General features: G+C 39.9%; 6 protein-coding genes and 1 long non-coding RNA gene across 13 annotated transcripts; 5 read left to right on the forward strand and 2 right to left on the reverse strand.

The window, feature by feature from the left end:
* Positions 1–23,355: 23,355 nt before the first annotated feature.
* Positions 23,356–118,158, reverse strand: LOC140647548 (uncharacterized). The gene is made up of 3 exons (XR_012040825.1): positions 118,032–118,158; positions 87,941–88,103; positions 23,356–23,844 (listed from the first exon to the last, which is right to left on the reverse strand). It is a non-coding gene; the product is annotated as an uncharacterized lncRNA (long non-coding RNA).
* Positions 117,371–147,177, forward strand: SNX16 (sorting nexin 16). Of its 7 annotated transcripts, none has more exons than XM_072852284.1 (9): positions 117,405–117,460; positions 121,581–121,678; positions 122,595–123,058; positions 126,894–126,980; positions 132,059–132,207; positions 137,944–138,013; positions 142,638–142,774; positions 144,977–145,093; positions 145,398–147,174. In XM_072852284.1, the coding sequence occupies exons 3-9, from the start codon at positions 122,687–122,689 to the stop codon at positions 145,504–145,506; spliced, it is 1,041 nt and encodes a 346-aa protein (XP_072708385.1). In that variant the 5' UTR covers positions 117,405–117,460; positions 121,581–121,678; positions 122,595–122,686; the 3' UTR covers positions 145,507–147,174. The 7 variants fall into 7 exon arrangements, 6 of the variants coding, with proteins under 6 accessions (XP_072708387.1, XP_072708385.1, XP_072708383.1 ...); XM_072852285.1 differs by lacking the exons at positions 117,405–117,460; positions 121,581–121,678 and adding exons at positions 117,597–117,624; positions 118,421–118,442; XM_072852283.1 differs by lacking the exon at positions 117,405–117,460 and adding an exon at positions 118,330–118,442.
* Positions 147,178–156,737: 9,560 nt separating this feature from the next.
* CHMP4C (charged multivesicular body protein 4C) lies at positions 156,738–174,841 on the reverse strand. Its single transcript, XM_072852287.1, has 5 exons — positions 174,226–174,841; positions 166,805–166,982; positions 165,751–165,865; positions 162,228–162,336; positions 156,738–159,978 (listed from the first exon to the last, which is right to left on the reverse strand). The coding sequence occupies exons 1-5, from the start codon at positions 174,419–174,421 to the stop codon at positions 159,914–159,916; spliced, it is 663 nt and encodes a 220-aa protein (XP_072708388.1). The 5' UTR covers positions 174,422–174,841; the 3' UTR covers positions 156,738–159,913.
* A 737-nt stretch (positions 174,842–175,578) lies between these two features.
* ZFAND1 (zinc finger AN1-type containing 1) lies at positions 175,579–185,011 on the forward strand. Its single transcript, XM_072852289.1, has 8 exons — positions 175,579–175,724; positions 176,894–176,936; positions 178,872–178,911; positions 179,272–179,399; positions 179,485–179,576; positions 180,398–180,522; positions 184,385–184,540; positions 184,686–185,011. The coding sequence occupies exons 1-8, from the start codon at positions 175,670–175,672 to the stop codon at positions 184,854–184,856; spliced, it is 810 nt and encodes a 269-aa protein (XP_072708390.1). The 5' UTR covers positions 175,579–175,669; the 3' UTR covers positions 184,857–185,011.
* Positions 185,012–190,486: 5,475 nt separating this feature from the next.
* Positions 190,487–202,357, forward strand: IMPA1 (inositol monophosphatase 1). The gene is made up of 9 exons (XM_072852288.1): positions 190,487–190,605; positions 192,344–192,425; positions 193,608–193,741; positions 195,766–195,870; positions 197,197–197,242; positions 197,383–197,491; positions 198,235–198,343; positions 199,846–199,997; positions 200,429–202,357. Exons 2-9 carry the CDS (start codon positions 192,363–192,365, stop codon positions 200,545–200,547), a joined length of 837 nt encoding a protein of 278 aa, XP_072708389.1. The 5' UTR covers positions 190,487–190,605; positions 192,344–192,362; the 3' UTR covers positions 200,548–202,357.
* A 47,761-nt stretch (positions 202,358–250,118) lies between these two features.
* LOC140646877 (fatty acid-binding protein, adipocyte) lies at positions 250,119–253,539 on the forward strand. Its single transcript, XM_072851215.1, has 4 exons — positions 250,119–250,294; positions 251,554–251,726; positions 251,950–252,051; positions 253,361–253,539. The coding sequence occupies exons 1-4, from the start codon at positions 250,222–250,224 to the stop codon at positions 253,409–253,411; spliced, it is 399 nt and encodes a 132-aa protein (XP_072707316.1). The 5' UTR covers positions 250,119–250,221; the 3' UTR covers positions 253,412–253,539.
* A 6,125-nt stretch (positions 253,540–259,664) lies between these two features.
* On the forward strand, positions 259,665–263,512 carry LOC140646878 (myelin P2 protein). Its single transcript, XM_072851216.1, has 4 exons — positions 259,665–259,758; positions 261,252–261,424; positions 261,687–261,788; positions 263,462–263,512. The coding sequence occupies exons 1-4, from the start codon at positions 259,686–259,688 to the stop codon at positions 263,510–263,512; spliced, it is 399 nt and encodes a 132-aa protein (XP_072707317.1). The 5' UTR covers positions 259,665–259,685.
* The last annotated feature ends 24,846 nt before the right edge of the window (positions 263,513–288,358 follow it).

Below are 288,358 nucleotides of genomic sequence, written 5' to 3' on the forward strand. Positions count from 1 at the left end.
ATCACCAATGAATTTTCTATGTTAGGGTTGAAAGTGGTCTATTCCAGTTTGCACTGGAGCAAAATCAGTTTCAGTACTAGCTGACTTGGCTCCAAAAGGAATTTCTGAGAAACATCATCATCACTCAGGCATATTTTTAGTATACCATCTCAATATTTTTCACTGGTTTTTTGTATTTCCTAATATCCTGGTACTACAATCTCTTCAGTCTGTCAGATTTTCCTTCATCACTTCTGTTTTCTCCTGCTTTGTTAAGATCGATGCAGTTTGAAGATCCTTACTGTCCCAGACTTGCTGGGAAAATCAGAATATTAATAGGATGCAAGAAAAGGAAATCAGATGCCAGGAAAAGACAGGTCCAATAAAGAAAGACAGAATCAGAAAGACATAAGGAGAAAAGAAATAGAGAGCAAAAGAAATCCAAAAAGATTAAGAATGATAGCTGGCAGGATGAGATTTGGAACCTGAATCTGCAGAGTATTAAGCTTAATTTTCTGGATTGCAGAAGAATGAAACCTGACAGGATTTTCAGCACTGCCAAAAGAGTAGCACCCAGTTCTGGGGATAGGAAAAGACAGAGGGGGAGACACTATGAGGCCAGCAAGGACTGGAGTCCTCTGGGAAGTATGGACTTCCAAAGCCTAGTCTACGCAAATCTGGAGGGGAGGAAGAGTTATCCCCAGCGGCACTCACGGGAATAACTCACAAGGTGCATCATTCCCAAAAGACACCCAAAACCACAGGGAGCAGGACTTTCTGGTGGCAACTTTTAATTGTCAAAGAAGTGGCTGCAAAGCGAACGATTAGTTTCACCAAATAGCTTCCCCTAAGAATGATGGAGATCAGAACAGGAACAGAATAAAAAGAAGTATCTGGTATGCTTGAGGAAAGAAATGGCAAGAAATGAGAAGTAAGTAAAAATGTGGGGAAAAAAATCAAACTTTGAGGAGCTTATCTGATCTCACAACCTTTTGGCAGATCATCTTAGTTTTAAAGAGTTCTGTCTGTTATTTATTCCTTGACACTGACCAATACTACTTATTGAAAATGTCAACTGAATATTAAACTGATTATTGCTGAAAGAGTGAATATACATTTTCCTCTACATATCTTAATTATAGCTATATTAAAGGGTGCCTGCAGGCATACTGCATATTTAAGTAGTCACCATTTAAAGATGAACTTTCCAATTTTCTGCGGAACCTTTATTTCTCATTTAGGACCAAGGTCTGAAATGCTACCGTTAGCTTTACCATTTAATCTATTTGATAAATTTCTGTTTGGCTTTGGGCCAGACTAAAGCGAAATTACTTTGGGAAACTACTCCAACAACCTACTTAATGTGTCTTGCCCTTGTTATTAGTACTTATGGACATATCTGTAGGGAACAACAGCTTAGATTTAAAAATGAAGCCAATCCAATTTTTTGCCAAAAGTCCTTATTGATGCAAGCCTACTTCTTGGTAGAATTTATTTTTCTAAGAATATAGAATGAAATAAAAACTAGAAAACCTAATAAATTTCATATGTAATTTTTCAGGCTTTGCAGCCTGTTTTTCACTTTTAAAATATTTACTTAAAAGAAACATGTCATAAATAGCAGTGTTCTATAAAGCTGCATTTCTTGACAATTTCAAATGAAAGGAAACACAATATGAATGTTTCACTAGTACAGTTCCAATTTAATTTCCCAAAGTTTTTCTTTTTTTAATGGAAACTGTTCAGGCATGATAGAATTAGATGTGACCTTGGGATGCAACCTAGTCCAGTAGCCCCTCACTTTTTGTAGCCAGAACTCACTGCTGCTGCTTTCTTTTCTTAGCCTAACCCTATCTCAACTCTTGTAGCACACTGCCAGTCTCTACCTGTCCCTTAGGTTCACCATGCTCTCTGTGCTCCATCTCCTTCCCCAAGCATTACTGCAGCATCACTTAACTAACAGCCCAGGCAGCCAAAGCTGAATCTGCCGAAATTTGACCTGGCACAAAATCACACAGCTTTTCAGCTTGAGCTCTACTTCATACCTATATATCATTTCGGGGAGCAAATTGCTATTTCATACCTCTTCTCCCAGATATATACCCAACATATTCCTGAGGGACATCCATCCAGTTTGTCTTTTAAAACCTTAAATGGAAGAAGATTCCATAACCTTCCCAGTCAATTTATTTTAGTATTTAACTACCTTTATAATTTCTTAGTTTATAACCTATGTTTTGTTTTCTTCAAATTGACTATTATATGTCCAACGTCCTGCATATGGAAACCACTTTTTTTTCACTTCCATTTATACTGCAGCTACATTTGGAAATTTGATACTATGCCTTCCTGACATGTTCTCTGTAATGAACAATCCCATTTCTTCTAATGTTTCCTCATACACAATTTTTTGAGACCTCTGATCATTATTTTGTGTCTTGCCTAAATGGCCCATGCCTTGTGGAAAAATGTGCTAAAACTGGACACAGTACTGCAGCTATACTTGTATTAGGGCTGTCAAAAGCAGAATTATTGTTTGAGCTTTACACACACATGCCTACTCCTATGCCCCCACGTGAAGTAGAATGATTGATAACTTCCACTTGCCAATGGTGGTAGAATGGTTTTTCATATGAACTGTGGGAGAGATGCAAACTTAACCTTAAAACCATACACTCATGCCTTGAAGCTCTGAAGCCTTGACATGTGTAAATTTTTACCGAATCAAGGTGTCAATGCTGTATGATTTTAGAGGAGTTTTGAATAAATGTGCACTAAGGCCTTGATTCTGTATGATAAAGCTGTGAAATTTGAAAGGTAAACATGTAGTTACATGCTTTCCTACATGAGGTACCTTTTATTTAACATAGCAATGACTGGAGCAGAGCTCCCCTGTGTTTATAAGAAAAAAGTCTTAACAGCCACAGTGATGTTGGTAGTGATCAGCTGCTAAATGTATGTAAAGAGGGATTCCTCCATTTAATCTTGGCAATATTTGGTGACACATGGAATACAAATACTTACAAAACCTCATTGCTGTGGCTCCTCTCAACAGATGCTACACACCTTGCCTACTATGAAAAATCCTAATTTTGAACTTCACTTTCATTTCTCCTTCATTACTATAGCTGCAGTCCCAGTGCTACTCCAAGTGTTGAAGTCAAAGACACCAAGTCCTGGATAATCTTTGTCACTGGTGAGTGCAATTTAGTAGTCTCAGTAAAAATCCTGAGGTGCCAGTTTCATTTGTCTTTAATTCAAACCCTCAAAATTACTATGATAACTGTTTCACATCCCCTCCATTTAAAACTGGGACATCATGCTGATCTTTGAGCTCTAATTTAAAGCAAATTTTGTTCTGCCTATAGTGTAATTTTCTTTTATTAGAGTCCCATGCAGACTGTCTATAAATAATGTTCTGGTCTGTGACTACTTTTCAGGATAAGTTTAATCTCCATGGGGTTATAATGTACATCTCATTTTCTGAATTTCTGCCTACACTGTAGATTTTCATCATGTTGGAACATGGATGTGAGGAACAGGATAACTTGATGCAAGTCTGAATACTGTGGTCAGCACAGACCATTTGCATTATCATGACAGATAATTACAATAAAATTTTCTGTGTTTTACACAAATTATAATTTTTTCTATGTTGAGCACAATGAAAACTATTCCATAATTCAATTTCTATTTCTACTTTACTTTATTCCTAATATCTGCTATGCTTTCCTTTAAACACTGGCACAGGTCTCATGTGATGTCAGGAAAACATCAGCTTTTTCTTAAAAACATTATTCATATTATTCTGTCAGCTGATCTCTGTCAGTTATGTCACCCTTAGCGTTCACTGTTGCTGAACATTGAATCCGGCCTCAGATGTCTGTGGTGCTGAGGTAGTGTCTTTCCTCAGATATCCAAGACAGTGGTTCTGAGAGACCCTAATCAAACTGGATAAGACATAGGATATACTAGTCCTAGGCTTTGAGAAATGTCTTTATGAAATGTTGACCTCCAGCCTTTAAGCCATGGCTTCCTTCAATATCAATTTTCTCCCTGAACACTACAAAGTACATAAGGAAGATGATGAGGACAGAGCAGAGCCCTGTCCCATCTGCAGGGATGGTAGCTGTGGTGCTTCTTCACAGGTACACTGAGGCTTAAGAAACTGGAGGATTTCCATCTAGTCAGTGACCTACTCCTGTTCATTAGGAATATGGAAGCACAGTCTGTCAAAAAGAAAGGAAACAAAAAAATTTTTAAGCATAATATGCAACACGTGCTTTCGTTTTTAAAAACGAAATCTTTTAAATTTCAAAAAGTTATCTTGGTATATATCTTGCTACTGATAATCTCTAAAACAAATTGTGGTCACCAGCTCTTTCCTCTGTGTACTGAATTATGTATGTCTCTGTAGGGTTAGAAATTGTATTACAAAAAAAAAACTTTTCTCCAGAAAAAGATCAGAGTGATCTGGTGGAGTTTTGCACATCTCCACAGGGTAAGGATGAAGAATTCTCAATCATAGCCTCAATCTATTCACCGTTCTTTAAAAAATATCCTCAGGCTGACCAGAATTGGGAAAAAAAAAAAAGTTAAATATGAGATCTGTTGTTTTTATTTAAAATGTTCTTAAAAACCCCATGAAGCATGAGTCAGAAAAATCTTTAAAAGTTCTTTAAAAAAAATAAACCAGGATTTCCTATGTAGCATCAAAGAAAATATAGTAAGATATAAGAAGCCAAATAAAAGGGGATGCATACTGTACAGTAAACATAGTGCACATTTTAAATTTTATGTAACAAAATGTTCCAGAGGCAGAAAAAGATGAAAGAAAAGGAAAAAATAACAGAAGTTGAAGTTAAAAAGAATACAAAACAGAACTACTAGAGCTGATTGCTCTAAAAAAAACTAAGATACCTGAGAAAAATAACTGCTGTTTTAATAAATATGAAACACTACAAAAAGATTTTACGCAGTGTCTGATAAAGCTTTCAGTATCATTATTGTAAATATAATCGAAAGAGAAGGCTAAGACAGAATAAGAGCTGTGAGCTCCTATAAGCTAAATGGCACACAAAGTAGGTCACTACTAAAAGTAGAAAAAATGCAAAATCAATCTAGTTGTGTTTAATATCTTTAGGTATCTAAAGCACATACTGGTATCTGCACCATCATAGAGGTTGAGTCCCTGGTGCATTTATGTATCTTTACCAAATATACCGAGCCTTCCTTGTCAACAGGGTGATGTGTTCTCACTTTCCACGTCACCATAAAGGATTTATCTCTAAAAACGGTCAGAAAGATTGATTTGGGAAAACTCTTTGATGAGGAGATTCTTATTCTATACCTAATGGTGGAAACTTACAGCATATAGCCACAAAATTTGTGTGCAATATATACACAAAGGGAAGGGTTTGCTGCAGGATACTAAGAAAAAATTAATGTTCAGTCATAAGACATATTTAGATTTAATAAACTAACTAAAGCTATCATACTATGCAACTTATAAATTACTAAATATTACAGGCTGGGGGAGCTTCAGAGGCACTGATACTAAGGGCATTCTAGCTTTCCTTTCAACCCATGTGCTCCTATGTTCCCAGGTTTTACCCTTTTCTATTAGCTCAGCAATCTTCATGCATAAGTGAGCTGCAGAGCTCTCAAACTGATATGTACAAGAGGAAACATTACAGCACGAGAGTAATCAGATCATAAAATAGGGCTGTTCAAGAACTAATATTGTGACATGGATGCTGTTGGAATGAATTAATAACATGATGTGGCCTGATATATTGTAAGATACAGTAACAATGAAAAAACAGAAAAAAATAATCAACATAGCCTTTGTACAAAAATAAAATACAAAACAAAGAACATTTTTAAACAAAAATTCCACGGTAAAACAAACCTTTGGATTTAGACATTTCTGTGAGCAGCAGCTGAAACCTTGAACTGCTGTTTCATTTTGAACACAATCAGTGCAGCTTCTTCCATTGATGGGTATTGGATCAGAACTTTTTGGTTTCCAGGGCAAAATAGTGTCCTTATAGAAAATTAATGACCAAAATCCCATTAATGTCATTGGGATTGAGACTGTCAGCATTCTTTGTGTCTACTATTAAAATCACTTCTTAAAAGCCTCTTTGTTTGGCATATCTTTTGAGAGGTACATTCAATACTGCAAAGCTCTTTGAAGAGGCAGAGCAGATATAGTGAATTCATCATCGAGAAAATAGTTTGATTTTTTTTCTTGGAAGAGCTGCAGAGGAAATTGAGAAAGGGTAGAAAGTCCAACATGGAAGAAAAATATCGTGACATTCATTTTAGAAAGGAGCAGAATGGAAAGGAAATCAGAAAGCAAAACAGTAACATTGATTGACTTTTAAAAATCTATCAAAAGACAAGAAAGAAAGTGAAAGAGCAGTAAGAGATATTATATATAAATTCTGTGTACTATATATTAATACCAAATAGCCAGCTAAAAACCTTATATTAAAGGATCTGAGTAACATAGTATGTCAAGATGGAAATGGCAAGTGATTCCACTCATAGTAACTGTTCAATGACTTACAAGACACTCCACTTGGTGGTAGCAACACCATTTGTCTCTCTAGCAAGTGTGTTCCTGGGATTCTTGTCTTGATGACTTATATGGATCAAAACACGCCCTTGCTCCATTTCCTTAGTCCTTCTTTGGAGTTATATCTGGAAAGAATATACCATCTGTCGAGTGGCAGAACTGGGCATTGGCAAAGGGTGAGGGAAGCAGGATAAGGAGAGAGAGGCAGAAAGTCTCCTGGGGAACAGGAGGGGGGGGGAGTAAGATCATCAGCTGACACGAAGCAGAACCTGATTATCCCTTACTAATTACGGGGCCCTTAGGAATCCTTAGCATTTGGAACACTGGTTTATGTCAGGATCAGATATTGAAAGAGGGAGACACAACCCTCTCCCTGACAAAGCCTTGCTGTGTTGAGGGCAATCTACCGTGGTCAATATACAATACTCCTTGACTCTCAAATGGGTGTACTATTACCCAAGGGCCAGAAGTAGCTAGTAAACATTTCTTAAGATGTAGACGTTTTAATACTTTTATTCCAGCTCATCATATCCCAGTTTTGCAAGGCTACAAACGACAGCTTTGTACCATTTGCAAGAGGGGGAATCGGTCCATTAAGAGAAACACATATACCACAAGTTCAGGCTAATAAATTTCTTAATACTAGACCACACTAAATTACATTACACAACTATATTACAGATATTCAGAAGTGACAGAGATTTTGAAGCAGCATGGTTAGAGATGCATTCACACTACCTACTTCAGCTGCTTTGTGATGACATGGATAACTGAAGGGGTTCAGCCACAGCAGCATAGCATTCACAGCTAGCTGCAAAGCTGACAAAGGGTAAGGTAAATCCATGGCAGGCTAGTCATCTTCCATAGCTCATCTGCTATCAGTGCTGAAGACTGCAGTCAGAGTGTCAGGAAGAGAAAGGGCAATCTAAATTAGACATACATCACCTAGGAATTATGTCACATGTTTTTGTAAACTCAAAAGTGTTGATGGAAATAATAAACATTATATTTTTCAAACTTACAATCTCACATAAAATGTTTCTGTGTTTCCAGCAAGCTATAACAGATATAGATAAAGAACTCATTTAAAATGAATACATCTGTTCCCATGAGCACACTGTGAAAACGTTAGAGTATCTCTAGATCTTCAAATACTCTGAAGTTATCAAAAAGGCTGATCTATTCTACCTTATGTTCATTCTGCCCATAGGGTATTTCTATGGGCAGAATCTACACTAACCAAAGCAGAGTACTTTTCCACATAGCCAGCATTTCCGTACAGTTTATTTGAAACTTTTGAAAAGAATAAGGGTTGAAACTCAAACTATGCTTATTGAATAATAATTTATGAGTAACACATTACCCAGGTGTTTTGGAAAAGATAGTGAAAGGGTAAATCAGGAAATATGACACACTGCTTTCCATTAACCCCCTGGCACCAGCAATTTGAAGCTCCCTTTACTAAAGGCTAATCCATTTTGCTGTAGTGCTTAGCATTTTAAAACCTCAACTCTTCGTGTTAAAATATTTATACATGTTTAGATATTAGAAAGGCAGGTAGCAGTTTTGATCCCCTATTTTGCGCATTGTGATACCCAATCAAAACAAACAGCAACAGAAAACATACCTACTGAAAAATAAAGCTCTTTTTAGTCCATAAGAATGAACTATTTCAACACCTATTTTCAGACAAATGCTTTTGTCCCATCTGCAGAATTCTGTAACAAATAATAAGTACTCACAGCAAAGCTGAAGTTTAATACATCTAGATTCTAGCTAATACTAATAATGACGTTACTTGTGAAAATGGCTTTTCATTGTTGTTTGGAAAGTAGTTTTGGTCAAAGCAGAAGCAGCCTACCTACTCCTTAGTGCTGAAACTGGAATAGGAAACATTTTGCGTATGACATTTTGCAACATACTGTTGTGGTTTAACCCAGCAGGCAGTTAAAAACCACACAGCCATTCGCTCACTCCCCCCCCCCCCCAGTGAGATGGGGGAGAGAATTGACAAAAAACAGGTAAAACTCGTGGGTCGAGATAAAGACAAATTAATAGGACAGAAAAGAAAGTGAAAATAATAATAATGATAAAAGACTATACAAAACAAGTGATGCACAATGCAATTGCTCACCACCTGCTGACCAATGCCCAGTCAGTTCCCAAGCAGCAGACCCTCGGTCAGCTTTTCCCCTAGTTTATATGCTGAGCATGACGGCATATGGTATGGCATATCCCTTTGGTCAGTTGGGGTCAGCTGTCCCAGCCGTGTCCCCTCCCAACTTCTTGTGCACCCCCGATCTACTCGCTGGTGGGGTGGGGTGAGAAGCAGAAAAGGCCTTGACTCTGTGTGAGCACTGCTCAGCAGTAACAAAAACATCCCTGTGTTATCAACGTTATCCTCATCCTAAACCACACAGCACTATACCAGCTATATATCAGCACTATACCACTATACCAAAGAAAATTTACTCAAGCTCAGCCGAAACCAGGACACACACACTCTTTTCCTGGATGAAATCTAAGTGCTTCAAGAAATTAAATAATCTGTTAGGAAAACATCTATTAGCTCAGTCAGTTCAGCAGGTCTTATATTTCATTTCCATAACAGATTATTCTGAGAGGAACAAAGAAAGATAAGAGTTTGAGTATCATTTGGATTGTTGTATCCATTTACTCCTCAATGAGCAGAATAAGGGAACTCTACTGTCATTAGTATTAGGAAAATAAAGACTATAATTCAAAAATACCCTCTATGATTTAGGCAAAATTGCCCTTGCTGTCAAAATATCATCACTCTTTCCCATACAAGCAAGAAGCAGATAAGCATCTGGAGTTGGTATAAGTTTTCTCTAGAGTGATTAGCTTAGCAACCTATACCATGATGATATGCATTTGTTTCTCTTGGATCAGATGTTTTGACATCTCTCATTTAAGCTTTAGAAAATCTCATATCACTGAAAATTCCCCAGTTAATATGGATGACAATCACCTGCTTAGGATGGAGTTGTTCTTATGATGAGTTTATACTGAACCCTACAGAAATGACATTAATTATTAGAAAATGGAAGTGTCATTTTAGTCATCGATATGGAGAGCAGATGCTGCCTTCAAGTGCCTGCACACATGCTTGGAGCTGAAACAGAGCTTACTGGTATTTGTCTATTTTCTGTTGAAGGAGTCTCTCATGTTTAATGTTGCAGAATTCCCTTCTGTCACTTAACATCTGTATGACTTCCAGGTAGAGCCAAGGCAAACAGGAGCTTCTGTGATTATGTCTACATACAGCATATAACTTTCAAGCTCACTTTCGCCAGGAGGAATGCTACATTGGTATTGACACCACTGAGTATAATGCATGTGGAACATATCTACATGGCAGTCAATTTTATAGTGCTGTCAACAGTCCCTGTCTAATTAACATGCTTATTGTTCTACAAAATATAATCAATCAGTGCTTTCCGAGAAGCATTAAAAAGTTTGCATATTTATTGCATGTCAGCTTTCCTAAACACTAAACAATTCAAATGAAATTTTGGGTAAGTACACATCAAATGCACCTACTCAGTTGTATTTTGGGCTGGTTTTTACATGATGTTCTCAGAGAACACTGGCACTATTGGAAAGAAGCAGAAATACTCAATGGGAACTTGCATCTTCAAGGTGCATTCAAAGGATCTCACTTTTAACTGGTCTTTCTCAATAAATTTACACAACAGCGTACAGATAATGAAAAAATATAGCTAAGTGTCAGAGACTTTATGAAACCTCTCTGCCAAAAAAACACCGTGGAAACAGCTAACCTTTATACTTTCAGATTTATTTTTGAGAAGAGTTTTGAGAAGAAAATCTTGAAGTTGGCAGCCCAAAAATAAGCAGCAAAACTATGTGTCTGAGGACATAGCTGGGAGTCCGCATATCAGGAGCCTCTATAACAAGATTTCTAACACCTGCTCTGCAACACAAAGAGCAGCTCTAATGTTCTTTGACATCAAATTGCAAACATGGCATGGTATGAAGTTTTCATAGTGCACTTTGTATTGAATTTCCAAGCAAAGCAAACATAATGAGGACAGAGGGGACAACTGGAAAAGAGGAAAGCTTCCAAGAACAAAATCAGTAATGATGGCACATGGTAAAAAAGGTCTCTGAAACCTTTATGACAGACCAGAATAAAAATGGAAGAGAATGCACAGATAGTATATATATTGATTATTATCCCTAAATATACAAGCCAAAATGAGCATGAGTGCAATGTTATAAAACCCAAAAATAAAATGCAATGTATTGTCCATATGTATTAAAAAATACGCTGCTGCTGTGGATGTGTTTTTGAGTTCTTTTTACAGTGTGTGGCCTCATATGTTAAATTAAAGCAATCAGGAAAGAATAATGTACCTAGTAAACTCCCAGGGAAATAAAGATAGGCCAAATGTAATTACTCAAGCTAGAATTCACATTTTTCTTTACATAAACAAAAGAGTAAAATTGCCTATTTTAAAAATACAATGTACTTACTGTGTTAGAAGTAGTTCCTTGACACTTTGAAATTCAAGAGTAGTATCAGGGAATTGACTAGCAGAATATTAAGAAGATATTTCATTTGTCTTCATTTGTATGCAAGTTTGGACTTTTAAAATCTTTTTAAACTCTGTATGTTTTTTAGCTCTTTTCTTTTTTCATTCTTATCTTAAAATTTTAATATGAAGGTAAAGGTAAACATAAGTGTAAAGAGAGTGCACCTGAGAGAGAAAGTGGGAGAGATTTGTGGATATCAATGAATTGGCAAAATTTTCCAGGAAGATCTTTTAGGCCATGGAATATTTTTCCAAGAGAAACAGTTTGCGTCCTATCAATGGGAACCCTCAAAATTAGATTTGGAAAAACCCTTGTAACTAGCAGCTTAAAAATATAATCTTGCTCTCACAAAGAGATAGACTAGATCACTCAAAGGCATTTTTCTTCTCTGATGCCTATATTTTGTAATTATGCAGAGACTGAGTATTTCAATCCATGTTTGAAATGTTAATCAGAAACACAGTCAGGGATTCTGGTCCTTAATCAGCTTCTGGACCTTAATTTTAAAACCACGTCTAGAATTCAAGATCTCTCTGCAGTGGGCAACATTATTAGCTAAAGCTTTTTTTGCCTCTCAGCTTCACTGAGAAATACTTGGCTACATTTTCTTGGGGAAAATAAACCTATTTAACGCAATTATTTTAGATGTTTTTAAAAGCAAAAAAATCAGAGTTTTGGTCCTTTTTTAAAGGAATTTAGTTTATATAATTTTTACGTGGCTATATTTTCGGTTTTTAATCATGCATGCATCTGTACATTTCTGCATAGGTATACATATGTCAATTAAATATAAATTAATTATTTGAAAGTTACTGAAACTGAAAAGGTTCATTTGCAAGCATTTAACTGTAGCTAGTCTAAATCCTTATGATCCACTCTTGTTTTCTTCAAGTACTTTGCAAACTTAGCTACTGTCAGGAAAAAATAATTGCAAGCTTGATCTAATCCTCCCTCTATTTTATTTCAGTGCTTTTACCCACATTAAGTATGTGTTTTATTCCTTATTGCATATGACATCCCACTAACATAAATCCTTTAGAATAAGGTCTCTAGTATCACCACTTATAAAGAGGTCTCATGTAAGTAATTTCTTTTTCCCTTCTCTGACTCTTACCATTAATCTACCATTAATCCCAGCAGAAAATGACCTTTTTTCCCTAGCAAATGAACAAAGAAAACCCCCTAGTTTATAAATAGAATAGTGCATAAATAGAATATTGGGGGAGATATGGGATATGACAGGGGTATGAGATAGGGGTATGACAGGCCTCATTAAAAAGCTATTAAATCCCCAATTTCTTTCTAAAATAAAAATATTTTTCAAAGACAGAGCTAATCTCTGTTGTTTTTTTAAAGAATATTTTATTGACATTAAATGGAAAACAAAAGCTTAGCTAATAAAGTCCTTTGATAGAAGTTTATTATTAGATTGATTTTTTTTCAAGTAGGAAAGCAAGAATTTCTTACAAACTGTCTTTTTTCAGATGGTGTTTAGTCATAAAGGGAAATTTACTCTTTCCTTCATGGAAAAATCCTACAGAATGTAGCAGAACTGGTTAGCCTTTCTGTAACAGTGTGATGTGATAGAAATGTTGGAATCTTACTGAATTTAAAAATATTTGAAAGCCCCACACTTCATTAAACATTGCTTAATTACAAACTTCCTTGGAAAATGGTTGTCTTTGTTTCAGAGCTGTCATAAATCTGTTCAGCTTTACTCTTTAGGCATAAAATATTCACTTTGGGAAAACTAGAAGCAGCGTGGCCAGACCTGAGTGTTCTCTTTACAGACCTTCCTTTCATTGATTTCTTGTTGATTTATGTGACTGAGAAAGCCTCTGACTTACTCAGTTCTGGAAACAAATATGTATTCAAGAGAGTCATCAACATATGTGCTTGAAACACCAAAGTACATTGACAATGACACAAGCCAGACTAGTGCAGCACAATAGATTCCCAGGAGATCAGAAACATGGTCCTGATATTGCCAGCTCAAAGATCACTGCAGCTCTTGAAGCAGAGGAGAGCAGACGGGAGGAACAGGCAGGATCCCAAAGAGTTGGGAAAGCATGAACAGGTTTGCAGAGGGGCAAATCAGGCTGGGATTTTGAAATTTGGATTGACAGAGCCAGAGGACAAACCAAGGGTCTCACTTAGCTTGCTGGAAAATAAGAGATAGGCACTGTTCCAAAGAGTTTACTACCTATATAACTAAGACATAAAAACAGGTAGGAAGAGCAGCCAAGGGTTCATCACCTAGATAGCAGGGTTAATAGCAGGGTTCATCACAGACCTTAGGTTTTGTAAACACTTATTCAATGCCCAGTTTCCCAAACAGACCATCTCTCTGATAAGAACATGTTAGTAGGCATCACCAGTTGCTGCACTACTATCTTGCACTAAGCTTGATATTATTTTTAACATTATGATGAGTTATGCTTTTGCCAGCTTGATCATAGAATTCCAAATAGATTCTCCTTGTTCTAAAGAAAGTAATATCGAGCTTTGGCAACAGTCCATTTAGCTCAAGTTTGCTATGTACTATATCAAATCTGCTTCAGTACATTTTAATTTTAGACTTTGTTGCCTTTTTTTTTTTGAGGATATCAATTTTTCTCCCCTTCAGTTCTAGTAATTTTCAGTTACACCATCTTTTTGGAAACAATAGAAAAGGGATTATTCCTCCACCGATGCATGCTTTAGAAGCTTCAAAGACCAAAGCCAAAGAAAAATCAGGGGAGGACTTTTAAGTAGTGTAGGAAGTATTATGACAAGCAACGATTTTTAAGTTATCACAGACCCAAGAAATACCACGGTTTCTTTAAAAGGGAAAAGGAGATGGTATTTGTACTTAATTGTCATTGGATTTCAACTCAGCTACAGCTCCAAATGTTGGAGTTATTCAACACAGAAGGGGCGTAAAGCAGTTTAAAGACTCTTTCTATTCTGCTGCAAATACGGCATGGAAATTTTCCCCATTAATCTATTTGTAAATACTTTACTAAATACAACAGCAACCTAGATTAGGTCTAATCTGCAATGCAGCTCCATGTAGACCTATCCAAGCTAACTCAAAGAGCTTTTCACTAGCACAGCTAATCAAGCTGGCCATGGTGCAGTACTAACGTGACTATATCACCTCTAGAACCAAGTTATATGGTGCAAGGAGATATTACAGCACTTCAAACACTCTCTCAGGTACCTTCACACGGCACCGCGTTTTATATACACATACTCAATGAGATCCCTGGCTGTCATGGTTTAACCCCAGCCAGCAACTAAGCACCACGCAGCCGTTCACTCACCCTCTCCCTCTGGTGAGATAGGGGAGAGAATTGGAAGAGCAAAAATAAGAAAACTTGTGGGTTGAGATAAGAACAGTTTAATAATGGAAATAAAATATAATAATAATAATAATAATAGAAATGAAAAGGAAAACAATGAGAGAGAGAGAAACAAAACCCAGGGAAAAAAAACAAGTGATGCAACCACTCACCACCCGCCGACCGACGCCCAGCCAGTCCCCGAGCAAAGGTCACTCCCCCCAGCCGACTCCCCACAGTTTAGATACTGAGAATGACATCATATGGTATGGAATAGCCCTTTGGTCAGTTTGGGTCAGCTGTCCTGGCTGTGCCCCCTCCCAGCTTCTTGTGCACCTCCTTGCTGGCAGAGTATGGGAAGCTGAGATGTCCTTGTCTTAGTATAAACACTGCTGAGCAACAACTAAAACATCAGTGTGTTATCAACATTATTCTGATGCTAAACCCAAAACTCAGCACTATACCAGCTACTAGGAAGAAAATTAACTCTATCCCAGCTGAAACCAGGACACTGGCTCAGGCCTGTGTCCTCAAAATATAAACTTGCTTTTAGCATCATATCATGTCCCAAGAGTGAGCATTTACATAAGGAAGGTTACTTTTTCCTCTCTTCGCATTTTTATATCTGTTACAGGCATAGGTAGTCCGTCTGAATAATCACTCCCTTTAATATGTATCTGGTGTTTAGCACATAACTCATTTCATGCATTCTTCATGGGCTAGAAATAGGTCTATCGAAGTCCTTGGATCTAGGGTGATGGACATGTCAGTTCTGGTTGGTAGCTCAGGTGCTCTCACCATACAAAAAACTAATAATAAGAATAGACTGCAAGACTCTACAGTTACACTGAGCTGGAATGTCAGATTTTCTTTGAAAAAAGGAAATGCAATGGGACTATCTGAGGTGAGGTTTTTGAAGTGAAATGACATTTTTCCTGTCAAACACTCTTAGGGTATGTTTTTATGTTAACTGTTTATTCAGAAATTTACAACACAGTCATTTAAAAGCAAAGACAAATCACATTTTTACAGGCAAAGAACCAGAGCTTAGCATAAAAGCAAAGTGTGGTAGCAGAGAGAGCAACTCAAATGGAAAACAAATTCAAATTTTTCAATTCAAAACACATTAAGAATAGAGGGAAGACATAAAATACAAAATGTGATGTTGATTTAACCTGACAGCGTCCTTTAATCTAAAGAAATCATATAGTATTTTAAGACAGTAATGTAAATTCCACAGCATGCAATCCCCATGACAGCTTCTCTAAGAGATAACCAGCTGACATCTCAGAGTAACAGCTACTCCCATGCTTAAACACTGAATAAGGATATATGCTTGTGCTGCATACTGTCATGCAGCATGTACATCCTCAGGCCAGCCATAAATACACGAGCTCAAGTGCCAAAAGCAGCCAAGCAACCTGAAAGCAAGAGAAATTAATTCACATGGTGTTCAATTCTACTGCAGCTAGGCTCCTGTAGGAGTGCAAACAAGTTCACTTACAGCTAGCCTCATCTGCCTCATCATATGCAGAATAGGTACATATTGTTTCCAGATATATATGTTTTTAATATTTACTTGCACAAGCAAAATGCTGTTCCTTTTCAGCTGTTTGTGGATGTTAAACATGTATAGTGTTTCCCAAAACAGTCAAGGGGGACATTGGGTATTTTAGGACTTGGAAGTTAAACAGAAGTTGGGCCTGAGAAGTCTAGACTTGATCATTGTCATTTCATATCAATATTTTGACACAAACTATTGGTTTTGTTTTACTTTATTTTTATCTAAAATCAAGCAAAGCTCCATGCAAAACTAAATGAAGATTGTCATTTCATTTCTAAATGTCAGTTCAAAACCAAACTATTTGTTTTTACATTTCTTGTTGAAACAATCTGTATTTTCATTGGATTTGACATATTCCTGCAAGACTTTTAGTTTCAACAAAATATTATTCTTTAGCAGAAAAATCTTCAGCACACAAAGTCAACCATACATCTATAGTAATACCAATGGGACCACTTCTATTCTGAGGAACCATTAGTGTGATGCATTACTAAATGGCTCCAGAGTTGAATTAGGCTCTATCAATAGCTAAGGTAATTATAAAGCCTTTATACTTCTGTTAACTAGTCAGCCAACATTACATACGGATAGTAGAAAAATGTATAAAACAAGTTCTGTTCATAAGTTCATCTAATGGTTTTTCTCCTTCATGGTCTTTCTCCACGTGCTTCTACCTAAAGTAATATAATTGGTTAACATCTAGTATGAATGTTGAGAACTGCAGTCTAAATATGTTTGCAAATATCATTACATCTGAAATACCATTTTACTAGAGAATGTAATGATGACTAATAGGTATGAAAGAGAAATCTTACTGCTTCATTTTCTAACTACAAAATACATAGGAAAATGAGGAATGTAGCTGATACATTAACATTCAGAAAATCATTTAGGGATATAATTGGTACTTACTAAACCAATTAGTATAAAGTAATCAAGTGTCAGTGAACATATATAATTTACTGTCGCCACTTAAAGTGGCCAAATTCTTTGTTATTCTCAGTAAATGTGTACAAACAATTGCAAGCAAACAATCTGATATTTAGGACACAGTTTCCTCAGAAGGGTTTATTACTTGAAGTTCTGTCTGTACAAAGTCTGTCAGCAGTCAACAAACAAATGCTCACATTGAGTCTCAACTTGGCTTAGCTCTTAACTTACATTTTTCTTTTCTTTTTTTTCTGTTCCCAGCCACCTATACACTCTTCAAGCAGATGCTTATTTTTGCTTTGAACATGCGCTTCTTAGCACAGCCAGCTGTGAAGTTTAAAGGAGAAGCTGTTTCCCTCAGGTTGGAAATTGCCCACTTTCCAAGGAGCACATTGAGATCTATGAATACAGAATACAGCAGGAGGCTTGGGCATATGTACATAAGAGAGCTTGAGAAGTCCTTTTGCTGATCTCCTGAAAAAGAGTGAATTTTACTTCACATGGTACCAATTTCTGTGGAGTCCCAGGCCTTCAAACCAGTGGACATGAGCTACTTTCATGACAGGAATGCTGTGGGTGGTGTGTCAGTTCATTTTCAGGACTCTCTCAATCAGGTAAAGGAGGGCTAAAAGCTTCAAAACAGTTCACATGGAAAATACCTACCCCCTTATTTGCTCATTCAAGCAAAAAATTAGTTGCAGATTTAGTGATCTGAAAGCAAGCAAAAATATTATTATTTTTAATAATTTTTTTAAAAGCCTCACATGTCTTTTGCATAGCAGCCAGGTGATTAGAGATGTCTTACATGAATGGAGACATTGATTTTGTTCCTTCCTCATCCACACAAGGTTCAAAACCTGTAATGGAGAATATTGCGCCAGACAACAGGCTAGGTAACCCCAGCAATAGCATGTAGGGGTAGCAAGTAATTAGTTCATCTTGCTCAGAGAGGACAGATGCAGTTTGCTTCTGTAGAAGGCTTTTTGGTCTGCAGGTAATGCTAGCTGAATGTAAAATACAGATATGATCCTGAAAATAGACACCAAAACTCAGAATCCTCTTTCCCTAGAAGGCAGCACAACAGTACACAAAGCTCCATGCTCCGCTGATGTCTCCCTCCTTGTGCTTATTCTTCTGAGTCCCATTTGACCCCTTATAGCTCCCATAGCCCAATGACATGGCTACAAGCATCAGGGAGGGGACACGGCCCCCACACAGACACTGGTTAATGATCTCATGAAGTCTGCAGGAGACTCCAGAAACAGTTCCAGGCTTGAGGTGTTTTGAGCTGTTGGTGGTTTTTAACATCTTCAGTGTTAAGTGTATTAACAATTCAGAAAGTACAGTTTTAAACTGTGCATTCCTTTCTCTATTTCGAGTCTCTTTGCCACGAGTGTTTAATTCTTTCCTTTTTACTGGACTGTAGGCATCTGTGAAATGTACGAAATCCATATCTTTCCAATTCATCATGATGGTAAGTTTCACAAGATCCAGTGGGTTGAGGAAATTCTAAACTGTGGAGAACTATAAATCTTGACATCTTGATTAAATCTTTTAGGACATTTATATTCAGGCAATACTTTAGAAGACTCTGCCTTATTATTTTAACTAAATACTGAATTTTCCCTGGCAAGGTGGCACACCTTTCCTTACATGTTGTCTTACCCTTCACGATCTCTCTCAGACAACCCTAGAGCACGCCACAGGTTGGACAAAAGCAGTAAAACCAGTGCTTTCAAGTTATTCATACCTTTAAAAAAAAAGTAAGGATGGTTTATGCTTAAGAGAACCACAGAATAGATTAGAAGTAGATTATATTTAGTCTTGAAATCGTTTATCTACCACAGGCATACTGGGCAATTAAATGTCTGCTTATTGGGATCACTGCCAAAAGAACAGATTCAATTAAATGAATTGCAATGACTCCTAATAATAGTTAACTGGCCCACCTAATCCATTTAAATAACGCATCTGCTCTTGCCGGCTCGCCTATTCATGGTTCACTCATATAGCATTTGCTAACATAAATGGCCTGCAGTGAAATCCTTTTTTGCTGGTTTATTGCTGAATACTGGCCACTGAATGAGTAGATCTAACTTGGGCTGGTGACATCTTTTGATATTTGCCTGCCTCCATCTTTGTCATCTGTTGTTAGACAGTTTGGGGAAAAAAGTGGAGGAACAGAAAAAACACTAGCTGTAAAAAATCATTAGCCAATCATTTTTTTCAAGAAATACAAGCAATGTCAGAACTGAATGAACAGTCTCTAAGGGGAAGGAGAATCTTTCATCACATTATATGAATGAAGTTGCATCAACCAATTAAGAAAATGTGCTGAGGGTAGTAGGTTTATTCAACTTCACATATCTGAAATCAAGACATGTAAGAAAAACATCAAAAATCAAACATCTAAATATTGTAATCTATCCAAAAAATGAATTTGAGAATTCCCTACCACTGACCTTGAATGATGAAACAGAAAAGACAGTTCATAATTTCTCAAAGCTAATAAAATAAAAAATAAATAAAATATATTTATTGAGAGAAAAAAAATAAAATCCGTAAGCTTGAAACTTACTTTGGAGTGTTGGTTTCAGAGAGTTTTTCAAAATCTACTTCTTTTTCTAGCCCTACCAGGCATGAAAATGAGGCAAGCCAGTTCCTAAATATGCAAAAAAAAGCTAATTCTAAAGTTAGCACTCCTGACAATAAATTAGTTTTTGTCTCCTCTATGTGAGTGCTTGGGTGAAATTATATTTCATACACCAGTATTTATGGAATGAGCCTAGCATTTATGTCATTCTGTGCAGCTAAGCCATACTTACATATGGTCTTGAAAACTCCTAGGGGCTCCAGGGCTGTATCAAGAACCTCTAAATGCTCTGGCAACACAAATCATTCAGAATGCTCACTACCAAAATTACCTAGGTGGAACAGGCTTATAGCAAGGCTTTCCGGGGAACAGTTAATAGGAGCAGAGGGGTGGCTGGTGTCTACCCCATGCCAAAGTCCCTGCTGCTGGATGGCACCTGGGAAAATGCCTGCCCACCCACTGCGGCTGGCCCTGGCTCTGCTTTTAAGCTGTGTTTCTGCCTTGAAAACAAATGTCAACGGAACCTGATTACCTTGTAAAAGATTATATCATTAGTTAGAGTGCCCATGAGAAATTGCACAGAGGAATGAGCAGAAAAATGTGAAAACCCCCAAAGCTACTGAGGCATAATAGAGTTACCAGTCTTTCTCAAACAGTTTTTCTTTGGCAGAAAAAATGGAAGTGAAAAGTTATAAATCATTAAAGCTCTTTATCACATAGTATTGATATATCACATAATGGCTACAAACAAGGTACTAGTGATTATCTGAATCTTATTTCATGAACGTGAATTTCTTTATTGGGTGATGCCTACTTAACTGAGTACAGTCAAAACAAACTAATTGTCTCCAACATTAAATACTTATGTTAAGGCTTCAGGTGAATAACAGATCCAGCACCTAAGTCTTTTCTATGCCACTGTGTTCATAAGATTTAATAGAATTAGAAAGCAATGCTCAAATATAAAAAGAAAATTAGATATTTAAAGAAGAATGTTTTCTGTAAATATTGGTGGTTTCCTTCCATTAAAAATAATCCTATCCAAAACAATGGTAAGTAGGTGTAAACATATATCATTTACTGGTGAACTATAAGTTAGCAAAATGCTAATAGTATAGCAGAAAATGCATGTAAACCAAGACAAGCAAACAAAATAATTTTTCAAAATTAATTTTTATTTCATGGAGTGTCTAGCAGTTGTACATGTTATGGAAATTATGAATGCCAGCTACCATAACAGGGTTCGACTCAGGGTTTCCACATAAGTGGAAAAATAGATTTCTTTATGAAAGTACTTTTTATTAATAGTGCTACAGCTAAATGCTACAGCTCAAGCTGAGTGCCTCCGAAGAGGTACCCCGAACAAAGAAATCCCTGAGCAATTATACCTTTACAATCTAAGTTCCCCACCCCTCATGCAATAGTTTGAACCAATAGTAATAATAAGGTCTGGGGTCTTCTTGCTTTTTTATTGGTTTGATTTGTTTGCTGTTTCATTACTAAGTGGTTGCTAAGTCGTCATCTTCTTATACAATATCACATCCTCTTAGGTCAGTTTCAGCTTATTCTGTAGTTAGCTATTCGGCATGTTGTAATACGGTCGTTACAGTTCATATGGCACAATCTATAGGCTTTGTCTACTCTAGCTGTTATTAATGTTTAAGCTGCTAGCTCTAGGTTTCGACTAACTTTCTCTACAACGTATGCTTGCTTGCTTGGTTTTACAAAGAGGAGCTTACAAACTGATCAATATACAGATATACAGCATTTATGAGTACCTCTGTCCTCTGACATTAGTAAGTGCACACTCACTAATTGTTCTACCCAATAATCACTTTGGAGTGCAATACCTATTGCTGAACCGCTACAAAAAGCTATTTCTTCAAAGAAATAACAAACCTTTTGTCACAATCCAATATGGAGTTTCACATTTTTACTACCTGAGGCTTATGACTGAAATATTTGCAACTAAACAGGGAAGGTCTAATAATATAAATGGTTTGTGCAAAGAAGAGCTTTGTCACAGAAGGCTAGGAATCATCTTTTTCTGAAAGGCCATGCATCATCTGATGTTCAGTGATGTCAACCTTAAAACCGACACAGACTTCTTTTAGGGTCAGTGGGACACAGGAGCACTTCCCACGTTGCAGACCTGAGTGTCCATTTAGCCATCTCTGCAATGTGTAAGAAGAGGATTAAGAAGCAACATTTATAGTTGATCTAAAAGAACAGCTGTTATGTCTTTTAACTTCATGGATGAAATACCAACTTTTTTTGAGCGTCCACATTCGAAAAATACATTGTTAATTTGAAGGAACAGCTGGCAGAAAAAGTTCCCCTTACTTTGAGGGATTTAAGCTACTAAATAATGCTTATTTAGATGGGGGAAGGGAAGCAACGCGATTACAATTTGTAATACTCTGATTATAGATTATATAGCAACTGCTATATTTATGGAACAAGGCAGGAACACAAGGAATTTTCATTAAGAATTAGTGGTAAAATTACATGAAAAACAAAATTTGAATCTACTGTTTTGACAGGCTATCTTCTCAAGAGCTGCAGGTAGCAAGCAACAGGTTCTAGTTATTGTGGAATTTGTATTTTTAAATAAATAATATTTAATAAAACAGTTTAAGGACTACACAGGATAAAGAGGTATAATACTACACAGGGACCTTTAATCTAACAGATGACAGAATAACATGACCAAATGGAGACTGAGGCTGGGCAAATTCAAGGAAGAAATAAGGTGCTCATTTTTAGCTGAGGGTAAATAACTTCAGTTAATTGAAATAATTTACCAAGAGCTGTGGTAGATTCCTTGTCACCTGAAGTCATTAAGTAAAGATTGAGAATATTTCTCAAAGACATGCTGAAGTCCTAGTGCAGAGAATAGGGTGTTACGTGGAGGCACAATCTGGGTTATTGCAGAGATATTTTCTGAGCTTAGCATCTGTGAACTTACAAAAGCTAAAGGATAGTTTACCCATTATTTATTTTACAAATGCATAACAATGAAAAGTTATAAAAAAAATCAAGAAAATGGTCTAGCAATTTCGCAATGAGAAAACTTCATTTCTCTTATACATGCTAACGACTGAAGAAACGAGATGCACCTTTTCTCCTATCAGCTAGTGACATTTACTCTGGTCAGTACTGGATGATTAAGGTAAGCACTCATCATTTGGGAACTGTCTCCATGATTTATGGCTGTTATCACTGTGCTCTACATGGTCTTACTACCTTACAAGAAAAATTATGATGTTAATTAAATACAATAAATTACAGATATCCAGGGAATGAAAAGATCTTGGATAGATCTCAGCAAATTTTTTTTCAACTCACAGTCTGTGCTCCACAAAAAAGAGTTTCAGGAAGACTAAAACTATTTTTACTGTAAAACAAGTATAGACAATGTTTGGGAATTTAAAAGGTAGAGAGAGATCAAAAGCATCAAAATATTACCATTCCGTCATCTCTGAAAGAAAACAGTTTGTTTCAGATATATGCCTAGCAGTATTTTATGGTGATGACAGTTTTCAGTTCTTCATTTGGAACTAGAATTAATTATTACATAATTTACTTAAGCTAAAGAAAAATGTTCATGTAAAAGTGTTAAAAATCTGAAAATAAAACAACTGAATATGATAAAGTCATTTCAAGCAAAGCATGAGTTTAATCTAAAATAATTGTAGGACTGTTGTAGGATTTTTAAAGTGTTTTTCATGTTTCCAAAAAGTTGGTTTTGGTTCAACAAGAATCATTTTTTATGGGGATAAATTTCTAGTTTGACTTCCAAAAATAAAAATCCATTAAAAATCCATTTTCTCAGTATTGCTTACAGTCTTTTTTTTTCATCAGCCCCCAAATGAAAACTTTTTATTTACTACAGCCTGTGCAGATGTTATGTCCAGGCAATGTAAGCAATTATCTGGACTGGAAGACAGAAAGGAAGACAGGCAGCTTGCCTTGACAGTGTTGGAGGATACAGGAGTTATTTATGTCTGTGGCAGCGCTGGGATCGACAGTTCCTTCCTGCATAGCCTGTTGCTGCTGAGGCTGCCCAGGGAGTGGAAGGAGTTGGAGAGGTGATGGCAAGGGGACACACTAACCCACCTAGTCACTTCTTCCCCTCCACCCAGCTCCTCCAGAGCAAGCCACAGGTCTCCAGAACTCTTGTGGCACAGCCCCAACTTTCTTACAGTTGCCTCATGGGGGATATGTCTCTGATCCCTTTACAAAATGGTCAGATCCTTGCCCAGATTCTTGGGGATCACTGCAGCTCGATAGTCTGAAACCAAAAAGTCAAAATCAGTGTATTGACACAAAAATCCATGCAAGACATTTTCCCTAAGCAATATATTCAAACACAAAAGACATTCCCAATCTCTCCCAAAGAGGAGCAGCAAGACAGCTTTCCAGGAAAAACCTGATCATTTAGAGTCAAACTCTGTGGCCCACAAGTTTTCAGTCCTTTACTCACAAACTGATCACCCCCATTTTCTGGGAGGCGTACCAAATCCTCACCAGAAATACCTAAAGGCTATGCTTAGGCTGTAGCATTTTTGCTAACAAAAGCAGAATTTGCAACAAAATTTTTCTTTGTTATAGAGAAAATTGATGTCTATCTTTACAGATATAGGGAAACTGCTGGTACCAAGAAGGAGCTCAGGATGATAAGATGTGACTTGGGCCAGTCTGATCAGTCTGATGTGGCATCCTAACTGTTCTGTTAATCAGTACTTTACTATGTAGATACTCCACTTTCTTATTCAGCAGTGAGGCTGCATAATATGCATATGTAGAACCTGTCTAATAAGGAAAAGGAAAAGATAATATTCTAAAAAGTCTTGCAAGTCTTCCTTCTCCTAGTCCACCTGTCTATGCTGGGTCTTGGCAAGAGGGCTCAGCCTTACATATGCCAGTTATGAGGCTATTAATACAGTGAAACTTGACATGGTGATACAGAACTAATTAATGGAGAATAAATGTGATATAAATTGCTATCATATTCACAGCATCCTTTATTTGAGTTTAATCACAATGTAAACCTCATGTTGAAGCACTTTTTATGTGCAGATTATACTGACCATTACATAAAAAACTAAAGTACTCACTTTTATAATTCACAATGTGTTATCTTTGTGGAAATGCCCTCCCATTGTATTTATATAATTTTCAGTCCAGTATATATTGATCTATGTGAATTGCTTGTTAGCAAGTACATTCTGGGAAAAAGTAGTACTAAAATTTCCAGCAAAGGTACAATCAGAAAATTGCCATTCAAAATTACTGCATAAAAAAACTCATAGATACAATCACAATCAATTACCATACAATTACAACATGAAAACATACCAAGTACAGATACAATCACAAAGACAAGTACAGCTGATGGCAAATCTAGAAGCAATTACACAAAGCCTTTGAAGAATTAAGCACATTTATTTAAACTTGATAAATGTGTATGTCTTAGCACTACCATAATTGAGCAGGATTATTATAGCCAGTGAGATGGGGCAATTTCATTTGCAAAAGCAGTTTTGCAAATTTCTAATATTTAAAATTTGATTAAAAAATGAAGTTGCAGTTATTAGCATTCCGGTTATTCGCTTTTCTATCTTGCAATCATTAATTATTTTAGAGCCACCAGAAATTTGCAAAATACTTCACATAAATGAGGAACTATAATCCTTTCACAAAAGCTCTTGATATGCAATCTTGGCCACAATTTGCAACCAAGAGGTAACAAAGCAGGTAGTAAAAAGACAGGGAGTTGTAGAAATTGTTAGCTCTTTGAGTCTGCATACTTACACCATGATCCAAAATTCTGCAAGTCAAAAGACGCATTGCAGTCACTTGCAGGGATGTTGGATCAAGTCCTTTCCTAAGGAATGACTGTTTTATTTTACTGCTCACAGTCACCATTCAAAAAATGAGTCTTATTTTGTCTTGTATTTTGCACTGCCTGGAGCAGAAATAAATCTGAGACTGATTTGAACGACAAGAGGATAATCACGAAGTTTATTCCTCAGCAAGCTACTAAAACCAATAAACCTAAGTTTGTTCAAAGTGATACCCTGAGAAATTCAATCAGAATAGCTAGCAGCTCATCTTGAAATATATCATTAGCAATAAGGCATCTTTGAAATCATGATAAGTATTTTAAATTGCTAGAAACAGAATCACATACACAGAAGAAAGGTAAACCAAGATAATGATACACCAGTATTGTCAAAAGGGGCACGCTGAAACACACGATCTTGCTTTTACTTGACAAGGGCTTGACAGTCTTTGGCATGGATATCAGAGCAAAGATTGTCTCTGGCATCAAAATCAAATCAAAGACTCATGGATAATTTTAGTCTGCAGACTCCAAACTACACTTGACATACTCTTTCATGGATCTTGCTCCTGGATCAAGGACATTGCTCTATAAAAGCCCTGCAACATTTTTCAAGCCAAAAAAGTCAGCCTCCTAAGTTGTTGAGTTGCTGAATATTAGATTGCTTAAAATCAAAACCAAACATGCCAAATGCTTCTTTAACCTTATGTATTGCTCAGCAACAGTTCTGCTGCCAGATCTTGCTTTTGATGAAATCAGTGACAGTAGCATTTTGCTACTGTATAACAAAAGGTATGAAAACTCATTTAACAATGTTATTGATGAACTATAAGCTTATAAAGTCATGCACTTTCATGTCTTTACTGCAGTTTATGCTCTAAGAATCTGTTTTCCATGCCATCTATAAAAATGTGTGCATCTTCATTTTTAAAACATCAAAATATTTTAATTCTATTCTAAATGTCCACTTTAAACATGTCATTTCTGTGCACTACTTTGTACTTTCAGTTTTTAAATAAAAGAGGTCTGAAGGGTCACATTCCTTTATACTTCACCAAAACTAAGTTTATAATTGATAATTCACTGTGTTTACATTGTCCTATTCTGTCTGATTCCTGCCTAGTGTTTGTGAAACTTTGTACAGAACTTAATGCCAGATTGATGGGACTAAGCTTTAAACATGCTACATACCTGTTCGTGCTCAGAAACAAAGCAAGGGGTGTGGAAAATTGTTCATCTGAAAAGCAGCGTGGGAAGATTTGCATTTTGGGGGTTGTCTTTGACTACTAGGCCCTAAGAAGAAAATTTAGAGGCCCTCAATTGAGCCAAATTCTAATTGGCAAGCGCAAATATTCCCTGGGAAACACACAATTTGATCCACAGAGTTACACTGTTATTCATACTATAAGCTATTAGTAGTTTAATCATGCAACTATGAACCTTGTTGAGTCATCTGTTCTCATGTCAGTCTTTTCATTACAGCTTACCTGCATCTGCAAGATTGAATTCTGATCAATTAATTTATTCTCCCATTGCTTTGGAAGATGACCTTAACTTTATGGAATTAGTAAATATCAGGTTTCCTCAGCATGCAATTGTAGTTCTTCCACTCTCAGTATAGATTACAAAATAAACAGTATAATGAAACAAAGCAGGGAACTCAACAGTTGGTAAATCTACATAATACACTCTACTTGGTATGCACGCTACAGCAGCAGAATGAGCAGAAAAGGAACTGAAACAAAATTGCTTGACCTATTTTAATATTTGATGAAGAAATACTAAGCCTAGAAATATCACGTCTTCAGGGACCTTGTAGTTGATATTATTAAAAAACATTTTAAAAAGAGGCTCCTATAGTCTTTCATAATAAGCTTTGGGTAATACTTTAAGAGTCCATTAACTTATGCTCAACTAATCTTGAATTACAATAGAAATCCTTTGAAAGCATGTATGATAGTTACACAAATACCACATAAATTCATTTCCATCCTTTTGTGAATATTTTCCCCTAGACACACTACAGTTTTTAATCCCTTTGTGTAATAGTCCAGTACTTGATATTTTAACATTAATGGAAGGAAGTCTGATCAGTTCAAACTCTAACAGAAATCAGACTTTATGCACTTTTGAAGAATCCAAATCAAAACTGCTTGTGAAACAAATCTAATGATTTTTTTTAAGTTATTTATCCATAACTTTGAAACTACAGTAGAAAAATGTTTTTCTTATATAAGTAGTATAATTGTAATATTTATTATTTCCAACTAATATTATTGTTGTGTTTTAAATTATCTGAGTTACCAATACAAGCTAAAAATTTTCCAGAGAATCACTATCTGAACTGCAGCCTGGAAAGCAGCAGAGTCTTTCAAATTTGTGTGGATGAAGCAAAAAGTCATGAAAAAAATCAGCCATGCAGGCTGAACTGAGAGGGGAAGAAAAATGTTTAAATGGAAAACATCTTTGTCAGAAAATAAGACTTTGGACTGAAACTTAGGAGACTGAAGTTCCATTTTCCCAGGTTTTCCAATAGCCTTCCAAAATCAATGTGCTTCCTTTAAGTTTCTTTACTAGAGATTATTTTTTCATCAAAATAATGCATTTTCTTAAAGTTTAAATATTTGTGGTGGCATCTTGCTATTGATGAGGTCCAGTCATTTCAAAGGAAAAGACCTGAGAAGCCGGATGGTTTCAATATCAGAAAATAAATACTTCTAAATAATTCCCCCCACAAGCATCTTTGAATACATTTGAATGCAAACAAATGCTGAAGTCACGGTCATGACAAAACAGAACTATTGTTCTTCAGTGGCTCTACTCTAACCTGTCTCTTTTTGTTACTGCTGAGATTTTAAGTTTTTTGAAGGGAGAGGCTCAAAAGAGCCAAGCTTAACCCAAGCTTAACTACCAAGAGCCAAGCTTAACCCATATTCTACTGAGGCCTTATGTACTACAGTAATATAAGTATCTGTCTTGTTCCTTTGCGCTTGGACTTTTCAGTGTTTTGCCCAGTGAGTCGGTGCAGATACTAGGCTTGGGGGAACCACAGATCAGAAATGGAGATCCACATCAGCCTGGAGATATGACCACCCAAAACACACCCTGCAGAGGATCTTGGGTAGAGTAACTGGAAGGACCGGAGGTGTCCCTGGGTGGCCAGGAGATCCAGCCACAGGAAACATCAGGGACTGGCCCAGGCACACACTCCACAGTAAGCACATCCATTAATGCTCTTACTGCCATTACTACTTTAGAAATTGCTTGTTTCATTCATCTTTCCAGTGTTTGAGAATTCCATCGTCAGTTATGTTTGGGAGAATAAACTGCTGCATACACATCAAGGAACAGAGACCATCACATACTCTCAACAGCCTTTAATTTACAACCAGCACTGAACACTTTGAGCTACCCTCTATGTACCTGGCAGGCCAGAACCTTGACTTATCCATGTGGTAAAAGGTCGTGGTGACACCGCTAATTTGAAAATAAATAGCTTCCTGTAATGTTATAGAATTACTGTAGCAATCAGGCACGTAAAGATAAAAGCTCATATAGATAAAGCCATATTAATTAGCTCATAAAGCCTTATTAATCAGGCTTGTAATGGTAGCAGTTTGAAACCATAAAAGAAATGTGTAAGATATTTGTCTGCAGGCTTAAAATAGAGAAAAGAATGAAAACCCGCCCACACAGCGTGATGTGACATTAGCATCCTGCTACTGGGAAGAGGAAGATACAGTCTAAGAGCAGCATCTTCTTTACAGTATATGAATGTTTTAATACATTTGCTCTGGTCTAGCTGAGGAATAATAGCAAAGAGTACTTCGGACATACCGATGTTATGGTTTAGCCCCAGTCAGCAATTAAGCACCACGCAGCCGCTCGCTCACCCTCCCCCCCCGGGTGGGATGGGGGAGAGAATCGGAAGAGCAAAAGTAAGAAAACTCGTGGGTTGAGATAAGAACAGTTTAATAATTGGAACAAAAATAATAATAATAATAATACATTGTAATGAGAAGGAAAACAAGAGAACGAGAGAGGAACAAAAAACGGGGGGGGGAAAAGGTGATACAACTGCTCACCACCTGCTGACCGATGCCCAGCCAGTCCCTTAGCAGCGATCCCTAACCCCCGGCCAACTCCCCCCATTTCTATACTGAGCATGACGCCATATGGTATGGAATAGCCCTTTGGCCAGTCTGGATCAACTGTCCTGGCTGTGCCCCCTCCCAGCTTCTTGTGCACCTGGCAGAGCATGGGAAGCTGAAAAGTCCTTGACCAGTGTAAACACCACTTAGCAACAGCCAAAACATCAGTGTGTTATCAACTTTATTCTCATACTAAAATCCAAAACACAGCACTGTACCAGCTACTAGGAAGAAAATTAACTCTATCCCAGTCAAAACCAGGACACTGGAACACATATTAGTCTACTTCTAAAGTAGCTCGACTACCTTAAATCATTGCTCATGGAAGTCAGTGGGACTCTGACTGAGAGTGGGATCCTGTGAGATCCATTTGTAAAGAAGAAATCCTATCCAAACTGAAGTCAATGGCCACTGACTTCAAAAACACAGGATGCCGGTGTGTTTCCTGATCACTAAGTCCTAGACCTTCAGGTAAAATTTCCTATTCAGATTGAGACCAAATGAAATGCAAGGATTCTAAAAAATAAAATATATTCTGTTTTTTCATGGAAATGGTCCATTTCCATCTTTATTTAGTATTGGATACTTCAAACCAAAGGCAGCCACTCTAATCCATTGAATTGTCAACAAAAACCAAAGATCAGAGACATTTAGAAAATTGTACACTCTCTTATTTATTTCTCTGTCACACCCCACTAACCCTACAAGTCTCTAACAAATCTTGCTTGTTCCAAGGAAGACTTTCTGCACACAGTGCAGACAGACATCCCATTTTATTGTAAATAACTGGGGTAATTGCAGCAATTTATGATTCTGAAAATACCCTCCCTAATCGCCAAATCTCAATTAATTTTATATATATTTCCAGAAGGTAGAACTGTTAGCTGTGAGAGAGACTGTAAAAGAAAAAAGGTATGATTTTGCCCTTCCTTCTTTTTGCTCCCAATTTTGTAACAAATGCATAACAGATTTACTGGGGAAAAGCAAGCTCCACTCCTTTCCTGAGCAGTCGTGAGCAGCAACAGTAGTGCATGGTCCTTGACACTTACCCATCTCCTCCTCACACATTTCCCCATTGCATCTGACTCAAATAAACCGATATTTATCCTTGACACAATCTGACATGGCCACATCAGGGCAATGAAGGCTCATATTCCATTTTAAGCCCTTCCGAAGGAACACATTTTGGAACACCAGAGAAGTTGATTTTTATCTAGGAAGAACTGTATAGGGCTTTTTTCCTTTTTACCTAATATTAAACTGAAGTAAGCATTATTTTACATGTTCAGCTGTTCATCGCTTACACTGAAATAATGGTATCTCTTAGATTTCTAGTGTATTCAGCCTTGTACTTTTTAACAAACATAAGATGGTGACGATTACACAAATTTCATTTGTTGCTTTGTCATATAACATCGTTTATATTATTGCAAAACAACAGTGACCTCCAGAGGCACAAAAGCCTAATCAGAAGTATTCATTATCCATGATGATGTGTTCAAAATCTGAGTTACTCAGGATTTCAACAACTTTGTTTCTTTGCAATTCTATGAATTTTAGAAGCATGTAAAGTATGTAAGGAACATATGTAAACTTTTTATTTTAAATCTGTCCCCACACAGCCTTACACAGGTCAACATTCATTGGAATATGGTTGACTGAGACAATATTGGGGTACTGGCATACAGGGCCATTATGTCCTGTCATTGATAGCTGCCATTGATAAGGATCTGTGTGAAACCTTTTGGCCCCAGATACATTTTTGCAGTCTTTTTGTTGAAAAGAGAAGAGGCAAGATGAAAAGAAATTGAGATACTTCCAACTGAGGCACAAGAATACTTAAAAATTACAAACAGTTAGACACCTTCTTGGAGAATCGATGCTGGTAATGTAGAGCAGGTTGCTAAAAGCACACCTACCAGGTCAGCATGCAATAAGGTATTTGGCAGACTTCAGTGCACTATTTCACTTCTGGGTCGTGAAAGTGAAATGGTGAATCCAGTCCAGCCCACTAGAAGGAGTGACCAGCTTCAGCGCACATTTGCATGCACAGCAAATTGCTCGTTTCCACACAGAGTGTGAGTTTGTAATGAGGCTGAAAGCTCACCGAAGTCTGAGTGCTAAGAGCTTTGCCCGAAAAAGGACTTGAGGACTGACAGATTAGAAAGCTTTAAAACTTTTTTCTATTTTTTTTATATCATAGGATGCCAAGTGGGTCACAGAAGATATAAATATATATATGTAGTCCTGAAGAAAAAATAAAATATCCACAGCACTTAACAATTACTGTAATCTTAGAAAAGCTCAAGTCTCAAAGCAATGCACTTATTGACCAGCTCCTCTGCTGGCATGAATCATAATAGCTCCATTTATTTCAGTGGAGCTCTGTCAGGTTACACCAGCTGAGGACTGGGTCCTATCGGTCTCCTTCTTAACGTTCCTGTCATTCCCAAACAGATGTAAGTGCTATACCATTTTTCAACTCTGTAGCTCCTCACATATGCTGAACCTGTGCTTGCAAGGAAGATAATTGCATATATTTACAATTTCTGTCTACAACATGGAGGAAAATGCAGGTCTATTTAACTCTACACACTCATTTCTTTGTCAAGGAAGAGTATTTTAAAAGATGCCTTTTAAGCTATCTTTTTATACACTGAAGAAAATGGCTATTGTAATAACCACAATACCATTTTAGCTTTCAATAGAAATTTTCTCCTAGAGTAGCTTCTGGTTGTAAATAACACCTGTGAGTAGTCCATTTTAGGGGGTTATCTTCCTTCCCTACCAACACAGCTCCCACATAACATTTTGCCCAGGATTTCATTCAAGGAAATAAAGTTTTTTGAGGAAAATACTGTCCAGTTCTCTCTGTGTCAGACTGGCAGTTGACATACTGGTGAACTATTTACAAAAATGAATGCTGCATCCTGTATCCAGCTGACAGACTCCTGCGGTTGGTAATTTATTAGCTATTCTTGCTATGAAAGAATATGTACATAATCTCTTTATTGCATTCATTTTTGTATAAAAGACAGAATAATTACAATTCTTTTATTTGTGATCACACAACTGACATAGTACTAGTCATATAATATAAAAACAATTTACTGATAATTGTGTGAAATGCTATTGTATAAATAAGAATCTTTCCCTTTGACCACTGAATGCTGGTCAGTTGGCCTAAATTTATCCTTTTTTATTATTTTAGACAATACGTCTGTTTCTGAATTCAGAAAATCTGAATTTCTGGAACTAGCAAAAAATTATTTTTAAAAACTTTAAAAAATTGATTTAAGTACTAATTACATATCAGGGTTGAAGAGTAAGTCAAAATTGGAGTAGAAAAATCCATTAATACATTTACCAGTGACGGAGAAAGCATTCTATGGATAAATATTTTCTACTTCAGGAAATAGATGTTCAGCTAGCATAAATCAGCAATGGGACATCCCTTATTTTCCTGAGCTAAGGATCTGTCCCATATGGTCTACTACTACATAAAAACAGTTTTCATCCTGATACAAGAAAGAAACAACATTTGCACTCATTTTATAAATTGAAATAATGGAGGGGAAAAGGATGTTAAAGTAGTATGACCAAGGTTGCACAAAAAGTATGTATCCAGGTCAAGGCTGTCTGCACAGTTTGCTTGTCTCTATAACAATATTGCCCTCACCAAAGTCACTGTATTCAAATTTTCAAAGTAGGTTGAACTTGGGTTAGGCACCAAGGACTAACCTCTTAGTATCGCGAGGAAGTACCTACCTCCCACCAATTATTTAACATGAGTGGCAACTAAAAAAGAAAGAACTCTGTCCCACTACATTTGGGGATATGAAAAATGTTTCCTTGAAAAATATCAAGTTGAACTTAGCCTCTGATTACCATCATGTCACAGATGGGCAGAGGGGGCACAAAGCAGCAAAGGATTTTTTTCAAAATTGTACAACAGATCATTTATCATCATGGTCCTTTCTGGCTTAAGGTCTGTATTCCTGTGAATCCATGGCAGAGATAAAACTGTAAAGGAGGGTTCATGTGGTGCTGCAAACACCTGCAGCCCATACTTTAAGTAACAATCAGCAACTGTCTTCCATGTATCTTAATAATAAAATAAAGGAAGCTGATGCCTTGCAAATACAACAGCATGTTACTTTGACTTCTGCCCCTAAACAGTATCTGGATAGGGACACTCAACTCATCACTAAAGTAGATGTGGTGCTTGGCAAGGGCATGAGCATCCAATCCCAGACAGAGCAAGTGCAGCAGAGTTTCAGACCAGCATGGCCTGGGCAGCTGGATGCACAGTACATCCCACTTCAGTCGTGGCCCCCAAAGATCCCGCAACTTCTTCTAGACCCTACTGGGCAAGTAATCTTTGGGAATGCTTTTTAACCTCTTCTAAGGGAAAGATGTGTATGTAACAAAACCCCCAACTTTGTAAATGGTTCTATTGATTTCATTAGCAGAGAAGTTGAGGCTTCTTTGGTCTGTCTTCCCAATTCTGAGATCTTCTTTTTAAGAATGATCCACACCAAGAGATTAATGTGGAATTAAAATTTAAGATACATTAAGACTTTACACCGTATTCCTCACATGCACTGAAGTCAGCTGTAATCTATTAATCTCCAATTTGCATGTGATTAAGCTTCAATAGTGTTCCCTGTCTGCCTATGCTGTATCTTTTTCTTCAGTGCCTATTGCCAGACATTTTTCAGAACTGACAGTGACTTATCACTATCAAAAAGCAGCTCAAAGTCCTTAGGAAAATCTTCAGCTTAGCAACCAGCCTTTTAAAATTGTAAAACGTATCTGTTTTCCTTCATCTTTATAGCTATTAATAGGCATACTTTTCATGACAACAGGATTTGTTTGTGAGGTTGTGAGATATCATCTGCTCCTTCTCTTTCCTCCGCTCTTAAGCTGTAATTTTCTGTCATATCATAACGGGTTGTCCTGGAAATAGCTTGTCACAAAATGAAAGATTTGTTGCTACTGAAAGAGCAGAAACAGCTGTAAAAGAGCAAAAGTTAGATTTCAGCCAAATGTTCTTTAAACAAATAAATAGGAAAAAAGGAGACCCTAAACAAAGCTTACTTAAGCTGTTTTGTTTCTCCAGACAGTCTTTGCAAAGTCTGGGAAGATAAGAAGAGTCCTACAAATGGTTGTAGCTTCAAATAGATTGTGGGGGTGGATAAATATAGGGGAGCACAGTGAGTGATGGAAATAGGCTGGGCTTGGGCCTGTACTCAGAAGGAAAACAGATTTATTTTCCAGCAGAAAGCAATTTCCATAAATAAATAGGATGGCTCATCATTACCTGCTTTAAGCATGATTAGGCTAAATATACTTCCAGCAGTCAAAACAAAAAAGATATCTCAGTTAAGTTTTCCTTTTCTCTGAAAAAGCTCTGCTGCACTCATTTGGTGTCAGGCATGAGGACAGGAGGGGGCCAGGGTACAGCTACCACTCTCCGATGTTCAGTCTGTCTTTGGTCCAGGGTGTAGGGGAGAGAAATGTGGCAGCAATTTCCACAGGTGCTCTAATCCCCAAGGTTATTCTGCCACCAGGACACGCCAGAAGGCTCCACGCTATAGCCATGGTGTGCGATCAAATATCCCAGTGTGTGCCTTTTACTGGTCCCAACAGGAGAAGCGGGCAGACCCATAGCCCACCAGCCTGTGTGCACGCGTGTTTATGTGCGTGCACGCAAGACTCGCGTGTGCTAGGGGCATTCCCAAAACAGCAGTGACAGACAGCTGCTCTTTCTTCTGTACTACATGTGCAGAGCAATGGGCCAAAACTACAGCTCGGTGTACACAGCACTCAGAAGTTAAGTCTATTCAGATTTTTGCAATTGAGCACCTCAGGGGAGAAACGAACCCATTTTTCTCAGTTACCCAAAGCTGAGTGATTATAGCCAGTGAAATTAGAAGCATGGTCAAACCCTTCTAGCAGAAAGACAACTGAAGCCTGTAAATATTCCCAAGAAGGTGCACTTTTAATCAATATACTGTGTATGGCAGTATTTGGTTTTCCAGTAGTATTTACTCAACTTTACACAGGAAAGTAAACTCAATCAACACAAACAATAAATAGTTGATGTTTCTGTTATACATAGTGTGTACAAACAGAAATAAGCTTCTGATATTGCCTCTGGACTTAAAACCTGGTCTTATTCATTACCTTTAGTAAGAGGCTACATTTTCTATACTCTGAATAGTTATTATTATTGTGGCTACGCTGATAATTTATGGAATGTCGCACCCATAAAAGCCATTGTTATGCACTGCAAATATATGCTAAAATATTCTACCAGATGATGAGAAGAAAAATTATTATAATTTTGATTTACTTGTTCTAACGTAAACATCTGTAAACTAATTACAAGATACACCTTTTTTACAGATTCTGTGAATGGAAAAGACTCACTGATTACCAGTTTTGTCTTCAGTTCTATTTGATGAATCACTTTAATTACAACATAATTAGGTAGCACCTCTGGAAAAATATGCCATGTAATGGTTATAAAGAATGAAAAGAAGTGATCATACCGTAATTTTGAAATACATCATAGCAATTCTTTTCATTAAATTTCTGTGCAAAGGATGTTGCTTATCTTAATTGTCAGTGTCAATACCATAGTCCTAATATTATAGTTTCCAAAAAAAATAATTTCAATCCCAAAGTAAAGTCTGTGTTTACTTAAGAAATCATCCCAGACCCATTTGCCTTCAAACAGTCAAGGAATCCCATTAGACTACTAAATGTAAAAAAACATAGAATTCTCTGCTTTCTAGATGCTTTAGACAACATCGGAGTCCTCTAGCATAATTCTGATTTAAAACAATACATTATGTGGGTTTGCAGATATGTTTCAGTCTCTAGCGAATAGAAATACTCCTAAGAACACCTACATTTACATTATTGCAGCTTCCTGTGACTTGAGGCAGGATCAGGGCCCCATATGGTTGAAAAGTATCAGCATTTAAAGAAAAGTAAAACCAAAAAAGTCCTTGCTGGATTTATGTCGAAAGGAAACAAACAAGCAAAGAGGATTTATGAGGCAGAAATCTCAACACAGCTTTTCTTGTTGACTTGATGACTAGCTAGTGAAAGTAGCAACAATACGTGTGGATAGTCCAGTAACCCCATCTTCAGAGGAGTAACCTTCTCTGAAACAGCTAGGTCCACCCCTAGCTATAAAATATCTTGCATATAGGCAGTGCATGTGTTCTGCTGACAGGTGAGCTGCCTTTTCATTTGGGATGCGTTAGGCAGGCAGTCCACTGTCAGCCTGGTGCCACACGTGCTGAGATCTGCTGTAGGGACTCACATTACACCGGTTGTCTGGAGCACTGCAGTCGGTCCTAAGAAGCTAGACATGGGCCTGAGTCATCGCTTTGTTACTCAGACTTTACCCAGGTTTTTTTTACAAAAGCTTATTAGGAACCAAGGCTGTCTATAGACTTTTCATGTCCTGCTGGATCCTTCAGGAACATCGAGGATGCTGGGTCAGGCTGAGGGAGCCATCAAGAAAATATCCTCAGTGACCAGAGCAGACTTTAGTAAGCCCTTATTTCGCATACTGTTGTAATGGTCCCGTTATTTGGCTACCTGCCAACAGTGATCTTTCAGAGGTGACAAGTCAGTTCTAAAAACTTCATGGCTTGTCTTAAAAACCACCAAGTCTTAAAATTGCATATTAAGCCTCAGTTTATTTACACACTGGATTTTTAACCTATGGAATTGGCATATGGAATTTTTTGGATTTTTTTCTGTTTTCTGGGATTCTTTAGTAGAATCTTGATTTCTTCCACACCACAGGATACCCTGAGGTGCATTTCCAGGTAAAAATGCCAGATACTTTAGAGTGTGGTAACAGTCATGGAGGTTACCAATGTTGCAGACTGAACAGCAAGGAAGAAAAGCAAGCTGGCTAAACACTCACCCTCCCTGGCATGAAATCTTTTTTTCTGTGATGTTTTCTATACAGAGAGTGGTTAGGGTACTAGAGGAGGCTGCACCACTTTGCTACCAGTGCAGCTATGGGGACAGCTAAGAACCTCCCAGACAGCTCCTGTGAAAAGCTCCTGTGCCAAAAACATGCTGTCTTCTCTCCCCCTTTACAGTTCTAGAGAAGAAAGACTCACAAGCAGGGCTTTTTGAGCTAATAGGTTGCCGTGGTTTAGCCCCAGTCAGCAATTAGGCACCACACAGCCACTCGCTCACTCTCCCCCCCGGTGGGATGGGGGAGAGAATCAGAAGAGCAAAAGTACGAAAACTCGTGGGTTGAGATAAGAACAGTTTAATGATTGAAATTAATAATAATAATAATAATGAATTGTAATGAAAAGGAAAACAATGAGAGAGAGAGAGGAACAAAACCCAAGAAAAAAAACAGTGATACAACTGCTCACCACCCGCTGACCGATGCCCAGCTAGTCCCTGAGCAGCGACTGCTACTCCCTGGCCAACTCCCCCCAGTTTCTATACTGAGCATGACGTCATATGGTATGGCATAGCCCTTTGGCCAGTTTGGGTCAACTATCTTGGCTGTGCCCCCTCCCAGCTTGTTGTGCACCTGGCAGAGCAGGGGAAGCTGAAAAGTCCTTGACTGGTGTAAACATTACTTAGCAACAGCCAAAACATCAGTGTGTTATCAACATTATTCTTATACTAAAATCCAAAACACAGCACTGTACCAGCTACTAGGAAGAAAACTAACTCTATCCCAGCCGAAAGCAGGACATCGGCGCTGCCATGTTTCTGGGATACTTTGGATTGATGGTGTGAAGACATTTTTTTAGCCCAAAGGCTTTCAGAGGAACGGGCAGCTGTGTGCAGGCACCAAGTCTGCAGTGCAGTTACACAGGGAAATAAACTGACGGCCAGCTATTCCACCTAAATGTGAAGCTGCTCCTCAAGCTGTAACCTAAAGGAAAACTAACTTAAGAAATGCAAGGATTATTTATTTTCTTTTCTTTTCTCACCATGCAATTCGCAGTATGAGCTGGTGCCAGCAGGTCACCCAGTGCCAAGGACCACGACTGGCCCTCTGCAACCTGAGCTATGTGTCTCTCACAAGGGCTGGGGCACAGTATTATTTTCCATAAATTCCCAGGTCCTGAAAAAATGCCTAAAGATTGCCTATGTGTCACAAGGGGCATAAAATAAAGAAATGTTGTTATGGGCTTTTGGATAAGTTTAAACACATTAAAATTGTAAAGGTTCTTAGACGTAAAAACAGTAAGAAGAAAATCAGGCATGTGTAATACTAAAATTTTTATTGCATTACAAGAAACTCAGTAGTAGGTTGACTTTAAGTACCTTGGGCTCAAGTGAACATAAAAGTGTGGTTTACCTTTTGCAATTGCCTGTGTTTTTAGTACTGTTTTGTTTAAAACTCTTTATTGTTAAACTCCTGTCTGAGAAATGCTACCCAAAAATCCCAAAATGTTAAAATTAGGTATGATGTTCAACTGAGAGCATAACAGAGTCAATTATGAATACGAAATTGTATTTTTCAAGTTTTTAACACAGATAAATAATCCTAACAAGGAAGAGAGACTGTAGAATTTTAAAATTTTTCATTAAAATTATTTTTTCTTTCTTTCTCATGTGCCAAATCAATGGAAATTTTCTGATGTGATCACAGAAATCCTTGAAGAAATTATTCTGGAGAGTAACTCCAAGATAAAATGCTGAGACCTATATAGCATGGAATATAATTATGGTAGAGGAAGAGAATGATCACAGCCATGAAAAAGAAATATAAGCTGCTTTGGAGAATTAAGTAACTTCAGCCCCAGTAAGTTCAGTACATTTCTCATCAGTATTAATAGGAGTTATACCTGCTCACAGTACGAGTAAATTTAAACAAATTAATTTTATCCTTCTCAATCCAGGAAGATGATTTTAGGAAATGAAGGATGAAGATTGCTAAGATATCTGTCTTAGGATGAAGACGGCTACCTTGTCCTTGTGCACAATCCATTAATTCCCTTTCCTGTGTTAGCTTTCTACCAAGTCAAATATTTGTGAATGGCTATTCCTTGTTCCAGCTTAATACTCAGAATAATATTATAGTATAGTATAGATTTGGGTCTAAATAAAAAGAAAGTAGTAAGCTTCCAAATCTATCTGCAAAAGATTTTGGTCTGAAACAAAATGAGCTTTGAATGAACAAAACTATTTTAGAAGGTAATACACCATCATTTTGGGAAGACCAGCTCCACTGATCTTGTGAGAGGTCTGAAGTACTGTCTTGCATTTGACATTTTGCACCACCTCCAGGTCTATATTCAATAAGGCTCTGTGCTTCATTAACAGCTTTTTAGTATCTTAGTCTGATTTCTTATCTGTTCGTTATCAGGGCACACATAATTCTAGTCAGATTTACTGCAGTTGCAAAAACAACAGTTATTCAGAGTTCATAATCATGCTGGTGACACATAACTGTTTCGTTCTATTTAAATGACATTTGGCTTTCTCATGATTACTTCTGCCAATAGCTTTAAAAAAAAAATCAACTTCTTATTGGCAAAATCTCCACAAATCGTAAAAGTTTCAAACTACATTACAACAGACTCCTATTCTCTCTTCAATTTTAGCAACTTCAACATATCATAGATGTTCAAGAAAACACCATATACACAATACCCGAGAACTCAGAGGCAAATACAGAGTTCTGGGGCAGATTTCTCCCAGGTGGAAGAAAAGCAGTGCCAGTGTTTTAGCTTTGTGGCTGTGTTCTTTAAAAGCTTTCTTTTCTGAGATGCTAGCTCTTTATGAGTCATATTAATCCCTGCTGCAACTTCTGTTTAGATACAAAGAAAAATCCCGCCTTATGTCATGCAAAAATCACATTCAATCAGATTATATTCTGCAGGTGTTAAATATACAATATGACATAAATCAGTGGTGATCTATGTAGAGCAATACATGTTCCCAGGGTAAGAATTTAAAAGAAAGCTATCCTGGTTTAGGTTCAGATAAGTAGCAAGTATAACAGGAAATAAAATGGCCAGATAGTGCTTAACAGCATGTACTCTAAAGAACTGCTTACAACTTAGAATGAAATTTTAATGAGGTAAAGGTTAATTGGAAAACATACCTTTTCTATCTAGCCTTCCAAATTTAATTAAATATCACAAAACCGGCAAAGACTCAGTATGCTTTGTTAAAGCAACACTAGTCTGATTAAAATGAATAGTTCTTGAGCTCAGTTCTGCTTTCACTTTTCTGAAGTAACTCTTCTGTAGCCAGTTATCTCTCACTACCAATAAAATCTCTTCCTTCTTCTGAAAGCTCCCAGGTGTATCACCTAACTTGTCTTTACAAAAAAAGAGCTGAGCCTGCTCCAAGCTGGGAGTTCAAACCTGTCTATTTGCATCAGGAAGTCACCTGGAACTGGAATAGTCTTTGCAGGGTGTCTTGGGTCCTAAAAGGAAAGAAAAAACAGGTTTTTTCACCTCCAAAGCTTCACAGTTCCTGGTCTCTGTAAGATGAGGAAAATGAAAGAACTTGCAGCATCTAGGAGACAAATCTTCCTTTCAGTCTTTATTTGTCTGAAATTTAATAAAGCCATGCTGAAGATTGAAGTTCTGTAATTTGGGGGATTTAGAGATTTCAAACTGATTTTTTTTTAATATTCTATTTAAGTACATAATACCATAACATAGAAAGAAGTTGCAATAAAAATCATGTCCAAAAAAAAATCAAAACATTAATTCAGAAAAGAGTGAATAGTGAATGTTACAACACCGCATTAATATTTTAGTTTGTTCAAATTCTCCAAAACCAAAAATCTGGTAAGTACTGTAGCGTGTTCCACAGAGCTTTTTAATTTGCCAGAGCTTTGTTTTTCCACAAAGAAGGTTCCATCAAAATATTTACCACCCAGCTTTAGCATAGTCTTGGAGCTAAATTGTAATTTTTCTATGACCAAATAAAGCACATCAGGATTTTTACTTGCCTTCAGCGTTAACCTTGCAAATACTTCTGTGCAGCTTTTATAGTTGCATTCCAATTTCCAGCTCTCTCCTTTTCAAAGCCCTGGAGAAGAAGTAACTTACAGTAACCGTTTACACCAGGGCAGAGCAATGTCCGTATCGCTGTGATGACTGTGAAGTTAGAGGAAGGACCAAGCCAAAGGTCCACTCCAATCCTCAATCCATTTTAGCTGCTCCTAATCTACCAGATTTGGAGAGTAACTGTGCAGCAGAAACTACCATCACTTGCACTCTAGATAATTATCAAATAGGGCCAATGTCTTGTATTTCTCTTCCCCGTTCCTCTGAATGTGAACGAGAGTCACACTTTGATCCCCAAAGCTGTGGAGGAGAAAATGAAGGAGTCAGAGCAGCAGCTTACCAGTAGGTATAGAAAAACTTGGTATCTACAGAAAAGTAAAATAAACATGGCAATACCATTCTGTGACATCAAAACTAAATGCCATGGACCAGCCCATGTCCATACCAGTGAATTCCTTTCCCCTCTCAAACCAGATGGCCTTACCCAGATTGCCTGTTAGGACAGGTCCTTCCCTTTTGCTAATACCTGAGGAAGGCCCCAGCACAGGCTGAGAGATGGCTGGCAAGGGCAAAACAACCCCAGGGACCACTGAGACAAGTCACCACTGTAGCTGGTCAGGTTCCAGGCCCCAGGAACATCTCCTGCCACCACTTGACTTATTCATACGGATACAGTGATAGCAGCATCCAACAAGGCAGGGACAGCTTCAAACTGGCAAGCAAGCACCAGGCACATGTTTTGATAAAAAGTTAAGCAAAATACAATAGCAAGCAAGCTCTGGAACCATTAGGCCCTTGCAGGTCCACAGCCAAGCCACAGCATAGGACAAATTTGTCATAAGTTGTTCACAAAAGGAAGCTTAGCTGAATTCATCCTAGTTTGTTTTTCTCCATGTTGAGTGTAAGTTACATAGATATACGTGCATCCTTTAAATAATTCAGGAACTACCTTTTTAACTTTAAAAATAAATTGTTATGCATTGCTGCTCACTCATTTCACTAAGCTTCTCACCAGTGAAAAACTGTAGACAAATTTTAAGAAAGTATTTCCAGTACAAGTAGTCTTGGAAGTATGTCAGAGCCTTTCCCTCTGCCATCCCTTCTCTATTCATGATTTTAACCATATACTTAATGAGACTGAGATTCACCTCAAAAATTCTCCTCACAGCTGTCAAGCATTCCTTGCTCCTTTTCCTTAAGCTCATCTGAATTCTTCGAGTAGCACCATTTCTGCAGTGAAGTTCCCTCATGACATGTTGACTCTCTGATTGACAGGCAGCACACACACGCCAAGCAGAATGTCAAAGAACACAACATGATAAAACCAAACACAGCTTAATACAGTTATGATAATGCCAAACTGTTTAAAATTCTCTGTACCTTTGACAGAATAGCTGTGTATTGTATGTCTTTCAAAGCTGTGTATCTGCCTAGAAAAAGCTAGTTTCTCTGGCCCTTGAAGGAGATAGATACCATTTGCATTTTTGACCAGGCTTAAACTAAAGCTAAGTAAATTGATTTTTGTTGATGAGAGTAAGATGTTTATTGTGATCTTTCAGACTTACAAGCTTGTATTTCATTGCATATCTAATGTGTGATGTGAAGGCTACCTGACTTAAATAGCATTCTTATTAAAGCTTGTTAAATGGTAAAGACCTGACTTATAAATATTTTCACAGTTGAAATATGCAAGATAAGGTTACCTGTAGCCATATTTGCGTACAATAACCCCCCCCCCCAAAAAAAAAAAAAGAATTCATTATTTCCTAGAAGATTATTCTTCAAAACTTGATTGTAGGAGTAACCATTTCAGATTTTTCTGTCATTCAAAGCAAGGAGAAGGCAACAGGGAGCGCAAAACACTGAGAAATAATAGTTTAAGCAAACAATTCCTAAGCAGCTCACAGACTAAAAATTATTCACTCAAGCAAACGTATTTGTTTCCAAAGACAAGTATGTTGGAAAAGTTTAGGAATCTTTTATAGCCACAACTTTGAATGCTGCTATATAAACGGTTTCTTACATACATAGAGAAGCTATCATGCAGCACAAAGGGCATGAATCTACAACATGTTTGTTACTCCTGCCACTCGCCTATGGACACATCTGAGTTGACATTAAAGCCACACAGTGTACTACTAAATGAAACAGGGCCACAGCCCTATTTAGCACCCTTACGGCCCTAAGATGCACCTAATATGGGGGTAAGGCAGCTTTCTCATTCCAAAGTGTCTGAAATGAAGCCTGTGTTACAGCCCATCAAAGAGGTGCTTTGCAGCATGAAACTATGTGGCATGCCTGGCAGTGTGCCGCGCAGACATGAGCGGTTTGGGAAGGCAAAGCCTGCTGAGAGAGCGCTGGAGGCATTCGTGGTGGGAAACAAACCCAATACTGCTGCTGGTCATGGTGTCTCCTGCCCTCTGAGCCACATCCAAAAAACATCTGGGAAAGTGCCAGCCAGCACAGAACAAAATATTTAGATGGCCATGCAGGGGGCATAAACAGTCTGAATGGTCAGTAGACCCATGTTTGAAATAACTCCCCATCTCTCTTTTATTTAGCAGTACAGAAAGAGGCTGAGAATTCAAAGTTCACTGGCCTTTGCAGAAAAAGTGAGCACAAAAGCCTTTTCCTGCTACCCATGCACAGCAGCCACAGGAGGGGCAACCAGCCTACCATCAGCACCTTGACAAGGTTTGAGTTTTAACTGCTTCTGTCTTTTAAAATAGTCCATCACCAACTATATTGTTGCCAACACCTTCTTTTATGCCATAAACTTCACTTACTCACACATCCTCTCTCTGCTTTCCTTTTAAGATCTGAGGAAGTGGTCATGTGCCCAAAGCTTTTTAAATCTTATGGGCTATATGAGCTAGTAATAAACTAAATTACCTCGATCTATGTTCTGGCTCTGGCTTTTGTCCATAGACTATCATGGCTAGAGCAAAATATCAAGTCCAGCTAAGATTATGCCTTTGCTCAAGAACTCTCTTGCACTTGTCATAAATGCTGCATTTTGAGCAGATGACAGTAGAAGAACAGCACCTCTGAAACAAAAAACAAACAAACAAACAAACAAAAACCTCACAGCCTACTACTTGAGGATTAACTTTTCATCCAAAATCAGAAAGTTTTCATTTTAAAAGTTGAATACAGTAGTTTTCAGTCAAGCCAAACTGAACTTCCTTATATCATTTGGACAAATGTAAACTTTTAGTTATGAGACAGTTCACAGTTCCACTATTTTTTCTATGATGTCTCAAGGGAATTTGAAGTCTCCAAAATTCTGCCTGGCAAGACAACATCTTCTATGTGGGAGCACAGCACTGATCTTCACTGTCTTCTCACAGCATCTGATCCAACATGAAGTCTGAGCTAGTCTCTCCCCAAGAAGTGACTGAGTAAGAGGTTCTGTGAGAGTTTCACTAAGCCCAAATGAAATAATCTACTTGGGAATTAATAAATTTAATTTTCTTGATGTATCAAAACACTTGCTTATCTAGACTTTTCTAGATTAAACACATCTTCTGCTAAAAGAAAATAATGTGCATTTGTTAACTTGATGGGATTTCTTCGCTTGTTTTACTAAACATTATTTTACTAATCATGATTTTTACCCTGAAAAATTCTACTGAATCAAAAATGAACAAGTCTTTGTTGCTAACATTGTATGAAAAATTGGGCACCCCAATACACAGCAGTCTGTGGTATTCTTTAGATATCATCTGTCTCCCTACCCCTGAGTCTATGGTTAGTTTCTCATTCCTCCCATCATACTTGCTGATTACTGCTGCTTTTACCTTAGAAACATTTAGAAGATTCATCTTTTTTCTTTACAAGGCTGAGCCAGTTACTCAGAACACAGCAGTTTCCAGACCTATTCCTTAATTACACTCATTGTAAAAATAATGGCTTAATTTGATAAATACCTTTAATTTGAAACTTTCATATCTCAATATCTGCACCAAGGGTAAAATGCTGAATTTCCACTGACAATTGTGGAAGAAACACGTCTAACAATACTCTCTGCAATGAGGAGGGTTTTTTTTTCTTTGTTCATTACTATTCCTTAATTTCTACTTTGGGATCTGCTGCTTCTCGGGTGAAAGAAAAGCAAAATAACGCAGAGAGAGGTGCAATACATAGGCATGGTACGAAGTCACAGACTGTGCTTGCTATCTAACAGGAAGTTTTCAAGATGAAGAAGTAAAATGATGGGGACAATGAGAGCACCCTTATAGATTCATTGTGGAAATTGCAACCAGCATCTTATTCAAATGAAGACCAAGTTCAGCATGAGGAAACTGCTGCCTAAGAGAGCTAGCAAAGATTAAAGCAGATCAGCTAATACTAGCTGAAACTGCAGTATTTTGAATTCAGCTGGGTTATTCTTGACTTGTGCCTTTAATGGGTTATGTTCACATTTGTTCTTTCTTGCAATCTGAGTTACAGAAATTGCTATGCAAGCACAAGATAATGTTTTCAAATAGACTCATTGGCGCATTAATCTATAGCACCATAATTGGCCTGAAGATCAGATTTTTTTTTTCATTAAGCAGTGAATGTCAGCTCCTTTGGGCATACAAGGTGTCATCAACTTTATGCCAGCTTTGCTGACTCATATAAACATCTACACTTGTAAGCATTAATTTTCTTAGAGCTACAGCACATTATGTACTAAAGGGGATCAGAAGTAAGCAAAATCATCTGGAAAATATAGTCTAAATTTATATTGCTTCTGCTGAGAGGATTAATTTAACTGGCTGGAGATAGAATATATATTGAGCCATTGATGTTTATAAATCTAGAGATACAAAATAACTCATTTTACATCAGCTATTATTACCACGCTCGTTCTGTTTGTATGTGTTCAAAATTCTCTGTTACCTGAGTGTTGACAGTACCCTGAAATTATTAAGTAGCTTTATGTTCAAGGGCAAATGCATCTTGTGAGTTTGAATTTTTTGAAGATTTGAGAAGATCTAATGTCTTGTTTGTTAGTTGAACAGCACACACCATCTGAAAACAAACTGCAGCTTCCTTTTCTAAGGAGGTGTGCTCTTACCTTTTTGCTGTCAAGGTATAGAGACAGGAATATCTGAACTTAAGCTACTATTTCAAAGTATCAGCTGCTCAAGTGCTATTTCATCAAACCCCAAGTGGTTCCCTCATTTACTGAAAGCCTCCCAAGGGTATCACAGAAGGACAACTCTCCTTTTGCTGCAGTGTAGCACCAGGGGCAGAGAGTATGGGTCACATTGGCAGCCTCCTTCTTCTTCCCAAGACATGCAGGCAGCAAAGAAACAGAGGAAGAGACAGCAAAACTGCACCATAGTGAAAGGATCAGGAAAATTTGGATTCAGTCTTGGGGAGAGCTTTAAAATATTGAAATAGAATATTTTATAAAGAGACTTATCCCTTGATAAATAATTATTGTACTTCTTTGTCTTTGGAAATGGACATAGACAAAATTTAATACACAGATTTACCTCTCTGTGGGAGACGGGAAAGGCTGAATTCCATGTAAATTGATAGATGGCTGGGCTTAGTATGTATAGATTTATTGATGTGGTTTTATGATGCTTTCACTACTTCTGAAATCAAATTTCAGTAAGTCTTGAAAGTAAAGCTTTTGAATTACATACTGTCTCCTGCTGCACAAAAGCCAAACCGTAGGCCTAGTTAGTTAAGTCCTGAAGGTGATGAGTTACTCAGCTCACCCTGTCAGATGCAGAATAGGTTTTTGGTTTTTATTTTATTTACCTTTGCTATTGCATTGACTTCATTCATATTTATCATTACAAACAATGTTAAAAAAATTTAAGTGCATTTAGGTGGTTCAGGGAAATGGTAATGGAATACTGAGCCATCTCTTTTTAAGGTCATCAGAAGAAAATTGGCATGGGTTAGCCTTTATTCCTCACAGCTATACAAATTAAGCTGACAGCCTCCATCTTTTACAAGAGGAATCCCTTCTGTAAGCATCAGTAGTGAATAGAAACATCTGATAAGTACGAATACTGTCTCACCTGAATTCCAGCTTTTCTGGTATTATTTCAATAGTTCTTGATTTGACACTTCACTCCATAATTTTTTATATTTTCAGAGCTTTATGATTATAATAGAATAAAAATATCTACATTCTCTCTGACAAGAACATTTAAACTGACATTAATACTTGTTCTTTGCACACTCCTAATGATAAGCTGACTGGAAGAGCAACCAGCACATGTATGGCTTTTTAAAAAACAGCTATTTTAGCAGCAAACAAGTATCTATTAAGTATGTATTAAACTGGTTAAATCCAATTTTAAATATTTTCTGAAGAAGGGTTCTAAAGACTACATGAGTTCAGTAAAGTGTTATAAATTATGAGAAATACGTTTTAAACTTTAAGCACTATGTTAAAGAATTAAATGGACTGACAGTAAATTTCACTGCGTCTGTACACCAAGCAAATAAAAATGAAACTGCAAACACTGCAGAAACTTCTTTGCAATTTGCTCATTTGAACCAGGCAGCTTTAACAATTTTTGAGCCTGTCTGGTGTTTGTATCGACTTACACCAGTGTTTGTAAACCTATCCAATGAGGAAGATATCAGAGCAACATTAGAATCCCAGTGTTTGCTCTGAGAAAAATCAACCCAGCCTTGGAAATTTTCCATTACGAATTTGGCAAAAGAGTATGGTGGGATTCAGTGAATAACAGGAGTACCATTCCCCTCCCAGCATCTTGAAACAGAGATGTTATGTCCAGCCTGTTACCGATCACACATTTGCTGCTGCAGCTCTCGGTGAAGCAGGCACCAAATGGGAATCTAAGTCGCACAGAAAACAGAGCTTAAGCTGAATTGCCTTCCAGTCTCAGTTTTACAACTAAGCAAGGGTGAATGCTGTCTTGAGACCCAATACTACCCCACTGCTGTCTTATGACCTAAGTAGTCCTTTTAAAAGTCAGAGGAGAACCACGCAGCGTGAATTCCTGTGACCTCATTAAATGTTTCCTTCCTAAGATGGGACACACACAGGAACCTGCGTGCCACAAACTCAGCTTTGTAATATTCACAGCTGAGATGCTTTGACACATTACAGTCCCATGTAGAGCACCTAAGCAGCGTGTTCAACACAGAAGCCTACAAGATGGGGAAAAAAAGGCTGATGCCCACAATTTATGAATATTTTCATGCAGAGATGTGACAGATCAGATCACATCAAAAGACCCCAGCTGTTGGAAGATCCAAGTCTCCACAGAGGGGATAGCATTTTATCTGGGCAATGGATCTCATGCAGTTTCTCAAAGTGTTAGGCTATGGGGTGGGGAAAGGAAAACACCACTTCCTCCTTCTTTAGGCTTAAAAGCCACGCTGCAAACTGTCAGCTTGTCAGGTCACACCAACAAGACAGGAAAGCGGATGCATAGTTAGCGAACCCCAATACAAAGCCACCAAGGTACAAACACAAAATTCTCAACACTTTTAAGGTTCAGGCTGCTGGGGAACAGTGCTGGCAGAAATCCAGCCAGAGTGCCTAGATGCTCTGAGGATTAGGCAAAGACTGACCAAGGCTTTTGAAGATCTAGCTGTGAGACTACAATGACCAGTGTAGCAATTAGACACTAAATCCCTGTTTATGCCTGTTTAGTTGTGTCGCTGATGGTGGGCCAAGTAGGAAGTTTATGGACTGCAATTCCTAAAAAACTGTAATGTTGGCTACCTGAATGAGCATGTTTGAAAATAATCTTCCACAGCCACAAGCAAATGCAGCATAGATGCGCCTCTTTTTTCTTCATACACTCATTTCATTGAGGAATATTATCCGATTTACAACAAAGTATGCAAATCAGGGACCATATCAGAGACCAGTACAGGGAACTAAATCGATCTGAGCTAACCTTAGGGATAAACTGAGTTATCTCTGATTTACATCAGTACCCTCAAAGGACAGTTAGATTTCCAGAATATCTGTGTTAACCTCAAATACACATTAACCCTAAGAACTAGAACACTGTAATAAGTAATTTTGAAGGAAAAGAGAACATTTCTCCAGGCAGTTTGCTGATAGACTGTGAAATTTGTTTCTGCAGGGATTACAGTGTCTTATATTGGACTTTGAAAGGAAGTGATCATTTTCAGAAAAAAAAATTAAAATTTATTTCTGATGGGACAAATGTGGGTAATGGGCAGGAGCTGATGACATAGGATTAAAAATGGAATTTTGCCCTTATGGAAACCTTCATACTGATGGCAAGCTCTATTACGTCTGTCCTCTCCCTTCTGCTGAAGCATTAGACAAAGCAACTGCTGGAAGTAGAATAATGGACCTGAAGGACCAAAACCCAATCTGGTGGAGCAGATTGTGTTTTTGTATTCAGAGCTATTTAACAAACACATTGTGAAACGAGTCTTCAAAATCAGTACCTTGATAACCTTTAAACAGGATTTTATATTGGCCAGATGGATCATGGCAGAGCCTAGTCAAGACTGGGGTCTCATTCTGCTAGGTAAGCAACAAACATGAGAAATTAAGGCTGGGAGGGAAAACAAACATGGCACTTATAGCGTGCTATTAAACACAGTGCAGAAGCACCTGAACAAGCAGCGAGAAATTATCCCTATAACTTGAACCAGAGCAGCCACCTCTGCAACCTAATGAGAACTTATGCCTACAGATCTCTAACCTCTAAGGCCCAGCTCCCCCTGGGCTCTCAGTCCGCTATTATAATATATAAAAATGCGAAGGGGCACGAAAGATTACCAAAGCTCATATATTTGCTTAGGTAGCTCCTGAGCACCTACCACAAACAATTTTTCGTACTACTTTCATATCCCTTGCTTCCTTCTTCATTGGACATTTAATGCTCTTCCTCCAAGGCCTTTCTCGAGCAGGTTCCCAGAGCATCCAGCCAGGTGCTCTGTTATCCCTGGCCAACAACTTGCAGGTCCATTTGTAACATGTCTGGTCTCTTTCTTTGTTCTTTTGGATGGAGATATTGCTACGTTCCCTGCCTTGTTGCTTGCTACAGCCAGCGCATCTCAACAAAAAATACTGAGTAGAATATCAGAAGGATTTGCCATTGCAATCATAAAAAATCAGCATAATAAAATATGAATAGCATTTTGAACCAGAGTAGTAGAAAGAAACTTTAGCAATAAAAATTAACAATGTATCAGTTTACTGCCTTATGGTCCATTGCTTATTGAGTTAGTTCAGTTTCCTCTTCGATGGAATTGTAAAGGTTTCCAGTAGAAAAATAATTTGAAAGACATATTTGTTTATGATCTTGCACTACCAAGAGAGAGATCAAACCCACAGTTTTGAAACCATCTTTCAGAAAGAAGTGCAGTGCAGAAAACAAGCTGCCTTTACTCAGCAGGGTGTGCTAAGTGTACGGGAGCATTGCAAAGAAACGCCTCAGAATACACAATTTTTCAAGGTGAAAGAAAATCCTTGTCAAATCCTAGCAGTGAGAGAAAATGAGAAAGTATGATTAATAGCACCACTGAAAGTAACAAAATAAACCATGAAAGCTAAACAATCTAACATCGTGCAGGGAGCCTATGAATATGAAGGATCCATTTAATTTATGTATGTTTTAGTGGTTTGCTACATTTCTAAATTCTAAAGGGTATGACTGAGCAAAGTTTCCAACACTGGACTACACAGATATCCACCATCTCCCTTTACATTCCCACTGGTACAAATAGCGCATTCCACGGCTATTTAAGAGTTGTCAATCCCTGTTGCTCAGATATCTGGGGGGGCTGGCTCCAGTTTGCAAGAGTAAGCAATGCTGATTTTAGGCTCCTGAAGGAAATATACATAGTTTAAAGAAGTGAAAATCTACATATAAACTTTCTTTGCTTTGTTTAGGTCAAACTAACTGTTTCTTCTAGTGTTTTCTTTTAGAAATAGCAACACACAGGTTTACAAAGAAAATCAAAATAAAGCCCGTAAGTAATGAGTTTATTCCTTCATTCAAATAATTCATAAAAACCCCTAAGAATGTGACCTTTTTGCTGGAACTTTGAACACATACATTTAATATTTTTCATATTAAATATTTATTTCATATTGATGTGCCTGCTTGAGCTGCAACTTATGAAATAGAGACAAACAGGACTCACCAGTACCTCTGCATTACATTGATACACTACGTTGGAAAAAGGCAAATAAAGGATGCTCATTTTATTGCTTTTATCCCATAAAAGTGATAATTCTGGGTAAACATCTTAACTCCAAGAATATTCCAAAGAGAGCTACATAACTGCTAGATCAATGCAACTGTCCTGCAACTATAACCAGTATTTCTAAATTTCTAGCCAAATCATTCTATATCCGTAACTATACTCCTGCAAATACACATTCCTCTAGCTCTGACTGAGATCCATTTTCCCACCATAACATTCTTATCTGAAATTTGTTTTAACTTATACAAAATAAGAAGGAACACAAAGCATTGCTTTACAAATTATCTCTGTCCAAGCAAGACACTTTCTAGTTCCACAGAAGTAGGAAGAAGAAGTAGGAAGAAGTAGGAAGAAGTAGGAAGAAGAAGTAGGAAGAAGTAGGTCCAGGCAACCAAATCAATCAAATTAAGATCCTGTTCTAATCTCAAAATTCATTTCCTGAGACACAAATTCTTGCCAGTTGTTACCCTCAACTGCCCAGCCACTTCTGTGGAGGGAACACTTGACAAAACATTGGCTGTACTACATGATGCATCTTCTGACTTGGGGAAGACCAGACATTCCACAGCCTCTCATTTCACACCTTTTTCATTTCCTGATTCTGGTAATATCACAGAATTTCTCTTACTACTAACTCATAAGTCACTCACTTCTGTCATCATGCTGCCATGATCAGTCTTACTTTCTTCTACCTAACAACCGCACGTAGTACTTTCTCTTTCCACTTCCCATTCTTTTTCATCATTATTTTCTGCTGGTTTCTCCACTAATTCCCTGGAATTTATTGCTTCCTTTCAGCATCCTTTCTTTTTACCTCTGGAATGACTGACATTATTAGAATTCATAAATACCTATTTTATAATCCATGATAAAATAGATTTAAAAAAAACCAAACCCCAGATTTTAATACAGCAGTCTCACAACCTTATTGTTATAGAATGGAAAAGTCTAATTTCTATTATATTGTTGGTTTTATGGCTGAGGCTGATTGCATTTGTGCCATCTACATGATAGTTGTTTAAGATGATCAGGTCATGTTCCGCACTGGGTCAGCAGATGAGGTAACTGGAAGCATCAGAGTGTGTTTGACCAGAACAATGAAGTCAGAATTTTAGCAACAAAACTGGACATTTTTTAATACTTTATTGTTATGATGAAACTTCTTTCATCAGTTAAGTCTTAACTTGATGTAAATTAGCAATGATTAACTGATATGACTTAGAGCACTTCGAGTTTATTTAAACAGATCTTGTCCCAACTAGAGGCTTATCTGATTGCCAGAATTAAGGAGGTAATCATAACAGGCATGATTTCTTTGGGGTTTTGTTGTTGCTTTTATCTTTTTGCTATAAGCACTTGGAAGAAAATAGATCTTCTAACCATATAACCTTTGCTTGTGCTGCATCTCAAAAGTATTGTATTTGAAAGACTGGCGTATTTTTCAGTCTACAAACTATCCTCACATCCCTTAGGTTAACCAGCTACAGTGTTTCTCTCGTGTACCATATTGTGTGCTTATCTCTAAATATTTGAAATTACATAATTTTATAGATAGATATCACACCTGAAACATACCTTGCAAAAGCTGATAGCAAATTGCTGATAGGAAGGTCAGTTACCCCAGGCATTTTCATAAGCCCTGCATTCCTGTAAAGGTCAGTTTCCTATTGGTTTGAAAATGTAAAGGTTGCTAGAGGGTATAGTATATAAACCGAATGCTCATCAGACACAGAGCATTGTATTCTGACACTCAAGATGCCTATCTTTTTTCTCTTATTACAAGCTTCATCAGTTATTTTAACACCCTGAAGTTGTAAATTAATAGTTTGTGTTTGTCCTTATCAAATCCATCCTATGAGACTACACAGGACAATTCAGATGTACAAGAGGATTTTAGAAAAATTAAAGGAATTATGTGAAGGCTGGCAGGCTTAAAAATTAAGCATACCTGCTTGGCTCTTGTGAGCCATCACGTTTCCTTACCCCACTGCTCTGCCTACTAGCAACACTTTTTGTGAGCCAGCTGGGCACAGAAACATTGTGAATCATTTCTCAGTCTCTCTCTGTCTCTAAAATTTATAAAAGGTCACCAAAACTACAAATCCTTACATTACTATTAAGTAAATTAGGATATTATTTAAATAATTGATTCATGATATATAACTTGAAAATTAGGTTTTCCAATTAAGTCTTGTAAATAAGTCCTTCATGATAGGTTGGGTGCACAGGCTGTCTCTCATGAGGTTTTCCATGGGCTATCTCCAGGACACCTCAGCTTGACTTCTGCTGAACTTAATGGGAATATGATCATGAAATTCTGATGAGAGTGAGTTTAGCTAGCTGTCCATGAACACTATTGTCGTGGTTTAACCCCAGCTGGCAACTAAACCTCGTACAGCTGCTCGCTCACTCCCCCGAGGTGGGATGGGGGAGAGAATCGGAAGGGTAAAAGTGAGAAAACTCATGGGTTGAGATAAAGACAGTTTCATAGGTAAAGCAAAAGCTGCGCATGCAAGCAAAGCAAAACAAGGAATTCATTCACTCCTTCCCATGGGCAGGCAGGTGTTCAGCCATCTCCAGGAAAGCAGGGCTCCATCACACATAACTTGGGTTACTTGGGAAGACAAACGCCATCACTCCAAATGTCCCCCTCTTCCTTCTTCTTCCCCCAGCTTTATATGCTGAGCATGACGGCATATGGTATGGAATAGCCCTTTGGTCAGTTGGGGTCAGCTGTCCCAGCTGTGTCCCCTCTCAACTTCTTGTGCACCCCCAGCCTACTCGCTGGTGGGGTGGGGTGAGAAGCAGAAAAGGCCTTGACTCTGTGTGAGCACTGCTCAGCAGTAACTAAAACATCCCTGTGTTATCAACACTGTTTTCAGCACAAATCCAAAACATAGCCCTGTACTAGCTACTACGCAGAAGTGGGTTTCTGCAGCCCTTTCCCCTAGACCCAGCACATACACCGAACACCCCACAGGAGCTGCAGCCCTCAGGACGTGCAGAAGCAGCTCCATCATGCCTCTCCCAAGGCTGCACCTGACCTCTGAGGAGAAGACATGCAACAGATGTAGGGCAATAAGTGGATTTGTATATTTTATTTTAAAATAAATTAACACAATTTTTTTAGAATTCATAATAAACACTCTTAACTACTATTTCTACAGAGTAAATCTGCATTTAAGAAATACTGAACACATGTATCTGTTTGTTTGACACAAACTGCCAAATGTCATTTTCAACTGTATGAGATGCCTGTATCAACTGATTGTATTGTGTGCTGGTTTTGGCTGAGATAGAGTTAATTTTCTTCATGGTAGCTAGTATGGGGCTATGTTTTGGATTTGTGCTGAAAACTGTGTTGATAAAACAGGGATGTTTTTGTTACTGCTGAGCAGTGCTCACACAGAGTCAAGGCCTTTTCTGCTTCTCACCCCACCCCACCAGCGAGGAGGCTGGGGGTGCACAAGGAGTTGGGAGGGGACACGGCTGGGACAGCTGACCCCAACTGACCAAAGGGCTATTCCAGACCATATGATGTCATGCTCAGCATATAAAACTGGGGAAGAAGAAGGAAGGGGGAACATTAGGAGTGATGGTGTTTGTCTTCCCAAGTAACCATTACGCGTGATGGAGCCCTGCTTTCCTGGAGATGGCTGAACACCTGCCTGCCCATGGGAAGGAGTGAATGAATTCCTTGCTCTGCTTTGCTTGCACACGCAGCTTTTGCTTTACCTATGAAACTGTCTTTGTCTCAACCCACGAGTTTTCTCACTTTTACCCTTCCGATTCTCTCCCCCATCCCACTGAGGGGGAGTGAGCGAGCGGCTGTGTGGGGCTTAGTTGCTGGCTGGGGTTAAACCATGACATATTGATATATCAGGTCCTCACAAAAGGAAGTCAACACTTAAAGCTGTTAAACTCAGAAAAACATATTTGAAATCCATAAAACCCTAAATTCATCATCAGGCAAAAGGCAAATAGCTAGATAATGGAAGAACACATCCCATTGCATTCAGAGTCATTGATGACATCCAAATGGAGGATAGAAATTTGTGTCACTTTTAAGGCACAGGGCATTATTGTGCTAACAGCCCATTAAATCACACCATCATCATTTGTACTACTACAGCAATAAACACAAACGTACCTTAAATATAAAAGCTGTTTTGTAGAATTTGTATTTGACAGGCTATAAGCTTTCTTTTTTTGTTGCTCTTTCTTCATTGGTAGGTGAACTCTAGAGGTCTGGTTGAAAAAAGTTGTATTAACAATGTGATCTTATTTCTTAATAAACTGGCAGCACATATTATCCAGGCAAGGTACAAGGCCTTAGCATGAAATAGTGGGAATGCTTATACAGGAAACAACGGTGTGTGGCACCGGATTAAAGGTGATTTACCAGTTGGAGCAAAGAAGATTCTCCCTTCCCAGCTACAATGCTCAGAGCATGGCAGCTCCGTGTGCCGAGCCAAAGGGTCTTTCAGAGTCCTGAGCTGGTGCAATCCTAAGCCAGAACATCTGCATGGCAGGATTGTAGGAAAGACAAGGACCTGGGCACTTTACAACCCTAGCAATGCCTTGGTGGGTTCAAGTTAAATTAGTCCTACTGAAAGGAGACACCTATTGCCTCCGGCTCTGTGGTGGACTGTGTGCTTACACAGCTGAGCTATTGGACTGTGCAGCTTCCAGCCTTTAAGTCAGGTGGGTCACCTGGGTCATTCAGGACCCTCTGCATAATTTTATTCTGCTGTCTAAATGTCCTACAGGGAATAAACTCTCAGTATCCACATAGAAAATGGAAAGACAGTGGAATAAGGGGCATTTAGGGAGAAAGGGGCTGAAGATCACTAGCAGAGTCAGCAACAGACCCCTGAGCCGTGAAGAGAGAGTCAGGAGAGTTACCCACTAGTACACACTACCTTAACTACTAAACTAGTTACCATCAGAACGTTTTCTGTTCCCTACAGGGATGTTAATCTCATTTACTTTAGGTTGCCATACAGGGGCTTTTAGAGCACTCCCAGATCTTTGTGCTATTGGGACACAACTACTCTGCCAGTTCAAAGCAGAAATTTTAGTAAATGAAAGGTAAGGTTTTCTTATGCACCTTAAATGTGGCTCCCTTCTATACAAATTTGAAGGTCCAGCCAACAGCAGAGAAAAGCTAAAAGCATCTGCTGTCTGGCCAGCACCAATGAGGCCAGGATTTCTGGCCTTTACCACTTCTGGCTTTCGCTAGTAGGTGAAAGGTGTTAATTCACTTCTTCCCCCACTTCTGTGGGAACTTTGTAAGAGAAGGTTAAATAAACATTTCACGAAATAATTCAGACAGCATTAATTGAGCCTCAGCATGCAGACTATGTAGATGACCTCTCAGACAATCTTCTGGGGCTATTTTCTGTAACCTGCAATGGCTTCAGGCTGTTCCCTTACAGATTCAGCTTGCTGCTGCCACAAACCCTCTTATCTTCCCATGCTTTTTTTAATGTCACATCTTTTGTAATGGAAACAGAATCTATTGCATAACCTGGTGACAGAAAATTGATTCAACTGAAACCTCCAAAACCGCAGAGAGATCTTGGAATATAGTGTTCAAAAGAATACCCTCCATCATGGCCAAATATGTTCCTTTTGCTTTAGGTGAGGTTTTAATGTAATGGTGTGTATGTAGCTCATAGAGAGAGTGGGGTCACACCCTGTTGCTGAAAATACCAGCTTTAAATCACAAATACCAAGGTATTTAAGTACTTCTGAAAAAGCTGCTCAATAATTTCTTTATCAGGAGGAATCAACTGATAATAGCCACCTCCCCGATTCAGAGAGATATAACAAAGCCTAACTTCACAGACTGCATCAAAGCAGATTTCACAGGATTAGTCTGGGCTGTTCTTCAGATGCAATGTTGATGTCCCTCTGGACAGATTATTTATCACAATATATTACAGCTGATTCATGGGTACTGAATACAAATAGCTACGCTGATGTTAAGGATGTTGCAAAACTAATAATGATAGCTATGAATCCTAGTTTACCATCACTGCTCTGCAAGCATGTAATTCATTTCAGGAAGGTGAGAAAGCTATTAAAAAGTAGCATAATGTGACTCATTCTGTCAGCCAGTATAAATAGCATAGGAGAATCAGAGTTTGTCAGCATCCCTCCTGGTTTTGGATATCTCTGAATGGTAGTTCTCCTCCAGGTTAGGTGGATATCTTGCTGCCTGTTCCTTAGTTACCTATAAGAGAAAACTTAGTTACCTATAAGAGAAACTACCTGTTATTTTGTTAGTGACAGACAGTTTTGGTTCTTTCAGCTAGTATTTTACTATTTCATAGCAGAGGGATCAAACCTGAAAGCTGTTCTGCTACTAAAAAAAAACAAAAAAAACCCCACACCTGACTCACCTGCTCAGGATTTAGTCACAGGAACAGTAAAGAGGACTAAATCCCCCAGATAATACTCAGAATGAATGATTTACCCAAGTTCAGGAGTAGGTGCAAGTTTTTACTTACTATCTGGTCTGAAACTGCACTCTATTCAGATTACAATTAAAAGGCAGAAAAACTGCCTTTTTAAAGTGGGCCAAAGTGGATTAAGGCAAAGGCACTATAGATCTGCTGATATGCTCAACAGTCCCAAACTGTCTGAGCATCCCTTCTTATGCTGTGGCGCATACTGTACTTCTCACTGGGAAGCATCCCTCAAAATACTTGTCTCTTCTGCATTAGTCTGCACTTCTGGGCAAAGTAGAAACCCATGACTAGCCCAGCTCTGAACACAGTATTTAAATCACAGTCTCAGTTTCCATAAGAGAAAACATTTCTAGCCTACATGAAGGCAAAAAAACTATTTAATATGTGAGTCCAGGGCAATAAATATCTATGTGAGTCTGCCTGAAACAATAATTTTCATGTGAACCTTGAAGACCAGTATTGTCCAAAGGAGTAACAAGGACACAAAGAAGTGGGAATCCCTGTAGGAGCCTCTTTTGCCTTAAGCCTGATGAAAGCTCAATGCTGCCACGCTCCTGTGCAGTCTGCTAAATTCTGAGTTCATAACTCCTACCTAGTTGCTCAAAATCTTGCAAATGGTCCACAGAAATAATAAAAAATAGCACACGTAGCCTTCCATAGTGTCCCACACTCAACTGGAAATCAGCCCCAGGCTGTCCTCCCTCCCCCCCCCCCCCCCAGATCATAGAAAGATAGATTTCTCTTCCGATTTTGAAAGGGCTTTGTCAGTTCTTAGAGAATGCAAATAATAGTCAGACAGGAAGAGAAGAAATGATGGTAGATGATAACATTCCGTAATAAAATGTGTGAAATTAAATTTAAATTAATTTTAATATATTCATTTTAGGTAAGAAATAATTCTTTCCAGTGGTTAAAAAATTCTTCCACATTTCCCACACAATAGTTATTAAATCTTTTCAGAAATAGTCAGTAGACTTTTAAAGCTATAATATAAGAGCCCTTTACCTTAGGAAGTATATTCAGTCTGAAATAGAACCTGTAAATGGATTTTTCTTATCATCCGTGAAGAAGTGTAAACTTAATCTAGTTGCTGGTTCTTTATCTCAATTCCTTTTTAATTGACATTCTGCTTAAACTAATGAAAAACCACCCTCTCTAAAGTCACTGCCATTAGTACCTTATTCTGGCCTTGTCAGGAATGACTGACAGAGAGGTGAAGCTTAAACACTGATAGTCGGAAATCTTTCTGTTAATCCAAAGTCAGTAAAATCTTCAGAGTCTTCAGACTGAACATATAGCTATTATTCTTTGTAACTAACTTCAAGAGGATTTGAAATGGTAGATAACGTGATTCAATAAGACCTTGGTACACTCTTAAAACTCCACTTAAAAAGCCTCACTGGGTTATTAGATATTGTGATTTATTCCAGAAAATGCTTTCAAAGAAAGCTCAGGAAAAAACCCAGAAAGCTCTATATTTGAAACATAATCTTTCCTACCTTCCTGTAATTCAAGCTGCCAATTCCCCTTGAATACAGCTGTTAGTCAGAGCCCAGATCCAGCAGATAAAACCATGACTGAGAGGAAGCGAGGACTAGCCCAGCAAGCCCAACCTACAGTAAGTCTCTCTCAATTCCCTTGTCCTATGGCAAATGTATGGTTGCTGGACAGAAATGCAACTTGGTGACACAGGGCATTATATCTGTCAGAAGCACACTATTCAGCTTACTCTACCACATTATTACTCCATTAGATCATTGGGTTGGAGGAAAATTTTCCAGTGAAACAGGCTGGGGTAGAAGAGTGATCCCTTCTAATGACAGCCAAGGCTTTTTGAGTTCTTAGACAAAATATTTCTTGTTTTCAAAATTTTGGGGAAAGAAGTACAAAAAACTTGGTTTAATTCTTTATACTAAGGTTTTAATTTGGGGAGAAAAAATACATTTTTGTGTTGTAATATATCTATTCTCTAACCAACTCTATTCATCATCTAACTAACTAAATTCAGCGTTGTTAACAAATTAAATATTAGCTGAGCAGAAGATTAACATTTTTATTCTTTTGAAATTCCTATGAGTGTTTACATGCATTTACATTTTCTATATGAATATTTTGCTTTTCAAGCCATCCTGGAGTTTTTTTGCTGTGGTCATTTGAACTACAACTATCAGTGTACTTCTTGGAAACCAGGGCTGTAATTCATTCTTGTCAGAAACAGATGGCTGAGAAAATGAAAGCAACAACAGCGGTGAAAGACAAGGCCACCTGGGTCCATCAAGCTGATGAGAAAAGCCTGTGAAGCTAATGCCAGTGGTATCTGGAGCCAACACAAGTAGGCTTTCAAAACAAGAGCTAGGAATCAGTCAATAATAAATGAGAAAAAAAAAAGAAAACCCCTATGAAGCTGTAGGGGAAGCAGTCCTGGGAATTTCAGGCATAGTCAGCATCACGAAACATCCCAACTTTGAACTGAATTAAAAGATGGAAAAAATGGACAGTCAAGCACTAAGCCATGGGGTTTGTCTGGGACCACATTCCTGAGTAAGGTCAACTCAGTCTGACATTTTCACAGAAGAATACGGTTAGGCAGAAATTAAAACTCCTGTTGAACTGCTTGGCCTACCTCCCGTGACAACGCAGGATGATTTCTCCGCTCCAGGGATCCTTTAAGTATTTCATGAACCAGCATAGAGCATTCCCTGGAAATAGTCAGATAGCCACATAAAGTTAAATTTCCTCCTCCTTTTGCTACTTCAAGCTCCTGAACTGAGTGCCACTACTTCTACCAGACCAGGTCCCTGTTTGTAGGTTATGCTGGAAGAAACTGAATAACCTAGAATTTGCAATGAATGCAGGTAACAGCAAGAATTCTTTTCTTCCTGCCTGAGGCCCTGTTGCCGTCTCTCTGCACATGCCCTTGGAGCTGGGAATGAAGCATAGCTGGGCCAGCAGCACTGTTCACTGATGGTCCAGGCTTTATTTCTCTGAGAGCTGCTGTGCAGCACCAGTAAGCACCAGTTGGTGCTCTGTAAAGTTTCTCCCTTTTTAACAACTGCAATCTCGCCAGCTGCTTCTTTATTTTCTTTCTGGTTTATTGTGATTTAATGACTTCTCTAGATCTATAGCTACCTCCTGCCATACAGAAGTGAATGCTACGTTGAACTGGGCAAAAGAAATCCATTAATAATGCACCAAATTTTAAAATTACTCTGCTTTAACCACGGTCATACCCCATGCATGCTGCTGACATACCACTGGAAACAAGTGCTACTTTCTATGAAGTTCTGCACCAAAAGCAGAACAGTAAAAGTTTAAGTGATTCCTCTAAGGAACATTAATAGTATCAGGTACTTTCATGTCTTTTACACTTCTCCTTGATTACATCTATGACATCTGAAGTCAGATATCATGATGTACAGGATCCAATTCATGCATTTTCTCATTGGCCTGAGTCACGCATATAAAAAGCATAAATTGTTACATAAAATTAAGCCACCAAGCTGGCCTAAATAATTACACACAATGGATGAATAAAGGTGTTTGGCTGGAAAAATCCTTTGGAGTTTGGTGCTTTCTCTTTTCACTTACCTATAAAAATCACATTAATTCACAGGGAAATTGGTTGATCAGCACTTGTTACTGCTGTTATTTCTGCTTACAGATATAACATGTGGCATGATGCTGAGGGGCATATATGCATAGCAACCTACAGAGACTTGAGTCCCTGCGCTGCACTTAGCAAAATTCACAAGGATGCCCATATTTCACATGCAAACGATAGCTCCGTAAGACTTAAAGGTACAGTACTTTTGAAAGATGTGGAGGTACAATCATAAACCACAATATTTATTATAGTGAAACAAAAGCCTTGTTCAAATAGAAATGCTAGTCATGGGTTGCAGTAGCAGTTATCTACAACTGCAGCCACTTTGAGCTTTTGGGTTTTATTTAAAAAGCTTAATTGGAATTTTTATTACTCCCAATTAAGCTTTTTAATTAAAAAGAAAGTTGAAAGAGGCTGGAGGCAAGTATTGCTGAAACTCATATCTGCATAGACTCTGAGGGGAAAAAAGGGAGTTTTGTGAAATTGCAACTGTCAGCCAGCTGCAGCTTTCAGTAACGCTTACTGCTGATCCCATTTACCTTGCCAGTGGCACACTGCAAATGCAGATACACACGTCTAATTGGAAAAACAGGCTTTCAGCTTTAAATAGCACTATAAGAACATGAATCCTGCTTCATTCCTGCAAAGGACACATCACGTGAGTAAAAAAATCCTACCTACTCCCCATCTCCACTTTATTTATTCCATTAGTAATTTGAGCCTGGTAGATATTTTCCTTTTCCAAGACCAGGGTAGATTCACCACATAATGAATTTAACGACATTCCAGCAGACATGGGACTACCTGCACATTTCTCTCCAGACCTCTGCATGTACAGACAGAACCGATAGATAACAAGTTCATAAAACAGGGACCCTTCTGACCCTTCCTTATAGAACCCAATCAATATTTTTGGCCCAAAATTTATTTCAACGTTTCCTTCAAACTCAGTTATTCCATGCAGCCTTTAACACTTTGTTTGGATTAAGGAAACAGCACTGGTTTAAAGAAGGAGTGAGAAGAGAGAGTATGGAGAGATCTGCAACATTCAGCTGGCAAACCTGAGACTGAGAAACCTTCACATATCCAGACAACTGGAACTTTTTTTAGATAATTAATATCTTGAACCAAATCTCAAAAAGCTCATATCATTCATTATTGCACATTAACTTTTTCACTCTTTGGAAGCAAAGATACTTCATATTTAACCCTACTTGAGGTTTGTTCATAGAGTAAGATAATATTTTAACAAACAGGGATGTTGGATTAGCCCTTGGAATTTACTCTATTGTTTCTAGATAATACCTGGTGAAAATATTTTCAAAATATACCCAGTGACAAAGAATTTATTTTTATTTTAATACATATATTATCAAAGTGGAGCACAGTTAGACAATGGGTGAACTGATTTTGAAAGTGTAATTTTAGATATGTTTCCCAGATAGAAATCTCAACAGAGCTGCTTTTTACCCCACCTTTGCCTTAACTAAAAATCTTATCGTGAATTCCTCTTAGAGAATAGATGTGCTTTGCATAGGGCTTAGAGGACAAAGTTGTAGAAGGGAATGAAGATTAGTATTGTATGCAATTTTTTTTTACATAGTTAAAGAGTGAAAAGTGAAGGGATTATCCAACCTGCAAGCTGAAACATTTTTCTCAAGAGGGAGAGACATTTTATTCCACGGGAAATTAAGGATTCAAGAAAGGTTTATTTCCTCCTTGTTATTGTAGCTAAAGCCGTGTTTTGAGCGAAGACTAGAAGGTGAAGTGCATGGGTAAACATGCACCTTTTTTCTTAGAATGACATAAAACAAAGATTTAGGGATGTTCATTTGCTGAGATACAGTCCAGACAGTGTTTTGATATTTTTAATAGAAATTATAAATCATGCTGGGTAACTCTTGAAACAGATAATAGAATCATCTGAGTACATAAATCTAGAACTTTTATATCTTCTGTGTTCTTTATCTTTCCATCTTTTCAATATTTAAGTCTGAATATTTGCCTGTTTGTTTGTACATCAAGGTCATTCCCAAACAGTTTACTAATTTAAAGGGAATATTCTTCACAGATATTAGTAGTCTGAGGACCAGAGGTTAAATTATAATGCTTCAGTTTTAAAAATCTTAGGACTGATCTTACTTATGTCAGAGCACAATGATTAACCCCATACGACATGGTTAGACATCAAAAGCTTTGCACCGAAAATATACTGCATTTTTTTCTCTCTGTGACTTCTTAAGCCACAATGTATCAGGACTGACAACACAAAAGGTTTCTTCTAGCTGGTGAACAGCCATGCTAGAAAGGGCACAACTAGCACTTCCCATGCTTTGAATTGGGAATGATGGTGAATTTTGCAGGCTGCTCACCCCAAGGTCCCCATGGAAGCCATGAGAGAAAGCAGCCACCTCTAAGCATCGTTCTCCTTTGCTCTCTTGCTCACACACATTGGTCCAAAGGCAAGAAAAGGGGGGAGCTTTGGCTCCACCTCCCAAGCATAAATTAGTATAGCTGATCTATAGGGTGAGCCCCACAGAGGAAAGGACCTCTGCTACTGGTCTACACCGGGGATAGACATCTATGTTGTGTTGTATCCTGGAGCTGTACAGCTGTAATACTGACCATAATTCAGGAGAGACTATGATATTGCAATTTACATTAAATGTTCTAATAGTAGCCATTCCAGACTATGTAAAGATGCCAGTCATTTTATAGATTCTAATCTTTTAAAAAAGAGGCCAACACACAGCATTGTTTCTCCGTCGTTCAGTGCTTCATTAACAAGATTTTCTTTAAAAAAAACACTGCTGGCAATACAGTAAATACATTTACTCTGATTCATTGGTGAGCCCTGGGATATTTTTTCATGTTTATGGATATGATTTTATGTATTTGCTCATGAATATGTCTCTTAGATATAGGCTGGTAACACTTTTATATGAATCATTAAATATATTTTAGCAGGGATTACGATGAGTTTATTTGTTTCCATATAGAAATTAGGTTCTGCTGTTTGTTTTGCAAAATGTTACTATTACTGAGAATCTGCTGTGGCCGTACTGATAAGATGGGGATAAAGGTTTCAAAGCCAATTTCATTTGTTTTAAATGGGTTGTGTCAGCTGGTATATACCGGCAAATGTCTTTAGCAAGTGAGAAACCAAGGCAAATAAATCAGGTATAAATCTAAATCACTGGCTTTATTGTAAGGAGAATTGCATTATTTTATCTGAGAAACTTGGTAGAATTTCTTCTTTAAGAAGTTAGCCCTCCTGTGGGGTGTGATACCGGCTGTAGGAGCAATACCAGCACGGCTCCAGTGCCATTCAGGAGTGGCTGGAGGGATGCTCGCCTCTGCTCCAACCAAACGAGCTTGGCTCCGACCTAAATACATAACTTTGGTTAACATTCAGGATGCATCCTTGATGCAGTGGGGGGAGGAAGAAAGGAAAAAAAAAAAAAAAATCCTTTACTTAAATTAGTCTACATTTTTCCTTTCTTCTTACCAGGTTGGCTATAAATGTCTGCCTTGCCTAATCTTTCAATCAGTCAATCTCAGTCAGGGAAGTCAGGGCACTTAAGAGCTGCTGTGGTTCCGAGTAATTACCTGAACAAAAGACCGTCTGGAATTGGACTAACTATTGGCTCATCTATATTCAGCAGTGGTTTTGGATCATGAAAGGAGAAACCTGGAAAGTACAAGGGAGGAGATACAAAAAACAAGAAAAATGAAAAGGGAAAAAATATACTGTAAATGTATACCATAAGAAAAAAAGGTCGAGATGTATTTTTGTTGTTTGATCAAAGCAAAGATTTCTGTGAGAACACAGAAGATGCAGGAAAAAAATAATTAAGAAGGCTTCTCTGCTTCAGCATTAAATTTCTGCTAAAAATAAGAAATAAGGAGACAACGGACATTTGAACTACAAATAACCAAATATTCATTTGGGCTATCTGAAGCCCAGAGTTAGCTACTATTTCAATTCATGATGGAAACTTAATCTTGGTCTCTCGCATAACTCTCCTGATCAACAAGCCATTTAATAAACTGCAGAATTTATTTTTTCTTTCCCCTGAACCACTTTGAAAAGTCTCTGATTCACCTTGGTGTGAGGTGGAAAATACTATAAGATAAAACTCAGAAAATTTTGTGCGATAAGAAAATTGTTTGGTACCCAGTTCTAGTTGAAGACAGACAATTCCATACAGCAATGAACTTCTTTAGGGAGACATTTTATTCAGAGATTCATAAAACTTACCATTATATCACCTAACCTAAAAACTTACATAAGCCATAGAAGCTGTCTCAATTATGCTGAGCTTTAGCTTCATTTCTTTCCTGCATTTTCCTTTGTTTTGAAGCACTTCTTATTACTTTCAGAACTAGACTCGCAGCTCCTGGATTTGTTAGTGGTCTCATGATGGGCAGTAATTGGAAGCCTTGATCGCAGCCTCAGCCTATAGGCCAACTATTAATTGAAGATGGAGTCACAGCTCATACTCCTTCACTAGCTAGCGGGTGGTCTTCCCAGAAGGAGATTTGCAATGGGTGTCTCAGAAGATACAACCACACAAATGTGAATTATCAGCTTTTTGAACTTATCCATGTAACACCTTTGCTAAAGCTAACCTTGTACTAAAAAGCAAGAGGTCTTGTTAGTTCCACATAGCTTCAGCCTGGCTTTCTGTTCTGGGGATTAAGACCTTCATATGATGCCAACCTCCACCTCTCTTGGTCTTGTAACTCTTTGATGATGCTGCCTAAACAGATTTTAACTCTACAGAAGTCCAAATGTCTGAAAAGCAGTTGAGTTCCTCAGAAGTGAGGCAATGTACAGAATAGGAGGTTTACAGCCCGGTAACATAAAACCTGCCTGTGGCTGGAATGACTATCAAAGCAGCAGTAGTATCACTTGTGCATTCCAGTAGTTGTGACAGACGTTTTATACATATATGTGTAGCACTGCACAATATGCAAAGAGGTCAAAATTCTTTAAAATAGACAAAGCCAGGTTCCTTAGTAATAAAAAAATATTGCTTTAAAATTATAACAAATAATAGCCATAAGAAAAGGAAGAGCAATGATGGTGACCCTGAGCCCCTCTCATACTACATGGTATAGAGTAAAGCAGAAAGGATGTTGGCAGCTTTGTGATTACTCTGACGGCAACCTTTGGAGAAAAAGCAACTGGATGAGGATGAACGACAGTATGGGCAGAACCTATTAATAGCTGCAAAACAGGAACTTTCCTAGAAATCACCTGTGGTACTCAGGAAAGCACCATGCTAAAGACCTCTCCTTTGCTGACTGTGCTTTATATTTCTGTAACTATAGCAATGAGTAACTTATTTGGAAATTCTTAAAAATCTTCATATATTTCTAAACAAAGATTTAGAGCCATATGTTTTAAAATCTTTCATCATTATCTCCATCTGTGGGGCCTGGAGATTGTATTAGATTATATTATTTTAGTGCCTAAACCAAGAGATTATCAGTCTTAAATGGCGGAAGAAATTGCTGCCCATAACACAAGCATGGTCAGTGGTTCCTACACAGCTTTGAAAACACCAGGTGGGGTGGAGGCTGCACGTTCCGCTCATGTTATAGTTAAAGTATGTGTGTCTATAAAATGAATAAATACTTGCTGAAAGCTAAAAAGATTTCTGCTGGCTGTGGAGTTACTTTGATACTGTTCTGAAAACCTCCTTAATTGAGGAGGCCACAAATGGACCAGAACTGCCTATAACTCTCAGCTGACATGTATGCCCATCAGCATAGAGGGTGTTCAGTAATCTCTTTATAATATTCTGACACTTTCTAATGCAGTTTAAGATTCTTCTTTTCACAGTAACATGCACATGACTTTTCCTGCCTTCATTTTAATTCCCCCCCCAAATTAAGGATATGAAGTGTTTATGCAGATCCACTGATACCTTGAGCTTGGGTTTGCATTTCAAAAACAACCCTGATTTACTAGGAAGAAGTGATACAGGACATGAAGTAGGAAAATCATTCCTCTTATTATAGCAGGCGAATATCACAAGAGGCAGGACAAACATAGGACCGACTACTGCAGTACCTTAATCATAGCGAAACAGAGAGGGACCTGTATTCTGAATGACAGATAGAATAGCAAGTGCAGGCACATGATGTGCTATGTTCAGTGCTGTGAACAAATTACAGTATTCAGGATTTGGAGGATTCTAGCATAGGCTGAGATTGTAAAGGAAGGAGAACCTTCAAAACCAGCAAACTGAAAAAAAAAAAGTACCAGCTTTCTCTTGATTTGTCCTGTAAAAACTAAGAGATAATAGTTTCCTTAGAGTCAGACACTGAAATCATTGGAAATGTAAGCATAACCCTCCACCCCCACCCAAACCCAGAGAATTACAGATCTGTACCAGTTGTGGCATATTCCATGGTAAAAATATGTCAGTCAGAAAATCTGCAGTTTTAAAGGACTGCGCTAGATTCACCCCTGCTGGCACAGAGGGTTGCAAATAATTTGAATAATTGCTGCAGAGAGCAGATGGTAGAAATACCCCATTAGAAGAGTTCCAAATATAGCTTAATTCAGCAAGGGGAGTGAGAAGAGTAGAGAAAAAGTTCAAACGAAATCTGGCATCATCATCAAATTAATAATAAAAAGCAATAATAATAATAATAATAATAATAACAACAACTACTACTACTACTACTACTACTGAATGGGAAATTAATGGGAAAAAAGGATGCCAAAATTGCTATTTTGGGCTATTGCGCTCTAATGGATGCCACTACACAAGACCAGTCTGGTTTGCATCACCACCGTTTCTGAGAGTACTGCTATGGCTGGATACCATCAGTCTGGTGCCACATTATTTTATTTCTGGCTTTGGCCAGAGCACTGAATTAAAGGGATCTCCTGGGTTTCCCAACTCTTTTCTGTCTTTGCACATCACTATTGGACGCTTGGGTGCCTCCCAAGGATGAGAAATACTCAGCTCCTTGCAATGCAGTAACCTCCTTGTTCAATGCCTTGCCCCAGGGCAAAGACCCATGAAACTCAGGGTTGAACTGACTTGCTCATCTTTACGCTCCTTTTTTTCGAATGGCAGAACTGCAAGACAGCGTGCCCTGCAATGTCTGGGAATCCTAGACAGATCACAACAGCAGAAGTGGGTCACAGAGTCAGTGCTATAAAATAATAAATCACCAAAGCTGCAGTTCTCAGGTGGAACTTTGCTGTTGTAAAATCAGGGATCTGAAAGTGAGTGAACCTTGCTGAATGCCCTTCCTCAATGCTGCCATGAACGTTCATCATATTTGCCAGAATAATAAATTATGGTAAGAGAGCAGAAGAACCCACATCTGAGGACACCATAAATATATTTTGATACAGGTGATAAAAATACACTGCATGATGAAGAGTAATTTGGTTAAATTCTTTCCAGACTACTGATGATTAATTTGAACTTCTTTCCACTACTCTAAAAACAAATATGAAAAAGAGAGATGCATAGTTTAGTCAATTCATTAATCACCTCATATGATCTTGAAAAAAAGCACAAATCAGATCCAAATGTGGCAAAGGAAGTTGACAGTGGCTAAAATATGTGACATTTTGCAAAAGTAAAAGTCAACAAACAAGGCTTTGTACAAAGAAATAAAGGGAAAGACATAAAATGATACAAAACCCATGTATTTTGAAGGTTGCCTCAAATTCTGGGGTTCACCATCCTAAGTATAATATCACGTAAAACTCTGTTTAAAATAACTTACTACAATTTACATTGCAGCCTGTTTTAGATACTTTAAAGGCAATAATGGGAATAATGGGTGTACATACATTTGGAGGAAAATAAAAATAAATAAATCAGAAATGTTGCCAAAGACATCAGGAAACATTTGAACCTTCTACTTATATCTGCAAAATTTGAGTCACACTCATAGCTTTCCACCCAGACATGCAAATTACAGCATTTATAGTAGCAAACCAACCTGCCTTACTTGCATTTGTTCCTCTTTGGAAATAATAACTTTGCACATGTAGCCTTTTCATTTGTGTACACAAATGGTATTGCACAAGGCATCATTTTAGAGTCTTGCACTACAAGAGCCATGCATATCCATTACCACAGTGCATACTCACTACCGTCTCTTGCCTTACTAAGGTTTCTAAGATCCACAGACAAAAACCAGCAGAAAATAACACAGGCTAAAAAAATCCAAGGGTTTTCTGTATTTTCTTAAGCACTGAAGAAGGCTTAAAGAAGATCAAGCACTTCAAATACTGCAACCTGCTTCACTGGAAATATTTCTAATCAAATCAAACATGAACAGAATAAAATTACATGAAGAGTAATGAAGTCTATGATCAAGATTGCTAGATTTCAGTGAGTCGTCTGCAACAGCTTCTCTAGTTTCTCTTTTGTAAATGTCACTATTAGCTGCAAAAGTAGCTCAATTAGAAAAAAAAATATTTTCTGTGAGAAAAAAATTGACAGTGACTGTTTAAAGCTGAAGATACTAATATTTTACAAAGAAAGTGCATTCCAGAATATTCTTACTGCACTGAAAACATAAGTATAAGCCCCAAGACAATGGTGAAGGGAACATCCGAATACGAAATACTGTGGTAACAAGAGTGGAAAACACGGTCGGTGTTTGAGGAATGATTTGGCAGCAAAGTGCCCACCAGAACCAGCTGGAAGGATACCACAAGGAAAGAAACCCTCTGGTACACCTACAGAAACAGAAGCTATAAATTGGCTTGCAGGTGTTTTACAGCCTTGCCCTTATACCAATGACTTCTGTACGTAGCACAAACAAAGGGAGAAAAGATGACAAATGGAAAAAGGGAGGGAATAGGATCACAAATGCCCATTCCCGACCGAGCCCGGAGAGCAAACTGCAAACATTACAGCGATCCCAACAACGATTCCAGCCCTTGTTTCCACAAGAACTCAGATTTATTATTGGTGCTAGCAAAAGCAGCCGGGTGCACCAGTCAGAAGCACAAGAAGGCATTTTGACACACATTTGTGAAGCAAGCTAATTTTAACTTTGCGCTTTCTTCGGGTCCCTCCGCCGAGCCGTCTCCTTGCTGTGCATTGCCACCTGCAGGACAGCCAGCTACGGCGAACGGCGCTGCTGCTGCCCCCAAAAAAGTCTCAAAATGCTGTCTCCTCAGACCTTTTAACAATCATTTGTTTTCGTCAGGCAGTTAAAATCAAGAAGCCAAGCGTGCATACGTTTCTGTGACCATAAACGTGTGCTATACCGCTGAGAAGAGCCGGGCTGCAGTCAGCAGTGTTACCTCCCAGCCTAAAAAGCCACAGAAGGCAAATGTTTACGGTCAATACAACTTCTCTGCCTGTGACATTGCTGCAGTTGATAAGCCCCAGGCAAAGCTAGGTAAATAAACCATTTTACAAATTAAAATTCTCACTTTAATTTAATGATCGTGAAAGGGGAGAGAGAAGGATGAGATATTTGTATTTAAAGATGGATACAGGAAATAGAGGATTTAAAGGAAATACAGTATTAGTTGGCTTTCAGAAAGTCTAATTCCCCAGGATGACTTAACTAACTCTGCCAACCGACGTCATGTCACCTGGAGACACCAGATACCTCTTCAGTGCTTGCTTAAGACAGGGGGAAGCAGAATCAGTGAATACAAAAATGTACTTTATGATATACCATGTGGAATCGTGGCCCTATTGATCACTAAGGCAAAGCTTTCACTGATCCATGTGACTATCCTGCTATATCCACAGTCTGGATATAATGACTATGGGAGATTTTTTCCTAATTGACGCTTTGTAAATGTCAGGGGCAAAAATGAATGTTGCAGAAAGCAACTCCAACAGTTTCATGCTGCACATGGGGCAAAACCGCTACCTTCTGAGGACGTGCTGGATAAAAACAGCAGCAGTTTCCTTGTTACAAGGAGGAACTATCTGCACATATTCTCCAAAGAATTGCTCCTTTCAGCTAACTGTTGTTAACTACTGGAAACAGAAGGAGGCTTAATACAATCAATGTTTAATACAAACAGTGAGGAAGTTAAGCTTCAAGTAGTAGACATGAGACAGAGTCTCAGCTGAGCTGAATAAGTCATGAGCACTGTATGGCAAGGAACCGTCTCACTGCCCGAGGGAGCACGGCACTGCCGGGGTTCGAGAAGGCGGCAGGGTCTGGCTGGAGGCAGAGCTGTCTGGTGTGCTCTGCTCGTACAGCACCTCGCACAGCCGGGTCCTGTTCTTGACAAAAGACCAAAGGCACCTCATATCCACCACCATTATGAACACCAACTGGCAAAAAAAACTAGCAAAAGAGGACCAGGGAGCTATAAAATGCGCTGGAGCCACTTGTGCAATGCTGATGCAAAAAAGGCAAATGCAAATCTGGGATGTACAGGTGTGGGTGCAGTTCGTCAGACACGGAAGTGGCAATTTAGGAAATTAAGTTCAGCAGAAATCAGCAAGACATAAACACAATGTATGAGGAGAGTGTATAGAGCAATGGGACTGGCTTAGTTTCAAACAGAGAAGAGACATAATGAGAATATGTGAAATATTGTCATAAACATGGCAGTGATTAATTGTTTTCTGTGTACCCTCTGTATACAAGAAATTGGCAACACTGGTAAAAAAGAAGATTTATGCAAGGTGTAGGGAAAATTTGTCTGCTTATAAAGAGAGTTAAGTCCTGAAGCAGCTGGGGAAGTAAAGAAATCCTTGCGTTCAGAGGGTTTTAAGAACAGATGAAGCATTATTTGGACTCTTGCCATTTGGACTTGTTCTTATAGTCTCAGCTCAAGAAATTCAATGATATCACAGATTTCTCTTGCTTATTTCTTATCACTATCTCTTTAGTCATGGGTATATTAGAAAAACATGACCATAATGTAACTATAAATAGAATACAGAAGGAAAACACATATGCATTATTTCTTTTTCACATTTCATGAAGCCAAAGCTAGTTCCACGACTTCCAGATTGACTCATGATTTTTAACACTGAGACTAACCATACTGGAATCAAGACAAATAATCAAAATCAAGATCAAGAAATACTCAACATCTTTTTTTTAACAGGCAAACATACATGAAACCAAGACATACGTACTGTTAAGTATGTGCAGTATTTTTACATTTGTATATTTCAAAGTATTTTATAAATCTGAGTAACACAGTAATGTACTTTTATAAATTCTCAAGGACATCCAAAGAACTATATACAATTTAATACAATCATATAGCTTGAAACAGAGAATTTTATAGAAAGTTTATATTATTTACTCACAAGATGAAACACTAGGGGCCAGTGAAGAGACCAAAAATAGGAACCACAACACATCACAGTTCATTCTGTATTGTGTACAGCAGCCCACGGATGTCTTCTGCATTGGACACCTTAAATTTCACACGACTATAGGAAACAGATGTGCCACATGTTTAAATCATGAACTCCAGCATTTTGTGCTATTTGGAAAGCTCAGACAGTGGGCTTCAGGCTATTGGAAAGGTACTAGGAATTTATCTGAATATGAACTACTATATTGTATAAGAGATGTCATAATTAATGTCCAGAAATAGAGAAGGAACACTAAAAGTGGTGATTCAAGAAATAGGTAACTCTAGCAAAAAATTAGCAAGTGACTTATATATGAAGTCTGTATAAAAATATGTACTTTGGACATTTTACCTTCCATGCAAATTTTGGGTTCTGATACCTCTGCCTGGGTCAAGGATCTGACTCAAACTAGCCCTTCTTTTTTCTTTGAAAGTAGGTATTCATTTTTACTGACTCAAGCAATCTGCAAGTCAGATGTGTGGTCTAAGAAAGTCATCCAAGCTGCCTTTAAAGACAATGCAAAGAGATAGGCATTTGCAGGCACCAGTTCATCTTACCTTAGATTGTTACATTATGATTAATTTTAACATTATACTAAGATGAGCTGTGTCCTGGAGAGACTTACCTGTCTCCTCGGGTTGTAGAAGTGCCACAGTGATGGCACTCATCCAGCTCATCCCTGCTCCTACACAGGCAGTTGGTTGAAATGCTAAACATTTTCTGTGTTTGCTTCCTGGGCCGGAGCAATGGCATGGGGCATTTAGACAACCTGCAAGGTAATTGCTTTTTCTTCAGGAACATCACAGCCTCTTCATTGCTATCCTATAGAACTGGATATTCAGAAAATGGAAGATGCATTTCCGATTTGCAGACTGAATATTTGGGGCCTGATGTGGTGATGCATATTTAAATACCTTAGTGCCACTTGAGACACACTAGAGTATCTGACAAATCCCTGCAGAGTTGGTGTATATTACACAAGACCTCAGTAAGACCCATTCGCTTCTGGACGCTGCTAGAGAGATCCCCTCAGATAGCTCAGATGGCACTAGATGTTCACACACAAGCAAATGAATCAAGCCCAAGGACACTAAATTTGGACTTCAGCCCTCTCAACTTATCCACTGGACTAGAAATGTTCAAATCATAAGAGCAGATGCTGACATAAATAGCTCTGTACCTCCTTGTTAAATCCTCTGACGGAGTGGGAAGAGACATGAAAAGGGATCAGGGATGGGGGAGGCAAGTTGGCATTGCTTGGCTCCAGGGACATGCAGCACAGAATCTGTTGCTTTGGGTAGAAATACAGGGTCTGAATGACAAAACACAACATAACATGGACCTCCTTCTGTGAAGCCTCTTGAGGATAATAATGTGATCACCTTTCACTTATTATTATAAATAGGTTATTATACAGCCCTGACTTCTCTAACCTCTAGCAGTATTATTCCACTAGGAAAATAATAACCCAGTGGTAAATTATATTATTTCTACAAATAGTGTGAGAAATTGTGGATAACCAGAAAGGTTAATCCCTGCTTAATCTTCAGTTGCTGTGCTAGTGTGGTATAAATCTAATGGTAAATGGGGGGCAGGAGAGCAGAACAGAGCTCTTGTCTCCTACATACAATACACAGTCATCTGAAAGTTTGCCTCTTACTTTGCTTTCGTACTATAATTTCTCATAAAAGGCTTGTGAACTAACAATAATTGGAAAACAACTACTAAAAAGAATGGCATTTATCTGCCCTTTCTGGCATGTTCACTTTGGATGCAAGAGCCTAGGGAAAGAAAGAAATACTGCAGCTGAAATGCACAAACCATTTGTTTTCAGTACAGGAAAAAGGTTCCTCAAGGGGTGACTAAAATACTCAAAGGATGTATCTTCTATACGTCCAAACAACCCTCAGATAACTCTGTACAACTGCAACACTAGGTAAGGAAGCTACTGAAAACAAGTATTTATTCTCTGCAGGGTATTTTTTGTCCCTCCCTGCTGCTAATATTATTCTTATTACACCAGGCACTGCATAATATGACATTTCAAATGTATGGCACCGTGACAATGATGTATGAGGAAACATTTACAGAGCCTGGCACAAGAAGCGAAATTAATACTAAAAAACAAATTACTTGCTTAGATTGGCTGCTGTTTCTCAGTTTGCAGGGTAAATAGTCAGAGTAACAGTTAAACTTGGGAACACAAATAATTGACAGCTTTCAAGTAATGACTGTAGATATTTACAGCCTACCTGTTTAACTACCTGTTTTCTGCCAGCACCAATGTTATTTTGCTGCAGGCATGTCTGGCTATATGCTCAAATGTGGCTAAAAATAATCATACAATATGAATTAATTATGTTCTTCATGTAAATAAATTATCTTTAAGATTTCAAAGAGAAAAGGGTGCAAAAACACAACTGAAGAAAACAGCCCATGGAGGTCACTCAAGAAATTCCAAAAAATGGAAATTAATAGAGTAGTGCTCCCTGTCCAAAGTATTTGCTGGTCTTCTGGACAATTTTAAAAGCAATTTGTGAAAGCAAAATTAAGAAATATACTGAATTTTCCTGCTAGGCTCCTTTGCCCCTCTACCCTCCCTCATCCCTTGGGTAGCACCTCCTGCTCATTCAGGACACATCCTCACGCTCAGTTTGCCTTAAGCTCAATCATCTTAAAAGAGTTTTCCTGAAGGTCAAGAAGAAACAAAAAGCATATATCAACATGAAGGGAAGAGGAATAATCTAAGTGTGGGTGCCAAGAAGGAATCAGAAAGAAACCAATCATGTCCTGAGTAGCAGAAGCAGGACAGAGAAAAGAAAAGCATCACTCTCTAAATTTCAGCCCCTAACCAATCATTTGGTTATTTTATATTGGCAGAATAGGTTATGCAAAAATTATGAAATCACCAGTAATATGTCCAGTGATCTCATCATAGCTAATGTTAGTACAAGGAATGCTTTGGTCTACATTTTCAAGTGGGTAGCTAAAATGGATAGCTGTGTTGCCAAGGACTAAGTACCAAATGGGTCTTTCCCAGATCTGTTTTCTAGGGTGACAAGACAAAAGCAAGACTCCTATGGTTTTGAGCACTGCTAGATTAACTTTTTGCAGGTGATAAAAGCTCTGTAATCTCCACAGAGTGCAGCTGACTCAGCACCACTACAGCACATTGCTGCCTCATACAATCACAGCTAGAAGGACTTGGAAACAGCTAGAAGGTTATCAGCCAAGATCTTCCTAATGTAAGATTCAAGCCTCGATATATCTCCAGCCTTCTGGATCTAAAGTTCCATTTGTTCAAAGGTGTTAGTATATATACTTGGTTTTAAGAAGCTTTGAGAAGCTTTTGTTGATGTATGACTCTGAATGCAGACTTCTCCAAGTGTCAGAAAGCAAGGACTCTATTTGTACTTGGGTCAATCCCAAATCAACAAAATCCCGATGTCCAGTTTCAGGGCCAATGTTAATTTATATTACCCTTCACTATTTTAACTTTTTCCTTAGTTAAAGAAAAAAAAAAGAAAACACTGGGATAAATTATTTTTTTGTCATTCTCTAGACACTCAGATCTACCATCAAATATCTGACTGGGTTTTGAAATTTTGATAATAAAGAAAATAATCTTTCCTTCAAATCAGGCCTTTAAAGTCCTTTAGTAAGTTCTGTAAGGTCTTAATTTATATTTTCAGTAACTGTTAAAGACCTCATTAACTGACATACTGTTCATTACATAATGACAATAACATAACTTATTTCTAAATTGGAAACTGGAAGCAGAGTAAATCTCAACCACAAATTCCTATTAAGTCCTTGCACTCCTAACCCTGAAAATGACACCACATAGAAAAATAATGGCTTTAGGTAAAGTAGAAAGGAGGAGTCAGTTTATATTCCAGAGAGGAACACAGCCACTATGCCTGGTCCCATGTTGAAAGGACTTTTGTGAAGTCTCTACAGAAAGTGTTTTTTCTCCTGTGAAAGGAATGATCAATAAATATCAATTTGTTTTAGAAAAAATTCTCTGTCTATGAGCAATTTCTCACTAAGTTGACAGCCCTTTCTTTAAAGCCTCCAAATCAGAGCTATTAGGCTGCATTTTGGTGAGAGCTGTGTCCTCCAGGAACACTTTCAAAGTCAAGGGTCTCTCACCTGCAAGTTGCATCTAGGACTGGCATTGAAGGGACTTAAGTTGGTAGTAAAGGCTAGCATCCTCAGTTAGATCCTGCAGCATGGATGGGTCCAAGGAGTTCCTGCCCCATCCCTTTACTGAGACAATGTGTAAAGACAGTATCTGTTCTCTTCTTAACTCAGACAACTTCCACACCAGCGTATCAGCAGGTCAGATTCCAACTCAGAAGCTTGGAACTGACACATCTTTTGAGATAATCAAGAGAAGCAGATGAATAAGTGTATTATATATGGGGGGGTTTGGCAGGTCAACAGTGTTTGGCACTGAAAAATAGGAGTGTTGGGGGAAGGAAAAAAAAAATTTGCTTTCCTTTGCTTTTAAAACCCTATGCTGTCTTCTGGGACCTCATCAGGAGTCATGATTCATTAGACTAAAAAGATTATCCCAGATAGGTAAGATTAATAAGTAATTAAGCCAATTATGCACCTATCTGGACCAAATAGTGAGACTGAAACAATTACACTGTTTTATGTTATTATAAAAGAAAACACTTTGTAAATGCTGTCACTTGATGTGTGACACAGTCCACATCGCAGCCCTGTCCAGAGCCAAGTAGCATGGTGTTCAATCTGGCAGTCATGTTGCCCAACCACAGAGTCCACCACAGCCACATACATCTGTGAACTACGTTGGCGAGTGCTGGAAGTACAGAGAAAGAGATTGAAAAAGGGATCTCCTCAAGACAGGGAGAGGATAAGTTTGGGAGAGAGCAAGAACATGGACCAAGATAGTGTTTACTGCATGACATAGCCTAAAAATTTGCCATAACTCACAACATAAAGTTATGTCGTTGATACAAAATTGCCTGGTGTAAGTGAACAGCTTGTGTTTTGCTGAGGGATAGATCATCTTGTCATAACGGTCTCTTCTGGACATGGAAAGCAAAACCAGCAGTCAGCAACAGAAGTAAGAAATTAGTACTGTTTACCTTGAAAGAATTCAGAAGTTGCCAGGAGAAAAGTAATGTGCTCCCATTTCTAGCTGTGAAATAAGAAGGTGAAACTGTAGTTTCCAAGGCGATACTGAGGGCCTAATATTTTGCATGTCTTTTGCAATCAATCCCTTCCTTAAAAACAATGCAAAGTAACTACATAAATGAATATAGGCAAAACTGTGCACTTGAAATCATAACACTTAATAACTTTCATCATAATCTGAAAGAATAATAAACTTTAACAACAGACATGAAGTAATAGACTGATTTGTTCAGCATAACTTGCTTGGTGCCGTTAAAGCCAAGCTGCATGAAAGAAAGATAGATTTATGTATTCTCCAGTATGAAAAATGTCAAAAAGTACTGGGAAAAAAATCTGTGTTCAGTCTCCCAGGAAGATGATTCACCATCCACCCCTTGAAGTCACTGAAGTCAGACTCATTCATTACCCATTATGCTGAGGACTTTTATTTTTCCCCTTTTGGTGAATAAGCACTGAATTACCCATATCACTAGGCCATCTCACTAAATGCTGCTGCTGCTCACCAAAATAATGATAAAAAGTTTATCTGTGAGGAATTCCAGACATTTAAATATAAGGAAGCTGTCTCTGCTAATAACAGAGATTTATAGTCCATTCTGAGACGGGTTCAAATTCTAAAAATAGAAATTCTAAAAATCGCCAGTCGATACCACATGCAAATATACTTGCTCAGAGAATGCTTGTGGTTTAGGACTCTTCCTTTCATAAAAGGGAAGCATTTAGCAATTTTCAGGGGCAGCATCAACAAAAATGTGGAAAGAAATTACTAGATAAGGACTCGTACTGTTCTAAAACCTCAAGGCCCCATGTTCCACATGGATTGGATTTTGAATTGATAGCAAGATGCTGTTCTAAACATCAAATTTACTGGTTTTATGTAAAACTAAATTTCACATTTTCTCTAGTTTCACTTTATTCTTATCAACTTTCCTCTTTTAGTCAATTTACTCAACCATAGTAGAATGCAACCAGTAGGCTGGATTTTTCACCAGTCTATGTGTTTGAATGTAGGTAGCTTGATGCTACCTATGTATTGTTATGTTCCAATTATGAAATCTACTTAAAATAAATAATAATCACTTAATTAAAAGGTAGTGCTGCCATCACCAAACTACATACTCCGCTATGTCATACAGAGATCTGTTTATTAATGTGTCTGCTGAGCTTGAGAATAAACCAATTTACATTGCATGGGTGTAATGGAACTGTACAGAAGAATTCTCCCCGATACTATATAAAAGGTTTTTCATTTATTTTATTTGCTGCTTATATGTGGAGCTAACTGCTTAAGTGTTTGCAGAAACAGGGACAATGGGGCAGGTTCAGGCATTCCATTAAAAATAACAGAATAGGAACCAGTTACATTGTTGCCAAATTTGACCCATTTAGGAGTTTCAGTTATTGGATGTGCAATTGACTCTCTCTTGTTCTATTTTGGATCAAAAATTATTTATTAATCATGTATGTTTAAGCTTTGATAAACATAGCCAAGACACCCACCAATTCAAAGTTTTTTCAACTGTTCTTCACATTTTTGGCCAACTATTTTAAATTTTAAGTGGTTTTTATTCTACTTAAAACCAGAGCTCTATGCACCAGTACAAAGCATGCTGGGATACCTGCACAGGCAGTGGTTGGGGCAGGTTTTCCAGAGCTTGATGGTAGCTGGCCAACTGTCTTGTTTAACCCCAGCCAGCAACCAAGCCCCACACAGCTGCTCGCTCACTCCCCCTCAGTGGGATGGGGGAGAGAATCGGAAGAGTAAAAGTGAGAAAACTCGTGGGTAGAGATAAAGACAGTTTCATAGGTAAAGCAAAAGCTGCGCACGCAAGCAAAGCAAAGCAAAGCAAGGAATTCATTCACTCCTTCCCATCGGCAGGCAGGTGTTCAGCCATCTCCAGGAAAGCAGGGCTCCATCATGCATTAACAGTTAGTTGGGAAGACAAATGCCATCATTCCGAACGTGCCCCCCTTCCTTCTTCTTCCCCCAGCTTTATATACTGAGCATGACGTCATATGGTATGGAATGGCCCTTTGGTCAGTTGGGGTCAGCTGTCCCAGCTGTGTCCCCTCTCAACTTCTTGTGCACCCCCAGCCTACTCGCTGGTGGGGTGGGGTGAGAAGCAGAAAAGGCCTTGACTCTGTGTAAGCACTGCTCAGCAGTAACAAAAACATCCCTGTGTTATCAACACTGTTTTCACCGCAAATCCAAAACGTAGACCCATACTAGGTACTGTGAAGAAAATTAACTCTATCCTAGCCAAAACCAGTACACCAACCAAGTTACAAGCGCTGATGAAATCAGAGCTAACTCATTTAACCCGACCTCAGAGCATTTGGGAAAAGAACTCACCTAAAAAGATAGATAATGTCATAAGAGTTTAGCTCTTAATGTTTTCCTTTTTCCTCCTGACAAAAAATAGCAGATATCTAACAAATTTTATACATCTATTCAAAGTGTATAAATATTACAAATCCAGAAGGTATCCATAAATATTGAAATGACACTATCCACATGAAATTGCTTTGATAATAGATTAGGAAAAAGTCATTTCTGTTTGGTCAGAAAACTAATACATGCTGTTATTTTTGTATACTGATTTACAAAACAAAGTACTCAACATAAATACAAGAAGCTCCAGAATCAGATTGGAGCATCATTATTCACATTGCCCTACACTTGGAGAAGTACATGGAGCTTTTTGCTGCCATTGGCACCACACTGTAGCAACTGAATGCAATGTTTGATTACTGTACAAGAAACAGGTAGTTCACATTTTCCTAACATTTTAATTTAGTTTGATTAACGTCTATAAGCTACAAAGCCATGTAGTCAGTGTTTTCAAAAACAGCAGAAAAAGCAAGCCCAAATAATTCACCCATTTGCTTGGTAACTGGAACGAGGATGGGCCATAGAGGCAGGTCAGATCTTCACAAAGCGAATCTCAGTCCAGACTCAGTCCTGAGCAAGCTGCAAATTAAGCTGCTGTTTGGTTTGGCCTTCAGACAGTTTAAGGCCAGGTAGCAGAAATGTAGATTTCAGTCATTTGTCAGACTCCCGTATTGAACTTCATCAATTGTGAATTTAGCACAATTCAAAAATAACTCAATCATTTCCACTCAGTCAGATTTTGTCATCCTTTATTTCAGTGGAACTGCTTGCCAAGTAAAGGACTACATCATATGTGGTATCTTTCTCCTCACAACTCATGTACGGTCTGAAGACAAAAAGAACATTAACAGTCAAGCCATGAATACAAAATCTCAGCTTTCAACTCACTAGTGCAATAAATACACAACAGGGACTGCAACAATAGCTAAACATATTAAAAAAATAAAAATGCTAAGGAATTGACCTTTATCTTAAATCTTTTCATCTTGTCCTATTCTACTGAATATCTTGCATACTTTCAGAACACAGACACAGATGAAGATACCTATAATTGTTCTACAGATATGAAAGAAAACTGACTTCTACGCAACTGCCTTTGGTTATTGGAAGTGAGGTGCTTGTACACAGCATGCTGCCTCTGCCAAAATGAGCTACAGCCTATCTTACAGAGGAAAAATGCTGTGCAGGAATCTCAGACAAATATAAGTGAGTAACGATTTTAATTCTGAGCATATTGAAAGACTTACAGCAGATAAAATGACCTATACAAAAGGCAAGAATAAAGAAATTATTCATATCAAAATGTGTTAAATATAATTAGACGTTCAGGTGGAAAAAAAGTACAGCGTGACATAAGAATGATAATACTCACTTTCCTGTTTCATAATCTGTTTTTCCTGCCCTCTAGGGATCTGCCTGTCCTCTGATAACAACTTCATTTTTCTCAGCATTTCCCAAAAATCAGCTCTCAATCTGCCCAAAAAATGTTCAACAAGGGTCTGTTTGGTAGCTGAAGCCAAACAGAACCAGCTCCTGTGAGAGCACAGCGTGGCTCCCACCTGGTCTGTACAATCACTCCAGGAGATACCTGGCAGATGCATGTCCACATATCCACTCCAACTCAGTAGTCTGAAACTACCACTCTGTCACAACCAGGGTGTGTACCAAACTCGGGAACTCTGAAGAATTTGGTTCAACAGCCCAGACATGGTCTGTGGGGACATTTCAAGTCATTGATGCTTCTAGCTCCTAAAATGACTTTTGAGTTGACTTTAATCAAGCTTCTGAGGAAAATGCACTTTATAATGCTCTCTTTGAACTAATGGATTTAACGTAACTTTAATCTACAAACATTGACCAAGAAAAGCCCTGTTTTCCTCTTTTTTTCTTTTTATTCCTAGATGTTGTGAATAAAAGTGTTTTTAATTGGCTCGGTCTCAAGATAAATTCAACCCTTCAACAATACTCCTCACAAATTAGCTATGGTGACAAAATCAGCACGTATTGCATGAATTTGGATTATACTGAACTTTCCAAGTGAAAAGGAGACATTTTAAGGTCCTCTCTGATTCACATGTAGATTCGCCAAAAAAAAGAAGAATAAAATACTCTCTGTGAACTGCTGCTATCTATTGGAAATTAAATAGAAAGGCATTTGTTATATATATAGCTAGATTAGGAGTCAAACCAAGGAAAGTAAAGCAGCATATTCCATAGAATACTACCCATCAAATGTGTCCTGCTAAGTTGATCTAATAAAGTGGTAGTTTTAGCTACTCATGTAATTGCTCCAGCCAGATTCATATACTGATTTGGATGAACTCTGGTCTTGTGGGATTTTTGAGTTTGTCTTTTTCTTAAATGTTCTTAAATGGTCTCAAATGGTTTATTCCCACATATCACCTTCTCATCACTTTAAAGAATCTGTTATTTATACTAGGTAGTTCAGATCCTCTGACTAGGAACATGCCTCTTCTTTTACTATACCCTGAACAACAAATGTTCCAGCACATGGCTTAGATGCAGCTTTAAATACCAAAAGATGCACCTCACTGAACTTTAGTTGTTTAAAAGACTGGCAAAGACATCAAGTTCAATGTAATCATCGAGGCTTCTTCTATGCAGTCAATGGAGAAAGACAGACACCTCCAGAGTGTGATTCATCTCATCTATTCCAGGATAAGATAAAGCATCCACGGGAAGTACCTGCCTCTCTCCTTTTGAGGCCACCTACACAACTAGTCCAGAACTGATAGCTAACTTTCCAACACGTTCAGTCAAATGAGATGAATCCCACCCTTACTGCCTAAGGCTGTACCTAATTACCAAGAAAAACCAGGTAATGCTCCAGGATTTTGATTGTCCAGCTGGGATCCTGCTGGAGCTTGCTTGGCTTTCCTTTCTGGGGAAATCAGAGCAATGGGATGCAACGAGGAAGCAGCCTTGTGCACTCCAGGGTCATAGCCCAACAAGGAGCCAGGATGCAGCCTCAGACAGCACCTCAATAAGATTAGTAACGGCAGCTTGCAGCCGTGCAACCTTTCATTGCTGGAGACGTGTCTGCTCAGCATGGTGCAGTGCTGCAGAGAGATCCTGGAGGCTCCTTGGAACAAGCTAGTCCAGAAGCAAGGTAGCTGCCTTGACCTAGCCCCATGTATCAGCTTTTCATCACAGCTAATTAGCTACTTTAATTCAGCACACTGTCCTTGTTATATGCAAGCTACATTGTTCAAAGCCAGCTTGGTTATATCTTCATTTTAGACACAGCCAGAATGCCTGGAAACTCACCCAGACTTTACTAGTTTGTACTTTAAAAGTTGCCTCTGCAACTAAAGGATTGGAAACAAATTTTCCCCACATGAAAACTTATTTTCTGGAGCATAGTTCAGGCTCAGGGGAGATAAGGGAGGAAAACTGTACAAGGACAAGCCCTGAACTACAGGAGACAGTTTACCAAACCACAACAAGCAAAAAATATTTCCATATTGAGGAACCTACGTGACTCCAAGGTCAACCTGTTCCCCGTGCTTATATGCTCAGATAAGCTTATAAAGTAGAGGTGGAAAACAAGTGTCCCTTTCTAACCCTTCAAAAATTTTGAATGCTAAAATTTTCAATCACATGTTATAACCAGGCATTATGCAAACACTTGTACTTTTTGATCTATGTTTCGATGAAGGGGTTTTGACAGGGCAGTCCCTGTTGACCTCCAGCAATGATAGAGCTGCCCCTGGGGACAGCTCCACACTTGGGTCTGGGATAGCTGAGGCATGGGCATAGAGTCATCAGAATGTGTCTGTACCGTTCTGCACTGCTTGATTTCTCCCAAAAAGCAGTATAAATAGTAAAGTTAACTAGGGGCTCATCTGACAGTCAGTGAACACAGTGCTCAATGGTGAGCAGGCTGAAGCCTTCAGCAAAGCCTAATCCATCATCAGTGAGAGCCTGCCAGCTCCCACCTGGATGATTACACTTTAACTTTGTAAAAATACCATTTGTCTGCAACTACCTCAGCACCCTTATTTATCCTGGGCCCCTGAGATTAAAGCACTAGGGAAGCAAGGGTCCATAGCCTGCTCATACATGCACTGGAAAGCAACAGCCTCAACCTCCTCACAGGATCAAGGCCAAAGTGAGGAGCTGCTACCACAAAGTCCTTTCTTCCCAGCAGCACATCCACACCACAGCCTTCGGTCCTGACACAAAACACGAACACCGAGCTCACACCTCTGCCGCAGCAACACTTTGGAGTAACAGCAGCTGCATGCGGCACAAGCCGAAATAGCCGAAAGCCTCAGTGGGAGGTCAGGCAAAGAAGGATTTCCAACCACAAAGCAGGAACGGAGGGGTGTGTTTCCACACCACATGCACTCACTGAAAAAATGATTGAAATTAGCTGCTGTTTGGTTTCTTGAGGTCTGAAGACTGGGAAGTTTGAAGTAATTCATATTTATTCAAGCTATACCAATGAAGAGTGGGAACTAACATCAGTACATGTCTACCATCAACCTGCCTGCTTGTTATATATATACCATAGGCCTTTCCCACACATCTTCATCTCTTTCTTTTGTTGGATTTAGCCTGTACATTGTTTGGGAAACAGATGCAGTCTTTCTGTATATCTGCCACCTTCAAATGAGGTTATAACCATAAAATCATTAGCAGCAAAGGCAGAGAGAGTCACTCGGGAGACTTCTGACTCACACTTTACACTGAAAGTCAACGATGCAATGACTTTTTCAGGGTATTCACGGGCAGACATCAGAATGACGTGGAACTTAACTTTGATAGATATATTTTGGCAGTATCTGAGGGCAAGGAGCAGCTTAATACAACTACATCACGTAAGGCCAAATGCTCTACTTCCTAAGTACTATTTATGGTGTGCAGAAAGACCAGAAATGAGCTCTACATTCCCCTGCTGGTAATTCCCCAGGCACAGGGAGCTCTCAGCAGAAACAGACCCTCAGCATCACCTTTCCAAAAAGCTCTAGAAACAGTGATGGGAACCAACAGGAACACAATACTTTCTGGCAGCCTCCAGCTGGCATGGAAGCTATCGCAAACTGGTACCTCTTGTATTAGTTTTAACCTTCATATTGTGCCACCACCAATAATGGCAGCTGAGAAATCCTCCTCTTTTCCCTTTCCCCACAGCAGAAGAGAATCCATACCAGAAAGATTTGATCCTGCATCCACCAGAAACAATAACAAAATTTGCTAGAGGTAGATGTGGGCTTCTGAGTGTCCACTGAAGTTATATCTGTGCAATAAAGCTAACTTTGAATTTTGTATTCTAAAGATGATTTGGTATGATAGATATGAAAAAGAACCAGTATTGTTCTATGGGCTTCTGAGCACAATAACTCCATGACACATGCTAAAATCTTCCATTTTCACTGTCACAATAAATATATTAGTCCACTCACTGACATCCATTACAGAATATGTGTAAGTCCTTAACAAAATTTACCTTGCTGAAGCCTGATACACTATGTCAGTGAAATCCCAGTGCAGTTTATTTAGGACCTGTAAGAAAGGATTCTGTGATACATTAGCATGTTGCTGCCTCTCAGCATGAACACAAAACTGAGCGGCTGAATAGTCACCCTGTCTCCCAATACAGTCTTGGAAATAAATGTGAAGCATGCTTTCATCTGTACTCAAATCTGAATCGTCATCTAAAGGGACAACATACCCTTTCACATACCCGTTCACCTAGAATAAAACACTGTCTACATGGTACCTGAGACTGGGGAAAAAAACATGAAGAAACTAACTCCAGCTCTGAGAGAAGCTCTTTTTTTTTCATTTATGGATATGCACACTGTAATCTCTCTGCCTTGTTTTAAATGTCTGATGGAAACTGACTTCACAGTTGATGCCACATCTTGGTCTCATGGGACATAAGGAGAGAACAGCTTGATCTACAAATGAAAGTGCAATTAAAGTTAGATCATGCTTTAATTTTTAGTAACACGGGAGGATCAATCACACACAGTTTACACTGGAAAAGAAACACTAAGGAATACAAGTGAAAAATGATGCAACTAAAACAAAATAAAGGGAAGCCTCAGTACCTTTCTAGCCAGTTTGGGGGGGGGGGGGAGAGGGGTGATTCTCAATAAGATAGATAAAGTAGGCTTGTGCATTGCCTTCCAGAAGAATGCCTAGCTGCACACACAGAGGTGATCCAAATCAGATTCAACATACACAGTCCCCGAAGCAAACACTCAAGTGCACCAACTATAACTCAGATTTTTAAAAATACAAATAGTAACAAGATTTTTTCAGAAGGGATAGACAGTTTGTTACAGTCTCTTCCCTTTATAACTAACATAGTAGCAGATTTTTGTTTTTAATTCTGTTGCTGTTTGGATAATTCTAATCCTCACTATTCTTATACGGCTCCTACCAGTCATGTATTAAGGAAAAGTATATGCTTATCAATTCATTCAGTTTATCAATGTATTTCTTACAAAATTATATGAATGCTAGCTCCTCAACATTCAGGAGGAATGCCTAGGAGCAAGCATTTTGTTTATACACAACTTGATTAAAACTAAACATAATGCAACTGCCCATAGGTGATGAGACAGCTGAAAGAATCTCCAGCTCCCTTCTGAATAGTGGGGGGAGAAAGGGGATTCAAAATGCAAGATTAGTTTCAGACTTAAAAATGAAATTATGTGAGCCATGCAGACCTAGTGTAAATGCCACTGAATGTTAAGCCAAACAAACAGATAATCTTCCCCCCAGGAAAAAAAAAGAAGTTTAAAATTAATTTCCAAGCATGGGATTAATTCAGTAAAATTACAGCCTAGCCTCCCTTCCACCAACTCCAATTACAAACAGCCCAATTCTGCAAAAAACCAACCATCCTCCTTTCACACAGATTGCCAATAACACCAATAATGCTTGCCAGGGCTGCATCTAGGGCTGCTATTTATACCATGTTTTGCAATAAGGAAGTAATCATACTCATAACCAAATACAGAATCAAAATATACTTATTTTGCATTTCAGGGCTCAACACAGTAAAAATCTCTTTTCAAGCACAACTTTTTCTACCATAGTGAGAATTTTAGTTAAATAACATCACTTCTCACAGCACTCATGGTCAGCACTCACCAGCAAAGAGACCAGACCAGACCTGACTCTTAACTGGGCTGTTCTGCTTACCGTTAGCTTAGCAAGATGGAAACAGCCAAAAAGTCACTGTCCCAGTTTCTTAGACAGCCTGACAGCAGCTGCTGACTCCTCCATTGCAGGACGGTGAGACAAAGTCATTCCCACTTTAATAGGATCGCAGAGCAGTTTCACATGCAGCCCAGGTACAATCATGCTGAAATCAGAGAAATAGACCATAAGTGAATCCTTTAGTGTGAGAAGTAGCAACCTCAGCCCATCCTCCAGACATGCCGCGGTAGCAGTACTGATGCAGGTCCGGTGTGCAAGGGAACACTTGGAACAGTGACACCCTTTACAATCATTTGTACCCCTTAAGCCTTCCGAGCTCTCCTCCCTGGCAGGTGCCCCTACATAATGTACAAACACAGGCACACTCTCAAGGGTGCTTCTTACCTTGAACAACCTTCAGTCCATGATCCTGGTTCAGGAAAGGATAAATAAGCATAATCTATGCTTATTTAAGCAAAGCTGTAAACATGTACTTAAGCTACCAATACAGTGGCATTTATGTTTAAACACTCTCCAGAATAAGTTTCTTCTAGAAGAAGAATGGGAGAAAGGATGAACCATCAACCTTCCTCCATCCTTTAACAGACAGGGAAGGAGGCTCAGAGAGATAAAGCAACTTGCCAAGGACCAGTCAAGAAGTCTGCGGCAGAGCCAGGCACTAACACTAGACCTGCTGTTAATCAGTTTAGTACTTTAACCTCAAAACATTTTTTCTATTAGAAGATTAATCAAAAATTACATATTTAGTATGTAACTGGATAGAAGAGAGGACAGTCAGGTGAAAGCTATGCAATACTCTAAAAATAAGAAAGCATGCCTCCATCACTGAAAAAATGTGAAAGCCAATGTAAATGTTTTACTATGGCATCCCAATTTTATAATGATCACATGGAAAAACCTACTACAAAATCATTCAACAGAGGAAGACTGTAAGAATTCAAAATCATCATTAGGATCTGCAAAATATTACTACAAATATTGCTATTTAAAAATTTCTGAAGTATGATATTAAACATTTGTACTACTGTCGTGTCAAGAATCTGAAACATTCTTATCTATATAGTATCTCAAGTAAACAGAAAACCACATCAAGGGAAATAACTGACAAAACCTTCCAAGTATACAATTTAGTCCACAGACATGCTTTTACTATTTTTTATTCCTTGCAACCTGATAGTAAGTTTTTGATTTTAAAATAAATTGCTTCAGAACTTGACTCCATCCTTTCACTTCAAGAAAAAAGGACAAGAATGGTTTCAGCAAAAATTCCTTTGCATCTGTAAAATATACCTTCCCCTTCAGCTAGAACCAGTAAAAGGACATTTTCCTTATGTCAAATTTTGCCACAAAAATGTAACTCTGGCTCAGTTATTTTCATTTCTCTTCTCACCTACTCGACAAGTTCAAATTAATACAACTGGCAAAACTGAGAGTCCCGTTGTCTGAGCTGCAGCTCAGTTAGTTCAAAGGCAGCTGGGAGCAATAGGCACCTTCCAGGACATGTCTAGAGAAGCAGAGTACACTTCACATTTTGTTGTGGAAAGTGATTCTGCAAAAGTTTGAGAGAGAATTAAAATGGGCAGGAATAATGTTCCATTTCATCAGAAGCAGTCAACATTTTTAAACTGAATGGCAGAGATGCAAGCTCAGGATTTCTTCCTTGCTGCCTGCCAAGCAAGTCAGACCTTCAGCCCTTTCTTTTACTTCAGTCTGCTTAATGAATGGCAACATGATACAAAATCTCTGATTCAGGCCTGAGCCTGTTTACAAACCATGAGCCCAAGAAAGACAGTATATCCTGAGTTTTTTGCTAATAAGCTAAGCTCAAAATAAGCCCATCCTTGTCTTTGACACACAGATGTTAGCAGAGATGCATCATTTTTCCAGGGTAAATACAATGGAAAGTTTTTTTACATAACTGGTGAAGCTGCAATGAGCTCCTACCTACCATATCAGCAAGTCTAAACATCTATGTTGACATCCATACTAAAACTTCTGACTTTTAAAATCACAAGTTATAACTCTTTTTCACCTCCAAAGAGTCATTAGATGCCTAATACAAAATTCAGTCGATTTGAAGATGCAGATCAGAGAGCTGGCTGAAGATCAGGCCAGGCCATGTTCTCGGGTAAAAGGATGTGCTAAGGAGCTAGGTGAAAAAGTGTTAAGCTTAACTTAATTTCTGACAAAAGTTCATTTCATGCAAACATTTCCAGAATGAGTAATTTGTAATTTTTGTGCTAAGAACATGTCTTAGATCTGTTTTCCATTTCAGAGGACAGGAGAGCCAAATGGCAAATTATGTTGCGTTGGCCTCTGAAAAGAGGGACAACTATGTTTAAGTCCTTGTTCCAAGCCAGAGAAAGCAGAGATTCAGACCTTTATTTACCATTATGTACTTTTAGTATCCTAAATACCTGAATAGTTTTTGTTCCCAGATCGCAGGTTTCCATTTTTGCTCTTATTATTTTCTAGCAAATTTCAAAATATCTAAAGTTTTCCCTGTGTTAGACGAAGACCAAGAAGAAAAGCTCAGTTCAGTTGAAATGGTATTCTGAGCACCCAGAAAGCTTTGCCAACCCAGCTTGTAGCTCACTATGCCACACTCAGCCCTGGCATAAGTGATTCCATTGACTTGCACAGATTTGTGCCCAGTTTCACAAGGTCTGATTTAACCCTGATCTCTAAACTGCTCTTGGACAGACCTCAGAGCTGCTTCTGTTTATTATTTTGTACCACAAGCAACTATTCCACTATTAAGCACCAATTTAAAATCAATTGCACAGCACCACAGTCAGCCAGTTATCTAAATATACCTCAGATAGGTAAGGCTCAATTACACTGAAGGAGTGAAGAACACATAGAAGAGATTCATCACCAACTCAGGTGGATATCAATAAAGATGTAATCAGCAGGGGACTGCATGAAATATAAGAATGTGGACACATTTTGTGAGTTAATTCTCTTCTATTTCATTAAAACCAACTTTTAATCTTTTTTCACTTTTTTCATATTGATGAATTGGATGGAGTGAACAAGACAAGACTTTTTAAGTAGTGTAAGTCTGTGCACAGAGCCCATGCTCTAGCCCATAATAATCAGTGAATGTTTTTGCCTTGTTCTTGGCAGAATTATTCCAATGACAGACTCTAGACAACACCCAGATGACTGGAAAATTTTGTCTTGGCCAGGGCCTAGGTGCGGATTTCACTGGTGAAGTTCTCCACATGGATTTCTCTTACCATTCCCCTGGCCCATCAGAGCAGCCACAGCAGCACTGCGGGTCCCAGGCACAGGTCAGCAGATTGCATGGCTGGCACGGCAGACCCAGACCTGGCGTACAGCTTCCCGCAGAGCAGACCTGGGCCAAACCACCCAGCAGGTCACCAAGAATGGATTGAGGAGCACCCGAATAAGGAGAGTTCAGTGTGACTGAACAAATGGGGTGGAAACTCTGATTTTGTTCCCAAGCTAAGCGCTCTGAGTGCACTTAGAGATGTTGTGTAATAGACCAGGAATCTTGACTGAATCTTGACAACTCTTTGGGTATATGATGTACTTATTAGACACTAATAGCTGCTCAAGAGCAATGGGAGAAAACATGCTGAAGGAATATTCCTCGTGATGAAGAACAAGCCAGTGGAAACAAGGGAGACGAACCGGACAGTCGCGGACAGGAATGGGTAAGGTACCATTATACCCCTTTTCTCTTATTTCAACTTTCTCCCAGAAGAATTTTCTTGGGTTTTAGAAGTGTTCAACATATTTATTCTCCCTACTTGATAGATGCAAAGACAGCTGGAGTTACAAATTCTTCTTATACTGGAATTTCAATTTTGTGCCACACACAAAGGTAGAAAAGCAAGTAAAAATGGAAGAGTTTTGGGTTATCTATTGTCAGTCAAAGCCTCAAATCCACTACATTTGTGCAGTGGCTTGGTTTTGGTTATTTTTTAATTTAAGAACAATAAAAAGCTTTTATTCTAGATTCAATAATATGGAAAGCTTTGGAGCTCTGCATCCAAACAAGTTTTTAGCAGTGTAAGCATACATTCATATTTTATTATGACTATTATTACTACCACTATTACTATTATGTGCTTTTTTCCCAAAGCTTTGTTACCTATGTGAGTTCTATCCTTATCTATCATGGAATAATTTATCAGTCCCTTACCTGTGGGAAAAGGAGAGGTTTCCTTTTCTTCTTCCTTGAATGTTATCTGCTCCAAGACAAACTATAACACCTGCTGTTTTCTATCAGTTACTTATGAATAGAAAAAAATAACACTATATTTCATATTGTATCTCTTTGTGAATAAGTCAGCTAGTTATATTTTTCCATGGAATATACAATTAGTGTATACACTATGGAATCGAAACAAAATAAGGACCAAGATAAAGCTGCTTTTGTAGGCAAAAGGAGTGGCAAATGTGAAAATAGGCCACTTTCCAGAGTCTCCTGGCCCTAGAGATCTGCAGACAGGCTTCTGACAGGAGCTGGAAGCTCTGCTGGGGAGGGGGGACAGGCAGAGGCAGGGACCGCTGGTGTGATGTAGTGCCCAGCCCAGCCCATGCTGGGGATCTCAGCCCTGCAGCACCTGCACACGAGCCAGCCTTTGGGTTAACACACCCTCAAGACTGCTCATGCTTGGGACGCTTGGCTCTCTATATGGGGGAGTACGTAGTGTCCAGCACCCTCTGTACCAGGAAGGAGGAGAAACAATTTAACAGGCATTTAATAAACAAACTGCAGGAAGGCCAGAGTCATTCATGGGCTGCAAAAGAACTTTGGCACATTTTGCATCTCATTTTGTCAGAAGAAACATGCTGGACCCAGCTGGGGATGTAAGCCTGTGCTTCTGCGTGCATCCCGCTTTCTTCAACATGCACAAATACACTGATGTCCTACAAGCATTTGCTGGCACTAAGAGTCCTTGTGACTGACATATCAGTGCCAGTGAAGTCCTTGCACAGATGCATTTATTCCAGAAAAACTGCACTTCTGCAGAGAGAGCTAAAAGCATCCCATAAATTTCCTGTTACAAACTGTACCCTCAGCAAGAGCACTTCTATAGCAGAGATCAGCACAACCATATCAGCATATCCACACCAGCCCTATGTCTGGCCTAAGGTCCTGCTGCTCGACACCTCTTTCCTCTTCAGCTTTTACCTGTCTGGATCACAACCGTTCACTTTCTTTTACAGCCTGCTACTTCAACGTTGATCATCAATTCCCCTGCCTCACAAAGGATGCTGAGGCAGGGCTACATGCACAAAGATTTATTAGCAGGATCCACTGCTGATGACACGCATTGACTCTAACAGACAAAGTAATTTGGGGAGAAAAACAACAAAAAAAAAGCAGAGGAGAAGGACAGAGAAAAGAGGACAGGAGAGGGGAAAATGCGGAGAGGAGGAGGAAAAACTCCACAGGCCAGCCGGTAAGGGCAGCCATTGGGTCCCAGGTGAGCGTCATCCTCTGGACAGTGTCTCCAGTGGTGATGGAGGTAGGTGGTGATGATGAAGAGGAGGAGAAGGACTTTTCCCCTCATCCTAAATGTTTCACTGAGACCCACCCAAACTCCCTATGGTTGCTCCTGCTTATGATGCTGTTAACACTGACCAGAGTACGCTAATCAGATGCAAGTGCTGTATGTTGACTGATTGTTAAGCTTTTGTCCACATATATTATTGGATAATGTTTATTGAGCATTTGGATCGCTATTACCTACTTTGTTGTGCAGAGTGTTTCGTTTCTCTAATATAAATTAAAATCTACAAAACAGGAGGGAAAGAAAGAGGGGAAAGAGGGGTGATTCTCGAACCACTGGTAGCTACTTCCATGAAAGCCCACCGTAAAAACACTGGCAGGATTTGCAGGTGCAAGTCCATGCAAATGATACAAGAATAACAGCATGAAAACAGTAATGGAAAAATGCTGATACAGAGGCTCTAGATAACAGCTCAATGGCTTCAGGGGGAGGTTACAGGGCTGCAAGGAGCAGGCTCTTGCTAAGGCCAAGGCACTTCGGTACCTACAGCACCTGCAGCACAGCACATCTTGAAATCGGTTCACCTCCCCCAGAATTTTCTTTCTCATGTGGAGTCAAACCAGACCTATTTCCAGTGTAATCAGTATGAATAATTTATTCATATTTTAGTGATTATAATTATCTTACAGTCTTTCCTAACATAGCTCTCAACTCATACAGAGGTAGTAATGCCAGAACTAGGCATGGGTCTGCAGATTAAAAAAGAATTGAGCTTTCTGAATTCCGAAGATTTCAAACAGAATTTGTACCATCCTATCCTTGAATTAAACTAGTAGGTTTGCTACATTTCTAGTTATTACAGGTAGGGCAGGTTTATGTCAGAAAACAGAATCCAAACCAGCAGGGGAATCTCAGCAAGGAGGCCGAGGACTGAATGCACATGGTGAGTAAATTATCCTCTCATCTTCCGAACTGCTCCCTCTGGATTGCATTAATGACATGCATTAGTTGTGTGCACCAGCACAGAAAAAAATTGAGCCATGTTTCTGAACGATAAATGATCTCTTTATCACGAAAGGATAGGTGAACTATATAGGCGGCAGCAGCTAGACAAATAAACTAAGTTGTCAAATAAACAATTTGTGAACTTCATCTTACTTCCAAGGATTAACTCTAATCTCTCCATTTGGATTCTGTCCTCGGCTTCCATTATAGGCAAGGTAAAATTACAAGTGTTTGATATGTGCAGCCTTGCTGGGCCACTGCCCACGTTTCTCTGAATAAAGAGAGGATTTCAATTATTAGCATTCCCGGGTTAACAGGAGAAAAAAGAGGATAGGAAAATACCCAGAAAGCTCCAGAAAACCCACTGAATGTCCAAGACAGCAATCCAAGCAGTTACTTTCTAGCATAATCTATGATTAAGTGACTAAGTACATCTATCAACATTGTAGGCTGCTAAATACACTGGGAATCCACCGCTGAACCTGAAAGTAAAGATCCAGGACAAGACAAGGCAGACAAGCATGAAGACTCCAGTCCCTGAAAAAGTTACGAGTGATTTACTGCCATTGGCATGGGAGGGAAAGCAGGCCAGCTGCCTTCCGTCAGGGCGGTGGGCCAGCGCCGTAGGGCACTGTCCCAGGAAGAGTGAGCCCTGGCGCCAGGCAGCGGGATTTCCTAGGCACCCACTCATCCCACAGAAGAAGGGAACAGGGGTCAGCGAAATCCATTCGCTGGGAATCACGACTGTGCTTATCTGGCAATCAAGCAACGCAAAGCACATGCCACTCCCCAAGAGCAGGGCCTGTAATGTCAGTTTTCCCCCAGGGTGCTCCTTGACTCTTGTGTAAAAGGTGGGTGGCAATGCCAACACCAGACTGGTGACTAGGACCACCCTGTGTGTCCTGTGGGTTTCCTATATTCCCAGCTGAAGAGTCCCAGTTTAACTCAACTCCAGCATACGCCGGAGGTGCTACATTCCCTATGCTGCCAGTGGAGAGAGGAAGACGCTCAAATTAGGAAGCCTAGGTCCCCGTTGAATGCTGGTGGTTTTTCTTTTGCCAGTTTCAAGACATTTCCAGACTTACTTGGAATACTCAATGTTCATTTTCAAAATGGTGATACTTGTAAATATTGGTCTCCTGGGTTTCTTCTAAACAACCCTAACTGCAGCTGCTAAAACAGGGTATTCTAGCAGATGGAAATGTTTACCAGCTGATATCCTTTTTTTTATGAACAATCTATGAACTTCATTTGGAAAAGGAATGAAATTAAGACAAAAAAACAGGGCAGAAGAGTAATCTCAGAAAGTTGGTAACAAAAAGCAAGTCTCAGCTCCCACAAAATCCCATACATACAAAAGCATTAGATCACGCACTAAGGCATACCAATAATTTGCCCTCTCAATTTTTACCAATGGTTAATAACTATTTCGGGTACTTCTAAAAACTCAGATTTTTAACAATTTTGAAAATATAATATGTTGTTAACTCAGAAGATTACTGCTGTCACATCTCTGGGGGAAAAAAAAACAAAACACCACACAACAAAAAAACAGGCATTCATTAGAACAATAATGTAGAGAATGAGACAACAGATTTATATTCCATGAGGCTGTCATTGCAGTTACAGACTGGACAATCATCCTGTACTCTAAGTATCACCATTACAAAAGTTTGGTATAAACTAGAAAGTGTCACCCAGTTAGAAACTTTTATAAAGGAAGTCTTGAAAAAGAATAAACATAAAACCATTTGCAGCAAGCCTCCAGGTCTTACTTAGATGTGCACTCAACTTTGAAGAATCAATCTACACATAGTCCTTGGCCAAATTGTGCTAGTGCTTAAAACTAAGAGACCCTTGATAAAACTGTGTGATTTAAATTGTCCTGGGTTATCTCAAACTTTTCAGCTGACCTCCCACTGCACAGCACCACAGGAGTGAATTGGTTTAAAGCACATGATATCCTCCAAGAAGTACAAAGTTACTACCAGAGCCTTGTTTCTGACCCAGAAACTAAGCGACTGTCTTTTTGTTACAGAACAGATGGTAGCAGGAAATCAACATTAAAGCATGTATCTTACAATTGGCATTTAGCACTGTTTCTAGTTTTTAAATATGTTTTTCCCCTAAAAAATATAATCAAAGCATTGTGAGAATTGCATTTTTGTCTTCTCTCATGGATTTGCAGGTTAAATGTCTCAATATACCAGTTAAAGGGCTTTTTCTTCTAAATCTCAGGCCTACAAATTCACTCTGGGGAACTGGAAGTCAAGCTGGGTTGTTTCCATCTTAAACATTAGTACAAGAAATAAAGGCTTCACAAGCGAAATTTAACTCTCAGTTGTGCTTCTGTAAATTCTCTACTTTTAAATCAAGCTTCTAGTTTTGAACACCACATCAGGTTAATTGTCTTAAACGGTTCTCAGGGCAAATATTTAAAGTTGCTGGAGCTGAGATTGGAGTGCTAGAGGTTTCCCTGATCACTGCTGATACAGGGACTTGGGACCCTGATGAATATTGTCCTACCAAGGGTCTCTGCCACTGGTCAGCCCCACTTTGCACACTCTTGCTTGAGTCTCCGAGCAGAAATTGCTGGGATGTCTGCTTAATAATCTCCAAACTCCTTTGGCCCTTAGACTGCTGACTCAGACACCTCTTCTTCACATTTTTCCCCGAGGAATAATGTGGATGATATCTTTAATAAATAAGATTTCCCCTGAAGACAGGTTGCAATTGAGTAAGTGGGGAACTGAATTATCTTTTCTGTCCAAAGAGGTGAGTATGAGTGCTTCTGTCCCTTGTACAGCAATACATACTGGTGGCAAGGCAGCGTAGCAAAGCCCTGCAGCCATGCCTGCCCGGCTAAGTGCCCGCTGAACCAAAGAGTGGGCTAAAGCACAGTGTGTTCCCCGAGTCCGCTCCGCACACTCATACTGCCTAGGTCACTTGTGCCACAGTGACCTATTTCCCATAAGGGCATGCTGACCATAATATCAGTCTTTCTGATCCACATATGGCCATATTACATAGCTGCAAGTCATTGTGGCACTTATGGGTGGAGACAGAGGCTAAGCAAGAGCAGGCATGCCTATGCTTAGCTCTCCTTCCTGATACTAAGCACACTCTTTAGCTCATGCTGAAAAGTTGCACAGGCTTAGTTATTCTCCTGCACTCCTCAGGGCTTGCAGAAAGCTGCTTCGGCACTGGCTTGGGTTCAGAGAATTTGGTCAAGTCAGTTTGGGATCAAGTGCAAGCTCAGGCCCGCACTGGCAACACAGTCTCACTGCCACATGCAGCTGCATAAAGAATGGATTCGTTTCACGGGTAAGCAAGGGAAACTATTGCCAGACCTGCCAATCAGGCACATTTCATCCAAACTGATTTCACCTTTAAGCCCTGTCACTGAGCCTTTTGTAAGCCCATTATTTTCAGACCAGCTCTAAAACACTGCAGCAGAAATTCCAGAAAGCCCAGAAATTTCTGCAACATCGCATTTTTACGTGTTTGTGAAATACTTCCTAGTGAAGCAGACTATGTCTTGACTGAAGGAAGCCCCAGAGAAATCTGGTAGATCTCCCTCCCTGCTTATTTGGATGCACAAAGCTCCACAGCAATACTGGTACATTTCTGAAATAGCTGATGGCAAGCCATACTTATTTATTTGTTCAGGTCTACAGGTTCAAATTGCCTCAGCTAACTTACTTGGAACTAATGCCATTATAAATGTTTGTAAATGTCAGAGATTATCCTCTTGGTTGATTTTATATTACTTACTCTTCAGTGCTTTAAAATGATACAGTGCTGTCCTATTTAAAAGTAGACTTTTTCCAAGTACATGCAAATGCACCAAACTCAAGAGTTTCCTATTGTTTTGAAATTTCTCGAATGGCAGAAAAAATCACCATCCTGCTTCCAGGAAGGAAGCTTCATTGTACTTCCATTGCATTTACTTAGGAAAAAAAACCTGCAAGAAATAACTACTTTAGATTGCAGACCTGGAAATGTTAAAGTTCTTACCTATCTATCAGGGAACAGGCATAATTAATTATATAATTTGTAATATGCACTGAGATTTACTGCAATTTAACCTCTCTTCCCCAGAGTTATCAAGAGAGGAAGATACAGATACCAGTAGCACTTCCTAGGAGTAAAGCCAGAGTGTTTGCTTTGAAAAGAAAACATTCCCCCCACTATTTCATCTCTAAGATCCCTTTTAGAAGAATACTTAGAAAGGGAAAACTTATGAAAATTAATACAGAAATTATACAAAAAGTAGTCCAGGTCAGGTAATAATACAATCACTCTTGTCATAAGCAACACCTACCATCACATAATGGATTCAGACTCAGTGCATATTATGCTCTATTTCTGAATTTTAGGTACACTTATATTATGCTTTGCTTGAAATGTAAAGCAATACCTAGGAAGAAATAGGGGCCAGAACTGTCAAAAGACACAAAACCAAACCTTACTTTGAGCACTAAAAATTACACCGTTCTTCTGTACTTACAATCAGCATGAGCCTTACTACTTAGAGAATGGGGCTATATGCAAGATATAACAATAAGAATTCATATATTCAAAATTTCTGCACTTTTCCGCTTCTCCTTCCTTTTATATTCTTAAAAAAAAAAAAAATTTGCTTCTCACCCTAATAATCAGTGATGCATATCACTGTAAATACTCAGTAACACACCACAGCACAACAATCCAATTTTTAATCCTAAAATAATGTGAGCAATAATCTAAACAGCAGCACATTTATTTTTCTGTCAGACTACTTAAAGAAAATCAGGTTGTACAAAAGCAAAAAGTAGCACTGGAAAAAAGGAGCAAAGAAATTACTTTGAAAAAGCACATATAGAAAAACACTTCTATCATTTTCAGTGGTGAAAAATTTGCATTAATGTTTGGATTTATCAGCTAAGGACTAATGTTGGTGATGATAATAGATATATTCTAGAAATAGGAGCCTCACTGTTTGGAGAGGGGAATGAGGTAACAAACAGGGACAAATCAGGGGAACTAACTTTGAAATAATGTATTTGCCAAGAGCATTGAGTGCTCCTATAATTGAGTGAAACATCCTCCTAAAGCAATCTCACTGCAACATATACTCCTTGCTAACTAGGCACAGCTTATGAAAATCTTGAGACAGATATACTGTATTACATTTGGTAAACCACTACATAGTCCAAAGTAATTCCACATTTATAAAATTTTCCCATATGGAAATTCGGTTTACAATGGCAACACTCCTAATGTTGTTAAAAAAAAACAGTCCTTTGTGAATACAGTTAATTCCATTCTAAAATACAGCTTATATTATGATAGCAAAAGAACTCTTTTCCCAGTATAATATACATCTTCCTTGGAAGATGTGAGGAGTTCACCAGAAAATCTTTTTAAGTGATGACAGAAAGCAATGCTTCTGACATCCAAAAATGATAAATATGCAAGACACAAAACAAATTCTTTATTGTTGCCTCATGAACGAATGAGAACATGAGGTTTTTTACATGCTGGATGAGTTCATAATATCTCCCTTATGGTTTATTTGAACTTTTCCAGAGAACAAGAATGATTTACCTGGCCACATTTTATTACTTATAGCACAGACTGGAAGGAATCTTCCTTCCTCCCTGAGACATACTGCAGGTCTCTGCCAATCTCTTCTGAACACCCCTCTTTTGCGGGAGTCGCTCTTCAAAAATGGCAAAGGTGACCCCATGTAGATGAGGGATGAGATGCAACAAAAAACCTTAAGCATCATTAGCTATGGAGATCACACTGTTTTAGGCAAACTACCAAAGATGAGTGAGCAGTCTGCTGGAATGCTCAATGTACTCTCACCAAATGTGAGAGTTAGGAACATGTCTGTGAGAAATGCACATTGCAGGATCAGCACAAATGCATACCATGCATACCAATTCAAAATGCCTTCCTAAATTCATGGAAAAGCACTTTCCTCATTTGTTTCTCTGAACAAGAATCGTTCTATACAAACAATAACTGATATTAAGAACTTTCCTAGGGACCGCTAGATTCAACATATTATGTAAATTATGGAATTCATAACTTTTCTCCATCTAAAATGCAATTATAACCCTCCTCTGTAATATAGCAACAGACAATCCTTCTGCAAGGAGATGATCCTAATCAGGTTAACCTGAATTTTGACATTGATTTGCATAGGAAAAAAATTGGGACCCTGACTACTTATGCATAAAACAGCAGTTATCTGCCTCTAAGACATTTCCTACATCGGTACTGATCTGTCACCTTGCATGGCTCTCCCAGCTTCCAAATTGAGCTTCTGAAGTGGTCTGATTTTCACATCACTGTTCCAAAGTCAGCAGCTATTACCCATAACTAATATAATATGACAACACTCCTCAATGTCCCACTCTTCAAATGCCCTTAGTAATTGCCATCATTTAATATTTAGAATTATGCATGCTGGGAAAATGTAGTTCATAAGTATAGTGTCTGTTATGCACAGAGGTTCCTCTCAAACCCTTATTCTTGAGCTCTCGGAGGTAATATGAGCTCTGTGAATGTAAGTGCTTCAAAACAAGTACATCCCAAAACAATGTTTTCTTTTACAGAGAACATCCTTGAAAATATAATAGAAGGAATTTTGACCAAATTGCCTTCTGTTTGCCTGCTGCCGATAAAGGTAGATCACACTCAGTTCGCATTACTTAAGCCATTCAGGTATGCCAACATCCCATTAGAATTACTCCCAAGCTCTGCAGCTAACTTTGCCAACGCTGCTTTAGATTACAGAAGAGGAATACTGACAAATAATGACATATAATCACCACTTGTGTTCTTCAAGGTGTTATCTTGCTGACCTGTTCTTTCTTTCCCAGTGTCAAATATTTCTTTATGACAGCTCTTCTGTAACAGCGTCAGTTAATATCCTATTTCCCATTGGGCTTAAGTGCAAGCAGCCTGATTTTGCTGCCCTTTCTCCCATAAACAGCGCTTTGTCACATAAACAGATCCACTGCATCTAGTAGTACTTGTACAGTAAGGTAGTACATGAGATTGAGTCAGGGTGAGAGAATTGAGTCCTTTCTGTTTAAATAGGGCTTAATTCTCAGGTACACGCCACTACTGCCTGTTTATGCTGCTCTGGCAGCATAAAAGGACCTTGAAATGGGTGCAAATACGAATGTTAGATCAAAACCAGGCCCATCCCACAAACATTTCTGTGCATGCATACTGCAAAGCCATTAGCAAGGTGCACAGTGTGAATGATGGAGACACAGATGGTGTTCCTGTGCACAGAAGACAGACAATGAGTGACTGAACGGGTGTGTGTGACAAAATGTTGTCAGGACTAAAAGCAATACAACAGTCAGTGCTCTGCCTCTTTGTCAGAGGTTCAAATGGCCAGTCACAGATCCTTGCATAGAAAAGGGGGAAAGTAAAATGCCCTACAACAGCAGCAGTGGCCACCGCAGCCCTTAGACCACCAGTGGAAGTCCCTGAGACCATATGAGCTTTCCTAATGCTTTCTAATACAAATTTTGTAACAAGTCATATTGGTCTATCATAAATGTTGAGACATGACTGGGGTCCAAAGAACCATGGCTCAAAAGTCAGTAAGAGGAAGGCATCACTAAAAAAAAAAGAAGCATCACCTGAGAAGATTGGCTCTGAAGGAAATTAATTCATTTTCTACCAGTGATATGCAATGTTTATTTAGATGAAGGCAAAAGAGTTAAACGTGAACCAAGTATAAGGCAGAAATGTAAAAGTGTCTTCAGGCAAGCTTCTCTCCTATAAAAGACCAGCTTCACCTCACCTGACTTCTCAGCACCTTGAGGTGAGAGAAAGCATTAACAAAAGCAATATTTTTGCCTCTACCCTGAAATCGTGAGACTGTGACTTGGTAAGTCATCTGAGTGAGCAACTCATCATCCCTCCACCATCAAATATTTGACAGGGTGTTATTTTATCAGTGATAAGAAGCATTGATGTCTCAATTCATTGCAGAGAGTTTCTAAGGGTAGAAGTCTTCTTTTCAGTCTGCAGACCACAGGAACAGGAGTATCTAATGAAATCTTTAAACATTATTAAAGAGGAAACCAGTCAATTTCCATGTATGGTCACTGTCCTTGAAAGCCTCCTCTGTTTGCATGGAGGGAAAAAATAGAGGATATTAGATTGTATTAAATGCAAAATTATATGTATCAGTGTCTTTACTCTGCATTAAACTATGTATTTCTATATTCTCCAGTAGAAATAATTGAATGGACTCAAACATTATGAAATAAGTTAAATAGGAACAGAAGAGAGTTTTGCAAGAACTAACAGGGCCCCATTTATTTAACAAGGCCTCCTCCCTTTTGGGGATGTTAACCTATCTAAAGATCAGGTTAATTTTGGTTTGCTTTAGTTTTTAAGTGGTTTTAAAGAAACAGAAAAGAAAGTAGGCAAAAAGAAAAATATGAATTATTTAAATGTCTTGGGAAATGGACAAATTTTCAGACAATACTTAATTAGAAGCACAGCAAATGATGACAGATAATGCAGCAGAGCTTTAAACTAAATCCTCAAGCAAGCAGACAGCACATGCAGTTAAATGGGGACAAATTTAGAATGAGACTGATGGGGAAAAAAAAAAACAAACTCGAAACTTTTTCTGTTGAACAGAAACATAACACTAAGCTAAGAAAATATGGAGAAAGAGATTAAAGACTTTGTGAGAGCAAATATACATTGCTAACAACTAATATGTCCACATGGTTTTTGCTGCAAAAAGGAAAAGTTAGCTCTGTAAGTGGGACTAGTTAGTCAAGATTCAAATTCTGCTTGCCTACATAAAGTTATAGTTTATAAGAGGATATGCAGTCTCCAGTCTTTAGGAAAAAAGTAATTTTGAAGAACAGTGGACGTACTGCAGATGAGATAAAACTCTAGAAAGAGTTAAAGTAGAATAGCTATGAACAGGATCTAAATGTTCATAGCTTGAAAAATAGCCAAATTTTCCCAGTGTGATTAGATCCAATTAGTGCTAAGCTTTCATTAGAACCCTTTTTTAAAATAAATGATGGGTAATTTATTACACACTGTCCCTTTTTTATGATGCCTTTATAGAACAGCTGGGTGTTTTAAATTTATTGCCTTTTATTAAAAAATTCCTATTGAAAATATATGAAGTAGCTTGTTGCACCTTTCAGCACTAACTCAGCTACAGGAAGACAGCAATTTTGCCACACAGGAGAAGTGCTTGAATTATTTCTCTGCTCTCGGTGTGGTTGATCCTGCATCTAAGTAAATCTCACAGGATTCATCATCAAATCACACAGCATGCTCTATTCAGTACCTACCACTAAATTATCTTTTAGGAACCCACACTGAGATTTCATTAGTCCTATTTCCAACTTTTAAAAGTTACATTCAGAGATTGCTTGAATCTTTCTTTCCTTTATGGGGATTCTCAAATTCAGACATGAGGCTTAAAGGAAAGCTCAAGTACATTTGTGGAAAACCTGAGGGAGATGACAGATTTTTTAGACCACCCAGAAAGCTGGGATGCTTCATCCTTTTCTTTAACCATACTGACTAAAATCATACATAACAATAGCGAGTTAGCACAGAAAAAGCTTGTCTTCTAATTTAGCACCGCTTTGTGAGAGCATTATTCTTTCACTGTTGGAAAGCAGAGGGAAATGGTACCCACGCTGTATTACTCCTGAAGAGGTTGCTGAGATATCCGTAGAGATTCGAACAATGAGACTGATGTTGTAAATTACAAAACAGTACCTCACTGAAAAACATAAAGAGGTATTTCTGGAAGCCAAAGTGAGAACAGACAGTCTTTCAGTGCATTTATCTAAGCAATCACAACTCACAATTCAAGGCAACAGAAGCAGTAAAATAAGTATAATCAAAGCAACTCACTTGCCACTTGTCTAGATAGTTTTAATAAAGGCGGGGGCGGGAGCGGTCCTAAAGAAAGAGCCCTGATCTCTTGGTCTTTGCCAACATATTTTCTTTAGTAAGTCCTGGTAGTGGACAGGCTATACAATATTCTCTGCAATATAGAAAATGTGTATTCTCTGCAATAGAGAAAATACACACACCTGCTAGGGTTAGAGACAAAGATGGACCTTCACCCAGAAATCAATCATGTTATGGTTAGTTACCCTTTTCCTCATTAGCAGAACTGGCTGTAGAACAAACATCTGGTCCAGACACATGGATCTTTAATAAGACATGGCAATAATTTGTTTTCCAATTTTCTATAACATCCAAATATATCACCAAGAGCACAGTCTAGAGTGACGCTTCTGCACTGTATTTTCCCTCTGGGAAAAATATATATACGTATATATATATATATATATATATATATATATTTAAGGCCACAACCAAAAAGGAAGTACAAAAGAGGGTTCAAAAGCTGCAGCTGAAAAATTTATGTACAGCTTATAAGTGGTTGCTGATAGAAATGTGACAGTTACATATTTAAGTTAAGTCTGTACCATCAACTACAAGAGATCTTGGTGCTAGTCCAGGCCTTTGAGCACACACAGCACATACCTACCACTGTTCATGGGTAATTCAACTCTGGGTTCTTAAGTACCATTTTTCAAGGGAGAGAGAAACTCCTATTATCCCCATTTTATTGACTTAGAAACTGAATTAGAGAGCTAAGTAACTAATTTGAGGCCCCACAAAGAAGACCTATCAAAGACATGATTACATTGCAGGAATTTGTGGAAAGTCTGTGCTCTGAGTAATGGGAAACACTGCTTTCTGCCTTCGGAGTGAGTTTCATCACTAACATTTTCAGTGTGAATATTTAACATCCACTAAAAGGTTACATTCTCCTTCTTTGTGTTTCTCATAGGAAGAGCTTCCCAGAATACATAACATTTTGTCTTCTGTTCATCTGTGCTCTTAATCTTGTAGCCATCAAGGAAAAGTTTAACCCACATGTCACTTTACTTAGAGTTTTTTACATTAATTTCCTCTCTGGGCGTACGAATAAAACCAAGACCCAGCTGTTTCTGCAGGAGAGGACAACCTGGAGTTCAACATTTCTGAACAGTAGTACATGGACAACCCATGCAAAGTGATCCAAAACATCTCCACAGTGGTTATCTCACAGAAACTGAAGTCTTCTGAAAATGCTTTTGTCTCTGTATGGGCTATGAGGGATCGTAGACAACCACCTCAAACATAAATTTAGATGGCTAAACATGGAAGAAGAAGCGTTGTCCCCAAGTGGGTACTAAAAGACACTCCACTAAAGTGAGACTAGACCAGACTGCACAAGAGACTCGTCAGCAAAAAAGGACAAGTTTCCCTACCAGTGTACATGACTCACTTAACCCACGTTAACTACAGTTTTCTCTCTGCAATGAATCCCCAAGCACTGCTTAGTCTCTGGTATCAGCTGGGTGGTATCAATCCTAGCAAACTTTTATGTGATGTAAATATCTAACAGGAACAAGAATGAAACAATCAATTCATTTCACATAGACCTCTGAGCAGCCTTCTGGCAATAATGATTTCAACCCACTATTGACATGGCTGGAAAAGGACTAATGACTTAGATAAGAAAGACTCTTTATGACATTGGCAATCTTTTTGCCCTCTACTTGCCCCCGCTACAATCTTTCTAAAACTTTAATCATGGAAGGAGGTTAAGGAAAAATGGCTTGTAATGCAGTATCGGATACAGTGCTTCAAAAACTCCAGCTTTTAACCACATTTCATTTTTAATAGTCATATCCCAGATTATTTATTTTTCAGACAGCAGCTTAAGTCATTTGAACAACTTTGTGAGCAATTTCCTTTACCCCATTTCTTCAGACATTTGCAGTAATTTCATAGGTACCAGCTCTTTACATTATTTTCTAGCTCATCACTTTTACTATCATTTTGACTCAGAGCTCATTTCTTTGATGTATAATAATTTGTTGTGAGAACACAGGATATCAAAGGACAGAAATATCTTCATCATCTAATGTGCAGCATGATCTATGTGTCAGAAAGAAATGGTAAGGTTATTATTTATGCTTCCTCTCAACCATCTCTCTTGCACAAAAGTCAGATTGCTACCATTCAAATTACAGCACACAATTCATTTCACACCAAAGAAACTCAATTTAATACCAGGCAAGGAGAATTCATACACAGAGCTTTCTGGTGTAAAATCCTGTATTCTACATTGTACAGAGTAAGAGAAGTCCAGCTCCCTTTGTCACATGATTGTTCACTGCTCTTTAGATTAATCTGTAATATCATCCAGAACATCCATGTAAGATTTGGGTCTTACAAGTAATATTTCTTCTATTTCTCTTTTTCTTGCTCTGGTTTATTTTTGCTCTTTCCTACTTCTCTTTTCCTCTTTGGTGTGAAAGATATCTGATATAGCCAACCAGGACAGAACCTCTTTTCATTTCATTGTCAACCCATCACAGAAAAGTGGCTGATGCAGGTTTGCTGGGTCTTGGACTGGATGCTAAGATGGCATAGTGTGCCTGCCATTCCAGCTTGTGAAGCTGCAAACTAAAAATCAGCACCAACAATAAAAAGTTCAATGTCAGCTTTTGTTGTTCTCTCCCCTTTTGTGTCTATTTGTCTTGGTTTGTTCCCAGTAAAGCCATATGGGAGCATAAACTTAGGAAAAGCAATAGCTTGAATCCACCTCAAACACATTTTTCTTTTTCCAAAAAGACATTTCATAAAGTCTTTAATATCAGCTATAATATATTTTAACAGGAGGAAGAACTTCCTTCTAAAATCTTTTTATATAAAAAGGAAGGCAACTAAGGGATGCTGGTGAAATGAAAACTTTTTACCTTTTATTGTATTATGTACGTTTATAGTTATAGGTTTTATTTTAAAATGTATATTTCAAAACCTCACAATAAATTACATTTCAAATGCTCTAACTATTTTTCTTCTTTTTTCTGTATCTCTATTAAAAGAGTAAAACAATTTTCAGTGGCAATTGCGGACTCAGTGGACTCAGTAGGCCAAGGGCTTCATGCTGAAACTCCAAGTCCTTAATATTGTACAGTGAGAGAGCCAGGCTAACACATCAGACCATTTAGGAACACTTATTCCATTGAAGTTAACACCATCAAAATTAAATTGATGGTGTTTTTAAATTATGCAGGTAGTATGCATTTGTGGGAATGTGGGTATTCATGCCTGTAATGACAAAAGGCAATATTGATTTCTTATTAAAAAAATGACCATTTTAATATTGACTTTGTTCCATCATATACTATATCTCCTTAGAAATATCTGTGACAGTTCTGACAGCAAAACTCCACCTGATATTTGCTTGCCTTTCTTATAACTGCCCTCATGTTTCCCATCTCACCCTACACTTGCAATGCCAGATGTTTCCATTACAACCAGCCACAGCAATGTATTAATTCAAAAGGTATCCTAAAAATCGCCTTCCTCCTCAGTGCATAAAAGATATTATTCACTCATCCAACTGTCTAATTTTCCCCTTCATTTCAAATTATTGAGTTTTGGGGAATGCTTCAATATGCTAGTGATCAGTTGTGTCCAGGTTTCTAGGTGAAATGACATTTCAGGTATCTATTACTACCTCTAAGCCATGGTACGTGGGAGCTCTTCCCCAGTCTTGGGTGAGGGTGTGAGACGTGGCTGTGTCCTACCGGCATGCTGTGACCTTCCCACCCGCTGCTATCCTCCCATTCTCTTACATTCACTGGGAAATAAGACATGTGGGCAGTTCAAAGGGAAGGGATGGGCATTCCTGCCGCTGGGACCATGTCCAGATGACAGCAAGACAAGTAGTGCAGAACACACTGTGCAGTGGACTTGCCTCTCAGTTTCTGTGATTTGGGGGCTTCCTACCATGCTCACTCAGTGAAACTTGCTGCAGCTGAGATTGGCTGAGGCATTTCCACTAGAGCTCATCTCTTCTAAAAGAGTCTTTGCTCTGTGTAATCATCCATCATCATAAATATTGTTTGATAATAAAAAATTCTATGTCAAGGCCTAAAATGAGTAAGTGATTGATCTTCATGTGATAACCCTTGTTCTCTCTTATCAACTTCTGCCTGAAATATTTATCATCACTTGTTTCATCCTGTTCAATATAAAGTTACAAATCCATCCAGAAAATAATGATGTTTTTCTATGCATCTGCACATGTTTAGCACAATTCTGGGCTCTGCAAGACAGCAATAATAATAATCACTAAACAGTAGCCTCCGGCCCTAGAATAGCCTGCAAATGTTAATGCTAAATTAACATGTCAGTGTGCAACATACTCTCGAATTGCAATCGCAAGGTAGAGTTGAAATAGAAAAAGACTAAAAGGCTAAATAAACAGAAAGCAATAGATAGAGTCCTTCTGAAGGACAGAGATTTTTTTCTTCTTCAAAGCCAAAAGTTCAAATTATCTGGTCTTTTTTACCATAAACAAAACCCATTATTGTATAACATTCATCTAAAAATAACTAACTACACGTTGCTACTTCACAAGAAAAGGGTAAGAGTATGATTCTATCCAACTTTACATGCAAGGATGTCAAGTATAGCAGTATTTCAAAGTCTGCCTCTAACAGAGAAGGAAACACTGCTAGAATTTTGGCTAGCTGAACACAAGCTGAGCACAACCAAAAGCTCACTTAAGTGCGGCAGTACCGAACAGTGCCACTCTGGCACTTACTGAAGCACAGGGTGTGCTCATTTCCATATCAATGCGCCACATGTTTCTTCAAGACAAAGCTGTTTCACACCACTGCTGCTATTTGAACTTTGGAAATAAAGACAAAGGTTTCTGTACTATTGTTAAAAACAATGAAACTCACATCCTTTGTGCACAGGATACAGTTAATGAACACTGCCCTTTATAGGACTGTATCAGTGACTTCGTGCAGAAGGAGCGTATTTTAACAGAGCTGTGTTTGTGCAGGAAAGACAAGCATCACTTTAAATTCAGAACACAGGGTTGTGCAAGTAATAGGGATGCCTTCCACATTTAGAAGAAGATTATATTCACTGTAACTTTGTTAGCTTGCTTAATGAGCCCACAGGAAAGTGAAATCGAAGTCATTTGTCCAAGGTCAGACAGAAACCCATGAAACAACAATCTGTCCCACTTGTGTGTCCGTTCATGTTTTAACAAGACCAAGTTTCTTCTTTACCCCACAGAAAAAGAAACACTTTTGAGACCTCTCACAACTCAATGCTACAATACATTGTGCCATACAAAACAGTAAGCTGTAGAGCATTAGGAGGAAAAACCAAAACCTTCTACAAAGGCCATATCAAAGGACCAGAAGCTTTGCCATGTCAAATTACAATGCAGGGTACCCTCATGTCCAAAAGGTTATTACTGGGAAAGAACCGCCTCTTCTGTGCAACAAAAGTGAATGTTTCAATCATATAAAACAAAGAACATTTAAAACCACTTCTTCAGCTAAGGGCAAACTAAGCATTTTTAAACTTCAAGCTTCAAATGCACATAATGAAGTCATTATCGCACGTGAATATGACTCCTCAATCAAAATGCCTGAAATCTCTGCCACTATAATTTTATTTAGATTGAAAAGAAACCATGTAGTCTACTATTCAATTAACAATAATTATTTATTCTCTGCTCCCTGGGTTTTCCTTACAATGTCCTTTTCTTTTCACATTGATTACAGAGAGGAAAAAAGAAGAAAAGAAGAAAAAAACCTTATTCAGAAACAAAGTATCAGAAAGTACCTTCAAAGATTACCTGTCAACTTGCAACAAGCTGAATTTTATTTCATCGCACAACAGTAAATGAGAACAAATTTTGCTCCCATACTCTTTGAAGAGCAGATGCTTTTAGGTGCTTTTAAGAAAACAGAAATAGAAACTGTGTCTGGTATCTTTTTGTTCTGCAGCAACAGCAGGATGGTGGGCCTCTTAAGCTCACAGAATTACAGAAGGGTTGAGGTTGCAAGGGACCTCTCAAGATTGTCTACTCCAGGCCCTGCTTAAAGCAGGGTCAGCTAGAGCAGGTTGCTCAGGGCTGTGTCCAGTCAGGTTTTAAATATCAAGCAACTACCTCTCTGGGCAACCTATTCCAGTGTTTGATCACCCTCACTGTAAAATCTGCTTTCTTATGTTCAGATGGAATTTTCTGTATTTCTGTTTGTGCCCTCTGACTCTTATCCTGTCACTGGGCACCACTGAGAAAAGCCTGGCTCCAGCTTCTTTGCACCCTCCCATCAGGTATTTCTGCACATGGATAAGACACCCCTGAACCTTCTCTCCTCCAGGATGAACAATCCCAGCTGTCTCAGCTTCTCCTCATTGTCAGATGCTCCAAGCCCGCAATCATCATCACAGCCCTTTGCTGTACTTTCTCCAATATGTCCGTATCTCTCTTGTACTGGGGAGCCCAGAACTGGACACAGCACTCCAGATGTTATTCACCAGTGCTAAACAGAGGGGAAGGATCACCTCCCTCAGCCTGCTGGCATTACTCCTCCTAATGCAGCCAAGGATACCATTTGCCTTCTTTGCCACAAGGGCACTTTGCTGGTTCACGTTCAGCTTGGTGTCCACCAGGGCCATCAGGGCCTCTTCTGCAAAGCTGCTTTCCTTCTGGTTCGTTCCCAGCCTGTACTGGTTATCCCATGAGGTTATGCCTCCCCAGGGGCATGACTTCGCATTTCCCTTTTTTGAAGTTCATGAGACACCCAACAGCCCATTTCTCCAGCCTGTCAAGGTCCCTCTGAATGGCAGCACAAGTACGTGTGGTATATCCACCACTCCTCACAGTTCTGTATTGTCCACGAACCTGACGAAGGTGTACTCTGTGCCATCATCAAGGTCATTATTGAAGACGTTACTTCATCGGTTTATCTGTGAGGATGTTATGCGAGACAGTGTCAAAAGCCTTAACTAAACCAAGATAAACAACTTCCACTGCTCTTCCCTCACCCACCAAGCTAGTCATCTCATCACAGGAAATTAGGTTGGTCAGGCATGATTTTTCCCTTCCTAACTACTACTCTTGATCACCTTTTTGTCCTTCATGTTCAGAAACGGTTTCCTGAATTATTTGCTCCATCACCTTTTCGGGGATTAACATTAGGCCTGTAGCTCCCCAGATCTACCTTCTTGTCATTCTTGAAATAGGAAGTAACATTTTCTTTCTGCCAGTACTCAGGAACCTCCCCCAACCTCCACGACCTTTCAAAGATGATCGAGAGTGGCCTTGCAGTGACATTGGCCCACCCTCTCAACATTCATGGGCATATCCCACCAGGTCCCACTGGACTTCCATATCCCACTGGACTTCCATATGTCCAGTTTGTTTAAACATTCCCCAACATAATCCTCTTTCACCAAGGTAAATCTGCCTTGCTCCAAACTTTCCCACTGCTCACAGGGGACTGAAAGTCCCTGCAAGTTGATTTTACCAGTAAAGACCAAGGCGAAGAAGGCAGGGAAAGCAGGACCCCGCTGGAATATCATAACATCTACCTATTGTCAAAATTACATATTTTGATCTTTTTCCAGAGGGTAGCCAGGTGTCAACAAGTCTTTAGTTGTCAATTTCTAGGACAATTTTGCCTAAGCATCAATATAATAAATTATCAGAATACTTCTGTATATTCTTATTTATTAACGACACATCATTATTAGCAGTTGGTGATCATAATTACTTGTGTATTTTAAAGCCAAAGCAAAATATACCCAGCCAGGACAGGGGCTGAAAATGCTGATGGTGAGGATAAAAAGGAAGGAAGAAGGAAGGACACAATTTGCTAGGGATCTGAATACCTGCCACAGGACAGAAGCAAATGTTATAACTCTCATATTATTTCAAAATCCACACTTATAGTTCATTTATCTGAAAATACTGGCCAATAACACCTGAGAGCTGCTTTACCCAGAAGCAATCTCTGAGAGAGAAAAATCCCTATAACTAACAAAGTAGACCTAGCCTCTGACAGGCAGGATTTTTTTAACTCCTTAGAGGCTGCTGCTTCTGCTTTCTAACTTGAGGACTTGCCTAAGAGAGAAGCACAACAGGCATAACCAAATAGAAAGCTGGTAAATCCCATTTGTAGCTCAGTGAATTGGTAGAATGATACACAGCAGCTGAACTACAGCTGTGAATCTGGTATTCCACAAAAAGTCTATTAAGTCTATTTTTATTCCATAAAATGTCTATTATCAGGACACCACCTTGAAACCCATTTAGGTGTAAAACTATATTACGAGTAAAGTTTACAGCAAGCATCAGAAGGCAGTATATAGATGTTCCCAGGTTGAGAATAATCAGTTAGGAGACAAAGGGGCAATCAGTATCCCACACCTGAGTGTTTTGGACAAGGGTCAAGTCTGAAATTCAAAACCTGAGCCAGAAAAAAGTTCTAGAAACCATAAAAATCTAGAGCTAACAAAGAACTGGACTTTGGGACAGCCTAGTCCTCAGCGTGCTACTTCGAACTCTGAACAAGGAGTGCAGGCTTCCAGGGAGCCCATACTGCACAAGCGAGATGCCTCAAGCCTCAAGTAAGCTTGAACACAGCCAGCCACAGAGCAGTGAATCACAGAAAGTCAGACCAAACCTGCAAAGAGCCAGCCAGCAATGGAGTTTAAATCCCATCTCTTACCTTTCCCTCAGTCCTTTTTGACCACTGGATATCTGAAACTGTGTAGTACAACCTCCCAAGGACAGGAGTTCTCAAAAGGTATGTATAAAAGGTCAGCTTTTTTAGCCCTTTAAAAGCCAAGGTCCCTCCAAACATGTGCTGAAGTAGCATCTCACAGACATAGGAAGTATTAAAATACAACATACACACACACTGACACAGTATTTATGAAGTGGAGACAGATTAGCATGACATGGCAACTGCTTAAAGTATTTCAGGATCACAACTCGGGATCTGGATGCCATATTTTATGAAATTCCCAGTTTCAATGCTTATGCCTACTTTCAAAATATCCAGCTGTACTTCTTCAAAATTGTGTAGTTTTTGAACCTGGAAGGAGATGCCACCTGGAGCACTGCGTCCAGCTCTGCGGTCCCCAGCACAAGAAGGACATGAACCTGTCAGAGTGGGTCCAGAGGAGGTCAACAAAAATGTCAGAGGGATGGAACACCTCTCCTATGATCAAAGGCTGAGAGAGTTGGGGTTGTTCAGCCTGGAGAAGAGAAAGCTCCGGGGAGACCTTATTGCGGCCTTTCAATACTAAAGGGAGCTTATAAGAAAGACAGATAGAGACTTTTTACCAGGGTCAGTAGTGATAGGTCAAGGGGCAATGGTTTTAAACTGAAAGACAGTAGGTTTAGACTGGACATAAGGAAGAAATGTTGTATGATGAGGGTGGTGAGACACTGGGACAGGTTACGCAGAGAAGCTGGGACAGGTTACGCAGAGATGCCCCATCGTGGCAAGTGTTCAAGGTCAGGCTGGATGGGGCTTTAAGCAACCTGATCTAGTGAAAGATGTCTCTTGTCTATGGCGGGGTGGTTGGACTAGATGATCTTTGAAGGTGCCTTCCAACCCAAACCATTATAGAATTCTAGGATTCTAGAATAACAGAAATAATGGCCTTTAGGAGAAACTCCATCACTTCTAATGCTGAAGACTCTACAGCTGAGAAACAAAATTGGCTTTTTTGTCATAAAACAAATATCCTCCAAGTCATAGATTTCACAGTATCCTGAGATAGAAAGGCCCAAATCCCATTGAAATTTAATGGGACTGAATGCCTGAATTATTCTAAAATACAGTGAAATTTGAGTGCCTAGACCCAATTGAAATGTAATGAGATTTGAGTGCCTCAATCCCATAACCTTATTGAAAATCTACCCTCAGTGTTTCACATGATCATGAGGGCAGGTGGGACTTTGAAAACATATCACATTATGCCTCAACTAGCACTGCAGAAGCTACCTTTAATTCAATAACTGATTATCCCAGACTTCTCACCTATAGGATTATTTGTATTTTTTTTACAACAGAAGATGGAATTGCTGGAGCACTAGTGTTACACAATTAGTAGTTCCTCCACTCTTCTTCCCAGCAGAGAAAGTGCTGGGAAGTTCACAGAGGTTGCATAAAATTCTTTTATGTTAATAGGCTTTTCTGATTCTGCAAGCCCTAGCCCCTAAACAAGGCTAAATCAAGCTAGCTAACCAGCTAGCATTAGCAAAAATCGTGGGTTTGGCACAAAGGATTATAATGGCTTGACAGATTTTGATCAGGCCTATAATATATATACCAATCCTCTGGAAAACCAAATAACTAGTGGATGGAGGCAGAACATGGGCGGCATCTGGTACCAATATGTGCAAAAAACCACGGCAAATACTTTCCAGTCTCTTATACATTTAGTAACTAGTTTTACTGTCTTTTCGACTCAATAAAGGTGAAATGCACGATATTGCCACAGGGTGGCTCATCTAGCCTGCAATGGAAGCCACAGATTTTCTGCTTACACAAGCAGCAGGTGAAGCAAGGCAGTCTCAAAGCTTTACAGATTGCTACAGCCGGAGTACAGAGGGAAGAACTACTATAAAGAGAAAACCAGGAAGGGCACAGACCCAATTTTAATTCACCTTAATCCTGCATAGTTTGTCTCACGCCAGTGAAGCAACAGTCATTCCTGATGACTTTGTGGGTGGATAGCGCCTTATGACATGAAGGCACTGAGCCCACATTCCTCAGCAACCAAAAATGCCACTGACTTCCTTGGAATTTCCAAATGACCAGAGAAATGCAGCCTCATACCTTGCTCCTATACCTGCTCACTGTGCTGAAAAATGCCCTGTTCTTTTCAAAGGATTTGGGATAGGACTCTTGCTTGATCAACAGTGTCATAGTGAAAACTGACCTCACTATCGCGGGGGGGGGGGGGGGGGGGGCTGTTAAAAATTTTATGTTAACCTGTACAATAAATGTAATGTCACAAGCTGTTGGGACAGCTGACTAACAGACTGAAAAACATGCATTTACAACTATCAAATGTTTCTAGAGGTGAAAAAAATCTCATGTGTGTTCAAAAAGTAGCTTGGTATAGGTAGAAAACTTTAACTATTTATAGTAAAAATTTTAAAAAACCCACAGAATATACAACTAAATTATTGTAATCCTCAGACATGTTCAACTACTATAAAAAAAGTGTTCTGAACAACTGGAAGTCAGGATTCTCTTGTTTCTAGCAGTTTTTTCTCCTCTGCTGCTATATGTTAGAGGACATTTTCACCTTGAGTGAGACAAAGTTTGAAGTTCGTAATAGAGATATGCTCAGCCTATCAGGTTCAGCAGTGCAATTTTCAAAATGCAATTGATTAAATTTCCTCTGATTTAATATATGCATTAATGTAACACATTTCAAAAATCCAGTGTATTATCTCTTTTGAGTACTACATATTCAAAACAGAATTGGGAATTTAAAGAGAGAATCAGATCCAAAAAAGTTCCCCGTGGCATGGCTTCTGAACTAGTCATTCACAAATGCTTTTCAAATCTATTAATTCTACTCATGATGAATGCTAGCTACCCTGCCAAATCTGAGGAAATTGTTTGAAAGACCAACATCCATAAAAACCACTAAGTTCAAAATTAACTCCAAACAGTCCGATGTACTGCTTAAACAATATGACACAGGAAAAAAACAAAGAACAGAATTCCCTGAGACTCTAAGATTATAATTCCAGCAGAAGAATTACACTCCAGTGGTAACAGTAGCCCCCAGAGCAGTATATACTGACAAGGGTAATGCAACAGGCCTGTACTACTGTTTGCAATCACAGACCAGATCACCTTACCACCATAGTTTTGCTACACTATTTGTGTGTCCATGTCCTGCAGAAAGTATCAGGTTTATTATAAACAAGCAGATCAGTTGCACAGCATTTGAACAAGAGGCGCAATATTTTCTGGAAGCATCGAACAGCTTCCAGACCCATGAACACGAGACAAATGTCAGGCCGCAGTCACAGCTACTACTAGCAGGCTGCTGGCACCCTAAAGTCCCAAAGTGCTCAAGTAGTTTCCAGACAAAAGATCCAAAGGGGGGAAAAAGGCAATCCCAGAAAACCAGGTTTGTGGTAACCTCTAGATGAAAACTCAACAGAAAGACTTCCTCAGAAATTGTAGGTATCACATTTTTCTGTGTTGTATAAAGAATATAAACAAAATGTACCTTTTAACACAAATGTACCTTTTAACAGAAAGGTAACACAATGTACCTTTTAACACAAATTGTGCTGTGTTCATTTTCTCCAGAATATCATATTGCTGTTTATGCACCTAGGTCACTATGAGATAGCAAGACATCGTTTTATTCCCACCACTATTTAAGAACAGCGATTTCCTCCCCCCCTCTCCCACAGCAAATTCACTAATCACTTTTATGCATTAAATTTCACATGGCGCTCCACTACTACGCTGCCGTATGAGAACACCCCGCGGTACAGCAGGACTTCATGGTGCTGTTACGTGAAATCACGTTAACACCCCGTACTTGACACAGTTCCTGGGGTTTTCGTGCCCGGGACCCAGCAGGGCGAAGACCCGCTGCCCTTCCCTGCCTGCCCGCGGCCCCCTCGCCGCCCCGCTCCTTTCTCCCCTTGGCGGCGGGGCCGCCCAGGGCCCGCCCGCCCGAGGGACAGGCTGACCCTGCCGGGGGAGCCGGAGCCCCCTCCCCGCTCCCCCTGCGCGGCTGCCCGGAGGGCCTGGGGCCGCCCGGGCAGGCAGCCTGCGCGCACCGCAGCGGCGACGGCCGCCGCGGAGGCCCAAGGGCCCGCAGGGCGCTCCCCGCTCCCCTCAGCCACCCCCCGCCCCGCGGAACTGCAGGTCCCAGCGGGCACCGCGACGCCACGGAACTACAGCACCCGAGATGCACCGCGGCCGACTCCCGCCTGGGCGGCCTCGCGCTGCCTGCCGGGAAGTGGAGGCTTTAGGGGCGCGCGGCGCACGCCGGCGCTCGTGGTCTCCCCGCGGCCCCTGCCCGCTTCGTCCCCTCCCGCCACGCGCCGCAGGTACCAGCCCGCTGCCCCGCCCCCCCGGCCGGGGCGCAGCGCGCCTCCCTCTCGGCACGCGGAGGGGAGGGGCGGGGCGGGGCGGGGCGAGGCGGGGCCGGCCGAGGGGGAGGGGCGGCCCCAGCGGCGGTGCGGCAGAGGGAGGCGAGCGCGGCGGCGAGCAGGTGAGCGGGGGCGCTCGCCCTCCCCTCACTGCCCGCCCGGCAGGCGGGAAGGGGCGAGCGGGGCAGGAGGCGCCGCCAGTGCCGAGGGAATGCGGGAGGCAGGCGGTGGGGAGCTGGGGCTGGGCCGGCCGGGGAGCGCAGCCTCGCCACCGCCCGTCCCGCGCCGGGCACGGCCGGACCTCGCCGCCTCCTCGCCGCGCCGGCCGGTGGCGCAGCTCCTGCGCACCTGTGCGGAGGCGGCGGCGGGCGGTTGCGCCGGCCCCGCCGGTGGGGGACGCCGCAGGCGGTTGGGCCGGGCGCGGCCGGTCCCGGTCCCGGTCGCGGTCCCGCTCGGGCGGGACGGCGGGGACGGACCCCCCCCCCACCCCTTCCCCGGGGCAGGGTGGGGGTGAGTAGCGGCGTCTCACCTCAGAGGTGGCTCCTGAGCCGGCGCTGCTGTGAGCCCGCCCGGTTTCCGAAGCCTCGCGACTGGGCAAGGTTTGCCAGGCCGTGCAGCTGCGCGAGCCCGGCCCCTCCGGTACCGCTGGCTCGGCGGCCGCTCCTGAAGTTACGTAAAGCGGCGCGAGCGGCGTTCGGCGAGCGTGGCCGCCCGGAGGCGGGAGCCGCGTCCCCTGCGCGGCGGTGCCGTGCGCCTGACGGACCCGGGCGGCCGCGGTCAGCGGCGTAGCCGCTGCGCTCCGGGCGGCCCTGCCCGCCCCACGCCTGCAGCGGGTTCCCTCCGCTTCAGGGCTGCGCCGGCGGCTGGTGGTTGACTGGAAGATAACTGCAGTTTTTGTTTGGTTCTTACCTCTTTCAGAACCATTGAATCACAGGCAGAGGTAGGCAACGTAAGCACATCCTACTATGCAATTTGGGGGGGAGAGTTACTTTCAGTTCTTTCTAATTCGCTAACAGACTCTTTGGGGCAGCAATTGCTCGCCTGTGAGTGTGTGCAAGGTGTGATAAATAGGCACCAGTTTTGAGTTCATAAACAGGTGAAATACGATATTAAGTAACTTGATTGAAGTCGGCACAAATTGATTATTAAAGTTAAAAAACTTTATAAAACCAAACTCAGCAAGTTGTCTCCTTAAATATTCCACTAGTTGTTCAGCTGACATTCCATGGTAGCACTTAAATCCTAAACAACAGAGGTCAGCCTGACTGCGTTGTTCAAACAGAGATGTAATATATGTAACCAGATCACAAATAGTATTGCATAGCTAAAAGTCTTCTAAATCCAATTAGAACTGTTAAGTAAGGATTGTTTTGTTTCTAATCTATTATCCTTGAATCGCGTGGCTTACATGTTTCTCACTGAACATGCAAACCATTAGCTTAAAAGGGTTTGAAATTGCGATAGCTGCAAGCTGGAGGCAAACCCTTTTTAAGTGGTTTTATTATAGCCTATTTGCTTTACCCACAAAAAGGGAGGTGGCTGTTGTAAATACCCAGTAGGATGAGTTGGTGTCATGCTGTTTTGTAGCATGTGACAGTAGGGTTCCTGGGACTCTGTCCTATCCTGTTTCAGACCTAGCAGTTCAGTACTTCAAGCAAACGTTCTCTTCTTTTTATTTCATTCTTAACTTACAGTTTGGAATCAGTCTAAACCAAATAGGCGTTCTGAACAGGAAACAAATTTATTACAAGTAAAGTAAGTAAATATCTGGACAAGAAAGAGCGTGCAGGCGCCGGATTATCTCTTAGGTGTCATGAGCAATCTGTTTGTTCTGAAAGTTGCTGTGGTGCAGCGATTCTACTGGTTTAGTGCAGTGACGTATGAGACCAGTCCGTGGTGAAGCTTGGGTAGTAGCAGACTGTGCACTTAAATCTTCCCTCCTTGCCATACCTGTATAAGCAAGGAGCAATATGGTTTGTCTAAAAGGGTATTTTTATCAAATTATTTTCTGTTCCTTTTATTGCATGAATTGGCAGTAAACTTCTATGTTCATAGAAAAGGCTAGAGTCCTAAGGTTGTGACCCTCATTTGAGCATTGTATTCTTTTTCTAATGTTTAGCCTTCATAAAGTGCAAATGAATGTGAGTTTAAACCCTGTTGTGATTCATGGCATGTAAATATTTTAGATATTTGGAAATTGTGATACTTTTACAGTTTAAGATGGATTTACATACATATATATGTGCATTTGAGTCTGGTAAGTTCTAATGTAGTATCTTTGTATGTTTCTTTTTCTGTTTTCTTGATAAAAAAAAATCAAATGACATGGTGTGCTCTTTGCTCACTTGACCTGGCATTTCTGTTACTCAAAGATTACTCTTCTGTTACTATTCAGAGTTAGAGGAATCTGGGTGTGACACTGGTAGTATCAGCCCCTTTTATTTATCTATGGGTATGTTTACTGTGTCAGATTGAGTCAAGAAGTTCCTTTAGAAGCAAATATTGTGATCATCACCATTTAACATACATTGGCTCACAATTTGGCGTGGTCGTGCAGAGTACAAAAGAAACTAAAACCGAAAATGTACCCTGGGAGCAGACCTAATGCAGTCCAGCTGCTAATAAGCATTCAGTCAATGGTACCAAATTACAGCTAATCTGACATAAAAGCTGCTGAAGCATGTACAATTGTACATGTTGGATGCTTAACACAAAGTGCTTTACGCTACAGGACAGTGTTGAGCTGTGTTGCTTGCCAGTATAGGTACAACCTTTCATTAATGCATGTGCATTTAAGAGTAGTAGTAAGTACATAAGTTCAAGATAGTAAATTCTTGACAGGCGTTTCACTTTAAAGAAAAAAGTTCTTCTAGAAAAGATGCTGTTCACAAGTATTGTAACTGGTGAAAATGTCATCACGGATTGTGGTTGGTTTTTTTGGTTTGGTGGGTTTTTTTCCAAAAAAGTGCTGAAAAGCACAGACTCTTTTTCTTCTCAAAATTCCGTGAACTCCTGGGTGAACTTCACCAGATTCCCTGAAGTATGGGCTTATTTTCCTTTCCTGGTTCATATTCATAAAGTCATGCAGCAGAAGATAACAACCACTTTTTTTATGTACAGATCCTTCGATTTGTTGCAAACCTGGACTCAACTGGGTTCTTCTGTTTATAGGGATGTAATCCCACACCTCCCAGGAACATAGCTGGGTGGGGCATTCATTCAGGGGATGCTCTCAATTCCTTATGCTGGTAACGAGGAAGAGTCACTGAAGTGGCAAGTGAAAAAGGAGTTGCCTTGTTCAGTGTTTCATACAGACAAGAATATTGCTAGAGAAAATCTACCAGAGAATACTTCATGTCTTGTTATTTCTATCTCTATTAAAAAAAAATATTGCAAAGTTTATTGTTCGAGGCAGAAAACAGATTCACTTCCTGAGATACAGGTGGAAAAAGGGATTTAGATCTTGGTCTAGCTCCAGGAGAATGTCTTGGAAACAAGACAGGCGTGACTTGCTTCTTTCAAACTATGTGAGGCTGAAGCAGGTCAGCTGTCTGACATGTGGGGTTAAGTCACACAACCAAGCGCAGGACTATGCTGCAACAGAAGCTGCTGGATAGTCCGGATCCTGTACCTGACCAGCAAAGTCAATCAGCAGACGTTTATGATATTGACATTTTTGCTCCCTCGGATGCTGCCGAGTGTCCACCCTCATCCCACAGTGAAGCAGAGGTGCTCCCAAGGAGTCACTGCCAGTTTGAAATTGTTCTTGCTGGTCAAGTTCCCTGAGCTTTCTGACATACAGAGTGTGTAAAGATTTCCCTGTGTAGCTGAAAGGATGAGGAAGTTTGTTTTTCCCTTCATTCAAGGAGTTATTTCAAGAGCATTTTTCAGTCTTTCTTGTTGATGCTGGTTCATTTCATATTTATTTCCTTATTCATGTTCTCTAAGATTTATTGAGAGCAAGAGAACGAAAGCATCACTTCACCCTGGCAATTAGGAAACTAATTTGGTTTTTGCTTCAGTAGATGATTGATTATATATATGATGTGAATCGGGTTGACGGTTTCCCATTTCACAGCCTCCTGCAGCCTCGTGGTTGATTGGTATACTCTTGGGTGAAACGGGTGGAGACTCAAGTCCTATTAATCCAAAGAGGTGGCATCTAATTTGCATCTAGTAAGAGCTCTTCTTCGGGTACTTTGTTAAAATGAGGAGGTGGTGCTTTTTTGGCAGTTTGATACTGCTGTCTTAATTTTCTTTTGCCTTTTAGAAATGTACACACATGCACACAAAAGATTAATTTTGGCTTGAAATGGTTTTCTTGAAGAAAAAATACCAAGTCTCTTACTTATCTTTTTTCCCTGAACTTGTTTTTTCCATTTTAATCTGCTGGAATGGAAAACTAGCTGCTATTACAACACTGCTTTTGATGTACATGCTTGTAAAACTTAATTGCTCCAATTCAAGCTACAAAAAATGTGCCCAGTTAACATTGTTACAAATGTCTGCAGTATTATATGCAACAGAGTTGTTTTGAAAAAATATTTTGCTTTGAAAACAGATCCATTATACTTCAGTGAATATGTAATATATGCAAATATGTTTCTCACCTAAGTTGTTTACTGTGTTGTCTTTTGATTTATGTCATGTGTAGTTGCATGCATGTTTGGCTCATGTAGTCTGCTCCGGGTATCTTACAGAAGCTATTCTGAGAAAAGCTTTTGTACTGTTTATACTAAACAGTCGCTAAAACAACACCAGCTTCTTATATGCCTAAAAATTGCTGACTTTTTCAATAAAACAAAATAGCACTTAATTCATAAAGGACAAAAAATTTTTCTCTTTTGTAATCTTACTTTAACTTTCTGTCATTTTAATTTTAATAGCTGTGAATGACAGAGAACGCCTGTAAAAACGTCAAATTGTAGAGATACGATTTAAAAGCAGCGTTTTATATGAAGCCAAATTCCTTGTTAAAATGTTTAACCATCAATACTGCTATGTACCATCTCAATGCTGATACAGATTCTTCCGAAGCGATATGTTGCTTTCACTTAAAAATTACAACAGTATTTTCTGTCCTTCACTGCAGGTACTGTTCTTGAAAAGGAGAGAAAACATGGCTTATACAGTGAATGAACTTTAAACTCTTGGAACGAAAACTGAGGGTTTTTTTCATGAAGGATGGCAACACCATACGTTCCTGTTCCTATTCCTATTGGAAGTTCATCATCCAGCTTTACAAATAGAAACCAAAGAAGTTCTTCTTTTGGGAGCATCTCGACGAGTTCCAGCTCCTCAAAAGGACAGCTGGAGGACTCTACAATTGGTAGTTTTAAAAAGATGAGCGTGCCTGACCAGATTGGTTCTACGTCATCTGTGTGTAGTAGTCCACTTGTTAGGACTAAATTTACAGGTGTGGATACATCCATAGAATACTGTACTCAGCCCGCAGAAGAAATAGAGCAGAATACAGATTCCAGGAGCTGGGAAGATCGACCGTCCACGCCTACTATACTGGGTTATGAGGTGATGGAGGAAAGGGCAAAATTCACTGTAAGTTTTGGGGATAGTATAGTTCATCCTGTAATGACAAGATAACAATTGAATGTACTTTGAATTCTCTTTCAGTAATTAATCCTGCAGTTCAGTGATGTTGCAGTATTTTACAAATACCAATTTAGCTTCAAAGTACTGCCGTCTGACAGGAAAATATCATTCCCATTACACAGGTGGGAAAATTGAGGCTCAGAAGCAGTCTTTCCAGTAATTGTGCACATGGAGTAAAAGGAATTCATTGTACTTCAGGTATCAATTTCTGCTGCAAAAGTCAGGAATTCCTTGCAAAGTTACAATTCCTTGTGAAATTGAACTTGTGGAAGTTCTGGATAGTTAAATATCTTAAATAAAATGTGTTTTTTATTTGAAATGAATGATAAGACACCCTGGTATTTGCCTTTTACAGTTACTAGTAATGTACAACATCTGCATTAAAAGTGCAAACACGTTTTCAGCTTCTTGCATTGCTAGGTTTAGTTTCTAGTAAAGGGAAATCTGTTCTGAAAACAGAGTGAGATGTCAGATATGCAGTATCTGATGACAGAACACCAGCTTAACTGATTTGTATTGCTTTTTCTCAAAATGTACTGTAGCTGGCAACTCAGGTTTTTTACATGCCATAAATATATTAATGCATTTGTGCATTTGGTTTTGTGGATGTGGTTGAAACATTTCTTTGAGATAATTCAGCAATGCTTGTGGGACTGATGGAAGTTGTTTGTTACTAATTATTTATTAATTATGTTACTTCAGGAGAGCAACATTCATCACGAATAGGTATGGAGGAGGAAATAGCAGACAAACTTTTTTTCTCTTATTTTCTTTTAGATTAGAAATGCGTGGAATCTAATACCCTTATGACAGTTGAAATACTAATAAAATAATCAAGTTCTTTTTGCAAAGAATTAAATAATACTGCTTTTTAATTATTTGAGAATGATGGCTTGTCATAAGCTTTTCAGTTTCCAACATCTTCATGCATGGTAGCCTAAGAGAAGAGCCAATTTTTTTTTTTTTTACATGTAGATTAAAAGATTCCTTTTAAATAATACCTTCAAAACTAAACCAATGATTAGTATTGTTATGTTGACAAGGGTTAGTCTGAAAATATGCCAAGGCATATTCCAGTGTGTGTGTAAGATGTTCTTCAACTGTAGTTACAATGACAACTTTGACTGTTTATTTTATGTAGAAGGCCATGTTACAGTACAAATGAAGCATTCTTCATCATTAAAATGCTTGGATGCATTTTTGCTCTTTCTGAGTTCAGTTCTGTTGCTGTGTTTGTTTCTGAAAGCACATGATTAACTGTTTGTTTTCAGTTGCGTGTTAAAAATAAGCTTGCTGTTGTGCATTAAAACCAGCAAATAATTAGTCCTAGAAATTTTGGTTGCTTCTGCAGTGCAAAATCAATGAGATGGAAGACAGTGGGTATTAAATTGAAATCACCTGTAAAAGAGAGGAGAGTCAATTGCTGAAGTTTCTTTACTGTTTGTTAGCATCTTATAGTTCCTAAAAATATGAATCTGAATTACTTAATTTGGGTGACGTACTAACTTCAAGAGTTAAATATTAGTGCATGTTGGAGTACATGGCTGCTGAAGCATATGAGAGAAGAAAAGGTAGGCTGAAAAAGGTCTCTAAGCAATTGGTCTCAAATGAATTAGCAGTCCTGGAATTTTCAATTAGCACTTTTTTTTTTGAGCCAAGTAGATATGATAATGAGATCCTGAATCAGCCAGAGATTGTTACTAAATATTGGCATATTTTCATTGAATATTTTGTATTTGTGGAATAAGGCAATTCAGGATTGACTGGAATAACGTGAATTTGTTGAATTCATTTGTAGCTTTTTACCCAAGACCTTATGTGAAGGAACTGACAGTTGGTTTTGCAATACTCTAGTTTTTCTTGTTTATTAATTACAAATCTTAAAAAGAAAAAAAAAACAACTTTTTTCCATTTTGGCAAGAAAACCAGATGTTTGTTTCAGGTTGACTGTGAGTTTTTTTGGCCAGTAATCGTGAGCTGTTTGTGCTCCTTATTACAATTAAGTTGACCATAATTTGTGAAGGTTTTTTAAAGTTGTATAATATTTACTTGGAAACCGTTCAAAGTGAGGGTCAGATTAACTGGATTTTTTTCATGTGTGCATTTGTAAGCAATGCCTTTGCAGAACTTTTAGTAGAATGAAAGTATAGAATAGAGTATGCATTAGCAAGTAAATCCGCAAGCATATTCCAACGCTTCTTGTTCTATGTTTTACTGTGTACTAGCAAAGGGTCTTCATAATTTTATATAGCAGTTCTGCTTTATGAAATTTTCATAAAATAAAACTGTTTATACTTTTGGTATGACAAGAAAGCTAAAACATTTGGACAAACATTTATACAGAAAATGCAAGACAAAAGAATCACATTTTAATGCTGCTTCACAGCCATGTCTTGCAGCTTGAATTTTAAAAGCTAACAGCTTTTTGTTAATGACTGAAGTATTGCCTCTGTCACAGTCCATGACTTCCACAGATGATGCTGCTTGAAAGTGAAATTCTGTATTTAAAAAGTAGATAAGAGAAGTACTTGCTGAAAAATTGCTTTTAATTTGCACCATAGTTATCTGTAGTTTGTGTAACTGTCTGCAACTTAATATATTATAGAATACAAAAATGCTAAGAACAGTCTCGCACGTGTACAGAAGTTCACTAGCACTGGGCTTATCACATGCTGGGACTGCAACAAGAAAAATACATTTATCAGCTAAGACAACCTGCTGTGAAAACATGAAATACCTGAAAAGATTTTACTATGTAACAGATTAGAAAATGTTTTAAATAGAATTTGGTTAAATGCCTATAAGGGATTTTTTATCATTATGATTCAAAAAAATGTCTTTTTTTTTTCTTATATTCTATTTTTTTTAACTAGAGAGCACCTAGACTGGGAAAGCTAACCCAGTACAATAGCAGAGCCTCTTTTTCCTTACATTGGAGAAAGTAAGGTTGTGACATAAGAACCCTTCTTTCCTAGACACTGTTTAATATTTTCTAGTTGAAGTTGTGTGTTATTAGATTCATTGTGTTCAGGTATTTGAGTATCAGTCCTCCTAAAAGGTAACTATTTGTTTTTTGATGTTGTTTATTATTATTATCGTTTTATTTATCCATTTGCTTTTAAATAGGAGAACGGTACTGCTGTGCTGTTGTCTTGCTAAATCTGATTCAAAGGATCCATTACTTTAGTTCTACAGTGCTAGTATAATCGTTCTGATGCAGTTATCTAGGGAAGTGGTCATATTTTTCCTGGAAAGACAAAACCAAATGTTCAAGACAAATGGAACCAAAGGAGGATGTTATGTTTATCCTGCATCACTTTTCCTTGTGAAGCAAGTCAGATGAGACATTTGAAAAGAATTTAACACTCAGTACCTGATTATTACAGTCATCTTAAAAACAGATTGGCCTCAAGGATTAATGAGTGAAACTATAATTCAGCAAAGGTTGAAGGAGATCACTAAAACATACTTCACTTACTTCTTTGATAGCCGAGACTTGTTTTTTTCATGGGGAAGAAATCTGGATGCAGTTTCACAAACTCTTTCTTACATGTAACTATTTTCTGTCTGTATTTAGGAATTATAGAAGCTCCTTCCTTAAATTCTGAAATTAATTTGTACTGTTTGTACTGATAATTAAGTTTAAAAAAAAAATCCAATTAAGAAATTTTTTTTATCCACAAGTTTTGCTTCGTTAAGAAATAAAGGATAATTTCAGCCTTCCAGCCAATGCAGCATAAAGTTCTGCACACTTTTCTGATATTGCTGTTTTTCCACACAGGTATACAAAATACTGGTAAAAAGAAGTCCAGAGGAAAGTTGGGTGGTTTTCAGACGGTACACTGACTTCTCCAGGCTTAATGACAAGGTGAGAATTATACACTGGTAAATTTTCAGCTAACTTGCCTCACTCTTCTTTCATGTTTCATTTTCTTTGTATCTCACATTTTTGTCACTTTTTTATTTTCTTGCTTTTTTCAATTCATATAAAATACATACCATTATTAATGAATGAAAAACATACAATTCCTGGTTTTTTCAAAGATACATTAAATAACTACATCTAGTGTGAAGAAGGTATTTCTTTATCTGAAGCTGTTAGTGTGCCTCATACTTTATTCCTAGTCTATGTGATAAAATAAATTAACTCTTTAATGGTTGTATCCCCTGCTTGGAAATAGAACTAGAGGCCTGCATTCTCTTGCAGGAATGATGCAGTAATTATTCTGTCCTTTTCAGTGCAATAAACTCTGCTTTTTTCATGATAAAACTGAAGTTTCATGAACATAAGTTCTTTGTATGTTGGTCAGTCTTCAGTTTTCAGTGTCTTTGAAGTTAATTGTGAAATATTATATCAGATCTTTAAAGCTGAAGACAGAGATGCCAGGTAAATAGGAGTTCTGGGTCAGCAACTTATTTTTAGAACACTTGAAAGCAAAAAATGTTTGTCTAAAAAGCAGAAGTTTTAATTGTTAAATAGTGTTTAGCTATCCCATTTAGCATTATTTCTATAGAAGCATAGAAGTAGAAAAACAGAATCATACTTTTCTTTGTCCTACTGTCCACTCCTAAGAATAATCTTTCATTGCAAGTTTAACACATTTTCTGTTATTATGTTCTTTCATATTTGAATTTGTAACTTTTTAACACTCCCTTTTTTTACCCATAGTAAGGGATTTTTTGTATACCTTTTCTTCTCCTTGGATCAATGTGCCTAATCAACTAAGAACTTAATTCTGCTGAAATTTTGAATATGGACTTGAACTTATAAATTTCTCTGGGTTCTTGGTTTGACCTGTTTGGATATCTTTTAGGCTACCTTTAAAACATCAGTACAGTCTAAAACTGCCACAAATTGTTGAATGTGAATTAGTTTAGAGATTTCTTTCTGAAGAACTTTCTGTCTTTTAATTCAGTCTATCCTAAATTAAGGAATGCCTTGGTATTGGCAAAAGCCTGACTTCTTTTGAAATTATGATGTTCTGGGGATTTCAACTCAAGTTTCAGAAGTCAAATTTGTATTTTGGTCAGCTATGTCAGATATAGGTCAAGAACTGGCTTACGTGCATTGACTTTTAGTGTGGTTATCAGTAGTTTGAAAAACTAAAATGCCACAGGTACTCATTTTAGAACAGATATTTGGATTTTACAAGTGAAGTCCTTAGTCATCGCAGTCAAATCTTTAACAAAAATGTTTGGCTTCTGGGACGATTTATAGGTATTAGGATTTCTGTGTAAAAGGAAGAATTTTATTTTTCCCTTGTGTCACTGACTGAAGCTTTTTAATCTTTCAGTATACATCTGAATTTTTATTATGTTACTATTCCATAATTCTCTAGAAGTTTCAGAATGATGGTATGTTTCAATTCCTGGAGCTGGCATTTCTGTATTACAGAAAGCATAATGTCTTACGAACTGAAGAGTAAATGGTTATATGCATGCATCGGTTGTTGAAAAGGCACAGTGCAACACTTGAAATTCCTTTTTCTCTAATGCCAAATATAGACGTGAAGTTGCATGCATGTATACTTTCAGGATTTTTTGTACCCTATCTCCTAGAAATCCACTATAAACAAGAGAAATGTACTATCTTATAAATCCTTTTCCCCACCATCCTTCTTGAGGTTGGTGGCAAATTATTCATTCCCTGAAATGGTATTAGAAACTTGACATTAAATGCCATCTGAATTGAATAATTGATCGCTATGCTCACTATGTGAATCAGTTTGAAGTATTAACAGAGAGGGAATGCCTTTTCAGGAAGACCAAGTAAAGACAAAAGAGCAGTATGTTTTTATATGTCAGGCATACACGTACTCGCAAGTCCAAACTGGACTGAGAGTTGGACTTTGGCGGTGGCTAAGAATAGAGAAAATGTGAGAATAGGAACAGTGTCACAATGGGGACATGCGTAGATAAAATCAGGACAGTTAGTGAACTTAGTAATAGCATTTATTTGCCCTGATCTCTCAAAGGAAATAAAGAAGGCAAAATAGATTGCCGTAACATCCTAGAAAGTGTGTTGTACTTCCACTAGTTTCTGAAATATTTTTAGTAAGGAACAGCTAATAAAATAGAAATGAATGGGAGTAGAAGAGCTCAAAACTATGAACTCTCCTTTTATGAATGAAACTAAGTGCAGCAGCAGGTTAAGACTTGAAAAGAACAGATTTCAAGTGTGAGCAACAAGTTCTTTGAATGTCAAAGCTATCTACTTACCAGGCAATGACAAGGTTATGAAAACTGCATACCTACTGAAAGAAGACAAGTAGAAGATAATGGCAAAGTAAGCCACTGTAAAGGAAAGATGAGATATTGCCAGTATGGGTACACAAAAAGCCACATAATTATTTCAAAGTCAAAAGTACTTAAAAACAAAAAACCAAACCAAAACAAAAAACTATAGAGATCAGCACGAGGAGAGTAGTACAGACTTCTAAAGACTAAGGCAGAAGTGCTGAGATACAAGATGGACTGTCACAAGATGTGAAGAGCAATAGGTGAAGTTCTATAAATCATTAGAGACAGAAGTAAGGGAAGGAGGCAGTAAAATGACACATCCATTACTTGAGAGAAAACTATGGGAAGCAAATAGTGAATGATACAGCAAAGACTGAAATACTGCCTTTTGCTGTAATATTGACAAAAAATTTAATCTTAGTGGATGTTGAAACATGACAGAATTTGAGGGGTTGGGAGCAAAGGCTAAGATACAGACATTTGGCTAGATGCATAGGTTTTGTTTAAGAACACCTAGTGGATTGGTGAGGTACATGAAGAATACTCTTCGGTCCCAAAAAATGGTGGGAAAAGAACTTTGTAAAGTTTATTACTATGCTGGTAGAGATGTTGAACGATTAATGAAATGGCCAGTCTTAAGAACCAAGAAGTTAACCATTTCTCCCTGAGACTGTGCCTCATGTGACGGGCATAAGGTATCACATGATGATGTAGGGGAGAGACAACTAGAAAAGGTGCTGGATCCAAGCAAGCAATCACAGACAGCATAACTTGCCTGACCCACAGTTTTTCCTGCTGTGCCTGAGGAGTGTTCAAGAAAAATGCCCCAGGACTGTGCTGTTGAAAATTAGTCTGCTGACAGCCCCTAGCTTTCTCATACTCTCTTCATCCACAAAAGGTGTAATCTGTGGGTAGGCATACTCTTTGCTTAGAAATAAATTACATGATCTACATAACCAGACAAGTGAAATTACCATTAAGCAGAAATCTGTGTGGTTGAAAAGCTTTCCCAGCAATGGTTATCTGTGGTCTTCTCCAACTAACACAGGAACTCATTTTGTTGCCTTTGCTGGGTTCAGTTCTATTCAGTGTTTTATTAAGGGGGGTTATGGAGCATGGAGGATACTTACATAAATGGTATTAATGATAACTTGGTAAGAGATGAAGGAACTTTTGATGACCAAAGAAACTTAAAAATATCAAGAAGAGTCTAATATCAAGGTGAAATTCAGTAAGAGAAAAGGAAAACATATACTTAAATAATTAAATGCAGAAATAAAGAGCAAGGCTTTGACAATAAACCATTCTATAAATAAGAAACTAATAGTTATCACGGGCTATTTGAATATACAATACTTGTGATGTTAAAAAAGCACCCTTCTTGTGCTGTGAAATGGTACTTATATGAGCAAGGGTGATCCACTAATGTGGTTCTTCCTTTAAACTGTGTAGAGAGATTCTAGCTGAAATACATTATCTGTTTTAACTTTTTTAAAACTTAATCTGCTGAAAGAGCTACCCATTAGCTTTTTCCATGAGTCCATAAAGAGTAGTTAAATAAATAAAGCTTATTGTCAGAAGGCTTAAATTTTGTCATGCAAGGACCAAGACACCCCCTGAAGAACTACCTTGCAGCTACGTAAACATTGAGTGCTAAGCTGTTTTCAAGACAGATTCTGGAATCCCTGTCACTGGAACATTCATACAAATATATTAAGTGTATGCAGTACATCCCTGATGGAAGTTGGCTTGATCCTGTCTTCAGAAAAAGATTAAACAATTCTTGTGGCAGTTAAAGGAACATTAGATTTTGTAAAACCTGTTTGCTCTTTCCTGTTGGCTGTAAATTCTCTTCGAGATTTTTCTGTGTCAAGCACCCCTTCTAAGAAAAGGCATCTAAAAAATGTTTTTTATGAAAGCGTTAATGTTTTTTTGATCTTTGTGCATATTAGAAAATTAATTGGCATCCTTGGACAGGTCCATCGTTATATATTTTTATGCTTCCATTCATTTGCATATTTCATTTCTGAATTCAGAGAAAAATTCTAGGTATTTCTGATGTTGAGTATACCCCATTACTATTTAAGTAACTCAAAAATACAATTTTGTATGTTAGTACTAGGGTTTGAGCCACATCCATGCAAATAGAAATTTTAATATTCTGGGTGTACAAGGAGCTACTCTTTACTAGAAGTATCTCATGCATGTGTTGTAATTCATTCTGCTACCCCTGCCCTCCCCCCCAAAAAAGATGAGTTGCAGAGTTGTAGATCCGTAATGGGCTTTTATATATTTTATTTATATAGTACTTATTATCCCTGAGTACTTTAGAAGAAACACCACTTAAATGCTTACTCATCTTTTTACTTACATACAATTTTCTTACACTTACTGACTCAAAGGCATTAAGTAGCACACTTGGAGACATTAAATAACAAAGCAAAGTTTTTCATTCCTATTTTTATACGGTAAATTTGAGAGGTCATTTGATTGTGTAAGGCAACATAGCAAGTGACAGAACTGTGTCTACAATTTATGCTATAATTTGGATTGTACTTATGGTTGCGTCTTACCTTGTGCTTGAACCTAACAGAAGACAGAAAGATCCCGTAATTCTGAGCAAAGTCAGTGCCTGTGTCAAATTCAGTATTTCATCAAGACTTTTTTTTTTTCCTTGGTTTTCTTTGGCTTTGATTTCTATTTCAGCTAAAAGATATGTTTCCGGGCTTTCGGTTGGCCCTTCCGCCAAAGCGCTGGTTCAAGGATAATTATAATCCTGACTTCTTGGAAGATCGACAGTTGGGACTACAAGCATTCCTCCAGAACCTAGTAGCTCACAAAGATATTGCTAACTGGTATGTGATTAAACTTTGCATGTGGATTTGGATTTTTTTTGTGTCCAAACTCCTCATATAGGCTCCTAGACTCTAGCAGTATATCTTTTGAGCAACATAGTAAGGAATTTCATTAACATTCAGTTGTGCATTTGGTCATTATGTGAATTATTTAGTGTCCTGTTAAATTAATCCCATCTTAACCTAAGCAAAAAAGGGGAATTGCAGTGTTTTGAATTGTACATGGTTAACTACTAACTAAAAGCTGTAATACTTAAAATGTTAGACTAATCCCACGTTTACTCGTAAAACATTACTTCTGTGTGCTGAATGCAGAACTGATATATTGTTAATTTATACTGAGATTAATGTTAGGCTTTCATAATGGAAAGTACCTACACTATTATGCAATTAGTTCTTAAAATGTGTACTAAACTAAAGGTTTTTAATTTACATTATAGTAATAGAAATACCTTTATAAATTGTTTTACATAAGTAAATGTAAACCACAAATCAAAAAAGGCTTAAGAAGAGTCTGAAAAACATAATGTGTTTAAGCAGCAAAGTGCAGAAGTCTCTTTGAATGGTATCTTTTTTCATACAAAGTGGAAGATTTTTCCAAAGTTGGAAGATGAATAGAACATAATTCTGGCAAATGAAATGTAAAATCATTTTAATATAGGCCAAAAGAGAATTTTAGTAAGCAAGTTGCTAGAGGCAGAGCATCTAGTTCCAAAAACTTTCCAACACCAGAAACAAAAAAGTTGTGAGGTTGCCGTACCAGAGACTTTGAGGAATGAGTCTGAGGAACTGTCTTCATCTGAAACTTAATTAAAAATGAAAAGTAATAAATTCTTTAGAGCAAACAGCATTCCCTCAAGAATTTTAAAGGAACTAAAATGTAAAATTGCTGAGCTGTGGTGTGAGACCATCTAATGCTCGTATCTACTTTACTTTTTAGTAGAATGGCTATTACTACGTTTGGCACATTTTTGTAAGGCATTTGACTGCTGAGTCTGGCAACTGAAGATTAGTAAGTAAGTCTGACTTACGGTACTGCTTGTAATAAAAAACCCAAAGTGGTAAGCAGGTAAACAAAAATAATACTTGGAAAAGTAATAATGTCTTTTGCAGAGGGAAATCTATCTTACACATAGTCATGAGGGAGCTCGTATAGAATGGTTGAAAGGCAAGGGTGAAAGGATTGATGGAAGTTTAGGGATATTACGTATGGAATGCTGGATCACAGTTATGGACACTGATGTTCAGAATATCTGGAAATTATCTGGAAAAGGGAATGAACAATGAGTATTGTATCATGAAGTACTGTAGAAGGATCCTGAGGCACTGAGTTACTAATATTAAACTTCACGTCATGAAGTGCAAAATGACAGTAAGTACATAGATACAGAATCATAAACTCAATTTTTTTTTTTCCAACCTGGAAAGTAACTATTGGTATTGATACAGTGTTCTACATCAGTATTCAGCAGTAGTCAAAAAGTTGCATAAAAATTGCTGAAGAGGAACTTGAAAGGGGGAAAAAAAAGTTATTGCTGTGGGAATCTGAATTGCACTTCCACATAGTCCAGTGCTAAAACGCAGCATTCAGTTTCAAAAGAGGGTCAGCTAGAAGTACAGTGAAGGCTAGCAAGAACAAACTTCCCTGCAAAGAGTACTGTTCTCTTTAGTCTGTCTTGGGAAAGGGCTGGCTAAACAGAGCATATGAAATCATCAAGGGGATAGGGAAGGTGAGTAAAGAATGTTAGTATTTTGGATGATTCATAGTCATCTCTCAATATGTCGTGCTGAGTTGTGAAACTTTGTTGTGAGATGTCAGAGACAGAAAGCTTAAATTATTTCAAAAAGAAATTGGGATCAACCTGTGTGTTTCTCTGTCAGTGGCTATTAAACATGATTATATGGGTGAAATATGTGGCTGAGAAGTTTAAGAACTTCCTGATCATTAAATTACACAATAATAGGTGTGCCAAAAAAAAAGGAATTATTCTCTAAATGTCACTTATGTTACGCTGCTGGAGATGGACTAGTGAGCTGGATGGACTTTTAGTCTGCTTGAATATATCTGAAAGCTTTATGCTTCATGTTATTGCAGCTAGGTTGGTTTTTCAGCTAGCTTGTTTGTATCTTGACGATGGTCCATATTGGACAAAATAGTGTTTGTCATAATTTAAGGCAAAAAAACCCAAAACATAACTTTTAGACTGCATCGCTTATCAGATACAAAATGGAATTTAAATGTTTGTGGAATCAGTTTATATTTTGGTTAATGAACAGATAGTTAACTGAAATGTGGTTTTGAGGAAGACTCTGATCTTGGCTGTGTAAGGCTCGTCATGAAGATTAAGTTTTTTAATAAACATTATAACCTGTTGGTACAGCTTATGTTGTAATGTTTGGATCTGTGGAAGGTCTGAATTCCTCACAAAGTGATTAAAACGAGGGAGATTTGATCTAACTTTTTTTTTTACTCATCAAAGTTAACTATTCATGGAAATTAATATTTGCACCTCACATGAGCAGTGGTGAGCATCTGACCCTGCTTCTTCATTAAAAGTTCACCATTTACTTCTACAGTTTTGCAAATAGGTCAAACTGCTTGGGTTGCACCAAAACCAAATGAGCCTTTTCTCTTTGTAGAGAAGTCTCTTTCATTTCCCTTTATGCACTGTGCATTATCATTGAGACATATCGACAGTGGGAAATACTTGCCCTTCAGGGATAGGAGACCTCATTTGGTATACCTATTTTTTAATAAAACCAGATTCACAAAGTAGTTTAAAGATAAAATGTAGGATGGTATGTAGGTGACTAAATTTAGAGTCTGCATTTTATGGATTTCTTCTCATGTTTTGCCTTGTATTGAAGATTCAGTGAAAGATCAAATTGAAATCCACCCACAGAGTTTCATGTGTTCAAGAAAATTTCATATAACCCACAAATTGTGAGAAAGAAGTTTAACCTGCTAAACAGAAGTGTCATTTGGCTTTATATAGATGACAGGGCTCTCCTCTGCCTCCACTCTGTATAAGAAGAAGGTTGAAAAGGAGGAACTCAGCTGTTGAGTCTTGTCAGGGATCCCATGAACAGCACTGCCCCTTGCAGCCCTTATTAATGCTGGTGTACACTGGCATTGCTGCCTCTCTTGAGAAGGATGTCAGCTAGCATAGGAGCAAAGAAAGAAGCCATGTACAGCAATCTCTGTTACATGATGTAGTAGATTCATATGATACTTTTAAGGCAGATACTTTTAAGGCGAGCACTCCTATTTGTTAAATGAAAGGAAGAGGTGTTAACACATGGAGGGGAGAGCAGTGTCAAAGCAGGCTCTCAGAGTAAAGCTAGGCTGCAAATGAATGTTTATGCCATCAGGTGCATATTTTAGTTAAAGAAAGGATATTTTCAGTGACCTGTGGCTTTAAGTTTCTTGCCTTCCTTATGTAAAATAATGAATCTAAAGCTTTCCATTTCAAGAAGTTTTGAAAACTATAGGGAAAAGACACAGTTTTCTGCCAGCAGCTGTAGGGAAAACAAAAAAAATAGGTTTGACCTGATGTAAGCAGATGATATATGTAGATTGGATATTTTTGCACACTTATTTTTCTGGGTATTTCCTTTTTCACTCACAAGCATTACTGCATGTTATGCCATTTTAATGTTACCCTTTAATAACACAATAAAATTACTAGCAAAATGTAGAAAGTAAATACTTTTAAAATATGTGTGAACTGAGCTATGTGAATAAGGATGAAGATACTGAAGAAAAATGGTGAGCAGAAGCGTTTCCATGTAATGAATTCTTCTGCATTAGGCATATGTGAGTTCATTCAGCATGACTTTCATCTTTATGAAAAGAACAATTCAACCATTAAAAAATGGACTTGAGCATCATGTTGGAAAAGGGTCACTTCAAACAAATTAAAATATTTGGAGAGGAAAAAAACAACCCTGTTCTTCTCCTTGAAAATGTACTTTATATGCCTAAATAACTTCTCATTTGGTTTGAGGTTATGTTTTCTAATAATTTAACTAGTGACCTGGTATAATCTATCATTTTTTTGTGCTAATTGGAGTGATAGTCTTGGTTTAAGCAGCAGAATTTTTTTATTATTTATTTGAGTATGTGGGAGAAGCTATTTTAATAGTACAGGTTTAGGCTATGGCTTACATTCATCAATCCACGATCTGTGCAAACGAGCGGAGAGAGCTTGAAAAATGAAGGTTTTATCATGTTTGTTACATAGATTCAGTGGGGAAAGGAATGATCATGATTATAGGATAATTTTTTTTCAGGTTGGTGTAAAGGCTGATGAGGTGAAAGTGGATACAAAGGCAAGAATTCTCGCCAAAAAAACCCACCTGTATCTTCACACGTGCAATAAGCACTTCAAAACAGGCTTACAAAAATCCAGCAACAAAATAAAGGTTCAATGTATTTCAGATAAATATTCTTCAAAGCCTTCCTAAAACTAAAAGTGATGGCATAATCAATGATTAGTGTTTGCTGAAAAAACTTCTCTCCCCATTTTGCTTGCTAAACCTGAAGCTGTTTGATTAGATTAGTAGCTGGCTAAAAGAAGCTTCCTTTCTTGTGTTTGTACTTTGTGTCCGCCTTAAATGTGGAGAATGAGCGGAAGGCAGAAAACTACTTCCTTTTGCCCTCGCCTTCCCACAGGACTTAAGTGGGAGGAAGAGATGGGGAATTAGTTTGGATTCACATCTTCCGTTTTTGTGCATTCATTGCAGTGGGAGATAATTTAAAGATTTGTAGTAGTGAGTACAAGCACAGAATTGCTAATAAGTTACTACTTGCTAATTGATTGTGAATACAGTATTGTGATTGGAAGTTATTTATAGATGATTGAATACAACAGAGCAGGAAAGGTGGGTGAAGGCACATGTCTGGAGGTGTTGAAGAGTTCTGTGAAAAGTAATCTAAACTTGGAACATAGAATGAGAAGGATGCTCAAAATACTCTGTAGTAAACTACAGGATTGCACATACTTCCTGCTTCTGGCCTTTGCAAAACAATGCATAGAGGGGAATGACAACTGTTACACAGTTTTACACAATTTTAAGTTGAATGCATTAGTTTGAAATGTGTGTTGAGATGCTATGTAGTATATCATGGCACATTAACCTTATCACTTCTTATTCTTTTATAACTTACCATTCTTTTATATACATATAAAATTATATGCTTTGTGTGTGTATATATATATGTTATATACTGTGTATATGTCCATGGAGTATAATCTTAGCAAAATGGAGACCCGTAAGCATGTTTAGGTACCCATGCTTAGTTCCATTGATATTTTCTGAAGGGATCTGCGTATGGAGTTCAGCACCATACTTTTTCATCTACCTGTTAATATTTATTTTTCACCAGGAGAATTTTTCAAACCTCTTCAATACCAAAAGGATAAACTTGCTTGTCAGCTGTCATGTAGCAACAAATTCTCTGAAGATTTGAAAAATCATGTTCTAAATTGACTTACTCTCTGTTTGAAAACTCTTAACTGTACTTGTGCAAATTTTTAAGTCACATTTTAAATACTGCCCCTGATTAACACATACAACTGAGACTTAATAGTTTAACATTATTTTGAATACTTGGGAATAAATTTGAGGATAGATGTTTGTGTCCCTTAAAGAAATAGTGCCCTTGTGTAATCATATTTAATTATTGTTGCTTTTTTGTACGTCAAGTAATTTGCTCTCTTTTATTTGGTAAAGCCTTGCAGTGAGAGAATTTCTTTGTCTGGATGATCCTCCGGGTCCTTTTGACAGTCTAGAAGAGAGCAGGGTAAGTGCTACGTAGTATGATAAAAAGAGAATGCAAAAGGCAGTAGCTGTTGTTAGGATATTGTAAAATCTGCTGAATGGTAAGGAATGAAACATTTTTATTTCTGTTCTTTCATAAAATTTGCAAATGGATGTATTTCTAAAACTGACACAGTGTGATTTTTGGTGCACACTGATAATCTTTGACTACTGTACTTGATCCCCAAGATATAACCTCTTCCTTTTTCTTTTTATGACCCGTGGATGAAATCTGTTTTTAAGGCAACTACTGAATATAAGGAGAGTTTTTGTAGGTTTACATTCAACACCTTGTCACAATGCGTACACCTTAGACTTCAGGTCTTGCAGTAAAATGTTCTTGCTATGAAATGTAATGAAAGGATTGATTCTGACCACCAAAAATAGCATTCTTGCAGATAACTGAGCAATGTCAAGTAGTCTTGTAAAACAGCAGCCTTTCAACGTGCATGTGAGCACATTGAACAAATAGTACTGTATGCTGCAGCCTGTTTTATTAGAAGTGTGTTTCACTGGCATGCAGGGCTATACCAAGTCTGTCTAGAACAGGTTGTCTTAGTTTTCTTGCTTTGTAGAGTAACAATGTGTTTTGAAATTGCATACGTTGTCACTGCTGCAGAAATTATGAATGTTAAGTGATGCTCCTTCAACTAAATTTATATTTACCAGTTTGTTTTGCATGTAAGTGGGAGTGCCTTGGCTGTTGTTACATTACTATGTACATCTGAAGGATTTGGTATGGTTTTTGTGTTATGAGCTCATATTTGATTTCTATACAATCACTTTTCATCATAGCTATTTAAGTTGATGAAAAGTAATAAATTTCTTAATTAATTATCTGAACAAATAATTCCTGTAATTTTTAAGTGCTGCCTTCATACAGATTGTGATCCTGAATGCAGTGGTGAAGTCTCAGGGTTATTCTTCCACCATAGGATTTTAGGCAAACTCATAAAATAGCTGTGCTGTTGTAGTTTGGGCTATTAACCATTTCTGTAAAGTTGTCAGACACAGCTGTCGTAAAATTCTGGTTTCCAAGGGATACCCCACTTTATTACAGAATGGTTGAGGCTGGAAGGGACCTCTTGAGGTCATCTAGTCCAACTTTCCTGCTCAAGCAGGGTCAGCTACTGCAGATTGCCCAGGACCATGTCCAGTCAGGTTTTGAATAATCTACAGAGGAGACTTCACAACCTCTCTGTGCAACCTGCTCCAGTGTTTGATCACCATCACAGCAAGAAAAGTGTTTTTGTGTGTTCAGGTTGAATTTCCTGGTTTTCAATTTGTGCCCATTGTCTCTTGTCCTGTCAGTGGGCACCACTGAGAAGAGTCTGGCTCCCTCTTCTTCATTCTTCCCATCAGGTATTTATACCCATTGGTAAGATCACCCTGAGCCTTCTCTTCTCCAGACTGAAGAGTCCCAGCTCTCATCCTCTTCTCACATGAAAGATGCTCAAGTCCCTTAATTATCTTTGATTATGATCTTTGAATCATGAGCCCTGGGGTCCTGGTGGACAACAAGCTGGAGATCAGCCAGCTCCCTCAGCACTCATGGGCGCAACCTGTCAGGCCCCATGGACTTATGTATGTCCAGTTTGTTTAAGTGCTCCCTGACCTGGTCCTCCTCCGCTGAGGGTAAGTCTGTCTTGCACTTCCTTGTCTTTCCCTCTGGTTGCAGAGATCTGGGATTCCTGAAGGCTGGTCTTACCAGTCAAGACAAGCAAAGATGGCATCGAGTACCTTAACCTATTCAGTGTCATTTGTCACAAGTTCCCCCACTCCATTCAGCAGTAGGTCCATGGTTTCCCTAGTCTTCCTTTTGCTGATCATGTACTTGTAGAATCCTTTTTTGTTTCCTTTCACATGCCTTGCCAGATTTGGCTCCAGGTTGGCCTTCACTTTCTTAACCCTGTCCCTGCAAGATGAGACAGCAGCCCTATATTCCTCCTGGGTCACCTCTCCATGCTTCCAGTGCTAGTAAACTCCCTTTGTATGTCTGAGTTCAGTTAGGAGTTCCTTTCTCATCCATACAGGCCTCCTGCAACCTTTTCTTGATTTCCTACTTGTCAGAAGGACCTTTGCTTGATTTCCTGCTTGTCAGAGATGGACCTTTCCTGAGCTTGGAGGTGGTAATCCTTGAATATCAACTAGCTCTCCTGGGCTGCTCTTCCCTGCAGGGTGGTTTCCCATGGATTCTTTCTTCCAAGCAGATTTCTGAAGGGATTGAAGTCTGCTCACCCAAAATCCATAGTTGTAGTTCTGCTTTCCTGCTTTTTACCCTGGGTCCTGAACATATCAAAGAGCATCTATTTCCATCCCTCGCTTTTTTTAACAATGCCCAACTACGGGGCAAGCGCTATGGTTCACATACTTATTCCTGGATTTCATTTTTAAAGGTATCTCAAAAATCACTTCTGTTCCACCTTTCTTCTGTTACTGTTGGCATACAAAGCATTGCCAAAAAAACCCACCTTCTATTATTGTTTTCTTGATAATGGAAAATGTGGACATCCTGTATTTGTTTTATGTCCATGCTGCTATTCCAGTTCAATATGGACTTGCCAGAACATATTTATCTTTTTTGGGAGGGGTACAGGTACCTCCCCCACTAGAAATCATTTAGGCCTTACAGAAACTTTATCACAGAAATGTAGACAAAATACTCAGTAAAGCAATCTTTTTTTTTTTCCTCATATCCTTGGTAATTGTTTCCACAGGTCCTTTCCCAGCCATCAGTGTTTCATGATCCACTGAAGAAGGAAGTGAAGCTCTCTTCCAGCTGGCCTAGTTCTGTTGCTCTTTCAGAACTTACAGGGAAAATTGGTCCCACCTGGGTATTAGAACTGTACCAGACTCCAGGTGTCCAGCTCTTCAAGGAGCAAGATATCTCATTACACACAATTCCCTGATAGGTCTTTCTCAGCTTTGGTTCACCTTTCTGCTATTACGGCATCCTTCAGAATATGTTGATGTTTTCTTACTCAGTTGTGAAGAGTGACTTCCTTTCCTTGGGCAGCTGATACACAGGTTGCAGCTAGATATGAGTTTTTCCAAAAGGCTTTTTTCAGTTCTCATATAGAACAATGAAACAGTTCATAACACATGTGGAATACTTTTAGTTATTCTGTGAATAGGGAAATTTGCATGTGCATAAATCTAAAGGTAGAAATAATATAATTTAATTATATTCTTAAGGAAATAATGGCCAATTTTTAGCTAGGGCACAAGCAACTGAACAGTTGCCTGAACAGTTTTACAAAATACACTAGAATTCACTTAATTGGCTTGGATGAAACAGGATGACTGCTTAACTGGAATGATTGCTAAAGCAATCACTAAAAATGCTGTGTGAAGAATGAATTGCATGCCATGTGTTCTCAGCTCTAGTAGATGCAAATAAAGCTGTGGCTTAACTGATGATTGCTCTTCAATGCCTGTCAACCAAGATAAATTTGCTATCTGAGTCAATAAAATAAATTAAAACTCAGTGCAAAAAAAAAAAATGGTTATTGGATTGAAAAACACTGCATTTGTTTGAATTGTATAATTACAGGAAAACTTAACATTTTCAAGAAGTTAAGTCTGCTTCAGTTAAAGCAAAGAACAGTATCTTCTTGATGTTTGTAGCCCACTTTAAAACTTCAGCAAAACAGGGTCTTAACAGCATTGTTCTTAACTGAGCTTATATGAAATGTTTATATTCAGTGGATTCTGTGAATTAGTGGTTAGTTGCATGTAATGTTAAGCCAAGAAAGCCTCCTACGTGGGTTTCTTATTTAGCGAGAACATGTAAATTATTAAATCAGAATTGCACATTACTGTTGGTAGACTTGCTCTTTCCAGTAATAGATCAGCAGGCTCCATGCCAATGGTTCTGTCACTTCCTGCATTCAGTGGATATTGCATTATACGTTGGCTCTTCACATTAAGTTTTGAGATTGCTCACTGTCAAATTCATCAGGGTGTACTATATATGCATGTCATGCTCAGTAGAGTAACACAACATATTTATCATGGTTGAGTAGTTAGTGTTCTTAGCATTTCATTAAACTTTTTCAAAATGTTTTTGTACTGTTCTTCAGACTCTTGTGATTGTCATATTTGTAACAGCTATTTGGTACAGAACTGTACAACTTTGTCTTTATCCTGGGTAATGGAAGAACATGCACTTTATCCAAATATTCCTAGCATCTTGGGAATAATTGGATACTTTGAAATTTACTTCCAAGTCATGTGAAAGCAAAGCTTATATGAGGGGAAAGAGGAGTAGGGAGTTCAGCTGGTGTTCCATATAGGCAAAAAGGTTCAAAATTAGGGACTGCACGTCAAAGGAGAGAAACCTCTTTCTAAAGTCTCTTGTGAGACAAACAAATGATGCAATAAAGTATTTGCATTGCAGTTTAGGATAATAAAGTCATTGTTCAAAGCAAAGTGGCACTGTTTTATTAAGGACAGAACTTTTTTTTTAAGTTTACGTAGCTCTTTATGGTAATCAATACAAAAAAAAGCAGCTACAATTCTGTTACAGGTGGATATTTCTAAAAGAAAAATCAATAAAGCCAGTCCACTGAAGGTAAATGTAAGATATCCTTAAATTTGTCTTTTAGGCTTTCTGTGAAACTCTGGAGGAAACAAATTACCGTCTACAAAAAGAACTGCTTGAAAAACAAAGGGAGGTTGAATCGCTGAAGAAATTGTTAAGTGAAAAGCAACTTCATATAGATGCTATTGAAAGAAGAATTAGGTATGTAGAAATCTTATGGGTTTTACAAGTTTCTTTCCATGAAGGCATTTTCTCTATATAGTCACAAACACCAGCTTCAAATGTATTCTTGGAAACAATTTTCCCAACATAACCACACACAAAGCAATATTTTCAGTAGGCTCTTTCTCATATGCTGGCTAACAAGCTGTTGCTTAGTACAAATGACTGAGAAAGTGTTGTCCCATTTTTTTTTCTTCTAAAGTAACTGGGATTATGTTTCCTAATCCTTTAAGTCCTGTAAAGATAAGGCAAAGACTCTCTTCTGCTTTTGAAATGTTGTATATGTGAAACGCCCTGCTAGAGATGAGAGCAGTGGAAAAATTGCTTTGAGTTATAAAATTCCACCTGTAATCAAAGCTTTGACAGAGCATAGCAATCAAGTGATTATACATCTGTATTAATGTCTTTAACTTTGTTCTGAATTGCCTGGAATGATGCTGCAGATAGTCCATTTAAATCTAAGGAAAAAAAATGGTGGAGTTTTATTATAAAACTTTATGGTGCCTGTCTGCTAAATTTTGTAGCAGGCCCAGGGGTGTTGATGTTGGGCTATTTAGTGTCCCGATACACCTGCTAAGTCAGTCATTGTGGGGTTTCCTTAGCAAAGGAGTAAATTCCCATGGTCCTTTTTAGAAGTTATTTTAATACTGCTTTGGGTTGTTGAGTCTAGCATATCCAGGTTGACTAACAATTCATATCTTTGGATATAAGGTTCAAGTGAACTACATTTGGAAAAGGATTTAAATTGAATTGTTGTGGCTTATTGAAAATTCTGATCTGAATACCATATTCAGTTTGTCACTTACTGTTGAAGGCAAGTAACTACATTTGAAAGATGCTGTCCCTGTTTGACGAGAAAGTTCGGACTACTGCTGGCTTAAACAGTGAAGTAGCCAATAAAAATTAAATAACTTGCATTTGGCTAAAACATCATGATAGGAAATTCTGTGTGACTAAAAATAAAATAAGAAGGCATGAGTAGCAAAAAGGAATTTTATTTTTTAGTGCTTTCCCTGAAAATAGGGGTGTTTTTTTTAAACACACAAACATCCTGCCAGTTTCCCAGACATTTAAAATTATTGAAAGTCAGCCAAGTAGTATCTGAAGTCTTGATGGAAAATAACTCCTGTGTTTTTTAGTTGTCAAACTTACCAAGTAAACCCGTGACCTTGTTTAAGAAATTCAGCTTGTCTGTTGGGAGTTGAACCCAAAAGAAATGGGTCTGCCTTTGGCCTTGTTGAAGTCGAATTTTGATCTGATGGCCCAACAAGAATTAAGCATCTTCTGCCTATACACTCTAACGGCCAGGTACCTGAAATGTGTGTGAGGTAGGAGGGGACAGTTGGACAAGGTGTCAGACTTGTAGGCCTTCACGTATCATGCTGGATTTTGGCCCAAACATAGGCCAATAATCATGTTAAGAATACTGCTGAGGTATTACTTAAAATGTGTGCATTAAAATAAAACTATAGAAACAGTAGTAGAGTAATTTAAAAAGAGGGTGAAATATAGTAGTAACACAAAATTGTTAACAAGCTTTTCTTTCCAATTTAAGTGGCAGCTTTCAACACTAAATTGATATATGTTTTCCACACAGAGTAATACTTTGGAAACAAGTTTTTTTGATAATTTTATATGACCGTATTCCCATTTGTAGTCGGACTGCCAACTCGTGTTGCTGTTAAGAAAAAATTGCTACCTGTCTCTTTATCATTAATAGGAAAATGTATTGCTCAAACTTAATATGTGACTCTAAAGTTATAATGAGAAACTTGGGAAATGGTTGAAGAAATCTTTTTATCATCCTGCCTGTCTTCCTTCTGACTATGTTTTGGTTATAATCCTTCTGCCATTTAGGCAAGATGGGTGTGGCTTAGATCATCTGCTTGTAATTTCTTACCTAAAGTCATAATCACTCCTTGGGGACGTGAATTTTGTAAAGCTACTAAATTGTGATGCAACCAGAGGATTGAATTTAGGAATAAGCAGCTGGAGCAAATAAACTGTTTAAATAGCTATCCAGTGCAAGCCTGCATCTCTGTAGTAATAAAAGAAATGGGGCATGTAGGAGTGAGATTGATAGGTTCCCAGAAACTGCAAAGTTTAAAATGAAACAAACAGCTCTTCAGTGATGGATGTTTGCTGTATGGATTGGTGGTACTCTGTTCTTATTTGTTGTAGGGATTTATCTTTAGGAAAAATGACTCGTCAAATGTCAGGAGAAGAAAGTGAGTGCAGCGGTGAGGTGGAGTCTTCTGCAGTAGAAGCAGACCAGGGTACCCTGGCTGAGGACAGCTGGTAAATACTATTATTTTACTTATATTATATTTTAGGGTTTTTTTAAAGTGTGTTTTTAAATGTTTGGTCTTGCATAAATTCTGAACAGCTGAGGAACTCAACATTTTATTGCACTTCTCTGTAGCTATCCCATGTTTCATAAAGGCCCTCAGGATAGATAATTTTAGATCTGGAATAAGTGGTAAGTTGAACAAGCTTTGTCAATGTTTTGTGGATTGCAGGCATAAAATGACTATGGAGAATCGTATTAGTTTCCATATTAGTTTCCAATCATTTGACAAAGCTTATTGATCTGTTGTTGCAGCTCAGATAAAGAGAACCATGAGGCATGCTGGAGCACCTCTTTGGCTGAAAATTCTGTACCAGAAATTGAAGTCGCTGAAGTAGCATATACCGCTGATGAAGACGAATAAATCAGTAGCAGCTGCTGTTACCTGTTGGGACATACTCTGTGGGTAGGGGCATATAGTAGCTGTGAAGAATATACAGCGAAGAGCAAGAATGCACATATTGAATGTTTACATAAATCCTTGCAAATTATTAACATAAGAAATATACCCAGTGCTGCTTTGATTTCAGTTTTTATCTAGCCTTTATATATTTAATATATTAAAGTCTAATAAGGGCTAAAGTCAGCTAAAGTTTAGATGGTGTACATATACAATTTGGTTGACTTTCCTAGCGGAGTGATGAAAACTTCGCATTAAATCACCAAACACATCTAACTAGCATGTCATATGTTGCCACTGATGTGACACATTTTATGTGTTCATCTGCTTGGTATTTGTGTTTTCATATTCTTATAGCCATAAATTAATGCTTGTTGAAGTAAAAATGGACTCATCTTACGTTTAATAAGAGTGTAGAATGTGTTGTTTTTAAATTCTAAAGTTGAAGAATATTTCTCTGGAAATTTTAATGCAATGCAATAGGAAAACTTACAGTACCAAGAGAAAAATACTTCCAAAATGGGATTATAGTTGGACATTTTAAAAAAACTGGTCATTTCTGCTGAAGGAACTAACATGAGACCCCCAAAACACTGTGTGTTTTCATCCCAAGATAGCAGGCTGTAATACTTTTTGTTCAGTAATGCTGCTTTTAAAATCTGGGATACCTTTGCTATATACCCATGTAACAATAAAATCAGTGAGTTTGCCTTTTACTTGGAACACTACCTCTTACCATCTTGCTAATACATTCATGTTTGTTTAAAAATATTCCAGATTATATGGTGACGATTGAAAGACTTGTAAAGAAGCCATATTTTTTCCTGCACAGTTCATAACTAGATTGAATCTAGTTGCAATGTATTTTTGTTTCAAAATATTGTACACATGGGGATATTGCTACATATGTTCTATAGCCTATTTTTCAAAATGTATTAAGACAGGAGATGCACTTTATAATTAAGACTCCATTGTGCCAAGTTCAGTTGGCTAATTGGTTGAGAAAGGGGAGTTGCAGGGAGAGGATTGTGTAGTGCCTTTTTGTATTTTACTTGTTCATTACTGCAGAATTTTGTTACAGTGCTCTGGGTCAGCTCTGTGGAATCTTTGATGCAGCTCATTTCTGTTCTTCACTTATTTACTGAAAGTGCCTTGTTTTATTCTGCTTTTCCAATAGGAAGAATGCTGTTTTGTTTTAATATTTTTTTCGCCCTATACCACCCACATCGTTGTTTAATGTTGTCAATATGCAGTGTCTTTGTGCTGGAGTTTTCAAAGGGAGCTTTGTACTTCAGGCTATGCATACAATGACCTTTATGCAGAACTGTATAAACCTTCCTGGTGAAATAAAACTATGGACAAAACACCTGTCTTCTCTCTTCCATTGTAGAAAAAATGTTCAATGCCTTGTCTAGTAAAAGGATAAAAATACTATTAGAAAAATACATTTCTTACTTCAGTGATTTCCTACAGTTACTCAACTTTTGGTCTGAGTTTGTACCAAAAATTGTCTGCATGAAAATGAATGAGAATTCTGTAATGAGACACCAGAAAACTTACTGTACTTCTGTTGAAGTTTAAAATAAAAAAGGAACTAATCTTTTTTTTATATTCTACATGAATCCTCATAGATGTTGAGTGAACTCAATAAAGTTTTGACACCTTATTGAAAATTCATGTAATCTTGTCAGATGTAACTTACATATTTGAAAAGAAGGTTGAACTGTGTATATTGAAATAGTGTTAGGTTTACAACTAAAATGTTTTTAAAAAAATCTTGAAAAGGTGCTTGGGTCATACATGCTAGGAATTTCTAAAGTACTTCAGGTAAACCTGCAAATCTAGTCACCAAAGCAAGCATTAATATAATTTACAGTTTAGTCATGAGAGGGCAAAGGAATGGAAATTTTGTTGTGCTCTGTCTTTAAGGTTTATAAGACATTTTGCTGACCCAAAATATTTAGTATCACATGAATAGCCATTTTTGTTTATGGGGACCTTGAGTTTTAATTAAACTGAGCTGAAAAATGTGAATTTGTTCAGCAGCCATGTGGTATCGCTTGGCCTATGTTATTGGTTAATGAATGGTTACCCCCTTAAGGGACATGCAGAATTTGAGGTGTAGAATGCATGGTGGCCTTTAACATCCTGATCGAGGTGGTTTCCAAGTCTTCCCCATATTGTGTTTTTTCAAGTGTGCTTGCTTCTGGCACTATTTTCCACCCCTTTCCTTCTCATGTCACTCACTGCTGCAATGTTAGTACAGAAAAAGCCAACTTTCAGTTATTTCATTCATGGAATTTGACAGTGGAATTCTCTGCTCTTCACAATGAGCAGAGGAGTATTCAAACTGGAATTGTAGCAGAGTGAACTAATTACAAGAATTGCAATGGGTAACACTTTGTTCTTTTCAGTTGTAGTTGAATCATTCCAAAGGTAACTGTCTTAATAGTTCAGCCACTTATTTACAATGGGGTTTTTTCCTGTAGTTTTTTATTTTAATACATTGTACCCAGCTTAATCTTACTGGGGTTTTGCTTTTTTTTTTTTAATGCTACATCTTAAATTTAACATTCCTGCAGGATTTTTTATCTTCCAAAGCACTTGCAGTCTGCCCATACCACTTCTCTGCTTTTGATTTGTATACTCCTAAATCAAGTAAAATGCTGACTAGTCTTGAATCAAGAATGAGTCCATATAAAACTCCCACTTCATACCTTTCCCACTGTGACAACCATTAATTACTGTGACTATAATAGTCCCATTGAACCAGCTGAAGGAAGGGAGCAAATTCACTAATTCACAAAACTGCACCTGACACTTGTAGGAGTAGCCTATGCAGTGTGGCTACTTTTCCAGTAGGCTGCTGTCCTCATCTCTTTGTGATAAGCATCTCTGTTGCTCTGGGGTGTCATAGTTGTGGAGAAGAGGGACAGGGAAAGCTCCTGTTCTAGGTGGTACATCTGTCTCAAATTGTTTTTACTCTGCATCTCATGAGACCACTAAGTAGTTTGATTTTTATCTCTGGGGTTTCTAGTCCTTTGTTGAAATGTAGCTATGAAGCAGTAGCAATGGTCCTGCCAGAAATTTGCATGTCTAGTAGAACTGGTAACAAATGCAACTTTCTATAGGAAGTTTTATGTGGTTTTGTTTGTGGAGGTTTTTTTCCCATGCTACAGCAGGCTCTAATACACACTGGGGGAGGAATTCAGAAGAGTTATGCTCTGAAGTTGCTGCTGCTGCAATCAGGTTTTTTAAGAAATGTCAGATAACACAAATAAATAGTCCAAGGTCATGAATCACCAAGGAAGGGAAGAATTCTGTAGGAAACACTCCCTTTATGGAATACCAGGTCTAGGGAGTCTTCCTATCATTCCTTTCTATATTTCAATTAAGTCTTTGTCCCAGAGATCAGTACATTCAGACTTCTAGACAGATCCAACATTCAAAACTAGATATGTACTTTTCCTATCATACAGGGCTCGGTTTAAGGGATGCTAGGGTAACCGAACTATATCCTCACATCCATGTGTCTTTGAATTTGGAGTACTGATAACACAGCTGTCTCCAAAAGATGTCTCTCTTATTTGTATTCTGGGTGAGCAGTCAATGTACTGAGCAGTGGAGGTTTGTGTTCTACATTTTGATTTTTTATCTTCATCACATTTTTAACGTGTAGGATCTTAACTTCCTAACTGAAAGAAAGATGAGAAAGTAGAAAAGGCAGAGGAGGTAAGAGGGGATTGCCTTGTCCATAGTTTACACTTGAGGATTTTTCCCCTTCAAAAGTGAAAATTGGTTCAATCATTTGCTAACCAGAATCACTTCTCCACTAACTTAGTTTCTGTGTTGTGAGTGGTTTAGGTTCTGTGTTATCTTAACCCATTCAGGAACTTCCTCCTAGGGTTTCTTCTTCCATAGCACTGCCGTTTCTTTGCAATCCCTTGTTGTGCTAACTTTTATCCTAGTCTTGTTTCAAAGGGCAGCCTTTTCTATTTGGTCTTCTCAGGTTGTGCATTGCAAGGAAAACAAACTGACCTAGAGCTTTTGTTAAATGTTTTCAACTTTCTTCCAAAGTTTGACTTATCTTTTGTTATCTGATGCAACTACAGATTTGGAAGAGTGGAGAGGTGGGAAAATGCAGTCTTTTATTCTAAACAAAAAGATTAACATATTCTTTTCTTGTAATAGACATAAATTACAAATGTCATCCCCACTTAGGAGTAACAGTGGCCATTGGCCATGTCTGTCCTGCTGTTGCTTTATAGATTATTCTCCAGTTGGATAGCTTGAGTGTTATACTGGAATAGAAAATGTTTATCTCTAAATTTATCCTTGGGTTGATGAATTCAGAACCATTCTGATGGTCGTTCCAGAGTCAGGGGAAGGCTGTCACAAGATGTGTCTAAGCATAACCCCCATATGTCACATACAAAGCATCTTTTTTCTTCTGGTGGGCACATTTTAAAGCTCCAAACTGCAGTTTTGCCCAGCATCATCGAAATAAACTGATACTAGCAGTGAAGGATCCTGTTTAACAAGGGTCAGTCTGAGTTACATTTAGGCTGCCCAGAGGGCAGGATGTGCGAAGACAGGCATTTTTCACTATCATTTAGAGGTAACAGGAAGGCTGAAAGAGCGAGCTATGCAAATGGCCACAGTTACTGAGTCCTCAAATGTCAATCCGTGTAGCTGGAGAAATCAGAAAGCCTGATGTGTAGGCCATTTTTACTTAACAGATAATGATAATTTTTAGCATGAATCCTTTCTGCAACAGAACAGCACCTGACACTAAAATTACAATTCAGGAAAGCTCATGATGTTCTAGCTGAACAGGCAAAGCTTCTCTTTCTCTTTTTATACCTTCAACCTCCAACCGACAGGCAGAAAAGTAGTCTGCAATGCATTTGTCTCATGTAACCCAGATCCTTACCCTCTGCCTGTCCCTGTTTGTGTGACTTGTGCCTTTTCTGTCTCACCAAGGATATCACAGGGGACCAGCCAGGGACCAGCCCAGGCTGGAGTTCTGGTATTGCTTGTAAAGGTCCCACACTGCAAGCAGGGCAGCATGGCTCTCAAGAAAGAGGAACTTGGAAGTGGGAGTGGTAAACTTGAGTAATACTTCCAGTCCAGTCCTCAAAAGTGCTGTCACTGCTAGCCAGAGCTGAACCCTTTGGCTTCAGGAGACAGGAACAAGCATCATCAGAGAAGAGATCACCCCCCACAGTGCAGAAACCATCAGCGTGAGTCTTGCCTGCCAGTGGCATTGTGGCTCATCTGATTACAGCACTGGCCTAATAAATGGGATTCTGGGCTCAATTCCCAGCGCTGGCTAAGTCTCATCTGTCTTAAGGGAAGTTAGCAGGTTCTGCACAACCCCTTGTTAAGCCTTCAGGAGTAGTACTCTAACCTATGTTTTCATAGTTTTCAACACAATCTTCAAGGAGACCTTTGCCCCTTATACCCCTTTTAAGCTGTTCACGGAGACCTTAAATGCTTGCTGTTTCGTACTCAGCACTCCTGTGACTCAAGGATCATCAAGGTGCTGCCCAAATAATTAATTTGTCCCCACTTTGTACCTGAGAGATAAGTATTGTATTTCCCTCTGCTTTGCAAATAGGGAAAATGAGGAAGAAAGCAATTATGTGATTCACCCTAATTGCACAGTAAGTCAGTCAGTTGGTGTAGTCCTAGTGTTACTGCTGATGCCATAGACTTGTTAGCAGGTTAAAATTAGATGATTCGCTGATCCGGTGAGACTCCTGTCTGTGTAATACAGGAACTGTGTCTTGGGATATCTCGACTGGGTTTCAAGTAGGTCTAAATATCCTCGCTCATGAATTATTAGCTTCTTCTAGATTTTTTAATATCCTTTTCTCCTACCAGTTCAAACTGAAAACACTAGGACATTTGCATTAATGTGGTAGAGAAACAAGCCTCTGCTCTCTGAACCCCCTGTGGATTAATGCTTTTCATCTAGAAGAAACCACAGCTGCCACAGCTGTTTTATGGAAATGCTGAGGATGACTACAAAATGCTGCTTATAAGTTTGTTTGGCAGTTAACGTGGGTTTGTCAAGCATTGCTCATCTGGCAAGTGCCTAATGGGAGAAGGTTGCGCATTGACCTTTCAAGATCTCATTACTGCTTTGCATGTTCAAAACATAAATAAATAGATAAATAAATGTAGTTTAGGAAGCAGTTGCAACATGTGGCAAACCTCCTACAGGATCTCTCCTCTCAAATTTCCTGTGGCTCTTTCCTAGACGTTCTCAGAATTTCTGATAACCGGGTTATGGGGTGGATAGTTTGTGATGTGAAAGGGTCGCCCTTTCCCCCTCGTTCTGTAGTATAAATATGCCTGTTATAGGGGTAAGCAGAGGCATCAGGCGAGAGATCTACCCTATTACAGCAGCTGCTTTGTACCTTTAGAGAAAGTCTTGCCCTGAGAAGTTAATTTTTTTTGTGTGTTGATGTGCAGCATTAATTTAGAAATCTTACAGCATAGCCTGTAGGATAATGTAAACCTAATAAAAACATCATGCGATTCCTCTTAGATTTGAGTTGGGCAAGGGGATAACTTCTGTGGGAAGAGGCAGATGAGAAAACTGTTTCATTCTATGTAATCTTTTGAAAAACAGTAAAATCAGACATTCAGTAAGATGTTGATGTGCCTATAGAGGTGTTATTTCTGCTTACATGTACAAGAAGAGCCCAGATAAGCCAGTTTCTTGTGGAGATCACTGCTTTTTCATCTCACACCAGTCAGACCTGACTCAATCATCCCTACTTAAATAGGCAATTAAAAAACAAGTTGAGAGTGTTGCAAAATTAATGTGCAAAATAATGTGTTGTGAAGGAGTACTGAACGATGAAAAATTAAGCTCAACCTTGCTGCGAGTTAACCTGAGAAACAGAACGTGCAAATAATTACTTTTATCTGTCTCTGCTGTCAGCATGCTGTAGTCAACTACTAGCATCCTCTGTGAGATAGGTGTTTCAATTCTGAATCTAGAAAACCACAGAAAGACCAACATCTTTCACTTCTCAAATGATGTGAGTTACACAAGACTCATGATCATCCAAAGGTCAGAGCACAAGATCTCTTCTCTCAACAAAGAGGCTGCTCTGTTCTGCTCTGGTGAAGCAGCTGTTGGCTCAGATTTCAGTTTATTCAGACACAATACGTGCTCTAGACAGATTCTCAGGCTACATAAATTAATGTCTCAACTACTTATCATTTTCCCTCATCATTTTTTTTCTCCTATTGTCTTCTCTGTGAAATAAAACCCTTTGTGTTCAACCACAAGTGTCTGATAAAACATATAGATAAGATCTGTTGTCAGGTTAATGCTATTACAAACCTTTTCCAGAATTTCTTGGTCCATGCAGGAGGATTTTTTTCCTAGCTCAGGCAACTAAATCGATTAGACACATTTTGCTGACAGAGCTTGCAAAGCATTGGGAGCTGAAGGTTTTAACCTGAAAAGTGTGAGGTGGTCTCTGCTACCCATGTTCACCTATTAACTTCTGAAACTTCCATTACAGCCATAGGATGGTCACTAGTAACATAATCCATTTTACTTGTGCATCCATATGCAGTTTCCACTGTATTTGGTTTTGCTGTAGCAGAAATTACCTGAGCCAAAGGCGGCATTTCCCCCCCCCCCGCTCTTGCGACCAAATTTGGTATCTGCCACCACCACCATTTCTAGCTTAGCCAAGACACTCTAACAGCCTCTTGTTGCAGAAGATCTGAAGGGCTTTTTCTCCCAAGCTCTTGCTTGTGCCGTGTAAAAAGTACATTTGCAAAGCATGGTGAAAGACTCAAAGCACGATCTATATGATTTATTCTCCTTGCTCTTGATATTCTCCTATCATGGCTTTCTCTTTCCAGCCTATTCTCTTCCTTCAGGAGGAACATTTTGCAGTGCCTTACTTCAGGTACTCTTACAGTACCTGAAGGAGGATACATGAGGTGCTCCAGAGTATAGCGATACTTCTCTTCAAGCGCAGTAAAGCTTTTTCTGGAGAGTTCAGTAAATGACCCTAGTTACACACAGAGATTGCACTAGAACAACTAATGGGGCTACTGAGTTTGCTTCTTAGTAGTCAAAGAGCCCAAAACCAGTTCAGCTCTACTGCGTAGCCAGTCCTGAAAATGAGGCCAATCTGCTGCTTGTGTCAGTTCAGACTGAATTTCCTTTGATGAGTAAGACATCTCCTTCTTGGTAAAATTACCTTTAAGATCCCAGTCCTCAGTAAATCAAAGTGATTCATTCTAGACTTGAACGTTCTCAACAGCCTCAAAACCAACAGCTGCAATTCCTATAGGCACGTTCCCACCTAACCCAACGTGGCACTGACATTACCACACAACTGCAGACATGCTCTGAACCCTAGCAAGGGCTGAGGGACACACACTTGACCGAGAAATCCCTCTTCGCAGTTCAGTGTCCTCAATGTGTTGCAATGACACCCAGCTTGCAGCTGGTCACTGCAAAGCACAATTTGCTGAAGGTTAAGTCCCTTCACCATGCCGGGTTGAACTTCTCTTCAAAAATGGGTACTTTTAACTGATGTAATCTTTGAGTCGTAGCTCCAATTTGTCATGGTGTGGGTACTTAAGGAGGGGGCTGGCAAACTTCTGCACAAAGGTCTGCTTCTGAGGTCCTGCTGTCCTACATGTTTGCAAGTCCAGAGCAGGGAACCAAGCTGGGTACCAAGGTGGCCATGGACAGGGGAAGGTAAGAGAAGAGACAGAGGCAGAAAAGCAGCCGAGAAGGCGGGTTAGTATGTAAAAGAGCATTTTAGCTTTGAAAAAGTGGGGATTTGTGGGGGGAGTGGGGAGGATGGGAGGGTTCCCCCCCAGTTTTTGAGCAGCACTTCCAAGCAGGCCCTTTTCCCTCCAGCATGAGCAATAAGAAAGACAAATCAGGATCTGTGTGAAAATCGCAACCTTCCAAGCCTGTTGGAGTTTCTTGCTGTACGCTGAATCCAGAGCTCCTCCTGGAGGTCCACAGAGTCCAAGCCCTGCTGCTGACAGAGCTCATTACTGCTGCTTCGCATAAACAGCAGCGCACCAGGCACTTCAACAACCCTATATACATATAGGCTATATACAATAGGTAGGTATAGGGTAATATAGTAACCCTACATATGCCTATACATAGGCAGTCTAGCTGACTTCAGTTAGTTCAGCAGCTGCACCAAGGTCCCTTTGGTAAGCTGAATCCAATCACAAAAGTAAAGATAATACATCTGAATATATTTACATATTAAATATCTCTGAAGACTTAACATTCCTCCTGAAGTGCACGTTTTATTTTTTGAGGAAAGGGTGCTAAACTCAGGGTGGAGGGGGGTCCACGTAAATCCTGTCTGAACCCACAAAACACTCCTCATCCAGTAAGACAGTACATCTTTGAAAGCTGATGTCATACCAGTGAGAGGTATCGAGACTCATTACCTACATGGGAAAAGACTGCTAGCTCAGACCAATCAGCCTCCCACCTATTTTATTAAATTTAGCTCACTCACAAACCGCAGATCCTCAATTTAGGCAGACGTTGCCATTCAAGTCTAGGAGAATGAGATGCCTACTCTTTGAGAAAGCCAGCTGAGTGGGTACCTACACAGCCCTGCTGCCTTAAAAACGACCTGGGTAACACCAGCTGGTGAGATAGCACAGGGGGTGCAAGGGGGCTGGGTGAGCAGATGCCCAAACTGTCTGAAAGGGTGTTTGCCCAAAGCTCATCTTGCTAAAGAGGAGGACAACAATCAACTGTATTAAACAGCAACCAGGGAATTACCAGGAGACTTCGGGGGGGGCGGGGGGTGGGGGAAGTCGTCAGCTAAGCAGACGTACAAGCAAAACATGAAAACATGAGGATGTGTTGTGTGCAGGAGAAGAGGGAGCAGCACAGCAGAGGGGCTGGCGTGACCCCGCCAGACAGAGCCATCCTAGTAATACAAGAATGTTTAGAAATTTCTCGGCACATATTAACATTTCATAACTATATTGTCTAGCTTTATCTGTTGCACTGCAGATATTGATCCCAAGCGTATAGTTCAGCAAAGACCAGTTAATTATATGTTGATAACAAAACAATAAATCACTTAAACCGTGATCAGTCATATGAACGGGGCAGGTTTTCCCTACAATATACATCTGACTGAACAGCGCTGCATTGGTGGGTCTTGCAACTGTCTCTGCAATGGGGACAGATGTGAGAAAATATGACAGCTATGTAAGATTAGACTGGTGATAGTTAGCATTGCTTAATATGTTCAAGTTAGTCCCTGCTGTTAAGTAATTTCTAAGAGTAAAGCTTCCTCCTTATGTTTCTAAAAAATTACATCATAAAATAATTTAGGCTTTACATCATATAAAACAAGATTTTATCATCAGAAATATTCCCCATACATGCCCATCCTGTTCTTCCGCCCCCCTCCCCCCCAACAGCTGTATACACAGCAGGCATGTGTATGTACTGGAACAGTTTCTGGACATTTTGTGATGAAGCCTTTAGGCTTTACAAAGTGGCAAAGACGAGCTGCCCAAGCAATTGAACCCTTTCAAGACCAGATAACGAATGATGGTCTTAAATCACTGCTCCCCCACTTTATACATATGTCTAAATACACACGCATGTGTGTGTGTACATAAAATGTAAGATACTATACACACACACACTTAACTTTAAGGAGATTCTAATGAGATGCATGAAAAAATGCATTATTTTATTTGTTTCAATTCATCCTTGCCTATAGTAATTTTTCTTTTTCATGTTTAAAAGACCTGACTGTTCTTCCTTTCAGCCTGGAAAGCAAAATACACACATTTCTGAAACAATGACAAGACCTTCCGGGTGTGTGTGGGGGGAAGGTAGGTATTTGGGACATAGTAAAATAAAAGAATCTCTTGCAACACAACTGTTAAGCGTAAAGGAATGCAGCCCAAACACCATAGCATACGCTGGGGTTTTTGTTATTTTTGTTTTTTGTTTGTTTTTTTTTTTAACCCAAATAATCTTTGAAGAATTCTTGAATTCTAACTTGATGTTGAAAGATTAATACATCAAAAAATGTTTCAAAATATCCTCACATCCTCTAAAGAGCACTGTATCCTAATGACAGCGTAAGGAGAGTATTTACAGTTTTGCCTGATAGGAAAATAAATGTAATGCAATCATATAACACAAATATGACACCAAAGTATTTATTTACAGCATATATATATTAATTCTTTTTACTTTTTATTAATATATTTTCCCCCTTTTAAAGCTATCCAGATTAAAAATGTCCAAGCCTGTTAAGAGAAGAAAACATTCTCAAAATAAATAAGAAACGAGAAAGGAAGTCAGCTACAGTACTCCATCTGCTGCCACAGTCCTCTTGTAAAATATGTTCCAGTTAATAGAGAGTACATTTAGAATCACACGCTGACACTATTCATTCTCGTCTGCTTACATACTAAACAAACACCATCTTGGCATGAAGAGAGACATACGTTCAAAAAAGGTAGAGCCATTTGTCCCAGTGTCACCTGAATTTACACAGGAAAGAGCCACCTCCTCAACTGAATCAAATCCCTAGAACCCCTTTGCTTTTGAAGAAAAACAGTCATTTACTGTCTCCCAAACAAATATGGCAACAAGCACTCCAGTTCTGGAGGCCCATACTGTATTTTGGTTTGTGGACATGACTACAGTACTTCTGAGTATAGCTTCACCAACCACACATGTCCTAGCCTGTCAACTGCTATGTGACTCTCCTCCAGAACCACCAGCCACTGCACACAAGCTTTTAGAGAAGCTCACCTGAATGACCACAGTTTTTCTTCACCCTTCAGAAATTTTGTTCCTAAACTACCTGGTCTGAAATCAGTAAGCTGAAGACACCTGAAGACTCCCAGGATCAACACTCAGCCAAAACATTGCTGGAGGTCAGCAGTCAGACACTAGCTTGCAAAGGAGAAGACCTTCCCCTAGGATTTCTTCTCCCCTGCAGGGTGTTCACATGGAAAGTTCTTGCACAAAAACAGCAGGTCCACATTTTCCAAAGCAGACTGAAATCACTTTAGTTTCAAACTAGAAGCTTAGAGACCTATTTTTGTTAGGTTGTAGAGTGCTTTAAATATGCCAAGTGCTACGTAAGTGCCAAGTATTGGAAAACGACTAATTCGACCAAGAACAGATGCTGGAAGCCAGCTTTTCCAAGCTAAGCACAAGACTATGTTGGCACGGCCTCGCATTTAGAAATACCAGATGTGTCCACAAGCACATGGCCAGCTTTGCATGGTGATAGTGTACACTAATACTTTCTGTACCCAAATCAGAGACTTGCATAGACTGCATACCTTGAAAACAGGATTCCATCCAAAAGGATTAGCAAATGGATTCTAAATAACTCCAAATATTTATAATTTTATTAAATATGCCTGCTTTCAGCTGGCATCTCATCCTGAATTTCAGCAAGCATTAAAACTGAGTAACATTTTGTTAGTGTTTGGCTTCCTACTGAGAGTTCAAAATGTGTATTTAAATTTAAGGCAGGTCTTTAATTTTTTTGTTTTAAAACAAAAATTGAATAGTTCCAGATTTTCTCCACTCTCAACAAAAAGGCACAATTTTCCTGGTACCTCCAAACTTGGGACAGAATTAACACACTTAATTTTTTCCAGTAGGAAATTTATCCGAAGTGATGTGGCAAGGCTTGATTCTCCTTTCATATGGATGCAAACCAAAAGCAATTCCACTACAGAGCATGGAAGAGTCCTGAAAAACTGAATCTCTCCACAGGGTTTGTAAATTTTGGGTTTCATCCATGGAACTCAACTTGAAAGGTTCTGAGCACGCCAGCACGCCATGTCCAGAAACACATGCTAGCTTATGCCTAACCTAAAATCCAGTAAGCTGAAGCCTATTATAGCCTATTGAAGCTAAACACCCAGCAAATCACAGGCTAAGGCCCACAGGAGAAGGGGTCAGTCTTCTGTTGCTATAGATCGGCAGAAACCAAGTCTCCCACTATTCCCCAAGTGGTTCAATCATCAGTAAATTTAAATTAATTTGAAAACAAGAAACCTACATCAACGTGACTCTGCTTCCCACATTCCTAGGAACTCCACAGTGTTTTAGTATTTCCTTGTGATTGACAGCAGGCTACTAGCATAGAGCCTAGGTCTTATTTAATAAAATTTGTAAGTACAAAGCAGCCTATTTAATTTTTGTTTTGCATTTGAACAGTAATTTCTTTGTATAGGTAGTATACATACATGTAGTATACAGAGTTTAGCACTCAGAGTGGCATTTGCTCCTTAAGCTAAAAAGCTGTCAGTTGGACAATAACATGTCAACTTGACAAGTAGTTCAGAATCAGCTCTTAACCTGGGTTCGAAGGCATTTCAAATACAACACGCTGGTATTATTTCCATTCAGAAACTGAGTAAGTGTAAAGAACTAAATGCTCAGAAATTAAAATGATTTTGAAATTGTATAATTATAAAAATGTTTTACTAATTCCTTTGAGGATGGGTATTATCATACAAAGTAAAGACTCACCCTAGAAAGACACAGTGGAGGAGAAGAACACAGGAAGGTCAAATCTCTTCTGGATTTTTTGACAGGGTTAGCAGAAAACAGTTTTGTTTGGCAGGGATCTATAAGAACTTGGACATTTCATTTTCCCCAATCACTGTAAAACTGTTCTTTAACTGAGCTGGAAATAGTTCAAAATACGGTTCAAGCTGACCTACAGAAGTGCATGGGATATTCTGGCCAAAGTTTAAAACAAAATTAAAAAAAAACCTATTCCACTTCAAAAAACCTAGTCTCCTCTTAATATCTAGGACACCGGAAGTTGCTCCAGACAGATTGTTTAAATCTCCATGCCCAAATGAATGGCTGTTAGCTCTTGGGCTCAAAGGAACTTGCAAGTCAGGACATGTATAAAACTGTTTTGCTAATATTCAAATAGTCTGAACCAAATAACCCTCTAGGATAGCACCTCGATGACTTATTGAACTTTTTCATTTCAACAATGAATCCAGCTATGTGCATAAATGAAGCACACAGGTTTTATAAACCAGCAAGATATAGTAAGACATTACCTAATAAAAACTGCAACTAATAACAAAACAAATCTCTGGCCAAGGCTGAAAAAAAACTTAGATGCTTGGAGGTTTTGGCAACTATTGCATTTTTTTGTTTGTTGTTTTTAAACTAGTTTTGTAATATGGCAGTAACACTATGCTTAGCAAGATTGGCCATAAAAAAAACAGTCTGTATGAAATGCAACCACACTAAATCAGTACAGTTATAAAACAGCATTACAGTTCTCATGTTCAGTGTTATAAAAAGACCATGCTCTTATGAAGCCCAGGCAGCCAGCTTCTTCATTTCATCTTCATCCTCCGCTCTCTTCCTGGTCGATGCTGCAGAGAAAGAGAGATTAACAATAACCATCAACTAATGTAACAGTCAGAACCATTTTATTTGTTAGCATGAGGACTTGCATAGTGCTTTTCAGTCTGAAGATCTCAGATCAATTTACTGAGTAGCAAGCTAAACATAGGTAATACAGTAATGAAGCTGATGAGATGGAACTATTTTGCCCCACCATTCTCTCACATATAACCCTGAGGTTAACAATATAGGTCTGATGTAACTCCTACTGAAAGACTCCCACAGAAAATACTTTTAATCTCTAAAAGCTGTCACAGAGAGCAAGCGTCCATAAGAATGCTGCCAGTTCTCTCACTGCCACTTGAGCAGGCACAAGTGACCTACCCCCGGCCGGTTGTGCATCCTGCTACCTTTCCAAATAGTGCTGAAGGGTTCTGCATGTGCAGGTCAGGTCTCCAAATGGACTCACCCCATTTTAATGAGAGGTGTCATTTACTAAAAGGCAGAAAGAAATTCCTGAACTTACTTTGTTCAGGTGACATCAGTTAACTGTTGTGTTCATAGCAACAGCAATCCCCAGCTCTGTACCAGGTCCCACACACACCTTCTCTCCCTTTTTTTTTTAACCCAAATCTGCTATCACACATCTTTCGCATTCACTGAACTAAAACCTCACCCAAATAGCCTTCATTCACTGACCTACAAACTGGATGCCCTACAGCCCAGGTTCAACCTCAGGCTGTCTCCATCTGTGGGCTGTGCACGTCACGATTTGCATTCCTCCAAACACCAGTGGAACACTGTTACTGGGTGCAATACCCTGTGTGTATGTTTACAGCAGCCAGTTGGCTCCCACCTGCGGCAGCCATATGGCTGGGAGCCACCATCCTGAGAGGGGCTGCAACTACCACCTTCAGGGACTAAAGGTGGGAGAAGGACATGAGAGACCAGGGGTCCAGTCCCTACTCTGCAAGTGCCACTGGCTCACTGTGTGACTGGGGAAGGTCACTATGCCTTGCTCCATCTCAGTTTCCTCATCTCCAAAATCAGGAGGGTAACATGCATCTCCAGTTAGAAGCATTATAGAACCATTAACTGTTCTTATTTTGCTATTGCTGTGTAATGGTAAGCATCGAATTTCAGAAAAGATAAGCTGGTTTTGCAAGGCCTTAAACTATACAATTGTAACCAGCTGATTTTGCTTGAAGCAGCCATATAGATGGATGAAGTAGCAAATTAAGATAGTAAGAAGCACATGGAGATGGCCTGGCTTTAATGAAAACATTAGCTGGCGCAGCTGGATCTGGAAGAGGATGTATGAACAAGCCACAAATGCCCAGACTGCAATTTGCACTGGGTTTTCCTAAATTCTTTTTTTTTTTTTTTTTAACTAGGTGTTCTGCAATTGACTTCAGTAGATGAGGCCACAACCCCAGTTTGAACATTTTAAACTGCTTCTCAGGATTTAAGTGCTGTCTGCCAAAGCACACATAAGAGTCCCTGAGCTGAGCTGGTCTAGGTAACCTGTTCTGCAGCAGAATGCACCATAAACAACCTGTGTCACGTGTGTGCTGTCCTTACCATCGAATATTTATACTCTTTTACTAACATCAGTACACAGCAAGTCTTTCAGCTGATAGAGGACAACGGGGACACGGTGAAAGGTGTAGTAAAAGTTGATTCTCTCTAGCTTAATTCAAAATGAACAGGGCAGAACTACAGAAAAATAAGATTACTGCTTAATACCAGGAATATGTCTGTTCTGTAGAAAGAAAGCAAAGGAATGACAATATTTCTTTAAATCTGTACTTCCTGCTGCCTCCTTCATTTCTAATTAAAATACCAGTGGCAAATATCAAACCACTACCCTACAAAGCTGGATCCTTGTGACACAAATATTTTGAATCTAGGTCAGACTAATTAAAAAAGACTAAGGATTTAATTGCCAAGAATAAAAAAAAAAAAAAAGTCTTCCCATTCCTCAGTGATCTCACTAAATTTCAGTAGGAGAAGCATCAGTATATGTGCAAGGTCAAGTTCCCTGAGTTTGTCTCCCCAAGTCTACACAGAATTTGGTCCTAAATGCTTTCACACAGCAAACCAGAACTCCACTCTGCTTTTTCTGACAAACAGATACAAAAATAGGAAAAGGAACCTGTAATACTCTAAAAGTTAAAACGGAGTTAAATATATATATATCTGAACTCTCTCTTCCACTCCTCCTTCTCACAGCATGGCTTAATCATGAGAAATGTAAAATGGCAAGCAGGCAGTTTACCAGGGCGAGAAGGCAGCGATGTGGATGGAACGCTTGGCAACCTGACATCTCTCATTCCCTTGTTCAATTCTTCTTGCTCCAGTTCTTCTAGTTCTGCCATCAACTCATCCTAAATTCAAGGAAAACATTATTTACAAATTCATTGTCCTGACAGTGGTCTCAGGCAAGGGCACATTTAACCACCATGAAGCAAAGCACTACTGAAAAAAAAGTTTACACCTGAAAACAAATATCAAAAAACAGCATATCACAAGTATAATTTTTACTAGATGTGGGCGATAACAATAAACCTTAATTGAAAGTTGAAAGAAGGACAATGGAAGTTAGGAATAGGACAAGGAATAAAATTAGACAGAAAACTGATGGCAGTGTAATACTCGTCAGAAGGGCAAACACAGGAAAAAAAAAAGGTCCCTCTGCCATCCTCAGGTTTATTCCAAATCTAAAGCCTGTACTCTTTAACAGATTCTAATTTTAATGTGCGATTTCTCCCATTTTAAAAAGCAAACAGCTTCCACTGGTTCTAAGGTAGACTGTCATTAAACATTTTGCTTCAGCCCTATCGCACAAGTCCGGGATTATATATGATTTCAAAGCAGCACTGGAATCACAGCTGTCTTCCTGGGTCCTGTTATTCACCCTTGAAGCGCACAACACTCTTGGGCTTTTAGCTGCAGAAGCTGATTTGGACAGATGATCTAATCCACTTGAATAATACTAAAAATAAAAAGGCTATACACTTTTTAAAAAAGCCAAAGACTTATTCCTTGGCTGGAGTTTCACAAAGAAAGGAAGCCAAATATTACATATTTGTAGAGAAATGGACCTTTACCACATTGATAAAATGCTTTAAAAAGAAACAATGGGCAAAAGTGGCTGGGGAAAAAGTGGCTGTAGCAAAGTGAGATCTACTAGGTATTGAAATGGGCTTTGCCTACCCATTTATACCTTGCTTATCACCAACATGGAAGTTAAAATGATAATTACATAGTCACCACAGGCCTTCTTAGATTACTTTCTCATGTTTTTATATTTTAAGGTCAAAAAAAAGGTTAGTTTGCCTACCTGACCTAGTTCACAGTGCAAATCCTAGCACTTCATCTAAAAATTTCAGCATCAGGTCTACATCTGATAATGTTCAATTCACAGCTGATCTCTCAAGGAAATGTGCAAGTTGGGGCCCCATGTCTAACTTAGGCATTTAGCTGAGGTGCAAATGTGTCTGTAAGTGCTTCAGTCAGTGCTGTGAATACAAGTTTCTTAAAGTTAGTATCTAAGTTGTTGTGAAGTCAGTGGAAACAGGTATTTCTGAAGACCTTTAGATGGTTATCTAACCCTCTTCCACACCAAATTAGTCCTTACCAACCTCTGCTGAACAAGTAACCAATCAAGAGGCAGTGTCAGCCACGACAGGCTCTCTTTAAAAGAAAAAAAAAAAAAAAAAGAAAGGAAAGGGGTAAAGGACAGGGGTAAAGGTCAGGATTATCATGACCCCTGCACCTTTAACATAATAATGTAATGGCTAGAACATTTGCTCTTGAAGTGGGAGACTCAAGTTTTTAAGTTCTTCTCATCCTCAAGCATAGATTTAACTTCTATTTCCCACAACTCAGGAACTGCTCTACAACTAGGCTGTGGAGTATTGCAATAGCTATAACAAACGCCCTTTCTCCTCTCAAACCCAGGCCAAAAAGAGAGCAGAGGAAAGATTATCATGTGAACTCTCAGGTTTCAAGCTTTGTCCACTGGAATGTGTGTATTTCGCATTTGATTATCAGAAACAGGCCTCTAGGCAAGGATCACCCCTCCCAGTGAGCATCCTACTCAGGTAGGACAGAGCTTTTTTGCATTCTTCATGACATACACTGTGTCAACCCAGGGAGAAAGAGCCCTTATGTTTTTGTGTCTATCTGGAGCAGTAGAAATTACATGCTTCCATGATCTCCTTACACCCATGGCACACATGTGAAGAGGAAATCCAAGTGTGTGGTCAAAATATCCTTAAAAAAAAAAAAATTTAAATATCATCCTCCAACACAAATCACCTCATAACCCAGCAATTAAGTCACTGATTCTAGCTCTCTTAAGCTGAACTGGCCTGCAAACCAGGTTTCCCAGTTACTGGACAAGTGCTGTAAGTAATAGGCTCCTATGCAAAGGCAAGTGCTGGTACAATGAATGATGCCCCGTGTGACAGTGGCTTATTTTCCCAGAACAGGAAACACGCCCATCAACTTAGACTAGTATCTCTTAGGAACTTCCAGGTCAACCAACAACATGCTTACTAAGTCTAGACTCCTGAAAGTTAAGTGCTGACAAAAAGTAAGTGACACTGTATAGCTGTTTGGGATGGCAGAATGTTTTTCAGTTGTTTGAAGCCCAGTTTATACAAGCCAAATCCCATTCCTTGTGCCAGTATTGATTAAATGTTTCTTGAAAAAATCTGTTTACATTCAAAGTGGAAAAATAGGAAAGCAGATAATGGGAACAAAATACAAAGAATCATTACAATTTTCAACAAATTATAACTGTTGAATGAAACCTCCCCCCCCCCAATCAAGCAAATATGATATAGCATATGTATTTTTCTTTGTTGTCCATTTGGGCATGTAGGAACAAATTAGTTGGGGAGAGAGAATTGTTTGACTCTTTACGGCATTCTTCAAACGATCCCTAGTGTTTGGTCATTTAAAAACATAGTTAAAAAACAAAACCAAACTGGTTGTGATACTGATCCTGATCCCTGGCTCTGCATTCCACAGATTGCAAGAATTTTGAGTATACTTGACCCTTGTGTCCTCAGCCATGGTTGGATCAGAAATAAGTAATGTCCTGCTTAGATATACAAAATCAAGTCCAGGGACACTGGATGAAAACTACTGCAAAAAATTTTCAGAAGTTCCTAAGTGCCTTGTGGGGGCATTCAGAAGAAAAGAGCTCAAGGAGGAAACCTTATAGCCTCCAACAGGAATTACTTCTACCTAATGGATCTACTTCTGTAGAAAATCTGGAAAACAGGAAAAGGACCTGCATCTCCAAGCACCAAAAACGACCTTAAAAAACTGGTCCAAATATTCAGAATCGTGAACAACAGCCTGTTCACGGCATAGGAACATGCACTTAGTCAAACGGATGTCTATTTGGAGCACAAAAAATTATATGTTTCAGTGTCCACTTGGAGCAGTACAAATTACATGTTTTAGTGACCTCCTCCTTCCATGGTACAAATGAGAATAACAACTACAGGAGTGCAGTGAAAATCACCTTTCTTAAAGTTTATATATAAATAAAAAATATTTTTATATTTTACATGTATACATTTTAATTATTATATTTTATATATGTTAGCGTTTTTATTGAATTTATATATAAAAATTATACAAATGTCCTAGATAGGGTAAGCTAGAACCAAGGAATTTCACATCCACACCTTTTGAGAAACAAGCCATTGGAACAAGCCACCCACAACAAAATAACTACGGAGTCATTTAACAGCTAAAACTCAGAGGCCTGAAGCACTAACCTCATCAAACTCATCACCAAAGGCAGCTCGGTTTGAGATAGCATCTGAAATTTCCTGGGCAACATCTTGCTGTTCAGTGATATCTTGCATCAAATCATCAATTTTGTTCAAGTCCCTAGTAAGATAACATGGAAACATTTTTTTAAAGATGTATCATTCAAATCCTGCAGAAGAGACACAAAAAGCTTGAACAGACCCTATTTTCTTTTATGCCCATTCCATGGGCACAGGGAATAATCTCCCTCACCTACACCTTAATGTTTCTTGGCAAGCTTCTGTGTGTTTTAGCCAGTCCAATTTCTTCCACTTTGGGATTACAATAAAAGTCAAACTGCAGCAGTCTGTGTCTCTCTCCCTTCTCTGTGCTTCTCATACCTCTGCCAGCTAGCAGTGACATCCCCTGGGCAGATCCGATCTCCTTCCCGAGGTCAGCATCTTTACAGATGGATCTTTTTTGATGTTAAGCTTTCACCAGAACTGGGGGGAACTTAACAGGACTATACCCCATTTAAAAGCTTCCCCTTATTGTTAACTTCATTATTGTTTCAGTTCCTGTTTACTTCTCCCAGAAAAACCTTTCTGATTTAACTCCGTTTATTCAGGCAGGAAAACATCTCATGAAACAATATAGGACATATAAAAATACTGCACGGACAAAAAAATTACCCTCTCTTTTATTCAGGTCTAATTAGTACTTTGAATCACACAGTCCAGCTTACGGACTTTGAGGAAAAGAGTCTACTTAGTTTCTTCAACTAAGTTTTCTTCTGGAAAAAAACAAGGGCAGAGGCCAGTCTCCACTGTCAAGGCAGACTTAAAAAAAAACAGGTGCCACACAGATCTCTAGTTAAGTGGACTTCCTTCTAGACTTGCTGTTAAGAAAATATATTTTTCTGCCAAATATAACACTACAGCACCAACAGCATTCCTGACATTAAATGCCTGAACCAAAAATGAAGTCAAAACTGGCTGACTTGATTTAATAGTCTGTAGTGACGAAATAGTTTGAAAGTGGTTAGTAAGCTCAACTTGAAAGCTATTAGAAAGCACTTACATATTTTCATGTACTTTTTTCATAGCTTGTGCAGCATAACCCATGTTCTTCAGCACTTCTGTGTTGGTGTGGGAATTTTCCAATGCCTCTCTCTGGAACTCAATGGTCGAAAGTGTCCCATCAATTTGACTCAACTGTTTCTCATATCTCTTTTTTCTCTTCAGTGCTTGTAAGGCAGCTGGAATGGGAAGAGGCAAAGTGCACTGTGTATTTTCATAGCAAAATGCAAGGACAAGTAGTTCAGCACCAAGCCGACCTGCAGAATTTATAATTCTCACCCTCCTACCTTACTAGTAGGGAGACAAACTTTGACCACACCAGATCAGCAGCCTGTTTATCACCAACATGCTGTTTCATGAACATGCTGGGAAGCCTCTTATAGATTAACTCCTTTTAGCACCACAGGGAAGAGCAGCTTCTTCCTCCACTGCGGGAAATCTTGAACTCCATCCTGTGCACACAGGCAAAGCAGGGAAGATGGGGAGGAAAAACATCAGAGAGGAGTCAGAAAGGAGGAAACAGGGGAAAGAAAGAAAAGAAGAGGTTGCAAAACATAAGTAAAAACTAAGGAAGACAGTGTAAGAAGATCTGTCATGATAACCACACCTCCACCAATGCCGCTTTCTAAACTTGGTCTCAGCAGCAGAAACCGTCAAGTGCAACAGAAAGCCCAAATGGCCTAACCAAGCAGGTAGGTAAGATCAGAGGAGCACTCACATTTCTCTGGCTTTCAGCTGCATCTATTTCTTACAATCACTTAGGAGCATGATCTTTAAACCTTAGAATTTGAAAACATATAGAACTTTGTAGACACGGCCACAGTCAAATCCAGCTACTCCCCATTATCTTTGTAAATCGTTGAGATTAGTCTTTTATATTTGCTAAGTTATGAGCAGCATACTTTGCCCAGAGTAAATCATTACCAGAATAAATTCACGTGACAAGCAGGAGAAGAAAAGGGGTTTCTCTCAGCCTCTGGGTGTGGAACACACACAATCTTGCCACAAGCATTTCCTGACCACTGTCCTTTCCAAACTACACATGTGCCAGGCAAGAAAAAAACCAAGCAAAACCAAGAGACTGAGATAACCCATTGCTTTTTCAACGCTGTTAATACCTGTGTCCTTTCCCTTGTCTCTCACATTTAATTTTTAAATCAGGTTCAGAGCCAGCAAGCAACTGCAGCCCCCCACACTCAACCAACCGACAGCAGCCATTACTGTTGCTGTCCTATTCAAATAATTGCCCACACATAGTAACACTGAACCTTGACACTGGGGTACACAACTTTTCAAATGAAGTTAGGATCCCTCCCAGGAGGGAGCATAGATTTATAGTGTGTAACAACACACTAAAAAATTTAGTGCTTTGTTGACAAATGCTTGTATCAACATGGTCACAATTGCTCACCATTAGCAGCACAAGGACAAGCGCTCGCACAGGCTAAGATACACAATGCCTTCTGCCACCTGCAGTAAAATGTTTCAGGACAGCAAACCACAATCACAACAGATTAATCACAATATTCAAATTCAAGATTTTCCCAGGTTTTGGGGGATGGTCCGAAGATCATGCATATTCTGAAAAAGATGCATGAACCCGAGATGACGTCACGCAAATGGCAAACACGAGAACTGTAAAATTCTCACTGGCAATTCCAAAATACATCAGTTCGACTTAATGCCAAACAATCTTTTTACCTACTTACTATTTCCCTACTTATTTATGCTTATTATTGGTAGCATTAGAACATGAGCCACTCCCTTCCTCTGCTTCAGTTGAATCAAAATTTGATCCTGGATTCTTAGCTTGGGAAGCCAGAGATTCCAGGTAAATTTAACGCTCTGAAACTGCATAACACCGGCTGTGCCAGAGAAGACTCTAAAGCCCTGTGGACTGAGGAGCACTAAATGGCTGATGCAGAAAGGCTTCAGCTGGAGTAAGTAGCTACCACAGGAAAATACTTCCAGTGTTTTTCAGAAATGGGACTCTGTAATGGTGCTGCTGTTATTGGCTGCTCAGAGAGAAAATGGATTTCCTCAGTTACACACAAAGCAGTTCTCAAAATCCTGAAGGTTCCTGTATTAAGGTTTAATTAAACCACACCCAAACTAAGAAACCACAGAAGCAGCTAGACTCTGTGTGACTTCACCTATTCATAAACAGCTTTTCTGAATTACTGTAGTGCAACATATTTTATTAATTCTCTTTAGTTTTACCAGTGACTTACAGAACAAAGCACTTCATAGGAAATCAATTCATACCCCTTCCTTATCAACCAAGGCATAATTCCCACACCACACTATATTATTTTTCTCATTTATATTCAATGAATGCCCTTCATTGCACGGTGTTTTGTAATAGTAGCTCCTATGGCTAAGATACAAGAAATTACCTTGTTATTTGAAATCTATTTTTCTGTGTTTTACAGATTATCATGAACTTTAAGTGCTTTTTTTTACTGCGTGTACAAGCATTTTAAAATTTGTGTGCAACTCTTACAAGAAGATTGAAATGCTTCACAGAAATGCTACTGCATTATAATAACCAAACTGAAGAAGAACATATCTATCAAAAATAAAGAAATGGAGAAGAGAACATAAACTTACTTCACTGAAGGTCTAAGAATGGCACTGAAAAAGGGTGTTGCCCATTCCAAAGATTTCAAAGAAGGAACACAGCCCAGGGAGGAAGAGTCTAAGCAGGAGTAGAATCTGAGGAAGCAAGTGTAATTAATACCAATTCAACCATGAAGAGGTGGAGGTCTTCTCCAGGAAAAAAACAATCTCATACACTGTTTCTGTTGTGCTCCAAAGAAGCAGATTCAACTCCTGCATTTCATAACGGAGTGGTTAGCAGTTGGCTGGCCTTTGGCATGTTTCCTGTGCTCTACTTCTGAGTCCAGCAAGCAGTACACAGCTCATAGATTAGGAATGATTGCTTTTAATCTGAGTTTTTATTTTATTTTCAAGATAAATGGCTGGAACAACTACAGACTATTATGTCGGTTTAAGTATGCTATTAAAGAACTACTGTTACTACCATACAGAACAACACTTTTCCAATATCACTACTATGCTGGTACTTTATTAATTAAGCAGAAATGGCCAACTGGGCAATAGTAATCCTGGCCACACTGTATATCCAGGTTTCTAAAGGAAAGGACAAAACTAGTGACATGGAAAGAGCTGTGGCACCCTCCTCATGATTTCATGACAGATCAGAATGAAGAGACAGTACGGTGGTAAAACACCTTTACCTGTCAAGCCCACCACCTACACCCATCAGTACAGAAATTACCAATCTCATCTTCTGAAGCAGAAATAAAAACATTGTCTAGTAACCCTTAAAATTCCCAGGGGAAAACTGGTGAAGAAGGAAAAGAGTGTTTCTTCAGATGATGTAACACCACTGTGAAAATACTGGATCTCATGCTTGGATACAGTTCACAAACCTCCACTTCAGTCCTGCAAGGGACCAATAAATACAACTTCTGATTTCCCTTACACAAGGGACAACCAAAAGAAATGCTGCTGAGGCCATAATAATCATACGACCTTACTTGCTCATTATCAGCATTCGTAATCCTTAAAACCTTGTGGGAGGAGCCACATACAGTTACAGCTGAGGCACTAATTCAAGAACAATAATGCACTTGACTTGTTATAACCATTCCAGTTCATGGCAAGACACTTGAAACGTGACCATGAAGATCAGTGAACAATAGCTGTAAGTCACAGAACAAAGAGACACTAAGGGCTTCCTGATGTCTCCCTGCCAGAAACCCTCAGTCCCAACCTGCCATACACCCTGCCATAGGCATGACGGCCCTATGGTTCATGTTAATACACAACTACCACATCATTGTTGGGTTTCAACAGCCTTCTGCTTACAACTAACTCATTGCAAAGGAATGCTACACAGCTACATAAGCCCTGCCCAAATGTACCACACAACATATTTAGCAGCATCTACTTGTAAAAGCCTACCTATAGGAAGCTATTCCAGCTTCCTATATAGGTTTTGTCCTCAGTAGTACTATGTGGCTCTTTATGATTAAGATTTAATCCTATTCTCGCTGGCTTCTTTTAACTTACTTCTTTTCATTTAGCCATTTTTTAGGATCTGTGAAAGATTCCAGGCTGAAACAACACTCATTCAATGCGTGTGTTATTTTCATGGGCACAGGCACACTTCAGAAAACACATTTCCTTTTAAACAGAGTTCTCAAATATTCAGTATCACTTTCTGTCCTTTAAAGTTTCCTGTATGACCTCCAAAATACTGAAGATGAAAGGCCAGTTTGCAGATGGACTTGGCAGCTGTGCACTGGCTGAAATTGTGATACCCAAAAAAGTACAGCAAGAGATATCAAAAAAAAATCATGAGTTTGTATCTGGAATGGGGAGAGATTAAAAGGCAGTGCTAACTGTGAAAATAAATATTGCTTATTATGACACAACCTCTGCAGGAGGAATTCCAACACACATCGCTGCTTTGAAAACCCTCAAGTGGTCTAGCTACAGTAAGATATTAATGGGGAATGCTGGAAATGTATCACCCCAAAAGCGTAGCTAATTTCAGATTAGGTACAGGAACTGCAGAGATACTCACTTCACAAAGGAGAAGCCAAAAATATTTCAGTGATGTTTCACATCTATTTACATAGCTAACATGTCACGGCTTTTAAATCAAGTTAAGCCTACTGATGCCACATGAACCCATTCAAGAATCATCTGAACTCATGAAAAATTGCTGGTGCTTGAATCTGCTCTCTCTTGTGTCAGTATAACTGACTCAGACTCACGCGCCTAAATATCAGATGAGATCATGCTAATTTGGTACATTTTCTATACCTAGATACATCTTGCTCCAGTCTCAGACACTCCCGTTTTAGTTCCACAGGCTTCTCCACAAATGCAATTAAGAAAAAACAACATTAAAAATTACCTATGAGGTTCCTTTGAAACATTCACTTTAACTAGGCAACATAGATTAAAACTTTTATTCTCTCATTTGCGTGTATGTTTATATAATGCTACAATAAATGCTGGTTAGCACAGATTTCCTCTGAACCATACAGTACAGTATACCAGGTAATATGCTGTTATATGTAAATCAACAGCAATTAAACTGTAAAGCAACTGACATATCAAATGAAGGGGTATTCTTGGGGATTTAAGTTCACTCACTAGCCTGTTAAATTCAAACACTTTTGCACAGCAAGGTTAGTTTCTCTTGTTTCTCCTCTGACTGTAGTTACGCTATCCCATTTTGGCTTTAGAGCCATTTTTGGCTTGAAAAAATTCCCACTCTGTACTTCTTGCCCTACTGCTGTCTCTCTACTGTCCTTAACTGTAGGTTACTGAGCAAACAACAAGATAAAAAGGAGTTATTTTTAACCCCAATCAGCTCAACAATCCAGTTTGCAGCATGACTCCACAAATAATGGCATAGATAAAACTAGGGGAATTGCATACCGAGCATAGCAGTGGAAACAAACATCTAGCAGAAAAGCTGCATATGTCAAATGCTGCCCACCTGAAGCACAAGGTCATAGTTTGATGAACACCTGGAACCAGCATCAACCAGCTGAGTTAAAGAAGCAGATCTACCTTCTCCCAACAACAAGTACTCATTCCGGCCTGTGCACCACCCTCTCCTTCACAGGTGCCTGAGCACTTGTACAGCTGCGGAGTCAACTGGGTAAGTGGAACTTAACCTACCTTGGGTAAGAAAAAAACCCAGCCAAAAAACCCCACGACATCTTACAGCTGCATCCAGCTTTCTGAAACACACCCTTCAGGGAGCTCTGCCAAGGAAAGGAAGTGAGCAGCACAGGGGCAGGAGCAAGGCAGGAAGCATTGCTTCTTCCGGCAATCATGCCAGCTTAAAGTCCAGCCTTGGGATGAAGTTCCACAGCAGCCTGTCTGGATCTAAACAGGAATTGCTACAGTCACAGGAGCAGGCCTGTTTTCTTGCATCAGCCCCATCGCTCGGGCAATTGCACAGTGAACCAGTCCCAGGAGCTATCTGGTCACTTTGTCCCACAGCATATTAGTTTTCAGCTGAATCACCTTCCTGAACTAGCTCACTGCGCCAGCATGCAGGTGCCAGTTACCTGCACAAGGGGACAAGACAGACACTCCAACTGAAGCCAGGGGAGTAGAAAGTTTGGGACTGGGACAACCCTGACAGCCCCCCTGCTGCAGAGCAGCAGGCTCAGTTACACTGCTGAACTGGCTTTACTCCCTCCAACTGTTTGTGCCTTCAAATCTGTCCCATCTTGACCGATGCGTTTAAACCCTTTCGAAATAAATGCTTCTTGCTAATGATTATTAAATGCTAGAGTATTACAAAGACATTAAAGGGCTAACCAAAACGCCTTTAACATGCTACTCCTCACAAGTTCTAAGTTACATGGCATTAACTTTTTAAATCATCCAGCAATAGAAAGAGCAGATGAAAGACCTACTTTCTCGTTATATCACAAACCTTTGATTTGAAATGTTTTGCTTCTGTTTTGAAGTATTTAAAGAAAAATTAAGCTCAGAGTAGACAAACAGGACTCCAGATGACTTTAGGAAGTAATTAACTTGTTTATCAAAGGTCTGCGTATCCCTAAGACATTGGCTACCATCATTTGCTTCCCAGAGAAGACAACATCAGTATAAGCAGGATCCAGACCTTATTATCCCTTAGTATCCTCTCCTTTGCAGCTAACAGCAGCCCAGACCTGTAGTCACTAATGTTGTGAACTATCATTCTTTTTTTAGTGATATCATGGACTTCCTACGTGATTTGAGGCAACTCATTGAATCATTTTGTTCCTCAGTTGCCAGCAGTACATTCTCCAACCCTCTCAGTGGGGATAATGTGAATTCATCCATGAATATGCAGGAGATCCTCACGTGCTTCAGCTCCTCTGCTATCTGCACAACCAATGCTCAACACCCAAGCAGTGATGCCCTTCCCACGTTGAACAGTACTTAGCAGCACCATTTATCCAACTGATACCTGCTTCGACTGTGGTGCAAGGCATGAACAAAAGTATCGTGCAGGGAACAACAGACAATTAATTAAGAATAAAGCACCCTGTTATCAGCCCACCATAATGAACCCGCAATGCATTAAATACTAATAGATGCCAAAGACCCAAAGCCACCACCGTGTCCCAGCGTGCACGCACCGTGGTGACGCTTGCTCGGAGTCACACTGCATACCTGGGGAGCCAGCAGGCCCGACCCGGCAACAGCCCCTGCGAGAGCCCCGTACCTACCGGCGTTTGAACCCTGGGATTTAAAGCCTCGCAAGCACCCGAGCTGCCGCCGGCCCTGGCAGGCCGCGCCCGGGCTTCCCCGGCGGCGGGCGGAGGGCAGCGGGGCGCGTCCGGCCCCGGCCGCCGAGAGGCGAGAACTCACCTCGTTTGTTCTTGGTGCCGTGCTGCCGGGCTGCCGCCAGCTCCCGCTCTATCCTCGTCTCCAGGTACTCCTGCTTCTTGCTGAGCATCTCCTCCGTCTCCCGCAGCCGGGCCAGCGCCTCCTGCGGCGAGGGCCCCCCGCGGCCCTTGGAGGCGGCCGAGCCGCCCCCCTTGAAGAACTTGGAAATCTTGCTCATCGCGGCGGCGGCCCCGGCTTGGCACCCGCCGACGGAAGGGTCTGGCCGGCCCGACCCGGCCCGCAGGAGCCTCCCCGCCCGGCACCCGCCGTGACGGCACTTCCTGGCCCCGCGGGCGGCGGCACCGCACCTGGCGGCGGGGCGGGCCCGGCCGGGCCCCGGGCTGCCCGCCCAGGGGCGGCTCTGGGGAGGCCGAGCGGCCGCTGCCCGCTGCAAGCCTCAGGCGTGCCCCCCGCCAGCGCCGGGGAGAGCGGCGGGAGGTGTAGCCGAGGTGTAGGGGACAGCCCGCAGGGGTCCCCGGGAGGGAGAGGGCAGAGCCCCGGGCGGGGCGAAGGGCGGCCGAGGCGGGGCCGGGCAGGCGCGCCCGCCGTGGCCGCGCTGCGGGGGCGGCCGCTTAGTTTGTGCTTCGCCCCGCTTTCTTTCAGTCTCGTACCGCAAGAAGGTGTATTTTGGGAGGGCTGCAGGCTGTAACAGCGCTGGCCAGGGCAGAACACCCCGCGCCCGCCGAGCGGGTGACACCGACTCCTCGCAAGCACGGCGTGCAGAGTCGGGGGTGGCACAGACCCAGCCGTTAGTCACGGTCTTTAGCGCGCTGCCGGAGGACACTCAGGCGCAGGAACGCACGCGGGTTAGGACCGAGAAAGTAAACGCTAACTTCTTAAGAAATGTGGCTTTTAAAAGTATAGGTGCATCGCTAAGGAAACCGCAGCGGCGCTCATAAATTACAAGCGTGCAAGAGGCACGTCGGAAGGCTGTGTTCCCCTTCCCTCTGCCTCTGGAAACAGGCCCTGTTCGGAGGGCTGGCGCAACTAACGACAAAAATAAGACGTTTTCTCCCCGATGACAGCAGCCTGATGCACGAACAGCTCCAGCGCCGCGGCCCTGGGCGGACTGGAAGCCCGGGGCGCTGCTAACACCGGCACGGCTCGTCAGCGTAGGTCTCCCATAACCCGGCGGGGCACGCAGCCCCGCCGGGCCCCCAGCACCTCCCCGCCTGCCGGCCGAGCCCCGCCCCTCAGCGCCCAGCCACCACCCACCTCAGGCCCCGCCCGCAGCACCGCCGGCCACGCCCCGGGGCGGGGATCGCCGGCACATCTGCATCGCAGCCCCGCCCCGCCCCGCTCCGCTCCGCCCCTCCCCTCCCCGCGCCCCTCCCGGCGTGCGGTGTCCCCCAGTGGCCCGACAGCCCTTGCGCGCCCTGGTTCTGCAGCTTTTCCGCTCCCCCCGGCCTTTTGGGACGTGCGGAAAATGGCGGAGCTGGAGCTGGGGCAGCACTGCGGGGTGGCGGATTGCCGCCAGCTCGGTAAGGGACGGCGCGGCGGGTCCCCGGCAGGCTCAGGGAGACAGAGCCCGGCTTCCCGCCGGCCGCCGCTGGGCCGGGGCCGGGGGCGGTGGCCGGGGAGGGGCGCTGCGGCGGCAGGGCCGGGAGCGGCGGTGAGGGGGCCGCGGGGTGGTGCCTCCCCCTCGGGGCGCTCTCCGTGCTGCTGCAGCCCTGCACGATCCATTGCCAGGGCCTGTCGTTTTAGTTATGTCACTAGGTGTTTAATCCCCTGCTTTGCTAAATGTTATTACCCAGTTCTTCCATTCTTCACCCCTGCTTGCCTTCAGTGATCTCCGGAATGATGTTAATGAAAATGTAACCTTTCAGAAAGAGGCAGCAAAAACACTTGTACCGAAAGGTTTCTGATGCACTCCGTCTAATAGATGAAGTGACTGAGATCTTTGTGACCTGAGCTGTGTAGTCCAGTTGCATGGTGGTCCATTAAGACCAAATCTGAAGGATGGAGTAATGGCCCGGAGGTGGGCATTTGCTGCCATTGGTGATGTGGCCGAGTTCAGCAGGCAGTGAAGTGATTTTATCTATAAGAATTGATGCAGTAGGTGGGGAACGTGCGCAGAGACTTAAGAAGTATGTGCCATTTAAATACACAGGGACGGTATGTATGTTACGAAGAATAGAGAGGAAGGAGCAGGATCATCAGGACTATCAAATGGAGGAGATGCTGGCTTTCTGGAAGGGATAGCATGTCCTCCAGTTGGCAGTCTGTATAGTAAAAATGTAAATTGTCCAGTGCTTCAGCCATCAATAAATAGTATACTGAGTGGTCTTGCAGTAAATTCAATTTTTAGCATAACTGGTGAGTTTGATGGCTAGCCAAATGTTCTAGTTTCCAAGTTTGATACTGAAAAAAAAATTGAATTTAAAGCATAATTCCAACTTTTGGAATGTATCTAAGTATAATTTACCTACTCGTATGTTTTTCAGTAATACTAACTAGAGGAGTTAACAGTGTAACTGTGTAACAAAAGCCACGTCTAGGTACTGTGTAGATGCAGTTGCTAAGTATCCTTGTAAAGATACCTACCCCACGATACAGGTAAGAAAAAGTTAATCATGTAAAAATTAAGCTAGAAACTATTAGCAAAACAACAACAATGTTGTCTAACTGAGAACAAATCTCTTTGTTTCAGATTTTCTCCCCTTTGTATGTGATGGCTGTTCAGGTGTCTTTTGGTAAGTTCATAAAATAGCTCAAGTTGGAAGGGACCCATAAGGATCATTGAGTCCAACTCTGTGCTCCTCGCAGGACTACCTAAAACTAAACCATATGACTGAGAGCACCATCCAGGTGCTCCTTGAACTCTGACAGGCTTGGTGTCATGACCACTTCCCTGGGGAGCCTGTTCCAGTGACTGACCACCCTCTCAGTGAAGAACCTTTTCCTAATGTCCAATCTGAACTTCCCCTGACACAGCTTCATTCCATTTCCTTGTGTCCTGTTGCTGGTCATCAGAGAGAGATCAGCACCTCCCCCTCCGCTGCCCCCCTTGAGGAAGTTGTAGACTGTGATGAGGTCACCACCTCTCAGCCTTCTCTTCCTCAAGCTGAACAAACCAAGTGACCTCAGCCGCTCCTCGTAAGTCTTGCCCTCAAGGCCTTTTACCATCTTGGTCGCCCTCCTCTGGACACACTGTAATAGTTTGATGTCCTTCTTATATTGCGGTGCCCAAAACTGCACACAGTACTCGAGGTGGGGCTGCACCAGTGCGGTGTAGAGTGGGACAGTCACCTCCCTTGACTGGCTAGCTGTGCTCTGCTTGGTGCACCCCAGGACACTGTTGGCCTTCTGGCTGCCAGTGCACCCTGTTGACTCCTATTCAACTTGCCGTCAACCCAAACTCCCAGCTCTCTGCGGGGCTGCTCTCCAGCCTCTTGTCCCCCAATTTGTATGTATAACCAGGATTACCCCATCCCAGGGGGAGAATCCAGCACTTGCTCTTATTAAATTTCATAGGGTTGGTGACTGCCCAGCTCTTTAGTCTATCCAGATCTCCCTGTAAGGCCTCTCTACCCTCGAGGGAGTCCACAGCTGCTCCTAGTTGAGTATCGTTGGCAAACTTCATGTACATTTGATTCCTGCGTCCAGATCATTTATAAAAACATTAAAGAGCACTGGCCCTTAAATTGAGCCCAGGGGAACCCCACTGGTGACTGGCCGCCAGCCTGATGTAACCCCATTTACTATAACCCTCTGAGCCTGACCTGTCAGCCAGTTGCTCACTCAACATATTATGGACTTGTCTAGCTGTGTGCTGGACATTTTATCCAGAAGAATACTGTGAGAGACAGTATCAAAAGCTTTCCTAAAATCCAAAACTACCACATCTGCTGGCTTCCCTAGGTCAACTAGGTGGGTGACCTTGTCATGAAAGGAAATTAAGTTGGTTTTCCTATAAGATCTCAGTGTGGCAGTTGTGTATACCTAAATGTTATATAAAACATTCTGTGGCTCAATTCAGATACATTTAGTTAAAAATAATTGTTTCATTGAACTTGCCACTTTTTTCCCAAGCAGCTATTGTAGAGCTTTGAAATCAGTGGGATTATCTTTAGAATACAGGTAGATTATTTTGGAAGGCATCTAGCTACCCTGTTTTGTACTGACTTTTTTTTGGGGGGGTGGTATTTTTTCTTGTAGAAAAAAAATTGAAGTTTCTTCCAAGGTTCAAATCAGGGCCTGCACTTTGATTTACACTTCTGATTAGCAGAGGGCAGCTGAGAGAAACTCAGATAGACTGATTTCACTTTTAACATGTTAGAAGCCTTCAAGGGATTTCTGCTGTTTGGGAGGTGATTCAAAATCCATTGAAACAGACAAACTCCAGTTGCTTTGAGCTGAATTCTTAAGCATGCTAATGTCCTTATTATCTTGTGGCATAAGTTCCAAGAGCTAAATGTTTTACATAGCCAGGAAGAATATGATCAATCCGTTCAAGATGTGAAATGCATAGGTTAGAACAAATTTTGGAGAAGATTCATTATTTAATTGAAGTGGACCTGTGATAAAACTTGTCAGATCACTCTTTAAACACTTAAATGTTTTCACCTGCAGTTTTCTTTTCCTGAAATGTTGATGACGGTGTGATATTTTCTTCTTTTGCCACAAAGCCTTCAGCACAGGAGCCGGGATGCTCATGGGTGTTCTGAGGTAATCTAATAATATATGACTACCTTAAAATTAAAATTCCATGCAATTTAACTGTCTGTTTTTGGATTAGATATATACACATAGTTTATAAGTGTGAATTATTTAACTGAGAATGTGACAAGCTTAAAAAAATGAATCTACTCTTTTTCTGCCTGTCAGAAGTAAATTGAGTTTGAGTAGGATGATGGGTCTTTTTCTAACACTGAGCTAAACTTAACCATGACACAAGTAGGACAGAATCGCTGGACTAGTTTTGCCTATAGAATGGAGAGCTAGCACAGTTCTTTTGGAAAGCTGGGGTGGTGACTTGTATCTGTAATATCTGTTTATTTACACTAAGTGTTTTGTTCTAATGCCTAGGTGAATGTAAGAAACAATTCTGTGAAACCAGATCAGCACCGATCTTACCCATGCTCCTACAAGGACTGCAACGGAAAGGAGCTTTTGCCGGTTTTATGTCCCTATTGTGAAAAACATTTTTGTCTAAGGTGAGTGGAACAGAGTGTTTAAATATCAATACTCATTCATTAGTGTATGGAAAAGGTAATAAAAGTTTTACACTGTTGTTTACAGACACCGGCATCAATCAGACCATGAATGTGAGAAACTGGACACACCAAAACCTCGAATGGCTGCCACCCAGCAGCTAGTTAAACATATTATAGGCAAGTACAGTGGGATATATATTCTAAAATTTTCTTCAGAAGGCTATTTGAGCTTGCGACCTCCTCTGAGGGTGCAGGTTTGACCATATAAGAAGTAAAGGATGGGGGTTCCTTGTTTAAATAGCCCTAAACTCACATGTCAGCATGAAATACTGTTCATCTAGACTGAGACAACAGTAGCATATGTCTATAAAGAGAATCTTTAAAGACTAAATAGGGCTCAGGTTTCTTTCAGAATTATTGCTTGTTCTCATTCTACAAGTACTATAATGTAATGGATTGTACCTAGCCATTATTATTTGCATATTAATTCATGTGCAAATAATGCAGTTGTATTGGGTGTGCATGCCAATCTGCTGGGATTATATCTACACAACCAAGATGGCAAAAAAATGTGAGTCTACAAGGTAATGTTTTGCAGCTTTTAAACAAGATCTAGGACAGGAAAGAGAATAGACAGCACTGCCTAATTGGACAGTGGGATTATGTGTAGAAAGGAGGACCTGAAACTGTTGCCATATGAATGCTGTGATGGCCACAGGTGTAGAAACTTAGGAATTTGCATCTATGCAGCTTTTGCAACCTGTGTTTATCTCATGATAGCATTCACCTACTTTTCAATGTAAAGGAGTTCTGTTAGGACTAACAATTCCAAATATTCTTGAATAGGAGTACCTGATATCGTGGCCTCAGGAGGATATGAAAGGGACATGAAAGTAATGGGACCCTTGGTGATATAATGAGGCCCAATAGGCTAGTTCCAAGATATGTTCAGGAGACAGTCTGAATCATCACACTAACAGGAATAATATTGTTTTCAGATTCTAAAAAAAGTGAGGAAACAAAAAGCAAAAAATGTAAAGGAGCAAAAAACAGTGAGACAGCAGCAAAAGTGGCATTAATGAAACTGAAAATGCATGCGTGTGGCGACAAGTCCTTGCCTCAGGTCAGTCATGTTTGTTTTCAATAACTGAATTCTCAAATGAAATGGGAAGTTTTCTAAATTTCTTGTTTTTCATTTAGTCCCCTCAGTTTGGTTTTGGATTTAATTCTCAAGCCCACAATCATTTATATGTATATTTCAGCCTTGTATTCAAAAGCAATCTCACTGGTCTTATGTCTGTTATAAGGTCTCTGTGTGGAGTTTGGAGCAATCAGGTCAAATTATTTTATAGCAGAAATGTATTTGCCTGCCATATGACTGTCACCCAACACTGCAGGGACAGACAGGTTCTTTTGGGGATCCTTGGTAGAATGATGACGGCACTGAGTTGTAATTACAATTAAAGCTTTGTTTTAACAGAATTCGCTGATCAGCATAGCATAGAATTTTATGATCAGAGTAGCACAGGATTTTTATAATCAGAGTCAGTGCAGCACAATTTTGTAAGTAGCGTAGCACAGAATTTTATAGCATATCTTAGTTTATGGTTCCTAATCACCTGGACCCTCTGCAGATCGGGTCAAATCTTAATACTTGGCTTGCAGTATCAATATCACAGTCGTCATCTAGACTCAAAACACGTAAAAGAATACTAGTCACTCAGTCCTTGGAGGAAGCAGACGACGGTGGAGGCGTCCCTGGCCACTGGGGGATCACAGGTTTTGCATTCCAGTTCTGGTCCAAGTCCCACTTAGGGCTTGGAACTGCTTGATTTTATGGACAGTGCTCTGTGTGCTGCTATGCTTCCCTGTTCTGTGACAGGGTCATCACCACCAGCTTGACCGGGTGCCTGGGACCTTCAAGGCCGGTAAGGAGGGGAGTAGTCAGCCTGGCACCCAGGGCCCTTGAGGCCGATAGGGAGGGGGAGAAGAAGCCTGCCTGGTGCATGGGACCTTCAGGGCCGTCAGGAGGACGGGACTAACACGTGACCAGCTCTGTCATAGAGGATGGCCGTTTGCCATATAAAATGGCATTAGTTATGTTAACCATATTACCGGGGTCAGGAGCAGGGGGTACCAGTCGCACATGGCAAACCCATCTCAAAGGGATGCTTTTCATGCTGAGTACTGAGAGGCTTCTGACACAGACAGGACACAGCTTGCACAACTCTGTACCAGTCAGATTGAACCTGTCTCATACAAAACTGAGCTTTGTGTTCTGCAAAGCTCCCCTCTTATTTCTGCTACTCAGATTTAATAGACATTTATTGCATTTCTGCATGAGGTATGAAGGGCCTGACGTCAGTTGTTCCTGCCTTTGGGTTGAAAAAGGGTTTTGACAGTTGCTTTATGTTTCTTTCAGCCTTTAATTTCTTTGATTCTTGAAGTATTTCACAGATTCCTTATTGTTTTTCACTGCCGTGGCCAGTCAAACCTGGTGTTCAAGTCTTTTCCACCGATCAGGATTATGTTGGGTTTAGAAACAAACACCTTGATTCTTTCATCTAGGGTTTCACTTTAGATCTGTACTTAGGCATCCTCTTAAAAGAACTGTATTTAAATTACTTTTCACCACATTGTTATGTTGGAGCACACCAAGTTTAGGCCTCTTATATTGATTTTATAATACTGAAAATATTCTATGTGATAGTCTTATTGTTAGGTCTTATCTTAGTAGAGTACATCTAATTATTGTTTTTAAAACAACTACAGCTATTCTATTACTGAGTCCTCTTATTAATTTCTCTTTTTATACTTTGTCATGCTTAGAATTAGATAACTTTGCTTAGGCAGAAGTCATAATACAAAGACCTGCTTGTAGCATTCTTCACAGATAGTACCACTTCAATAAATATGTGCTGGAGGAAAAGTGATTAATTTCAAAAATTGTGGAACATAATTTAAAAAATCCACCCTCAATATATAGAAGAAAATTTTAAAGATTGCTTCCTAATTCCAAAGCCAGTAAGCTCTAAAAAGTGTAGCACAAATTACTGCATGCTAATTTCTCTTACTATTCATTTTCTCATTTGGATATTAATTGTTTAATCATCGAGAATAGTGATAATTCTAACACTGATAAATTAAGCCTGATAACCTTCAGCACCTCTCTATTTAAATTGCTTCCTAGACTTCTTCTAGCCTTCTTCTGCCCAGCTTGTTCCAGTTTGACAGATTTTTTTAATATGAAGTTTCTGGAATGCCTCTCAGGCACATTATTTCTCTCATCACTATACAGAGAAGATTGACACATTTTTCTTGGAGGTGCACAGCAAAAGGACAGGGGGCAATGGGGACAAGCTGCAACATGTGAAATTCCAATTAGATAATAGGAAGAAAAATCACAGTGAGGGTGATCAGACTTTGGAACAAGCTGCTCTGAAAATTTGTGGAATCTACATCTTTGGAATGTTTGAAACTTGATTGAATCTGACTTGGAGCAACGTGATCTACCTTTATAGTTAGGTCCAGCTTTAAAGTTCCCCCTGCTTTGAGCATGGTTTTGGACCACGTGACACCAGAGGTTCTTCCTGACCTTTCTTATTCTATGATCAGGAAAATCAGGCTATCTTAGAAATATCTTTTCTCTGGCCTCTTTGTTCAAATTAGCTTTCTGCAGATGATTGCTTCTTTTGGTGTCAGACCTGATATGAGTCTGGGACTGACCATCTCAAAACAGGAGGGCCATAGGGCCATGCTGCAAAACAGTGTTGGTTATTGTATCTCTGACTGACCAGTGTTTTCTTGGATATGGCACAAATTCCAGGAGGCATATCCCATAGTTAGGGATGCAACAGTAGAATGAGGTGGTTTGTGAATTAAGTTCCAGTGAACTGTGCGAGACTGTCTCATCATCCTTAGAACTGGAGGAGCAACTGTGGGAAGGTGCCAGGGCATTGATAGCAGTTGAATGATGTTAGCGTGTGTCCATAATAGGATGGCTGTTGTATTAGCTGTCTTACAAGTTGTGGTCATTTACATTTTAGCAAGATTGAGGTCCTGCTTCCCTTGTGCCTTTGTAATATTCCTGGATGTTAAAGATTTTCTTGTGTGTGGAGAGCACTCAAGTTTTGAGGAAAATGCACAGGTTGAAATTCAGACTCAGTTTTATGAACATAGCTGGTAGTTCCATATTTTTCTAGGGAAGGCATAAATAAATCCTTTAAAAAGAAGACTTCTGTCTTGTTTGATAGTGTCTGGCTTGGACTCAGCAAGGGCGGTCTTAACTGACGAATATACCAGTCATGCTTGCTCTGTGTCTTCTGTTGAATGTCAAGCAGAAATAAACCGGAAGAAGGGATTGTCCCAATCCCATTTAAAATCTCTCCTTCATAGGTTACTCTTGAAATTTCTTAAACAAATGTTTCAGTCTAGTAGATATTGAAAGAGCGTTTAGTACATAAAAGGAGGAAAAACAGGATAAAGGATTAGCTGGCCATGACTGGAATGTTGGATTGTGAAGCAGGCATTTCTAGTATGGTGAATTTTTCTGTTTTAACTGCCTTTGCATTCCAATTTGAGACATTTGACTGCTGCCAAAAAGCCAGCACTGCTTATTTAAACACACCTTTTTCTCCCCAGAGCAGTCATTATTGTCTAGTAAACCCAGGGCAGAAACCTTTTCATGTCTGTCTATATATAAGTCTAGCTGTGGGACTCTGGCGAAAGATGTTCTCTCCACCTTTGTGAACTTACTGTCCATTATATACGTCCCTGCAGCTGGAGGGGATTGGACTTGATGATCTCAGTCATTTATATTCTGCAGTAAAATGGGGCCTTGGTCCTGATGGAATAGAACAAGTTTCAGTTGGTAATTTTTGGGTTGAAGTTTAAGTTTTTTACTGAAAAACTATTAGATGTGTATGACTGGAATTGTGTGTTTCTTTTGTGAATATTTTTTTGTGTGTTTTTTCATGTTTTTCTAGACAGAAAGAATCTACTTTCAAGTATTTTTACCAAAGGGGAACAAAGAGAAAAGCAAGCCCATGTTCTTTTGCAGTAAGTGGAGTATTGGCAAAGTAGTAGATTTTGCAGCTTCCTTAGCAAGCCTTAAAAATGACAACAACAGATCAACATCCCAGGTAAATCAGTAATAATAACAAACATTTTCCAGAGTGTTGGGCTTTGATTTTGGGTTTTTTTACCCTTTTGTCCCTCCCCCACCCCACTTCTTGCATCTCAGAAAGGCAAATCTTGATGTTAATTTCTGTGCTATTTGTCTTACAGAAATTGAGATTATGCCATACTGCATCTGGAGAAGCCTTGCCATTTGAGCACACATTGGAAACATGGCTATCTGACAAAGACTATCCATTGTACAATGGTGGAAATATAATTTTGGAGTATCTTGATAATAATGTTCTATTTATAGAAGATACAGAGTCATACTTTAGTTAATCAGTAAATCATCACAATCAAAAAAAATCAAAGATTTTTTTGGAAGTGTGGTATTCAAACCACACTTCCAAAGATATCCATATCTTGGTCATTGAAGGCTTCCTGCTTTATAATTACAAACCACTGATAGACCTATTCGACATACGCTACTACTTGGCAGTTCCGTACGATGAATGCAAAAGGAGGAGAAGTACACGTAACTACACTGTTCCTGACCCACCGGGTCTCTTTGACGGACACGTCTGGCCCATGTACTTAAAACACCGGAAAGAAATGGAGGACAGCGGTGTTAATGTTGTTTATTTAGATGGATGTTTATTTAGATGTTTATTCAGTTTTCTTTTAAAATCACTGGTATGCCAGAATCTGTCCTCAGTTGTAAAGACACAGTTACCATCAATTTCTCAATTGCTTTACTGACAGAAATATGTCCTGAAAGGAAAATTAGTTATTATAATAACTAATATTACAGATATTCACTTTCTAGAATAAATTCTTGCTTTATTTAGCTTTATAATGTCAATAATTTTTTCTTAAATTTTATATTTATTTTTGTGTAAATGATGGGAAAAGTATGTATTAAAATCAACAAATAATGAAAACGTAAACTTGCAGTGTGTCAGTTCTCTGAAGGAAAGAAACACATTACACTATTGCAGCATCTTTTCTACATCTACAAGAACAGATTTAATTTAGTTTGGAATCCAGCACTGTCCATGCCCCAGGTCCACATTTTCTTCTCTCCTTATAATAGCATAACGTTTAGAAGGAAAGCTTTCTGAAGCAAAAAGTAAATTCACACAGATGTCTGTCTTGTGTTTGTAAATCTCAGCATCATTGTGTGATTACATGAGGGATAAAAAGAGAACTTGAAATTATCCTTTTCTAATTCTTCTGTAAAAGAGGAAGAAATATGGTAAGAAAGGAAGAAATACAATACAACTAGAAGCATAGCATTCAACAGCTTGCAGTTTCATCCTTGTGTTTCTGACCTTAGGTCAGAAACCTAAACTCATTCTGCAGCGGCCTTGAGCCTGTCTCTATTTAAGCTAGAGGAGTAGAACCCTTTCAAGACTAATCCCTCCAATTTGCTTTCATCTATTTACAATTATTCAGCCAATGTTCTCCCATTGGGAGGGGCTGGAAAGGCAATCCTACAATGACAGAACGGACAGTGGGTGAACGGGTGTAAACAGAGCAGTGGGAAGCACAAGCCTAAGCTCCATTTGCAAAGCTGTAGTGTGTTTCTACCACTATGGTGCTGTGCAGTGTGAATTAACTACTAAGGCAAACCTATTCATTGCATACTAAATAGGCTAGCAAGATTTTCAGCTGTAATCAGCTGCAGCATGTAAGGTGTGATCCATTGCTACTGAAATGACCAAGTGGCTTGTGATTAAGGCACAGTATTCAGACAGAGGGGGAGAGATCTGTCTCCCACAGCCTGACTCACTGCTAGATCAGTGTGACTCACCTTTCAGCAAGTTTGAAAAGAGAAGAGCTACCTTTCTTTTTCAGACACAAGGCACTTTCTTTCAGCCAACTATCTTTGTGTGCTGTTCTCATGTTCACAAGGATGTTCCAGCTTGTACGTGCACCGTGACTAAATGTACTCTGTAATGCCTGGAGGTGTAACTGGGCCACAGGGAGTCTGAATGTCTACGTTGTTCAAAAATGTCAGTATGATGCATTTCAGGGACATCATCTTGCCATTGCTTGTATAGAAGTGGGGAGAAACTCTATGGGGAGGCCAGAGGACATAAGGCTAAGGAATATTGCTAGTCCTGGGAGAAATGGAGTTTTGCTCCGGACAGCTGACACGAGGCAGAGAGGTGTACTCAGACCTGCAAGTGGTCACCTGGGCATTCACAAATCTGGATTTGGCGTTTTGGCTCATACAGTTACTGTGTTCACTAACTGAGAAAAACTGTCCAGGTTTTTCTGTAGTACGTGCTTACCTAAAGGGAACCATTGTCCACTGCCTATAATGATAGATTCTGGTTCATTTGTACCAGTTTGAAAACAAACAGATAGCCATGCATGACATACCCATTCTAGGCACAGCTGCAATTAAAAAAAAATACCACAATGTAAGAGGAGTCTGCCTAGCATCTTTTTGAAAGGTACTCTCCATTGGCAGAACAGTAATGTGGTCTTGTTGAAGTGGCTGTGAAGTATCGTGGTTTTCAGTACTACCAAGTAGTATACCTTTATAACAACTTAGGAATATCTGTAGGATTATTATATATTGATTGGACTTGCATAAAAACCAAAAACATCTCAGTAAGTGTGTCACTTAATTGTTCTTATTTTGCTTCACAGTACTTTTTACTGTAGTTTTAACATGACTTAGGTATTGATAAATTATTTTACTGGATGTGGTGGGGATGTCACAAAAAGGAGGGTGCTTCTGGTTTCCATGAAGGAAAGGGTCTTCAGTGGCTGAATATTTTGGAAATCTTTGTTTCCTGGCAGCAGGAAGTATACACGCATTTCTCCACTTTCCCCGCATATCTCTCCAGCTATTTGTCATCTCCCTTTCCAGCGCAAGAGGAACAGTTTCCTTTTCCCTTGTTATTTCTTTTTGTCCCTTTCCTCCGCAATTCTCTATTCACCTTTCTTTGCATCTTAGGCTGCTGTGGTAAGGAATATGCAGTAAGAGGCCAACCATCATTGTGGGACGAGTCAGGAAAGAGCCCCAAACTCACTCCGCCTGCTGTTGTTACCAAAGCCAGTGGAAAATGCTGCTACAGAACAGGGTCACATTTTTTTCAGCAGAAAATCCTCATTCTCTCCTTATCCCCTTCCTTCTGCCCCTGATTTTTCTACCCTAGCAGTTGCAGGCGAAATAATTAAAATAACATTTGTTGTGGATAGAGAGAAGATAGACTTGGGATGCAGAAAAATCTTTGGGGATATCTCAAAGGTTTTACCAGGAAGGTTGCTTTCATCAATCGCCAGTTACTGCTAAGGGCTAGCAGCCTGTAAATGACAGTACAAATATGGCAAGTCACAGTTGATAAGACTCCAAAAAGTTTTCACATTCACTTTCATCTTATTCCAGGAATATGTCTGGGACTGTATATAGAAGCTCATTCCACTTAGTTTTCAGAAACTGAGAAGCAAAACCAAACTAAGCAGTCTGACAGATAAATAATTGAGGAGAGGTGAAAACTCTGTCCTAATCATCGATTTTAGGAACAAAAGCAGAAACTTTCCCAGAGCTTCAGTATCTTACCTACGCTAGAATTGCTCACATTTTAGCTGTTTAGACTCTAGCATATCTTTACTTAGCATATACAATTTTTTGTTTTTCTAAAGCTTATTATCTTAGCACATTTTCATAGGGAAAGTTAACTGGATTTGAAAAAAAAAACAAAACACTTTGGAGGGGACATTTGACATTGGAAACCACTGTTAATTTTACAGGCTTGTGTTTAGAAGTTGATGAACTTCTTCAAACTGTTTCACTTCAAAGTTAATAAATAAAATGTTAAACTCACTTCTAGTAGATGCAAAGAAAATGTATGCAACGTTACTTAACTGAGGAGTTTGTCAAAAGAAATACTTAATGATTTTATAATAAACAGTACTTTCAGCTGAACTATTAAAATAAGTGAATATAAAGCTTTTTGGTTGTTATATCTGTATAGTAATTTTAGAGAATGCACAAGATCAAGGCTTTGCAAACATTTTACTGCTGAGAATGCTCTTGGTAGCAGCTCCTGGCCTTGTTCCAGTTCAAATCCTGCTACAAAATTGCCTGGCATATAATTGTGATATACATAACACAGTTTGGAAAGCGTTATATTAACATCAAGAGCTCAGTTTTGCTTGGATATGTGACCTGTTAGATCAGTTGGGCAATGCTGTAGCAAACAAGAAATAATACATCACACTAAGAAAGCAGGCAGTAATCTCTCATACTTTTATTTTCATCAGTTTCCTTTTGTGTGTCTGTTTTAGAAAAGTATGTGCCCTGGAGTGTGATCAGTCTGGTTTGAAGGCTTTTATCAATAGATGACCTCTGTTCATCTTGCTTATCAGTTGTCACATAAAAATACACCTCCTTGCAGCTCAGTTCTCTTTAAAGTAGCCTCTTAACATGAAATACAAAATTTCCTTTCAGCTGGAATGGAAATTGTGGTTTGGATTATGGAAATTCTTACACTTATCAGGAGAGAATTTCAGACATTTCTCTTTGTTTAACTTCTGCTGATTTTAGGAGCAATGCAGAATTTGAAATCCCCTTATAGAGCCTGTAAAACAGTTGCTGTAATGTTAAGTATACTACTAACCACATCAAAGAAGCCACTTTCCATAATTCTGGTGCAGTCCAGTATAGCTTGTACTGAGACATGTTTGTCAGCTTGCCTCAACAAAAACTGAATCAGAGCCAAAGTGCCTCTTTCAATTGGCTGTATGCTTTTAGTATAACCCTAAATGACTTGCAAAGAATGACTTGCAAAATAATTAATAAAAACACACCTTATCATCTCTGCAGTTCTTTAATGACTGTGAATACTTTAAAAAACAGGCTTATATGACTACCGCTGTTTACAAAATGGGAAGGAGGAAACATGAAAAGGCACAGTGACTTGCCCCATACAGCAGCACCGCCAGGAATGGAAACCATACCTTCACTGATGTGGAAAGGACAAAACTACCCCTGTTTGGCCTTGAACAAGTGCATAGTTGTGGGTTGAACTGGCATTGGGGAAATGGGGTAAGGTTGCTTCTTTTGGTCATGTAGGCATTTTATGATCATTTTAAGTCATAAAGCAAACTACAACCCTTGCCTGTTTACAGTAGATTGTAATTTTACATATGACAGTAAATTACATCAGTTGCAATTTGTGAACACAAGACAACACCTCAGTGTTTTACCTTTACTTAATGAAAGACAATAAGGTTAAAAAACCACAGGAAAACAATGACACTGGTATCACTCAGTCTTGGAAAGCTTTTTTTCTTCTGTATAACTTTAATTACAGTAATCTTGAAAATGTATCATTGAACTGCAAATTGTTTTCAAAAATCTTGGTTTGAAAGCTAGGGAGTTTTCTGGAAAATATGTTTACTGTGTATTTTTAAAATATCAGTTGTCTCTGGTTACTGATTTGGTATTTAGCAGAACTGTCAATAGGAGGGGCTAGTGAGGGGGTAAAGGCAGCTGTTTCACGGGTGTTGAGAGTTTTTGGGGAAAAAAATCAAGACGTTAATGGAGAAGAACCACATCTATAAGAAACTCGCTCGTTTTACTATTTTTAAGCACTGTAACCTGAATTGATTAAACGATGTTTTACTTCGAGGGGACTGTTACACATAAATGCATGTTCTTTTTCACAGGCCTTCACGATTTCTTCCACACGTTGAATAAAGCAGTTTCCTTTTCAACAGTGGCGCCTTCAGCTGCTAAAAGCCCAGATAAACGCCAATCGCGTGCTCCATGGGAGAACATTTAGGGTATCGTCATCCTGCCACGTCCAGTTATTAAAAAGAAGTCGACATCATAGGCTAATTTCAACATCTTACCTGTAATTTTGACGGCGCAGGCAGCCGCCCACCACCACCCTCACCTCTCCCGCCGCGGCGAGCGGCCACGCCCCTTCCCTCCCTACACACACCGCGCAGGCGCAGCGGCAGCCACAGAACACCGGGAGGAGGAGGCGGGGTTAACGGCTTCGCCTCTGGCGCCTGCGTACTGGCGCGGCTGCGCGCCTCAGGGAGAACGGAGGCAGCGGTGGAGGTGAGCCTCTTCTTCCTTCCTCAGCCGCCATTTCGGGATGCCGTGAGGGGAATACGCTGCTGCCCCGGGGGCTGTGTGGCCCTTCCATCCCTCGGGCCGAGCGATGGCAGGGCCACACAGCCGCCGAGCGGGGCGGGAGGTGCTCTCACGCTGGCCGGGCAATGTGGGCCGCCCTTCAGCCCTTCCAGCCCGGGATCCAAACCTCTACTCTATTTTGGGATCCAAACCCCTACTCTGTTTCGGGATTCAAATCTTTACTCTGCATGCACGCCCTGAGTTTGTGGGACAAACTCGTCACGGGCCGTCCAGAGGGGACAAAATTAAGCTGGGGAAAAAAATACACTTCTTCCAGTCCGTGTAGGTGCTGGTATTTAACTAGAATACGTGTTCTGGAGTTACTGTTTTAGTGGGGTTTTAAATGTAAGTGATTTTTTTCCTCTGTTACGTGAGGCTGTGCCGTTGTAGTGGATGTCAGTGTCCTTAAGACTTCACTAGTACTACCAATCTCTTACGGATAACAGGGTAACTTTATCTAGTGCTATTGTACCCAGTTCTGTGTGCTGACAAATTATCTCTGTGTTTATATAACAGAACCTATACTTTAAAGGCTACGATAAGTAAAGAACATGATCAACATAACTGAAGCGTCATACCCGTTGCATTTTACCTAGCTTTTCTAGCCATCTCTACCTGTTTAGGACCAAGGCTGAAAGGGGCAAGGACCATTAGATCAGGATGATTGGACTGGGGACTTAGGGATCATGTTAATTGCACAGGTTTTTTTCTACTGTTTCAGTGCTGGTTTTTTAATGATCATTTACCTAATCTTTGTGAATCTGCAAGTGTTACAAAACTGTTACCCAGGTCATCACTTAAAGACTGGATCACTTAAGTAGGAAATACCCAGAAGGCTTCTGAAAGGGCTAGGGCTCAGAAAGCAAACAGACTTCCAAAATTCAGAATACCATTGCGTCATTGAATGAATTTGTGGTCTGTTGGGGGTGTATCAGAAATAATGGATGATATGCTGATTTGTATTTCACATTGGAAGATAACGTATCTTGTATTGCTTCATAATACTTAAGAATATAGAAGATATTTTTAAATGACTGTGGGATCTTGGGATCTTGTAACTTTCTCATGTAGAATCGAAACCATTTCATATTTGTGTTTGAAATAAACCCCTAGAACAAAGCATGGAGGAATAAAATACAGAAAGGATAGATTTTGGGTTTAAGAGTCTAATCTTCTAATTTAAGATAGTCAAAGTCATTTAAACCATACTTAAAAATAGTCTAAGCTGTATGTCAGCAGTCTTCTGCAATAAATTACAGTGAAGATTCTAGTATTTTTAAGCAAAAAGGCCCTCAGCTGTACACCGTATTTGAGAATGTGCTTGTGTGTAACCACACTATTGCTTTTCAGAGCCTTTATGTACATAGAGGTCAGTGTCTAAATGTAGAATCTTGTATATGCATGTATCTTTCAAGTCTGAGGCTCTGTACTTGTTAATGTTTTTATGTTATGCCTTTTGGATAATCACAAATGTGGGGAAAAATCTGGTAACTTAGACTAAGCTTTTAATACTTTTTAAGTTACTTTTTTCAGAGTAAAGGATAGGACGAACTTCCGTATTCCAGCAAGGAGAAAACAGTGCAGTCCAGAACAGGGACTAGAAAGTTAGAGTTTGTGAAAAAATAGCCATAATAATTTTTGTGTTAATCTATCCTTTTGGTAGGCTGTATATCTAAGAAAAGATGGCAGATCCTTGGCAAGAATGTATGGATTATGCAGTTGCTTTAGCAAGGAAAGCTGGGGAGGTAAGTATAAACTATTTATAAATAATAACATTATTTATTGAGTCTAGTATGTATATAGCTTTTGAAGGAGTTTGATGTTGGGTATTCTTCTGAGGAGTATTTTGTCAAAAACATAAATTAGCAGAATCGTTCAGTGATGTTCAAGTTCAAGATTGGAGTGTCTTTCATGTTTACAGCTTGGTTAATTTAAGAAAACAACTTCGCATTTTTCTTTGGACCAGAGTCTGATTAAAGACTAAGGAGTATCTTTTGTTCCTTAAATTTGATTTAAAAAAAAAAAAATCATTCTGAATTGTGGTAAACAAAGAGCATCTGGTTTTCCCCTTAAACTGCACCTGTCTACCTTATTTTACCGCCTGAAAGCTGTTGACAGTCTTGCAAACACCTCAGTCAACTTTATACAGTGGCTTGTTGTTGGCACGGGATACCACATTGTGTTCTCATTATGAAGACTGCTTTACTTCTATAAATAAGAAGCATCCCTTGCAGTGATGGTACTTTGCCCATTTGTGATCTAAGATGACTTAGAACAAGAAAAAGTTTGCACATCTTGGCAGAGCCTCAGCGTAAGAGTGGTTACCAAATGTTCAGTTCTTGGTAGTTCTGCTTGGTACATTTGAATGCTATTGCAGCCAGACAAGATGGCACGTACTAATTCTGTCCCTGGAGCTGTAGAATCTGCAGAACATTGTCCCTGCAACAACCTCATTAAAGTCTTCCCTCAGAAAATCTTTCTAAGTTATAGTAAAATAATTTTGTGGGCTGTGAGGCATGGATTCTTGCTTAAGCTGATCCTGATATTTTTAAGATCATAAATGCAGGGTCTGGCTAAAAATAGCTGACTTAAGCTCAGTCTTAAGTGTTTTGTTCAACTCTGGTATTTAAATTTATAAATCTAAAACTTGTCATAACAAAATAGAGCTCAGTTTCATGTACCAGTGGATCTTCTTGTGGTACTTAGATTTAAGGTCACGTAAAAGTTTGTGCTGAGTAGGGACTGGAGATAGAGGCAAGGGTAAGCTCCAGTTCCTGCAGTTAAATACAGGTTTTGTCACTGCTTGTGTTTGTGTTTTGTATGTGCAGTATAGAAATTACAGTAAAAATGATGCTTAAATTTTTTTGAAAACTAATATTTTCCATACTGTTAATGGGGAAAGCTTTTTTAATTTATTTTGTTAACAGATAATCCGTGGAGCACTCAAAGAAGAAATATCTGTTATGACTAAAAGTTCACCAGTAGATCTAGTGACAGAAACTGATCAAAAAGTAGAAAATTTCATTATTTCTTCGATAAAAGAAAAGTATCCTTCTCACAGGTATGGCTTCTTATTAATACACTTTTGATAGAAGAAGGGGAGAGATGACTGGAAGAAGAAAATGGAAAGTTTATGATTTTGCTTGGTAAAATTTCATTACCATTGGCATGCTAGAAAGTTATAGAATTCTTTCTTACCCTCAGTATATTAAGTATTTTAGGGTAGTAGTGGGTTGAAGTTTTGCCCAAATGCTTCTAAATTAGTTGCTAAGTAATTTTGTCATTAGCTTAGAGGGCTGTAGTAAAAAAAAAACTGGTGTCCCCAGGGTCTACTGACATGAGTTTAGCCTTGCTCAAGACTTACGCTGAAAGTCATTTCCAGTTGAGCGAGCCATAACTAACTTCTTAGTTGTTTGTGTTGGAGAATCAAAGGTGGCCTCAAGATGCCTGGAACCCAAAATTTCTTGTCTGCTGTTGGCTGTTGAAACTAGCATGCCTTTGCTGTCTATGCTGCATGGGTCCCATGGTACTGAGTGTGCCTTTGGCAAATCTTACACTGTTTAAGAACATGAGTCATCCTTAAAAGAAGACAAGATCTTCTGATTCTGCATAACTGAAAGTCTGTCATACAAAATTCTGATTATTTTTTTTTTTATTGTTCTTCCCTTCCCCCCCCCCCCCCCCCCGCCCCTCCTCCCTCCCGAAAGAAATTTATTCTTGAAGGGTGAATTGTATGTATTTTACTTACTTTTACTTACATGGGACTTTCTTTCCCATTTTGACATAATGGCTCAAGTTTAATACAGTTTCCTTAAAGTGAGTTTGCTAATTTTTCTTGCATTTTCTTGGAGATTTTCTTATTGTAGCTGTATATGTGAAACTAAATAAATATGCATGTAGAATTGGAACAACTGAGGTGATGCAAAATGTCAGTAACCTAGCCAAGTTAGTGTAAGCATACAGACTTGTGGAATGACCTTGAAATAACATTTTCTGTGACATTGATAGAACATTTTAGAATATTTTAGCTTCTTTTTATATTAGGTAACTTATATCACATTAGACATACTGGTGTTGAATTTCTTTCTAATGAATTACTCATCCACCTAAATAACTATTCAGTCTCTCTCTTCTCTTTGTGAAGATCTGCCCGTTTTTGAAACATGCTGTTTCTTTCTGAGCAATCATGTTCACTTCCATAGTTAATCATAAAACTCCTAATCAATATTAAAGGGACCTTATTTGTTTACTCTCAGCAGTTCTCATTTTACATGTTTGTGGAGGAAAGCATGTGTTTGATGCATACTTTTCATAGGTTGAGTAATATGTGATAAATTTAACAACATGCAAAAGGCATAGAAGAGAATTCCACCCACTTGCACTCATCCCAATAATTTTGTAGTTCAAAACAAATACTTTCATGAGCAGCAAAAATTGTGAAATTTTGATTCCTGTGGTGCTGTGCCTTGTGTATCCCTTGGGTTTAGTATTATGGTTGAGCCATAGAGAAGACTCTGCCACCTTCTTCAGGAGAAGCTCTGGTTTGGAATTTATCCCTTTACCATGTTACCATTTTTGTAATGCTTGTGAAACTAAACGGTTTTGAGACTAAGAACTTTCTGACATATTTGAGTTGAAATCAGACTACAAATTTAACAGTTAATGCAGTGGTCTAACCAGATGCATATGACCACAAAGGCTTTCTTCAGTTAAAACACAGGCTAAAAAGTAGCATTTTATAGCACAAATAAACTGAAAGTTGTAAATAGCTACAAGTATTCTGACTAAAATTTGATGATGGAAAAAATGATGAAAACTTCAGTGCTAAAATATAAAGTTAATTACATAAAGTTATTTTCCCCACGTATTGTGCTTGTCTCTGACATCATAAATATCGATGCAAGCTTGGTCAGATGTGGTCGGTGCTTTCCAGATAAATTGTGTATTTCTCAACTTTTTCAATATGATCACTGATGGTATAAAACCCTACATCTCACTTTAAGAGTTTTAATTTCAAGGACAGTGTTGTAATTCAAACCTTTTAAACAATTTCTTTGTATCTTTTAAATGTGTTTGCTACTCTAGCTTCATTGGAGAAGAATCTGTTGCAGCTGGAGAGGGCAGCATTTTGACAGATAACCCCACATGGATTATAGACCCTATTGACGGAACTACTAACTTCGTACACAGGTCCACCTTTCATTTTTTTTATGTTAGCAACTTCAACTGAATACCTTTTTTTCTTTCTCCAGTTCCATGAAAGTAAGGTTTTTTCACTTTTAAATTGCTTTGAAAGAGATACTATGAACTCGTTAATAGTTACAAATTGCTGTTTGTATTTATTGAGAGCCATTGGGCAGTTTTTGTAATTATTTTAATATTTCTGTAAGTATTCTAATAGTCTCACTCTGTAACCAACAGCAGCTGTTCCATGAGAGGCCCATACTATATAGCAGGGGTCAGCAGCCTTTGGCATGGGTGCCAAAGATAGGTGGGCAGATTTTAACAGTAAAGCAACAGGATTCAGAATTTGGAGTTGCAGCATCTTCAGAGAGGTGCTAACAGCTCCAAGTGCTGATTTCTAAGAAATTTCAAATTAATTGAGATGTAGGAGCTGCTACCATGAAAGAAAGCAGAATATCACCAGTAATTGTATAGTGGTATTTTGCACCAGGATGAGGAGGGGACTTTTAGTGTAATGCTGACTGCCTATTCCTTCTGTCTTTGAAACATGATAGATTTTGGCCCTCATGAGGTTTTCTGAGCGTACTTAATTCCAATTTTGAAATGACTGCCACTGTGTGCACCACGGCTTTAAACAGCTGTTGAATCCTGCTAATTAACACGTTCAAAAAGCTACAAGAGAAGAACCCATTCTGCTGGACTTACAGACTTAAAAGTCTGTATTTTTTGCAGATAGTAATTAAAGCGAATGTTTTGGAACTGCAAATTTTGAAGAGTAAAAAATAGTAATTTAAAAAAAAAATTAATTGGTTGATCATTAAAAACTTAGACTGAGATGCAGCCCACCATGTCCTATATACTCCCACTGCCTTCACTCTTCCCCCTGCATTCTTCCTTCCCACTTCAATATCTGTCTTTCTTGTTGCTTTGGTGGAGAAAGTGGAGGTGGGGGGAGAGGTGACTTGCTTCTTTTGATGAGACCATATTGGCCAGCTTGTTCCTTCTGACAAAGGTTAGTAGCATAGAGGCTTGCTTGTATTCTTTGGCAATAAAATGACAGTTCCTAAGCTAGTAACAGCTGTTACAGGGATGGCAGTCCCTAAGCTGTAATAGGCTTAGTTTCAGTGGGTGGAAAAGTTTGTATTTTAAATGGTAATCAGTGTTGTTGGGTCTATTTTCACAGTAAATTGTGCAAGTTCCAGAAAACTACTATTTCCTGTATAGTCCAAGTTTCTTTTTGAAATATACATTACATTTAACTGAACATTGTTTTATGGTAATGAAAGAAGCATAGTATCTCACTATAAATTAGTGAAATGTTTTGTTTTGTAGGTTTCCATTTGTGGCAGTTTCAATTGGCTTTGTTGTAAACAAAAAGGTATACTTTTTATTACTTAATATCTAATCAGTCAAAACCAAATTAATTCCTTGTTGCTAGTTATAACTAAGATCTGTATTTTCACAGTAAATAGGAAGAAAGGGAAAAAAACCTCAAGGTATCTTTACTTTTTGTTGCAGATAGAGTTTGGAATTGTGTATAGTTGTATAGAAGACAAGATGTATACTGCCAGAAAAGGAAAAGGTGCATTTTGCAATGGTCAAAAACTTCAAGTATCAGGCCAAGAAGGTAAGCTGAACTGAGTAGCTTATTTCTAGTAATTACATTTATTTTGCAAATGAGGCATCAACAGTTTCAGACCTGGATATATTCCTGTTTCTTAGCTCATAGTTTTGTTTTGCAAAGACAGGCTTTTTTTTGGCCATGGGTTGTTCAGTTTTGAGAAACAACAGCTTTTATGTTCTCTTTGATGCATATAACATGCTTGTGATCTTTGCAAAATCAGGACTCAGCAACTGAAGATTTTATTCCCTGTGTGTCTGTGTGTTGTGGTTTTTTGTTTATTTGTTTTTAATTCCCTGTATGTTTGTAATCCATCTGTGATTGTTCTTTAGAGTCTGTTGCAAATCTGTCGAACAATTCAACTCCTTCCAGGTGTGAACTAGTGATTTAAATCAGTATCACTCTTGTGTACTTACTACCTTATGTGAAGTAAAATCCACACTTAAAGTGGGACCTTTAAAGATACAAGGACTGTTCTAATTTTTATAGCAATAGAATTGTATTTACTAATAACATCGATTAATGTAAATGCACAATTGAATGAGATCATGCTTTGTTTGCTGTATTTTATTTTTTCCTGCCATTTTCCATGTAAGAACAGATTTTAATACATTCTATATATATAGTATTTATATTAAAATACCTTACTTTTATTCAGTCTTGTAAGAAAGCGATGAAGTAAACTCTGCTAATTACCGTTATAATATAAGTTGTAGTGTTGGAAAAGTGAGGTTTTGTTTCTTTTCCAGACATTACAAAATCCCTTTTAGTAACAGAATTGGGATCAAATCGTGATCCAGAGACTATAAAAATAATTCTTTCTAACATGGAAAGACTTCTCAGTATTCCTATTCACGGGTAAGATACTTGCTATTTTTTATATTTACTGATAGTGTTAATATTGTAAATATGTAAATATGATCATTTTTAGGAAGGATTGGTTGCATTACATTTGACACCTTAAATGTGAAATATGATTTCTGCAGAGACGTTCGAAGTGTGTTTAACTTTTTCAAGCTGGGACATATATAAGAGAACCCTAACAATCAGGATTGAGAAGCGAAGCATGTTTGGTTTTGTAGGAATAAAAAGTATTGTATTTACTAGTTAAAAAAATGAAATACAACTTTGTGCTGGGTTGTTTGTTTTTTTTTTCCCACAAACACACAGGGAGTAAAACTGGATAAACAGAAGCTATATTACATTTCTTTGTTTCCTTTCCCTGTAGTAATGAAAATAGTTGTTGGTTTTTTTATATATATCAGAAGACAAAAATACATCTCCCTTTCCTCTTTCAACACCGTACAATTTTTTTTTAATTTGTCCAAGTAGTTGAAATTGTCCATAAGCTGCTCTTATTTTGGTTACATTCCCTGCTTCCTCTCTTCTGGATAAGCCAAAACCTACATTTCCACAAACCATTTTACATCTAAAGGTGGTTTCAGTAGACAGTTTTTTGTTACTCAACCCTACTCATGTTTCTGATCTAAAAGGGGTTGTAGTTTTATGCTGAGATTCTCAGGATTCTTGTTTTGATGCTTAACATGTAGATTTTTTTCTACTTTCAAAAAGTCTTCTGATGTCATTAAAGAATATATGCTAAATTGTAAGTAGGGAATACCTTTTAGGTGTGTAGTCAGTTCAACTTTTCTATTTTATTTGTAAACAATAAATTTAGATTGGAGTTGATTTAGGTTGCTTTGTGCAGTAACTTAGCTGCTATCAGTTACAATTTAATGTACATTTTACTGATAACTTAAATAACTGCAATTATTTGTACAAGTCTCACTTACTTACAGAGTGCATCAACGTTTCCAAAAGAAACTGGAATTTGTAACACAAAGGTTCTGATGAAGTTATCCAGACCAAATTTGTGCTGTGTAATTTATTTTTTGTGATTACTGCTGTTAGGGTTTTTTGCACATCAGAGGTGATTACTGGGCATCACCAGAGAAACTTGAAGTAACTATTTTTTCAACGCTGAGAACAGTGTACACTCTACTTGAATTCTTGTGTTCAAAAAGCAAAGTAGAATATCTATTATTGTTTCATGGGTAGATATCTTCCATAATATGTTTTAGGTTGAGTTAAGATGTGTTTTCACTCTAAAACAAAATTGTTTAACAGAATTCATAAATGTAACTTCTGGAAATTTGCTATATTTTGAGAGCTCTTCAAGCTACTTAAGCAAAAATTCCATTCCCAATTTTTTGTTTGTTTCACTGCAGCATTCCATCACATTTTCTCTAGCTCTGTTCACTTTGTGTATGATGCTTCTGTGTTCTCTGTGCAGTGTACACAAACATTGTGACTTTCGTACAAACTGTTCTCCATTAAAAAAACAACTTTGTCTCCTTTAGGATTAGAGCCGTTGGTACAGCAGCTGTGAACATGTGCCTTGTGGCAACGGGAGGAGCTGATGCCTATTATGAAATGGGGATTCACTGCTGGGATATGGCAGGGGCTGGAATCATTATTACTGAAGCAGGCGGAGTATTGCTAGATGTATCAGGTAAATACACGGGCATGCATGATACTCTTTTGTCCTTTTAAATAGCTAATTGGGAGCAAAACATAGCTGAAAAGAGAAGGCGAAGAGGTTTTTCAGTCTGCTTTCCAAGTTACCACTACTGAACAGAGTTCCCATCCAGTTAATAGACAAAGAGAGTGTCAATTGTATGTTCTTAAGCTACAAGACAACCTTTACTCCCTTGGCTGAGCACCTGGAAGAGTGAAAAAAGACAGTAAACGTACACTGAAGAGAATTTAAATGTAGCTCATATTGAGATACCTGTCATGTTAAATACATTTTTATCCAGGGGCAAAACCTGGTCCTAAATAGTAATGTATCATTTACACTTGATTTTTTCAATGCTCATTTTCTTACCAACTTTTAATTTTCTCCAGATATAAGCTAGTTAATTTGCTTGCTTTGATTTCTAGGTGGACCATTTGATTTGATGTCTCGAAGAATAATTGCAGCAAGTAGTCGAGCTATAGGAGAGAGAATAGCCAAAGCACTTCAAATAATTCCTCTGAAAAGGGATGATGCAACTAACTGAATACCACAACTAGACCTTAAATGTAATTATAGTGTTGTCTCATACTCCCATGTGGCGGTTGTTCTACACCTTGAACATGATAAAAAGGTAGATAAATAGATGGTAGTCTTTCAGTACTGGTGTGACTGCTAAGTAGTGTTATGAGATTGGACCAACATTCTAAGTAAGCTTTTACTGTTAAGTATTTTATTTAGCATCATGATTACATAAAGATCTATAAAAAGAAGCAAATATATACGGCTAATATTTTCAGGTTTTATACTACACTGGAAGGCATAGCAAGAGACTCTTTGATGTATAGATAAATAAAAATCTCTAGTTCCGTAAGTGACAAAACAAAATTCACTGTCTTAACACCACATCATCACATCTGATCCTGAACCCAAAAAGATGAAGGCATCTTACTGTTTATCCAGTCTTTCTCCATCTCATCTGTTGTTTTCTTCAGTGTCATCAGCGTATGCATTTCCTTACCTTGTTACACTTTTTGTAGAGGTAGTTCACACATTTCCAAACTTTTGTAGTTGCTTGTAGTTTTGGCTCTAATTTAAGTCTTTATTACTTAGCTGTCATTGGTTTTGTGGTCATTATTCTACCTTTCTTACCATAGGTAAACACAGTCTCTTCTTTAGCCTCTTATGCGGCCAGTACGCTGCAAATTCATTACAGTTGCAAAAATAATAGTTATTGTGCCAGAAAGTATGTGCATCTCCCAGAAATAAGTTCTGAGCACACCGTCTATCACCAAATGGACTTACTCTAAAGTAAGATGAAGTGTGATTTGCATTTGACCATTGGAATCAGCTGATACTAGGTCCTCTATCTTATTCTTGGCAGTTGTAATTCCTGTTAATTTTGCTTGGGTTTCTTCATGGATGAGTGTGTTTCAAAGTCTAAGGAATCATTAAAATCCAAGCGGGTTTTCAGTAACTCAGCTGGCAAAAAAATAAGCCTATAGTCCACATTTTTTACATCATTTTCTGTACGTTATGAAAGCAGTGACCAACCAGGATCAGGTTTCCATTGCGTTATGGAGTGTACAGGCACAAAAGAAGACACATATCTAAACCTAAAGGGTTTATTAACCTGAGAAATACTAGTAATTTCATTCTTGGTGTCAGTTGTTCTAAACTTTGAAAACTATACTGGTTCTTTGAATTTTTGTATTTAAGATTGTTAAAAGTATCAGTGTACTGTTCAAATAATTAATGCACTTTAAAAAAAAAAAGATTTCACTTAGATCAGTTTTTAGACTTGATTTTTTCTGTGTCTAGAGTTTCCTAAAGAAAGTTGTCTCATTGGTGGTCCAGACAAGACACAGCAATGTTTTGGAAAACCTGACTTTTTGTACTGCTGTCCCACTATTTTTATTTTGGAAAATGGCGTTCTCAGTCTTCAAGTTTCAACAGATCTCTTATTATAAATTTCAGTCTTTTATGTCAGTTGATTTTTGCAGATTTTGCAGAAATATTTAATTTAAAGTTGTATCTAATGGCAGATGATTAACATCAATGCGATCAGCCTGCTATTTAAAGGTCTTGTCAAAAAGACAGACTTGCATTAATTTGCTTTTTAAATTCCCATTGACAAGAATAGAAACTTTTTGAGCATTTCCCTGTAACTTTATTGCTGTAAATGATGTGGGATCATCATTATGTCTTGAGAAGTATGTCTATTGTACCATTTCTGTGGCTTTTGTATAACAAATTCTGCATAACTTTTTAAAACTGATTTATTTGTGAAATGGAGACATGTCTAAGAAATATTTGAGATGGGAGAACACATTCAAAATAAATATGCTTTAGCAGCAGCGGCTTCAGATGTGCTTCCTTTCTTAACATTCATCAGAGTACAATGCTGGGTCCCAACAAGCTGGATTTGTGGGCTCCAAACTTTCTCTGAGTCGAACACTTTCTCTTCTTGGCCTCTGATGTACATAGGTCATAAACTGTTGTGCCTTTAGAGAAGTGGGATTATGTATACACCTGTAGTAGGTTTTTAGAGTGAATATTCCAACACATTCCAATGAGATCATGGTGCATTAATCATCTCCAACCTCAGAGCTCGTACTTTACGGATTATGTTGCCTGTGATTTGTTTTGGAGGCCTATCAGCTGGTTGAAGCATGTGGCTTTCTCAGTGTTAGCTTTCCTAATAATGCTCTTTGAGGAAAAATGTACATGAATTTCCCATCTTGACCCTCTCACTCTATTTGCATTGGAGACCAGCCTAATTTTTTTGACTCTATAAATGGAAGCTTTTTTTTTTCCAGTTTTCTGCTTTCTTTTTAATTTCAGTCTCCCTTTCAGGGGGGATCAGAAATCCTGTGTTGTTTGCTACTTTTGCTAAGCATTATCTTCTCACAACTCTTCATCTAATAATGTGGCCACTTCTTTCATCATGTGAAAGGACACTGAAATGTAATTATTAAGTTTAAAGGCATTTTCTTTTTGGTTCTGTGCTAGCCTGCAATTTTGCAAATTTTTGTAGTAAGTGTTTTTTGTAGTAAAACAGAGAAGTCATGATTGCTGTGTAATCAAAATGTTTTTCATAGAATCATAGAATGCTTTGGATTGGAAGGTCCCTTCCAATGTCATGAGCAGGGACATCTTTAACTAGATCAGGTTGCTCAGAGCCCTGTCCAACCTGACCTTGAATGTTTCCAGAGATAGGGCCTCCACTGCCTTTCTGGGCAACCTGTTCCAGTGCCTCACCACCCTCTTTGTAAAAAATTTCTTTCTTAAATCCAGTCTAAATCTGCCGTCACTTAGTTTAAAACCATTGCTCCTTGTCCTGTCACAACAGGCCTTGCTAAAAAGTCTGTCCCCATCTTTCCTATAGGCCCCCTTTAAGTACTGGAAGGCTGCGATAAGGTCTCCCCGCAGCCTTCTCTTCTCCAGGCTGAACAACCCCAACTCCCTCAGCCTGTCCTCATAGGAGAGGTGTTCCATTCCTCTGATCAGTTTTGTGGCCCTCCTCTGGACCCGCTCCAACAGCTCCATGTCCTTCTTGTGCTGAGGGCTCCAGAACTGGACGCTGTACTCCAGGTGGGGTCTCACCAGAGCAGAGTAGAGGGGCAGAATCACCTCTGTCGGCCTGCTGGCCACGCTTCTTTTGATGCAGCCCAGGATATGGTTGGCCTTCTGGGCTGTGAGTGCACATTGTCGGCTCATGTCCAGCTTTTCGTCCACCAGTACCCCCAAGTCCTTTTCCGCAGGGCTGCTCTCAATCACATCATCCCCCAGCCTGTATTGAAACCGAGGATTGCCCCGACCCAGGTGCAGGACCTTGCACTTGGCCTTGTTGAACCTCACGATGTTCACACAGGCCCACTTCTCCAGCTTGTCCAGGTCCCTCTGGATGACATCCCGTCCTTCTGGCATGTCATCTGCCCCATTCAGCTTGGTGTCATCTGCAAACTTGTTGAGGGTGCACTTGATCTCACTGTCAATGTCATTGATGAAAATATTGAACAGCACTGGTCCCAGTACAGACCCCTGAGGGACACCACTTGTCACCGACCTCCATCTGGACATTGAGCCATTGACCGCTACCCTCTGGATGTGACCATCCAGCCAATTCCTCATCCACTGAACAGTCCACCCATCAAATCCATGTCTCTCCAATTTAGAGAGAAGGATGTTGTGGGGGACTGTGCCAAAGGCTTTACAGAAGTCCAGATAGATGACATCCATTGCTTTTCCCTTGTCCACGGATGTGGTAACTCCCTCATAGAAAGCCACTAGGTTGGTCAGGCAGGACTTGCCCTTGGTGAAGCCATGCTGGCTGTCTCGAATCACCTCCCTGTCCTCCATGTGCCTTAGCATAACTTCTAGGAGGATCTGTTCCATGATCTTCCCAGGCACAGAGGTGAGGCTGACAGGTCGGTAGTTCCCAGGGTCCTCCTTTCTACCCTTTTTAAAGATGGGTGTAATGTTTCCCTTTTTCCAGTCACCAAGGACTTCACCTGACTGCCATGACTTTTCAAATATCATGGAGAGTGGCTTGGCAACTACCTCAGCCAATTCCCTCAGGACTCTGGGATGCACCTTGTCATATACCCATAGACTTATGTATGTTCAGGTTCCTCAGGTGGTCATGAACCTGATCTTCCCTTACAGTGGGAGGGGCTTTACCCCCCTGATCCCCAACATGTTGTCCATTGACTTGGGAGGGGTGAGGAGAGCGGTTGCCAGAGAAGACTGAAGAGAGATTTTTTTTGAGAGATTATATATGAGAGGTAGTCCCTGAATGTTCAAAACAATAAAATACCTGGTTTTGTTGGTTTGAAAGATGGAGTGGCAGAGATAATCATCTTAACTTTATATTAAATTATAAAAAAATCTATGTATTTACAAGATAGCCTTTGCTGGGCAATGAGACAATTGGAAGGGAAAACCAGTTACCACAGACTGAACAGATAGACTGTCAAATTAAGATCATGAATATTCCTCATGAAGATATCAACAGTCCAGTATACAGGAAGCCTTCTTCTATAGCTTTTCAGTGAACAACTCAGGAGTTCAGCTGGCATATTGTACTATGGTTTGAATCTCAACTCTGAGTGAAGAACACTCAAAACTTCTAAGTGCAAGAAGGAGGAGATCAGGCGGACGGATCTCCGCCTGGAGCAAGTGAAAGTTTCCAAGAAATACTACTGGAAATTAATGGGCCATACGGGAAATTTAACCAGTCCCTTCACCTTTACTTGGAGAATTTGACTGAATGGTCAACATCATCGCTGTAGTTGCTACAGAGCCTGCTGCTGTTTTTAACAAAGGTCTTCAGAGTAGGGGTACTGATTTTTAGCCCAAGACTAAAATAATCAATACTACAAAATAGGTAATACTGATATTTAGCACAGATACGTACGAAAAAGTGGCAGTAGCCTTAGTCTACCATCCTGGCTGTCATCCCTGTTCACTAGCCCTTTCCATTTATTGATGTGCTGATAGTTTGTGATTGTTTTCTATGACAACCTGCAAAGCTTTGCTCCTTCTTTAGACTTTCTTCAGTTCCATTACCAACCACATTTGTTTATTGACAGCAATGAGTTTCTATGAAAGCTCAGAGTTTTGCATCATCAGGAGAAACAAACTGTGACACCAAAGTTCTTAACAATTAGCAGGACACCCTTGTAGCAGAGTATCTCTGCGTCACTGATAGCACCATGCAGCTCGGTACACCACGACGCCCGTGAATGTCTTTTATCGTTTACTTACTTTAAAGAGTACAGTTACAAATCATATTCAGTAAACTCACGTCACCTAAAACCAGAAATCATAAGCACAAAAGCATTGTGTTATATGTCCCAAAGTCTATAACACCCAAAGCAGGGTGTTCCAGTAGATTCAATCCTTCAGAGCTTTTCCCAGCATGAAATATTGCTGAAGACAAAGTCATAAAAGGCTTCAGGCTCTCGTCCAGCCCTGTTAAGCAGCCCTGCAGAAAACATCTCCCCTGCCTGCCCCCCAATGAAATATGGGCTATTCCTTACAATATCTTTGACCCAAAGCTAGGTTTTGATTCTGCATAGTCTAATGCTGAGGTGTGAACTAGACATTCTGACTAGACACAAAACATCAACCTGTGACCCCAGTATGAAGCAATTTAAATAAGGGAGATCTCTTTCTTTTCCTGAGCTTCTTCCCATCCTCTCAAAGCCAGCTGCTAATTCAGCTCTATTCATTACCTGTGAGTGAAATAATTGCTGCACAAGTCTGATCCTGTTGCTAAAGTGCTGACAGGCAACTTTCCAACGGCACATTGTTTTTGGATCTACAGCAGTTGGCATGGCTTCCTTTGCACAAACAGGCATCAGTAGGATATTGTCAGTGATGTGACACCTCAAGAGGCTCTGCCAGAGCCAGAGTCAGTTAGATCTCTTGGACAACATAATCCATTCAATCTCTGGGTTACTGCTTGTCCTGCACCAAAAGTGACAGTGAATGTAGTCTGTCACATCATTCTTCAGTTTGTACAATCTTCACACAAAGATCTGCAGCTTCCCAAAGATCGGGAGCTTTTGAAATGTCCTCTGTGTCCACTATCCGCTGTCTGCCTGCTATAACAACAGGGCAAACAAAATCTGCCACACTTCAAAGCCATGTGCAACATCCGGAACAAACAAACTGGAGGAGTGAGCTCAGCTGAGAGCACATTATGCCATTGTATTAAAGAGCTACAAACTCTTGCCAGTTTGAGGAGAATGGATTAGATCTGCCACAGCAGTGCAAAAATAATTTCCTAGCACAATTCAAGCTAGTAAGATGCTAAAAATAATGGTGTGTGTGCATCCTGTTCCAGAAGCTTATAGCCTATAACTGATGACTACTACACTAGCTTGAGTTTATACATTGTGTGTCATGCATGCTTACACTTGGTTTGCACCATTGCAGTGATGAGTTTTACACTGAGATGAGTCTCCCTACACCAGTGTTGCTTTAGTTAGGCATCGGGCTTTCTGTACACCCATTTAAGTGAAAGGAAAAGAAGCCCAAAATACAACAGCAACTACTGTACCACAACAGTAGTGAAGAACTGAAGCCTGTCCCCTTTTTATGCAGTGGAAGATCAAAGTTTATGTTTTGATATGTCTGTCCTTAGCTCAGTAGAGGCCACACTTAAAACCATGTAAAGCAGTTAATGCGGCAGAAGTGATGCTGCCTCAAATACTGGAGAACTAGTTTCACAGGAGCTGTTCATCAACTTGCTGTGTTAAATCTTCCTCCTGTGCTGTCCCTTGGAGAGGTGCTTCTCTGCTGTTTATCCTGCCCGTGTGCACAGGCGGAGTTCAGGCTCAGAGAAGATTCAGACTCAGAACAAGCCGTGCAGCTCATCGTGCCTGACCAAGCACTAGATGGCAGCCAGAGCCAGGGAAACACCAGAAGGACCAGGGTTCCTTTTTTATCGGTAAGATTCCCTTTTCCACTCCTCACTCCCACCCTCCTTCTGCTCTCTGTAATTATTGTTGGATGCAACTAAAAGCATATCTGAGAATTATTCAAAAGACAAATTTTTGAGGACTTGGGCTCTGTGTTTCATGACTTGACAAGAAATTTGAAACAGGACTTGTGTCAGCAGCATTAACATTCCCTCCTTTTCAATGTAAATATATTGAAGATCGTGTTATCTATCACAAGAACATGAATCTGAATTCTAAAATAAGATAAAAGCCGTACAAATGATCAGATTATACTGCATTAAATGCTGTATCATTTCTGTAGCAGTCATTTCCACTAGGTTTTTGCTGTCATAAATTAGGACATGGATTTTAGAAGCATTTTTTAAACCTACCAGATAATCTTCTGGGTGAGCATGCATCAATCTGTATGCAGATACAACAGCCCTGGGACCACAAACCCAGACACAAATGAGCAGTTCTTTATGATCTTTGAGATGCAGCTGTTTTATTTTCCAAAGAGAACACAAGCCCAGTATTTTACCTCCAAATGTGTTGTGATGATGTAAAGGAACTTTACCAGCTGTGTCTGCATTGTCCCTATACCATATAGCATATTGAGACTATATGAACAGAACCTGTTCAAGCGTGGATAGGTAACTCATCCCTTTATTTCATTATTTCACAGATCTGTGTGCTGCATCCTATAAAAAGTTTCTCTGTATTTGTGACCTTGCCCAGGAGGGCAGTGGCCTAGAGATTAAGTGCCAATGCATTACTGACTAAAGGTTTCCTATTTATGTCAACGTGGCTGGTTAAGGATTGCCTCAACAGTGTTCTCAGGAAAAGTTTCTTGCCCTCCCTGTAATATGTCTGGAGATGCCCTGCTAGAGCACACCATCCAAAACATGCCCAGCGTTAGCACGCTACCAAGCACATCTGCACAGGCTGTTGGGCAGGCCCCAAGGTACTCTGCTTCCTAATAGCGAGTAGCAAAAGGAGAGATATGTCCTGGAGTGTCTGCAATGCGCTTTCAGTACAGGTCGGGGTGACTTAAGATGAGCAAGTAACTCTGATGTGGCTCAACATGATACAACTCTCCTCTACTATTACTTCTCTATGGTGTTGCAAGACAGCTACACCCTCCTTCCTCCAGCTATCCTCAGTTGCAAATTCCCCTTTGGACAAGAGAAAAGCTCCAAATGCTGTTTCTGGCAGTGGGGACCTTGGCTGAGGACAAATAGCTGCAGCAAGAGAGTCCCAGCTGAGGAGATGTGTCAGCCTGGGGAATCTGTGGGGTGTGTGATCTTGGGGAAGGCAGGAGAGGGGCTAGCCAGAGAAGGCCAACAGCAGGTGCAACAGCAGGTAGCTGCAAAAGTGACAAGAGGTCCTAGTTTGGGACCACCTTATATTAGTACCTACAGGGAATTTTTCTAGTTGTAGAAAGGTCATTCTTTTCCAGCTCTCACGATGAACAGGCAGGGTGACATCCATATAGTTTTTCTATATAGCCATATAGAAACCTCCATAGAGATTTTCAATTTTCCATAGCTTTTCCAGAATAAAAAGAGTTAATTCAGGTCTATGAGTTCAGCAGGATGACTTTATTTATTATTAATGGCAGAAACCTCCACACTACTGGATGTTTGCATTGGCCTCTTGTAGGTAAACTGCTGAAAAATACTTATTATTTTCACCTCACTACTGAACGCTGAAAATAATAAAAACTCCCTTTATTTCTGCTTCATTATACTTGAAACTGTGATTACAGTTCTGAACAGTCCTCCAGCAAAATGCATTTAAGAGAGAGTAATGGCTAATGTTATTAGAAATTCCTGTTTCAATATTTATTCAGGTGTAATTAGCAATGTATTAGCTGTGTAAAAGTAAATTTGTATGCCACTTCATCTGCGCACCTTGTTCAGCTCACTATGTTGAAATGGAATTCATAATGATAAACTGTCATAGCAGGGGGAGGTTAAAAGCTTTACTTCTGTAGGCACTTAGATCTTAATAGCAGTTCCCACTGAAAGGAAGTGCAAATCCAGACATAATGATTCCCATCAACAGTCATTTGTGTATCTGACACTAAAAAACACTGCTATTCAGTCAACCGAATCGATTAAGAGAGAAAATATGTTTTCCACTAGTACGCACTCCTGTTCAGTTAATTTCTCCTTTTATTTAAATATCATGGAAAATGAATAACTAGTAGACTCTTATCAGAAGTATTTCTTTCTGCCCCTTGTGTACCTGCCAACTATTAAGCCTAGTACTTGACATTTTAGGAAATGCCAGCCCAACTCCAGTTCAGCAGGCTCTGTTACTAGTATTTATTTCTTCTTCTTCCTGAAGTTTTCATTGCAGTCGTCAATGCACCTCAACTGAAGTAATGTTGATATGTCTCCTTGGGAATCCAGAACAGAGAGTTGATTGCCTAGTTTTCCCATGCGATAAACATGAAGAACTAGGGACTCTTCAAAACAGAGCAGTCTTCAGCTGGCAGTTCTTAAAATTAATCAGTAGGCAAGGCTGAAGAATGGCAATGTGTCTTGAATCCTGTTCCTAGCAGAAATTTAAAACCAGACCTCAAAAAAGGATGCAGCAGAGACTGAAGTTGCCAGTGAAATGAAATTCACTGAGAGTTGTTAAATGTAAATCACATCTGTCTCAGGAAGTTCTTGATCTGACAGTGGCTGATAGCTAGGAGTGTACAGGGTGGGAGGGTTTTTTGTGGTTCTCCTGTTCTTATTATGGTACTGGAGCAGAAAACGTTTTTTTTCACATGGTCAGAGACAAAGGCACCTACCCTGTGCAGGAGCAGAGCACGCTCACAGCTCACCGGAGTCCACATTTATAGAATCATAGAATCATAGAATCGCTTAAGTTGGAAAAGACCCTGAAGATCATCAAGGCCAACCGTTAACCTAGCACTGCCAAGTCCACCCCTAAACCATGTCCCTAAACACCACATCTACATGTCTTTTAAATACCTCCAGGGATGGTGACTCAACCACTTCCCTGGGCAGCCTGTTCCAATGCTTGACAACCCTTTTGGTGAAAAATTTTTTCCTAATATCCCATCTAAACCTCCCCTGGTGCAAATTGAGGCCATTTCCTCTCATCCTATGGCTTGTTACTTGGGAGAAGAGACCAACACCCACCTCTCTACAACCTCCTTTCAGGTAGTTGCAGAGAGCAATAAGGTCTCCCCTCAGCCTCCTTTTCTCCAGGCTAAACAACCCCAGTTCCCTCAGCTGCTCCTCAGAAGACTTGTGCTCTAGACCCTTCACCAGCTTCATTGCTCTTCTTTGGACACGCTCCAGCACCTCAATGTCTCTCTTGTAGTGAGGGGCCCAAAACTGAACACAGTATTTGAGGTGCGGCCTCACCAGTGCCAAGTACAGGGAGACAATCACTTCCCTAGTCCTGCTGGCCACACTATTTCCAATACAAGCCAGGTTGCTGTTGGCCTTCTTGGACACCTGGGCACACTGCTGGCTCACATTCAGTCGGCTGTCAACCAACACCCCAAGGTCCTTCTCCACCGGGCAGCTTTTCAGCCACTCTTCCCCAAGCCTGTAGCGTTGCCTGGGGTTGTTGTGACCCAAGTGCAGGACCCAGCACTTAGCCTTGTTGAACCTCATACAATTGACCTCGGCCCATCGATCCAGCCTGTCCAGGTCCCTCTGTAGAGCCTTCCTCCCCTCAAGCAGATCAACACTCCCACCCAGCTTGGTGTCATCTGCAAACTTACTGAGGGTGCACTCGATCCCCTCGTCCAGATCATTGATAAAGATATTAAACAGAACTGGACCCAATACTGAGCCCTGGGGAACACCACTTGTGACCAGCCACCAACTGGATTAAACTCCATTCACCACAGCTCTTTGGGCCCAGCCATCCAGCCAGATTTTTACCCAGCGAAGAGTATGCCTGTCCAAGCCATGAGTAGCCAGTTTCTCCAGGAGAATGCTGTGGGAAACGGTGGCAAAGGCTTTACTGAAGTCTAGGTAGACACACCATCCACAGCCTTTCCCTCATCCACTAAGTGGGTCACCTTGTCATAAAAGGAGATCTGGTTAGTCAAGCAGGACCTGCCTTTCCTGAACCCATGCTGACTGGGTGTGATCACCTGGTTGTCCTTCTCTGCTTCAGGAGACTCAGACCTCCATTCTTGGAGGGTCTCCTAACTACCAAAGAAGAATTTGAGGTTCATTGAACTAGAGAGCAAGCAAGAAAGACTTTAGGGGTGTAGTTTGCTGGGTAGGCTGCACAGCTGGACATGAAATTGAGAGTCTTTGGTTCCAGTTCCTGGTCCAAGAACTGCTATGCTTTTTAAATGAAAGAATTACAGACAAACTGTACAAACAATGGGAAGCAGAGAGAGAAATCACATCCTCCTTCCCTCTCTCAGGTAAGTGCGCTCTTCACTGGAGTGCTGATTTCTTTAGGCGAGGATACCCTCCTCTCTTCCACTTCAGAGTGACAGAATTTCAAGAAGTGCAAAAAAAAGACCATAAAAATACATCCCAGTCTTTAAACTTCAAAAGAAGGTGGTTGCCACAACTGCTTTTTCTGTAGAGTCTGGTCCTGGTGCTTCCAGGGAAGTATGCTGGGAGAACCTCTGAACAGAGTCCCTCAAAAGGCTTAGTCTGATTTTTGGTCTCAGATAGGTAAAATATTTGCCAAATTGGGGTGTCCAAGATGTTCAGCACTGGCAGTACTAGGCCATTCTGGGCATTTGCAGATTTGCACCCTGTGGGCACCTGGGGAACTCTCAAGACAAATAATGCAGCAATAAGAGAGATTAGGTGCCTCCATCGGGAAATAGATCTGTGGGGTAATGAATGTGGAGACCTACACACCTACATTTCACCATGCTGCAGATGCTTTGGCACCTTCTCTGTCCACAGCCATCACTGCTGAGTGTCTGGTACTAGTAGGGGGACTCCGATCCCTGGGTTAGAATGGGACACGGCCAACTGCACTCAGTTGGTACCTCCTTGGTGTCACGCTGTCATCTTCACTCCTAGAAAACAGACGCTATGGGGAAGTTCAGTAATCATATTGTTCCTGAAAACTGGGAAGCCATGACAGACATCTTTCCTTCCACTTATAGGGAAAAGAAAATACAATATACAGAACAAACATACAGTACAAAACCCAACGTTTCCCAATCACTGGCGTGCAAGTAATGCAAGACTTGTATAAAGGGTTCAGTATAACCTTGGCAGTTGTGTGGTGATGTTTGAGGGTTTTTTTTCTCCTATTTCTCCATTCTCCTGTTCACTGTGAATTAGAATGAAACCATTTCTGGAATAATCCTGACTTAGCAGAGATTTGGCATTCACTTCAGCAGCACAGGATGAGATCCACAGTCTGATCTGGCAAAGACATTTGTACATATTTAACTGAAGAACATACTCCCTGATTACAGTGAGATGGTTCAACTGCTTGAGCATGTGCACATGCATTTAAGAGACTATCCGAATGAAATCTCTCAGATATTCCTTATTTAGCTTGTATTCTGTGGTAACAAGTCCGAGTGAATACCTGGAAAGTGAAATGAACACTAAAACCAGTTACTTCCAACTCCACGTGTAGCTCTGCTCCAGAAGGGTCTGTACCCATGAGGAGCCCTGCAGTTCTGATGTAATCCAGAACGAAGCTTTTAGAGAGCACTCTCTGGAAAAGAGACATTTGCATCTGTTAAAAGAATAATTTTATTTTAGCAGAACAGCTAGGAAAAAAAGTAATCAGTCAGTTTTTCCACAAATATTTAGAACTATTATATTGACTTAACCTTCATGAGAAAAGGCACCAGCTGCATAGAAGATGGAACAGAAGATAAGAAAGCAGGAAAGACTCAGTTATGGTTTTAACCTATAAAGAGACTAATGATTTTCTTAAGGCATCCGTTACAATAAAAAAACTCCCAAATCAAATTACAGCTGTTGAGATAATGTAAGCACCAAATAAAATAAATGAGATTTGCAAATACATTAATAATATTATTTGGACTATGGAGGCAAGACTCAAAGACTAGATAACACTGTGGGCAGACAATAATGGTCTTTCTTGCAGCCTAAGTTGCCTTGGAGAGGAAATTTTATTGTATCAATCACATATCAAATTTTCTGCTCTATTCATCTTTACCTGAGCATCCGCATTAGAGATTTGTTTCATCTGAAGGCTTTTTTTTCTTCCCACTTGCTTCATATCTTCCAAGATATGCAAGATGACATGCAGAGGCAGTGTCTTGGATGTGTGACTCTTCCATTACAGTCTGTGAAAATTCATCCCTAGCATTTCCAAACGCAGCACAGTAACTGTAAATCCACTCCCACCCTACCTGTTGTAATGTCTTCTGTCAACAACATCAGAGACAACATGAACTTAATGAACTCAGACTGAAATATCATTAAAGACAGAATGCACTTATTTTTGAAAAGAGCATGTAAGGGAGGGCTGTCTTACGGTGGCGGAGATTTTGCAAGCTAATGGTAGAGAGGACATTTTGCAATAGCTTTCCACTAGAGGGAAGATGTTTGGGTAAACTGAAGCTTCACGCAACAGAGTATGCTTGGTTTGGCTTCATTTCGGCTCTCAGTTCACTGGCTTTTTAAAGCAGACACATTCACAGCAGGTACATAGATGGGCCTAAAAAGACATACAACAGGTACTTTGTCATAGTAAACCAGATTGTAGGTGATGCAATTTGAGTTAATCAGGTGACTGAAAGTAGGGGAGAAAACCTAGAAGGGCAAAGTGGTTCCATGTGTAAGTCCATTGATTTCATGCTGCAACTGTAAGTCATGTATTCATGAGACACAGAAACAACTCCTGGTAGCATCATGTGAAAATGTTATGTTACTCTGCCAAAATCCATATACATCTATATTATACATATTTGTTACCTAGCCAATGTCCACATGCATCAAAACAAAACTGGTTTGGAGAAGCTAAAATTCATGTATAAATTAATGTATGATGACGTTTAAATTTTTAAATTTTAACTTGGTAATACTAATTTAACTTGTACCCACCAATTTGCTTTTTTTCATGGCTAGGCTAGGAGACCTGGTGCCAAATATTTTCTGCTCAACGCCACCTAAATGCTTTACATCACTGAGCCTCCACTTTTAGCAGTGACAAACCAACACCGTGTCGGAGAGGAGCAGGTGTCACTGGTGAACAGTGCCTTTTTCCTCAGCTTCTGGGGGGACAAGTGTTCTGATCACCGGCTGCTTCTTCAGCTGCAGCTGGCCTTGTGAGTAGCTGCGTGCTCAGCAGCCCGATCCTGCAACACCACAGATCTGAATGACGAGAGCAGTCTATTCTCAAACATCTTTAGTGGATTTCATTAATGCAGGTGTATTTTCCCTTCCTTGAACCTCCTACATGATCCTGTCTGTTGGTGAGATGCTATTGATTTTTACAGCTTCGTGTACATCCAGCAAAACATTTTGTCACATGCTTACCTTTAGGTTCATTTGTATTCCCAATGGCATCATGGAGCACACTTGGGGAAACTATGCACATGCCTGGGAACATGTCATGACCTAAAGGGCTACCCGACTTGTGGGTGGGTAGAGGTCATGACCATGGTTTGTAGGACTCCGTAATACACAAGGACATGGAAGCTTTTATCTTCTAAATTTTTCTAACTTATAGATTAGCACAACACAAAAATCACCAATAACAAGTATACCTATGATTAATAAAGTGAATATATACATATATCAAGCTATTACAAATGACGATCAGCCATCAATAATATAGTATCAGTCATTAGTATGGCAGCAGGTAATAACAGCAGCAACCAATTGTATAGCAACAACCAAGTAGGTATATGCTATTACAGGTTACTACAAACATTATTAGTGAAGCAACTTATCAACAATACAGGAGCAGATATACTTACGACAGATTCCTTAATACGTGTATATAATACTGGCCCGTATCAAATGAATTAGATTTCAGAAGGGGCCAAACCATCCCAAAGGAGAGGACAAACTGATCCCAGAGGGGAACCCAACCACCCCAGAGGTGGGAGGACAAACCCCCAAAACTGGGTCCAAAGGGTGTCCAATAAGATAAATAGACAGAGTCTCACTTTGGAGATGATCTGCATCACCGAGCCTGGAGTCAGCCAGGTGTCCCTGGTGAGCATCCAAGTGCTCAGAGAAAGTTTGTGAGGGATTCGACCTGTTTAGGAAAGGAAAAGCACATGCAGCATGGGAAGTTCTCAGAGAGAGAGGCTTCATTTTGGATAAAAATTAAGTTCCTCTTAGATCATAGAGCCATAAGAGGGTGTAGGACATCACCACTTTGAGCAGCCAATAGATGCTGTTAATTTCGATTTTTCACCTGTAACAGCCAAGAGATAATGCTGTTTTCTGTTCTTTTAGAACCATTTCATTTTCCCAGACTGTTTCCACTTTTTCAGATGATAAGTTGCTGTTACAGTTTCTTGTTTTGGGGCTTACCAATAGTATCTCAGGATGTCTCTGGTTTCTAGGTATCCAGCTGTACTTCAAAGATGCCAGCTGCGCTTCTCAAGGGTGTTTCTGGTTCCCAGGCCTGGTCCCCTGGCTCACAGTTCCAGGCTGGCAGGCCTTTCTCTGTCAGTATTTTTCAGCAGAACATTTTCTTTTGCTCTGTAATTTTCACCCTTCCAAGCAGGCCACCTTTATGGCTGTTCACCTTAGGACATGCAAAGACTTCAGGGTTTTGCTGGAGCAGAGCCCTCCACCCCAGCAGGCACCAGTGCACATGCTGAGCCTGGGGATGCAACACTGACATTTCTTTTTGGTAATTGCGTTTGCTGAAGCTCTTTTGTCATGTTCACTCATTGGAATGGTTTTCTCCGTGTTGCTACTGCTTCTCTTGATAAATGCCTGCATTTCCATTTAGCACTTACTTAGTCTCCCACAACAAGCACATTTTTTATAGTTCTCTGCCATGAGTGTTCATCCTTTAATTAACAGCTCCAGAGACTGATCAGTGTCTCAGCTATGCCACTGCAAAGCAAGAAGCTTTAACATGAACCACAACAGCAATGTTGGAATTTAATTATGATTACAGCTTTTAGAAACAAAGATAAAAGATACAGATAAATAGTGATCTTCACAAACGTCACTAACATTTGATGTGATAGAGAGTTTGATTCTCAAAGCTATGTAAGTGCCTGACTCCACAAACCAATGGGAGGATTCTTCTCTTTTCAAAGTCAGGAAAAAATATTTTTTAAATTGCATTTGCAGTCAAAAATTGTTTTCTTTGAATGCCTTTCATCACAGCAAAAAGGGAGAGAGAGGAGATTCAGGGTCAACTACAATTGTCCATCCCTGAAAGGTTTTTGTTTAAGCTGTTATTACAGACCTCCAGTGATGGGCACTCTGCAGTTGTTTCCTTCTCCTTGTGCCACTTATGGTTAGAAATGTGTTTACTAATGTCTAAAATGAATCTTGCTAAAACTTAAGCTCATTACTTCTTGTTCCATCCTGTGTAAGCATGTAAAATGAAAATTATTCTTATATTGAGTAGAAAACTTGACAGAGTTGAACCTAAGTAAGGGCCTTACAGAAACCCCAGTCCTTCCATTTTGACAACAAATCATGGAGAAATACAGTTTTCTGTGTACTTTTCTACTGATTTCATCCTACCTGTGCCTCCTTAACACCCATGTAACAGCATAGAAAAGGAGTGTCAAAAGCCCCTATTAAAGTCAGGACAGAAGACCAATTACCCTTTTGAAGAAGAAAATACAGTTGAATTGATATAATTTGCTCTTGACATCTATGTTGGCAAGTACCAGATTTTTTTCATCATCCAGAGACTTACAATTAGTTTTTCAATTGTTGTCAGTAAAGCCTGTTATTCCCTGTTTCCTCTCCAATTCTCTCCCTCTCTCCTAAGGGCACATCTGAAATTAAAACAAAAGAGATAAGAAACTCTGTGGGAATTAGACACCAAAATACTCCTGAATGGCTGAATTAGAAATGTGCATCCTTAACTTATTCAGCACACCTAGCAATACCACAGTCTGAAACTCCCTGGGGAAAAGTTTGTAGTAAACTACTATAATTAGATAAAAATTCTTTGATGAATAGTAGCAAGAAGGTTATCTTAATTAATTGGTGCCCTGTTCTCTAAGATGCAGGATAACAATTTTAAAAGCAGTCAACATCGTTTAACACATTATTGGTGTAATAGGACTAAGTTTCATTGGGGAGCTAGCTCACTGGACAAGGACATGGGAAGTCTTCAGATCTCTACTTTTCTTGTGAGTTCTTGGGAAGGCAATTTCAATTTAAATTTAAATCCAGCTGTTTCCAGCTGGGGCCCTCAAGATCTTTGTTCATACTTCACCATAAAGGGAAGGGGCTTTCTGGCATGACCTCCCCCCTCGCAGCAGCAGCTCCATTTCTGGGCCTGTTGGGACAGCAATGCACAGCTCAGCCCCTGCCCTCACTTGTCTAAATGCCCCCAGACACCCCCCTGCCTGCCTTGTGGGGAGGCAAGGTCACTCTGAGCTCCCAAATTTGGATTCGCATGAAGTCCAGTGGAAGCTGCTGCTTTCCTTCAAAAATGCAGCTGTATGGAAAATGTTGAATGCTCTGCAGCAGCCACCGAAAAGTGGGCTACAGGGTTCGTTCTCTTTGTGGGAAAGGATACAAACCACCATTGCTCATCATCCAAAGGGTGTGTAACCGAGGGCAGGGTAGGCTCTGCTTCACCTGCTGAACTTGTTCCACTGTGTGGAAAAGTGAAATGTTCAGTGAGTCACGGAAAGTGAGCACGATTCCCGAGAAAAGCGGTTGGGGGTGGAGGGTGATGCCTGCTCTTTCAGCCAAAGTTTGTGTATGCATTTTGCACAAAACAAATATTGCATAAAATATTGATGCAATCCTTGTGGCCAGGCCCAAACCCACTGTTCTAAGCTTCAACGCAGGCATCTAATTGCAAGGCTAAAAATCACAGTCTTGCTTTCCAGTGCAATGAAACTTTTTTCACATCAAGCAGGGCACTGCAACAGGGGAAAATTGTGAGCAATCTGAAGGCAAGGCACCTTAGTGCAAGTTATGAGCCTGGAGTCATTAGGCAAAAGAGCACATTGAGCCCAATTTTCCTTGTCTTGCACGAATGCGCCACAACTGAGTGATTTATAAAGAGAGTTTGTTCCTCCTGCCGATCTATGTTGAAGAAAGGGAGTGAGCTCTGCCTCTGCCGCCAAAGGAGAGGCTCCAGGTGAATGCTTAGAGCTGTGAAACCTGCGTGGAAGGAAGCATCACTTCATAGCACTAAGACACCTACAGCCCAGAAAGGGAGAAACTTAAGAAAAATATCAGACCTCAGCACTTCCAGCCACCTAATTTACATAGCTCCCTGACAAGTTGGCTGCTGCCATGCTCAGGTCCACGTATGCCTCTACACAGGTCTCTCTGAGTTAGCTCTTCCAAGATATTTGAGTGTGTTACTCTCTTATTGCAGTTCTACTAGAGATAGATAGAAACATTACCTTTCTCTGAGCATACTGCTTTCTTGTCTAAAGATAAGTTACACTTTAGTTCTAAGTTATATGTTAGGAAAATGAGTGAGTATAGTCAAGCACTGGAATAAATTGCCTGAGGAAATCTGTGAAAAGCTTCATCATGGGAGACTTTTAACAAGACATAAGACAAATATCTGCCAGGGAAGTTGTAGGTAGAGTTTATCTAGCGTTTGGGTGGGAGGTAGAATGGCTGATCTGTGGAAGCCCTTTCCAGCCATAATTTTCTATGATTCAGACACCTCTGACTGCAAAGATTGCTTCACACTGTGTGTGCATAATAGCCTTGTGATCTTGATAACAGTGCTAGATCCAAACCTACTATGTCACTTGCAGCTTCACGTTTCATAAGGGTTTATTTAGTGCAAACAGCATCTAAAACTTCCACAGCGCAAGGATGTTAGCCCTATGTCCAGGCAGCAGATAAGGCACACTGGAAAAGATGAACATATCTATCTATCTGCTGAGTTCTCAGCAGTAAAAGCTGTCAGCATAAGCAGAGGAATGCAGGCGATAAGCCGATGCTTATAGGGAAGAGACACCATGATCCAGATCCTGGGGATGCTCTTAGCATTTCTCCCAGGAGATTGATTTAGTTAAGGGCTCAATCTGCCTCAACCATCACCAAGTGCATCACGTGTCAGGAGCACAGGGCATGGAGCCAGCAGAAGCCTCTGCTTTGCTTTCTGGTGACAAAAGGAAATATTCTGGTCATGGAGAAAATGTTCCAGGTAGTGTTTGAGCATTTCTAACTAGCTGAGGTTAGACTGAGCATCAGCACTCTGTTCATATAGCTTCAAAGGAGCGCCTTGCGTGCCTGCATGCAGCAACCCCGAATTCTCTCTGTTTGGGACCAAACCTCTCTGTTTAGGACCATTAATGCCTCATTTGGAAACCAATCTCTCCAAATCCTGCTCAGTTTCCTCACAAAGAACCCGCTTCTCCTTCTATGCATAAATAAGTCATTATTTGCCTTTCTTCCTACTCACAGGTCTGTACATGGAAGATGTTTGGAGCTGCTCATGTACAAAAGTTGTTGTATTTCTGCCAGAAGGATGATTAAGAAAACAAAGCCAAAGACTGAGACTATCCTCATAAGCTGGTTTTATACATCTCAGAATAAAAGTATATTTTAAACTGATTTCTGCAAAAGGACCAGCCACAGAGACATATTGAAGCTTTTTTTGCTGGTCATTAGTGAATAGTGTGCTAAGCATTGACAACAATGAAGAAGCAGCAAGTTAGAGAAGCCCATCTTATGGTGTTTGTCAGTGGGAGTTCAGGAAAAGGCAACAGGAAGGATCAGGCACCTGGAAGACTTGGACTGTGAAGAAGCGATGCTGTTAAATGGCAATGAGAAAACTGAGGGCATACTTTCTATTACCTAAAATGCTCAGACAGCTGCTGCAAAAAGTAAAGGAATAAGCATTCAATGGAGACAGAACAAGAAATAATAGACAAACTGCAGCAAGAAGGATTAATTCTCATTAGAAAAAAATCTCAGAGAGATTGGGAAATATCTACTTGCAAGTTGCCAAAGACAGGCTATGCAGATACCCATCAGAAATGAGGTGTTAGTGATCATTCCTTCAGGGACAATGACCTCTCAAGGTCCTTTCCAGCCATATTGTCTGTACTTCTATGATAAGATACAAAACAGATGCAGATATGACAGGAGATATTAGCAACTGGAAGAAAATCCAACTAATTAAAAAATTTAGAAGGTTGCTTTCCTTTGCTGCTCTGCCTCAGGAGACTGGAAGGTCCCTGGGGCAGTGTCTGAATATAAAAAGCAGACAAACATGGAAGCAAAACCCAAAACTTGTGCTTAAATGATAAGCGTAAAGATACTTAGAAGATGGGAAAGAGAATCTACTTCCATTACGCTTGGGCTTGCTGCCGAGCTAGAATATGTATAAATATTTACAGTAACAGGTAATAGTAGGCTTCTCATTATCTGCAATGGCACCAGGAGGGAATGGAGAGGTCCTCTAATCATTAGGATGCATCACTACTACAGCAGTCAAGTGAGTCCAACAGCTCTAATGACAGCACCATCAGGACCTTAGATATTAATCATGGAGTTAGTTAAACCTCTAACAAAATGGTAGAATTGAGGCCACATACACAAAATCCTGATCTTCAAGAGGTACGCTGCACCAGATGCAGTGATTTGGTCTTTGTTCAGCAGAAGGTGGGAAAAAATGTTGTTAGACATTCATGAAGGGAGTCAAAGGTGTCCCATTTGTTTCTGCAGGTTTCAGTCTAGCAAGTTAAATCATCCTGAGCTGTCAGATGTGAGCCACTGCGGAAGAGCTAGGAGCAGTTTCACCACTTGAGCACTGTTTTTCTTCTTTGTTGCTGCTTGCACACTCAGCAAAAAGCCTGTAATGAATTCAACTGGCTTGTTAAAACAAGACCTGCTGGTTTCTGATCTCAGCTTTTTGGACATTCTCCCTCTGCACTCAGCCACGTTTGCAGCAAAATGCAAGCGGCCCAACCCAGGCGTTTCATAATGCAACCAAACACTCTACCTGTTATGCAATACAGGAAAGGAATAAAAAGATGCTTCTGTAAAAAAAAAAATAAATATTTTGACCAGAGTCATGCTGAATTGAAAAATTTTTGAAACTGGAATTTTACAAGTATTCTGGGACAGCTGGATTCCAGAGCTGTTGTGCTGAGAAAGCTCAAGGGTGCTCAGTGAGCAAATGGAGAAATAGGACCCAAGTTACAAAGGAAGAACTAACATACACAGAAATATGGGTGTACACCTTGACAGGGTGACCAATGCATGCCCCAGAAGGCTCCAGGGACCCTGACTCCAGCTGCCCAGAGCATGTTGTGTCTTCTCTCCAGCTGCCTGCCCAGGTCTCCTTCCTTTACAAGGGAGCTGAGAGTGGTAGGAGCAAAGAGTGGGGGGGAAAGGTAGGCCCATAGGAGGGGCACCCACAAAAGCCAGCACACAGAGGAAAGAGTAACTAAGCATGGTTGGAAGAAACTCAAAGCAGGCAAGGATGGAAGAAGCCCCACACAGCTCCGATTTACCTGATTTTTACCCAGGTCAGGGAAAGGCTCATCCATCCAGTCAAAGACCAGTTCTTTTCCTAGAGTCAGATCATTTCTTGCTCATGCTGGAAAACAGCTAGTGAGGAATCTAGGATCTCCATAACTTGAATAGTTTGAAATGGGAAACCCAGGCTAAATTACTTTCTACCCCTAATTTGGCACACCGAGGCCTCCTTTTAAGACTAATGACCTAGCTGAAAAGCTGCAGGACATTGTGGAAGCCAGCTGTCTCGGCCTTCCTTCCTGACGATGTTCTGCTATGTATGAACCATAATTTGGAGCCAAAAAGGAGAGAGAAAGATTACTGGGTAAGATCTTTGGACCTCTGCTGTTTTTAGGAAAAGATTCCCTTAAAAATGCTGTTAAAAATATGTTGCTCCTGGCTACAAACTGGCTAATTACAAGCGGGTGATGCTGAGTGTGATGGATGCTCAGTAGTATTAGTGTGTAAGATGAAGGCAGAGATGCAGGTTTACAGGAGCCCCCTGAGTTTAGACCCTTCAATTTTAGGTACTCGTAAAACTAACTGACATTAATAATTTCCAAAGGAAATCACACCCAAGTTCACTTTTAGATGTGTGTGCTCTGCCTGGACCGGGCAGCCGTCACTCAGCATGGTGGCTGTTGTTCACGCTGTTCTTAGAGACCTTTCCCTGTTCAGCTATTTTATAATTCATCCACAGTGAGCCGGGCCCTTTATCTAGTGCCTTTCCTTTGCTTTTGCTACTTGTTTCTGTATGTCAGTTTGGCAATAACATACATCTTGTTCATCAAGAAAAAGCAACCCCTTTTTTCCTGCCTAAGCCTTCAGTCTGACAGCATCATTGGGCTTAAAGAGCTGCTGCCTTTTTTTATGGCTGCAGCACAGCTAACTATGTGCTTATCTCAAGCTGCAGAGTGTTTCATAAATTTGTGTACTTTCTTTCTTGTTTTTGAGGACATTTTTTTTTCAAAACCCAGAGTCAGAAGCCAAGAAATTGCACTAGACTTACAGCTTCTGTCTGGGAGTGTGTTTCTCACTCTTCTAGATGCAGAGAAATTCAGGATACTCTGAAGACCCAGAGGTAAATGGAAAGAAACCAAACTATATCATTCAAATCGAGTTTGTTTTAAGGGAATCTCATTTTAGGGGATGGTGATAGAAGTGAGGAGGCAAGGGACAGGTGAACTTTAGTATTGGTTTTATTTTTTTCTGTTTGCTGAGTGCTCTGCCACAGTTTGTCTCTGAAATGCAAAAATCCCTCTCCTCTTACTGGACAAAATTAGAGGGCAGTAGCTTGGGCCCTGTAGTTTTACTTTTCATGCAGGAACAGAAGGCCAAGTTTAAAAAGCCTGGGAAGTGTTTTTCAAATAACCCACCAAGCTATTTGTGTATACATATACATGCACAACGTATGAGGGTGAAAAACCCATTTGAATTTGTCATGATGATTGTCCTGATTTCAGCTGGGATAGAGTTAATTTTCTTCCCAGTAGCTGGCATAGTGCTGTGTTTTGGATTTAGTATGAGAATAATGTTGATAACACACTGATGTTTTAGTTGTCGCTAAGTAGTGCTTACACCAGTCAAGGACTTTTCAGCTTCCCCTGCTCTGCCAGGTGCACAAGAAGCTGGGAGGGGGCACAGCCAGGACAGCTGATCCAAACTGGCCAAAGGGCTATTCCATACCATATGGTGTCATGCTCACGATGAGATGATGATATCAGAAAAGTATTGCTATATCACTACTAACTTTAAAGTTCTTGGATAATAGGTCCATAAGATTACAGGTCCTGTGGGTAGGGCATCTTGTCTGCCTAGCTTGTTCCCATTACCAGCCCACCGGATCTACCTCTGGAGCTGGGACCTGTCCTCAGGAGACCTCATTCTGCAGCAGAGGCTGCAATGCCACACAGTGATAGGAGCGAGACACCACGCACGCCACACACTGCAAGTGCGACTTGGGAAAGCCAGGAGAGGACAAAAGGCCAGCGTCATGAATGCCATGGCAATAATGCAGGTGGCCAATGCTTCTGGCACCACTGGGCACCATAACTGACAGTACCACCACAATGCCCTTTGCTGGGAACCTGTCCAGGTCTGGGAGCTGACACTGAATTTCCCCGAATGAACCATTACCATGACCTGATGGGAAGCTGTCCGAGAAGAAGTGAGCAACCCAGCTCACCAGGACCTTTGCTACAGCCTGCAGAACTTGTGGACAGACTGGCAAATCTCTGCAAGCTTTGGGGCTGCCATTAGAGTTTGGGTGATTTTAGGCAGAGGGAGACCACATGTGGCTTGTCCCTCATGGGTGGTAGGCCCCAGGGCTGATACACCTGCAGTCCTGCATACATAAAAGACTGAAAAACAAAGAGAACCTTTGAAGAGCTGGTGTGCTCAAAGCTTGTCCATTTTTTTCCTACAGATCAGCTGGTCTGTCAATACTGTTATTGTCCTTACTAACCCTGCCACTGTCTTAGATGTCTTTGTGGGTTTGGGTTAGCAGAAATTAACAGCCTCCTGATGGTACAAGACAGAGGAGACGAGGTGTCCTCTTTAGTTGGTGGCATCACACAACTGATATTAGCAAAGACATAGTCAGTCAGCCCATCAACACCTAGCTCTGACTAGGCACACTATAAATAAATAAATATATACAAGGAAATTCAGTGTAGTCAGTCCCCAACTTTAAAAACAAACAACCATGAGCTCATATAGCTAATTTAAAATACATGTACATTGAATCAATAAATTATGTGTTATTTCTTTTTGAGTACACATTTTCAGGAGGTTTTTTTTTTCATAGTTATCAAAGCTAAAAACTCAGATTTTAAATGAAAGCCTCTGTCTCCCATGGGACTTGAAAGAAGCTGCTGAATGTTGAGAGATGCAGGTAAACTGGCAACACTGATAGCAGAGCAGAGATATTGTGTGCAGATACTATGGGGAATATTACCAAAACTGATGGAATCAGAAAACAGTCACATTTCTTAGAAAAAAATATTTTAAAGAAAGCTATAAGAAAGGTCAGATTTATTATAGTGCTTTGACTGGTTTTGGATGCTTTGCAAAACCAGTTTATGATACCACAGAATAACTGATATTGAGAAAGAGAAACTGAATAGCAGAAAGCATCAGCATCTGTGTTATAACAGAATTGCACATCTCCTCATCTCCTTCTGTGAAGGCAAGAAGTGCTTGCTCTGTTATTGCTCACAGCACGATAAATCCTGTTTTGCAAGGAAAGATAAATGGTAAGGTACTTTTTTTTTCTTCTTCTTTTTTTTCCTTTTTTTTTAATTCACAGCTGGTCAGTCTTCTTATCAGTGACAAGACTTCCAGAACACAGTTGCACTCACCAAAGGTGAAGCCACCCAGCTACAGGCTATTTTCATCATCAGTTCCTGTCAGGGCTTTGGCACATAGCTTGAATTGCTTTTCTTAGCAAGGCACCTGCTGCATTTTAAAAAAAACTTCATTTCCCTGGAAAGAAAATGCTGTGGCAGCAATCTGCCAGCCTCGCTGGCACATGTGAGACTTTTATCAGCCAGCCCCACCTGCACATGTAAGAGTCCCATCAGGTTCTGGAAGGTGCACGTATTTTTCCAGGTATATTCTCAAGGGCAAACTGCACATGTCTTGTGAATGTGTGGGAGGCAGTATTTGGACTGTTATGCCCTAAGGATGATAAAACCACTGTTTAAAGAGTGTCCTCTGGAATAACAAGTTTTCACCACATCACAAAGCTTTATCCACCACTGGGCAATATTCAGTGTTTTTTATACACAAAGTCCATGACTCCCACTCTCTCCCCAGTCAAAGATTCATTGTAAAACTTCAGACTCAGAGTACTCTTGAATTTCTTCAATAGGTTTCTGCAGTTCCTTATGTAACATGATTGTCCAGGGTAGTGTCTTGGGGAGGAAAGCCTTAGGCGAAACATTAGCAGGTTGTCAAATTCTTTTTAATCCTATTCAGCAGAAGTAAATCTAAGCCTTAGTGACTTTCATATTTGTGAGATACCTTCATTTTCCTGAGTCTCACTGAGAAGATCAGTATTTCCTGAGTCATTGAGAAGTATTTTAATCCAGCTTTACCCAGTACCACTTTCTCTCTTAAGTAATTGTTTAGAAAGGGATTTAGTGAAAAGAAGATTAGGGAAACAGTAAGGGCACGGAGAGCTGCGACCAGAAATAACACACTGGCAGCCTGAATAATTGGCCAGTATTAGCTGTAGTGGGATGCATCTCATTGGGATTAAGCTTCGATGCACCTGAGTTTCCCAGGTCCTTTCACAGAGAGTCATGGGGCAACAGTCTTTCAGTAGGAAGTGTTAATCTGTTTTAGTAGTTGTAATTGCTAACTTCACTCCCTGCTGCTTACATCACACCCTATTGCTTTGGGCACAAGCCCTGTGCAGGTGTCCTTGCCTTGCACAGTGGATTGAGAAGAGGGTCACCCACCCTCCATCTCCCCAGGCATGGGTCTAACACAGCTTCCTAAACCTCCAAGGTGGTGGGCTACATTCACCCACGACATCACATCAGATTTTACACAGTGACAGGTTTGGCTTGTCTGAAAAAGCCTTCAAGATGACTCCCAAGAAAACAGTAATTTTCAACCGTCCTGTGTGATTATAAACAACTCTGGATTCTGAATGTAATATGCAGGGAAAAAAAAGCAGTGCAATACATACAGCTAGACAGCAGTAAGAAATTCCTTTGAGAAAATCCTTTTCTTTCCAATCCAACCTTAGTTTTCCAGACCATTATGTCCATTTCAGATCTAAAGAAAAGTCTTATATGAGTAGCAGTGTGTTCATCTTTGTTCTCAATTATTTTAGTTGGTTTAATTAAATATATTACCTCCCTATTGGAATAAGCCACTTCAAACCACGAAGGTTTTTGCCAAATTCTAGAACAATTAATTGGTCAATTCCTTTATTTTCATCCAGCAGGAGTTAAACATGAATTGATTTTAAAATGCTATGAGTCAGATGACCTACAGTAAGCGAAATAGTTGGAAAAACAATCATGTGATGATCGTAAAGGGTGACAGAACGAGCAGCTGCTTCCAACACCAAGGAAGGACCTAAGCAATAGAAAGCACAAGTGAGGTTATCAGCACACTCCTCTACCCAGCAGATTCATTTTTCCTTAGTTCTCTATAAGAATCTTATTCAGAGATTGCATCGCTCACCTTCTTGTTGGCTATTGCAAAAAAGGCAACGCTAAAAAGCACTGTGTTACACAGTGCAGGGTATGGCCAGACAACCTGGTGGGACCTGCTGAGACACTGAAAACGGCTTTGTGATGTGGCCTCCCCACTTTGCAGTGAACAGTGGCATTAGTAGGGTCTCCCAGCTCCAGCCCTCATATGCTGTAATGGAGAAGCAGGCTCAAAACCCGGATCAAAAACGTATAGCGCCAGCAAAAGGCAGGGGCAGTAGTTTGGTTAATATTTAAACATACAGCTTTCAGCCCTTGACAACAGCATCTCCAGCAACTACACAGAGAAGTCCTTGAATCCTGCTTGGGTAACTCCCAACTCCTGTTTCTTCTCTGGATACTTGAAACTGCATTTGGCAGGTTTCCCCCCAACCACTCAGACTATTTGAGCAGAGCTCTTCATGCTTGTGTTATTTTCTTTTCTGTTCAGTGCCAACATCCAGAAGTGATCTCATCTCTTCTCCACTTCTAGCAGATCCCTGAATCTCCTCACCTCCTTTTCAACTGCAACCTCTTCCTCCCCAGTTCCCCCAGACCTTTCACTCCCCCTTTGTCTTTCAGAGGTTCCAGAAATGGTCTTTTGTCACTGTGGAATGAACTTCTCAAAACCACAAATTCTTATCTTCTTCTTAACTGTCATTTCTTCCTCTACTTTTTTCTTCGGCATCACTGTAAGCTAGCCTTAAGTCTTCATCTGCCACATCTTAAACTCAGATTTGCTAAGTATCCCTATGTCTCCCTAGGTGACCTCCCTCCCTTCTTGATGTTTCCTGCCTATTCCTGATGTTCAGCCAAGGACCAGAGCTCTGAACATCCATTGCCTCTGGGAAGCCATACCAGCATCATCAGCCTCCCTCCAAAACTGCAAAATCGCCTATCTAGACTTGACTCCTGATGCCTTTGAGAACAGAGCGGAGGCATGAGAAGCAGATCCAGTCCTGCTTGTGTTTGGTTCTAGCTGCAGCTTTTATTCAGGCTCCGCTACGCTGTTTTACCCTCCTGAATTGTTAATCGGAAAAGTGACATGTTGTGGGGTGAAGACTGAGACGTGAAAGTGAAGTTCTTGTGGGTTGGCTTCTGACGCATTTTTTTCCATCAGTCCTGGCTAAGTGGCACATATCATCATACACTAGAAAATGTTGGGTTTTATGTGTCACACATGTACGGACACTTAGGGACAGATTGCAAATGAGTCGCCTTTGGATCATGCTAGAAAAACAGTTGTTTCTTTTTACCCTTCAGAAGCAGCACTTCACCACATCCAGAAAGGTGATTGATCATCTTTTGGGAACTTGAGATCAACCTCCTGTGAAAAATTTGAATAATATGTGAAAGAACTAGATGAGACATGGTTTTGATACATAGTTTTATATGCACACACACACACATATATATGCATATATATATGTATAGTATATACGTAAATATGTATGTGAGTGTATAAATATAATATTATCTTTAAAAATCCTCTTATCAATCAACACCATTTAAAAATATAAATAAGAGAAATAGGGATAGGAAGAAGGGATGAAATAATTTACTATGTTATTTGCAAGAATAAGAAGGGAATAACTATGAAGACATAGAATATCCTGAAGGGAAAGAAGGAATAATAGACTGGGCAAAGACTGGAAATGAAACTGCAGGGAGTAACCTATTTTGTGAGGAAACTGCCCGTGTAATCTGCTTCACTTGGAAAAGAGTGTCAAGTCTCTGCTATTACATCCACTTACTAATAACCCATCTGTCAGTCTCCTGACTCAAGCAGTTCTGCTAAAGATGGTATCTTTATCACAGAAATAGTGTTAAAAGATAAGCTAGGTTTCAATATCTTAATGATCATTTTTGTTTCCCATGAGAAAAGTGAATTCAAGAGCCTAATCAAAAGGATGAAATTCTGCATCTAGAAAGCAAAGAAACAACGTTTTAATGAAAATCCATTTAAATACCAAGAACACTTTGAAAAGAGAAGAAGAAATTTGGAAGAAGAAATATAAACATTTGGAAAAAGAAATATAAGATAAGAGCAGAGACGCTTGTTCTTCAGTTGCTAGAAATAAGCAAATTACTTTGGGGGGGGGGGGTGTTGTTGTTTTTTGCCTCTTTTGCAATGCTCCTGCAATCTAATACCGAGAAATTTACCGCTTATCTCAGACACTTTTTCTACCCTGAGATATGCCTGTTCAATAATAATTTCCCAAATCCATCTGGCTTTGGTAGGTGTTCCCTGAACACTGAGGAGCCCCATCATAAGCACAAAACCGCTTTCCATTAATCATTCTTGAAAAACTTTGCTTTCCTAGAGGTGTACCAGAACCTCCCTACGGGAATTCTAGTAAGATTTTCTTGTGATGGTCCTTTCTTTGGACTTGTCTTTGTAAGGCATGAAGTCTGAAGAGATCATTTTGTCTCAGTTTTTATGAACTGTAAAATTGTTGAAGTTTGCATAAAAAATACTTGCAAAACGGTTCTCTGTAAGACGTCTTTATCCGGCACTGAGCAAGCCAGCCAGGTAGAGTTCAGAATGTGCTAGCAACGCTCAGGAAAAGACCTCATCAAACAACAGACATAATGGCACTTGCCATAGCAGGAATTAAACCTTATACATTATATTTTTGCCCATCTCCCACTTTTGAAAAGCCAGTGCTGGAAAGAAATAAAAAGCAGCTGTGACAGGCCAGTCTCTGGAGTAGGCAGGCTAGCCAAACCCAGCATGACAATCGGTGCTGAAAGGCATGTGATCACCATCAAAACAAAAAGTGCCTTTAAAGCATCACAATCTCCTTCACACTGGGTGAGGAGTTCAATGAAACCACACCACATGATGGTAAAAATGAAGTAAGAACGAAGGGTTTCCACTAGATTGCCCATATTTCCAGAAGAGCAAGAAAAGACATGCAGGTTATCAGCAAGAATATTTGTGAAACCCAACTGCTTTTGGAAAAAATGGAAATGGAAATATGGGAATGGAAATGGAAAAATGGAAATGGAAAAATGGAAATGGAAATGGAAATGGAAATGGAAATGGAAATGGAAATGGAAATGGAAATGAAATGAAATGGAAATAGATATTCCATACCCAGGAACAGACAGGACCAGGGATTTTAAGAAAACCATGAGGGGTGTGTTTTCTGCATTAGATTCACAGAAGTTAAGATATTAATCTGGCCAGAATTCTGTATTTCCTAAATCATTCAACTTCACACAGTAGTGCCTGCAAGTGGAATAGATAATTTTAATTTGACTAAAAAATATCTTCCAGAGACATGATGATGATGAAAAATAACTGGTACTGACTTGGAAACAAGATACAGAGAATTTCTGTCAGGCTTTATTAATCTCACTCGCTCAGGGAGTGTACCTCAATTCTATTTTTAATTTGTCCAGTTTCAGTTTTCAGACACAGGCTGTTGTTATGCCTTAGAATAAGGAGCTATATCAAATATAATAGTATCCTTTTGCTGCGTATCTGCAGCGAAGGCAAGATGATTATACTGTGTTCAGCTTCCTTCTCAGTCTTTGTTTCTATACGCAACTCAAGCTATGTATGCCCCTCACTGAGAGACATTTTTTCATCCCTCAGAAAATTTGTGCAGCTCTTCAAAGAATCTTCTCTTGATCCTGTACAAGACATGCAGCAGTTCTATAGTCTGCATTCAGCATCCTTAATACCATAAAAATACCCTACTCCTCTTAACACCCTCAAGAATCACATTAACTCTGTTTGTCACACTGTTAGAATGGTGTTAACACTTTGTGGTTTGGTCAAAATCCTTTACAAATTTACCATTTTCCAGTATCCCATTTTATATGCATACTGTAACACATTTTGTTTGTTACCAAGTCCTGCTCATGCTGCATTACCAGCCCTTAATCTGTCATAATTTATCATTCTGCCAGTCTTTGTGTCATCCACAGGTTTTATTGGCAGGGATTTTATATCTATTTCCATCTTTAATAAAGGTATTAGATTGAGCCAGTACTGACTACCGCCCACCGGTTTTACACAAAACCTATTAAGCTAATGATCTGCAGCATGAAACCCCAGGAGAGCATACGGGCATTTCTGAGTGTTGAATAATCACTCCCTGACTCTGCAAGACCCAAATCTGCTCAGACAGGAGGTTTAATTCTAAGACAGTCATTTTGTGTTCTGTCTGTAGCCAATGGAAAGAGAAATTCACTTCCAGGTGCATCCAGCCATAAAATATACGCTGTTAATATGTGGCCTGGATCTGCCTCTCTCACTGCACCTTGTCTGTAGTGAGAGCTTAGTGGACTAACCTAGCTAAGTTGACTAATTAATTATTGAATGGCTGAAATTAAGTAATATGAACCCAAACCTGTATATTTCTGTAGTTACAGCAGAACAGAAACATGATCCTAAGGAGCGAACTGAAATACCACTGTAATCTCAAGTATAACTGTAGCATGAACAGGAGGCTTGTGATTATCTTTGCTTTTCCTCAGAGCGTTGTGGCTGTGGACAGCAGGTCACTGAACCAGGTCCAGAAATGGGACAGCACGGAGTACATAATCAAGAGACAAGCAACGGAGGGGGAAATGGTGGCATCGAGCTTATTCTCAGTATCCAGTCCAGTGAGAGAGAGATGATGTGCCATATTGTGGTGTGTTGAGCTTGGCTGGATGCCAGGTGCCCACCAAGCTGCTCTATCACTCCTCCTCCTCAACTGGACAGGGAAGAGAAAATATAATGAAAACCTCGTGGATTGAGATAAGGACAGGGAGAGATCACTCACTAATTACTATCACGGGCAAAACAGACTCAACTAGGGGAAATTAATTTAATTTATTGCCAGTCAGAGTAGGGTAATGAGAAAATAAAACCAAATCTTAAAACACCTTCCTCCCACCCCTCCCTTCTTCCTGGGCTCAACTTCAGTCCTGATTTTCTCTACCTCCTCCCCCTCAGCAGCGCAGGGGGACCGGGAATGCGGGTTGCGGTCAGTTCATCACATGTTGTTTCTGCTGCTCCTTCCTCCGCAGGGGGAGGACTCCTCACACTCTTCCCATGCTCCAGCGTGGGGTCCCTCCCACGGGAGACAGTCCTTCATGAACTTGTCTACCATGAGTCCTTCCCACGGGCTGCAGTTCTTCACGAACTGCTCCAGCGTGGGTCCCTCCCACGGGGTGCAGTCCTTCAGGAACAGACTGCTCCAGCGTGGGTCCCCCACAGGGTGACAAGTCCTGCCAGCAAACCTGCTCCAGCAGGAGCTTCCCATGGGGTCACAGCCTCCTTTGGGCACATCCACCTGCTCCAGCGTGAGGTCCTCCACGGGCTGCAGGTGGATATCTGCTCCACCATTAACCTCCACGGGCTGCAGGGGGACAGCCTGCCTCACCATGGTCTTCACCACGGCGGCAGGGGAATCTCTGCCCTGGCACCTGGAGCACCTCCTCCCGCTCCTTCTTCACTGACCTTGGTGTCTGCAGAGTTGTTTCTCTCACATATTCTCACTCCTCTGGCTGCAATTGCACAGGTTTTCTTTTTCTTTTTCCCCTTCTTAAATATGTTATCACAGAGGTGCTAACACTGACACTGATTGGCTCAGGCTTGGCCAGCGGCGCGTCTGCCTTGGAGCCGGCTGCATTGGCTCTGTCAGACACAGGGGAAGCTTCTGGCATCTCCTCACAGAAGCCAGCCCTGTAGCCCACCCACTACCAGAACCTTTCCATACAAACCCAATACACATATTTAAGATGCTAGCACAGGTACACGGCTTAGATGTCATGATACCTGCTCTGTGCTGTTAGCCTATGCAGAGAACTAGGGTCCAATGGCACTGGGCTGTACGTAGCCTGAACTACTCATTGCTCTCTTGAAGCTGGACACCTTTGTAGCAGTGTACTCATATCCTCTTTGGGAGGCTAAGATCTCTCATCTTTCACAAAGGTCTGTGGAGAGCTGCTGACTGCACTTTCCATTTCTTCTTAGCACGTTACTGATAACTAAAGAAATGCTCTGAATTCAGTGAATCTGGATGAGCCAATGGGCTCCAAAGTTGCAACAGCTGTGCAGAGCAACGTGTTTTAAATTGGACGATCACAAAGGGAAAGTTGGACCAAGTACATGTGATAAAAGACAAATTTTCAGAATGAAAGGTGATGGCAACACCCTGGGATGTAAGTGATGCTTTGCTCCTTTCTCCTTCCTCTTCCTGCTTCACACTGTGATCCCATTGGATCTGGAAGTGCGTCTGAAGATAAGGAGGTGCCTCAGGCTGCTGACAAAACTTCCCTGTCTTGTTTTATTTTTTCTTCATGAACTTTAATGGCTGGAGGGCAAGGAGAAAGGAACTGGGGGGGGGGGGGGGGGGAGAAGTTAAAAAAATCCCCAAATGTAAAACTTAGAATAAAAGGGGATGAAAGGCACTCAAGACACATTTCACAGGAAATTAATTTAAGAAAACATTTAACATATTTTCTGATTCCAGTATGTGAAATAAGATGATTAAAGATTAGGATTTTATGTACAGAAATAATTTAGGACACGAGGGGAAAAAAGATTCTGCTACCCTGAATTTAGTTCATGTCAGAAGAAGGCCTGGTGGTAGGACAGAAGCTTTCTTATCATCCCAGACAAAAGCCATATTAACACTTCTTGCTGCAGAGGGACCAGGAGCACAACAAGAAGTCACAGCTAGTTATCTGAAGAAAGAAAATCTGACCAAGTCTTTCAGCTGAGCAAAAAATCTACTCTACTCTTTTTAGTTTGTTAAGATAATCTAATAGATATCTCATGAAATCAGCTGAGATTAGTAGATAAAAAAATTAGCAGAGCAACTGAATTCATTTTTCACAGATCTGCCTATCAGGCAGGGAAAATAAATTACTATCAAGCAAGTTCATATTTTTTATAGAATTTTATTATTTGCTGTCTGGAAAATTCAGCCAAGGATTCATGTACTACAATGCTAACCTTTGCATTATCAAGTATGCAGTCATCCAGTCAAATTTACATGTGTTGGTCTGTGGTGAGTTGCCACCAGCCAGCAATGAAGCACCATACAGGCTGCTACAAAAATTAAGTCCATCCCAGCCAGACCCAGTACAACGGACCTCTATACATTTCATGGAAAGAGTTAGGTACCTAGGAAAAAAAATCCCAAATTTTAAACCTCCTGCTCTCACCAAAGGAAGTGGCAGCATATTTTCTGCCAATTTGAAGGCTATTTTTCAACTCAGCAGAACAACATTATCAGCTTTTGTTAAGAAATAAAATAAAGGCAGGAGAATTTTAAAAACAACATTCTTCTATCTAGGGATATTTCTTCTTTCTCAAAATTATATAACATTATTACAATCAGGATTTACAGTCTTTGCAATATAGGGGTTTTTTTAAAACAGGAAGAGAGAAAGTAAAATTTTTAATTTAAAGATTACATTGATGAGATTATTTCATCTACTGTACTTTATTAGCTCCCCAATGATTACAGGGATACAACGCAGCAATTGCTTAGGGCCAAGATGTCATCTGGATACTAGAACTACAAAGACAAAGATGACTTTGAAGATCAAGGAAACGATGCATGGCTTTGTCTCTTAGACATGGAAGATTGAATGCCGACCAGTGTTTCAAGGTATGGTTGGAAGATTACACTTGATGGTCTACAAATCATCTAGATTCTAATTCAAGAGAAAAGCACTAATTACTAGAGACAGGGACAACCATAATTTTATAATCCCTCAACTGCTCAAGTTCAGTTAATGCAAACGGATTAAAGCTTTGAGTGCATCCTACTCTCATCATCATTGTCATCATGTAGAATGTATCTTATCTAAGTTTTGACAGGAAGATACAGAGCTTCATGTAGGAGCGCTCTCACTCATTTTTACAAGATATGAATACAATTTACAAAATTATTCTTCTAGCATAGGCATTGACCTTAAAATGAGAGCATTTGTACTCTGTAATCCACTATTGGACCTCTGTTGAGTATAAAGGGGAATCCAAGGTGACCTGCTTTAATACAGATACACATTTTCTAGACATCCACATTTATTCAGGACAGTCCCATCCAGAATATCAGCCAAGCCACAGTAGCCAGAAAATATGAAATGATTCAGCTTGCCTTAACCAACAGTTAGAGAGTTAAACCCTGTATTTGACGTAGGCTGGGGCCACAAGGACATAGTCCAAGTACAGATAGCTCTCTTGGTGGCCACAGAACAGCTGGTGAATTACCCTTACTGCAGCTCAGCAAATTACAACCTTATGACTGAATTAATGTTATCTGCCTTTAATTATCACAACTGAAGTTGAAGATCCAAGCCAACAACACCTTCTGGTTTACAGGTACATGCTACTACTCTGAGACTGGGACATGCAGAAATAGATGACTTACAAGGACATTTATTTCAGTGTTTTGAAAAATGGATTACTTAAAAAGTCCAGGTGCTCTTAGGGGTTGAGTTTGGAGCTTAATTTGTGATAATGACAATCTTTTATAAATGCTGGTTTATTGCAGCAGTATCACAACACAGTAAGAATGTTAAACACGTGCAAATAGCTCACCTCTTCCAGATGCCAGAAACTAAACACTGCTTTGAAATAAATCCCTAGATAATCCCTGAAAATTGTTGCATTATAAAATGTAAGTAGTAAGAAATTTCTTCTTTGTGCTTTGGGAATAGCTGTTTCAGGGAACGGAAAAAGGGATTGACCATTTGCTTGGTCCCTATAGCTGTAAACAGTTACCTTCCACCACATACCTGCTTCATTCCTTACTGAGCTGGACAAGTCTGGGACCTTCCTTTTACTCTCATGGCCCCAGAAACCTAACCTGATTTTCAGGTTTTCCTGAGAAGAGAAGTTGCTGCTTCCTCACTTATACTAAAAGAATGCTGTATGAGTCAGGAAAAGGAATAAAGCTATCTGATTTTAAAGGAAATTTTATACCAAATTAGTAAAAGGCTTAACTTTACCATCCTGTTCAGAAAATAAAATAATGTTCATGGGCTTTTCCTTGCCTTTTTCCACCTTTATGTGTTCACCAAAGTAGGTTCCCCATTTGGTAGGCATGTAGAGGGAGAAAAAAAAATGACACAGTACTTGAAAGGGAGATTTGAATAGCTGGGCCTCAGGAGAGGCAGTGAAGACAAAGGCTCCCAGAGTGCAAGGGCTTGAGTTTGGAGAGTAGGAAGTGTAAGCAACTTTAAGAAGTATCAGGAACTTTATAGCATGAAGAGTGACTAATATACACAGAGAGGAATAAATAGAACAACGATTCTCTTCTGTTTTGCCTTTGCCTTTTGACAAACTTGAATGAGAGAGGATTTAGCTCAGTTTTCAGCAGCCTCACTGAAGTGGCTATTTGGAGTCAGTGCCTGCCTTTCCATTCATCTTGATGGCATTAACAAGCCCTAATTTAAGCAGAAGAGAGGCGCATTCCTCTCCAAGCAATGGCGCTCTGGTTCTTGGTACCGCTGGTCCTCTTGTTCACATTGTAAAGCAGGCCACAGAAGATCACAGACAGACACACCTGAAGCTCACCAACTGCTCTTTTTTCAGAAGATAAAGGTTTTTTCTGTCTGCTTGGTTGGGAAGGGAAAAGAAAAGGAGAAGAGAGATCATCTTGTGTATTTTCTTCTCTCCAAAGAGGCTCATTACTAGTGTAGCTTGACACACAGCAGAAACTAAGCAAGTTTCGAAGTGTGAGGGACATGCTTTCTGCAGAAGTTGTGTTAGATATTAATTTAGCCCAGGTTGCCCAAGCACAGACCTCCCTCTTGCCTAAAAGCAGGTTGAGAATTTGGCCATCCAGCCAATAAGCTAAAACGACAGAGATTTACATCATTGTGACTTTGAACAGTAGTAATCCAAATAATACAACTAACCAACAGATTTAGTTCAAGCATCAGAATTAATGATTTCTCTCAATGTGCAACATAGCTTTTCCTCTTCAGAGACGTTACTTTTAACAATACAATCAAATTTGAAGGTAAAAGGAAAAGGTAAGGCAGGAGGCAGATCAGCTTGCCTCTGAAATTCACAAGAGAGAAATCTGAGATTGAAGTATTCTAGTTGCATTTGACACTCTCCCAGAATTAATAGGAAAGTTGCCATTTTAGTATGAAGACTAAATTACGTAGTTGGTATCAGCTCTTGGTTGTTATTATGCCAGAGCACTCAGTAAGGTATTTCCACAGATTATTTGGGTCATTCAAGCAATATTCAATTTTCAGACTTCAGCTGGCTGACATCACTGCAGCCTCAAGTGACTAAAAGTCATTATCTCTCCTTACATGTAAAGCAGACCTTTAACCTCAGCTTCTGGAATTATCTTGGTGTGTGTGCTTGCAGACATGAACTGCATTTATCTCCAAGATATGAAGTTAAATTATCTTTTTAGAATTAAATTGTTCTTTTAGTATGCAATGTTAATAATCTTGCATTTATCTTCATAATAGAAATATGAGTACAAGTAGAAACTAATCAGGATAGTGTTAATTACAGAACTTTAAAATAATGCTCTGCTAACCTAAAGTATTGATATATTTAGCATACTGATTTTTGTCATGTACACCAGAAGGTGAGGGATCTTCCAAAATGCTGTGTAAGTAGACGTGAATCCAAAGGCCACCACTTCTGACTTATTCAGGTTGATTATGAATGTAGAAATTTTAATCTAGATTCCACACTAGCCCAAATGTGTATGAAAGATACAGATCCCCTCTGGACAAAACTTATCTTACAGCCTTTATACTAATCCCAATAACTTTGAGACATGATAGACACAACTTCTAAAGAACACCGAACAGCAGTTTCATCAAGGGCCAGTGAGGATACTGGGTTAAGCCTGATCTGCTTTGATCCTAGAACATGGTACATTATTGGTTACCAGACAGAAACATTTTTCTTAAACAGCTACTATGCTCAGGTTCTGTACCAGCAAATGTTCAGGAAACACATGGGTAATTTGCACTACCAGTTGAGAAAGCAGTCTCCAATATTTTCTGCTTCACAGAGCAGAAGATGCTATGCAGCTAGATTAGATCATATTAGGCACATAGTGTTTTTGTGGCGCCAACAGACCCCATGAGTTGTTTCGTTATAGAGAGCCATGCTCACCCAAGAATGAGCCAATATGTTGTCCTGGACTAGTCTAGATTTAGTTTTAGCTACGCACTTCCAAGCACTTGCCAGATGTGTCACACCGCTTACCCTACAGGGTCAGAGAGATTGTAGGAGTTTCGCTAGTCATGTCAGTATGCTCTCGGAAACCCAGTAGCTTCAGTACTGTCCCAGATTGCACACCTTCTGTCTAGCAGCAGGTAGTGTAAGTGTGATCGTTATCCTACTAGACTTACTTGCAGGAACTGGCAAATAAGCCTCTTTGCCCCAAAGAAAGCTTAATTCTCCAACATTGTGGTTGCAGCCAAGTTCTTCTATTGCTAATGGGAACAAATGCTTAACACTGTGTTGTATCTGAGAAGTTAGCTGCTAGGCAAAACAAGAAGGATCTCAGGTTTCTTCTACTTCGGAAAATGTCTATTTGTCTAGGGGATGAGATAGGAAAAATGATCTCTCAGCCTTTCTAAAGGCAAAAAGAGTTCAGCCTAAGTAGACACTGTGGTAATCAAGGCACCAAATTATATAATCTAATAGGTTTATAGCTAGAAGTTAAGAGTCTCAGACTACCTCTATACCATTATATGAAACAACTTCAGCATTGCTCCAGATAGTTCCTTTGGCAGTAAATTCAGCAAATGAATTGCTTTGTATGTTTGTAAGTTTTACTAAGCAAAATAACTGGCAGATTAGTTACAAGGATGCTTTCAATACACTTGTAAGAGCTTTGCTGATTTTTTAAATAAAAATATGATTGCATATCTCAGGTATAATCAAAGCAGTTCACAACAGCAAGTTCTGATGCTACACGGAGCATTTCCTCATCAGTTCTCATGCAGATAATTTTATACTGTATTCCAAAGAAGATATAGAAGGATACACTGAAACTCATGAAGAACTATTATCATTTAGGATTAGTGAACCAGACTCCTCTTCCTTGCAAATTTATGCAGGACTGTACCTGTATGAACTGAATTACCGAGCACTTTCCCTTGATGACTTACAAACTCTGGAGGGATCTTGGTCTTCTTAACAATTACACTTGACTCATTGGGTTGGAGCTCTGTGGTCATCTGGTGTTTCTGTAGTTTCTTAAAAACTGGCAGTGAGCCTTAAAAAGCTTTCCTGCGTTGTGTATCATATTAATAACAGGTATTTAATTCAGCAATATTCAATGATATTCTATTACCATTTCAGGGATCAGGTATGGATTTTAAACACCACACTCACCACAGGGACACTCCTTTCTACAAGCTTATTTTCACAGCATCGACATCCGCCATCATACAGCATTGTTCACTGCTGTAGCATATAGTTACAGCATATAGTTACTCATACAGCATTGTTCACTGCTGCAATGTGTGGAATCTGCCCAGAGATGCAAGCAGCTCATTCAAGGCATGATGGTCCCCTGTGGCATCAAGTCCTTCACGGCTTGATAATGCCACTTTCCCTGTAGATGGAGAATTCTCACAGACAGCTTTCCTCAGTGTGGCCAAGATTTTGCACTTTCCCATGACAGAGTTTGAAAAGATCTTAATGACCTGTAACTCTTAAAATCTGTCTGAAATGGGATTATGTGTATCAAGGTGATCACTTGAGCCCTTCCCTCAACTCATCCTGCAAAAAGAGAACCAAGGTAACAGCAGGTGGGGATTTGAACCAGGACTAATTACCACTCCTTTTTGTGTTGGCATTAACTACCTTGCTAGTTAATGAGAGTTCAATGGTCTCCGACTATGCTAATGTCTTCCCATTTCACAAGCCCATCTTCCTGTAGGAAGGAATGTGAATGGACTGCTGTTTTTGACTTGATGGGCACCTTGAACATCATGCTAAAAGCAGGTTTATTTAGAACTAATTTTAAAGACTTCATGTATGAATCTTAATTCATCTTCTTTACTCCAGTAAAGTACTCCTTCTTCATAAATGTCAGTCTATGACAGAGATATCTGTAAATGAGATTGAGACATGGTACCAGAAGAATACAAATTTATGGTGTTGCACTACATAATAACCTGTTAGCTGGAACAGTAAATGCTAGATCAAAAAAACAGATGCTTAATACTTAAGCTGAAGTCTGGGAGGAAGAAATCTCAATGCCAAGGTAAATGGGAAACTTTTCTTATTCAACTTATGAAGAAGTGTAGGTTCTAAAGAGAAGGATCTCCACTACCCACCATGCTAAGGGAAGAAATGCCCACGCCAGCTCAGCAGGAGAGAAGGAGCATCTCTCTGAAGCCCTCTCCATGTGTGGGAACCTCCATGAAGATTTACAGCCGTGAACATGCTTTTGCTCCATGCACATGCAGACAACTGTCTCACTAATAAAAAAGTAACCAAAACAGATGAACAAAACTTCCCTCTCTCCCACTGTCTGAGTATCAGGAGACGTAGCTTCAGTAGCCTCTTTAGCCCAAGGGAATTCAAACCTGCGGACCCCACTTCCCGCTAGCACACCCGAAGTATCAGCTCTTCTGGGCAAAAGGCACTCTACTCCTCCCATTGAAGACGGGCCCAGGACAGCACCAGGCCCAAGTTGAAATACTAGAAAATTCCAGGAAAAAGGGATGTGTTTTTGTTTTTCCAGCTTAACCAGTGGTCTGCTAGGTAACCAGGGCCTAGTTTTCCAACAGTAAAGTGACACATGAAATACCAGTCACCTTTGTCAAAAGTTTTCATACATGGTCCTGGAAGTTATTTACAACTACTTTGATGCAATATTTTCTGAGAACCTTTACCCTTGGTATTAACAGTCCAAAGCATTTTATAGAAAATAGGTGGAAAACTGAAAAATCAGATAAACACAACACTTCTGTAACAGGCTTTGCAGGAGGCCAAGGCAAGGAGACATCAGGCTGCAGGTTCATGTCCTTAAGGATAGGGAACTGAAAAGAGCCGGAAAGAAACATAGCTTTTTCTGGGTATACACCAAACACAGTTCAGTCACCAGAGAGCCCAGCAACACCTTATCATGTATTTAGTTACAAGCAAATGTTTATAAGCTAAACAAGTCATAGGCAATAACTGGAAACTGGATGAACAACAGTGCAACCCAAACAGTAACTATTTTCTTCTACCAAGCCCATTTCTGTACAACAGAACTGGTCTAGATGTTCGTGAAACAACCAATATCCGTGGCTCAGCCCCTGTGATCCAGGGAGGTGTTCTCAATAGTCGAAAGCAGCATTTCTGCTATTCACTTCTTCTGCTCTTGGTGCTGATGATTGTATTCATGCCACTTATATAGGCTGGGGAAGAACCTGAGGTGCTACAACTGCAGGGAGCTTCTTTACAGAATCTGTATATACACCAAGGAGGGCACAGTCATGCCTTAATTGTGGTGAGCAGTTTGAAGGAGCAATAAGCCAGGTGGTAAATTATAAATGACAGAAGGGATTTCCAAATTCTTCAATATAATTCCAACAAGTTAGTATTGGCTTACCAGAAGTTCATGTTAAAAAAACTAATGCAGAAAGTACTGTTAGAACAGGGATATGTACAACCTAAAGCCATATCAGATCATAAAAGCAATTAAGTTATTTTCAGCTTAAATAATTTGGCAGCAAGACTAAAACAATATAAGAGAATGAGGAACCCATACCTGCAGGGGCTGAGGAAGATACAGTGTCTGTTAAAAAAGAGCATGTGTCTAGCCTCATGACATGCTTGATGTCTGGTTCCTTCAGTTCTTGCCTGGGGAGATGTGCTGCAGTCCCCTTCTGTACACTGCATTGGCGGTTCCACCAGGTGTTTAATGATACCAAAAGCATGTACAAAGAGTCCCTGTTAAGGCAGCATGAACTGCTGTACTCTCATGATGGAGCAAACACCCCACCAAGTGTTTGCAACAACCCACCCAAAGAGGAATGGCAGAACTCAGCGTGGTTTAAGGAAACATCAGAAGCTCTGAAACAAATACAGGTGGCCAAGACAGCAGGGCTTTGCTGTCGGGAAAAGGAGGCAGCAATGCTTCTGCAAATGGCCTCAAGTGCTTCAGGCCTTCAGTCAGCAACTCAGAGGGACACTGTGGCTCTAAATCCTGCATGGTGCTTCCATGAAGCAATGCCACACCAGCATTACAATAGCTAGCATGCAAATACAAATAGCTGATGTTAGCATGGGACAAGGCTTCCAGGTCTGTTTATTTCTTCACGATGTTCTAATAGTTCAAAACCAGCAGTTTGAGCAGTTACAAGCTGAAGCAGCACTTTGGTCTTTAATAGTTTGAGGAGTTTGGGAAGATGTTGACATAAGTAGAAACCCCCTTCAAAGCACAAGGAAGGTAAATCAATGAAACAGCTACCAGTACTGAGAAGGACAGCTGAAGATGTTCATTTTTCCTGAAAGACCTTGTTGTCTCCATTAGAGACAACAACTTCCCATGCCTGCCAGCTGTGATGAGATCCTCCAGAGGGGAAAAAGGAGAAGGCAGAGAGTATTTTACAGTAATTTGGGGGCTGCAGGGTCCATTTTAGGGTTTAACTAGGTGTCATTATTGTCACTAGCAGCTTTAGAGACTCTGTATGCCAAAACTAAGGCTTGGCTGTGGTTAGGGATTTGGGCACCAAGACCCATAGGGACATACCTTGCCCACATCTGCTGAAGATGCCTGCTGGGAGGGATGCAGCACATGTGACAGCAAACTCCATCCTCCCTGTGCAAGCTGCCCTGTGCCTCCAGCCCCTCCGCAGCATCCCAAGCGAGGAGCTGGTTTACTACCTGACATTAAGCAATGCGTTTTATAGGCACTCCCTGACTGGAGATGTGAGTTTTTATATGCTGAACATAAGCAATGTTGACTCGCTTCTGGCAAGACAGCTCTACAGAGTGGGAACGGCCGTAGTGATAGATTGCTTTAGAAAACCCTTTGCATTTCAGAGATCCTTTTGCTCCTAACCTACTTTATCTGGTACAAGATGAGATGAAACGAGATGGCTGTGACAGTGAAATTCAGCGGCGATGCTGCAGAGGAGGCGGCTGTAAGAGGCCACGGGCCCAGGCAAGGTGCGTGGTTGGGCAGCAGTTGGCGGCCTCTGCAAGTCGGCTCCTTCTCCTTCTCTCCAGCATCCAGCGACCGGGGACAGCAGTCAGCTGCAGAGCTCTGCAGAGAGCCGGGCGAGCCGCCAGCTTTCACACCCACCAGAGGGAGAGCGCTGCTTTCATAAGGCTTCGTCTCTGAACTCAGGGCATTTCATACTCGGATTTTTTTTCCTTTCCTTTACATGGAGCAATAGGTCTTTGGAAGCGGTCCAAATGCATCTGTAATAACAGATAGCTTTCTGGCAAATACAAGAGGAGATCGCTGAAATTTTCAGAGCAAGCGGTCAGATGAAAGCATCGCTAGCAATAAACTGCGGCATGCAGAGTGAAGAGATGCAGAAACAAGGATGGGAAAAGACATGTATATTTACTCAAAGTGCAGGTTCAGCAAAGCTTAAATGTTTTGTACAGGGTCCTTTTAGTCTTGTTGAAATATTGTTCTTACACTTTGTTCTTTCTTTAGGTTTCTCAGAAAGAGAAGTGAAATTCTGGGAATGTTCTTGCTTCACAAGAGGTCAACTGTTAAGAGAAGGATGACCACTGATAGGAATAGTTTAAACTTACAAGATATTACATGTTACCAAGATTCACTAATCTGTCATCTTTATTTGAAGATTTTTCTGCAGCTGGCTAAAAAACATATAGCAAGAAACAAACAAACAAAGAAAAACCAGTGGAAGGATTCTAAAAGCAGATCCACATGGAAATAAGACGCAAGCCTGGCTCTGTGCAGGTGGTATCATATGAGCTGCAGTAACAAGGCAGAACCGGATGGAGTCCTGCTGGGCAGTCCCAAAGCAGATGTAACCATCCGTCTTACTGCTTTGATCAGATGGATGCTTCCAGAGGTCGTTTCAGCTGGATGATCTGGGATAATTCAGAAGAAAGTCTGAGGAAAGACTACAAAGGGATTTTTCAGAACGTTATTAGCAAGTCTTCAAATTGCTAGAAGAAACCCAAAAGTGCTTCAGGAAACAGATTACTTCCTTCATTTGCAAGTCTGCTGCAATACCTAAATCTAGAGAGAAGTTTAGGGGTAAAGAAGTAAGAAAAGAAAATCACCTTTTCTTTTTTCTGGGGGGGAGGTGGGAAGTGGGGGGGAAGAACAGGCAGGATTAATGTGCTCTGAGGCAAGTCCAGGGCAATGAAGTCCACAGAAAAGACAAAGTGGGACCCAGAAAAAGGCTGACTTTCATTGTACACTCTCAAGAGGAAATGCCCTGATGTTAGATGCAAGACTTGTACAGTACATGAAAAAAGTTGGACAAATTTGAGCATCAGAAACTTTAGACAACTTTAAACTTGTTCTTTGGACAAGGGAAATTGGTAGGTAGTTAGAAACATGAAACATCTGCAATGCTTATGTTATAGTCAGCAAAACAAGATCTTCTCTAGTACAAACCTTCAGAAGTCATTAAGTTAGATTTATCATTAATCTCACTATGGCATCTGCTGAATACAGCATATCTGAGGTAGAGCTCTGACGTTTTGAATATTCTTATACAGAAATGACCACATTATGTTCTGGAATCCTATCACCTGCATGCCTAGAGAGCTAGTGTACCTGCATTTCTTCTCATTGCAATGAAAAGAAAACTGATTTGCAAATACTCCTCCTTCCCTACTTTTCTGGTATTCCTTTTAACTCACTCCCTGCAATTCATAGCATTGCTTGATGGGATTCACACTGCCAGCTGATCTGCTCCAGGAATGAGGGAACATATACATGTTAGAGCAGTATTTGAGAAGTCAGTGTTTCCCTCAGGATCAGCAGTCATCTGGCATGAGCCACAAATGTTTGAGAGCATACATTATTGCCATGCCATCTGCTGAGAAAAGCCAGAATCTCAGCTGTCAGCACTACTCTCATGACAACCCAGCGCAGGCAAGGGTCCAGAGGCTTGGCATTCCTCCCAGCCATATCTGCATTTTTTCTTCATCTTTAAAGCAAGTTCAGAAAATGTAATCATGTGTATTTTAATTGCAAGTTAATGGTGTCAACCACCAGGTTTTGTTTTGGGCTTGATCTTACTATGCCTTGGAGTTATGAGATTTCATTTCTGCTCTTGGCATTACCACAAACTTAGCTTAGTGTTTCAGAAACACCTTTTAGATGTTTCAATTTTCACAGTCCTGCTTTCAGATACTGGAAACCTATTTAAGCGTGTGGAGTACTCACTGGTTGGGCGAAAGTCCAGGAGGAAATACAAGAACCCAGAATCACTAAAAGTAAAAATCAAGTGCTAGGGCCCACCAGCCTGAGGTCTCCAAATGTCACAGCCCAGCAATGTAACTGAGTAGAGTGGTGCCAGTAGCCACTCAAGGAAACAACAGGTTTGCTGTTGCTGCTGGCAAAATTTGACTCCTTCAGCAAGGTGGCCATTTGCAACAGTACCCTCAGTCCTGAGCAAGGCCTGAAGCCACAGCCATGAGTGGGGGAGCATCAGTTTGCTGCTGGGCACTGTTCTGCTGTGATAGGAAAAAGGACCTGCTCATGTCTCCTGCTCACCTCCTTCCCCAGGAGAGAGAAAAAAAACACTGAAAACCAATTGGCCTCTTGAACTTTCAAACCAACTGAAGCCAGTATTTTGTAAAGTCAGTGCCTTACATCATGAGTACTGAAACTTTAGTTACACCTTGTCCTGGCTAAGCAGATGTCTAAAGTAATTCACTGGTCTCAAACACTAATCAGAAATGAAAGTAGCAAGCTGGCGAGCAGAGGTGAGCATCCTTTTACCTGTTCCTGTCTGCTCTCCAGCATTAGCTCACCTTTCTTGAAGTTACCTTGGAGCCTTAGAACAGATTCCCACTCTGGTATCCGGCCAGACAAGTATTAAGAAAACTTTTTGTTCAGTCTAAGTTGCAGCAGTACCAGACAGTGTGACGTGGTCCCTCCTTCCTGGCATAAGAGCTGCTATAGCCCATCTTCTCAATAGACATTATGGTGCCTGAACAGAAAGCTTGCAGCATAGCCACGGTACCTTCCCTGCTTAAGGGAAAATTCCTATTTTTAATAACTTTTCCAAGAATATGTATTTTTTTCTTACTATGGACATTGCCATCTGTGCCACTAATAACCCCACATAAAGGCCACATTCCTTTTAAGAAAGTTTTCAACAGAAGTCATTGTCAACAGGCTAATAGTCTGCTATAGCATCAGGTGTAGAATTGAGCACAGATGTCTTTTTACCTTTCCATCACAGTTTTTGATTCAAAGTGTAGAAGAACTATGGAGACAACTGTGTAAGCCCAATACACTGCTGCTCATTGGTAGTCACCAGTTCAATAGCTATAGCAGTCGAAGGAGTTGTACACTGTTGCCCTTCTGGGAAAAGAAGGAAATGGAGAAAGAAGCCTTTATTTAAGCAGGGTGTTGCTAATAGTCATAACTGTGATTTGTTAATTCATGTTTTCACATTTGGGAGTAAGCTGTATTTTTACTTTGACAAATCCATGCATATCTCAAGTACCAGGAAAGCTTTGTCACAGTCCTCAGTTAAAAGCTGCCCTAAGTGACAGATCTCAACTATGGGAATAAGCATCCTCTTTCTCACGTACTCTAATGGAAGCAGAATCATTCCTCCTGCGTGCCCGAAAGACCCAAAGGGAGGTTACTATTGTGTCCATTTTTGTAAAAAGCTGTTTATCTCAAGTAGATCTCCACTGTTGGTCTGTCTCACAGAGCAAGAGTTAACCCACCATCACCACCATCCCATCCACTGATCTCCCCTGCACAGCTGCTGCTTTCCTATTCCACTTCTGCACCTCCTGCATCAGGAACCATCCTCAAAGGCCACAGCACCCCAAAAACACGTTGCAGACAGTGTATCATCATTGTTTGCAGACTTCAGCTACATCAGTTCATATCAGGATTAAGAGACAGGATTTTCCTCTGTGACAAATTCACTTTGCCAGCATTTCCTCACTGTGCGGGACCCTCACCAGCTTCCCTTCCTTGGTTTACCTCTTACCTGCTGCGGTTTCTTCAAATTTCCCTCTTATTTTGAAGGAGATTTCTACACTCTTGAAGATGCCCTTGCTTTTGATGGTATTAGATCCCATCAGTGCTGATGACCACAGGGCTGTTTAGCCAGGTTTCCCAGCTCTTGCTGGCAAGACACTTCTGCAAGTGACACGAATCCCGGGTTTGCCTAAGCTTCCAGGTTCAGAAGCCCCACTGATTTCTTCATGACCATTAAGCACTTCAGTCTTTATCAGCAGGGCTTTATGACTTGAGGCCTTTGCCCCAGAGAGCAGGTAGGATTTGCATTAGATGACATCAATCCCACAAGCTTATCTCTTGTCACTGGAAGTCTCTCCCAAGGGAAAGGAGACTGTCGGTAGGATACTTCCCAAGTGAGAGCCATGAGCCTGCTCCCAGATAGCTGCTTGCTTTGAAGTAAACAAGCAAGTCAGCCCACAAGCTGGCTTTCTTCTTGCATTTTTGAGTCATCATGTTTGCAAGACAGGTACAAATAGCTCAGATTCGCTTTAAATAGGTGCAAGTAATTGACTGCCTAGGGAGGGTGTGCGTGTCTGCTCCAAACAGATTTGCATGGAACAGGTGCTTCACCTCTCTCCCAAAAAACTCTTCCAGCAGCAGAAGCACTGCAGACAGCTGTTAACACCAAAGGAAGGCCAATCCCCTCTCTCAGGCTATAGTTTTGAATATAAAAGCCCTATTTCCCCTCCAAAGAAATGAATGCTAATTGTAGTAAGCCACACACAGAACAGTTCCCAAAAGGTAAGAAAAGTAAGTGCAGGAACTGAGTTCAGCCAGATCACATCCTTTCTGTTGGGGGCACTGCAGCAGTCCTCACCTGATACTTTCTAGTACTCATTATGTAGTTACTGGATTTCAGTTTTCAAGTTCCTACAAACTGCTCACACATGGTGCAGTTTCTCAAACCAATAATCCTAAGTAAAAAACCCCAAGATAATGACACAAACTTGAGGGCCCCTCAGAGTTTCCTTTAAAAGAGGACCTGAGCATGTGATACTCTGAGAAAACCAATCAGGAAAGGCATCAGTGACTGCAATAATTAGAATATTATTTGGGGGGGGGATTAGCCCAAAGTCAGTAAATATGCAAAAACTCAAAAAAGAATAGACCAAACCTAAGATTAGCTCTTCTAGGGAAAAAACAGGTAAAAAAGAATAATTTTTCCCACTGTCTGCAGTCTTAAAGGCACAAGAGGGTAACGCATTATACAGGTACAAACATATTCAGTCCTCACAGCCCTCACAGCAATGGTTAAGAGATGGCTTTGGGAGTGCTTACAGCAGCCCCCAATACCTATGGGGAAGCGATGGAGGAGTTGGAGCCAGGCTTTTAACAGCAGTGAAAGGTGAGAGGATGAGACACTATGGGTAAAAGCTGAAAGAAGAGATGTTCAGTCAGGAGATAAGGAGACCTTTTCCCCCGGCGGGACAGCTGGGCAGGGGTGTGGGTTGCCCAGGGAGGCTGTGCTGGCTCCATCCTTTGGAGGTTTCCAAGCCCCAACAGGGCACTGTCCTGAGCAGCCTGGTCTGAGCTCAGAGGTGGCCCTGCCTGAGTGGGAGGCTGTGCTGGAGACTTCCTGACCTCCCTTCCCTTCTGAATTTCCCTACGATCTTACAATCCTATATAAATAATTTTTCTACAACATTGTTACTTACAAAGTCAACAAGTATAAAAATATGTGGACCAACATATTTGATACCTAACAACCAGCAGAGTATTTCCAGAAATCCACCTAAAGAGAATTCAGAGGCTGGAGTCTGCACTTATTAGCTGCTTTTTCCATTGGAATGGCATGTTACAGCCAAAAGGAAAGTCTAAGAAATTGCTTGACTGCTTTCTGATACAGTTTTTTGTGATCTGAGCTATGACAGAACTTAGGGGATCAGTCAGGGTGGACCTCATTATGTCAGGCCTGTACATACCTGGCCTCAACCAGACTACTACCTGAACAGCGCGAACAGAAAACAAAGGAAGTGTCCAGGGACCTTTGGTGGGTCGATACCAGAGCTTAGCTTTTTGCCATAACTAGTCATAATGCTAGTTGCTGGGACATAGGTCTTTAGAAGGCACAGGAGCAAAAGGGAGAGAAATCATCTGTTTTGTTACTTTGCTTTTCACAGAGCCCTATATCCCCTCTCCATCACATAAAAGCAGAATACAGACCTGTTTGGTCAATTGATTCACATGGTGCAATGACAAAAAGATCCAAATCAAGGAAGCAATTTTATTGTCTTACCCTTCTACAGCCACCAGCATTCTCTCTTTCTGCCCCAAGTTCACTTCTTCCTGTAATTCTGTGCCTCTCTGGAGAAAATCTCTGACCGCAGGGGTGCAGAAAACAAATTAAATTATCCCAATGAGCCTTAGATCTTACAGTCTAGGAATTTAGCTGTGTCCATTTGATATGGTGGACTGAAATGAAAGAAAAGAGTATGGGAGAGTACATAACCCTCTGGGGGTTGAGCCTACCTTTTTCTTCTGAAAGACAATATGACTTAATTATTTGCCTTTAAGGTAGAGTGTTCTTGAATGAGAAAAATAATTAAATAAAAACAAGACAGTGATCTTTGTGCTAGTAAGGGCATATGAATAATAACACTATGACCTACTGGCAAAGGAGGGGTAGGGAAGGAAGGAAAACACTGGGCACTGGGACTCCCTCTTCATTGGTCATCCTAGAGCATCATGTGGCCAAGGCTCCTTTTTAAAGATAACTCCTGATCTCCTGGAGCTCATACTATCCTCCTGTCCTGCATTTCTGCTTGATCCTGTGGAAGACTTCTCTCTAGCCTGACAAAATGTGTGACCAGTTTGTGGGCACCTGGAAGCTCCTTTCTAGTGAAAACTTTGAGGACTATATGAAAGAACTGGGTGAGAATTGTTATTTGGAGTTGTTGTATTGGGACAGGGAGGGAATGCTGATTTTGAACTTTATTCCTTACTTTCTTTTTCTGGCTATGCTGTTTACCAAGGGTGTTTTAGTCCAACTATTTTGATGGGATGGTCTTAAACTGGAGAACTTGGCTGTTTGAATTAATGGGGTAAAATTGCTATAACTTAGAAAAACCTTGATTGGGAGGAATAGTTTCAGGTAAGCCGAGTCTATGCACGCCTGCTTAGTAGTGTTATAAATGGAAGTAAAACACATCACTGCAATATTTTGGGTGGATTAGCTTTTATTCTTGGACATACAAAGCAGTGTGGTGCTAGAATGCAGCAAGCTTCTCTATGTCTAAAAGCAACACACCTGAACTTCTTTATATTGCTACTGGACTAGGACACCAATTAATTGTCATGGCTATTATAGTGCATGAAACTCTGTAGCTGCCTCCAGTGAATATTAACAAAGAAAATTGCATGGATTCATGCAGATACTTGCAAAAGATTTGAGGGATAACGCTCTTCTCTAAAGGTGTAGACTTCTTGCTTAGAATTAAAATTGGGCTTTAAAAGGTTTCCACATTCTTTAGTGTGGGGGAAGTATGAGGTAACTTGCACTGATTGGATCAGGACATGCTAAAAAGCTGGGGGTTTATTTGGAGATTAGGGGTAAAATACTCACTGAGACTTGCGCAGCATTCAGAGAGCTTGCAGTGAGACTCTTGCACTCTTAATCTTTACCCCACTTTTTACTCAGGACATAACCATTGCCAGCTATTTCTTAATCATTTCCTTTTATTCAGCCTAGCCACTGATAAATATAAAAAGTGCTTTCTTTTTTTTTTTCTTGTTTGTTTGTTTGTTTTTGTGGCTTAGAAACTGTCATATATTTCTGCTTATTTACTTTTAGATACAGTTAACATATAAGTTAGTGTACAAACCACCACAGTTATTTCAAACACGTGTATGTGCAAATATCTGGCATTAAAATCTTGTCTCAGTCTTCAAAATATTGCTTGTACTATTCTGACAATGACAGAACAGAGAATTTCCTTACGTCATCCCACCCGGCTTAGTCTATAACCATACCAAGCTAGTGAGATGTTACAAAGGAACTTCTGCAACACAGAATTAATAAAAAATTCAGAAAATAATAGGGAAATCAGCACTTAAGTATTTTTTTTTCCAACAAATAAGAGAAAAACATTGAGTAAAGATAAAAATGTCATAGTGCCCTGTCTTATTTACAGGTGTGGGGTTTGCTACCAGGAAAATGGCTGGTGTGGCCAAGCCCAATGTAACTATCAGCATCAATGGTGATGTGATAACCATCAAAACAGAAAGTACTTTCAAAAATACAGAGGTGTCTTTCAAGCTGGGTGAAGAGTTTGATGAGACCACAGCAGATGACAGAAAAACAAAGGTGAGTCCAAAAACGGCACTTTCCAAATACATCTTGTAAAAGGGATGTGGGAGCAGGAGGACGGAGTTGTGATTTTGACATCCAGTGCAGAAATGCTGCCTTCAAAGGTAAGAGTGCTGTGGATGCTTTGCGCTTCAGTGCTGTTTGGACATGCAGACAGTCTTCTCTTCAGCCCAGAGCACCCTGATGAAACAGCCACACTTTGCTTTTTTTCCTTTGGCAGAACGTCATAACCCTAGACAACGGCATACTGAACCAGGTGCAGAAGTGGGATGGAAAAGAGACTATCATAAAGAGAAAAGTGGTGGATGGGAACCTGGTGGTGGTGAGTTAATTTTTGTTACTTAATCACTGAATTAATTGTGCAGAATTCATGTTTGGCAGATGTATCACATTGGATTCAAACACAGGAAGTGAAAGGATCTGAAAGGGCTCTGAGGACTTGGTGAGAAGACTCTCTGAATGAGTCTGGAGTATATATTAAAACTGAAATGCTGTTAATCTTATGGAATGGTAGGGAGGTACCTGTTCTCCATTCATAGCAAGACATGGTTAGGAAAGAGTAGGGAGAAAAAAACAACATCTCCATGAGGGAAATTTTTATATATCAGAATCTTTAAGTCCTGGACAGTATAGAGGAAGCATTAACAAAGTCCATGTTAAGTGCATCCACTCTGTGCTGATGCAAAATACTCCTGCTCATCCCCAGTAGAGACTTAACAGCCATCTGTGGGAACCATACTATGGATCACCAACAACTGTGCCAATAATATGATGTTATAGCAAAAAAAAAGAGACTGTATCCGAGCTCTGTTGGTTGGTGTTATCTGGTCAGAGAGTATTGTGTTTGACTTGGTGCCAGTGGGGCCCACCTGCAGTTTGGGGCTTCCCAGCACTGCTCTCCAGTTTTAGGAAAGACACTTTGAAGAATCTGGGAGGGGACTAAAACTGTGTTCATGAAAGGCAGCTGAGATTCCTATATGCTACAAAATGACACACATACATGAAATACCTGAAGACTTCTGCCCTTCCCTAGAGAAAAATAATATGTCCATAAATTTAATATTTAAATTTCTTTGGATAGAGACCAGAGGAGAACAAATAGAAATAGTTTTTAATAACAACTTCATTAAGAAAGATTGAACAAAACAGAGTTTGATCTAACAGAAAAATAGATGAGGACCGAGCCTAACATGCAGAGGCTGACACCAGCAGCTGCAAGTCTGAAAGCCGTGTAGGACTCTGTATGTGTGGGTATGTGTTGTGCACACGTGTGAAGAAGACAAGCTACAGCTGCAAAAGGTGAAAGGAAAAAAGACTAATGCCCAGCTCCAGAGCCCAATCACCCTCCACAGAAGTCCTTGGAGCCTTCTTTAGAGGTTTTTAAGAGGAGATTTGAAATCTCCTGGAGGTCGCTGGAGCAGTCCTTTGATGTTCTTTCAGTCCTGTGCTTGTATTTCAGACTTCTGTTTCTGAAGCTTTCAAACTTGAGTTTCACTGTTTTGGCAATTGGTTTTAGAGGAGGAGAAATGCAATAATTTCTTACACTGGCTCCCAATGGATAAGTAATTCTCTACCTTCTGACTAACATTTAGTGAGACTTAAAAGCTGATTAAATTTGCCTTTCTTTCCAGGAATGCACCATGAATAATGTTATCTGCAAAAGAGTTTATGAAAAAGCATGAAGAAGCCATCATCACACAGGACTAATGCTTAAAGCTGGAGAAAAAAACAACTTAACCAAAGGAGAAAAACTCCACAAATCTGTTTTAAAGAGAACTGTACTTTTTTCAGATATATTCCCAAACAATTACACATGGCTAGTCTAATTTGTTGTGGCTATTCAATAAAATGTTCAGCTTTCTACAGCCCGTGCTTGTGCTGGAGTTTGTCAGAAAGGGGTTTTGGGGGGGATGCAACATGGCAAGGGGTGCTGTGTGGGAAAGCATCGCGTGAGAGCTAGTACCACGTTTGGTAACTGTGACCCATCTCACCGCGGAAAGAGGATCGGAGATGATCCAGTGGGTGGCACTTGTTGTGTGACAGTGATAGACGTAGACCTGGACACAAAAACATCCTCCTGTGAGCACTGCTTGTGGGCTACCCACTGCAAGGAGTCTGTGCACAGCAAGGGGAATAATGGGGCTGCTTTTCTCGGCTTCAAGTGAAGGGCATTGCTCCTGAGGCAGGGAGGAGGGCGATTACAGTGGATGCCCAGCGTTGGCTTCCAACGTGAGCAGGGAATCAGGCACCTCCTTCTCACACAAATGCCAACAATTTTAAACCCAGGGATCATCTGAAGTGGCTTGATCTTGTCCTCTTCCACCTGAAGAGTGAAATTATAGCTGCTGTAGCTCTCAGCTGTAATTATTTCATTAACATCCCTTTCCTTAACATCTCTTTTTGTCCTAGATTAGACAAAAAGCCTTGAATTAAGAATCATAGCTTAAAAAGTACTCTCAGGCTTACTAAAAGCCTGTAAAAGTTTGGTAGTGGTGCAACCTCCTAATATAAGAATTATAAGAAATAATTCTTATATGCATTCTCTACTAGCTTGTTAGGTTAGATCAGTCTTGGGAACATGAGCCTCTCTAGGTGCAAAGCCCTTTGGACACCATGTTTTTCAACTCTTCTTATTCTCCAACTACCTTCTTCTACTGCCCTTCTACTGCTCCTATTTCAAAAATTCGCATCCACAGAAGCCCTGATTTCTACACCTCGGAGGACTCAAACTGAGGACAAAAAAATGAGAAGTCTAGGGAAAACCTACACAACAAGAGTCTGAAAATGTGTGCAGTAACCACAAAATGGGGAAATGAGCATATCTCAAGCTTTGCGATTAAGATCTGTGAACCAAATTCCACATATTCCTGACATTCCTGAGGTCAGCTGTCAGAGGCGACGGTGCTGAGTCCCTACTGCCAGCAGCAGAGACCTCATAAACTTGAACTTTCCTCTGCATGACTCAGACTGTTCCCAAGTTTCTGCACTATTAATACAACTGGAGAGGGGAAAAGAAAAAGGACTTATATTCTCTGGATGAGCTAAGGAGTCATTTAAGAGCAGTTCCAAAAGACTACCAGTAAATTCTGCAGAAAAAGTTAAAAAAAGACATGAACAAACAGCTCCCCTGTTTTTACCTTGGTTTCATTGGTTGTGAAATCTCATCAGCTTAAAGAACAGCAGTTGCATAGGGGAAGGAAGTATGCTTCAGAGTACCCCATATATACAATACTAAATATACTTAGCACTTAACAAGAACCAAAATTATTTACAAAAACCAGGAGAAAACTACAGTTTAGTGGCAGAAAACCTACATGGGAGAGATGACCATAAGAAGCAACAACATTGACTTAAATAAGCTATATATAAACATTAAAGATCACCCCATAGTTAAATATATCCCATTGTCCACAGACATGGAAATACTATATTTCAGAGGTCAAATTTCCAATATTCCAATATTCATATAGCAGCCTTTATTTTCCAGAAATCTTACGTTCTTAATAAAGCCTGCTGTTACAATTGTAACATTTACAGCCTGATTTTTCAGAGGTAGGTAGTCTCTTCTGAAAACATCACCATTTATTTTAGTATCTGGTGAATGAATTCAGACTTTGTGAATGAATAAAGCCACTTAAAACTTCAACTTTTGGAAATTTCAATAAAGTGACATTCTGTCTGTAAACTTTAACAGGGCCAGCACCATAATGAAGTATTAGTGATGCTTTTCTTAGAATGTGAACATATCTGAAATTTATTCTCTGAAGAAGGCCAAAATTTATTCTCTAAAAAAGGCAGTAAACTAGTAACTTCTTGAATAAATGAAGATAATTCCTCTCTGGCAAACAAAGGTGTGTGCTCTCAGACCTGGATGGAGGTGACAGCACACATTTCTAAGGGGTAAAGGCAGATCAGTGTCTTGTCCTTGCCTGCAGAACAGCACAGGTCCCCCTCTCTTTTCTGTAGTGCTACTCTGCAAAATCAGAAACAATCCCATAGCATTCCTCTCTGAAAAAGGAGGATCTCACCAAACGCCTACAAACCCCTACAAACACACTTATCGCAGCAGGCACCCTTGAATGCTGAGAGGAATCTTTGCCTGTTAGCATATTTGCTCACTACTCCTTTACAGGTTCCTTGGATGACAAGAGGGAAAGGGGACTCACACCCACAGATTTTTAGCAACCCAGGGGAAAGATGAAGCAAGGCTTATTCTGAGCTTTGACCTTTCTGTTAGTTTTCCGTTTTTCTTTTAACTCTTTGTTTCCACTGGAAGGAACTCAGAGTACTTCTGCGTCCTGGCCAGGCAAGCCCAGTGTGCACCCAGCTCTGCAGTCTGCCCCGAGCTGCCACCCGTTCCCTCGGCCCCAGCAGTCTGGGTCTGGTCTCGTGGGATGCCCCAGCGAAGGACACAAAAGGCTATTTGCACCCTCCAGTGTAGCTAGTGGGAAGAGGCAGACCGCTGGCCTCGTGTTCGGCGTCAATCCCTCAGCTCCGTAGAGTCAGTGTTAAAATGTCCTTGGTGTCCTCACAGCGAGGCAGGCATTTGGCCTCTGTTCTCCACTTTTATTTCTGTTTTCTTTATTACTCTCCTAGGAATTTAATGTAGACTTTTTTTGGCACTGAATTTGCCCAGATCATATTTCCTTTAAAGAAATTGACATAAATTTACTTTCCATATTTCTTTAAATAGTCTCTTTACATTTTTAACTCACTATTTTTATAAATTTTTACCTGTATCTCTAGTGCTGCTTCACAATCTCCAAGTGTATTGATTTCAAATCCTGTTTTACTCCAACCATAAGCAAAAAAAGGGAATCAAAGCTCTCTCTTATCACATGTACTCACAATCCTTGAAACTTTTTTTCCTTTGAACTTGAAGAAAAGATTGGTTTCCACAGATATTATTTCTACTGAGATATAATCCCCTGCTCTTCTTCTTTCTAGACTGTAAGTCCTTTAAATGAAAGTCCTGATTTCTCTTAGTGACAGAGATAGATGGTAGCAATGTCAACATTGTTTGAGACTGCTTAAGACTGGGGTTTTGTCTGTATAAATAATTCTCTGTCACTTTTGTTCTTAAGGTTACTGGTACTGCAGTATAGCTGTTCTATTCTGACTAATTTGCTCTTCTTGAATTTCTTTGGGCCTGATTTGACAACATCCCAATCATCTTTTATTTCCCAAAGGCACCAGCCTTGTCTTGTTAAAGTGCCTTTATGTGGATAAGACAATTAAATGAAAGAACAAAGAATGCCTGAGGAGCAACGGTAGAATATTTTCGTATTATTCCTTGAGAAATAATGGATAGTCTCATTTAGGAGGAGCTTTCTCATAACCAGAGATTAGATAAAAGAGCTAGCTATTCTTTACACAAAATGTGATATAATGCATCTCTGCTTTAGAAGAGCTTTGTGTGGACAACACCTTCAAAGACTGACTTTTATTTATATATTACAGATCCAGCATCTGCTTCCTACTGTGGGGGAGAAAGACTTCTTTACTTTGTTTTCATTTCAATCACTTTAGACTTTCCCTCCCTACCCTGCACTGTAATTAGACCTGAGCAGTACTGGGAAGTTCTGCTCAACTTACCCTTGTTGATGTTATGACTGATGGGATAAAAACATTTTTCATATACAACCAAAATTTGTGATTTAAGATCTTGTTATTTCCCCACAACCACAGTATAATCCAAAGACTACAATATTTTCACTGCTCAGGCTGTATTGTTTTCCTGTTTAAGCATGTTCCTCCTCTTGCATGTGACAGCTTTCAAGACGAGACCCAAACCTCATCCTCCTTGGCCCAGCGTCAGATCCATCTCACTCTTTCTACCCTAAACACAAGAAATTTGGTCCCACAACCTGTAATCCCTGTGTCCCTCCGTCCTTACAACGTAGATCTGAAAAGTCCCTGTAAGTGGTCATAACCCAGAAAGTGTAATCATGCGAAAAAGACAAACAGGCAACTATCGTTCACACAAATAAGAAAGAAGCCATCTAATCATTTCATGTAGCAAGTAACAGTTTTCTCCAGGAAGATGGTTTAGGAAGGGGAAGGACAGAATTACAGTTGATGTGGTCTCTTACACTAAATAGTATCAGATAGTTTGAGGTGTCTTGAATTACAATGCTTCAGATTCCTGCCTGTCAAATATACATACCGTTTATGGATTTGTTCTTTGTGTCTGGTTTTTACTAACCACAAGACAATAGTTCTAAATGTACATTTTAAAAAAAGGTTTTGAATGTTCAAACTCAAACTTTTCAAACTTTCAAACTCATCTTTGCAGAAGAGGCCCTGGGGGTGCTGGAGGACACCAAGCTGAATATGAGTCAGCAATGTGCCCTTGTGGCAAAGAAGGCAAGTGATGTCCTGGGCTGTATTAGGAGGAGTGTTGCAGGTTGAGGGAGATAATCCTTCCCCTCTACTCAGCACTGGTGAGGCCACACCTGGAATGCCGGGTCCAGTTCTGGGCTCCCCAGTACAGGGGAGACGTGGACCCAGGGAGATTGTGGAGTCTCCTTGTGGGGGCAGGGAAACTTGAAGAAATCTGATAATAGCAGGACACATTTGAATGCAATGCCTTATATGACTGCACTGCCTTAAATCTGCTCTTAACTTTGTGGCAGACCAACTATCCAGGTGCAGAAAGGCAAAAAGAGAGCAGTATATGCCCTCCTCCCAACCCAGTAAAACTGCTCACCTCTCACCAAGTGACTTTGAACTGAGAATAAGCCCTTTAATGACTCAGCCTCTGTTCAGGTCATCCACCTGTCAAGCACAAGAGTTGATCTCCACTGATACACTGATCTTCTGAACATGCCCTGTTGTGGAAGAAGGGAGGCAGCAAAGTTTGTCTGCTGCTTCTCTTTGTGGTGCTGCCTGGGGTATGTGCAGGGATGAACCCACAGCTTGGGAACATTGCTCTGATGCAAAGGGAGAAAACAGAACAGTATAAATCAGTTCTTCCTTTAAATGATAAAACACACAGACCCTTTCTAGGATGGATCATGAAAGTAAAAAAAACCAGCCCACTATGTACAGCAGCTTCTTGACAGCTCCTCCCCAAAATCCACATGGCTTTGATTTACCTGACTAGCACACAGGTGACAATAGTGGTAATGCTGGCTACAGCTTCCTGAGGAGGGGAAGTGGAGACGGAGGTGCTGATCTCTTCTCCCTTGTATCCAGTGACAGAACGCATAGGAATGGTTCAAAGCTGCACCAGGGGAGGTTTAGACTGGGCATTAGGAAGCATTTCTTTACCAAGAGGGTGGTCAAACCCTGGAACAGGGTTACTAGAGAGGTGGTCGATGCTCCAAGCCTGTCAGTGTTTAAGAGGCATTTGGACAATGCCCTTAACAATTTGCTTTAACTTTTGGTCAGCCCTGAAGCGGTCAGGCAGTTGGACTAGATGATCATTGTAGGTCCCTTCCAACTGAAATTCTATTCTATTCCATTCTATTCCATTCTATTCTATTCTATGCTGTTCTATTCTATTCTATTCTATTCTATATGGTGATAGCAGGAGAATGGCATTGGGAGCACAGTCAGAGCTGGGTTTCATACGGATGCGGTGCTCTTGTGCTTGGTGGCTCTGTGTTGCTGAGACCCCACCGCAGTGTCCCCTGACTGCTCTGTGGAGGCAGTGGTAACCTCACATCCCCATCCCCGCACACATCTCGGCGTCCTGATCTATTCAGTGGAGGAAGCCGGGGCAGGCATCACCCGGAGCCTTGGTACTGACACGGCTGCCTTGGACAAGGTGCACATTGTCTTGCCCTGGCACTGCCTCTCCTATTGGCCCGTCCTGGCCGCTACAGGGACTGGGCATCTTTAAAAGGAGGCCAGTGAGGTCTGAGTTGGGCACACAATCTCTCTGACTCCCACCAAGAGCTGCTGTGGCCACTGCCTCTCTCTGCAGGACCACTGCCTTGCAAAGCCTATACGATGTGTAACCGATTTGTGGGAACCTGGAAACTCGTCTCCAGTGAAAATTTTGATGACTATATGAAAGAATTGGGTGAGAAATGTTCTTTTTTTTTTCAATAAGTTTTCTTTGGGAATGTCTCTTCTTCATCTTATGCTTTGCTCATGGATAGTGTCTTCTTCCTGGACACAAAAGCACTTTAATTACTTTTCTAGCATAATTTAATTTCTTTCCTTTAGCATCTAAAATGGAAAAACAGAAAGGTAAGTGCTGAATTACTATAATAAATTTACTTCTGTCTAACTGAACTGAACTGATCTAATTTGTTTTTCTGTAGTGAGAAGAATCTATGGAGATGCAGCATTTTTTTATGTTTCTCTTGATTGCACCATTAAACTCGTGACTGGTGATAATTTACGATATATAATGGAGCTGATGTCTCATGACGCTTTGGTTTCAGAGGTCTAAATCCTATGAATGAATCTATCTGTTACTGAAGAATGCCAGGAATGTAATAAATTGGGCATTGTTTTTCACTTTAATGCTGGCTTCATTCCTATATAGCAAGTGCACAGACAGTCAGCTACAGCGTTGCTTTTGCTGTATAAATGATTCACTGGGACACTGATTCTCTTTATTTGAAATGTTAAACTGAATAACAAAAGAATTGCAGTTAATTAATTAACCAGAGTAAATGTGGGATGAAAGTACAGCTACAGATATTTTTCTAAAGTTGTGAACAGAATTGTTTAGTACAGAATAATTACTGCAAATAGTGTTATACTTTATACCCTTTTATACATATCTTTTCATCTGAGCATAGCATAGCATTAACAAAGGCAATATCTACAGCTATCCCCTTTCTGCTTTTATAAAACAGTGATACATTGTCAGTGGCCTTCATTCTAACTTGCCCCTGACCTCACAACTTCTAGACAATGAACTGGACTGAAAAGCACTAGGCAATATAAAAGGCTTTTTACATGGGATTTTCCCTGAAGCTCTCTGCAGCTCTTCGCTCTTAAACTTCAACATTTTTTATATTTCATACTTGTGCTTTTCACTGAGGTTTACATGTAAGGGTCCTTAAGGGATGTTAGTAGCAACCTAGGAATTGCCCAATCTCCAGTATGTTTTAATGAACAAGCACCAGCACATCGGCAGTTCCGTATCCAGTTTCTTCCATGCAGCTGGTTAACAAAAATGCAGATTCTCAGATTTGTTGAGAATTTTTTTTAAAAATAATTTTTGCAAGCTTTTATGAGAAATAGACCTTCCTCTGAATTTTTTTACCCATTCTATCTCTACACAAATTCATGTAGATTTGTAACCATCTATGTTTCTTCTTAGCTAAAAGTACACAAGTGTATACTCATGTATATCTTTATTTCTTGCTGAAGGTGCACTCTATCAGCTGGTGTACTCTGATCAGTACTTCCACATTCGAAGAACTAGTGTCTCATCTGAATCAGGCATTTTTGTATTCAAGAAGAAACTGTTCCTTATTCTTGCACTGAAGATTTGTGAAAGGATACTGAGTTTCTTGCTTGCTAGAATGTAATGATAGTTTTGTTTCTGATCTCTAGGTGTGGGCTTAGCTACCCGGAAACTAGGTGGCCTGGCAAAGCCTGATGTGATCATCAGTATGAAGGGGGACATAGTAACGATCAGAACTGAAAGCACCTTCAAAAATACAACTATCTCTTTCAAACTGGGCCAGCAGTTTGATGAAACAACAGCAGATGACCGGAAAGTCAAGGTAAGGGGGTTGATGATCTCTGAGTCATCTTGATGTCCTAGAAGAGCACCAGGAGAAGTTTTTCCCTACCCCCTTAGTGCACTATGAGTTTTCCAAACCATTCAAAGAAAGCACTGAAAGAAGAAATAGTATGGTGCTGAAACTAATGTTACTAAGCATGTCATTAGCCAAGAACACAGATCTTGCTGAGCGTAAAGTGAATTGCTACTATAATCTGCAAAGCTCAGGCTGCAGTTTGAAAGTCTTCTCTTGGCCTTTGCAGAGCGTCATAACCTTGGAGAAAGGAGCATTGGTGCAAGTGCAGAAGTGGAATGGCAAGGAGACCACAATAAAGAGAAGACTGGTCGATGGGAAAATGGTGGTGGTAAGTTCACGCTCCTTGTACGCTGATAAAGGTCAGAAGGATGCAGCCTTCAGTTTGCTTCTGTCTAAATAGACTGTCAATTTTGGCTTTCTCTCTGGCTTATGAGATAAATTAAGAGGGAGAAGAAGGGAACCAAGCTTAGGAAACAACCTGGAAGGAAATAAATATTGTTCCATACAGCAAATTGTCTTTAAAGTGACTGTATTGGCAGAGCTGCCATAAATTGACAGCATACTTACTGCTCTCAAGATTATTATTCTTAAAATAAATGAGGTTTTCAAATAGCAGAAACCTGTGAAATGCAAATAAAAGTTTGCAAATTGGGTACTGCTGTCCCTGGATTCGTTCTTTCCTTTTTCCTATCTTTGGAATAAAGCCTGTCCACCTTAGAAAACTGATTTTACACTTTTTCACACATCTATTTCCATTAAAGTCCATCAATTCACACACTTCTATTTGCTTTTTCCACGCAAGCATGCTGAGCGCACTAAGCAGGTGCTTGAGGTTTATTGTGTGAAAGCCAGCACCTCTGTGCCCACGCCTGCCTGCGTGGTGACCTGCGGCAGGGACTGCAGGTCCTGGTGGCTCCTCCAAAACACCCGCCGCGGTGTGGGAACCGCGTCTTTCCCGGGGGTGGGGGAACGGTGGCTTTCCCTCACCCTCGCTTCAACCTGCCTTTCTCTAGCAGCCATGTGAAAGCCGTGGGCTGGCCAAGCCAGGGTGATAACACATTTTAGGGATCCTAGTTGTAAGGGCCACTACTAAAATGAAGATTTTACTTTTGGATGAAGGAAAGTACTTTGTTCATTAAAGTTTTTAAAGAGTGGAGCCAAAATAATTTGGGCGACCTGTTTGAATCAGCAGCATTACTCCTTTACGTGCTGGCTTGTTTTGACTGCATTTTGTTTTAAGCTCTCATACATTTGGAAGGGTGATTTGCTTTCGCATCTCATCATGGCTGTATTTCTGTGTAAATTTGTTCTAATTATTAAACCATCTTCAAAACACAGAAAGGTAGGGTCCCTCTTCCATTGGCATCCTGCCATCTGCCCCTTGCCTAAAACAAATCTGGGGAGGAGCTCTCGTCTTCTGCAGACCGATGAGGTCTTTTTTAATGTCCTATCACCTCTGTCGCACGCACCTCATGGCTGTGACTCACCAGGAGCCACTGAAGGCAGCCGGGGCGAGAGAGTCAGGAGAAATATTTTGTGACTCATAAGTGCAAAGTTTTTTAGGCCAGAAGCCTGACCTCTGAACTGCCCAGGCTACTTCTGCTTCCACAAAAAAAAAACCTTTGTAAAATTGAAAGCGTTTGTGGGCCATGGTATAATAAACTGGGTAGTGCTGATATTTAGAATCATAGAATCATAGAATGGTTTTATTATTGCTTTCAAGCCAGCAATAATACCAAGGAAGGTAAATTTGCTTCTGGAAGCTGAGCCTAGTTTTGCAATCTGTTTGTCATTATATGCCACTTAATTAAGTCCGAAGATGTTAAAATAGAAGCCACTCCCAGCAAAGCCAAAATAGCTTTGCTGTTTGCTGTAAAATTATGTAAATATGTAAAGGTGTAAAATATGACGTCTGGATTTTCACTGACTTCAGTGGTTACTGCAGCAGACACACCTGCTGTCAGCAAAAGGTTTGTATTAATCTTTCCCTTTGTGCCTTAGGAATGTGCCATGAAAGGAGTTGTCTGCACTAGAGTCTATGAAAGAGTGTGAAGAAATTCCCTCTCTGTACCGGACTGGGACTGGCTCTTAAAACTTGGCTTAGTTCAATGACCAAAGCCTCATGCACTGTGCTTCTTTATTTTCTTATTTCCTTTTATTGGGAAAATGACTACACTATAATTTGATATTTCAGAGCCATACTGTAACTAATCCAAAGTATTGTGATGATCCAATAAAAGCTTCTCAACCCATAAAATTGAGTGTTTGCCTCCACATGAATGATTTATGTTTTCTTTCTTGGATGGTGCCATATTTTCTGTTGTTCCTGTCTGTATAAATGATCAGACTATTTCTGAGTAAAGTGCTGAAACACAACTGATCTGCCTCTAGGAATGGGTTAACTTCGCTTCCTTGATATATGTAAAAGTTCTCATCTCATGGCTTCAATATTCCTTTCCTGTAAAAGATTTTATTGCTGAGTAGTTCCTATAGGGAAAATCATCTTTACCACCAGAATTTTTGACTTTCAGTATGATTTATTGTTTCAGTCTTTTAGTTTTACCACATCTTTGTTTCACTCTCATCCCAAAATGTTTATACTTCTTTCAGTACCACTTTTTCTATCCTGTGTTTATTTGGAAGAGAACAGCTACTGAAGGAAAAAATGATCAGAATATATTCCATGTTTTTTTGCCAAACAGTTCTTGAACTGTGAAACAAAGTGTGGAGCAGGTGTGAATGAACTGCAGAAATCTTAAGGTTAGAGGGCTTCATTTTGGAAAGTGCTCAGCAGTCCACTCTATTTCTAGCACAGCGTTTAACCATGCACTTCATGTTAAGCACACAAAGGAGATTTTGTTGGGTAGAGTTTGCTACCAAGCCTGGCTGAGCAGCTAAGCTGTTCATTCCTCCCATTGCACTTACTCTGTGCTTTTAACTAAGGAAAAAACAGATGAACCAAACCTAGACTTCTGGAAATCTATTTAATCAAAAAGCACTGTAGCAGCTTATTAATTTTTGCCTCCATTAACTGGTTTTCGGTAACACCACAGCATTCGTGCTAACCACATGGAGTATTTCATCCCTTGTCATTGCCTCCATGCCATCACGCAGGGCTCTCTCTGCCTTCTCTGTGGGGTTAAAACAACTGTGAGAGGCGCGTGTGTTTATTTTGGCTTGTTAGGAGCTGCAGTGCTGATGTGAACCTTTACCTACTGGTTTTACAGTCAAGGACATGAATTCTCAAGGCTAGAAAAGATCCTGAACATCAGAATCTCAACTGGTGTGGCCAAGCAGATAGTTAAGAGATGGGTATCGTATGTAAAAGCGAAACGTAAAGGTCACCTTTCTTCTCTACCCATCACTGGAAAAGCTAGAGACGGGGTCCAGCTTTGGACACTCTTTTATGTAGATGCAGACTAACTGGAGGCAGCTGCCAGAAGGCAAACAGGATGAATCCTAGAAAATATGAGCTGTAAGAGAAAGCTGTGAAATTTATGGACAGCAGTTTTAAGGAAGAGTTTATCCTGGTCTCTAACCTAGATGGAGGCACAAATTCCGCATCTTTAGCCTTACCATTAAAACTCACCTCTGTGAGTGTCAGAGTTTCTGTAACTCCAAGTCCTCAGTGACTGTAACAAGGAACAGAGGCAGCATGATACCCCTTGTATCATCTTTTGCAAACAGATTGTAATCACATATTTTAAGTGAAGACCATCCACCAGGCTTCCATAAGAACAGTCATACAGTGTGAACCGTTGTACCTGAGCTTCCGGTTTATTCTCCTAGACTCTTAACAGAGAACTGAAAACACATTTCGTACAGCTCAGAAGCTGCAATGGCCTGAAACCGACTTATGAATCTGGATTTTTTCACTGTAGCTGCTTCATTCCCTCCCCTTGCAGTGCAACACAGTCCCAGTGAGGCTGCTGGAGCTGCCCGCCCCAGCCCAGCTCTCGGAGGGTGGAAGCCATCCGGAGCCTTTCAAGCTGAGCTCGTCTCCTGCCCCTGAGCCACAGGCAAGGGAGTAGTTACTGCTGCAAACAAGCTCTGTATTTCCTTTGCTTTTCCTGCTGCAACCTGTAAATGCTTCTCTGAGGAAGTTAAGTGGAAAATTTTAATCTCAAAAAAAAAAAATCAGTTTTCAGCTTTTGGTTTCCCTGAGAAAAGGAAATAAACATTCACTTTGGTACAAACTGTGGTTTTTCCAGGTCTGGAAACAGTAACAAAAGAAAAAACAAAGGACTGCTCACCTAGTCCTCATTTATTTATTTACTATCTTCCCCTCTTCTGTGACATAACCCATCTCTCTCCTCTTATGCATATGGAACTTTTAATTGCATTGATTTTTCCAGAGATTTGAGGTTAAAATAATGGTAGCTTTGAGTTTTTAAATTCCTAACTAAATGCAGATATGCTATTAGGAGCCTAGTATTTGGCACTTTCAGTCTCTACAAAGCTTACTTAAAAATGTCATGAGACCTGGAGCCTTTCCAAAACAGGAAAAGTGCAACAGAACTGATAGTGTTGAAGGCAAAAACAATAAGGCAGGTGGTACAAATCAGCACAGAAATGGAGTGCTTTGGGATACTGGTCTCCATAAAGCAAACCTTGGAGTCTCCAGGAGAATTTAGGGGGAATATGAATTGTGAAATCTCAAGGTCTTTTCTATGTCTTACCGTAAATCAGTTTTTCTTCTTTACTAAACATTTTACATGGGCCAGGTACTTATGGAACAAACATCTAGACTGAGGTATAATGCTTGTGTCTTGACCTGTGCTTTCACATTGACGAACAAGTGCATTTCCATTTCCCTGGCTCGTGTATGCACTTAATCTAGAAATATTGGTAGCCTGATGCTGGCATACAAACAGCATTATTTAAAACAATCAGCCTGATCTAGTGCCCACCCCAGGTAATGAAAACCTGGCTGATTTTAGAGGGCCACGGTCACCCTCTTCTCCTGTCAGTCACTCTTTCTGCGAGTACTGTAAGGCTCTGTCACACCTCATTTTGCCCGCATCTGCTGAGGCGGTGGGAACCACCTGCATGGGGTATTTGTCCTCCGGTTGCTACAGACCTGCCAGCATTGCCTGCTTCTGCCCTGCCTGACGTCTCCTGGGGCGGGAAAAGCAAGCTGGCATGACAAGAGCCCGCCTCAGCCCCCGTGCTCCCACACAGAGCACTGGTATCAAATAAAAGCTGCATCTGGACTCTGGGTACCGTAGCTGTTGCCTTGGACTGGGCAGAATTTGGCAATTTGTGATAGAAAGCATCTCCTGGTGATGTATAGCTAAACCTGGGATACCGTATCCCACACCCTGGTCTTTTCCATGTGGCGTGGAGCAGAGAGAAGAGGCAAAGCCACTGACTCTCCTGCAAGGGAATCTTTGTCCCTGCTGATATCTTAGGTACTAACTTTAGACTTTTCTTGGCTGTTTCAGGTAACTTCATTTTGAGGGCAACTGTATTCTTGCAAAGCGAATTCACTCCCATGCAGGGGCTCAGCACATGGCCTTTGCTGCTATTTCAGTCGCACAGAAACCTTGTCACCTATAGGGACAGCTTCACTAGACAGCAAATATATGGCTGAGCAATTCTAGAAATGGCAAAGATTTGGGGAGGAGGATTAGGCTGTGTTATGAAGCTCAATTGCGCTTCAGAAGTCCTCACAATTTACCACATTTTTTTTTTAAAGAAACAACTTGTTATGCTGATAAACACTGTGCTGTGTAGAAATTACCTAACTGTGTCATGTAAGACTTTGTTACCTTCCCTAATTTTCATTTTGGATTAAAGATGTTCTGTTGATGTCTGGGATACAAAGGAGTGAAAGGTTAGCAGCGCTGAAGGGGTAATCAGTCAGAAACAAATAAGCTGATGCCATGAAAAAATCACCTTCAGAAATCCTGGAATTTAGATGTAATCAAGGTCTTTGTTAGGGAGGCAATTAGAGCATATCCTTGCCCTTTCAATGCAAAACGTTGTGATTGGCTACTGGCCATCCTGCTGCAGATGGGAAACACTAGAAAATGATGTTATTCGTACTAAAGGGCACAACGACATTGGGAATAATGCAGTCCATGAGACCCTGCAGAGAGAGAAAGCTGTGTTAGACACCGTTCATACAGTATTTTCATACACTGTGCTTTTTTTACCTTTTGAGTAGCAAATCAGTATTTAAATATACTTTCCTCAAATGTTATGAAAATTTTTAAAACTAAAGTCAGGAGGAAAACGGTGATTCAGGGATTAGGAAGGGCGGGGTAACTGGATTACAGCTGGATCTATTTTCAGGCCCTCAGTGGAGTATTAATTGAAAGTATTTAAAATATTTTTCATATTATTTGCTATAATGTGATCACCAATATTGATCATATTATTATTGAGACGTGTAAGAGAGGGCAAAAAAGTTTTCTATTTACTTCCAAGTGAACGTGTCTGCTTCTGGCACAATCCCTTGTGGATGAGACTTCCTCAGAGGCACCTCTGCCAGCAATGGGGTCAAAAACACTGTGAGAATTGATCTTGTGCTTCAAGCTTATAAGCACTCTCACTGTCAGCTATAGCTACAGGAGGAGACATCTGTAGTGGAGCTGTGGGACATGGCAGCTAAAGCATAGCCTGTATCAAGTTTGACAGAGTTTTAGGGTTTCTTTGGGAAATCTGTAGACATAATTACCAGAAGGGAGAGATATTTATTGTATCTAGCTACTGTACAATACTTATACATGCCAACAATAATCTAATTTATCTCTCAGATCCGAGCACGAATTTCCAGAGCTGAAATCTAAAATACCTATGCATGTTTCACTTGAAAGCTCTGCACATTTGATATTAAAATCTGTGAGGCAGTGAAGGTTGAGCCCTCAGTCACCTTGTATAGGAAATCTCCTACAGCTTTGTACAGCATTGTGCCATCTTCTTGTATTTTGTCCCACACAGTGTTCAGAGTTTTACAGCTTACTGACTCTTATAAATTTGTATAGGCAAATTCCTTTAAAAGGAATATTAATTCCTTCACAAACGTCCTCTCTTTATGAACAGTGGAAAAACAAAACTACAAAGCAATTTGACTCTCTAAGACATAACATTCAAGGCCCCTAATTACCCAGTTAACACAGATGTTTTCATTTAAGTTAACAAGAGATAGAGCAGCCAGATTATGAAAGGTTAGGTGCATAAATGTCTCCATTTTCCAGATAGGATCTGAGCCCTCCAGCCAGGAGCACAGGAAACAACATTAAGGCTCTCCCTGGCGCTTCCTTTTTCTGGGGAATTTGGTGTAATCAAGAAGCATCATCACAGTTTATACTGGCTCTGTCTCCAGCTGGGCAGAGACCATGTTGTGAAATAAAAAGACAATCATTATAGTCTAAGCTAATGACTTTGGAAAACTTGGATCAAGGAAGAGCAATAATTTTAAGATTGTATTCCCTCCCTTTTTTTTTAAGATGGAGGCCTATCTGGATAATAATTTCAAACCAACTTCATTTTCTTCTACACAGAGTGACAAGTCCTGTGAATGGAAGAAGAGCAGTAGTAGTCACCTCTGTTGTCTTCAGTAAGGCTTTGACAGTAATCCATAAGGCAGACGTTCACAGACGTGTTATAAATTTAGGCTAGATTAAGCTGCTGCTACAGAGAAGGGGTACAAACTGATGCAAAAAATGTGCTTGGACTGTCAATGGTTCACTGTCAAAGTGGAAGGATGTATCAAGTGGGCTTGTGCTGGTCCAGTCCTATTCAATCTCCTCACTATAACCGGGATTTTATTTATAGACTGTACAGAGATGAGAGGAAATGCAAGCATACCGGAGGGCAGGGTTCAAATTCAAATGATCTCAACAAACTCAGGAAATAGTTTGAAACAGCCAGGGGGACATTTAAGAGGGAAAAATGCACTAGACAATATCGGCAGCAGCACAAATACCAGATGGGGAACAAGCAAGAACTAGTGCAAATACTGGGAGTTCATAGTGGATCACAGACTGAATATGAGTGACAAATGTGGCATTACCAAAAAAAGGCATACCTCATACTGGGATGCACAGTCAGGAGGATAGCCAGCGAGCTGGGGTCATCCGCATGCCCTGCTTGTCACCAGTAAAGCCTCCAGGACGCACGCTATCGAGCCTAGTTGTGAGTAATGCAGTGCAAAATGAATAGAACAATGGAGAGAGTTCAGTGAAAAGCAATGAGACCTAAAAACCGTGCTCTAAGTGGAAGTGTAAAATTACTAGGGAGAAGGGATTCAGGGAAGGGAGACTGGCCAAGGGCACAGAAGACTGCGGCGACACACCAAATACCTTCGATAAGTGAGATGTGCAATATATGTAGATCTACACACACACACATGCACACACACAGAATTATCTGTTAATAAACATGGTTTTAGTCAGAACCAGTGACACAGGACCAAGCTCCTGTGACTACTGTTCTCCACCACTGAAACTGTCCAGGAGCCAATGCAGCTGAGACTGAGCTCACCTCTGCAGTACCTGCTGTCAGAGTCACCATTCAGTGGATCTCTCCTCAGCTAGTCAAGTACGTGTGCTAATAGGTCAAAAGCCCAACACATAAAGAAAAAGAGGCAATTTGAACAAGAACTATAGCAAAATAGTATATTACTCAGAGCATGAACAACACTCCTGATTTCCTTCTACTACTCATATTCTCTAACTGATCTGTTATATGAAATAGGAGACTGAAGTTGCTTACACCTGAAATGCAAAACTAAAAGAGGGTAGATTTAGACTAGATAGAAGGAAGAAATTTTTTACAATGAGGGTGGTGAACACTGGAACAGGTTGCTCAGAGAGGTGGTAGATGCCCCATTCCTGGAAACATTCAAGGTCAGGTTGGATGGGGCTCTCAGCAACCTGGTCTAGTTGAAGATGTGCCTTCTCACTCAAGGGGTGTTGGACTAGATGACTTTTAAACGTCCCTTCCAACCCAAACTATTCTATGATTCTATGATCCTGTGAAATATATTGGCACAAGATACTCCTTTGCTCAAGGTATATAAGCATCTGGATGCTAAACGGTTTGAGAGAAGAAAAAAAAGAAGAAAGAGAGAGAAAAAAAATCTGAAATAAGTAAAAAATCTTAAATCTGTCGTCATTTCAGAAATGCTGAAGTGCTTCTAAAGTAGAAGACACGGTATCTCCTGAGAAATCTATGCTTGTCACCCTGTCACTGTTATGGAGGGAAATGACCAGATGGTAATTAAGTGTCATCTTCCCAAAGCTTTTCTAGGATCAGCGAAGAATTGCTGTATTGTTCTTTGATACAAGTTTCAGATTATTCACAGGGGCCTGTGAAAACAGTTGAAGAATGTGCTTTTTGACTTAATTTTGACTGTACGCAAGCCATAGTTCTTCCCTGAAATCCATACAATAGCACCAGCTCTGGATTCCCAAGGCAGGGATTGCCTATGTGATATTGGTGAGGCCTTTGAGGATTGGCAGTCATAGGTTGAAGACACATGTTGGACTAAAGATATTCTCAAACTCTGCATCAACAACAGCTTTTCCATCTGAAACCAGCTTGGAAACCCCCCTTGACAGCTCTTGTTGGTCAGCATAGGGGTGTCAATATGATTTATGTTTTTGATGTAGGGCTGTGCTATCAGAATGAATATCTTAAAAAATAGTTAAGGTGATAAGGAAAATGGCCAAGATTATATCTTGCTGCTCAGACAAATTCATAGTCACCTATGCTGTTGTCAAACACTGGGTGCCCGCTGGCGACTAGATGGACCGATGGGGGACTATCCCCAGGCACTGGGGGAATAAACCATTCCTGAAAAATACCCAGCATGGGTATTTTTATTTAACTCCCACTTAACATGGAAGATGGCAATTAGCCCATTCAAAAATGGGCTAACTATCAGAGTGGTTTCAAAGAATGTTTATCAATATGTTGATAGGCATTTTATATATAAATATATAAAGTATATATATTTTAATATATATAAATATGAGTGGCTCAATACACGCTGTCTGTGCTGTGCACCAATACAGGTGGTGGTTGCAGACACATTGCTTCGTCTGTGCAAGATCTTACCCAGTGCACCCACAGCACTTCACCTCTTATGGGCAGAGGTCTGGGATGTGCCCCCACTGGGATGCCTCATCCAGGACGGCCAGGGAGGGTGGGATTTGGCAGGGGTTCCCCCAGCAGCCTGTGGGATCCTGCTTTGGCAGAAACAATGGCTTTGAATCAAAGCAATCTATTTTGACCAAAAAAAAATCCAGAAAACCAAAACCACCGAACAAAAAAACTCTACACAACATTTAGATGAGTGGTCTCAAAACACAAGGGGATTAAAGCACATCTTTCTCCTTTCTGCCTATAGCTCAAGTTTGTTCCTCCTGGCAACCCACACTGCTCGCAAAACCCTGTCCCCCCATCTGTTTTTACCAGGCAGACAGTCTACACTATCTGTTCTCTGCCTCTTCTCCTAACTCCTCATTTTCCATAGCTATTTAAATGACTGGTTTAACTTAATTTCCCACTAATGCACCTTCATCCCAATCAGCAGGGAGGGAAACAGAACAGGACCTGTCCGCGCTTGTGTGAATGCTGAGTGTTTCAGTCTGTGCTGGTGTGTGTGGCTGGCCATGCATGTAGGTGTATGCATAGCATGTGTGTGCGTGTGCGCGGGCACGTGCGCCTTTTGGGAAGACAAACTCAGCCCTGCTGCCGACTGTACCTGGGCCATGGAGCTGAGGCAGCCTCATCTCTGTGGGGCTACTCAGTTCAGCAACCCCAAACAGACGTCCCTGCTCTGCCTGCTGTAACTCAGCCATGTCTTTCCCTCCATTTCCATTCCTCAGTCAGACCGTGGTTTCACAATGAGTTTTAACATGTGTATTACTTGATCTGAGTCCATGTAAGTGAATTGCTGAATTAAGGTTTGCTCTCCTTTTGAATCCTCACCTCTGATCTTCTTCTCAATGCAGTGCAGATATCTCCACCTCACCCACCATAGACATCTCCATCTGAAATACTTTCCTATATAATCTGTGGAGAATGATAAGTACCTTTAGGAAACAATTTAACTGACCTATTTCAAATGTCTTTAGGAGATGAATAATAGCTTAGAAGTACCTGCTTTTCTTCACTGTCTGTTAAGGGATATATGTTATTGTCCGATACTTGATGTAACAGCTCACTGAGCTGAAGGTTTAGTAGCTCTCACCACTATTTTGGCTAACAGGTCTGTGGATTAACTTTCTTTGGTGTCAGACTTCCAAGGAGCACCCAGCTGGAAAGTGGTGGTGTGCTGGTGACGCAATGAAAACCCTCCTACATTTCTGACTGTGTGCCAGTGACACACCATGGAAAATTTTCCACCTGGAAAATTCAATCCACCTTCTCTAAACAGGATCAACTCTGTCAGCATGACTGAAGATCATCTATCGAGATGAGCAGAGAAGGTGACCTGCTTCCTTCCACTCGGATGTGAAAGCGTGGTCTTGATCACATGCAGGCATACGTTGTAAAGTGTGGTGGTGTCGGTTCATTTGCCCCCGCATGCACGCTGCTGCCTTGCTTCCTGCTCTTTCTATGGATTTGACAGCCTGCCCCGCTCCTTGGACTAAGCAGTTGGGCAGTACTGATGGCTGCTTTCCAGTTGGTTTCCTATCCTAACTCAAGTGTAGCTTCAACTTGTTTGCAATTGTAGTGTTAGGAAAACATGTGGGAATCTGGGGGGCTAAAAGGTCCTTCTTGACTAAATGAAACAATATGCTGTTGTATTCATAACCTAGTTTGGACTCCCAGGAGACTCTCATGAATCTGACAAACGCTCAAAATGCTGGAAGCAAAACTAACTTTGAATCCTTGTTCCTCATTTCTTTCTAAAAATACTGCAGTTTTTCTACTCACAAAATAGTAACACAAAATAGCAACAGGATTCTCAATTTTTTTTTATTAAATCAGGAAATTACTCAGTACTCTCCCGAGTAGTCTTTGCTTTTTCTTCCCCTTCTCTTGGTAAGTCTGCAGAGAGTACTTTCAGCAGATAGGGAAAGGGTGAAACAGAAAGGATGTTAGAGTTCAAGAACAGCATGCTGCTTATGTCCCAGAGAGAAAGGGGACATCACCTCAGGGACTTGAGCTGAGCATCCACATTATGATAACACGGTGGAACATTCAGATCCAAAGCCAGGCCACGGGAATGTGACCAGCGTCACTCCCAGGTGTGGTGCAAGGATGTACCACAGCCAAGAGGAAAGGAACTCTTTTTTTCGGCAGCAGAAAATTCTGCAAGCACCATCTGGATTTGAATAGAAGTACTCGTTAAAGGAAATAACTTGTAAACGATGACACTATCCTTTGTAATTTACATGCCTTTCCACACACATCCTTTTCATCACACACACACACACACACACACAGAGCGCTGACTGATGTACTCCTACTGCTAACAAACCCATTCATAGATTATAACGTTTTTTAATCTTGTAAATTTATGAGAAGTCTCTCAAACTGTGAGGAAGAGAGAACATGGCCAAAAGAGAAAAACTGAGGTATCCCCTTTAGCATCTAAATGTGAAGTAGGAAGAGAGGATAATTTTTCTTTCCTTAGTTAACCCAAGCAATCCATTAACTTAAAATGCAATAATTACTGTGATTTACTCCTCTGCAATGATTTACAGGGAAGAGGTGGATCTGAAGGTGTAGCAAGAGTACATCACTACACATCTTTAGCCTTTCCTTCTGATGCTTCTGTATGACATCTGCCTAGTCTGTGGTCTTACAAAAAGCCTGTAGGGTCTCATAAAAGTGAGGTCAGTAAGAGTCTGTGGAAAAGTAAAAAGACTCAACAGGATTTAATGTTAATTGTTATAACCTACAATGTTAATTGAAACAAACCTGCTTTTTTTTTTCTTATTTATTTGATATTAGTCCATAGACTGTAAGACAGTTGTTCATCCCTTCCAGAACTTCGTCTACAACTTCTATAGGAAAGACGCTCTTCTCTATTAAAGTGGGATGTTTTTTTCTCTATATATATTCAAATTTGCTCTCCTGGATGTGACTAGCACCTCCACTAATAAGAAATAAATACAGGAAGATAATTTACAAGAACATTCCTGAAAAAGATTCTTTATCTGACAGGGTTATCTTGTTTGCTAGGAATAGGAAAGCAGAAGCATTTGTTATCAAATCTTCTGGATATTTGTAATCTGATGGCAACAATACAATGAAGCCAGGACTAACGCCCTTTGTGTTAGCCTCTGCTAACACAGAGAACAGTTTCTGCTCCAAGGAGCTTATGGAACAAGGACCTGGAGTATCACACGTCTCCAAGAACTCAGATTTACTGCTGCATGGAAGCTAAATAGTAATGGAGAAAAAAAAGTAAAACTGAGTTGCTCCTTTTCGATTCACTGGTTGTAGCTGAGAGACATTCTGAAGTAAATACAAACGATTTCCACAGGCTGGAGAAATGTCATGCTTGCACAGAGGTCAGGTTGCACACGCCTCTTTGCGAAATGGATTCCATGCATGTTATCAGAATTGTATTTCCATTGAGGTTTGTGTCCACTCCCCAGCCAGCATAACCAAACTACAATATCTAAGCTGGTGAATATCCAAAAATCTAACAAGCAATTAGTGGTAGGTGCTAATCACAGCACTTAGGAAGTGATGCTCATTTTGAAAGAAGCAGACTGTAGATTTGAAAGACAACATGCCCTCTCCCCACCATTAGCGCAGCATTTGCTGTTCTGTCTTCTTCAGCAGATCTGGTCTGAGTTTGTGCATCCACAGCAAGGCAAACTGCTTTTTACTGTGCCATTTTTCATAACCAAAGACTCACCAAGCACAGTCTAGTTACATTCATACACGTGGAAACTAGAACACAGTGATGTGGTCACCACAAGTGAATGGTAGCTGTGGCAGACAGGTGAAAGCAGCCATGTGTCAAGATGTAGAGAGGAAAATAATTTTGTATCTGTCATTTTGTAAAGAACCCATGGTCAGAGTATCTTGCACTGACTTGTCTGCAGCTTGAACATGCAAAAAGCTCATTGCTTTTCTTTTTCACCTCAGCGTGACAATCTGTCTCCCAAGACACTTAGTTAAGAAATTAGCTCTTAATCACATAAAAAAGTTGACATTGATTTCAAAGTGAAGGAATAAAAGTCTTCCCATGAAAAGAAAAGAGTATTTTCTGTTTTTCCACTATTAACCCAAACAGAAGGATGTGCTCTGAAGTCTGGCTCTGTAGGTACTGGGCCAAAAAACACCTTGGACAACATTGGTCTTCAGCATGGTCAGTGAGTGTACATAGTCACCTGTAACAAACAATCACAGGAAATCCAGCCCTCAGGGAACGGAAAGTTCAAACATATGAAATCCAACACATGTATTATTTATTTCCATATTAAGCATGATAGTCAAGATGGATGAATGGTGGAACAGTAACTCTATGTAATGTTTATAGCCAGGAAATACAAGCTATTTATAAAAGCTAAATAAAAACACTTGGTTTTCTCCAACATTAAAAGTTTCTGTATAAAAAATTGTGAAATACATCATACTCTTATTGTCCTGTATGTTCTCCAATCAGAAAAAAGCAAAATAATGACGAATAGTATTGCCCCATTTGTTAGAAAGTAGTACTGTTTAAACTGAAAACACTCAGAAGAAAAAATCATTTCAAAATGTTCTCAATGAACAAGAAAAGACAAAGAATTCTTACAAAAATCCCACTTATGTTCAGCACTGGTATTACAGTTTCCAATATACTTCACTTTAGAGTTTTATGCCAGAGTCTCTTCTCTGCCCAGGTGAGGTAACTAAGCCCTTTTACGTACTTGTGCACTGCATTACTGGCTGTAGGTTATTCCTTGTCTCAGGTTTCCCTCTCACAGGCTCTGCAGGTGACAAGTTTGGGCATCTCATGCTAAGGAAATCCTTAGGCTAAGGATTTCAAGGATTTCACTTGGATAGGACTCAGTGTTTCATATTCTAACATTTTGTGAATTTTCCAACATTACTCTCAGGTAGCTGTTAAAAATAGGATCCAACAGCTGTGATGGCCTTTCTGTGTATATAGATTTGCCTTTGTTTTTGTGCAGGGCTTTTTGTGTCAGTTTTCTAATGGGTTAGCTTATACACGTGGATATATAATAATGCCCTATGAACCTGGGAGGGAATAGAGCAAAGAAGGTGATTCTGTATTACCAAATTTTCCTGGAAGAAGGCAGCTTTGAATTAAATTGGAGAGGCCACAAACTCCAGACTATGGCAGGCTTGAAGATACAGTTCAGCAGGAGGATAAAAGAAATGCTATACTACTAAAAAGGTCAAAATGCTTTCATGAAAATAAAAATGACACTTGTAAAAAGTCTGTTTTCTGTTCCAAGATACTATCACCTAAGTCTACTGATAGCAAAGATCACTGCAGAAATACATATTTTAATATGTAGGGACACTTATGTGAGGCTGAACAGCTAATAACAGAGTATATAAGCCATATTAGATTTATCTGTTATGAAGGACAACCAGGGACTTTAAAGTTTTTCTTAAAAATTGATTTGTCCTTGCAAAGATTAGAGTGATATTTAGAATCATAGAATCATAGAGTCATAGAGTCATAGAAAGGTTTGGGTTAGAAGGGACCTTCAAAGATCATCTAGTCCAACCACCACGCCATGGGCAGGGACATCTTTCACTAGATCAAGTTGCTCAACCCCCATCCTTGAACACTTCCAGGGATGGGGCATCCACAACTTCTCTGGGCAGCCTGTTTCTGTGTCTCACCACCCTCATCATAAAAAATTTCTTCCTTATGTACAATCTCAATCTACCCTCTTTCAGTTTAATACTATTGCCCCTTGTCCTGTCACTACAGGCCCTGGTAAAAAGTCTCTCTCCATCTTTCTCATAAGCCCCCTTTAAGAATTGAAAGGCGGCATTAAGGTTTCCCCAGAGCCTTCTCTTCTCCAAGCTAAACAACCCCACCTCTCTCAGCTTTTCTTCATAGGAGAGGTGTTCCATCCCACTGATCATTTTTGTGGATCTCCTCAGGACCCACTCTGACAGGTTCATGTCTTTCTTGTGCTGGGGACCCCAGAGCTGGATGCACTACTCCAAGTGGGGTCTCATGAGAGCAGAGTAGAGGGGCAGAATCACCTCCCTTGACCTACTGGCCACACTTCCTTTCATGCAGACCACGATACAGTTGGCTTTCTGGGCTGCAAGCGCACATTGCCCGCTCATGTCCAATATTTCATCCACCAGTATCCCCAAGTCCTTCTCTGCAGGGCTGCTGATTAATTAATTCCTCAGTCTGTATCGATATTGGGGATTGCCCCGACCCATGTGCAGGACCTTGCAGTTGGCCTTGTTGAACCTCATGAGGTTTGCATGGGCCCACCCCTCAAGCCTGTCAAGGTCCCTCTGTATGGCACCCCTTTCCTCTAGCATATCTAGTATAAAATCCAGGCTTTGTTGCAATGAGTCTCAGGAAAGATCTCCCAACTGTGTTATTTACTAGTCTCTTGACTGTGGTGATCTGCCTTTGAAATATCTCTGAATGCTGCAACCTCAGCACAGGAGAAACAGGAATACTTTATACAAAATTAGCAATAGACAGAGGCCATCAAAATCTATTTTGGAGGTGGCGAGGCTAAACTTAATCTGTTGTAACAGAAGTTAATTGTCCATGAAGTTTCTGACAAACATTTGCTATCACTTGTAGAAGAAATGAAGACAAGGCGCATGACACATCAGTTGGTGGACATGGAGCTGCCATTTGTTATTACTGATAGCAGGCAACACTAGTGGTAACTTGACAAAGTCTCTGCACAGCTCCACCTTATCCAACTACAGAATATTTTCCTCCTCTTTACATGAAAAAAAGCTAGTGCATAGACAGTCTTCATTCATACCTAGCTTTTTTCTAAAAGCTTCATTTCCTAGTTTGCTTTTGATGATTTTCTTAAGTTATCACCTTAGTGTTTTGCTGTGTCTACTGGAATTTTTATAAACTATTTTAAAAGACTTCTGAGACAACATGTTGTTAGAGGAAACTGGAATATTGTTCTCCACCCGGATGTTTTAACACAGCTAGCTGCTTTTTATGTAATACAGAGACAGAAGAGGTTAACTACAGACATGATGCCACCACAGAGGAAGAGAGATTTCCTAAAGTGCAGATCTAGCACGTGTTGCATGCCATTGCACAGGAATTCCATCTCTCAGAAATGCTTAACTAGGCCTTGCCATTTCAGTGTTTTCTAAAGATGTGTGTGCTTTTATTGTCATTAGCCTCAAACACGTGGAACCCTGATATTGTCCAAAAACACAGTACTTCGGACCCCTCATTTTGTCTTCTGATCTTCACATTGCCAGTGATCACATTTTCAAGCTTCCTCTGATAATAGTTTACTGGTTGTTTTGTTGTTGTTGTTGTTGTTTTTTAATGAGGCTGAGGCTTTTGTATGTTAACACTACTCCAGGAAATGCAGTTTTAAGAACAAAGGAGCAAAGTAATAAACTTGGTTAAATGAAATTCAAAAAATATGTGCAGAGAACTGACTGACTCCACAAACACAAAAGCAAGACTAAAAATACTTTTCTATATGTTTAACTGGAGAATCATGTGACAGCATTGAAGGTACACATGAGTCTTACTGAACTGGAAGCTCTATGAAAATGGAGAACAGAGTATCTACCTTTAAAGTTAATGTTTTGTGTATTATTTCTAGCCAAGTCCAGCAGGCTCCTAAATCCCCAGTGTGTATTTAAAGATCAAATATGCCAACCAAATACAACAAATCTAGGGGAATTGTCTTTTCTCTCTTTACTGTTTGTGCGTTTTGAAACTGTATCCATTGAGAGCGTATCTGAAAGGTCCAGCAATATGTGATTTGGATTTACAAACTCTCATTGAAACTCAACAGTTTGGAAAAGGAAGGGAAAGAATTAGATTAAATCATAGAAATCAATAATAGGTTTTGGCTGTAGAAGCAGAACATTAAAAAAGCCATGAATGAGGTCAGCCCACATGTTTTTGAACAGATTGCATACATAGTGCTTGTTCCCCGACTCTCCTGGGGTACTGGGACTGAACACTGCTGAGGTAGCTTGCCACAGAAAGACAAGATTTTGCAAAATTGGGTATCCCATAGACTTCGCTATATCACTGTTCCTCATAATACCTTGCTGGGATAAAAATCTCCTCAGGTCAGCCCCCGGTGAGAAGTGGTACCGACACCCTAATCCTAAGAACAGGCTTTTTTGGCCACATTAACCTTCTATGTCAGCATAGGAATTTGGTCTGTATTGCAAGATGACTCCTGCATTTACGGATTTTTTGTTTGTTGTGAAATTCTCTTTTCCCATCTTGTGCCCAGGGGGATGGTGCCTGCAGATAGCAAGGCTGGATGCCCCATGGACGGTGGCCAGGTGCCACCCAACAGGACCTCCTGGGTGTATAGTGTTACTGTCCTTTCACTGTGTGGGAGACATTGGCACCTCCCTTCATCTTCACTGCTACCCTTTCAAGTACTTGGGTCTGTGAACAGAAGGTCACAGGGCATGTAAAAAAACCTCAACGTGATTCATGTGCTAATGCAAACCATCATATTAAATATTCTGTCTACATATACCCATTATTTTATAGCTGGTTCTCTAGGAAAGCACTGAGCTAGTTTGCACTCTCCAGGTTAACATGTGCTTGAAGGATAGGTTGGGCGAAATCAGAAAAAAACATTTTGGCAGAAAATAAATCACAGATTATACAATTCATTTACTATCCAACAGAGAACGGTGCCCCAGAAGAATAGGCAAAGCAGCTGCATGTATAAAATGCTGTTTTTTCATTTGTACATGAGAGGGGAAAATAGTAAGTCAGTGATCTTACCAAGTCATGTATTTTTCTTGGTATTTTAAATATGTATTAAATAATCATGTGAATGCTTTGGTGCCCAGGATTACGGTTTATGTTAAAAAGTCACATGCATCCTAAGCCAGGGACTTCTGTTGATCATATTTATTATTTTATTTTAAAGCTGTTTTGGGGAAGATGCAGTTAACTGAACATGACTTACAAAGCCTTTGAAGTCAATAAACTGTATTACAGCAGATTTCTGTTGAATTTGGGGGGGGAGCTGATTAACGAAACTTATATTCATTAAGAATTAGTGCTTTCCTACACTAATGACAAGACTCATTACCATACAGAAATCCCAGCATGGTGCTGAGGAATGGGAGAATTTTTAGTATTCTGAGAAAGTTTATAGCTCAACATCCCACAGTTACTGCCTGTAATCAGACAAGGGGACACTCCAAGACCCTGACAATCAAATGACATCTAAAACATTTGCTCTTCAGCCTCTGCTCAGAAGGTATGAGGAACTTGTAACGATTTTTGCTGTCTTGTGATGTACTGTCCATTTTGTACCCTGCCAGTTGCAATATGGGCATACAGAAAACTTGTAATGTGAAACATAGTTTGATGGGGGAAGAGGGACTAGTATTTTGTTTCTCTTTTCTTAAGTGTTTGAAACTACATGAGTGGCCTAAAAACCAATCCTAATACATAGCTTTATTTTCTTCTTCCACGTCTTTTGTCATTGAATTTGTCAAGGGCAGGAGGGCAATGAACTTGCTTCTAAAAAGAAATGCGTGGTGGATGAGCATGAAGAAATGTGTGGGTTGACGAATAATTAAAAGAACAAAAAACAAAAGGCCAAATTTTAATGCTACCTTCTTCATGCATCTATAATCCTCAGTGACAACTCTGAGGTTTTCTTCAGCTTAAAAAACACTTTCTGAGTCATCACTCACACTGACTGTGTGCCACTGCTATTCTTACTCATCTGTGCGACAGCCTGACTTACTCAGGGTAGATAAAGTGCAGAGTAGGACAAATTTCCCCATATATTTTTTCTCCAAGCGTAAGTCATCCCTGGCATATTATTAGGATGCCTATGCCTATTCCTAATGAGACATCTAATCCTTATGGCCACCCCTGGAAAGACATAGCAGATAATGCAAAGCCTGGCACTGGAGTAAGGGATATGGGAACTAGAAAATGGCCCTCAGCTCACTCTGCTTCCACAGACCTCCCAAGAGCTGCTGATGAGAACAAGTCATCTGGGTTGGATTCCAGCTGGCAAGCTAGAAGTGCAAAGTCTACAGCTTACGTTCTGTGCCTTGAGTCATATAGGCTTTATTAAGAGAGGAATGTATAGGCTATCCATACAATGTTTTAAAATGTTAAAAAGAATGTTACTAGCTGCCAAGTCGAGCCCTCAGAAGTTAAGAAATGTCCTTGTAGAAATAGTTCCTCTGCTTAGTACATAGAGCTTTCAGTGATCATATTGGGTTTTTTTCTGGCTGGGTTCCCGGCACAGTCTATAATCAATATCTACAAAAGCAATGGCACAGACATCTTCCAACTGTGCTCAATGTGCACCTGGCAGCAGATAAGTTGTTCTCTTTTCTGTGAATCTAAAGGGAGGGCACAACACAAACATCACTTTTCACAAACTGTAAGAAGAAGAAAGTGATCCGGGGCAGTGAGATCTTCAAGCTGTAAGAACACGCTGTGATCTGCTGATTAAAACTACAACCACAGGTAGAGAGCTACATGCACAGGCTCAGCACAGCTTCTCTAAATACTCCTGTGGCTGAAGTTGAGATGGATGCCCTAAGCCACGTCTCACCAGACTGACCTTGAAAAGCCATTTTTGTGGTCTGCCTGTGTCAGGGCATGAGACCATGGTCAGAGAAAACTGTAGTGAACTTCCCCAAAACAGTGACACCAACCTGGCAATGGGAGAAAGGTGGTTAGCGTGCCTGCTTTCCTGATGGAGACACTTTCTCTAGGCCAAACAGTACTTTGCAAAAGAGGATCCTTTTCACTCTTTCTCTCAGATATCTCCTCTTCCAAAATGTGTTAGTAGATATACTGTAACATATCTGAGATATGTGGTACTAACAGGTCTGAAATTTGTGCACACATGCATCGTTTCAGTACATTTCCTCTTCAGAGTTGAAGTCTCCAGCTAATAAACCAGTGGCAACATGGGAAAAGTGAAATAACCATTTTGTTTTGTCAGGGCTGCCAAGCAACTGGCAGGCAGGACACCTCCTTTTAAAATTAGAGAGCCCTGAATCATCACTTTGTGCTCATTCAAACATCCAGAAGGTCACAGTCTCCCCTTTTCTCTAGTCCCTAGGAAGCTCTGTGCTCCTGTGTGCTCAAATGAACCCAAAAATGCCAGCTAAGGAAGCTATGCCTTCGCAGGGGCAATGCAGTGTTGCTAGAGTTAGCAGACAGTGGCACTGGCTTCATTGGGTAAATGCCAACATCCAAACCATCTTCCCAAAAAGACCTGTAAATCTGCTCCTCCTTCCTAAAGTGAGGTGGCAAAACTGCTGTGCATGCAGGTAGGAGATACACAGTAATATTTTACATCTGTGGTCTTGGCTATTAAATCCCCATTCTGTTTAAACCTGGGTTAATAAATATTCATGGACATAAATTCATCTCTATTTATACTGATACACATTTATGGTCTTCCATGATGACTAGTCAGAATAAGTCAAAATTACTCCAAATCTGATACTGATGGCACTGTACTCGTACAGAACTACTGCGATCACCAAAGATGCCATGTCTTTGTTAAGAAACTCAGATAATTGCAGTTTTTACTTAAGCTCAAGTGATGTTTCATTTTGAAAAAGGTACTTGTCATCTCCCATCCTAACCTTGCCTGGAGTGTTATGGAACAATTTCACATGTCAGAGCACAGGGCTCCCCTCTAAGTCTCTGCACCTCTCTGCGAGCTGCCTGGGAGCACTTCACACAGAGGTACCTCACCTTGCACCGCTACCCAGTCCTGCTACTGGGCCCCCGTCTGCTGGACCACCTCTGGGACCAGCATCATCCTGTGCTCCCTGTGCCCAGCCTGGTGGCCACAGGGTCCCAGAGACTGCAGCCAGCCCAGACCTATTTCACAGGATATTGCTAGCCCATGTGCCCAGTGCAAACCCAGAGCACCACCAATTGCTATGGCATCCCGGCCAGGGAAAGGCAAGGAAGCCTGAAGCAAGGACGCTGGGATATTAATGAACTCACTTTCCTTTTCCAGGCTGTATTTTGCACAGGGTGGGGTGCAAGTGACAGCTTTGGAAAGCGAAGGAAGCCAGCGAGCCCGCCGCCTGCTCTCTCAGGACTGCTCTCTGGGCTGGACATGAAAGCTGGACATCCTGATAGAAACCCTTGGTAAGTGGGGCCAGGACCAAGAGCCATTTCCTGAGCAGTTTGACGGCTTGTCCTAGCAAGGCAGGACCCTGCTCCTCCCTCCTTTTGCAGGGATGTGGATCTGCCAGAGCAATCCTGGCACCTTGCTCCAGGGAAGCTGCCATCAGCACCTAGCATGGGCTTCCTGCCCCAAGCTGCGCCAGGGGCATTTCGCTCTCTTGGTAAATGCTCCCCATTATACCCCTACGTGGTTAATTAGCAGCTGTTCAGATATTGTAAAAATACAATAAAATACAACAAAATTTACCTATAAATAGATAACAGCAAACAGCCTGGTTGGAAGCCCATTGAAGTCAATGGGAAGACTCCTGCTGTCCTCAGTGGGCTTTGGATCAGACCCAAAGACTGTTTGGCCTTAGATAAGGAGACGTTTGTGTCAGGACTATAATACCTAACCTGTGTGGTAGCCAGGATTAATTACACAATTAATTTTTCATTAATTATCCCAAATTATCTTCCTTATTCAATATCATATCTTGCTGTTTTAAGCTCTGAAACAGTGAAGCATTTCAGCTTGTGCCTAATCTTCAATACGCAATTAATGTCCTGGACTTTGTGCCCTTGTTGCCTTTTTTAGGAATACAGGAAGGGTTTATAATGCTCTTGCCTCTGTGAACAATGGTTTTCACTGATATGATGTTAATTAAAACATATAACCTGTCACTGTCATATAAACTCACAGTAGATGCCATATTTTCGGTGATCGTCTACTCATATTGGTCCTACTGCTTGAAAGATAATGTAACTAAATATATTGGTTTTGAGGACAAAAATGGGCACAGGGGAAGGAAGGAGGAAGAAAAAAATAAATAAGCAAACATAACATTTAAAGCAGAGGCTGCTGTTTCATTAACAGTCAGTAAAAACGTTATAAAGTTCCTATTGAGAACATTTTTATTCTCTGACATCAAGTTTGTCGTGTTCATATCTCTGTTTTTACTGACTCTGATGATACTAGAAAGAGAACAGAGCTTAAGGGACTGGGAACAAAATGGGAAGTTCTCTAACTAACAAAGGAGGGAACCAATTTTCTGGGCTACCGATACCCACTGGGCTAAGAATGTAGTTGGTGGTGTAATATTCTTTGGGCAGCTTCCAAACAATGCTGTGTTGTGGGAAGGAAGTTATAATGCAGTTGTGTCTCTGTCTTATATTGACTGCTAGGTCAAACAAAGCCCAGAGTGATTTGGAATTCACTTGCTCTGCCACTGCCTACTGCAGCGAGTTTGTGAAGCAGGCTATTGTGGGCGAAAAGGGGAAACAAAAAGCATTTGATCTTCGTAGCCCTCATGAGACAGCTTTGAATTTATTGCAACTTTTTTTTTTTCAGGCAGCAAGGAACAGATTACTATCTGATTATAGATCAGCACTTTCACAAATGCTGAACAGCAAATGCTCCCTGGCATCACTTACTAGGGATGTGAAAAGAAATTATTCAAATCATTTAGAAATTGCTTGACAGGGCTTTTGAGATAAAGACGCATTAAAATAAATTTGTGCTTAAGCATTGCTTACCTAGAGATAAGAACATGAGCACTGCTGTACCGGATCAGACTGAAAATGTATTTAGGACCGGATCTCCAGCAGTGGCCATCTATGGATGCAGAGGAAAGCACACAAGAGTAAGCAGGGCGTGTACCAAGTGGTCCTTTCCCTCATCCATCCTCCCAGCCCCCAGATATCCACGGATGAGGCACTGCTGGAGCTGGAACTCACATGCACATTCTTAAATTGAAGAGTCTGGATGCTTCCCTCCCCAGATTAATCTAGCTGCTTTTTGAATTGTTTTATACAGCTGGCCTTCTCGCCATTCTGGGATCTCAGTTTCCACCATATAGCAAATTTTAGTGACCGCATGAAAATCATGGCCATTTGCCTCTTTTTCAGTGCTTGTCTGTTAGCTTCCTGAAGTTCTTGAATTCTGCAAAAGGTGAAGGGTGGAAAACAACCGTTCTCGCTTCATGCTCCGCAGACAACAGATGACTTTGTAAGTCTAGTAGACTTTGTATCACATCTGAGCCTGGTTATTTTTTTACAAGCTAAAGTTGGACAGTAGCTTGAAAGATCAAATGGTTAGTCAATCTTTCTATGCCTTATTTTATCCATTTGTAAAATGAGGGTTCTCATATTAGGCTCATTTTTAACATTTTGTCCTCCCCTCTACCCTAATGTCCAGGAAACCTCCCCTAACAGAACTGTTTCAGCTCTTCCTGACGTTTTAGTAAACTTCCTGACATTGCAAAGTTGATGGAGACTACAGGATTCTCAGCTGCACTGAACACAGCAGTGTTGTATGGCAAATGCTACTGCTAACTCAGTTTTCATGCAACAAGCTTGATAAATACAGTTAAGGAGAAACAAAAAACTGTACTGAAGAAAGAGCTCACCTTTTGCTGTTCACTAAAGTGGTGAGAAGAACAGCACATAAATCACTCTTTTACATTTTTCAACTTGTATATCTGCAAAGCAGAAATCACAATAGGCCAGAAATGCCCGTGGCAGATAGAAACATACCGGCCATGTGCAACAAAGGAATGAGAATAGCCTGTGCTGAGCTTAGTGAGCTAATTACCGGGAATGTGGTCCTGTCTTCTTGAATCAGAGACAAAATTCCTAGTTAAATTCCCAGGATAGTATATGAACCTTAACAGGAAAACCATCTTTAAAAAACGGGGGTGGGGGCAGCTTTTTGAGCGTCACATTTCAAATTCCCTGTGGACTTTAGCAAAATTATTTTCATTTCTGAAATTGTACTTCCACACAAGCACCTTCTCTAATATTCTACCAGATTGCCCAGCCAGGCTGGCTAAAAGAAGCTTCTGCCCCTCCCTCTTCAGAACAAGGAGATGTGAAATAAAATCAGGAAAATTTGCATTTGCTTTTTAATGAAAAGGGCACAAGTATCTTAGAAAACAATTTTGAAAGGTATCTTGCTGTCATCTTTCAATGAACTTCTATCGAATACGACTTATTTGTTATCTTTCTTTAAACTCATAAAAATGCACTGAATGGCCCTTCCCCTTAACTTCACTGGATGGCTATAATTATTAGAAAATGACATGATTACCTATTCAGGGCTGAAGCATATCCAGCAACAAAGGAAAGCCCTGCCCAAAGCATTAGGGAGGTACTTGACTTCTGCCAGAAGACAGGGCCATCAGTTTCCCACTGCTGAGGTCAGGCAGCCCGAGAGACCATTCAGGTCACGACAACGGTGGGCACGCTAGAATCTGAAACCAGCTGTTTCAGCACCTCTGCCTCATTTCAAATTCCCTTGTAAAATCTGTGACTAATTGTACCTAATGTATTTGCTTGATATTTTGGCATATCACTTGAAATGCTTTGTTTAAGCATTAAATACAGGTCCCTATGCTCTTGCTTTCTAAAAAATTGCTTGAAAGCAAGAAAAGGATTGTTTTGCAGAAGCTTCATTTCCCATCAGACATATTGCTCTGCCTTTAGCATTTCCTAAAGAATACTGGACGAAAAGCACCGGTAGAGTAGAGTTCATAGACCTGGGCCCAATAGCCTCACAAACCAGAAGCATCCTTTGAGAGCATTTAGACCCTCCCTACTCCTCTGGCATCATATATGAGAAAAGATTGCCCATTGGTCTAACAAAACATGGCAATGTCTTTATTCCTAACACATGAATCAAACCCGTCCAATACACATTACAGTCATTTAAAGCAACCTTTGCTGTATTTACCCATCTTATCGGTCAAATGTTTAATTGCTTAGTTGGCTTTTTAAGCAGTCATGACTGTTAGTGGTTTGGACACAATTTTTCGCAATAAAAACTGCTCTAGGTATCAGTCCACTAATTACTCATTTAAGTATGAACAATAGTTTTTTGAGACATGTACTCCTTGCACCCTGAAAACTATTGGAGATTTTTTTCTGTTTTTTTCTTACCTGTTGGTTCCTTCTGCTGATGAATTAAGCCAAGCCAAATCTCTGTTACATGTAATCATGGGCATGATATTTGTGAACAAGAGCACTGTAGCATTGTTTTAATAGGACTCAAGGGTTGCATCTGTACTCATAGATAAAAGGGGACAGTGACTGCTCTCTGGCAGTGAGGCAACTGGCATGGGCTAGTGTGCACAGACTTCAGCACCCCTGTTCCCCCAAACTAGGAGACCACATCCAATCTGCCAAGTGGGGATTGCTCCTGGCCCATGCTACCCCCATGAACCACAATGTGAAAAGTGCCAGCTAGCCTAGGACAACACTGTGACTGTTTGACGGCATGGACAATCCTATATGAGGGCTTGGGCCTGTGCTCTTGCCCTGTTTCATTTACTAGGATGGATGTTACCTATTGCACAGACACAGATTGTCAAGAAGTTGGGATTTTACACATCGCTTCTGTAAAAAAAATACACTTTTTTTCCTCTTTTTTCCTTGTCAGCAAGAAGAGAAAAAATATGTGTACATTGAATGTTGCAAGAAGTGCAGCACTGCTGTGCACCTCTCTTCTGCTTGCTCACAGCTACAGCAGCATTACCGCACTCCCAGGGATAATATTTGCCAGGAGCATGAGGATCCTGTGGCAGCGTCTATGGCTGGACGGAGCGAAGCGTTTGCCAAGGTGC

Source organism: Ciconia boyciana, chromosome 2 (assembly GCF_034638445.1).
Source record: "Ciconia boyciana chromosome 2, ASM3463844v1, whole genome shotgun sequence".
Classification (NCBI taxonomy): Eukaryota; Metazoa; Chordata; class Aves; order Ciconiiformes; family Ciconiidae; genus Ciconia; species Ciconia boyciana.

Excerpts from the sequence above, each read along its gene's own strand:
- SNX16 (XM_072852286.1), top strand. The coding sequence starts at position 122,687 with ATGGCAACACCATACGTTCCTGTTCCTATTCCTATTGGAAGTTCATCA. Across the intron at positions 142,775-144,976 it reads GCTATTGAAAGAAGAATTAG|GGATTTATCTTTAGGAAAAA; the intron begins GTATGTAGAAAT and ends TATTTGTTGTAG. Across the intron at positions 145,094-145,397 it reads ACCCTGGCTGAGGACAGCTG|CTCAGATAAAGAGAACCATG; the intron begins GTAAATACTATT and ends CTGTTGTTGCAG.
- LOC140646878 (XM_072851216.1), top strand. The coding sequence starts at position 259,686 with ATGTGTAACCGATTTGTGGGAACCTGGAAACTCGTCTCCAGTGAAAAT. Across the intron at positions 259,759-261,251 it reads TGACTATATGAAAGAATTGG|GTGTGGGCTTAGCTACCCGG; the intron begins GTGAGAAATGTT and ends TCTGATCTCTAG. Across the intron at positions 261,789-263,461 it reads TCGATGGGAAAATGGTGGTG|GAATGTGCCATGAAAGGAGT; the intron begins GTAAGTTCACGC and ends TTTGTGCCTTAG.
- IMPA1 (XM_072852288.1), top strand. The coding sequence starts at position 192,363 with ATGGCAGATCCTTGGCAAGAATGTATGGATTATGCAGTTGCTTTAGCA. Across the intron at positions 192,426-193,607 it reads TAGCAAGGAAAGCTGGGGAG|ATAATCCGTGGAGCACTCAA; the intron begins GTAAGTATAAAC and ends TTTTGTTAACAG. Across the intron at positions 199,998-200,428 it reads AGTATTGCTAGATGTATCAG|GTGGACCATTTGATTTGATG; the intron begins GTAAATACACGG and ends TTTGATTTCTAG.
- CHMP4C (XM_072852287.1), bottom strand. The coding sequence starts at position 174,421 with ATGAGCAAGATTTCCAAGTTCTTCAAGGGGGGCGGCTCGGCCGCCTCC. Across the intron at positions 162,337-165,750 it reads TTGGTGATGAGTTTGATGAG|GATGAGTTGATGGCAGAACT; the intron begins GTTAGTGCTTCA and ends CCTTGAATTTAG. Across the intron at positions 159,979-162,227 it reads ATCGCTGCCTTCTCGCCCTG|CATCGACCAGGAAGAGAGCG; the intron begins GTAAACTGCCTG and ends CTTTCTCTGCAG.
- ZFAND1 (XM_072852289.1), top strand. The coding sequence starts at position 175,670 with ATGGCGGAGCTGGAGCTGGGGCAGCACTGCGGGGTGGCGGATTGCCGC. Across the intron at positions 175,725-176,893 it reads GGCGGATTGCCGCCAGCTCG|ATTTTCTCCCCTTTGTATGT; the intron begins GTAAGGGACGGC and ends TCTTTGTTTCAG. Across the intron at positions 180,523-184,384 it reads GCGACAAGTCCTTGCCTCAG|ACAGAAAGAATCTACTTTCA; the intron begins GTCAGTCATGTT and ends ATGTTTTTCTAG.
- LOC140646877 (XM_072851215.1), top strand. The coding sequence starts at position 250,222 with ATGTGTGACCAGTTTGTGGGCACCTGGAAGCTCCTTTCTAGTGAAAAC. Across the intron at positions 251,727-251,949 it reads CAGATGACAGAAAAACAAAG|AACGTCATAACCCTAGACAA; the intron begins GTGAGTCCAAAA and ends TTCCTTTGGCAG. Across the intron at positions 252,052-253,360 it reads TGGATGGGAACCTGGTGGTG|GAATGCACCATGAATAATGT; the intron begins GTGAGTTAATTT and ends CTTTCTTTCCAG.